This window comes from Pezoporus wallicus, unplaced genomic scaffold (assembly GCF_028554395.1).
Source record: "Pezoporus wallicus isolate ANWC-B61680 ecotype Strahan unplaced genomic scaffold, APGP_CSIRO_Pwel_v1 contig_3017, whole genome shotgun sequence".
In the NCBI taxonomy this organism is placed as follows: domain Eukaryota; kingdom Metazoa; phylum Chordata; class Aves; order Psittaciformes; family Psittacidae; genus Pezoporus; species Pezoporus wallicus.
Window position 1 is genome coordinate 1,507,325 of NW_026638957.1, and position 288,358 is coordinate 1,795,682.

At 38.3% G+C, this 288,358-nt stretch overlaps 4 protein-coding genes across 23 annotated transcripts; 2 read left to right on the plus strand and 2 right to left on the minus strand.

The window, feature by feature from the left end:
• Positions 1–1,586: 1,586 nt before the first annotated feature.
• PTPN21 (protein tyrosine phosphatase non-receptor type 21) lies at positions 1,587–45,158 on the minus strand. 3 transcript variants are annotated; one of them, XM_057413388.1, is made up of 20 exons: positions 44,441–45,158; positions 40,547–40,918; positions 29,117–29,286; positions 26,378–26,475; positions 23,915–23,982; positions 23,416–23,486; positions 22,002–22,089; positions 21,716–21,804; positions 19,485–19,572; positions 18,698–18,777; positions 17,432–17,533; positions 16,694–16,754; positions 16,080–16,164; positions 13,566–15,031; positions 11,199–11,336; positions 8,420–8,641; positions 7,124–7,252; positions 6,583–6,817; positions 5,864–6,024; positions 1,587–5,022 (listed from the first exon to the last, which is right to left on the minus strand). In XM_057413388.1, the coding sequence occupies exons 2-20, from the start codon at positions 40,724–40,726 to the stop codon at positions 4,894–4,896; spliced, it is 3,660 nt and encodes a 1,219-aa protein (XP_057269371.1). In that variant the 5' UTR covers positions 40,727–40,918; positions 44,441–45,158; the 3' UTR covers positions 1,587–4,893. The 3 variants fall into 3 exon arrangements, with proteins under 3 accessions (XP_057269371.1, XP_057269372.1, XP_057269373.1); XM_057413389.1 differs by lacking the exon at positions 44,441–45,158 and adding an exon at positions 41,754–41,858; XM_057413390.1 differs by lacking the exon at positions 17,432–17,533 and having other exon boundaries at positions 44,441–45,156.
• A 3,011-nt stretch (positions 45,159–48,169) lies between these two features.
• On the plus strand, positions 48,170–73,629 carry ZC3H14 (zinc finger CCCH-type containing 14). 8 transcript variants are annotated; one of them, XM_057413391.1, is made up of 17 exons: positions 48,170–48,336; positions 49,146–49,188; positions 52,212–52,326; positions 57,804–57,844; positions 58,168–58,363; positions 58,716–58,890; positions 60,440–60,600; positions 61,696–61,796; positions 62,833–62,988; positions 64,629–64,703; positions 65,115–65,271; positions 67,035–67,249; positions 69,349–69,469; positions 70,612–70,748; positions 71,613–71,707; positions 72,607–72,713; positions 73,333–73,629. In XM_057413391.1, exons 1-17 carry the CDS (start codon positions 48,301–48,303, stop codon positions 73,337–73,339), a joined length of 1,938 nt encoding a protein of 645 aa, XP_057269374.1. In that variant the 5' UTR covers positions 48,170–48,300; the 3' UTR covers positions 73,340–73,629. The 8 variants fall into 8 exon arrangements, with proteins under 8 accessions (XP_057269374.1, XP_057269375.1, XP_057269378.1 ...); XM_057413392.1 differs by having other exon boundaries at positions 69,352–69,469; XM_057413395.1 differs by having other exon boundaries at positions 48,172–48,336; positions 67,035–67,177.
• Positions 73,630–81,523: 7,894 nt separating this feature from the next.
• Positions 81,524–183,040, minus strand: EML5 (EMAP like 5). 6 transcript variants are annotated; one of them, XM_057413360.1, is made up of 42 exons: positions 182,568–183,040; positions 162,460–162,619; positions 160,005–160,103; positions 159,380–159,448; positions 157,889–158,074; positions 150,044–150,179; positions 146,936–147,137; positions 145,927–146,064; positions 144,935–145,191; positions 142,982–143,194; positions 140,980–141,147; positions 139,300–139,406; positions 138,791–138,909; positions 132,508–132,694; positions 130,605–130,710; positions 129,283–129,376; positions 127,306–127,406; positions 125,254–125,456; positions 124,099–124,210; positions 122,952–123,079; positions 121,008–121,149; positions 119,457–119,609; positions 118,486–118,617; positions 117,422–117,510; positions 116,476–116,652; positions 115,343–115,544; positions 113,614–113,740; positions 101,849–101,927; positions 100,639–100,768; positions 100,216–100,314; positions 97,059–97,079; positions 94,044–94,217; positions 92,533–92,741; positions 91,453–91,610; positions 89,162–89,276; positions 88,490–88,678; positions 88,134–88,303; positions 86,812–86,974; positions 85,843–85,946; positions 84,508–84,661; positions 82,920–83,020; positions 81,524–82,606 (listed from the first exon to the last, which is right to left on the minus strand). In XM_057413360.1, the coding sequence occupies exons 1-42, from the start codon at positions 182,762–182,764 to the stop codon at positions 82,570–82,572; spliced, it is 5,907 nt and encodes a 1,968-aa protein (XP_057269343.1). In that variant the 5' UTR covers positions 182,765–183,040; the 3' UTR covers positions 81,524–82,569. The 6 variants fall into 6 exon arrangements, 5 of the variants coding, with proteins under 5 accessions (XP_057269343.1, XP_057269342.1, XP_057269344.1 ...); XM_057413359.1 differs by having other exon boundaries at positions 81,526–82,606; positions 88,134–88,306; XM_057413361.1 differs by lacking the exon at positions 97,059–97,079 and having other exon boundaries at positions 81,526–82,606; positions 88,134–88,306.
• Positions 183,041–195,759: 12,719 nt separating this feature from the next.
• Positions 195,760–237,046, plus strand: TTC8 (tetratricopeptide repeat domain 8). Of its 6 annotated transcripts, none has more exons than XR_008972650.1 (15): positions 195,760–195,957; positions 204,004–204,033; positions 206,837–206,957; positions 210,727–210,790; positions 210,946–211,096; positions 212,006–212,095; positions 215,896–215,940; positions 222,756–222,841; positions 224,527–224,614; positions 227,527–227,637; positions 229,742–229,881; positions 231,153–231,327; positions 232,560–232,682; positions 234,566–234,741; positions 236,368–236,502. XR_008972650.1 is itself a non-coding variant. In XM_057413354.1 (15 exons), exons 1-15 carry the CDS (start codon positions 195,844–195,846, stop codon positions 236,482–236,484), a joined length of 1,539 nt encoding a protein of 512 aa, XP_057269337.1. In that variant the 5' UTR covers positions 195,760–195,843; the 3' UTR covers positions 236,485–237,046. The 6 variants fall into 6 exon arrangements, 5 of the variants coding, with proteins under 5 accessions (XP_057269337.1, XP_057269339.1, XP_057269338.1 ...); XM_057413354.1 differs by having other exon boundaries at positions 234,566–234,649; positions 236,368–237,046; XM_057413356.1 differs by lacking the exon at positions 215,896–215,940 and having other exon boundaries at positions 234,566–234,649; positions 236,368–237,046.
• Positions 237,047–288,358: the final 51,312 nt, after the last annotated feature.

Below are 288,358 nucleotides of genomic sequence, written 5' to 3' on the forward strand. Positions count from 1 at the left end.
CTGACAGATTGAATTAAATACATTTGGAAAGGAAGATGTGTAAAAATAACGGAACCTCTGCAAAAAATATCTGTAATTTAAAAAAAAAATAAAAATCACGTTTTAAAAAGCCAGTAAAAATAACACCTATGACTACATATTAATTTACCCTACCATGCCAAGACAAACATACCATATGAATCAAACGCTCCTAGCAGCTCTACTGCAGATACAAAACATTCCAAATCCTCCTCCAAATGCCTTCAGCCATTCTTCAAATCCTCACTCTCTGCTTCCAACATTTTGTACTTTCACAAGAGAAAGTGTATCGAACTCTCTCAGCCGCTTTTACTTTGAATACTGTAGCTTCATGTATGCACATTCCTGCTGCATTCTTTTGGTTAGTTCTTGTAATCTGTATTTAAATTTAAAGCAGACATGTGAGTATTCATGCTTTAAGGGTTCAAGCTTTCCTTGGCAATAAGCCTACAGTACGAAGAAGCAAGAATTTTGCATCTTGCAGGACTGGACTCTGGACTGCATGACTTTGCAGTATTGAAAAACAACCAGACCCTAAAGCACAGTGTTCTTAGCAATTGAAGCATTGGGTTTTTCAAGTTAACAATTTGAACTAACTACTGAAATATAGTAATGAGTTCACTAATTTTAAGTCCAGGGTTTTAGGAACACTACTGATATTAAAACTGAGGTCTCACTCCACAGCTAACAGGTCTCACTCCACATACCACAGGGTGGTATGATAAACCACCCTGCAGTTCCCAAGTTTGGTCCAGAGCCCACTGAAATCTATGAGTCACTCAACTTCAGCTGCTCCAACAAGAAAAATGTAGCAGCAGCCTCAGGTAGTCTTAATTATGAAAATTAAGAAGCATTTTTGGAGAAAATTGCTCCTAATGTCATCCACTTCAACAAAAGATACACGGGATCGCAAGGGGAGCGAAAAATACATTGCTCAAAATGCCAAGAATTTTTTCCATTTTAGTACACATTTATTTTCTTCTTATTACTTCATTTTACTTTTTTCTAAATGTTCATAACTTAGAGCAGCTTCTCATCCACAGAACTCTGCCTTGCTCACCTGCTTTGAATTAGATTTCTAGATATAAACCATAAACCTGCACTTGCAGTCTTTACTGTTTGCTTGTTTAAAAGGTATCACCAGGACAGCAATACTAAGGCATAAAACTTTTTCTGCTCTTCGTGGGGCACAGCAGAAAAAGGAGAGAACTACTGTGCAGGAGGCAGAAAAGCTTTGCAAAACTCCCCTGTGTACCACAGAGCTTCTCCCTCCCACAGTGGGGTGAGGAGTGATTTGCAGTCTACAGTTAAGCCTGTTAAGTTAGCAACATCTTTGCAATGAACAGGGCTCTGATTCATGTGCTCAGACAAGAGCTGCTAGGCCAAGATCACAAAGATTCAGTAGCCAGAAAATCTCTCATCAGAGCAACCAAGAAAAGAATCAAATGTGCAGAAGCCCTTACTACAGCTTGTGGCTTCTTCTCCTGACTCTTCATAGGCTAAGAAGTAATTTTCCACGTAGCCCACAAAAAAAAAAAAAAAAAAAAAAATCAGTCAAATCCTGTCTCTTCACAGTATATAGCACCTTTATTTATCCCTGAGAGCTCTGACATCCCTAGAGATCAGCATCATCTTTGCAAGAATGTCTTCACACAACTTTTCTTACTAAAAAAAGAGCTCAAATCTTGCATAACAATCTATCTTCATCCCCACAGGAACAGAAGCACATCTGGAAAAAAGGACATGCTTATAGTGGAATTTTACTCTTTTGACAAATAAATCCACACCTGACTGACTCACACTCTGACTGGATTTGGACAGTGGATGTTCTTAAAATGTCCAACACTTCATGGAGCATTCAGCAAAACTACACGTAAAAAAGCATCCCTTTACAAGGCTCAGAACAAAGTGCTAAAAGCTGGATTTTCTTTTAAAAGTTAACTGAAAATCTAAACAATGGGTTTAAAATTGATTTTGTTACAGGATGTTTGAACGTTTATATTCATTTGGTATCTTTGTAAGAGAAACTGCTCATTTTCACTACTCACTTGGAGCCATATGTTTACATACAAAAGCAATCCTCCTCTTTCAGTAGGAAAACTTACATAAAGTCAAGTCTGTTAAGATCAAGTCTGTTAATGCAAACACGGGCTACTGACGGACAGAACTGAAGGCTGAAGTGGAGGAGGTAGCAGTGCTATGCTTAAAAAATACAAATCAAGACCGTGACTACCAGATTAAAGAGCAACTGCCTCTAAATGTGAACACAACTTCTTTCATCAGAACAGAAAAGAAAGCCAGAAGACACACGTTTCCTCACCCACCTCAGATAATCCCGTAAATTTAGGATTAAATCCCTTGTTTTAACTGCTCCTTTTAATGTCTCACAGCTTATGTTCTGTCCCAGTAACTGCTGAACTGCTAAAAATTATTGCTTGAAGTTGTGGTTGTGTATAATTTCATTGAAAGCTGCACGTAGCAGGCTATGAAGATCAGTCCAAAGTTTAGTAGTGGAAATGGTATGAGCTACTTTTTAGAGCATACCTTCCTATTCAAAAATATTTCTGAAGATATAAGTGAACTGTGGCAAAAACTAGCAAGGTTTTTAAAACACAGCATGATGCAAATAGCTAAGAATGTTTGTTTCTTTCAATACTTTGATAACACAGAGATATTAGATTGGTTTGTTTTCAAGCTTTCTATAGAAAAGAATGTCTTCAGTAACTGCTTTCCTCTGAACTTCCAGTTTTACATTTGGCACTTTATAGGCATTTTATAGTTATAAAAAGAACGTTTTTTTTTTCCCCATCTGAAATATTCTATATTACTTTTAGTAAGAATAGAACAATTCGGACTGCCTGAAAGCAGACCAAATGCACAGGATTAACCAGAATAACAGTGTACTTTAAACTAATATGTCCTATATAGAATGACCTATTAGCACAATGTCATTTGGACCATGTGTTTTCCTTTGTGGAAGTAGCTTATTACAGAGGAAACTGAGGCAACTTATTTACAATTCTTAATTAATGTTTTGTGAGACAATTATTATCTTGAAGGGGGTTTAATTATTCCTAATAGTTTCCAAGCCCTCTCTATAGCTCAAAAAAAAAAGTAATTTCACCTATAATAAAAATGACTTTCAGTCTCATTTTATTTTGCTAAGGAGGTATCAAGGGAAATGGACACTTTTAAACACGTGTGCAGACTGGTCTACCACAGGGTTGTTTTAAAAATAAACCAGGTATCTACAAACCAATATTTAATTTTTGAACGGGAATTTTCAACTCAGCATCTCAAAACACTTGAGAAGGCAGGTAAAAACCACACTGACCCCATCTGAAAACCACAGACAGAGGACTATTTAGGGATACCATCATTGAACCAGACCACGCAACAAAACGGAAACCACCAGAGGTACAATTCTCTTTAGGTCCATGCCACAGCCATTGACTCAGCCACCTACACAGCTACTAAAATACCCACATCTCCAGTCTCGCCTCTAAGAGCTCTTACATTCTGCAAGTGTTCTCAAACGGCTTCTATGGATATTTTTCATTGCAACACTGCACAGCACTAGCAAAATCTGTTCTAGTACTGACAAAATAACGTGGAGGATTCTGCAGAAACTTCCAGTGCTTTAAAGGCTTTCTTGTCTGAGAACATAAACATTTTTACTGGTCACCTTTGCACTGTGTAAACCAGCAATCATTGCTGCCACACCTCCTCCATTATGTTTCATATGATCATTTCCACTTCACCACTGTGCACCTTCTTACTCCAGTTTTGATCCTCTCACTTCATCAACTTAAAAGGCTCTTCCTAAAATTACAGGTTAGTAATGGCATATTACCGCAAGAAACAATAATGCGTTATTATAATTTCTATGTTTAACTACATAAATAACAAGAGAAAAAAAGTGCTTAAAACATTTGCATCCACTTTGATTTCAGCCAGTAAAATCAAACTGTCCTCTAAATATATGAATAATACTGAATATGTACTTTATCTCATCCACTTGTTTCCAACAACCTTGTAGATAATTACAATATTTTCCCCATTTGTTGCAGGTAAACATGCCTCCGCTCAAATGAAAGTTATTAACAGTTATCATCATCTTTCATTTGTCAGTTCTATTACACGGAGCTACAAGTAACTACCAACAGCCCTCCCTAATACTTTCTTTCTGGTTTTTTAAAAGTTAGTTCAAAGATTGTCAGTCTTCACTGAAAATATTATTCTGCTTAAAAAGTTTTGGGTTGTGGTGTTTTGGGTTTTTTTAATTAAAAAAGGCTGAACATAAAAATAACTGCCCTTAAAGCAAAAGCTTGAAATATCCAAGAGCTTCTAATTTTTCTGAGTAAGCCAGAGGAAACCAAAAGTTCATTTGAAAAAATATAGTTGTATTGTTCTAAATATAAAATTGAAAGCAGAATGAAACTACGTAAGACCTTGACATTCCCAAGGAGCAGGCTTCTCACCCCATGTGCACTTTCAGAGTTTAGCTTTCAAACAGTTAACAATTATATTTTAAAAAATAACATTAGTAAAATTGTGCCATGTACTTCCATTCCCTAATATACTTATTTTGACCAGAGTAACACCACTCTAAAGAATATACGCAAGTACTACAGAGCAGTACAAGTAAAATCATTCCCTAATATAACTGCAGCTGAACATGGGAATTTAGTCCAGTGAAGATCCTACTTTGCAGGGACTGTTACTCTGACTTGCATTAAACAGTCACATACCAACCCTAAAAGGTAACTGTGTGATTCCTCATAGGAAGAAAACACCAGTGAGAGCAGGTCTGCCTGGACAACTGTAGTGGTCTTTCTGTAAACTCTTGCAGTGTTCCTTAGGAAGTGGCAGGGACTATATAAGTCTAGAACTTTTGAGAAACTGAATGAGAACTCCATAGACAAAAGTGTACTGTGAAAGAGTCTGCACCATCATCATTCTCTGCTGCCTCAACATGTCCAGCACTCGTGGGATGTCCAGCATCTGGAGGAAGAGAACAAACCGTTAAAAAGTGACTGGTGAGTAAGGAGACTGTCTTGCACTTTGTCAGCAGGAGGTTCAGAGAAGTACCAGTGATCTAAGGGCAGAATCAGTTTGTCTAATGTCAACTCCAACAATTCATTGCCTGTGCATGCATTACACCATGCCTACTTCCTCATCTATGAAATATGCATAATGTTAAACTTGCCCATGTCATGGGGTAGGACTCTTCACAAATCTAATGGTTGCAAAAGTCTGTCACAGTGTTAGGGCAGGGATGCATAACAAAACAGTTTGTTGAGTCTCAGCTAGCATATTACATTATTAATAAACACTTTACAGCTATTCACTTCCACTAAAAGCTGACAGGACCAGGTTTTATTCTGTTAATCTACTGCTTTGTCCTCTGCTGAGATTGATACTGCAAATACACTACACTTAGGATCAAAATATTTAATAACAAGCAGAGAGACTGGCTACAAAGCATATTTTGAATATTATCCATTAAAACTAAGGCATGAAGTAAAAGTGGTAAAGTCAGGGTGAAATCCTGAAATATGCTTAGTAGCCTAGGGCATACCTTGTTCTATTCAGTGACTCAATATCTTATCAAGTCAATAATCCAAATGAGCATTCAGTATCCAGTGTATAAGTGGGCAACTCTAGAAGATTATTAGCTTCTGCTGAATTGCTAAGAGCTCTTTCAACCACAGTTGTAAGGGCTTTTCTGAAGGCCACATCTTGGGAAAGTTCAGATGAACAGCCATTAAACATTTATTAGGTGGGTTATTTATTCATCCATTACCTAACATTACTTGAAGCATGAGAAAGAAAAAGAGATCACCTCATTGTGTTCCAGGCAAGCAATCATGATCTCTGACAGTATGACCACTCCTGTTCGTCCTACACCTGCACTGCAATGTACCAATACAGGAGGACTGGCATTTTTAGGATCCGCAGTGCTGTTTGTATGGCGCCGCACTGACTGTATCTCTTCCAAGTATGCTATTAAATTCAACAAGATGAGAATAAAATAATTAGGAGATGAAGCCCCATGAGCCATGCTATTAAACTGTATGACCATCAGAAAAGTAGTAATTTAATAAATGACATCCCACAGAAAAATAACACCCTGTATAAATCACAAGTTATATCCCAAGCAAAGCAATACAGATCTCTAAAGACCATCTAACATTCATAAGGCTTTCTTTGCCTTTTTCCCCTATTCCCCACCAAAGCTGGCTCATAGCCATCTTGCTACTGCTGGAACATACTCAAATGTGTAGTATGTGATGCAATTATGTTTTAATGTATCTGAACCTTTAGTAAATTATATATATGGCTTTAGACATAAACAGTCACTTTAACAAACTGCCAGGTATATTCCTACTAAAAATATAATTCAGTATCTCTTGCTGGTGAGAAGAAACCTTTTTCAGAAGAATGCTTGGCATCACTGATCAAAGCTAATTCACATATAGCAAAATAGTTACAAAAATAAAACCAAAAAAAAAGCCCAAACACCCCAACAACCCCAAACCAAAGCTATTAAATACAACTTACAGAGAAATCCCTTTAAATCCTCTGGACAGCCATGCTCTGGCCAGTCAGTATACTGCAGATGCCAAACTGTTCTTTCCTGTCCTGTGAGAAGATGTTTAATCTTCAAACCCGTAGTTGCATAGCAGCCTGAGTCAGTACGGAATCGTGTGGTAATCTTAAATCTTCCATAGGTTACAGTGTTGTGTCTTGAACCAAGACGTGGCCAGTATCTGAAGCTTTTTTCTCGCCCACTTTCCTTAAAAGTAAAATAGTTGCTTAATAAGAAACGTAAGAACACTCGTACAGCTAATACTCCTATAAGAACTGTTTCTCTCCTCTATTATGTACTACTACAGCGTTATGGTTTCTCAATGAGTAAACCAACTTTCCTGCAGAAAGAGTTTGCAAATTTACATCTTTCTGCCAAGGACATGGCAAATGGGTCACTAGAAATTCGTCTTTGATTGGTCTTCCTGTTGGAGCAAAGATCCCCTTCCACTAACAGATCGTAACAAAAACACTGCAGACTTTCTGGGAGAAACCTGACTCAGTTTGTACTCACTTCCTCTGCTGTCACCATAGCTATGATGGCAATCCCTTGTTCCCAGATCATCTGCCAGAAATCCTGACATGTATTCTGCAAAGGACCTTGTGTAGCAATGTAATCCCACTCTGTGCCTCCAACAGAGACCTGTAAAAGAAAGACATTAGCTTAGTAATTACCAAAAATCCCTTTCTCTGATTCTTAAGTCAGCCATATCAAGATGCACAAACTGAAAAACGACAGCAACACTGCAGCAGTAGGAGCCCATTGTTATATCTACCTCCCATTCTTTAGCTGCATCTTGTCACATTAGATGCAGAAGAGACACAATGTTTAAAATTGTATAGGCACATAGCTAAATAAATGCATTTTACATCACAAGCATACTGTTAAGTGAGTTAATAAAATTGTATTTCTTTTTTGCAACCTTAAGGTATTCTAGTGAAGTGGGATTTTGAGAAGCTTTCATACACTGGTGCTGTAAATGCCATTTCATGCACTAAAGAGTCAGAATTAGCTTACTCCTCAAAAAACATTATCTTGTTTGAGAAGGATCAGAAGAGTTACTCAACATTTGTGAATTAGTTGAAGTATAGAAACTATGGTATCATGTCAGTTGGATTAAAAAAAGACAGCAACACAACTGCAACTGCTGCTTTGATAATCTCTTTTCAGATAAAACATGAAGCCAACTGTATTTGTAGTTGTGCTTCAAGTAGGTAAATGCATTGAAAAATGAACAAAATGCTTTGATCATTCTTGAGGTCACCCTGCAACTTCACTTTTAAATAGCTAAAGCTGGGGAAAGGAGGCAACTGAAGATAATGAAAAAGCAGATTTCCCCTTGGCTCCATCTGTTCCTCTAACCATTCAAAAAGGCTTAAGCTGGGAGCTGGCATACTGCCTGTTGTGGATCAAGTCAAAGAGTACAGAAAAAGAAGAAATAATTATTGGTACTGCAGTTCAAAAATATAACAATCATTGTAAAGGACCCCAGCTTGTTATAAAGCTATCTGCCTTCTTAACTCTGCAAAGAATGGATATGCCTTCTGTTAGCAGCAACCCAGAGAGAAAAGAGACAGCAGATCAATACAGAAGTGAAATGCACAAGACCTCTCCAATAATTAGCCCTCTGTTATTCTAGGTAATGAGGAAAAATAGGTTGCGCCTTTCCCCAAAGAAACCTCTGCAGAAGAGGGGAAAGAGAGAGATGGAGGGATTTTCATTCATCTGACCGAACCAAAATTGATAGCCAAATCCATTTTTAGTTACCACATGAACCGGAAAATGTTTCTTCAACAGTATTTCTCTCACCTTGATATGAGATGCATTGATGTAACCCGTGTTATTTTCTTTGGTTGGGACTAGCTCTACTCTGGTATCATCATAAGGAAGCACGTCGTGGAACCGATTTCTTTCAGCATTTTCAGGGAGCCGAGCTATCGAGCACTCACCATCTGTAAGTCTTTTTTTCTGAATGCGCTCATACTCCGTAAACACCATCCCCTGCTCTAACCGTTGTTCCAGAACTTTACACTGAAAGACAGACACAAATAACCATATAAAGTCACATCCCAAGGCAAGTCTATTTTAACAGAGAATTCATGAAGTATAAAACATATGTGTTTTCCTCTCTTACACATATTTTCAGTGCTTTTCCAGCTATTAATGTTTTCACAAACATACCAGAATAAATTAGAAGCAAACCTAACCAGCAGGAATTTTGTTCAAGTGCAAACCAAGAAGCCTGTTATCCTGTTATATTTCGTTAGGTCACAAACACTGTGGATACCACTGGTGAAAGAAAGATTACTTCACAGTTTCTATAAAGACAACCCAGCTGGGCAAAAAGTATTTGGCCAAACCAGATAGCTATGCTATACTACAGACCACCTCAAATACCTTTGAACAAGAAATACTCGTTAATCCTCTGGCTCAAGATAGCGTGTTAGATTACATGATTTGAAAAGGTCTCCTTTAAATTTGTAATCAAAAAAAATATTGTCAGCTTTGTCATTTGGATGGAGAAAAACTCTACAAATATTACTCTAAAAACACTTGTCAATGAGCTGGTAATTCACTACCAATATTCCACATTTTCTTAAGCTGAAGATAATAAACTCTGCATATAGTCGCAAAGCCTTCTTAGAACCTCTTGCTGTGGCTGAGATATAAACCCCAGAATTTTTTACTAGTATGACTCCATTTCATTTAATAAGCTGCTCCCTCCCTTTCCCCCACTCACCCAATTTATTCTTTTGAAACCAAGTTCTTTCTGAATCATAAGACACATCTGGAATTTCAGCATCTCTTTGCCAACAGTAATTAGAGGAATAATATGTAAGATTACAGCCAGAAAATTTCATCTATGTCACATATCTCCAGCCTCTCACAGCAACTGCTCTGTGGTATCAGGTCAGAAAAGTTGTATCAAGTAACTGTAAAGCCAAATGTTGCAGAGGAAGGTGTAAAACCTCAATCATACACAATTTGCACATCAATACATCAATTATACAAACTCCTTTATGATCTTTAAGTGAAATTCCCTCACTTAAACTGATAACAGTATGAAGCTGAGCAATGAAACAGGCAGTGAATCAAATTTAAAGTCATCTTCTAAAATATCTGCAGTTTGGACTTTGTGTCATATGCCTACTTTGCATTGCCTCTTCTCAACTGTTTTAGGAACTACTCCCATTTCATGGTAGTTACTCCACTTTACTGCCTGATGAGACTGTAGTGTCATGTCTTCTTCATAACCTGACTTTATGGATTATTCTTTTACCTCAACACTTTGGGCAGAGCTAGCTGAATGATAACATGGCTGAATTCAATAAAAGTCAATCCAGGAAGAGATGATGGCTGTAAGTAAGAAGTAACCAACTCAGGTACTAAATGTAGAACTGTATCTCAATAACATAACGTTAATTTTTGCCCTTTAGCATATTTTAAGAAGTATATATATAGTTCAAAAAAAATTTCAACTATGTTGAAATGGAACAGTTGAATCTTCCTCCCATGGATCTCACTCCAAGACTTCAAACTCCAAGACTGAATTTCCACTGTGTGACTTGCAAATAATTTTCTTGGCCTGTTCCTTAAAACTGCAGCTGGCAAGACTTGGCCTGTTCTTTTAGTTGGACTTGATGATCTTAAAGGTCTCTTCCAACCTAGTTGATTTTATGATTCTATGATTCAGGTTCTAACCTCTGTCCAGTGACTGATAACAAACTGAGCAAGAGGGGGTCTGCAGCTGAGGGTGCCGACCTATGCTCAGAACCACATTCTAAAGAGACCACTGGTCGCAGAACATACAATAATCACTGCAGAACTTGATGCATCTAATTGCACCCTGGTCAGATATGTGATGAAAGCACTGTTCTACATAGCCCTCCACAGGCTGGATATTGACTCAATTTCACTTTCCTGCACCTATTTAATGGTATATGAGGCAGGATGAAGTATATTTAGTGACCTTTTTTTTACCCTGGCGCAAGCAGATGAAGTATTTCTCAAAGAATGATCCTCAAATTAATCAGAACCTAATGTCCTCTCAGTGGTGTGAGATCTTTTACTGAATGTAAAATTTCTGCACACTACACAAGTTCCATCTGTATCTTCAGGGATCCACCCAAGGAAAACAGATAAATACAATCCACACAAGCAGTACCCTGTGGGTGCAATTTAACTATAAAATTTATTGTAAAAATGTTATGAATAATAATAATTTCAGCTAAATCCAATCTCACACTCCAAATTTTAATTTTCAGTCTGGAAAAACCTCAAAATTAAGGGAGAAAACAGAAAGACTTGGCACCAAAATGTATCAGTAGATATAATTTACTTCCCATATGTTCGAACAGTGAATTATAATCTCAGTCACTGTCATCTTAAAGAAAAATCAAGAGTTACACGCAATATGTCCAGCATTCACTTACCAATCAGTAGTCTCATTCTTTTGTTTGTCTCAGTATTTGAGTTGCTTTGAGTTTGAAGCATTTTAAAGTCAACACAAAGTACCACTCACATGCATTTCACTTTTTAAAATCATTAGTATAAAAGAGAAATCAAGCATTAAAGAACTTCAACATACCCGTTCATCATTTGTTGCTCTTGTTGATTCTTCCTTCCCCTCATCTGGCAGAGGCATTCTAGTCAAAGCTAGTCCATTTAGGGCAGCTAGCTTTAGAGGCCCTATTTTTTTTGCATCATTTTTGTTCTTTTTCATACCCTGTAAAATAAAAGCTAAAACTTGTAAATATTCTTAAATATCTGATGAAGTCATAAAGCAGAAACCAAATTAGTTCAAGTAAGCAAAGGATACTTCTTTGACCCCTTCTGCAAACAGCTCTCACTTTTTTTTTTTTTCTCTAAGCATTGCAGTAAGAGATTAGGGTGGTGGGACTACATTCCTCCAGGGACACAGCACAAGTCTGGTTTCATTCCACACAGGTTAATTGACCTCCATGAGAATGACAAATATTAATGCCCACAAAGCTCACAACCAAGGGTGTGAGGTGACAACCCTGTGTAATTAACATTCTTGGACAGAACTGAAATTGCTTTCCAACCCCAAAAAATGCATAAAAAATATTTTTTACTATTCCTTACTATTCAGTTTGCAGGCACTTTTCTTCTCTACAAGCAGGCATAACAATGAACATATAGCTTTAAGATATTTGGATATAGTTAAATGGTTGACTAAGCTTGCAGCAAACTGCACATACAGAACATGAACACAGAACTGCAGACAGATCTGAGCCCTGAATCAGGCCATGAATCTAAATTATTGAAGTTAACATTCATTTTTTGAGAAAAATACCAAAGGGGGATTTTTATGAAAGAAAAAAATTATTCTTAAAAAGTGTAAGAGAACTTAGCAGTTGATAAGTTTGGTTATTAAAAATACACTGAAAATGTGAGTGAATGTGCTGCTTGAATGAGAATCAATGAGTTCAAAACCTAAATGGTAGTGAGGAATAGGAAGACAAAGCTAAGAGCATGAGACCACATTTAAAAGTGAAAAAAAAACATGACAGAGTTCATTGACAAGCAAAATGTATAAACATTGGTAGGGGGCAACTTTGTTACCAGGATATTCATCTTAATATTGAATACAGAAAGGTAATATTCTGTGTTATGCAATGAAACTCTTAAATGTTATTGAACATTTTATTGAACATTTCCAGCTAAAAAGTTTTAACGTAATTTCAAAGGTTGACCTGAACATTTACATAGGTATTAGAAGGAAAAGGCAGGGTATGATTTATATAAACACACTCGTGTCTGAAAATGTGTCTTTTGAAGAATAAAATACTAAGTGACTATCTAAATGGGAACACAAGGAGAAAGATATCACCTTTTCCACCTGTATCTATGTACCAAAGAGTAGGAAGGAGATTTAGATAAATACACACAATTATAAAATTAATTGAATCTGATAGGGGTACATTTCAAAGTATGCAGCTCCATGTACAGGAAGTCTGACAGACAGAATATAGTGACAGCAGGAACTATCTAAATACATAGCTTTTGAATAATTAGTTTTGCAGCATCAGCTGTAGCAGTTACTACAGCAGTAGAAGTTATATGATAGGTCCACTGCAGTCCAATTTGTGCAGAAAACTACTTGACACTAACTCAGGCAGGCAAAGTTAGCAATCAGTTCTAAAAAGTGAAATAATAACAACAGTGGTCTTCCTCCGTTAGCACCTGGTATGTGTCACAGACTACATAAAACTGAACAGAAGTTGAAAACAAAACGAGTGGTAAGGAGTGCCAGTGAAGTTGTACAGTCCCACACAGATTTTGATGTTTCTATGAGGTGAGAATTACAGGGAAGGTGAAACTTGCAGTTGTTTACTATTATGGCTTCAAAAGACTGGAGTTGGAAAGAGACATAGTAAGCAAGATCCTACCTTTAGTGGGATAAAAAACAGCTTGAAGAGAAGCAAATGGGAAAAGATGTGAAAAAGGAAGCAATGGAGGAAAGAAGAGAATGCAAGGAAAGAATTTACTGCCTAATGTGTCAGGTCCCTCTTTTAGGTCAGAAGAAGAAAGCAAACAAATTAAAAAATGTAAACATTCAGTTACATCCAATTTTTCAGTGAGAGGAAGATTAGAAAGCTGGTAGTGGAATGAAAAGAATTACTTTTGTTCCAGATAAGGAATGGTATGGCAGAATTTGCGATCTATGAACTGATTTTAAACTAGCCAGGTTAGGTGTATCAGATGGACAGAAGCTGCACAGCTGGATTTGGGGGCAGGGGAAATATAAAACAACTCATACATGGCTAGGCAAAGTTAATCATGGAAAAGCAGGAACATAAAGGTTAAGTTAGCTTTTAATCCACATTTTAAAAGCATCTCAGGTTGATTAAAAAAATGCCAATCCTTAAACAAACCTGGACAAACTCCTGCTACAGAACAACATGAAACAAGAGGAATTGTATCCACTTACACCTAGTGGAGGAAGGCCTTCCACAATATTCTTCTTCCCAGACAAAAGATCAGACACAGGTCTCTTCTTTAATGAATCTTTCCTTACTCTGTATCTCCCTGATGTTGTAAGATCAGATTCTGACATAGACGGAGTAAGCAGTCCTTCCCCTCTTCTCTGTACCTGATTTTCTACTAGTAAATGAAAGGGGCTTATATCTTTCACTCTCTTTTCTGTCTCTGTAACATGTAATTTAGGCTCAAGAATATGCAAAGGGCCAGCAGACGAAGCAACAGAGCTATAAGGGTAGCTGAGTACTGAATCACGAGAATAACCACGCATAACAGATGAAAGCTGAGTTTCATCTTCAGGGAGGGGAGAAAGGCTTGTACTAGCCTTGTTTTCTTCTTCAAATTCTTCTTCTTCCTCACTACTGTGAATCAGCATAGTGGCATCTGAAAGGGTTTTCTTATGATCACAGTTTACACCCTCTTCTTGCTTACTTTCTTTTGGCTTTGTTCTCTCCATCAGAATGTTGGGCTGTGACCCTTCTGAAATAATTCTTGGAGGAGCCACATCTGCTGCAGAAGCTGACATGGTCCTCTCTTTAATTCTTATTCCTTCAAAGCTGGGAGTCAAGCCTGCTATTTCAATACTGTTCCTTTTCTGCAGCTGAGTATGGCGTGCCAATGTTAGAGGTTCACTGACTTCCTGAAGAGAATGTGCCACAGGCAGGCTGTCTTCCTGAAACGTCTGGACAGAATGGTGCACTCGCCTTGTGATAAGATCTGGATTACTGCTGCTAATGTAGATATGTCGTGAAAGGTCTGGAGTACTATTTGCAGGTCTTGGGTACGGGTATGGGGGAGGTGGTCGATAGACTTGGGTCTTCATTATATTTGGTGCTGGATAGTCCTGAGCGTGGAGCTGCACATTTGTCAACTCAGGCACACTGACTGCCCCAACAACTGGGCGCTTCTCAGCAGGATAGGGATAGGGCGATTGACTGTGAAAACTGTAGTTCAGGTTAAATGGATAATGGTTAGACTGTGGTGAAGCAAAGTGAGCATGTTCTCGTATTTCAGGTTGACTGTAAACTAAGGCATCAGGCCTGCTGTAAGCATATGAATTGCTGATGTTAAGATTTCTCATTGAATGACTCTGCCTATCTGTGTGCACCATTCCCCTGTTGAGCTGTCTCATCACAGTTTCATAGTCTGGTGTGGGACGATAAGAGGGTGGTATTAGTGCGCTATGTCTATGAGATGGTACATAATCGGTTCTGAGGACATCGCTTCCAGTAATGCTTGGGTTAGAGGACATGGGGGATGGCTGCAAGTAATGTTGTGGATTGTTCAAGGAGTTCGTGCTGTGTGCACTATAGACACTACCATTGCGGATCCGACCAGTGTAGTCATGAGGGGCTCTATCCAAGCTAGTCTGAGAGTGACAGTAGTATCCATTCTGATTGCTCACAAAGAGGTTATCTGAAAGTAAAGTTTAAGAACAATATGTCCAAGACATCAAACAAAGATATCTTTCAATTAAGATATAGCTAACTAATGTTTCAATTTTCAAAATTTCAGTTATTCTTAGCTATGTATTGAAATGGAAAGGAAAAAAAAACCCAACCCCAAACCAAAACAATCCCAGCTTTTCGCTGTGGATAATGAAGGTTATACCACAATAACCTATTATGTTCATTTAGATGATGCAAATTCCTACTGGAAAACACCATCTCAGTGTAAGAATGGCTTTCTTCTGCTTATGATAGGTTTGCTGAGTTTCAGACCAAGCTAAACAAAATCCGTATCAATCTTAAACCACTTTACCTGAAAGAAAGAACATCTACAGCAGGGTGTGTACTTGTCTCATGAGATCAGTTAAACAGCAGGAAACCACAGTCTATATGTAGTTGCTGTATATGCTTCATAGCTAACTTTGCTCACATCCCATAGGAGAGGATATAGAGGAGCAGCAGCTGAGGGAACTGTGGTGTTTAATCTGGAGAAAAGGAGGCTGAGAGACCTTATTGCTCTCTAAAACTACCTGAATGGAGGTTGTAGTGAGATGGGTGTTTGTCTCTTCTCCCAAGTAACAAGCAATAGGACAAGAGGAAATGGTCTCAAGTTGCATCAGGGGAGGTTTAGACTGGACATCAGGAAAAATTTCTTAATTGAAAGGGCTGTCAAGCATTTGAACAGGCTGCCCAGGGAAGTGGTGGAGTCACAATCCCTGGAGGTGTTTAAAAGATATGTAGACATGGTGCTTAGGGACATGCTTAAGATTTGGCAGTCTCAGGTTAATGGCTGGACTCAGTGATTTAAGGATCTTTTCCAACCTAAATGCTTCTATGATTCTATGACTGTATTTCACATTAGCCTAAATGCCTCTATGCACTTCAGTGAGTGCTGTAGTATAAGCATGTCCCATGTTCACCCTATGACTTTATTCAGCTCTAGCTAAAGTAGCTGTAAGTGCAAATTACAGCCTTTGTCAACTTATGTACTGTAGCCTTGGATTTAATGAACTTACCTTGGGATGATGCATATGGTTCAGTATAATGACCATTGTAATGAAGCTGAGTTGGTGGAGGCATCATATAAGGCTGAGGCTTGGGCTAAGAAAGCAAGCATCTTATTGTTAGTTAAAACCTCATGATTTATTTTAAAAATGTCTTGAAGATTTTTTTATATGTAATGCATAATATTATATATACATATATAATATGTAATGTATAATACACACACAAACACACAAAACCTTCATCTTAAACCATTTCTCTAAATCTGCAGAGGTGATTTTCCTGTGAGGTCATACAAGAAACAATAAAAAAAAGGAATCAAAACCAAAACGACACACCACCAACCCAAGACTTTATCTTGCCATCTGACATCTAGGAGAGTCTACCAGATACAGAGCAATCAAAATAAAACCAGAAGTGTTTAAAATTTTTTTCACAGCAATTACTGTAATTCCATAATTTGGATATTACATAGCAGCTTTTTCTACAAGTCATAAACAGTTCCTCACATACTATACTCATCTTTTTCACTGTTCATTTTGTTCCACTGAAGGAAAGTATTGCCTGATTCAGAGTCAAATGAAATTCATGAAAATGCAAAAATAAAACTATTTGCTGTCCTTACCATAGACATCCTGGATGAAGACCGCCTTCTAACAGGATTCACTGTAACAGCCTGGGTTTGTCTACAGAAGGAGTTTTATGGTGAGAATTTTTTCTTAACAACAACAAGACCTATTTCAACCCTTGAAAAGTGATCTCAAGTTCAGTTTAAAATCACTCTACATTTCTTGGAGTCAGGCCGCGAGTTAAATAGCTCTCCCCAGCTGTCTCAAATGGAAAGAGCTCTGTGGATAAACCACCATCACAAACAGTATGGGCAGAATCACAAAGCCAGGATGAAAAATACGTAAGTTATTTCTTTGCCTATTTTCTATGAAGCATAAAAAGGAGATGTTCCTGAAGCACTGCAGGAGGGCAGAAAAAGAGCAGAGTAACTAGGGACTACTTCCAAATTTGAACCCCATGTATAATCTTACACCGTTACCTGTTCTACACAACTAGACATGGAATTGTTTACAGAATGTAACATTTTAGATGTTACAAGAACTGGAAAATGTGACTATACTGCACAAGCATTTGCATGTTCTAACATTCAAGCTAACAGCAATAAATTTTCATAAATTGTTGGATTGCCTCCAGGATATAAGGTCTAGAAACCTTAAGCTTCTTTTTTCCCATTTTATGCTGCACTTCTATTCCGCCTCTTGTAGCAAGACATAGGTCAAGAGATGGAGATGGCACAATAATACAAATGCAGGAACAGCCAGATTTCAGAAAGAAAGATGATTTTTCAGCTCACCCTTTGGGAAGTGAAGGACGAGAAAGGATTGGAAAGCGTGGAAAGGAAAGAATGAGGGAAGATTTCTGAGAGCCCTCCTCAGATGGAGAGTCCAGGGAGTCTCTAAAGACAAGGTATGTACACATAAAGAGAAAACAAAACAAACCAAACAACAAAACCTGAACTTAATACAGGCATGCATAAGACAGTTTTTAGCAACAGGACCAGATGACAGGGAATTTTAGACTGAAGATAATCAGAAAAGATTTTTTGAGGACTTGACATAGTAAAACCATGTTGTGATGAAAGGGTTAAAACAAGTAATCCTAGAAACTGACATTCAATACAGAATCACATAACTAACATTATTTGGATAGCAATGCAGAAGTCCCACAAATGCACTACTTCTACTAAGATTTCTTATCCCTCTCAAAAGGCAGGCAGGTTTACAAGCTTAGAGGTATGAGGTCCACACTGTTCCAAATTCGTTTGCTCTTCTAATGTAAATCAGCATTGAATGCACTAAAGAGTTACTGTAGTACAAAATATTCCATCATCTTTCCACTGGCCTGAGGAAAATTTGGACCAACCCCTCATAGGTATCTCCTCCCATACAATCCTGAACCCCATGAACATTTGTGAATCATGCTTTTTTAATGACAGACTATTCACTGGGTCTAATTCTCTGGTCTTTGACTGAAATAACTGAACTGAAGGAAAGCTGTACCAGTGGAGTACCTAAAATTCCAGTCCTTGATTTACAAGCTGGAGATCAGCCCATTTAAATTTAATTTGATGAATTGTATTAAATTTACTTTGCACTGGTGCTACTTGAGCTATACGGATTCCATGGATATCCAAAGGACACCATACCTCTCAGCTGTCAATCCAGCACATTTCAGGAGTGCTTCACATACACTTCCCGCCCTTCTAAAGGCCTCTAGAGTGCCCTTTCAGAGCAGTTCACCCAAACCCAGGCCAAAATCCCACAAACATTCTAGTAAGAGTAGCCCCTGAAGCAACTAAAACCTGTCCAGCAGCACGGGCCAAACACTGTTACTTTTGTCAAGATTTCAGTGTTTAATAACGTCCTCTGTATAAAGCAGAACACATTTGAGAAACTGGTAGGAAGTATTTTGTCAAAAAAGATTAAAGAAAAAAAACCCCAACTTGTTAATTTCTACCATCTGAAAAGGACAGTAAAGACATCACAGAGGTTATAGAAGATTTCACTTCCTTATGGAAGCTTCAAGGGCACCGAGAGTTCTGGTAATGTATTCTACTTACAGGCTGCATTTATTTAGTCTGTAAAATTTGTGTCTAGCCACACACATCCTCCACACATATTTTGCTGTTTCCATATCTTCCTGCCAAAAAAACAAAACCAAAATTTGCATATTAAGCCAAATATGCATACCCTTTACCTGCTTTCAGAAAAGCCACTGAAATTTTTCAAATTAAATTATCATTGACTAATTTAATTTTAATATAATTTCATTACTGTCACCAGGTTCTCCCTAAGCTGTTCTTTGTGTATATGAACACTCATTCTAGCCTGTATTATTAGATTTATGAAAGTTGAATGTAGAAGCCTTTTGTTGAAGACACTCATCAGCTATAAAACTAACATTGTATGTTTACAGTATATGTCTATCATGCCATAAGATTGTCAACAGCTGTCTTTCTGACAAAGGCAACTTGCAGATGCTACACAGAATTACTTCTGCAAGGAACGATGTGGCCCATTCCAGCAAAGTTCTAAGATGTTTATCCTTCAATGCCACTAGTTTAAAAGTCAGAAAAACATGCTAGGAATTTTTCTAGAATGGATGAAAATGTTTATGACCATCTGAACCAAACTTGCCAATGTACTAAATATCAAAGGACAGATTTTTAATGCCTTCCTGCAGAAAGCTAGCCAGAGAAAGAATTATTACTTTGGACTTACTCATACAGTTCAAAGTTGCTAAATATAGAAAAAGAAGGTTTTGTCCTTTGAGTTAAATTAGCAGTCTTAATTTGTTTTTATTTACTGATGCCTTAGTGCAAAAAACAGAAGTAAAAATCTACTCACAGTTTGGAACTGGATTGTCTCTTCTTTGTTTGCCAGCTCTAATGCGAAAAAGGATTTGTTGTGGGACATGTTGGCAATATCATGCCACCTGCAAACAAAGGAGATGATAGAAGAACATGACTCTCAAGCTCTGATTTTCAAACCACAGAAAACGCAACTGAAGAACAGAATACCCACCAAGAATATAGATAAAGAACTGAGGACAAATAAAAAGTTCATCAATCTATCTGAACAAGTTGCAGACCATCACTTCCATATCCATTCAATGACTGCTAAATTAAAATATGTATATGACACTTTTGAAGACGTGCAACATGTACACTAACAAGTTTATTACTTGTCTTCCACTTGAAATTCTTTCAAGTGGTTTTGTTGTTAGGTTTGGGGTTTTTTTTAATCAAATTTAGACAAATTTAGTTATCAGTAAATTATAATGTCCCAAGTGCTTGAAAGCAAACCATACACTCTAGGAGATGGGGATGGGAGGGGGGGAAATCTACACTCAACAAAGCCATTAAGGCATGATTATACATATTTTCAAGAACTCTCTTGCATATTGACATATGAGAAAAACTTCAATTGCAAGAAATATAATACCATTTATTTCTTCAAGTTCTTGTCAAATACAGATGTGGTTAGATCATTAGTATTGTGTTAGTTTAAATAAAGCCTATATCATTGATTATTAAAAGAATATTCTGCAGTACACAAACACAGGAAAAAAGCACCATCTACACACAAGTCTCCCTAAAGGTGTTTATATGACTTCCCTTTTCATCACATAGATGGGGCTGATAGGATTTTCTATAGTTACTGAAAATCAGATTTGTGAGGTCGAGAAACAGTAGTGTCCCCATTCTGATTTATAACAAAGGCAATTTTAAGGCTTCGGTTCATAGGCATTTATGGTCATAATTATGAAATTACTTGAATTAATCTGGAGTATAAACCAGCCTTTGTAAACTGTGCTTGTCTATGCTTTTTTGCCACCCAAATAACCATGGTATATCTGTCCCCAGCAGAACTGCCCACAGTCACACAACAAATAAGCAAAGAGCAGAAAACTAGATCCTGAAATTAGAATGTGAATACTCTCTGATGCTTTCCAATGTGCAAGTATTGTCTTATGTTTACACAGACCCTGAATACACAATTCTTTGGAAATTATCTTAAATGAATGGACAGAGCTTTATTTCTCTCCCCTTGTGTGCTTGGAAAACCCGTCAGCAGAGATTTTGTTGCTTCATTCTGCAAAAAAGCAGAGTAGGGTACTTCTACCACTCTACGCAACTAAAAAGAGCTTGGCTTCGGCTCTCCTCTCAGGAGCAGAGACAGAATTTTGTGAACAACTGTTAACAGTACTGTATTTAATAATTATATTAAACAAAGCCCCTAAGAGCAGGAAACACAGTTGCTACCTTCTCTAACCCCTGGAATTCACCATGATTTCCAGTAACTGTTGGATCACAGGATTTCAAGTTTCAGTTCATAATCATCCAAATAATTCTATTCTAGAGGATTAAAGTTCACTAAGTATAAAGCCTTCCTTGCTCTAGCAATAACTACAACTTACTAAGATTTAAAAAAAAAAAAAACACCAAACCCCAAACTATCAATATGTATTTTTAAAAATTTATTCCAAATTCTATCCAAAGATGCCCAAGCAAGATGCTTCAAGTCAGTGGGAACCAGGCTGTTTCACATGAAGACTGAATTTTAACTGGTAGGTGAGCTGCATACAAGTCTATATCTACAATTTAACTTCAGAATATTAAATAATAAACTAAAACAATGTATTAATTCAAAATAATGAAATAAATGTTACCAAGTGACTCTCCTCTATTTCTTTTATATGTAATATATGAAAGGAACTCCTGGATAATTTGCAATTGAATATTTCTAAGTAACATGATGTGCCCACCTCAGGACTTAAGATACTTTATGCATACAGAATTGTTCCTTTTTGACTCCACAAATGTTTTGCAATGGAATTTACATTAAATGTTCATCTCTTTGAATTAATCTGGCTTAAAGAGATTCATCCTGCAGTCAATACTTTGAAAAATTCCAATGGATCTAAGTATTCACTGTAGCACGAGGACGACAAGGTTCAGGTTTTATCAAATTAATAAAACACATCACATCTATCACACTCCTCACATTCATGCTAGCGAGGAACACACCTAAAATGTGAAGTGCACAAAGTTATTTTAAGAAAGAACAATACTAACCTAAACACAACAGGAGGACGACCATTTTTGTGTTTCACAAAGATACCATCAAGACACGCTCCAATGAATATGTCACTTCCTTGGCTGTCCTGTATGAAGTTGCAAAATATTATGCAAATACAGAAAAAAGTCTTTGAAAGAAAAGTTACATGAGAAGAAACTGCTTTAACAATTCTGGGGGAGAAAAAGGGAGGTGTGGTTTAGGGTTTTATTTCTTTTTGGCAGGAAGTAACCCCTTTTACATAGGGGAAAAAGGAACTGAGACAACGATTAAAGCCCTGTTTACCTTTGCAGGATAGGTCTCTTCACCGTAGCCTTCCATTCTCTCTACTTCTTGCATGTATAGCATTTCTGCATCAGGAGGAGTAAGGCCTCTACAAATGGAAATAACAATCAGCTAGTACTGTCAGTAAGAAAAAATCACCTTTGTTCTACTCTGACTGACACTGTCAAAAGCTAGAAAAGCATCCACAAGACATTCAGGCAACCCTCTATCATGCTATTTTTATCTATCCCAAAGGCTGATATATTTGTCTCAGCTGTTACACTTTGATTCTAGCAACCTCTTTATCTCAGGCATTTCTAGGGGTAAATGGCAACAAAGATCAGTTAAAATTATAATCTCTGCTTATGGCAGACAAGTATCACATTCTTCTTGACATCCATCATTGTCACCAGATTTTATCACTGTATCAGACTGATTTTTCTGGGGCATGTGTTCAGGACCTGAATTTCTCCTATTGCAGTATACATGTTAAGTACCAAGACAAAGTTTGATGCTTCACATCTCAGGAAGGAGAATCTCATTTTTTAAATGCTGAGTTTTAGCTATAATGGTTTGAAAACATGAGAAGATCTGTAGGTAAAGGTAATTTGGTAATTTTTTTTTCAATTAGACCACTTGGCAAAGATAGTTTTCTCACAGACTTACAGTAGTGTCACAGGGATTAAAAACTTGTTTCCCTGCCTACCTCAGCTGATCTCACAAAAGACATTAGGTCTGTCTGCAAAATGTCGTCATGCTGATTCTTACGTCTCTCAATACTTTTTCAATCATCAACCTCTGTTTCTTCACTTTTTCCTAATGTTATGCAGATTAAGTTTTCTTTGCTGAACCTTAACCATACAATCTTCTTACGAAAGTATTTCAAGGATAAACAGATCCGAAATTTTCAAACTACTCTTTTAAAACAACACAGGAAGAAATAATCAGTATTACTCACATAGTCACAAACATTTTTTTCACTGATGAGTTGACAACAGAGAATTTACTTTCCTTTGTCTTGAACTACTGCATCTTAGCTACTTTTTATTTTAGATCATAAGCATTCTGGAACAATAACTGTCTCCATATTTCTACTGCCATCAGTATCTGCCAATGTTGTTTATCAAGGAACATGCTTACTGGGGTCACAACTTCCTGTAACAAGTTTCAGAAACATGCAGATGAAGCCATACTATTCAACTGTGTCTGTATTCTTAATTTTCAAGCAGAATCCTCTCGTTTATTTTACCGGTCATTCTGTTCTCCTTTCACTTTCATTCAGCAAGAAAAAAAACAAACTGTAATTTTAATAGAGGCGTATCAGTGAAAAACTCATTTAAATGGGACGTGAAATTACTCCAACTAATTCCCAATGTCCTGAGCTACTGAAGTAATCACATCAAAATTAAGTAATGAAGAGTGTTAGAAATGTTACCTGTACTTCTGATGTAGCAAGGCAACTTTCTGTGTTGCTTCTTCCAGTATTTTTTCTTCTTGTAGCCAACCCTTAAGGTAAGATAGTATTTACAGAGTGAAATACAAAAGTTCTACAAAATTAAGTTTAGTTATAGTTTCTTGACACTGGCAAGACATCCCTCCACTTTAATCCTGTAGCTTAAATGCTGTAATATGCACACAAACAAAACCAAAATGTGCAAGTACTGTTTTGAAGTTTTACTCACTTTCCCATCTCCACCCCAACCTTTTTTTCAGTGTAACAATGAAACTAAAAAGAACTTGTAGCATCTTTGCTTCTGTGTAATATGACTCACTCCAGTCTCAAACAAAAGCTTTCCTGAGTTGGACAATCTAGGGAGCAGTAAGGTGGATGGATTATGGAGTCTTTAATAATAACTTGCATTTACCAATCTAAAGAAAGATTTAAATTTATCAATTTAAGAATTTATATTTATCAATTTAAAGTAAGTACTTACCACTGGAAACAAAGCGTATCTTTGTAGGAACTCCTGAGATTCATACTGATCATAGTCTCCAAAATCAGCTAAAAAATAAAAAAATTCTTGGATTCAAACATTTGTAATAAAATGATTGAATACCCAATTAATTGCAGCAGGATCTCCAAGTAGCAAATCTCCATCCTACTGAACTATGATTTGAAATCAAAACAATGCAACAAACTAACCAGTAATGTTTATGATGAGGAAATCTAAAAACACATCCCATCTTTTACCCTTGTTCTGAAAAACTGATAAGGTTTCTTGTGGACAGGAAAGGAGAAATGATAGAAAAATCAGAGTGTTGCTCCAAGTTTCTTAGTTCCTTGGGGTTTTAATTGTTTAATTGTTTAATCCCAGAGTGGTTGAGGATGGAAGGGGCCTTTGGAGGTCTAGCCCTAAGCAAGGTCAGCTACAGCACACTGCCTCAAAGCTTTCTCTGGTCAAGTTTTGAATACATCAGATGGAAATTTCACAGCTTCTCTGAGCAACCTGTTTCCAGTGTCTCACCACTCTCACAACAGAAAACTTTTCTCACATTTAGACAGAATTTAATATATTTCATCTTGCACCCACTGCCTGAGAAAAGTCTGGCTCCACCTTCTTTACTCCCTCCTGTCAGATACTTAAATTACTTGCAGAATAGTGCCAATACACTGCTGCACTCAAAGCACTGCACAGAGGCACAGAAAGTGGGACCTAGAAGCCTTCCCAGACTCTGGGGCTTAATAACAGGTTTGATTTTAATAACATTTTTGAATTTGTGTCATGCCAAATGGCATCCCAAAGAATTTGCCTCTTTTTCTATTTCCAGGAAAAAGCTAACCAATGCTTCAAAGAAGAGAAATAAAGCAGTCTAAATTGTAAAAGCTATGTACCAGTCTCACAGGAGAAACTGTGAAACAGCAGTCAGTATGGAACAGCTGCTTCCAGAAATATAAACACAAACCCCAAGAGTACAGATCCATCCATAACAGTATAATTTTAGAGACATTAGGAACCAAATTTGTATTCAGGATTAACAATTAATATGCAACTTATTTGCGATGAAAGGGGAGGACTTGTGACATGCTACACCAACACAGCACTTGAGATATAGCAGTGTTTAGAATTAGCCTATGATAATTATTTAAAATACGGATTATTCTTGAAGTGAGTTCACCTGAAACAGCAAACAACTGCTTTTGTTTGTTCACCAGCTCAAATTAACCCACCTACCTCGTATAAGTGACTGCTGTCATTGGAGCACACTAATTTACCTGTGCTTTTTCTGACTTGTTTTTTCACTGCTTTATAATCACACACACTTTCTCCCTTACACGAGACTGAAAAGGAATATGAAAGCTAAAGGGATAAATATTTTCCATCTGGAAACAGGATTATATTGGAACATTTTTATAAACAACTCACTGAGCAGAGAGACATTTACACTGTCCAAAGATATGGAAATAACAAAGCAAGATTTTGTCAGTTGAAAACCATTATATCCTGTCTTAGATTAAAAAGATTCACAAATTCATTAAACAGATGCATTATACAAACAAGGTACTAACACAGTTCACCATACTCTACTGGTAACCACATTTTCAAAAAGCATAGACATCATATTTAATGTGATACTACCAACAAATGTAATAAAAAAAAAAAAAAACCAAGTCACACATACTGCCAATGATTTTAAGTCCCCTTCAATTTTTGGCAGATTTACATCTGCTGTTAGATGTACGGCAATGGCAATTGCTGTGTAGCAATATACAAACACTATGCAAAGCTGCTGCCATTAAAAAAACTTTTATTTTGAGAGATTTAAGATCTAACAAGCATGTCAGCAGGGAATACGAGACATGACCAATGCAGATAGACTTAGAACTGGTGGCTCTCTGGTGTCTATTGTATCCCATCTGACTCCAGTCAGGAAAAATAAAGCGGCTATTTTCATGTAGCTATCACAGAAATGGGTCTTCAGGAGCTATTTGAACACAGAAATTGTTAACAGTCTTGCATACTAACTTGAAACAATCTTACACGCTAGGATACTTGGGAGAAAATGTGGAGATACAAGTACATTCAAGTTTGATTTAGCAAAGCATGTTTGTTTCTTTTGTTACCATGTCAGAATAAAGCATCTTTATTAACAGAATCAGATGAAGGGTCTGTAAGCAGACAACTGAAGTCTTTGCCCCCAAAGGAACTCTAATGTCTAATTCAAACCCAACTCCATGTTAGACACCCAGGCACACCTCTGAGGGCTGCACAGAAATGCCACAAGTTCAGGCCCACTGATCCCACTGTTCCCCCTCTTCAGCATATGCAAGGAAGTTCTAAGGAGTAAGTATTTTGTAACTTATGGAATTCAGTCTTTAAGTGATAAACAGAAAAACTGCAATAGAAAATACATCTGCAAAGCTTCTAATGCAGCGTTAGCTAGTTAGCACAACTTACCCTGAACAGCTAAACCAGCCAGATGTATTGCTTGTTCCAGCGTGCAAGGAATGTTGCCCTCCAAGATATCTTTCTTTAATTGCAAATAATACTGATACCTACACAAGAAAAAAAGAAAAAGCTAATACAGTCTGCTTAATTTAAAGAGAATGCAGATAAACATGCCTGCATTTCCTATTCCTCTCTGCATTCCCCAGTTTCTGTGGAGGGCAATCTTCCTCACCATTTGGACCCTTCACAGTCTTTGTTAGCTACTCCCTTAGCTTTCATACATCATTGCAGAATCAAATACTGCTACCTCTTGAAACAAAGAATCTCCACAATTTCTACCTACTACCATACCCTAATATTGTTTTATTATTTTTACCTCTTCTTTAGCATTTTTATTATCTCCTCTTTACAATGTTCATCACACTGGTGTTGTTCAATGCACTGCTGCTGTACTGCTGCATTCCCTTTTAACAGATCCGACATTGCACATCCCTTCAATCACAATAGCAGCTTTCATTTCTGCATTACAACTTCCAAGTACATTTTGTTCTTACTTTCAAGACGCCTTTTTTTTTTCCTTTAATCTGACCTTTTCCTGGGTCATCTCCTGTATGTGCAACCACTACTAGGTGTACCATTTGTCCACACACTGAACCACTAGTTTCTTGAATTCTTCTGCCTCTCTCAGCCACCCGCAAAACACCCTATTTTGAGCCTAAAACACCTCAAAATGCCATTATAACACACACTTTGCCAAGAAGGACATTTGTCTTCAATAAGTCTAGTTTTAAAAGCTGCTTAACTTCCTCATATTGTACATTAACTCTTGTGAAGTAAGGCTTTAATACCAAGAACACAGAAGCATTCAGGGATTAGAATAGTCAGGTGAACTACACACAGATTTGCATCAGGCTAAAACGCAACTTTCTTCCCTCACTATCTAACCAGCCTTTTAAATAAGGTGACAATTTATAAATATTAGCTAGAGTCTTCTGGATCCTGCTACAAAAGAGCAGTATGCTGTATGACAGTAGTTAACATCCTTATACAACGCACACAAGAACAGCTGGGCCTAAACCCAGGCCTTAGAAAAAAGGGAAGGAAAAAGCCACCACATATCGAGGCATTTGGTGAAATAAATCTTCCCGGTCCAGCAGTAGAACATAAGCTCCATCCATAGAACTGTTATTAAAAGTTAATATGCAGATGAATAATCTTGACACTACCTTGTGATAGTACAAATACCATCCCTTTTGTTCATTTCCATTTCCTGGTATACATTAAACAAAATTTGCTTCAACATGCTCAATCTCCTTTATATTGAAAAGGCATGAAAAAACCCCACTGACTTCTGAAACTAATCCAGACTCTCACTATGGGAAATCAAAGCAAGTGCCATTCTCTAGGACTTCAATATAAGGCTGGCAAATGAATTCTTGCCTTCTACATGGCAACACACTGCAAAACTGCTATTAAAGCTCCAGCATAAACATTAAATTCTTTAATGCCAGAGAAGAATATGCAAGGTCTTTCCAGCAATGTAGTATTCAATGCAACACAACATGTATCTTACTGCAATGCATTCTAGCATACCAACAAGCAGAGAATCTGAACCAAAGACTAAAAAAAAGAAGACAAAAGAATTATTTTTTAAGCCAGTAAAATTGCTGAGAGAAAGCTCCCACACTTAGCACTTTTCTAGAAAGAAAATATTAACACAGGAATTACACATAAGAAAGAACCCTAAAGCTGTGAGGCACTGAGCAACACATTAAAGCACCATCGTCTGCATGAAAAGGCTTACCTCCCTGAAAAACTTTCATACCACAATTACTGGGAAAGGTCTCTGGAAAGGTATTCTAGCACCAGAGTATATAAAGACAGTTTCATGTAACCACAGAATAAATTACGCTGGAAAGGACCTCAGTGATCACCTGGTTCAACTCCTCACTCAGAGTAGGACCAGCTTGAAGTTACCAGCTTGAATGGGTTAATTAACACAAACAGAGATTTCTGAAATAACAAATATATGATTGTAATCCAGTTTGTACTCATTTGCCTGTTAAAAAAAAATAACTAAATCAGAAAAACTATACACATTAAGGTCACTACAAGCCAATGTATAGGCCCATAGGAATAACAGGCTACTATATGCTCAATTTCACTTCCCCCCTGCAGTCAGCACCACTTCTGTGATGTTCCCCGAATTCACCGTAGAAATGGACATATGATATCAAAGCTAACATCCATCCTTATTGCCCAGTGATAAACAAAGAAAAAAAAATATATCACAAACTGAAACTTAGGCTGTAGTCTGCCAATGTACTGAAAGTACATAAAGTACTGAAAGCAAAATAGAGGCAAGAACAGCTAAATTAAATGCTGCTTTGTGCAGCATGGATTTCCCCAAAAGCAACAGATGGCTCTTCAAAACACCACCACCAAAAAAAAAAACAAAAAAAAACCAACTCCAAAGACAAACATACAGGGAGGAAAACAATTAAAAGTCTAATCATACAAGTATTGCTGAAAAAAGCCTATTACTGAAACAGTTTCCAATACCTTTCTAAGATCACATATTTTAAATATTCAAAGGGGAATTAAATACACAGTTTGAACATAAATTCTGCCTAAAGTAATAATTTTCACTTCTGTAGAGAGGTGTGTGGGGGAAGCAGGCAATTTTTAAATTTGCCAAATATTTCAAAATGTTGAAAGCAAAACTACAGACACATGTATGAAGTTTACCTGGTAATCTCCTGCTGAAGCTGAGAAACAGTAGGCACATAGAACACTACTCCGAAATACACAGTCGGCTCTAAGGCATATTTGTCCAGCTGCTTTTTCAGAGGCTTGTCCAAATCTACCCATCTGCGCTGATTCTGCTTATTATAATACCACAGACTGAAATACGTAATCTGAAAAAGAGGCATTTCAATGATGAAAAACAGTTAGTATTAACATAGTAGATAAAATATATTGCATGAAAGTCTTGCTACTTAGAAATATAGGTTTTAAAACACAAATTCTATGGGGGTTTGAAAACTCAGAGAACTGGAGAGACATTTAATATCACAAGCAGACTACTTTCAGATAAGCAATCCATGTACACAAGGTCCCCCACCTAAAAGATTACCAAACTTATTATTTATTTGCAAACAGTCCCTGACCCTGTTGTGGCAACTCACAGGTATTAGTAATAAGCATTTATGTGTGACAGAAAAACTAAAGGAAGTGAGGAAGGCAAATAAAAAATGACATTGAACAGTGTGAGAGCAAAGAATGGCTTCGCTGGGGCACTGGCAAGTAGGCTCACATGGGATGCCGAAGGACAAAAGAGCACGTGACAGCCGGTCAGTCAAAGACAAGCTCATTAAAGTACATGTATGGCTCATCCCATGAGCAAGATGATGTCCAGACGCAGCAGCAAGCTTCCTTGCCTGAGCAAGCAGCTCTTCACCAAGCCAAAACCAGAATACAGTATGTACTGGAACAGACCGCCCAAAGAGGCTAAGGAATGTCCATCCCTGGAATGTCAAACTCCCACTGGACAACATCTTGAGCTACACAACCTAACTTTGATTAGATTTCTGAGAAGAAGTTTGGACCAGAATATTTTTCTATCACTTCTAACCTAACATTTTTCATTTTTATCACTCATAACCTAGATTTTCCTAACACTACAGAGCCACTCAAATTTAAATTTCTCTGCTGTGTTTAAACTGATTAAAATCTGCTCCTGAAATATTCATTTCACTCAGTTCTGGACCAGCAAACAGATATGGACTGGAAAATACTCCTGTCATTATCATAGCAAAACTAGAAATTGTAATTACAAGGTTATTAATTGAGGGAGGGAGATAAGGGAATGCTATGAATTACCAATTGCATCTGTAGGCATTTACATGAGAATTCTCCAAGTCCTTCCTAAATCATCATACACAGAAATGGTAGAAAGATGAACACCTTTAACCCAACACTTCATATATTATCAGATGTTTTTAACTTATACAAAATAAAGCTATCAAGGATAAAGTTTTATAAAACAAATGACTGTTCATCATAGTGATTTTTTTATATCAATAATTTCTATTAGTTAGACTTGGGAAAACTGTCTACCTAGCAAACAAAGTATTTACTGTTGTTTTTCAAAAAGCTCTAGCATTTTAATGCTTCATGGAGCACAGATCTGAAATTCACTTGGGAGCAACAGCTGGTAGTAAAGGCCACTTTAGTACTTTCTTGTGAAAACTTGCCTATATACACACATCTGTAAAAATCATGTATATACATCCTCTTACTTTATAGTCTGAACAGGATGAAGAGTCAACCCTTATGTCCTTCTTGCTATTCCTTACAGCTCCAACAGGCTGACTAGGCGTGTAACCACGGCATAGGCAGATATGCCACATCCCAAGCTTCAGGGACAGCAGTGAAGTCAGTGCTCTGTATCAGCACAGATCATAAAATAATTGTGGGCACAAATAAATCAAGGTTTAGCATAAAATAAATAAAGGCTTTTATTCCATAAAAACATTTTCTCTGCTAAATTATCAAAACTGAGAAATTGGAGCCAACTGTAATGCACCATGTTCTTTTGATGTTGCATACTGGCAAAATGTACTACTTTGCCACTCTCTAATTTAGTATCAACAGAGTTTTAAGTGATTGTTGGCAGGTTTTGGTGTTTTTTTCATCCAATATTAAAAAAAAATAAAAATCCTCTAAATTAAAATTACTGTTCCCATGTAATCACAAAAAAAGTACTCAGAAGATATAAAAAAAAAAAATCTTAGGATGAAATCTGCCCATTTACCCTTAATATAGACTCCCTTCTGCAAACTCTAAAACAGATAAAAAGGCAGGCTGTAATACAAAAATTGAATTGAAATAGAACCACTCACAGAAGAAAAAAAACAATACAGTTTTTTGGTATAGTGGGAGATAGGACAAGGGCTACTGGCTTTAAACTAGAAGAGGGTAGACTGATATTTGGAGAAAAGGCAGAATGCTGATATATACAAAATAGTTTCATGCTTGAGAAAGCTTAAAAATCACCATATAGAAACAGACTGTATCCCCACATTGCGGAGTTCTCTTGTAAATCAAATCCTACAAACCAAATTTTTCACAGATGGACACTCTGTGGTCTTCACTTCTGACTTCTGAAACCAAGGGTCAAATTTAAGAAGTCATAAATACTTCCAGTTTCAAGAGGATAAGGAATATGGCTTTGTATACAAATACTAGAAACAACACTGTTTTCTAAATTTCTCAGTTTAAGTGCATTAAGTTTGCTGATACCTTGGACAACATTTGCTTTTATTTCTGTGCTTCAATCTGCCAACCATAAGATGTAGTGTGTGTTAATCCCCAGCACCTAACAAAGATATTGAGAAGATAGTATCTTAAGATTCCACAAAACGTTAGGAACTGTAACAGGAGCACCAAATAGGCTCCATTGCTAAAGAAATACTATGTTAACTGTAACATCACACACTAAAAAGGATAAAATGTACCAAATGACTAGTCCTCAATCTTTCCTCAGACTGAATGAGGAAAGGAATGCATGCAAAAAGTTATATTTCTTTTTCATTACAAGACTGTTACCATCATGTGCACAATCACAGCAGCCAAAGTCAGACTGTGATGCCGACATTCTGTAACTTCCAAGTGTTACAAATGTAATGTATATATAAGGCAAGATGGTAAAATAAATTACAGGACAAAAAAAATTAAAAAAAAAAAACAGTTGATCTATATGCCATGAGCTATTTGATCTCACTTGCTAGGAAGAGCTCAAAAATGAAAGCCTATTGTGCTGTCCCAGCCCACCTGCCCAACAGGTTAACTGCATCAGCCCTGGGCTGAGCGCGACCCAAAATGCTGAACCACAACTTTCTGGGTGAGTGCAGAGGCCATGGCAGAGACTGAAACTTCAGAGAAACAGCTACAGAACCACAGAAGCACATCAACAAAGCTGAAAGACCCTCTGAACCCTCCTGGTTCTATACCCTGAAGTCTAAACTGATGTAGAGCCTATTGTTAAGGCATGATGATCATCTGCACTGGCCTGTTTCTTTAAAAGGCTTTTTCTTGCCTACACACAGCACAGTAATTACTGGCACAACAGACTAAGAAAAATGTTTCTGCATATTAAAATATTCTCTGGAATCCAACACATCTTTAAATAAGATTTTTCTGCCACAGTATTTTCCCTTACGAACTCCCCCAGTCTGGACCATCAAAAATAAAATGAAAGGCAAGCAAAACACTGTGGACCAAAGCCTGTCTTCTGACTTCTATGCAAACCTTTTACTTGACTTCAAGGGCAGAATTTGATCCTGTGAGTTTTCAGAGGAGCTTATGCACCCTGGAATATTCGCACTGATTAAAATAGAATCCATTTTTATTCATTGCTAAAACATTTTATTATTAGCAGCTCAGGACAACACCCAATGCTAAAAAGAATGTCATGACATAATTCTTAAAATATGTTAAGCTGTTAACACTGCTTTGAGGTTCATTTATTTTAGTGACTTATTCATGACCCAACCCCTCCAAAGAAAATCAAACAGAAATAAAAAGAGCATATAATTTCTGCACAGTTACTTTCTATCTAGCTGCTTTCTGTCACTATAGACAGGAATAGTAAGTATTTTTTGCATGAAAGTTTAAGAGTCATCAAGAACATAAAAGTACCAAAAGGCCAACACAAGTTTGGTGGGCATGGAGTGATTTCATCTATGAAATAAACCAGACTTCCTAAGCTAAGCACAGGAGCTTCATTAGGTATGAACACCACAAAACTATGTTACTGTAGGCAGCTATATCACATCTTTCAGCATGATGTGAGAGTCAGAGAAACGGGACTGATCAGTCCTAAGAGGCTAAAGTAAAATCTTACTGTGGACTTCAACTGCCTAAAAGCAAGGTATAGAGAAGACAGAGACAGACTCTTCTTGGAAGTGCTTACTGCAAGTATGAGAAGCACTGGGCACAAGTTGCAACATGGGAAATTCCAATTAGACCAGGAAGAAATTCACAAGACTAGACAAACAGTGGAATAGGTAGTCCAAGAAGGTGCCAAATCTCTGTTTTAGGAGGCACTCAAACTCACCCAGGCAATCCCTGAGCCAACTGATCCAAGGTGGCCTCTCTGAGCAGAAGGTGGGATCATACAACCCTCAGAGGTCCCTTACAACTCAAAATATTATGTGATTCTATGTCATTATAGAATCAGTGCTGATAAACAACTGGCTCAGAAATTCTTGGATGTGAATTAAATAACACCTTTTTTAAAAACAGTGTTATCTTTTACAAACCCATTAAAAACTGAACTTTAAATCTTTGAATTTTCATCAATTTTCACATTCATTGAGCATAGTTTACTGTTCCTCATCTGCTCTGAAATTTAAAATTGAACCACTGAGATAGTCCTTCTTTCCTATACCAACTGCCTCATGTTAGCTACAACTAAGTGCTGCATTTTGGTTTGTTTTCCTCAATGTGGATTAGCATCATCCCTAATATAATTCCATTTTAACTCTAAATATAATTTGTATGTATCAGTTATTCTGATTAGCAGTATAAAATAAAATGTTTTAATATAGGATCTCAGGGTCTATTTTGGTCACAGTTTACACTATCCAGAAATGAAATAAAAATGACAAACGTATACACGAGATATAAAATATATGTAACCTTCTCACTTGAACTTAACAGCACCTATTATGATCCTCAAACTCGACTGTGCCTCTTTTTTTTTTTGAAAGTATTATATAAAGAAAAAGTTATGTTCTATAGGATTATGAGAAAACCCTACTGTGCTGTGGATCTTAAAAAAAAAAAAGGAAAAAGGAAAAGGAAAAGGAAAAAGAGAAGAAGAGAAAAAGAGAGAAAAAAGAAAAAGAAAAAGAAAAAGAAAAAGAAAAAGAAAAAAGAAAAAAGAAAAAGAAAAAGAAAAAGAAAAAGAAAAAGAAAAAGAAAATCGTTCTCTATAAAACTTCAAACCAAAGGTAAAGAAAACCATGACTGCTTTTTGCGTATGGAAGCAGGGAGTACACACAGACTTTACCACACATTCCCCAAGGCATAGCAATGTTTAAAGTTTACTTCAAACTTGTGTATTTCCCAGCTAATTTCCATATCCTATATTATTAATCTTACAGAGCATCTCTCAGGTTACAAATAGAATAGTTAATAGAATTGTTTTCAAATTGTTAATAAAGTGCTTTTTAATTAATGCAATCTGCCACCTGCCTCAAGGGTGCAGTGACCTGAGGAATCACCATCCTAAAACGTGAGGCAAGAAATAAAAAAAAAAAAATTAAACAATAACAGGGTTTACAGAATAATACAATTAAAATACATTTTCAGGCTTTTCCTCTTTCACACTGATACATGCAAATAAAACAAGCCACAAGGCTCTGCTATACAGAAGTGCTAGAAACACCTCATTACCAAAGGATAAGCACCACAGCTGGACTTACAAAATCCCAGTTAGCCCAAGGGCTCCACTGTGTTTAGCCTTATTATATGCTTAGATACAAAACAGCTCCTGCCATCAGGATATCACAGTTTAAATAAACTGCATGCAGAAGAACTGGGTCAGTAATTCCATAATGTGCACAACTGCCAGATACCAAGTGAAAGCTTTATCCTAAACCCAATGTTAAGAACTACAGGAGACAAGAAGCCTTGAAAATTCTCCAGAAACTCCACTCTTATCACAGCAGACAACCTCCTCCACAAATCTTCCCAATCTCTAGGGGAGAAAGGATTTGGAGAATCCTGGACTGGCCAGTGTACAAGATCCAAGACTTCCTGAAAGTGGTGAAAAAAAAAAAAACCATGAGCCTTGCCAGGTACCAGTCACTGAGTGGAAAGTTACGCTCCTCTACATACTACAAAAAAACAATTCTTCTTCCAGAAAAAGGAGGACTGCTGGCTAGCCCCAAAAAACCCTCTCCCTTTTCCCCATCTTGAAGCTACTCACTTTAGGGTACTTTTGCTTACACTGTTTTTATTGTTTGAGTACTGACAAGATCTTCAACTGTAGCTGCTACAGGGAGTATTCAGCAGGGTAGTTATATGAATACAGAAAGAAGTCTGTCTTAAGTCTTTGTTCTTTCATAATGGAAACTTTTTCCCAACACACATGCACAATTATTTTGTCCTAACTACTTCAATATAGGTTTCCTAAATGCTATTTAAATGAAACAGTTGCCAACTATAGCTTATAGCAAAACAGCATGGATATGAAATAAACCAAATGAATACTTTGCCAGATAATCTGACACATTCTAATGTATTCAAATCAAAACATTGCACAAATCACAATACACTGTTTTACACCCTGCAAATGTCTTGAATAAATGGTCTTTGGACAGGCAAGGCAGATTCTATTCATCAGTACATTGACAAAGGTAAAGTATCTAATTTACAAGCTGAAGAGCAATACCTTCACAGTGCACAGAAAACATTGTATCTAATACACATTTTAACCTCTTGCAGAAACAACTCAGTTATCAGCATGACCAAGACATGTAGAAACATACTTTTTCTAAAAAACATGTTACTTTTTCCTCACCACTGCCCAAGACTCCAAGAAGGATGGACTCGAATATCTGCTTTTGACTCATGCCTTACACAGCACTGACACTGAAAGGAGTACCATGTTCCCATTCATCAGAAGTTTAAATTCTCATTGCTTTACAACAGGAAAAAGCAAAATTTCAAAATGGTCAAAAAATATTGAACAATAAACTGATATCTTTGCTTCAGAAGAAAACCTCTTCTGTCAAAGTTAGTACAGAACTGCACAGCGATATACAGACATTGTGAAAATGAAAAAACAGAATTATGTGGTACATTCAAATTTTGACCTAAAAAAAAAAAAAAAAGCCAAAGAAATGAGGGTCAAGGTGTCCTAGTTGCCAGTAGTGCCTTCATGAAAAAAACCTTAATTTTGTGCTTCTTGGTGCAATACAACCTCACGCAAATCCTACACCTACTGGAATAGCATTTTTCCTTCAGAAAAAGGAAGAACTACAATAATTGCACTGAGGTGATTACTGATTTTTGGCTGACTGCTTTGTCTTTCAATATATCTTGGTTCATAAATAACAATTACAGCACACTTATAATTATAATGCATGTTTTATATGGAGTCAAGTTTGCTTTTTAATAAGGTATTTTTATCTTTTAAATTAATTAGATTGCACACTGAAGGTCTAGTATTTTTATATACTATATATATATACACTATATATGTTTATATACTATACATATATACTATATATATCCATGACAATTTCTCCTTTTCTAACTTGAAGGAAAATTTAGTTCAGAGAGGCAAGCACAGCAGCTCAAGTATGGGCACTGCTTCTCCTTTTCTTTCTCTGAAGATTAGCTAAAATTGCGTCAGACTTTAACAAAGGGCATAAACATAATTATGTTAGTGATCCTTCTGTCATGACTTGGCCCAACATTTATCTGCCAGTCAATATGTTTACTGATACATATACACGTAAGAATATTTATGGTTGCACTTGATCTTATTTTAAAAACTCTTTACATATGCAAAACACACATTTAAGAAACCACGACACTGAATTAAAGGCATTTTTTTGTGTTTTCTCCAAACAGCAGCTGGTATTTTAGAAGTTTTACAGCATAGTTCAAGCATTGCTGAAGCACTGTTTCAGAACTTCAAAGTTATTCAGGCTCCGGATAACCTTGATTCCTTCTTCCCTATTCATGTCCAAAACAAACACAGGAACTTGCATATGCACAATACATACTCTTCACAGAAGTTCCCTACCAGTAGTTCTTGTACTCAAGCCCAAATCTCTACACGGTAAAGGCAGTTAAGTTAGAGACTGCTTGTACACATCTTTAGTATTTGCCCCTTCTTTCTGGTTTAGAAGTGTTATCAGAGAACAAATAAAAGAAGATCCAGCAAGAGAAGCAGATCCTTTGTAACATCTCCTGCCAAACATCCTATAGCTGTATTAACATTGAAGAAAAAAATCTGTATGTTCAAGTATTTCATTTGTATACTTATGCCCTAGATGCAAGATGAGCAGTGTTGCACATACTTTTTAAGGTAGTTAACAACCAGGGCTCTCAGCAGTTTTTCAGAACTTGTAATTCCAGAATGGTTTTCTGCAACAAATACAGATTTCTGCATAAATCAAGTTTGGTTATAGTTCTCTCACAGGATAAAAGACAGGCTGTGCGAACACAGGGTAAGTAACTTATGTTCCCTCTTCCCTTTGGCTTCTTTCCCCAGTTCTTCAGTTTAAGAGAGCTGGATTGCATACCCGCTGCTGATGAGTCACATTCTGGGAATACCAGATGTTGTTCTTAGTTTAATGCATTCATTTCACTTTTCTGTAAAGTTTACCATTCAGTAAAAAACTAAAATTGGCAACATACTTAGGACTTCCTAAACCCTAACAATGTGTCCGTAACAGCACAGGTCTTTTAAATTGAGAAAAATCAAACAAAAACTAGTGCTTGGACACACAACTCTAATATAAGACTACTCATTTACACAGTGATCTGTTAAAGCAATTACATTAAAGATATCACAGCGTTAAAAACAAGCCATTCAATTCACTGTCCAAATTCAGTAATTGCAGACTACATCAGACAGAATGTGATATTCACTTTTTTTTAGCATTCAATGTGTAAAAAGGTAGAGATTCCACTCAAACCTCATGCAGTAAACTGCTCTGGAGGTGCACGAGAACTGCATGTCATAACTGTGTATCCCATATACAGTAATCTGAAACTGGTGCCTTGGCGTTCCTAACTGCGTTAAGTCTCGGTATTCAAATAAGCAGTCACACTTTCATGTCTAACACTTTGAATTCACACTTATAAGGATGCTTAGTGCATTAACAGTATGCAACATCTTAAAGAAAGTACTTAGTATTTTACAGTGTCAAGGTCTAATGATGTTTCCACAGATTGAAGCACAGTGATGAGTAGATTTTTCTTTCCAAAATCTTTCTACTAAGCAAGCAGTCTGGAATGATCCATTATCTGCCTGGTAAATCTGGCTATTTAAAGGCAGAACAACATTTTTTGAATGCAAGCTCTGGAAAGTAATTTATATTCCTATTTTCCATTCCCTTTTATTGCAACACATTTTCCTGCCAAAATAATCCATGCAAGAATGCATGACTGAAGGTATCTGCTCAGAGTTCAATAGTGTACTGTCAACTCCCTCAGTCTGATGTATGACTCTTAATTGAGAGAACTGCCATCTTTATTTCTTTTTTTTTTAACAGATTTTTAGAAGTAGCTCCAAAGGAAAAAGATAATGAAGAATAGCTGAAAATGCTTGCATCTCTAATGCTCTGTGACTAGTTCAATGAAAGCTAGCAGTCATCATTGAGGAAGACAAAGCCTTTGCGTTCTACAAACCAAATATAGCTACAATTCTTTACCTTCTGTTGACTTTGCAGGGACACCTGAAACTGGATAGGTAATATTGACAAACACCATTCACACAACAGTAACTGAATGCTAAATCTATGATATCTGATGTGTTCTAAACAAGCACTAAGGCTATGACAGTAGTTAGATCCTCCCTTTGCTAGAAGGAGCAAGATGAAATAAAGAAGTCATACCATTGTCCAACATTGCATTTTTTCCAAAATAAATATACACTAAAAGAAAATACTTGGAGAATCCACAGGAATGCATATTGGGACTGAAAAACAAACACTTATAGATTAATAGATTCAAACAGGAAAAAAAAAATCTGAAAACTGACTACATATAATACTTTCTACTAAGAAATCCTACAGTAACCATGCTGTTTGCAGTAATAAATACTTGCAGGAGTGAGTCCTAAATTTACTTGTACAATATCTGAGCAAAGTTTCAAAGTTGAAACTTGCAGTTTCTTGACAATGTCAAGAAATGTCAATGCCAGTGTCAAGAAATGTCAATGTCAAGCAGTTGCTTGACAATGAAAAAATAACATTTCAAAAAAACATAGTTATTAGACAGTAAGTATTCTCATGACGACTCTTCTTTTGGTTACCTAAGTCTAGGGTTTCCATCCTGTATTTGAATCCCATATTCAAAACACTACTATGTAACAGACCACATAACACAACAAAAGCATCTTTTTCAGCAACACTAAGCTTTTATTACAAGTTTTCTTCCTCCAGACCACCAAAAGTGCACATGCTGTCACAGTTTAATGACTACAAAATGAACTAAACCTTTTGAGACTCTAGTGGGAAATGTCAGTTTACAAAGGATCAAGAGCATTGAACTACTGCAATCAAATCCACCTGTGCTTAACAAAACTATAAAACAATGACATTGGTTGGTAATCTGTGTAGATTCCTATAAGCAACATTTTGCAACAGAACATTTTAGAAGTAATTCACTCAATACAGATGAATAAAGAATCACTAAATGTGTGGGAGAAGAGTAAATTTCACTTGCAAAAGGATCCTTCAAAATACCAAGCAAGGAATTTGGGGGGGGGGGGGGGGGGGGGGGGATGTTACACAGATTCATATAGATTGAATTGGTGGAAACCATATTTCCTCATGAGGCCACCATTCAATCTAAATGATCATATGCTTGCTCTAAGGCAGTTTCTGCAAACATGTTTGTGGTATTTGAACAAGTAATACAAACAGTTGATCACTGGTACGCTCATCACATTTTGTGCTTTAGGTTCTTTTCACAGCTCCAATCCATCAAGAAAGAAAAAAAAAAAACAAAACATGCACACATCACTCTTTCATATCCTTAGCTAAAAGCTGTCTCAAGTCTTGCAGTAATTCTTAACCGTGTTGCTTAGGCAGAATATTCCTGTTCGTTGCTTTGTGGTTTTTTTTTTACAGCATTTCATCATTGTCAGATTTAAAAACCAGTCACTTTGTTTATCACTCTAAGCTTCAATTCACTGCCATTTCTCATATGTCCTCCCCTTGGCAATTCCCTAGCTCTGTAATGTAAGTTTTACAAGTGTTTTGGAGCAATCCAAGTCCCCATCAAGACCAGAAGCTGAAGAAACAAGGGGAACACAGGGTAACTGATGCTATATCCATTGCCCCAAAGGGTAAGGATTCACCACATAGGTCATCTAGCACCAGAGACAAAAATCACACCTTCACCTTTGCTCAACAGTTTGCTTACCTCCCGCAATTCCAGTCTCTGAGCCACTGCTTCCAGACTTTCCTGGCCTGTGCTTTCCACCGATAGCGTGAACTCCACAAATTCGCTGTTGAGCAGCTGGATGCGAGCCACCAAGCAACTTTTGCTGGATACTGTGTAACGTCGAGTTCGTTTCAATTTTAACCCAAAAGGTAGAGGCATCTTCTTTCTCCCCCAGGGATGGTTTCTGATAAAAAGCTACTTCCACCAGGACCTTGAGAGGGACAAGTAGCTATCTCCTCTCAGAAGGCAAGGAGCTGTAAAGTCTCCAGAGATCAACCAGCAGCAGCGCATCCATTAAAGACAAGCAAGTTTTCCACCAAGAGACAAGTAGAAGGGGCATCCACTAGAATCCTAGTAAGGGGCAAAAGAGAAAGAGAGTAAATACAAGAATCAGAAACAACAGTTTGACTGAAAGGCGTATGGTAACATGGGAAAATTAACATGTATTTTTTTTTAAATCTAAATAATCAGTCTACTTCTCCAAAATGCAGAGCTGTTTGCATTCAAATAATGAAATAAGCACCAGAGTTTCTGGTTTTTCCACAAACGACACTGGTCTTTGGCAAGTTGATTCTTCTTTTTAAACTCACAGATGAATAATGAGCCTTAATCAAATGTGGCTTCAATGCCTTAAAATATGTATTTCTAAACTGATTCAGTATTTAAATGAAATACATCTATGAAGTCCGTGTTACCTAAGGTATTTCTAATACTGAACAAAGCCACTTTCTGTAACTGCAGAACTGGAAATCTGGGTTGTTTTCCAGAGCGGAGCGGCATGCAGCCTCAGCCGCTACCCCTTGGATTAAACACCAACCCAAGCCCCATAAGTGATTAAGGAAGAAAACAGAAAGGCAGGAAGAGAGGCACTAAAGCTTACACCTCAGCTATTTCCTACCAGACAATTAAAACCCAATTCCTCTCATTTTCCCTGCATTACAGCTAGCTGCACTATTATTTCTCATGTTAAACTGCTGTATGATGCTTCAGGCTTTGCTTTGCCTTGCAAAGAGAGTATGTAAATTCTGAGAACTATTTATTTCCTAATTTTTCCTTGAAAAACATGCTTATTCCCAGTCAAAAAGCAGCCACCCATTTCTCCACCTTTGGCAAACACTCCACGCCTCCTCTCCCGCCAACTCCTCAACAGACAAGCTTCCCCCTGCTGTTTCAGGTGCTTTCTTACGGCGTGCGCCCCAGCTTAGGAAATCTGTCACTCGTACTAGCGGTGGTTTTCAGCAGCGAACGCGAAATAAAAGCATTCACTAAATACAGGGAGGGCCTGCGGAAGTAGACGAGAAGTGTGGCGAGAGCGGTCTCTACAGCGAGGCTGGGCACTGATGTGAAAGCGCTTCACACACTTAAGGTAAAGCCGCCATCGCCTGAGGTGAGGGGAAGCAATCGTGGCGAGCCTCCCCGCTGCGCCACCAGCTCCAGGTCGGGCCGGGCAGCAGGCCCCGGACGCCCTTGCAAGCACTCCCCGGCCTTCGCTGACCGAACACCGCAGGCCGCGCCCCGCGCCCGAGGAAAGCTGCCCTTCTTCCCGTCACTTGGCTGCTGCGGTCTCGGGGAGCTCCGCACCGGGACCTCTAGCGGCAGCGCCGCTATGGTAAAAGACAGCAAGGAAGCACCCCCGGTTTGTTGTGGTTTGTTTTTGTGTGTTTTCAAGGCTGGTGTGCACTAGTACCACGTTTTAAAAGGCGTAATTTGATTTCTGAAGGCTCTTAGAACTATCAGACAAAACCAAAATGAGTGGGGGAATCAGAAGAAGTAGCCTTCATAGCATACCTGTTTTTAAAAACTCAAAGGTACACCTATAAACAGATTGAGAGCCTCGTGCTACTTGTACATTTATATACACAGAAATTTAATGTTACTCAACATAACTGCAGACTCTTTAGGTTGAAAACCCTCATCAGACTCCCTAATCCCTCATAAGCAGCACAGCAAAGACAAAATGAGGCAGAAAGACACAAGGCCTAAAATAGGGAGAAAGAAGGGGCAGAATGGTTTTCCTCAATGGCATCTTTATTACCCTACTCCAGAGAATGACCGTAGCATATTTCTTGAAGACGTTTACAATAATCTGGAAGCAGATTATTCGAGTCCTTCAGAATCCCCATTCTCAACAGATACCAACTAAAATCTCAATTGAATTAAAAAAAAAACTGACCCAAATACCAACTATTTTATTTTTGGGTGCAGCTGCAGCATAAATAACAACTGATAGCAACAGGTTTCCCTGAAAAAATTAGGGATACAAAGGGAACCCTCATTTTATTACTCGCTCTGCACTTTGATCCTCCAAATCCTGCTCCCCTAGAGCAGCATTGCAGGGAATGCTCTAACAGACAGAAGGTTTTTGCTTCCTGCCCACTGCCAGCAGAAACTCACACTGGGTTAATTCCTGACAGCATAACTTTTGGCTGACTGACCTCAGCTCCCATCCACAAGACCTGTTTTTCAATATATTCTTTGCACAGTTACATACTTTCTTCAATGCTACAGCAATGAAAAGAAACAGCTCACTTGTCTTTTTGAAAGCTGCAGTCAGAAGTGCAGTCTATTTTAATCTCAGTTTTTATGTAGTACCACTGAATATGAAAGACTTTCAAACTTTTGTGCCCCCATCAGGGCCTTAGCAGTGTATTCTTAGGGCATGGAAAAAGTTAAAACATTGCTAACCAGATGCTGACCTGACAGTGAAGTTTCCAAACCCTCTAATGCTGACATGAGGGAATCTCAGACTTTCAGTTATTTGGCTATGTGGACAGGTTGCAATGGAAGCATAAAAGTAAGTTAGACCAGAATTTTCAGAATGTGCCAGAAGCTCTCTTCAGGTTATGATCTGTTGTTTGCATTTATTGCTCTACTGAGCATTTATCCTAAATTATTTCATTTTAGCTTAGTACATGCCTGACAATCTTCATTACTTCTGAAACATGTTCATAACACAAAAAACTTAACCTAGCTTCCACTTCATGTCACAAAAGACCAACTTAAAAACAGAAATTCCTGACTCATAATAAATATTGTAGGACAAGGGCAAGTTTGATGAGTAACACTGAGGAATCATTCAGCAACTTCTACTGTGAACCATGTGTACTTCTTGCAAACACAGCTGTGCTGGTTTTATTCAGCAGCTGTGCATTCTGCAGTGCTAACTGCCTTCTGCATTACTGTAAATTCAGACACACCTGCATTGTTATAAAGCTACTGCAGAAAAACAAATTACATACTGCCAGGAGTTACAAAGCCAATTGATGACCTCTACAATACATTTTTTTAGCAAGCGTTTATTTAGCAAGCCTGGAATTTTCATGCAACACCTTAAAATGTCTTTAGTGGCCAAACTTCGTACATACAACACAAACATGTAGTTTCAAAAAAGTTACATCAGAATTTCAGCAACATGGCTGTGACTGACGCATGGTTACTGAGCGCTGTGGTTATCTCTCCCCTTTACCTACACCTCCCACTCCCTCCTCAGCAATTAGCATTTTACTTTACAAAGGTTTTTTAAACATCCTGCATGAATGGCAGCATGCAAAATAAAACTGCAATGTGTAATAATGAAAAAGGGTTCCTATTATTTCAAATGCTTAAAGTACATATATTTATTTCAGAAATATTTGGGGAGCCAAAAATAATCAGAATACTCCACTCTCCACTTGTTTTACTAGTTAATCTTTGACATGACTCTTGGGCTGAAAGAGCAGAAATTAAGCACTTATCTCAAACCTTCCCTACCTCCAGAAGCACAATTCTACAGCCTTTTTAAAAGTTAATGTTTGAAACTCTTCAGTCCTAGGGTACAGAGCAGGGAAGATCACATTCTATTTTTTTTTACTATGCCTGCTGTTTTCCCCTTACCTTGTGCAGTGATCCAAAGACACCAAGTCTCCTTTCACATATGTATAGCCGTAAAAAGCACACAGCACTCCAAGACTTTTTCTCCCGGAACCATCTCATCTGTATTCCTCAGGAACTGACTTACTGTGCTCCTCTTGGCCAAAACAGCTGCTATCTCGGCTAACCCACCTTCTTCTCAGATAACTCATAGTCAAAACATTCCTCACTTCCTGTCTCAAAAAACTTGCTCTGAGTATCATTCCACTGGGTAAGGAGCTGGGGGTGGAAGAAAATACTACAACAAAATAAACCTGTGCCAGACAGCTCTTCGGGCAGCCTCCTTCATGTGACGCTGTGCAGCATGACCGCAAACTGCGTTCTTGGGGTATTTTCAAATCGCCAGTCCCTGTGTGCCTCTGTGTGTGTGCATTTAATTTCTTTTCCTGGAGGCGTTCCCCTCGCTCTATCCATGCGGAAGGATACGCTGAAAGAATTAAAGCGAAGGCCCGTATGCTTGTAGCCCATTACCTCAGAGAATTGGAATGCCTGGCAGGGAGAATGTCAGCAATGAACAGCTGCTTCTCTGGCTACAGGAGCATTACAGAAATAGGGGTTACAACAAATAGCAGGCAATCCTTGCTTTTTAAAATCATATGATCGTTTATTTTAAGCCTTTCAAATTAAGGCAAATCTCTTACCAAAATTCTGTTGGTTTTATTTTCACACCGCTTGGAAATGTTTTCAAGGTTTAATCTGTATGTGCCATAGCAAATGACCTATGCACATACATTTATGTCTGCAGCTGAAAAAAAGTAAGTAAGTCGTTGCAAAGTTTTAGCTGTTGGTAATATATACAGGAAGAAAATGCAGACTAAAGACTGATCTTTCAGCCCTTGTCTGGACTTAAAACTCCCAGAGGTGTCAGTAGAAATTATACCCTTAATAACAACTGTCTTTGCAAGGCTTATATGCATATCAATTAAGTAATATTTATAATGTTTAACAATCATGTAAGGGCTGCAGTCCAGTGCCACAAACACATGGAGACCACAAACATATGGAGACTTGTGTTTGCACAAGTGTGTAATCAGCGGTTGTATGCAGTTTAGAATTTTACAGTTCACCACATTTTGTGAGCCAGGCAACAGTATATACAAACTTGAAACGGGTCAGGGATGAGTAAGAAGGTAAAGCGAGTATGTGAATGCTGACTCATAATTGTAAAACATAGAAAGTGTTTTGGCAATGTAAAGAACACAAACATGCTACTGTCTGAGCAGGTCTAACCTGCAGACCTACTATGCAAATGGCATGTTACTCGGGAGGACACTGATCTCAGCTGAAATATGTAGGTAATTTTGTACTACAGTGAATTCTTTTAGACAAAAGTGGTCTTTCCTCAGATCAGGGGAATCTCTCTTCCCCCCTTCCCCCCCCCCCCCCATCTATGCATCAGCCGTAGTTATGATGAAGCAGTCCATAAGTCAAAATAATAACTAATTAAGGGGAATTTTATATTGAATAAAATAAACTATGAACTAACCTAAAACCCTTCTCTTATGGCATCTACTACCTAAAACCCTTCTCTCATGGCATCTACTACAGGCCAGAACTACAGTTACTTGCCAGAGAAAACTCCAGTGCCATAAATGACAAATTCAAGCCATGAAAATTCAGAGTAAAAGAGGCAGCCCCTCCGATTTCTAAACAAGTCATACTGGAAACAAGGTCTCAATTCTCTTATCTGTCACATTCCTACTCTAAACCAAGATCACAACCATTTCCTGCCTGACTCCCTGCCTAGAAGTTGCATTTCTTGGAGTTTTCTTACTTTCCATAGTTAGTCCTTGCTGCATTTTCTTTCCTTGCATTTACATTGAAAACAACACCTCCTCTTAAAAGAGACATTGTCAATGTGCTCCTCCACTGCCTACATTTTCTCCTTTTGAAGCTCACCAAACCTCTATCCCCGAATAATTTTTTTCTCTTCTGCTTCCTATTACCCCAGTTTGTATCCTGAATTTGTAGGTTTCTGCACTTTTTCCATTTTGCCCACCTAACTTTTTACCCCATCATCTCTCTACTACCTCCAACTATCAACTGTAATAAAAAGGACAAAGAAATTAAGGTGTCCATTAACATGTGGTGAACGCTGATAAAGACATAATCAAAAAGACAGACAGTGACAGCCTCAGGGCACTCTTCTGTGCTTCTGCTTCTCCCCTTTAGCCCCTGATCAACACTCATGACATGCATGGGTAGAAAAACCTGTGTGTTTTGCAGTACTTTTTATTGTCTTGTTGAAGATTACAGGAGGAAAAATTAACATCCTACAGCTGAATGTTGCAGCCCTTGCTCTGGAAGTACAAAGAAAAGTTTCTGCCTGTTGGGTTGAATACTGCCTGCCCACAGCAGAACAGGGATAAACCAATTTTGATTCTTACTGACGTCTTCCCTTCTGGGCCAGTTTTCTTTTTTCTGCATCCTGATCCAAGTAGGTGATGGCAGTTGAGTGTTATCAGCCAACAGGGTGAAGGCTGACACAAGTTTCCATCTTGTTCCGATTCTGGGAACTCTCTCCAGGATCAGATCTTTGCACTGACCAACAGTTAGATGGAAGGCTGGCAGTGAGCCAAACTGGAAGCAGAATCAGCCACCCTCCAGGCAGAAAAGCGGTCTGCATGTATATACTCTTCAGCCTAGCATGGAGTTATCCATTTGTGTTAAACACACAGGCAGGATAATCCAGAAACTATGAGTTAAAGGGGTATTCCCAGGGTGCTGAAACAATGAAGAAGTCATGGAAAAATACCTCCATTTACTCACTAGCCATGCAAAATTGACATAATGAACTGAAAAGTCAGACTACCTCTGTTTTTCATCATTCCATTTATTTGTGAAAAGAAAAAAAAAGATAACTGGGTCTTTATGCATCCTTATGTATTAATGGGGAGAATGCGTGCTGCTAGAAAAATAAGCATACAATATGTCTTTGAAGCCTGAAATTTCATATCTCCAAGATTAATTTTTACTTGTAAGTCACTGTAAATTTTTTTTTTAATAGAAATTTAAATAGAAATTTAAATCTTTAATTTTTGTACTTTTTCAGAAAAAGCATTACTATTAAAAGTAACTTTATAGTTAATCTTGTAGTATTCATAGTTAGGGTAAGCCATGTGGCATAACTCTATAAATCAGTTTTATAAAAACCAGGAATGAAGAAAGAGGCAACTTTAAAAAAGCTTAATGTTACACTCGAATGATTAAGAGCAGACCCTCTGATACCCAACTACTTCTAAATACGCTAGAAGATACAAGTATTTTCTTTACCCTCGGGCCAGACTGCACAGCGATTCCTGACTGCCCACTGCTTGACAAGCGGTGAGCGCAGTGATAGACGGCCCAGGGCGGCCTCCCAGTTGGGGCTGCGCGTCCTCCTAATCCCCGCGGCCGTGGCTGCAGGGGTACACCGGTACGCCGGACGCCCATGCGAGCCGGGCATAGGCGGCATTAGGTTAGAGGGGCAGAGGTCGGTGCTGGCCTCGAGCACCAGGCAGCTGGCTAGGGCGGCAGCTGGGAAACGGGCAAGGAGGGACGAGGAGAGCCGGCAGGGGTTGCTGAGAGACGTTCTGAGGGACCTCGGGGACCTTCCGCCTCCACCTTGGTCCCTGCTGGCCTCTGGGCCGCCACTCGCCCTCCCGAAGGGGCGGCGGCGGCGGCGGGGAGGCACCGGCGCGGCCCGAAAGGGGGCGCCGCAGGTGGAGGCCGTGTACTCTCTGGCGTGGCGCTCCGGAGCTGTCGCGGCCTGCGGCGGGAGCGGAGCCTGGAGGCCGCGCTAGGAGGGGGTACGGCACGACGGGAAGGATCGGATCGGCGCGACCATGGAGATCGGCACAGAGATCAGCCGCAAGATCCGGGTGAGAAAGAAGCAGCCAAGCCGTGCACTTTCCACTCGCGGCAAGAGCCTGACCCCGCTTGCGTGCGGCAGGCCAGGCCGGTGGCTGAGCCGCGGAGGCGGCGAGCGCGGTGCGGTGTGTGCAGCACCGGGCCCCCGTCCCCCGGCGGGAGGAAACGGCGGGGTGAATCCCCAGCTGGGCCGGGGTTACCGCCAGCTCCCGGCGAAGGGCGGCCTTCGGCACGTCCAGGAGAATTGTTTTGGGAGGCGGAGCCGGACTCGTAGCCCGAAGGGCAGCTGCCGTCTCTTCCCCGGAGCTGTCGTTCTCGGTCTGCAGCGGCCCGGAAGCGGCGGCTTACCGGGAAAAGGACCAGCCGTAGCCCTCCACTCTGGTATATAAGCCCCTGTTAGCACGGGTCTTGTCAGCTGCTCCTCCTCAGCAATTGCAGTTTGAACATCCTGGCGGGTGTTTTTCTCTTGCTGAGCCGAGAATGACATTTTATCGAACCATACGGGATTCGTTTTCTTTGCACCTTAGGAGCCCGTCTGGTCTGTGCTTAAAAAAGGACAGCTGGGACTTGGAGGTTCCCTGGTAGCACCAGGAACTGGTATATAGGAAATATTGTAGGGAGTGTGAGATTCCTGGCAGTTCTCACTACTCTGCTGTCAGTCACTCACTGTTAAAACATCTATAATCACAAGCAGTGGAGAACAGGAAAAGTAACATGTGAAGCCAGCGTGTTCAAACAGTTAATAAGAAAAACTGCTAAGTTTTGAAGTTAGCAATATTTTTTTTCTCCATCTCTTAAATGCTATTTTATTATTTTTTAGGGTGCTATAAAAGGAAAGTTGCAGGAGCTGGGGGCTTATGTGGGTAAGTTTTATCACATGTTTAACAGTCTTCTTTAGGTTCATTGTTGTTATATAGGAAAGTACCAGCTAGTTAATGCAACAGCTTATATACTTGTTATTACTTGTGTTACTGCATACAGAAGCCTTACACATCAGATGAATTATCTGAAGTGCTGTGTCTGAGTATTTAAGGAAATTTCTTTGAAACGCAAGTAGAAACATAATATAAAGCAAGATCCTTGCAGATACAGCAGCAGTTACTTGTGACTACTCTGAGATGGAGTCAGTCCTCCTTAGGCATCTTTTCAACTGTCTTTCGAATTCAGGGTGAGACATTTGTCAATATTAGGAGAAACAATATTACTGTAAGACAGAGATAGGCTAAGTGTTTTGGGAGATGAAAAGGCCATGTCAGAAATGTTATGTAGGACAAATCTGCAAAATGCAAGAGCTTGACTGTTAAGGGGAAGACCAAGACATACGTTAAGCTAATGTTGATGTAACATATGTAGCTGAATCTTAGAGGCAGGGTGAGATTTTCTTTTGGGTTGTGAGAAAAGAGATATGAAGACTGAAACAGGTTGCCCAAGGAAGTGGTAAATGCTCTGTCCCTGGAAGTGTTCAAGTCCAGGTTGGACAGAGCTTTGGGTGGCATGGTCTAGTGTGAGGCATCACTGCCCATGGCAAGGGGGGGTCGGAGCTAGATGATCTTATGGTCCTTTCCAGCCCAGACCATTCTATGATTCTATGTTTGATCAAACTAAATTGAAATATGTGCTCAAGAAGCATGCCTAGTGCCCTCAAGCAGCAAATGAGCCATTCAGACCTTCAGAGTAGGCCAGAGCTACGCCAAAGTAAGAAGCTGAACACCAAACTCCCCAACCCCAAAAACCTGTTTTGTTTTGTTGTTTTTTTTTTTCGTAAATCCAGGATTAAATGGATATTGTACTTAAGAGCAGCTGATATTTTTTTTACAGCAGTAAAAGTTGGTAACTTAACAGTGTTCTGTTGGAAGTAGAACGCCTCAGTCCTGCAACTGCCTTGTTGTCTGTGATACTTCTTTGGTTTCAGGTGAAGGACAGGAATTGAGAACATAGTTCACAGATCCTGTGAGCTGCAGGACAAAGTTCAAAGTTTGTAGTAGTTTGATCTTGAATTCATCTTGCTTCCTGTTTAAAGGGGGCATTGTATTTAAGGAATCAAAATGCATTGACTCATAGAAAGGAATTACCTATGAGCTGATGTTCTGAACTCACCAGGTGCCAAGGAGCCATGCTTAGAATCTTTTCATTGTAAGGTTGTCTTTTTTCACCACCTCAGAAGTTGTCTTTTGCAGTGACTCATTTTTTGTTTTGTGGATTTTTTTGTTTTTTTTTTGTTTTTTTTTAATTATGATTCCAGGTTTCAATTCCCCAGTTCTTGATTCTTTGTCTGCTTTTTCCTGGATTTCTGAAAAAAAAAAAAAAAATAACACTCTTATGTTGGAATACCTGAATAGTGAGAGTGGCTTGCAGGTGCAGCGTATGAATGTTATTTCTATAATCTAGGGTATAGATGAATTATTTACAGGGTAAAGAGAAGATACGCAAATGTGTATTTTGGTTTCTGTTTAAGATTTTTCGTTCTTTAAGTCTTTTTAATATTGTGTACAGACCTCACTTGACAAAATGAGTACAGCTGTATTAGTGCCTTGGTTCAAATTCACAGTTTGAAGTGAATTTCCCAACTATCTCCACTTACCACTGTTAACACTAAAACAGGAGCAGTTGAGGTTGGATATAAGGAATAAGTTCTTCACTGTGAGGGTGGTGAGGCCCTGGCACAGGTTGCCCAGAGAGCTGGTAAATGTTCCATCCCTGGCAGTGTTCAAGGCCAGGCTGGACAGAGCGTTGAGTGACATGGTCTAGGGAGAGGCATCCCAGCCCATGGCAAGGGGTTGGAACTAGATGATCTTAAGGTCTTTTCCAACCTAAACCATTCTATGATTCTGTGTTTTATCAAACTAAATTGAAATATGTGCTCAAGAAGCATGCCTAGTGTCCTCAAGCAGCAAATGAGCCATTCAGACCTTCAGAGTACACCAGAGCTAGGCCAAAGTAAAAAGCTGAACACCAAACTCCCCAAACCCTAAATGTACTGTTTGATGTCAGATTCTGAGCACCTTTGTATCCATTCTGATGAGTAAGTATGTATATATACTCTGTGTGAGCAGTCCAGCAAGGGAGTGGATCTCATAGTAGCCTTCCAGTGTCTGAAGGGCGCCTATGGGGATGCTGGGGAGGGACTCTTCATTAGGGACTGTAGTGATAGGAGAAGGGGAAATGTGTTCAAACTTAAACAGGGGAATTTTAGATTGGATATAAGGAGGAAATTCTTTCCTGTTAGGGTGGTGAGGCACTGGAATAGGTTGACCAGGGAGGTTGTGAATGCTCCATCCCTGGCAGTGTTCAAGACCAGGTTGGACTAGGCCTTGGGTGATATGGTTTAGTGTGAGGTGTCCCTGCCCATGGCAGGGGGGTTGGAACTTGATGATCTTGAGGTCCTTTCCAACCCTAACTATGCTATGATTCTGTGATTCTATGATTTCTTACTGCATATGAAATTACAGTTTTGTTTAATGCACAAATCTGAAAGGAATATTTATCTGTTTGGTCTTTGTAGCTGAAGGAAATTTGACAAGGGTAAGGCCCTATATATGGCAATATTGAAGTAATGGAAGTTGTAGATGGTTGTTAAGGATGGATGTAAAACGATACAGGAAGCAAAGTGGCCTTCTTTTATCTTGTCCTTTTAAATACCTTGATCTTATGTTCAGCTTATGTTCATGTTTAGTTGATCTTTTATTCCTCACTCATAGCTGAAACTTGCATTGAACCTCAGAAGAGATGGAAGTCTTGTTAATTTGCTTACCTAATCCTCTGCCTGCAGGGTCTTTATAGTAAAACTGGAAAAAAAAAAATCCTGGTTACATGTGTAATGATGTTTGCTGTGTCTTTCTTTTATGATTTATTATACTTTAGATCAACATATTTCTCTTTCTACTAGATGAAGAGCTCCCTGATTATATTATGGTTATGGTGGCCAATAAGAAGAGTCAGGAGCAGATGACGGAAGACCTTTCCCTTTTCCTTGGAAACAATACTGTCAGGTTTACTGTTTGGTATGTTTGTAAACTATTTGTCACACTTCTTACCAATAATCAGGACTGCTTTCTATAAGTGAAACCTGAGAATTTAACAAGTTACATATCTTGTCCTCGTGTAATTTACATTAATCAAAACTTTTTACAGGTCTAATAAGTAAATTATTTTAGTCTGGCAGCAGTTAGGCTATTGCAGTGATCATGAAGTGGCAAAAGACTGCAGGTCTTATATTCTTTGTTTGCTCTGAAGTCCAGTGGAATTTTTTAATGAAGTGTGAAATGCTCAGGTAAGGGAGGGCCACATGTTGGCTTAAAAAAAATTATTCCTACAAAGTCCACTGTGAGCATGAGACTGTTACTCACTTTTGTTACATGCAAAATACTTCTTTGAAGACAAGCTTCTTTGCTTTTATGCTAATAGTACTTCAGATTGCTGTTGTGCATGGGAATTACTATATCAAGACAGATGAGCAGTGGATCTAATTCTGTATACTGTCTTTGACAAGGCTTAACACCAAATGCTTAGGTATTCCCACCTCTCAGGCTGTTTATTTATTGCTGCCACTCAGCTCTACAAAACAAAAGCAGAATTTTTGTGAGCAGGACAAATTGGCAATAGATGAACTCTTTTCCAAACTCCTGACAGCGTGGATTAATTTATGCTATGCTGCATTATAGCCTCAGCCATTATATTTCTCATGCATTTTCTAATGCTGAATTTGGCTTCAGTATAAACTTTTCATGTTTCAGGGTATTAAAACAGATATTTCCCTCCAGATATTTTCTTGCTTTCAGATTTGTGTATTAATTCAAGTTAATCTTACTTCTTAGTTGATAACCTGATACAGTTTTAGGGAATGTTACTTTGGTTTGAATAGATGAGAGAAGTACTACATTTTTTCCTGCTTTTTCAGTTTGCTTCCTTTGAAGATTTCATACTGACTGGTTACATTCACTTCCAATATTTCTTCTGTTGATTAGTCAATAGAAGGTTAGGAGTTTTTATGCTGTTAAATAGCAGAGCAAAACTTTTTGTAAGTTGGGTATGTTAAACTGTAAACACAGGTAAAAAACGAAAATTAGTTCCAGCTCCTCAGTTCACTGAATTAACTGTTAAAACTGATGGATTTCCATGGGACAGTGTTACTTGTGTGAATAAAATTTCAGTTTGCTTCCATAGTTTTCAGTTTTTTTCCTGGTGTTTGGCAAAAATATAAGAAAGGAGCCCAATTATGCATGCACCTGCATGCATGCAAGTACACAGGCATTTATATTCTTTGTTCCCTCTTTTGGCCTGCCTAGGCAAAACCTTTGGATTTCACTGTATTAGTCACACAGTAGTCTTTTTTCATAATAGTTGTGGGAACCAGACAAATTAGCAGGGTTTACAAGTTGATGAGGGTAACTCCGGTACTAGGGTTTTGACTAAATCATGATATTTATATTGGAGTTGCTATTTATGTTAATGATAGGTTGGAGAGTATGGAACTCTGTCTGGGGACAGGTGATCAGTTAACAGAGGGTCAGGGTTAAAGGGAGAACAGCTATGGGGGACATTATTGTGGGGATCTGCTACAGACCGCCTGATCAAGAGGACGCTGCGGATGAAGTGCTCTTCAGACAGATAGGAACAGCCTCACGCTTGCCACAGGCCCTTGTCCTCATGGGGGACTTCAACCACCCTGGTATCTGCTGGAGGGACGGTACGGCCCAGCACAAGCAATCCAGGAGGTTCCTCGATTGTGTGGAAGACAGCATCCTCCTGCAAGTAATAGAGGAGCCGACAAGGAGAGGTGCCATGCTTGACCTTGTGCTCACCAACAGGGAAGGGCTCGTTGGAAATGTGACTCTCCAGGGCAGCCTTGGATGCAGCGATCATGAGATGCTCGAATTTGAGATCCTCAGGACAGTGAGAAGAGCGTGCAGCAAGCTCACTGCCCTGGACTTCAAGAGAGCAGACTTTGGCCTCTTCAGGAACCTGCTTAGTAAGGTTCCACGGGATACAGCCCTAGAGGGCATGGGGGCCCAAGACTGTTGGATGATATTCAGAGATCACCTACTGCAAGCTCCGGAGCGTTGCATCCCAACTAGAAGGAAGTGCAGCAGGAGGGCCAGGAGAGCTCCATGGATGGATAAGGAGCTGGTGAGGAAAATTCAAATTAAAAAAGAGGCTTATAATAAGTGGAAGCAAGGACAGATGGCCTGGGAAGAGTACAGGGATGTTGTCCGGGAAATTAGGGACCAGCTGAGGAAAGCTAAGGCCCAGTTAGAATTAAACTGCTCTGACCACATTACCCAAAGTCTTGGAAGGCAGACGCAGGGACTGTGAGAATGAAGACCTTGGGCCCACTGTAGGAGAGAATCTAGTTCGAGGCCATCTTAGGAACCTGAATGTGCACAAGTCCATGGGACCTGGTGAAATCCATCCGCAGGTCCTGAAGGAGCTGGTGAATGAAGTTGCTAAGCTGCTGGCCATCATATTTGAGAAATATGGCAGTCAGGTGAAGTTCCCGATGACTGGAAAAAGGGAAATATAACCCTCATTTTCAAGAAGGGGAAAATGGATGACCTGGGGAATTACAGACCAGTCAGTCTCCCCTCTGTGACTAGCAAAATCTTGGAGCAGATTCTCCTGGAAGGCGTGCTAAGGCACCTGAAAAGCAATAAGGTGGTTGGTGACAGCCAGCATGGCTTCACTAAGGGGAAATCCTGCCTGACCAATTTGGTGGCCTTCTATGATGGGGCTACAGAACTGATGGACGGGGTAGAGCAGTTGATGTCATATACCTGGACTTGTGCAAAGCGTTCGACACTGTCCCACATGACATCCTTGTCTCTAAACTGGAGAGACATCAATTTGATGGATGGACCACTTGTTGGATAAAGAACTGGCTGGATGGCCACACACAAAGAGTTGTGGTCAATGGCTCAATGTCCGGCTGGAGACCAGTAACGAGTGGTGTCCCTCAGGGATCGGCGTTGGGACCGGTCTTAACATCTTCATTGCTGACATGGACAGTGGGATTGAGTGCGTCCTCAGCAAGTTTGCCGATGACACCAAGCTGTGTGGTTCAGTTGATACGCTGGAGGGAAGGAATGCCATCCAGAGGGACCTTGACACGCTTGTGAGGTGGGCTGATGCCAACCTCATGAAGTTTAACCATGCCAAGTGCAAGGTCCTACACCTGGGTCACAGCAATCCCAGGCACAGCTACAGGTTGGGCAGAGAAGAGATTCAGAGCAGCCCTGAGGAGAAGGACTTGGGGGTGTTGCTTGATGAGAAAATGAACATGAACCGGCTTCAGTGTGCACTCGCAGGCCAGAAAGTCAGCCGTATCCTGGGCCGCATCAAAAGGAGCGTGACCAGCAGGTTGAAGGAGGTGATCCTGCCCCTCTACTCTGCTCTTGTGAGACCTCACCTGGAGTATTGTGTGCAGTTCTGGTGTCCTCAACATCAAAAGGACATGGAACTGTTAGAACAAGTCCAGAGAAGGGCCACGAGGATGATCAGGGGACTGGAGCACCTCCTGTATGAAGATAGGCTGAGAAAGTTGGGGCTGTTCAGCCTGGAGAAGAGAAGGCTGCATGGAGACCTCCTAGCAGCCTTCCAGTATCTGAAAGGGGCCTGTAAGGGTGCTGGGGAGGAGCTCTTCATTAGGGACTGTAGTGATAGGACAAGGGGTAATGTGGGTTAAAACCTAAACAGGGGAAGTTTAGATTGGATATAAGGAGGAAATTCACTGTGAGGGTGGTGAGGCACTGGAATGGGTTGCCAAAGGAAGTTGTGAATTCTCCATCCCTGGTGGTGTTCAAGGCCTGGTGGGACAGAGCCTTGGCTGATATGGTTTAGTGGGGTGTCCCTGCACATAGCAGTGGGGTTGGAACTTGATGATCTTAAGGTCCTTTCCAACCCTAACTATTCTGTGATTCTATTCTATATACAGTAAGAAATAACGTAATTATATGTATGTTAATATGCATATAATAATATGTAGCAGAAAACACTTTTATGGCTTTATAAATGAAACTAAAACTCCATTGAAAAAATAATAAAGATGTAGAGAAGGCAAATTCCAGCAGGGAAGAGAAGTCAAGATTAATGTTTTAACATATTAATATGTTGATATCAAGTATATGTAGATATTATACCTCCTGCTGGTTTTGACACCTGCTTAAATTCCAAATGTAATGAATCTTTTAATTCAGTATCCACATTTGCTTCTAACCACAAATTCAGTGATGGTGCTTTATCAAGCGATGAGGTAGGTATTGGTTAAAAGAATTCTGGAAAAGAAGACAAGATGAAACTTATGCAATAATCAGTAAGAGGACTGGTGGAAAAAAGTTATGTAGCATTGTAGTTGGGAGCTTTATATGCTTTTCTTTCTTCTAAAGGCAACCCAAAATTTGTACAGTTTTCAACATTGGATTTCTGGCTAAATACAATACACAACATGGTACTTGGTTTGTCTCTATAGCTGCTAATTTATTTGTGGGTCATCTGGCAAAAGTTCCACAGCAATTCTGTGGCAGGCCTTGCAATCCTGCTGGTTGGCCAGCCCTTCTTAGTCTGAACCAAGTGTCAGGTCACAGTTATCCAGAGGTCAGTGTGAAAACTGGTACACATCAGCAGAGCTCAGTTGATGAAACCTTTAAGAGTGTCCTAGTAAAAACTCACAAGGAGGTTAGTATAAGCCTTCCTTACGCTCATGTGCAGTCTTATTTTTCCAGTTGTCAGTATGCTTTTGTTCCTTAACTGCTTTCTAATACTCATTCTAAGTTACAGATATGTGCCCAAACAAAGATTTGAATTCCAGGTAGCATATGCACTGAAGTGTTGGGATTTTTTTTTTTCCTTTCTCCCCCCCCTCTTTCTTCTGCCTGTAATGTGACCTTATTTTTAAACAGCCTTATTATTTCACAGCCATAGATTTTAAGTATTGCTTCAGGTTGTTGCCTGTTTCACAGGCAAATGGTAAATTTGTAACCTTACTGAAATGTTTTTGCTCACAAACTTGTCTCAAAGAGTGTTGTTGGTGTATACAAAGCATACCTGGAGAGTCCTGAGTATGTTCAGAGCTGTGAATTATATATTGTTAAGGTTTGTGTTTAAAATTATGTTTAAGTCTGGTGTGTAATTAGAGTTTCATATACAAAGTAAAATTTTCAGCTGTACTTTAGGTTTCTACTGTAGGTTTTTTGAATCGCTCCTTTTGAGGACACTTGGCATCAGTGTAGTGAAAGTGGAAAGTACAGTGATGAATACCGTACCTGCATTTATGAAGACTCGCTGAAGACAAGATACTTACAACCTCAGTTTTGAGGTTAAACATATGTCAGTTGATGGAAAGCGAAGGCTTAGGTAAATGAGATGCTTGTTGTAGGGGGAGAAGGACAGTTGGTTTCTGAAAGACAGCTATTCTGAATGTAAATGAAAGTTCTTTTATTTCTCATCTTTCTCTTTTGCTTCCTTTCCTGTCCCTCTTCTGTTTCAGGCTCCATGGTGTTTTGGATAAGCTGCGATCAGTTACTACTGGTAAGTAAGAAAATTAATTTTGGGGGAAAGTAGGTTTATCTTTTCTGTGCAGTGTTGCTTGTCTAATGAGTTTCCAAAAAGATCTTAGCTGACTGTTTTGTTAATTTTCAGTTTATATGGTCTTGTGTCCTGACTCATCAGAAAATTGCTTTATATTTTGAGATAAAGAATTTATTTCTGAGTCCAGAATCTATTTCTGGATGTTTCTTGCTGATGTTTTCAGCTTCTGTGCAATGTCTTGTTTGCAGTTTCTTAGCTACTTTTACTGCAAAACCTGTATTGCTGTGCTTTGGTGTTAAAACGTAAGGTACCTGTCTCCACAGAACCAGCTAGTGTGAAGTCCTCAGAATCTAATATCTTTGAGAGCAACCTTCCTTCCAGCAAAAGCAGTTCATGTGTGAGTGATGAGAGAAGGCATGAGGATACCTTGCCACCACTTGCGGTTTCCAGCACTCGGACTGAAAGAAATGATTCAAGAGTTTCCACTAGCTCGCAGGAGCAAAGGAACACTGCTTCACGGTAAAACTTCTGGTTACTTACTAACACACATTGAGACATTAGTAGTTGTGAGACTGTTGTAGCCATTCTGAAGAGCACATCTACTTAGGAAATTCAAAGTAGTTTTGAAGAGGAAAGCAGTTTATGGTTTGTAGCATGAAAAACATTTAATCGGGAATTCAGTTCCATTTCTTTAGCAACAGATGGGCTTCGATTAATTAACCAAGCTAAAAATAGTGATCAGTATGTTGAATTTGTAGAAACAATAATACCTTAATAATTCTTCCCTCCTGGCTTTGTTTAAAAGACAGTTCTAATTTTCCAGAACCGTATTTCCAGATGGGTTAACAGTTGGCAATTCTTATTTTATCAGGCAGTCTTGTGAAGATGGTTCAGCATCACGCTTAACGTCTACAGTCAAGCCTTTGAGGGAATTATCACCTTCTGAAGCTGTGATTGACATTAAACCTGAACCAGATGATCTAATTGATGAAGACCTAAACTTCATGCAGGAGAATCCTTTGTCACGGAAGAAACCCATTGTAACTGTAATTTATAGTTCTTCTCATCCTTCCACTGAAATGTACTGACCACCAGCTGGTAGGAGTGCAGATGGCAGTACACATGTGCACAGATTGTCACAACAGAGCAATTTACAGGGGAGCCAGCAGTTAGACATGCAAAGCTGCAGGTCTTTGGAAACAGGCCAGCTGTGCAATCCAGAAACATTTGGCAACTTAGCAGAAAGTTACAAACCCACCTCCAAACTTAGTGCTGATAAAGTAGGCAGTGAGGTTAATACAATCTAAACTATTGGAGTATTTTACATTTGCTAGGAACCTAAATTACTATGTACACTTCCAGTAAAATCCTGACCTCAGGGAAACTGAAGGAATTCTGTCACTGATACCAGGAGGTTTGGGATTTCATTCTTTGGCTCCACTGGTAAAAAAATACTGCATAGTGTAGCAGCATCACCAGACAAGTTGCTGCATCTCAGAGTTAATTAGCTTGTAGATCTTCATGCCATCGTGCGTTGACTTAATGGATTAGCACATTGCTGTGGTACACACGATGAATCAGAAATAATAATTTTGATCTCTAGATCGTTGGAACATGATCTTCCATAAGTACTAGTAAAATATCTGGCTTTACATAGTTCTGTAAATCAGTATTTTTGGGATGCAGTTTATTCATACCTATGCTAGGTATACTTTAGTCTCTAAAGCCCAGATATTTTGCTTACTAAGGTTATTATTACACTATTTAGAACAATGGTATTTAAGAAATCTTTGGAATGAGTCTTGTATAAGGACAAACTAAAAGGTTATTGCTGCCGTACAGTCTTTGCAGGCCTGACTAAGGTAGTCAGAGTGATAGGTCTAACTGATATTAGGCTATCTGTATGAGTCAGTTAAGAGCCCTTTGTGAGAGGAATTAATGTTGTTATGGCTGCTAATGTAACAAAGCAGGAATTTTGCATACCTTGTATTCCAAGTGCATCTGTGTTTGTCACTGCCTGTGTAGTTCTGTCTTTGCTACTACTTAATTAATTCTGTATAAAGGACAATGGATATTTGGAAACTTAGATTGCTTCACAAAGATACGTGCTGATGTCTGGTTTTTTAAGATGGGGAAGTGAGAATGAGGATATAGTGACAATACAGTAATGTATTTAAGGCTGTACATAAGTCACTGATGAATGATAGTTACATCTTTGTTAGGAAAAGGTCTTGGGATAATTTTCTTGTGTTCCTATTTCATGAATAATGTCCAGAAGAGGGCTGTTTCAGGAGTGTTTCTTAGAACTGTGTGCCTTTGCTGTATTCTGCCTGGATAAGTTCTACTTTAGTCTTTTTTTCTTCTCTTTTTCTAAGTGTTATTTACATTTTTAGTGAGGTGTTTCAGTGAAAATATGATTTTCATATTCTCTAGTGCTATCACTTGTTTCTGCGGACAGCATGGTAGTCCTGGACCCATGCAATTTGTATGAAAATTCTCCATCTTCTGGCCATAGGTAGAATTGCAATGCTTTCTTTGCTGGCTTATTAATGCATGTTTTAAGCTAAGTCAGTTGTTTTGGTTGCTCTGTTGTAGGAAGAAAGCTCCAGGAAGAGACGGTTGCCTGTTGTGAGCTCAGTAGTCAAAGTGAAAAAGTTCTGTAATGACGGGGAAGATGAGGAGGAAGAGGAAGACTATGGATTACGAACAGGAAGCATCTCCAGCAGCGTGTCTGTACCTGCAAAGCCAGAAAGAAAGTACGTAATATCTCTGTGATTCTGTGTGTTTCAAGAGTGAATTTAATGAACAAAAACATCAAAAGTGGAAAACCGTTTGCAGTTTTGAAGATTGACAGAATTCAATAAGCCGTTTTTATATTTTTTGTACTATCTCACAACTCCATGGGTGAGATGTCTGTTTATACCACACTTTTTCCTCTGATTTTTTTTAACCTGTTTTTATTATTGTGCATAAGCTGCAATGGAATGTGAAATTTTACACTGTTTGGGTAAGATTTACTGGCAAAAGAACATTAATGTTGGCGTGTTTCAAACCAGGTACTTAATGTGGAAAAATAATTTTGCAGGAGTTTTAATTGCTTTTTTTTTTTATTTTAGGAATAGTTTTCAAACCAGTTACCACTTGTTCTTTAAGGTGTTCTTCACTTTTCAAAAGGCTTGAGAGATAGTTCCTATTTTTCTGCTCCCTAATTCTGTCTGAATGTCAGATGTCAGTCAGAGTACATCAGTCGTTTGTATCTGATTTTCAACGATAAGATGAAGAACATTCAAACTAGAGAAGAGATGATTCTGCTGATCTACAGTGCTTGTACAAGATTTGAACTAATACACTTCATCAAATTTATCTGCAGTACCACAGCACAATTATCTGATTTAAAATTTCTTACTGTTGATGTTCAAAGACAAAGGGAAAGCTTTTTCTACAAGTCATGTTTTTGACAGAGTCAGTTTTCAGCTGGATCTTACCCTCCAGGGCAGCTGCATAATTACGTCTGCTAACACTAACGTAGCAACAGGGATGTGAGTGGCATGGGTTGGAGAAAATAGATGGCAGAGTTTGTGCCTTTCAGATGCAGCATGGTTTCACAGCAGCTTAAGCTAGACATGAAATCATGCCTCTGGACTTCCGTTTCTGAGTGTTTTGTGGATCCTCATTCGCTCAGAGAATAGATTAACAAGGTGAACACGAATACAGATTAAGTGATTTTAGATGATGATTTCTATCAGTGTAATTATGCATGACTGTGTTAACTTGTTGCAATATCTGTTTAACATGGTTACAGTTGCTGTTGCAATTCCTGTGCCATTAATTAGTTTTTTTATCTCCTTTAGACCTTCATTGCCACCTTCAAAACAGGCCAATAAGAATTTAATACTGAAAGCAATCTCTGAAGCACAGGAATCGGTTACAAAAACAACTAATTATTCCACTGGTAATTAGCATTATTTTTTGTAGTGCTAAAATATAGTATTTCCAAATCCTGGTTTATAAATCCAACCTGAAGATAGCACTTGGAGATAAAGCAGAATGTTAAATAGCACATGTCAGTGATACACAGAAGGGATTTTCTGTGTCCTATGCATATTATACTTATTTTCAGTGATGAATTTTGAAAGCATAAACAAGGGAGGAGTTACTTAAAATATGTTAATTGAAATAGTAAGTCTGTAAAGTGTACAGATACAAAATGGAAGTGCCAGAGATATTCTGAAGTTTATAGTTGCCAAGGGGACAGTGTTCAGAATTAAGCGGCTTGTTTGAGCTATGTGGATGATTTTTCTTCCTTTTCTGCATTGTCTTCCTTCCTTCTGAGAAGAGAAAAATATCTTTTATTTTACCCATGGATTTCAAATTAGCTTATTTCCATATTTTATTCAAAATACTTAAAAAAATAGATGAAAAATCACCTTTGAAGTAGAAGAGCCTTCATATTTCAGATAAAGTCCACAAATCACCTCTGTATTAAAACACAAAGTGGTGATTTTTGGTCTCTCTACTGAAATATTCTCATGTTGATAAGTCAAACTACAAGATCACCGCTATTAAAAATCAGTAGTTTTAATTAATTTTAAAATTTTTTGGCTATGTTCTTTTTTCTACCATATTGTTATGTACACAGGGAAGAGTTTCCTGCATCACCTCAAAGTGCTATTCCCTGTGTTGCTGCTTTTTCCACTATAAATACTTGCTGGAAAACTGGCATCAGAACTTAAGAGTATCAGTGCTCCTACCTCTCTTCTTCATCTTAAAAGTACATGTTCTCTGGTGCCACTCATAGAGTGCTGTATGCACATGCACATGCTTTCACTTTAAGAGTTTTACAGATAGCTAAAAATGCTTCTTGTGGGGACGTATGCTTGGGATTTTGAGTGTGTAGGAATTTATTATTTTACCACAATATATAAAAATAGTACTGTTGTGTGATTGGGTTGTGTGTAAATGTTTTACCATTGTTTCTTTAAATAAAGTCCCACAGAAACAGACTGTTCCAGTTGCACCAAGAACTCGAATTAGCCCAGAAGAATCTCAGTTAGAATTAATCCATGTGCAAAGCAGACTGCCTGCTCTGAGTTCCCAGCTTCAAGCAGAAGAGCCAAAGGAGCGGATAGCTGAAGGAATTCAAGGTCATCTGATAATATTCTTTAAGCATTTATACCAGGGAATGTCATTTTGCAACAGGCTGAGCCAAGAACAGAAATGGTTGTCATTTTTAAGGCAGCATCAAAAGTTGCATGTGGAAATGCCCTGAAAACACTCTGAAGTTATATATAAGCAAAGAGTGATATAGCATTCTGGAATATCACTGAAAGATAATTTTGTATAAGCAAATGTATCCATTTACAGTATGATAGCTTTTCCACATCCTTTTCATTTTTTCCCTCAATATCTTTTAGGAGCAATTTTGTCACAAAAAAAATTCCGTTGAGTAAGATCTTTGTTACATCAGCTCGTGGTCATTGTTAAGGAATGGGAAACATTTGTTATTAAAAAAAAATCTCTGTTTTCCTGTTTCTCATATAGATGTATTTGGAATCTTTCTGCCAACATAAAATAGTTTAAATTGTATCTGTAAAGTGTAAGAAGCTTTATCAGTCTTTGAATTAATGTACGGAAAATATTTATGCTAAACATTTTTTCTTTTTTTGCCATTGAAGTGGAAATGAGAGCTTGTTTAGGAAACCTATGGAAAGCAAAGTAATTTTTTTCAAATCATAAGTCAAATGTAGAACAGTGCTACTGTCGTGGTTTAAGCCCAGCTGGTTAACTCAGAACAATGCAGCCACTCGCTCACTCCTCCACCTCCCTTCTTCCTCTCCCTGCTCCTGGAGGGATGGGGAGGGGAATCAAAAGAATGTAACTCCCATGGGTTGAGATAAGAACAGCTTAGTAACTAAGGTATAACACAAATCACTGTTGTTACCACCAAGAATAATAATGATAAGGGAAATAACAAAGGAAGAGAATACACCTGCTCGCTGCCTACCAACCGATACCCAGCCTGACCTGAGCAGTGATCTACCCCTTCCGGATAACTGCCCCCAGTTTATATAGTGGGCATGATGTGCTGTGGTATGGAATACCTCTTTGGTCAGTTTGGGTCAGGTGTCCTGTCTCTGCTTCCTCCTGGCTTTCCCTCCTCCCTGGCAGAGCATGAGACTCAGAAAGTCATTGGTCAGACTAAACATTACTGAGCAACAACTAAAATTATCGGCGTTATCAGCGCTGTTCCCAGACTGAAAGCCAAAACCACAGCACTGCACCAGCTACTAAGAAGGAGAAAAATGACTGCTACTGCTGAACCCAGGACAGCTACTCTGGTTTGTTTCACCTCTTTTAAGGTGACCATAAAGTAGTCCTTTGGAATTAGCTGCTTTTCCGCATATGTGTTCTCTGAATAGTCAGCACCTTTTACAAAAGGGAAGAAAGAACTTGGCCTTTGTAAGTTGTCATACCCACAGACCTAGTTTGTACCAAGCAATCATTGTGGAAATGCCTGGACTCTTTCAGTATTCAGATTTTTCCATGCTAGCTGGAGCAGATGTATTACTGTTCTGTTTCTGAAACAATGAGAAAGGGGTTTGTGACAATGATAGAAATGTGGAGGTTTTCATGGGGTTTGTTTTCATGATTTTTTTGTTTGTGTTTTTTTTTGTGTGTTTTTTTTTTTTAAATATAAAAGGAATGAGAAGAGCATGCTTTGGTTATTTAATTTGTTTGACGTGCAGTAAATATGTTTCTGATTACTGGGTTGGTATGTTTTTAGGAGCTGAACAAAAGGAGTTCTCGTCTCGGCTCCAGATTGATCCAGCGATTGAAGATAGTTTGCAAGTGGCTCAAGGTTAAGTCTTGTGATAGTTTATTTGCAAACTGAACACTTGTGATCAGTGAATGCTAAAATATAACTTCCTTTTTAATTAATTATACTGGGTTTAGTATCTTCTAGTTTCCACATCTTGAAGGAATAAAAGTAGCAGATGTTCAAAGCCTGAGAGAGAAGCTTCAATACTCTTTCAGCACAGCCATTCCTGTAAGAAAGTTTCCTGGTCTGGTCTAGTATGGGTTATGGCTCCTATTGAGCTAATTGGCCTGTATAATTAGCAAGGAAGTAAAGAACGTTTTCTGGAAGCTACTAGTAAGAAATTAAAATAAAATTAGCTTATTGGCCATCTAAATTGATATTAAAAATATGCCATAAGTTAAGAGTACAACTGCAACCTTATTTTTCTATGTATTTTTTCTTCCAATTCAGATTACTACGATATAGAATCTATGGTTCATGCAGATACTCGGTCATTTATCCTGAAAAAGCCCAAGTTATCTGAGGAAATATTTGCACAGAATCAGCAGTTGGGAAGGAAGGCCACAGAGGCTATGCGAGTACTCTCGGGACGTCTAATACAGACAAGGTAAAAAGTTGTTTCTTTTAAGACTGTTATCAGTCAGAATGCTTCTTTGTGGTTTAGATGGAATCATTCAGCCATACATGTGTTTTGTCAGTCCAGTCAGGATCTGTGAAAAAGGGTCTGATATTGAATAGCAGAGGAAAAAAAGCAGGGGCAAAAAACCTCCCAGAAATCCTAAATGGAAAATAATTCCAAGGGTCAGCTGTACCTTGAGCATGTCTTAAGATTTGCAAGAAAGAAGAAGGAGCTGCAGAGTACTGCTCTTTATTGTCACAGCTGTTCTGATTTCTGAAATCTTAGATCTTCGTGAAGTAAGACTTTTGCTTAAATAAATTTGCTTTAGTTTTATACCTGTTTCACTCTGAGACTGCGTTTCTTAAGAAATGCTTTTTAATGCAGTATTGAGTATGGTGAAGCCTGTGCTCTCAGTGCTGGATGGAAACCAGCACATTCTATGTGCAGATAGCTCAGTACCAGCAAACAGTTCAGTGGCATGTGGGACAAAGTGATTTAAGGCTCCTTACTGGTGAGTTCTGCCAGAAGTTTAAAGTTCATGTCAGTTTCAAATGATGTGCTGTGGATGTTTTCTCATTTCTCCAGAGGAACAGTGGCCAATGCACTGTCATTTTCCTAACTTCTTAGAGGCCTTGATAGCTCCTGCGACCAACTGGTCCTACATATTTTCCCTGTTAAGAGTTAAAAACTACTCAGAACAATGTGGTGGACTTCATCGCTGTGTTTGAGAAACTGTTAATGCTTGCTTTCCATGAGTGGCTTTAAAAAGCCTGTGGTAGTTAAAAAACAACAAACAAACCCAACATAATCTCAACAAACACCAAACAAACCCAAGGATAATCTCACAGTGTTACAGTTGAAAACTGACTGTGCTACAGGAGAGTAGTAAATTTTTGCATATGCATAGGTCAGTTTCTGACTGCTTGAACTGGAAAGGTCTGGCTAGTGATGTTTTTAATGTGTTGCTTTTTTTCTATCCTGAAGGCATTTTATGCTGTAGTTGCTTTTAGACTAATTTCATAGGAAAGCAAATTTTATACTATCACTGTTTGTCAAAGATGAGAACTTCATAGTGCGTTTCCAAATACTCAGAATCACATTTCATTCACGAAATCCTTCAGGTCAAATGGGTGCATCAGTGGAATATTGTAGAAACCATTTCATTGTGGTTTTATGCTCTCTTATCCACATGTGCTGTCAGACACAAGATACTAGGCTAGACTAATCTTTCAGTCAGCCTCAGCATCCAAGTTCATAGTGTCAGTGTTTCAATTCTCTCTTTCTACTCCTGAGAACTTTTACATCCACTGTTTCATAATGCACTGTTGAGTACTTTTGAGGAGACACCTCCTTGTGTGTTAAAGGTTCATGATTCCAAGAATGGTATTTACCCTCACTTTTTTTGTCTCAAACCTCTAAATTCCTGAAAAGATTAATCTTTTCTTAATTTAACCATGTCTGTAACTGAGCTTTTGGATCTATCTGCTTAGAAGAATGTAAGAAACAGAAATGTACCTGTTGAATTCTCTGCCGAATACCATTAAAAGCTGTATTTCTTATTAGTGCATCAGGGAGAATGGAAAGCAAACTATTAGTTGGAGTACATTATTAGTAGTATTGGAAGAAGGTTTGTTACTGTGTCACCCTCGATAGATTAGCTTGTACTACTTATAGTTACTAGTGCAGTTCCCTTTTACTCAGATCTCTTGAGTAAGAAAATCTTCTTTTTACTACATTCCTTTGTTTAACAGAGACCAGCTTGCACAGCCAGAGAAACCTGCTAGTCCAAAGTTCATCGTGACACTGGATGGCGTGCCAAGTCCACCAGGATACCTTTCTGATCAGGAGGAGGAAGATATGTGTATAACTGAAGGATTAAAGCCAGTTAACAAAAGTATGTGTGCCGGCAAAGGCCTTCGAGCACAGCAGATTCAAATTGTAACCAGGCAGCTGAAGAGCTGTGATGGTAATTACGCTTACCAGCAGGATCTAACATCAGTATGGTGGTGTGATTGTGGATAGAACTCTTGGATATATCATTCTGCAGAAATCAAAGTAATGGTGTTTATTCTTCAAATTAGAGCACTGGTTAGGCAAATGAAATGTGGTGGTTCAGTGGAGCCTCATCTTCATAAGCCTTTATCTTGGTAAACTAAGAGCAATACAGCACGTAAGTAACATGCCACACATTGCAGTATTGGTAACATTTGTTCTGGTTTGTTTCTTTTGAAAATGTAGGTTGTCTTCATTGCCAGAAACCTGCTCTTCTGGCTGACCCATTAGCATTTGTTCCCATGCTGGCAGACAGGAGATTTTACAATGAAAGTTTTGCTGTGCTGTGAACTTTAAAAAATACATCAGGTGTTACTAATGTTTCTGTCGATTCATGATATCAAAGGGAGCTTGGACAGAGGCAGGTTGCTAGAAGCTCTGAAAATAGACCTTGAACACTATGTGGTTGTACTTGAAGGTTTTTATATTCAGGGTATCTTTTGAATAATGTGGGAAATTGCTGAAGCATATGAATTGTTTAGAATCCTGACACAGCAGTGAAAAATACAGAAGGTTCTGCTTTGTCATAGACAACGGGTTAAATACTTGCCTTCAGGTCATGCTTGGATCTTTTTAAAATTTTTTAGTTTTCTTATGAAAATAAAAACCTTTATTTTCCGTCGTAGCAGCGTATCCACATTTTCTGACCTTAAATAAAGAGTAGTACCCGATGCTATCCAGGAAACTCTTAAATTCCATGGCTCCAGCTGTAAATGTCTATTGCAGTTACGAGGGAACCATGGGGGAAAGGCAAAAGATCTTTTAAGTCTACATCCTTTCAGTCCTGCTGGCTGCAGAAGTGCAACACATATCAGGCAGTCTTGAAGAAAGGAATGTTATATATCCATTGGCACATTTTTAGTAGTACAGTGAAATATATATTAGAGTACTACCCTTGTGAATCTGTGTTTTTACTAGTATAGACTCTTTTGATAGTCCTGACTAAAGCTATTAGCTACAGAAAGACGTTGCTAATACATTTATGTCTCTGTTAGGGATTCTTAGTTGATTAGCTGTGTCAGCCAGAAGTAGCACGGCTATGGCTGAAGTCTCGCAGAATCAGATGGGAGTGGAAGCAGTTTGTACAAGCAGCATGGTTTTCCAATAGGACAGCAGCGTTTGGCTTCAGTGGGTTGCAAGGAGAAGGCATAAATGAACCTTAGGATGGAATGAAGCTGGAGCAAATGTATCACATCAGAGGAATAAGTCTAGCAGTCCTGGGAAGCTTTGAAAAGCGAAAGGCTTAGTCAGATTTGGAAAAATAAGACAACAGTGCAGGTACATGCTTAATGGCCTGAATTTGCAGAATGAAGGTTTACAGATAATGTTAAATAGGAGAAAACTGAAGTCCCAGGTTCCCTTAAGTGTAGTGAAGGTATTGAATGTTTCAGCTTGGGAATTCTTAAACCAGTTCTTGGATTAGAGTCTGAGTTCAGGCAACTGAAGTAAATGTGATATTGAAGCCAGTTACATGAAAGTATTTCTTTTTCAGTATGTGCCCCTAAACTAATAAATCACATCTGATTAATGCAGAAAATGACTTTTCACCTTCTGTCTTGAAATAATTTTCTAGATCCAAAAAATACCTTGGAGAGAGGAAGCACAGCTGTTATTAACACATGCCTCAGCAGAACTAAGTCGTAACTAAGGTTCAGTTGAAGAATCTTTGTCTTGTCTGGTCAAGATCTGATCTTTTGACTTTCACACCTCAGTTTGGATTTTTGAAGAACATGATTTTATTTGGCTTGTAACCAGTGCAAGTTTGATCTTCTGCCACCAGAACACAGCCATCAGCCCAGTGTTACAGCTTCTTTACTTTACACTGTTGGAGATTTTCTTTGGGTTATTTGGTTGTACATAAATTTTTACTGTTGTGACTCTTTGATTAGTGGAGGCTTATCAAGAATTGGGTTAAAAGGAGAGAGAATTTCAATGATGCTGTATTGTGTAAACCAAACTGCATATAGGCATAAAGGTCCCAGCTTGCTTTTTTATTCTTCTTCTTCTTTCAAGTAGATATTGAAGAGTTAAACATGCTGCAAAAACAGGAGAAGGTGCTTGAGCGCTGCAAGTACTGGCCTGCTTGCAAAAATGGAGATGAATGTGTGTTCCATCACCCCACACTGCCTTGCAGGTAGTAGAGCAAAGCTCATCCACTTGACACATTACTTTTATTTTTCTTTTGGTGCTACCATATTTACCTTCTGTGTTAGTAAATATGCTAAGGCAGTGTAGGGCTGTTAGGGTAGGACTGGAGCTAGATTATCACACTGTAATTTCTTCTGTTTTCCTCCCATCTACCACATGTCTGAGTACAGTGGTGTTTTTCATAAGCAGAGTCCCAGCTGTGCTCACACAGAAGGAAGCTTAGTTTAGCATACAGGCTGGGGGTTTGTGTGGCTTAGAGGTGTGGGAATTGGTGTCTTTCTAAAACAATAGGCACTCTTCCGCTAGCTGTCAGAATGCTTGTGAACATGTTGTTAGGCAAGGAAGAGATGTTTGAGCGTGGTAAAATACTGGCGCAGGTTGCCCAGAGCGGTGGTGGATGCACCGTCCCTGGGGACATCGAAGGCCAGGCTGGATGTGGTTCTGGACAGTCTGGTCCAGTTGAAGATGTCCCTGGTCATTGCAAGAGGGTTGGACTAGATAATCTTTGAAGGTCCCTTCCAACCCAAACTCTTCCATGATTCTATGTTAGGGTACCATTACATAGTAATGCACTGATTGTTTTATTCAAAAGCAAAGGCTGACTCTTGAGTGTGCACTGTGGCTTTGACTTCTCTTCCACAGGCAGCAACAGTCTAGAAAAACAGCTTGTGTTTTGGGATACATATTACCAGACTGAGTAGCTTAGTTTACTTAGACATTTGAATCTTCTTTCAAAATCCAACGTAACTAAATTCAAAGTAAACTTTCTCTTCAGTTAGTGAACCATGTTACTTAGGGATCTCTGTGCTGCTCTGTGTGGAGGTCTGAATTCACAATGCCTTTGCTGCTTTGCACTGCACACTAAGAGTAATGTGTCTTAGCTTTGAACAAGTAGCCTGCTACCAAACCCCACCAGTGTGAGGTAGTTAGTTATGTACTGCATGTAAACAGGGGCAATGAATACATATCTGTTTGTGCACCCCCGTGCCCTGCTGTGAGAGGAGCTAACACACGTGTGCAAGCCCTTTTGTAGCTCTGGCTTTCTGTGGTATTTTGGCTTTCATGTGCAACAGCTGCCTGGGGATTTTGCTCTGAATGTGGGCTTATGACTCAATTCTTTTCCTGCAGAGTTTTTCCTAACTGCAAATTTGCTGATAAATGCTTGTTCATCCATCCAAACTGTAAATACGATGCAAAGTGCACTAAGCCAGACTGTCCTTACACTCATGCTAGTCGGCGGCTCCCCCATACACCTCCTAAGCCAGGTGAGCATGTCTTGTTTTTCTGAGCTTTAAATGAGAGCACTGAAGGGAAAACAGTACTTTTGGAAGCAGAAACTGTGGTGAGAAAATGATGTTTTGTTCCTTCTGAAGGGACTCCTCAGCACTGCAGTTTTACTCAGATTTGCTTCTTAAGTTGGACACACGTAGCAAGAGCTTGTTACGCAAGTTGAAAACAGTTTGCTGTGTTGGTATGAACATGTTTTTCTTTAATGACACTGTAGGAGTTAACTTCTGTAATGAAGAGGTGACTTGTGGGGACAGGTTTACCCAATGAAGGCAGTAGCTGTGTTTGGATTACGGGTTGGTGTGCCTGGGCCTTTGAGCAGTGCCAAGGTGGGGCACCTTCACTCCACTGGAGTTGCGATCTTTTGGAAGCGGTTTAGCGCTCAGTCACAGCAGGATGCACTTTTGTTACTTTGCCAGAAGGCAGAGTAAAATGTGCTTATCTCTTGTGGCATTTCCAGCAGGTCCTCTGTTCCTGGAAAGTTCACTGCCTGTGCTTTGCAGTGCAGTTATAGCCTGAACTCTTCCAGGCCTGCTGCTGGCTAAATTTAACGTTGGAATTTCTCTGCTCACCAGATCTCTGCTTAATTTGTTGGGAGCATTGCCATGGCTATGGAATCTTCTGTCCCAGAATGGTGCCAAGCCCAGACCAGGATTACGTGATAGTCTTGTTCTGCCCCAGGATGAGATCCACTGATCCGTTGCCATATGCTTCCCGTATTTCTGGCAGAACTTTGGTGTCCTATAAAATGTAATTCCTTGCAGAAGAATTGATGTATTTACGTTTGTGTTAAACTGTTAAAAAAGCGGTCCAGGCTCACTTCCTGTCCTTTTCTACTATAGCACCACTACCCACACCGTCTGTATCCTCCAGTAGCCCCCTGTGCAAGTTTTTTCCTGCTTGTAAGAAAATGGAATGTCCATTTTACCACCCAAAAGTAAGAATTATCTCCTGTCTCTTCCTTTCCTTCCTAGAGAGTTACTTGCAGTATGTTACTTTGGGTCAGGAAGTGTCACTAGTGTTTCACACTTTGTCCTTTTACTTCTCACATTTTAACTTCAGCTCAGAAGCAGAGTATGCAAAAGCAGTGACTGAAGGAATTTGGAAAATTTTAAAACATAATCTTTCTACCGGCTGCTTCTGGGAGTTTCAGACAGGCAGACAGCCCTAGCACTTGTCAGAACCCTGCCTAGCAAGGGTGCTAGGGCAGAGGGGGAGAGTATCTTGTAGCCTGCATTGGAGGAGTATGTTTCAGACTCCTGATTCTTCCTTCAGATGTGCTGCAGTGTACAAGACCTTTGAAGATTGCCCAGTTACCACAAAGTATATCAATGTAATTTATATTGTACAAGAGTTTATAACTCGGGTACTTCTATTCCACGGAAGTATGTCCCTGCATATTCATGTGCCTTTAAGTAAGTTTAGTGCTTTTTCAAGCACTGAATCCTGGAGTGTGCTGGGTGCCCAGGTGTTACCAGCAGATACACAGTGGTTTTCCCTATGTGTGTCAGATGCTGCTGTGTCACACTCCTGACTTACACACGCAGATCTACTGAAACTGAACTGTGTAAACCCTTGAAAGCAAAGGAACTTCTCTACCCCTCAGTGCAGCGGCAGTTTTGAAGCACCTAATTCATAAGTAATACTGCTGAAAAAGGATTTCTCTCTGTCATGGGGTTGACCTGATGGCATGAGGCTGTGTAGCTGTTGATTTGGCTTCCTATCAGACATGTCATACAGTAATACCAATGTGAGTGTAACACATGCCAGGTTAGCTTGTTCGTGAGTTCAGACAGCATCTTTGAGTAGCCTCTGCTGAAACACTTTCATTTCTAGCATTGCAGATTTAATACCCAGTGTACGAGACCAGATTGCACCTTTTACCATCCAACCGTTGCCGTTCCTCCTCGCCATGCCTTGAAATGGACTCGAGCTCAAACCAGGTGAGATACGTGGGGGGTTAGTTTTTTTCTTGGTTAGGCTTGGGGTGTTTGTTGTGACTGGCATCACCAGTGTAGTCTACTCACAGGACTGATGTGTGTGATGAATAATGGATGTTGTATGAAGAGAGATACCTGTTACAGGCATCTTTCTTTTACAGAGAACTTTGTTTGGTTTTAGTGGTATAAACAGTGACTAATGTGACGTGACCCTGAAAAACAGGTGCCCTGCAGCTAGGATGTGGCAGGGGCACTGGAGTCCTGACGTGGACACGTTGTGTTTACTGAGTTTTATTTGAGTAAAGCTGAAAATCTGCCATCAGCTCTTCTTTGCTGTTGTTTTATCGTGTGTCCAAGTTGTCTTTTCCACAAAACGTTGGTGTTTCTTGGACGGTTTCTGGCAGAACAGCTCCTTCCTGTCACCTGTCTGTGATTTCATGAACTAGTAGCAAACTTCCCAAAGCCACAGTCATACCTGCAGACATTGCTCTGCAAAGCTCTGCATCCTTTGCTCTGCAAAGGTCTGAATTGTTACAGGGGCATGGTGAAAATCCATGCTCAGCCCCTCTTTACAGGCTGGTACCATTGTCACTTACGATGTGTGTTTTTCTCTTTCCCCCAGTGAATGATTCTGATGAACTTGGGACTGGACTTGGCCTCCTCGGGGCAGCAGCAGAGAGGAAGGGGATATAGGGACACTGTAACCACCAGGGACACAGGATGCTAAAAACAAAATCCATGCATTTTAAACTTTTAATATATATTGTTTTCATAAAATGAGGTTGATGATTGCATACTTGAAATGTCTCTAATTTTCCAAGTTTGTAAGTTTGAGCAATTTTACATTTTTTTTACACTGTAAGAAGAAAATGTGTAAGAAAAGTTTTACTTTAAAGTCCATTAAAAACTTTCAAAGGACGTTTTGTGTTCTCTTTGGGTAATGTGTCTTGCTTAAGATTAGGTGTGTTGAAGTAAAGTGTACTGTTAGAAGGACTTAGAAAGCTTATTCCTGTATTCAGATCATAGCAGAAGCACTTTTTGTTCAGAAAATGCTTGGTACAAGGCATGTAACCGGCCTGGTGTCCTAGTGCAGTGCCTGAACTCTTCATCTGCTCACAGAGAGAGCGAAGGGGTTGTGTTGTCTTCCATGTGGTTTTTCCATGTGGTTGTCACCGATACTTTCTCAAACAGGGAAAGAACAAAGACACAATGGAACAAAACTGCTTCATGAGCAAGAATTAAACCATGAATGACATCATGCTCCATTTAATAAAAAGGCTATGAAATTAAATACCATTTCACTTGAAAATAAGTGTTGTTTCAGCTGCATCCGTGGAGAGCAGGAAGACAGAAATCCCCTCCCTCTTCCAAGTGTTTTTTGGAGAATCATTTGTCTTCCAGCATCCCTGACCACCCTGTGTCACTGCCTCGTTTGAGAAAGTTCCTGTGACTGAGCACTGCAACTCTCAAGCCCAGGAGGTGACCATGAAGATGTTTTGGTGACATTCCAATGACAGAAAGTGTTGAGCAGTAACAGAAATGCACTTTTTTATTAAATTTCCTGTATCTCTTGGGGAACTACATTTTCACAAAAATATACAAAGAATTTCTTTTTACAAATATTTACATTTGATCTGAGAAAACAATGGTAGCTACATATCTTAAACTTAAATTTGACAAATACAGTCTGGAATTCTGAAACTCAACACTCCAGGAAAGTATTTTTAGTTTTCTGTGTGTGTGAAATAAAGTACTCAAAGTTCATATTCAAATTTAAAAAAAAATCTTTATGCAAAAATCTGACATTTACCATTTTTTATATATATATTTATATATTTATATATATACTTTAAATAAACATACAACATTGTTACAGGGATTAGATGTTCACGGTGGAAACCAAAATGGAGTACACGTAAACCCATGGTCCTTATTACAGTAACACAGAACCGTACCTTTGGACTAGTTTAAAATACCTTTTTTTTAATTCTTTTTTTGTGTTAAAGCAGGAGGGATTATGATGTGACACACTCCATAACGCAACACAACAAAGCTGAACAGACAACTGGAGTTTAAGCTTAAAGAACTACAGTACAGTATGTTCCTAAGGTGACCTGCCAGGGGAGTAGAGGAGAAATGGGTGCCTTCTTGTCCTGTGTGGAGCATCGCCACACAGGATCTCCAGGTGAAAGACCAACCAGGTGGTTGCTAGAGAATTTCCAAAGGCCTCCTGAGCCATCCCTCAGAACAAGCTGTCACCATGACACTGTTTTCAGTACGAGATGGGGAGACAGTAACACGTAAGGGCAACAGAGCACTAATGCCATCTCCACTACTGGATTTCAACAGCTTAGATGCTTTACAACCTCGTGTACCACATCCAGCATCAGGCAGGCTGCTGCTGTTGCTGTGCTAAACCCAAAAGTGAATAAGCCAAGCCACAAAGCTAAAGTGCACGTGCTTTCAAAGAGAATGGGTCTAATGCATTTACTTCAATTGTTTTGTTACTTGAAGTGATCGCTGTGGTCCCGAATGTATGCTTAAGTGAAATTTTACATTAAAATTGCATTAACTTATAAAATTAGTAATACAGCTTTCCTATTACTTACTATAATGTGCTGTATACCTGTAAATGAACTAAAAAGCATAAACAGAGCTTAGAATTACCAGATAGGCTTTAAAAAGAAATAAAGCTATTTTGCACCTAAAACCACAATGCAACGATGAATAGCATCATGGAAAGGAAAACCAGACCAGAAATGTGGAAGGCCTACCTACCAGCACCAACCTTTCACAACAGCAGAACACCCTTCTTTTTTTCCCATGCAATCTGTGCCTGTTTCCATGCTTGGAGTTTCTTTATCAAGTCTGGTTACTAAATTCCCACAGAGCACAGCCCAGGTGGGACTGGTGTTGGAATTTGTGACTCACTTAACAGCAACAAAACACTTTGTACTAGCTCCACTGTGGTAAGAGCTGTGCTATGGTCGACCTGGCTGAGCTCTCACAGCCACCCCGTTATTTATTTGGGGGCTGGGGGGGGTTGGGTTAAGGGCTGCTATGGAAAGGGGAGAAAAAAGATAAAGGAGAGCAATGGGAAAGCTACTGAGTGAGTAACTGGATGAGGAATGGGAGGATGTTATATGAAAACCTTTATGGTTTTGTTGTCCTCAAATGGTTGTCACCCTGCAGGACTGACACTGAGCACCCACCTCTACTACCTCCCGCCTGCAGCACCCACCACCAGGATACTCACTTCAATCACCTGTGGTTACTTCCTTAAGCACTCACCTCCTGCCTCGGCCCCACAGAGAATTCCTCTCACTAAGAGCTGGTATAGCACAACTGACCTCAGTGCTCCAGTTTAGAACACCTGCTTTGGTGGGCCTACTGAATAGTTAAGTGGGTACAACGAGCTCGCTTTTAAGAATACAGAAAGGTGTGAATCAGACACACTGTTCATGACTAATTCTGGGGATAGTTTTATAAACCAAAACAAGTTTGAGGTTGTCAGTTTTGTTTTTAAATAAGCTCTCACATGACATCTGTGCCCAAACTGAGCAAGATGCGTACTACTACTAAGGGCAAAATCACTTTGTAGGGTCTTGAAGTTTTCCCACACAAAGCAACAGAAACTCTGGAAGCTTACTTATAATTTGGCTTTTGGAAGAGAAATCCAAACACATGGAGTGATGGAACACTGTGCCTCTCACAGCCCAGGCTGAGCTGTCCTCAGCAGGCAGGGAGCCATCAGTCTCACTCTGTGCACAGATTTGGTGTTGCTTACGAGTTGCTAGAGGTGAAAGACCAGCTCAGCTGTAAGCAGCTAAGCAGCACCTGCAATGAATTTGGATTTTTTTTTACATAAAGTTCACATTAAGCCAATTACATCCTTATTTTGTAATGGTTTATTACAGCATCAAATTAAGAACTTTACGAATTCATTTTTACTCACATGTATTTTTAGGCCCACATCACGTACACCCTCCCTGATCTACTATACCTAAGGTATAGGAACCACCGAAGGAAAGTTCATCTCCTGTGAGATTCAAACTGCCCTTTCAGGCACCTGTCTCCAGCACATCATGAGCTCAGGCCGTGGCTTTGGTGCCTCCCATCTTGAATGCTGTGAACAGCAGTCCAGAATGGGTGAACAATGTTTAGACAGCAAAGGAATGAAAGAGGCAGGAACCCATACCACTTGTTCATGAGGAGGTTTCCAAAGTATAGTATTTGTTTGGTTTAATGCTTTTTTGTTTAAAGAAGACATTCAAGCCCAGGAAGCTAAAATAAGGATAAATCAGAAAAAGCCACGTAACACCACCCGTGTTTGGTTTATGTGGAAAAGATGAGATTAAACTCTTGCCAGAGCTCTCAGCACTACATGGCATTTCTGCCTTTACAGTATTTTCTTTGCTACCAACAAGCACATGCTGCAGCAGAAGTTAACCCATGTTAACTGCTGCACTTGAGCACTAAATAGCTGTCCCACAGGAATGGGAGTGGAAACAGCAATGAAAAGGAGCAGATGCACCTTCCCAAAACCAGCCTCTCCATGAGCACAGCACCACTCTCCAGCCGTGGGACTCCATGCCCAGTTCCACTGGGGCAGCTCTTTGGTACTGCCTTTTCTTGTTTGTGAGCCTGCCTTCATCTGATTTCCTCTGTTTTCATTTCTTTCTCCTTTCTTCCAGGTTTATAGTCACTGGTTTCCTGTTACCATTTGCTTCATCCTATGTTCCACAATTTCAAAAATGAGTAGAAATTATGGAAATTGCCTCTTGTCACTGTGCTCAGACCTTACACTGTTGTTTGGTTTTACATGAGGAGGGAAAAGCACACATCCCATGCCTTCTTTCTTTTCCTTTTTTTTTTTTCTCTCTTTTCCCAAAGAACAAGTGAACTGGTTGGATCTCTCGTTTAACAGTTAACAAAAAAAAACATATCAAGGTGATGACTGGTGGCTGTTGATAATCTGAGAAGGGGATGGTGAGTTGTTACCTGTTCTAGCACCAAGCAGATGGAAGAAAACCCCCCAGCAAGCCACCTACTACTTCTTAGTTACTTATGAATGATTTTGGCAAGGAAACCTATTGTGGCTTTTATTATACACCTAAAACTATTCTTTCTGTTCTCAAATTAAATAATGCAGTTTAAGTCTGAAGTCAACGTTAATTGAAGAGCAGAAGCTGGAGACAACCAAAGAAAACACACTGCATTGACTGGTATGAAGAGTGCCCAGCAGGCTTTGGCAAGCTCACAGCTTGCTCACATGATCCAAAAAATCAAACAGTGCTATGAACTTTAGGAAAACACAGCAGGTTGCAAGGAAGCATAAGAAAACCACGAGAACAAAAGAGTACGCAAGTGCAATACAGCCAATGATGATAAAATCACTGATGTGGCAACTGATCTATGACTTGCAATCTTTCCTTTCTGTAGAGTCTACAGGCTGGTTTTGTCCAAAACACTGACAAGTAAACATCTGTCTATAGCTTATGCTAATAGAATTTAAGAACAAAAAAAAGAAGAATCTTTGCAGATTAAGGCCTGTCACATATGTGACGCTAATATTGAAATAGGGAACCATCACCTTGCCCATGCAAGCATAGCATTTGAAACCAAAACCCTTAGCTTGGGACGCTGCTGCACCTCGCACCGCAAGTTCAGTAAGGGACTCCGATGCACAGGTCTGGAGTGAAATCCATGTGCAAGGGGAGATCTGAGCACTGCAGGGTGCAACCCAGAGGGAGCAGGGTAGGTGCTGCACAGATGAACACAGGGGTGGCTGAAAAAGGGCACCATTTGCCTTGGCAAGCCTGCAAGACCAACAGCGGAGTGTAGGCAGCAGCCATGAGGAGTGGATCATGGTTTTAAACTAAGTCATTCCTGAATGCTACCCAAGCCCTGCTCTTGGTACTGAAGTCCTTTTTTTTGATCTAATTTCCAGATTCAGGAGATAACTGCAATGTGTCTGCTTTCTGATACTAAGAGTCCAGGTCAGCATCAACTGGACTTGTCCGAAGTTCAGAGTTATGCTGAAATGAATCTTGCTAATATTGAAACCCTGATACTGAGCAAAGTCAGAAGTTACTCTGAATGCATGCCTGCCTTCAGCTGTCAAACTGTGATAAAGTAACCTTAAAACTTTCTGAAATGCTTTCTTTATCCTTAGTTTCACATCATCTCTTGCCTCCCTGTCATAATCAGAAAGTCAGAATATGCAATGGCTGCCTCCTTAATGATAAAAAAACCCCTAAGATTTCAAGTCTAAATGATTGAATATATTTGGCCAATTTGTTCTCCCTGACCTAATCTCAATGGTGCTCCTCAGTTCCTGCACTTAGAACAACTTTCAGTTCTCAGTGTGCTTATTTGTAACTTTTGTTTGCTCCTAGGAACTGGATTTTCTGTCTCTCATTCTCTTTTTCCTAAGCATACTTCAGTAGCTTTCAAGGGAAATTTATTTCTGTAAGTGAGATGTCATTTTGCTTTTATTGTATCGGTTCTCTAGTTTATTTCTTTTACACAAAAAAGACTGCTGACTAAAGATCCCACAGATGTCAGGAAGACAATTAAGCTAGAGAACAAAGTCATCCATAAGTGGTTAAATCACACAAAGAGCTTTTGCCTCCCCTTCCTTTGTGCTGTATTATCACAGAAAAGGCTTTCTCCAGCTTCAGAGCAAGCCCTCCTGCCCGCAGTTCTTCTCTCTGATGCTCTGAAGGAAAGGCTGTCACTAGTCCCTCCACATCCCAGCTTCTCCCCTGACTTAGCCTACCAGGTTATGTCATCCTCTGACAGGAGTTCCTATGGCCCACCACAGCAGACAGTCTGTTCCTGAATACGTGCACTTCATGCAGGGATGGCAACAATTAGCAGGTTACTACAGTAGCATTTAATGTAAACAGCAAAGGAGGCACAGTAACAAGCATCATCACAGACGAAGACCAAAAAGCCCACAAAGCTGCCACCTTTAACCACGTGCACAGCCAGCTGTTCAGCAGGGAATGCCACTTGTCCTTCAGAATATGCTCCAAATTGTCCCCAGAAAGAAGGCTGCAACTGAGGCTGTACTCCCTCCTCTCAAAGTACATGACCATTCCCAGCTGCTGACCCCATTTTACTTGGCAAACTACCAGCAGTTTGCCAGGGAAAAAACACCAGGTACCCATATCAGCTACAACAGGAGGAACAAGGCTGGTAGTTTTGCTGTTAAATAGCTCCTCAGCTTCCAGCCATTCCAGTCCCCATCCCCACCCCTTCACCACAGCGGTGAGGTCTGGAAGGGAGTGGAGAAGCAAGCAGATCTGCAGGCTCAGGCTCCAGCACTGCAGCTATCAGCCTTGCACTGAGACAAGTCACCCATCAGCTGTCCACAGGTATTTCACCGCTGGGGCAGTGGCATTTGAGATTCCTCAGGGCACAAGAACCAATGGACACATTATAGGTGCAGGGGCACAGCATTAGTGAAAGGTGGAGAGGGAGGGAGAAGAGGACATTACCAGTGACAGGCACAGAGGAACAAACCCCTTGACAGTCCACATATGTCTTTCGTGGGGTAAAGGCCTATGGAAGATCATGAGGCTGGGAGACACTGAGTTTAGGATTTTGAGGGAAAAAAAAAAAAATCAAAAAGAGGCAGAAAAATTTGGCCTTTGATCTTGCAGTCTGAGTAAGTAAGACCATGAGGGAGGGAGCTCTCAATAGCCATCCAACTTGAACCAATGAAAGGCAACCTTAAAAGAGGCAGGACAAATCTTACTGCGAGATAAGAAGTCCTGCAGAGATGTGTGTAATAAGGGATAGAATCACAGCTACCAAATAGCCTACTGCAACTGATTTCTCTGTCACAGGTAAGATTTAAGTGCTAGATAGTACTTTCCACATGAAACAGCTGGGCAGGCAGCAAGGTTACAAGATATATCAGGTCTAATCTCAATTCCCAAATGCAATTCTGCTAAAGTCAAAAACATAACCAGCAAGATCTCCCTGTACACTCCTGACCAAATCCACAGGTTTTGCTCCTGTAGCTCATGCAGCTGCATGACTGGAAAGAATGTGCTAAGAACCATCATGCAAAGAAACCTGATAATTGATTAGCTCTTCACTTCTTTAAAGTAAGTATTTGTTATAGCTTGATATATAGAATATACTATTGAAGACCATTGGGTAACTAGCTTCAAATAGAACACAAAAATTATTTTTAGACCTAGGAGAGCCCAGAAGGCTGGCTCATTAACTTTTCTCCCCCTTCCTTCCACACGCAAGCGCTCCCATTCCCTGTATAACCACCATGCACACAAGATGCTTACAAGAAGAGATGAAGTTTATTTCTTTTTTACTTTTATCTGGCATTGGAGAATGCAAGGGGTCGGTAACATCAAAGCCTACTGACTGACCTACATAAATGCCATTGTTAAAGCACTGCTGGCTTACACAGAGAAAAAGCTTTATGTTCACAGCAGAAAATCATGATGAGAGTAGTGCTGAGAATTAGTGACTTCTGTTCCCTTCCACACTGCATGAACATGAACTGCACTGATTGAAAAAAAAGGTTCAGCCTGTAGTACATCTCTATGACATGATTTAGACAGACAGCTGAGATCTTCCTGACCTGTACCCAAAACACAGCTTTGTTCAGGTTTTCATTATCACTGAAATCTTTTTCTCAACTAAGAGGCTCAGTTATGTTGCAGGATAGCATAAATGCACTTACACTAGAGGTGACAGCAGGTCCATTTAAAGAAGCATATGACCGACACTTTTTACATCAGGAGAGACATCTGAGACATCTCCCAGCTAGTCCTAACTTCGTTAAAAAGTTCAAATGTACAAAATACAATGTTTGGAAAGTTTATATTTTCTCTGAATTCCCCCCCCCCCATGATGCTGAGAAAATAAAATCAATTCATATTGCTATGAAATTCTATTTTTGCAACTGGTGGCATCCCAAGCTTTATCTATGAGCTATAAAATCCTCAGCCTCATCCACATTTCCAGCACAGTGGCTAACAGCCAAGTAACACAGCAATAATCTCTCTTCCACTGAGAATACTTTTATTCACAAGGCAAAAACTGGAGTTAGACTTTTAGGTTGTGGGCAAGGCACTCGCAAAGTGAGCAAATCTATTTTTGCTCACAGAACTAATTTAATGTTTAAGTGCAACAAAAACACTAAATTAGCCATGAAGATCATGCATATCCAACAGTTTTCACCAGACATGACTGTGACCCAGGCCTCTAAATACAGAAACATTAAAGTCCTAAGGAATCAGCTCTATTATTTTCTGCTTCACCAGATGATGTTTCCTTTTGACCAGTCTAGAAATATAATTTCTATTATAATAATTAAACATTTAATAAAATACTATATATTTAAGAGTTAATAAATGGTTTCTTTCTGTAATAAAATATGGAATACTCTTTTTTCAATGATATTCAGACCCCAAGACTTAAAGGAGAAACATTCATGCTGAAAATGGATCAATGTACAGCACTAGGTCAGGAATCACATCTCTTGATTAAAACCCCAGGATCTCACTGTGAAACTGTACATTGATTAACAATTCACTGTTTCCTTTTATCCACGTATTTCATTTTCAGCATCTGGCAGTGAGTGAAATACAAACCCAGATTATCCAACACTGAAGCAAATCTAACAGCCTCAGCATATTTGTTACGGTCCATCCTTTTGACAAACTCTAGACACTTGTCTTTCAGAGATAGATAGCTCTCTGTCTTGGATCAGCACCATTTCTTACTCATGCAGGGCACAGCAGAATGTCACATCACAATCCTGGGTTTTTCATGCCTGGTACTTCATTCAGTGTCCTCTTTGCAAGTCTCCATGTCTCTCTCAATGAGGCATATGCACACATTTCCAAACAAACAAGCTGTGTTCCCAAAGAGATATTAAATATGAGATATAAAATACCACAATATTGGCAAAAGAAATGGCTAAGAGTCAAAAGAAAAAATTAACCTCTATAATGTTCTGAGTACATATTTAAGCATATTTTCTTTTGTTAAATCTTAACTTGTTCATATTAACATCTGGGCTATTTATTGTGCTTCAAATACCCATTTCTTCATATGCAAACAGAAAAGCAAGCACACAGACAAAAAGATGAATGCCCTGAACTTGAACTTTATACTGTTCTGGACTGTCCATGTCCACTGCTGTGTACTAACAGGAAGGATACATACCTGCAGTCATCCCCTCCAGCACTGACCACGTATCTATCTCCACTTGTGAATCGAATATTGGTTAAGTGGGCAGAGTGACCTAAAAATCGTTTGTGTTTTGCCTGGAAAAAAGACACAACACAACAACAAAATGAGGGCCTAAATACTTCATGTCCTTCTCAGCCAAACAAGGCATGCATGTTTTTATCTACCTTTTTATTGCACATCATTCAGAATGTTATATAGGTTTTCAAACATGAAAGATCTCCTGAAGGAGAACCATTACTGTGCTGCAGCACAGTTGAAATGTCACTAAGTGAGACAGCACCTGCAAATTGGGAACAATGCTCAAGCTAACACAGCAAAATGAAATATAGCTTGTCACAAGAAATGTATCTTGTACAAACTCTAAATACTGTGCACAAATTCTTAACACTGAAAAAATTATTTTGATCCTAAGTGTGTAAGGACTTTACACTGTGCAGTCTCAAATCCTAAAACTGATCAGTGCTAGCGTTAGTGAAAAATCTGTAAACTCTTCATCCACGGAAATACACAGATGGGACTAAAATTACCAGCTGTCTTCCTTCCTTCTGTCAAATGGAGACTGTGGATAAATAAAGCTAAGGGCTCTGAGATTTTTATTGTGAAGGCACTATGCTAATGCAGGCTGCCTTGTGAGGTGGGCTGATGACAACCTTACGAAGTTTAACCATGGCAAGTGCAAGGTCCTACACCTGGGTCGGAGCAATCCCAGGCACAGCTACAGGTTGGGCAGAGAAGAGATTCAGAGCAGCCCTGCAGAGAAGGACTTGGGGGTGTTGGTTGATGAGAGAATGAACATGAACCGGCTTCAGTGTGCGCTCGCAGCCCAGAAAGCCAACCGTATCCTGGGCTGCATCAAAAGGAGCATGACCAGCAGGTCGAAGGAGGTGATCCTGCCCCTCTACTCTGCTCTTGTGAGACCTCACCTGGAGTATTGTGTGCAGTTCTGGTGTCCTCAATAAAAAGGACATGGAACCGTTGGAACAAGTCCAGAGGAGGGCCATGAGGATGATCAGGGGACTGGAGCACTTCCCATACAAAGGGAGCTTATAGGAATGCTGGGGAGGGACTCTTCATTAGGGACTGTAGTGGTAGGACAACGGGTAACAGGTTAAAACATAAACGGGAAGTTTAGGCTAGGTATAAGGAAGTTCTTTACTGTGAGGGTGGTGAGGCACTGGAATGGGTTGCCCAGGGAAGTTGTGAATGCTCCATTCCTGGCGGTGTTTAAGGCCACGCTGGACAGACCCTTGGGTGACATAGTCTAGTGAGAGGTGTCCCTGCCCAGGGCAGGGAGATTGGAACTGAATGGTCCTTTCCAACCCTAACTATTCTATGATTAACACCTACAAGAGCTTATAGCTTATAGCAAGAGCTACTGCACAAAATAGCAAAAACTTAAGAGACGAAGCATACTTGTGAGACTACAGAGATGAAGTTACACAGGTGCATTAAAAAGCTACAAATTTAGAGAAGGAAGTATTTCCATCACAGGTCTTCTAGAAAAACAGCACAAGACCATAATATCAACAGTATTTGTAATAATTGAAAAACAAGTTCTTACAAATTTCTCAGGACATGGGAAGTCAAAGAGTTTGACCATGCCAAAATCATCGCCTGTTACAAGATTGATTCCCGAGTGAGAGACACAGGCACAGTTCACATCAGCTTTTTCAGCATGCCTTGACCAGATTCCGATTACTTCATCCCCTAGAACACTGCAACAGAAGAATAACAGATTCTTCTTCTGAAAACTACAGCAAAAAGAATAGAGTAAGGAAACAGTGAGCAGCTCTCATGTTGTAACTGATTCTATAGAATTGCACTTTTTACATTTTATTCTTACACATTCACATCTCAGACAGGCTTCACTCTGTAATTAATTTTTGTATCACTCCATAATTACTTCTGAAAACGATTCAGTAATATACTTCCCAAAATAAAGTGGCCCATAACGACACTAAGAAGCAGAGGTGAAATCAATGGTACTTGTATTATCCAGTGAGGTATTTGCCAAAAAATTGAATGAAGGAAAATTAAAAATCATCCTTCTTCGTTATAATCAGAGGCAGAGAGAACTGTTCAAACCAGAAAACATAATTATCTTAAGATTCCAAAACAGACATTTATAGAAAGTTTCTTTCACCAACTGTTGTGAAAAGTTGCTTTCTCATTCAGCTCTGCTTACAACGTATGTGAATACTTCCAGGAATGCACAGAAAAGAAGCACTTTATCATTGGTTAGAAGGTGAATGATTTGGGAATTCTTCTGCAACTCTTTCCTCCTGAATCAGAGCACAGTACACCACATTGATAAGGAATGATTTACCTCAGACTGAAATAAAAGTAAGATACGGCGATTTCTAAGTCTGTTTAAGGAACTATAACAACTTTAAGGTATTTAAAAGTACTTTTGTATATCTTTTGATATGCAAATGTTAATAACAACTTTAATACACAGATACTATTAGTGTAATACTGTAAATATAACCCGAATCATCACAGTCTTCCATTTTCTTTTCATGTTTTGATATATTTAATATTACTTGTACTCTTATCCCTATGTTGCCATTTTGAAGCAAAAATTCCAAGTATTTGTGCAGTGCCATGAAAAACTACTGAGGCTGCTAGAGATATAGCAAAGCAAGCCAGAGATAAACAGCAAACAGAAAGGCATATGTTGAAGAGATCAGTTGTTACCGGATGTGCTCACCAGTCAAATTCATGTTCTGTACTATCTTTTGCTGTACTGTACTTAACTGATCTGATGCCAGAGCAGATGGGTGCATTAAAAGAAATTATCTGGCACAATGAAGGAACGAAATATGCTTTTAAACAGTAGGTGCTTCTCCTGGAAGTTACAAGTGTTTTAACAGGTACAAATGTGTGAATCATTTACCTTGTCCAAGTCGCCCATGTTATTCTGTCAATCACAGCCTGGTCCACAAGCTGTTTTCCTGAAGGCACTTCATAGACTTGCCTTTTGTAAGACCCAGTAGAGACCTTTGAGTTGATGACAGACAATTTAGAATACACAAACTTTTTTTAGAAGGTGAAAATATAAATCTAAAGAGCTTTAAAAAGCATTTTCTTGATCGTTATCTTTTACTCTGTAACTTAGCTATTAATAAGCTTCCTTAATGAACTGAAAATGCTCATAACTCTGTACAAGCCTAAAGCAACAGTGAGAAAGTGTACGAAATCTTGAATTTTAAAATAATCAATTGATAAAAAATAATTGAAACATCTCACAGTCTGCACATGAATTCTATATATACAGATACTGTGTGCACTAGTATGTGTGTATGTAAATAAGAAAGGCAAAATAAACTCCTATCTTTAAAACTGACAGAAAGATATTTCTTTGTTGATTTTATTGTAAAAGAAGCTTATTCCTCCTCCCAGATATGAACAAAATACATGTCTATTTTATTTTGTTTTTAAGAAATGTCTTAAGCCCTGTGGCTGGGAATTGTAACACCATGATTCTGGTGCTGCTCTGCCAAGGCTAGCACCAAAACAGTGTGTAATGCTAGCATTTTGGTCAGGAATATAAAAAATTCCCATGTCCCTGGGGCTTACAGAATAACAGACTACTAATTTGTTTAAGACAGCCCATCAGCATCACAGAGGTAAAAGGGCTGGGAGACACGGATTTTGAAATCCGTTTCTCATTTCTGTGCTTATTCTTTGTATTTTATATCTAGGATAACTACTTTTATCACTCATTTATCACAAACAGCCCAGGGACAGTAACCTACTGAACATTTTATTACAAAATCTAGCAGTTGTCAAAGGAGAATACTTGAAGAATCTCCCTCATGAGTATGTTTTACATTCAGTAATTTGAAAAATTAATGACTGATACCTGGAGATAGGAGCTATCTGCAGAGAAATCCATCTGGATCACAAAACTTGGGATATCTTTGCAATAGCTGACTCGATTCAGTGTGGGACCCAAAGTCAGATCATAAAAATCCACTGCGTTCTCACTGGAACCAACTGCCAAGTAACGAGAATCTGGGCTAAACCTGAAGACACAAAAGAGTCTGCTAAGCAAAACAGTTTCTGAAATAATTTTTTTTCAGTGAACATACATGCAACAGAATGTGGCAATAACTTTGGTACAGTTGTCACATATAAGGGAAATGGGAACACTTCTGAGTAACTGTGTTCATTATCTGATCTCATTACCATTTCCATGGTCTAACTTAGTGACATGCCTTGACACCTGATTCTCTAATGCCATACTTATAAGGCTAAAAACCAGAAAAATTAATTGCTGTAAATGAAGAAAAGCCAGACCTTCTAGATGAAACATACTGAACAAAAATGTATGAAATCAAACCTTTCATCTGCCCAATGCATTTCTGCACAGTGGTTTCCTCCTTCCAGTTTTTCTTTCTAGTCTTGAAACTCAGCAGCTTCCTGAACTGAAAAAATTCCTCACAGCCCCTTTTGTGTTACTAAGGAAATATCTTTATTATCATTATCTCTGAGATATACACTGGGACAGGTTTCTGATTCCAGCAACCCCCTAACTGCTAACAGGGCTCTCCTGCCTCCTTGCAGCAAGGTCCTTGTTTGCTCATATTTCTCCCACAAATCCTTCTTTACCCTCCAGAATCTCTCAGCTGATCACAACCAATTTATCTCACAGAAGGAATCGTCTTGTTCTCCTCTCAGGAAATGGAAGCAAAATTTTACTTCTAACTCCTTTCTAACAAAACACAACAAAGAGCAAACTGACATACAGGCATTTCCAGTGTCTCTCACAATCCAGTCTGAATCTGTAAACTTCTGATCTCATTTTACACATCATCTCAACCTGCTCCTTTTCACACCTTCTCATATGCCCCTTGATTAGGACAGTCTCTTCCTATTGTCCATTTAATTTCTCATTCACTCTTCATTTTAACTAATTCTTGACAATATCACCTGAACCCCCTATGGTATGGCCCAGGTTTTGAGTGATTGTATTCTCATGTCTTCATGTACCTCCTCCTTCCTTTTTATTCTTGCTATCAGAGCAATCACACAAACTCCACAATTCACTTATTGATTCCATGACTCTGAAATATCATTGCAATGCTTCCCAGAACACAAACTTGTATTTTAAAAAATCAAAACATTACAGATTTCTAGAATACTACAATAGAAAAAAAAAAAAAAAGCATTATATTTTCTGACCTTATATCTTGAATCGCTGATCTTCTGTCCCTTTTCTTCCCCCAGATTTTTAGAGAGGTTACAAGCAAGATAATAAATTCTCCATTTTTCATGCCAATAGCTACCATATCACCTTCTGGGCTGTAACAAACAGTACGAGCTGCATGTCCTAAGCTGACTTTGTTCAGCATCTTCTGTGAAGAAATAAAAAAACAGAAGAGTAAATATTTTTATTTGTTCATACTTCAAAAGAACCTTATGCTAACAGATTGGCATTATCAGATGGATTATTCTCAAAACACATTAACACCACCAAAAGTCTAGGACTTTTTTTCTTATAATTTTTTTCCTAAAAACAACTGTCCTCCAACACCTACCTTTTCTCCAATATCCCAGAGTCTTACTGTGCCATCTTCTGCAGCAGAAAGGAAAAAATCTCTGGAAGGATGTGTTGCTAGGCCCCAGATCGGTCCATCCATATGACCATTAATTAGAATGTTACATGCAGCATTTTTCTCTCCAACTTCGATTATTTCAGCATTTCTTGTCCCAACAAGAATTTTCCCCTTCAACAACAGTGAAAGAATTATCTCTGATGTAACACATTAACTACTCCTGATAAACAGTAATAAAGATATAATCCAAAGCTATAGTTCTGACAAGAAGGCTTGCTGAGATCCAATGATTATTTAATCGAAGATAATTTATTTCTTAAACTCATCTATGACTTATTCAAGTACAAAGCTGTACACAATCATAATGCCAGTTGAGTTACTGCTTGTACATCAGATATTTGAAGTGTGAAAACAGAAAAGAAATACTTAGTCTTTAATAAAAACATATAGAGAATATTATCCTAAGTAAGACTAGGACCTCCTGAAATACTTCTTTTTTTCTGCTGTAAAATCAGTTGCAGAAACCTTCTATCTCAAACTTTAATTTCAAATACTAATTATAGGAAAAAGAGGAAGCAAATTACCATATATTCAATGCTATAGATCAATCCACAAATTCTAAGCGTCCTTTTAAAGTCATGAGGCTTTTTTTACCTTGCCTCTGCAAACAGAGCGAACACAGTCCGTCATTTGTCCTGTCTCTAGTCTGAAGGCACGGCATCGTTTCAGCTCTTGATCCCATAGCTTAACTGCTCCTCCTTCCTTTGAACTATGAAGAAATCAGGAACAACCATGAGTGTAATGGCTGGTACAAAAAAAAAAAAGATGATTAACGTATGAAAGAACTGTATTACTTAACATAAAGTATTATAAATGAGGCATTTCAGTATGTTTTAAATCATTAAATGCTCCATTTGTTTTTACTGAACATGTGATGTTAATATGCTGAGCCTCCTAGCCAAAGAAATTCTGATACAAAGTCCCCATTGTACTTCTTTACAGAGCAATTTGAAAGACGGTTGCTGCCAAGCTTGGTCTGAATTAGTATCTCTTAGGAAATTTGCCTAGTCAAAGGAACAGTAAGGTGTGTGAACAAACTGCCATATTATTAAGACAGGCAGAAATTATCAAAAATATAGTTGGGGAAACAGGAAAGATACAAGATCCATATTGTACTACTGTGAAATAAACAACAACAAAAAAAATCACTTTTGTGAAAATTTCACTGGTTTCATTGATGTGAAATAAATGACAAAGATATTGTAGAAAAAACACTTAATATTAATTGCACAAGATACCCAACTAATCAGTACTAATCATGAAAGCTCTCAGTATTTCCCACCCACTTTCAAGAGAACTCATATTTTGGTAAAGAACACATTAAAAGAAGTTTCTAAAAAGGAGATAATGTTTAATGAAACTGTTATAAATATGGCATTTCCAGTTGAGCAGGGACATGTTTTATCTGTCTTCAAAAATAATCTCCCCCAACAGGAAATACAATGTTCCATGACATTGAGCTGCCATTGTTACAACTTTGATTACTGATTGAACCCTGACAAAGAACTCCAGAAAGTTTAATCACAATTATTGCTTTTGTACTGTTATTACTAAAAGAACTGTAATGTATTATAAATTGTTAGTTCTTGCAGTGCAATATTCTTTGCTTCCCAACAGCAGGGCTTTCACATACTCAGCAAAAAAAGATTTTATCAAAAGAGGCTGGAGAACTGCAGTCAAGAATGCCAAGGCAGAAGCAAACATACAATTTTCCTAATTGTAGCTTTTGTTTTGTATATTTTCAATACTCCATTTTCTCACAGGGGATGGATTATTGTTTCTTACTGTTATTCATTACCCTTTCTTTCAGGTCAAACACTAACAATTTAAAGGCTCTGACAGTAAAATCATGGTGGCATTTCCTAAATACTAGAAGAAAATATTTCAAGCGAGAAATAAATTTTCAGCTGGGGTTGAGGATCTTTAAGGACTGTTTAAGGAAAAGGTAATAAGTGGCCAGACTCCTGCAAAATGTGGCATTATCATGCCATCAGGTGGACTGTATTGCAGCTCTAAGGAGGAAGAACTGTAATACAGTCCACCTGAAAGAAAAAATAGTTTTTTTTTCCCCTTTTATCATTAGCAAGGCACTAAGAAAAAATTAAAATGCTTGAAGAGGTATTTTGCTTACAACCCCAGAAACAAAGGATGTTGCTGTACCTTAGATTTGAGAGAAGAGAGTTTGCCTCTGCCATCATAACTAAACAGATTTTTCCTTTAAAAGAAGTTGTGCATTACGATGTTATAATATTTATCATTCATTTATTTAATCACAATTGTGCAAATTACTTAACAACCCCAGCTCAACTTCAGAAAAAGAAGTAACCACCAAGGACTAGGTAACTTTTTAATGCTTAGAACTATATTTTAAACTAAATGTTTTTGCCTTCTCTTTCAAAAGTAATACTGTTGTGATAAATACCACTGAATCATTTAGTAGCATAATAACATGATCTCAAGGCTATTTTTTATTATGATAGTTCAGCCATTTTCAGCTCATTGATAACTGTGACTGAAGAAGCTTGTACATGTGCTTTAGAAACATGACTGTTACCTAGAATTTAAAATTCTGAAGAAGTACTTGTACAGCACTTAGATTCTGATTCATCCCCCTTGACTTTAGGTACTTAAGGTACCCACGTCACGATTGTAGTGACTTTAGGCTCTCCTAATCAATGGAAAAAAATAAGTAACCAAAGTTCATATGGACTTACCTTCTCTTTGGAGGTGGTGGCTACTTTTTTTCCTACCTAATCAGGAATCACAAAATTACTACTCTTCTAACTTTGATATCTCAACTGCCTAGTGTTAGATGGGATGAGTTCAAACAATTTTTAAAGAATACAGGTTCATGCAGAAAAAAAACGGAACAAAAGATGACTCACGGCCTTTCTTTGCCTCCTGTAACGATCAAACCATCTCTTAATGTAGTATACATTGTGAAAACTGGTCCATTGTGAGCTTTGGCCACAATTCGTATCAATACATGATCTTTCCAAACACAAACATCTCCACTGATAGTACCTGTAAATGTCAAGTTATTCTGAAAAGGGGAAAAACATATTCATCATCTGATTCTGAGTAAGACAGGAAGAAAACCATTCAGATATAAAGATCATCACCATTTGCATTTAGGTTAGATTACTTTTATTTGCTGCTGTAGAGGAGCAAATTGTAGAAGGGGTAATAACAACCTGTAGGGAAAAAACAACGAGCTACTATATTCTTTCTTGAAGTCCGAAACATGCTTTCTTGTAGCTAATAGGCTCTGCAATACAGGAAGAAAGGCAGCCACAGGGCTATCTGTGTTTTCAGCCTACAAAGTGCACAAACTCTTGTGAAAAAGTACAAAAGCAAGAGCTAAGAAATTAACGGCCCAGGTGAACAGAATGAGTGCTGCTCATACAGAGCACTTCCTGAAATGGCAAAGACACGGAATTTAGCAAAGAGGCCTGCATCTGTCAAAAAAAACCCAAAGCAAAACAAAACAAAACAAAATCCCACCGCGGTCATCTAACAGTCACAGATGTTAACGAATGCCCCAGGACAATGCTGTTCTTAGGTCACCCATGAGTAGTAAATGCATACAGATTATAATACAATCACACCCAGGCGGGCATAAAATTAGCCTCATTTCTACTCTTTGATTCCTGCAGTACAGCGTTGGCCTTGTTTTACCTGGATTAAATACCAAGCAGTATATTATCTGTACAAAGCATGCACTTTTGTTTCTCTTGAAAAAAACACAAATCCACAGTCTTTTTCTTTTCTGCTCTAAAGAAAGCTGGTATTCATTCTAACTAGCAGGCAAGTATTAGAAACTCTAAACTGAGTTTAATAAAACAAGCGACATATTCGTTGAAAAACCTCATTAAACTCATTGAATAAAGGCAGAAATGCAAAAAAAAAAAAAAGAATAAAATATTATTTGCATGCATTCAAAAATCAGTTCTTAACATACATACCGCTCCAAAGGCCACAGAGAGCATCGTTTGCATTCGGGCATCTTCTATGGAGCTCAACAGCCCTTTTTTACTGAGAAGAGCTCGTCCAGCCAGTGTCCAGAACCTCACGTGTTTTACTCCCACAGAAACAAACTGGGTATCTGAATCTGGTCTGAATTCTGCTACAAATATACGCTGGTTGTGACCAGCTCGGCTGGCAATTTTGGCACCTGGCAGAAAGAAAATGGACATTCCGAATTCACTGATGAAAAATACACATTTATAGTTAAAAAATCCCTAGTTATGGGGAAGAGTCACCCAAGACCATACAGGTCAGGAAGAAAAGCACAAACTGCTCCTAAATGAAAACTAAATCAAGATGCAGATAAAAAACCAAACCAACAACCACCATATTAAATCAGTCCCTCTAGCAAGCATAGCACCTAATGAGTTAAGATCTCAGATCCAAGTTCCCATCTCCTCTTACACTCCTATGACTCCTCTGAAAACCCCAAACTCTGGACAAATTATAGAGACTAATGAATTACTTCTCTTTAAATTTCACCAAGGTTAGAAAACTTCCCACTTTCTGCAGGAAATTACTTGGTTACATATGGTCTTAGATTCAAAGCTAATGCTTTTCCAGTCTCTCCAAACACGTTAAAATCAGGCCTTTTGACCCATACGAAGATTCCTCAGTCTAGTTCCTTAGCTGCCGCATTGAATCTGTATAAACTCTTAAGAAGGAGACTTCTGACTGACAGCAGTGAATTGCTGCATGACCTTTTACCACACATCCTCCATGCTACGTAAGATTGTATAATACACATTTGACATTGCATCCAGCTCAACAGGATCTAGCAGACAAGCTGTAAAGGATCACTTTTTCTTAACTTGAGAGGTGATCTTTAAACTTCTGAGAGATACTAGCTGATCAGTGGATATAGCCAAAGGGAGAGGAAATAAACCCCTAAGATTAGAAAATCAGTTTCATGGTCTGGGCACGGTTTTGCCAGACAGAAAGGAGATGAGGAAAGGAGCTGACCAAATTGCTTTAGCCTAAATCCTGAACTCCAATCAAAGCACATCTGAAAACATGCAGTGTTAACTTAAGACACCAACTATATAGCTGCATAAAGGAGCTATACGAGCATCACATTTCTGCAACTTGCAATTTTGCAGGGATAATTTTAGGAGCATAACAAACTAGTCAGCAACCAGACTTTAAAGAAGAAAAAGAATGGAGAAGAATTTCATAAGCAAAACAGATTTTATAAAGAGTTTTTACCAAGCAGCAAAGAAATGCCTGAAATTTAAAAAAAAAAAAAGAAGAGTACAATTTTCTTTAATTATTCTAACTGGAAACCTTGGTCTTTACACAACAGTTCCAAAGGATATTTACTTAGCAGTTAGTAGAATGGGCAACTGCATTTATATTACCTCTCCTATATTTATGTTGCAACTGCTCTCGTCTCAAGCCAACATTCCTCTAACAGTACAAACATATTCTACAGAAACAATTGCTTTCTTACCTTCCTGCCACTTCCAAATGGTAATAGTGTGTTCGGGATCCAGCCCTACGGAGAGCAGCAGTTTGCCAGTGGCACTGAAACTGACTGAGCACACGCCCTTTGAATGGTAGCACCGCAGCACGGACAGAGTCTGTTTGTTCATTGCATCCCACACATGAATAGAAGGAGCTGTAGCTACACAGATATAAAAACATGTAAATGGCATATGTTTTGAAAATGTCTAATAAAGTCTTACTGAAGAATTCTTATTGAAGCAGGTAATATTTTTTAATCAGACAAACAGAACTGTTCTGGGCAGAGAAAAAAAAAAAAGGAAACAAAAAAAGGAGATTTTGGCCTTCCTTTGGCAATCAATTTAAGGCAAACAGGATCATTAAATAGGACTAAGAAGTTGGCCTGTGGCCTCCTTACACTACTGGAGATGAAAACTTTGCTTACCCTGTTACTCGACTTCTGAGGCACAGCACACATAGAGGCTCTGAAAGCAAGCTGTCTTCTTGTTTTCTCCTAAGTAAAACTTAGTTCCACATGATAACTCAAAAACCTTCATAACTATTGAACAGGTTATCAAGAATGTAGTTTCTACATCAGGCTTTTGACAACTGGTAGCAACAGAGAAATTAGTTTACACTGCAAGGCCAGAATCTTCTTTTCTACAAAATGGCCATCTGTCTGAACTGCATGCTCTTAGGAGAGCGTCAGCTGAATAATCAGCTTGCTTACTGATGCAGAACTAGAGTATTTATTTTAGCTTGCACTGTTTAGACTGCAAGCTCTTTGCAGTAAGAACCATTTTTCCATGCTATTAATATATGTGATTATATCTATTATGATGACAGTTAGGGTTTTTTTCCAAATGCAATTCCCTCTCCAACAGCCTTGCAATCCATGTATAGTTTGCAAACCCTAAATAGCATTTGGGGCATTTCCAGGACAGTACGATTCTCTCTCAAACTTCTTTACTTCTGAACTCTAATAATGTGACTGCAGAGTCTGGACATCACTGATTATTGTTGTAGACCCAGATTCATTTAAACTAAATTCTATTTCAGCTCCATATTTTGTGTTTCTGATCAGCTAAACCTAGTCCCTCAAAGGCAGACATGTAATGGAAAACAGTAGGCGCTGGGGCCTACGTGAATTTTATCAACATGAAGCTAAGCACAGTTCCACAGCTGTTCCAAAACAGTCTCTAGATAAATCTTCTCGTCCCTATTGGAATTTCTTCTCACGATACCAACATACTGTTATTATCACCTTTCAAGAGGCACCACAGCACTGTACAGACATGCCATTAAAACAGAAAGGGCAGGGGTTGGGGACAACTGGCCTATGTCAAAATTGTTGTCTCCAAACTCCTTGCTGTCCTTATGGAAAGCTGAGGCAAGAACGAGCTTTCTTACAGCTTTGAACTGTTTTTTCATCTTCAGCACTCCCCTGGGTAAAACTCTGCATTGCCCTTTACCTGTGCACCTCCCACATAACCTTGGTGAAAATTTATCTTTTGGGTGGCAAACAGAAATTCTCACATAGGTTTTATGAATAAGAACCAACAAAATCTTTCAGAACAAGATTTGCAGGACAGCAAACATGGACTCTGTCCTGACACTGTGTCCTGCTTATGGAGTACTCCAGCTGCTCAACATCTGCTCTCACAAGAGAGATTTTCATCTCCTTCTGGGATAAGTCAGCTACCACGGGCTGGCAGGACAAAAAAATACCTCCACTAAGATGAAGGAAATCTATACCAAGTCATTATGAAATTTAATTTGCCATTCCAGCCTACTGCAAGCATTACTGCTTCAAGAACCCCTGCATCACTGTAGGCAACATAAAATTGGAACAGGGAAAGTAAAAGCTGCTGGTGACCAAGGTGCCAAATAGCTATCGATAAATTTTAAGTGAAACTATGCAACTTTCTAATGAAGGCAGGCAGCAGCTTGGATTCCAGACTAGTGGTTCCGTAAAGAATAAAGCAAGAGCGCCGGTTTTCAGGCAGTGACAAAAGAATTTAGTAACACATACAAGGTCAAACTAAACCTTCAGTAGGAAGAGGGCAGGCGAGAGAGGGAAAGTCTCTAGGCATTATATGCAGGACTAGAGATTTTCTTTCACATAAACAACCATATCACCGCTTCTTCTTTTATACAGTTTAAAAGTGTGGGAAAAGGTACCTATATGCTTCCTACCATCCTTAAAGCAGGCACAATATGACATATTTAAAAGAAGTCAACACACATTAAAAATGCCATTGTACATTTGTTCTTCACAGAAAAAGCTTTAGATCCACATGAAGATTATTATACTTTCTAGGTATACATGAACACACATTTATGCATCTCTGGAAGATGTGTCACAAAACAATTATGGCTGTTTAACAATGAACTCACTCACACATGATGGTGATGAATTTTTTAAGATTGCAGTTCAGAAAACAGCATAGTAATAAAAAACGGCTCAGTCAAGACTGTCAAGCTGTCAAAGACCCAAAATGATAAAGAAAAAATTAAACTGACATCATAACCAGCATTTGGGATCAGTGGTAATAACTGCATGACAATCATACATAAATGTGAAAGGTGATTGTTTTTTTTTCACTCAGTCACCTCGGCCTCCTCAATGGAATTTACTGTAGAAATGCATATTTAAAATTATACTCAATTGAGTGTCTTAAAAGAATATTAGTTGTCAGCCCCAACATGTCTATAAAATCTGCAGGTGTATGTAGGAATGCTACAGCAGGAGTATATATTAGAACTCACTGATCACTGGGCAGCGAGAAGGGAATACGTTACAACAAAAGTAGTTTTTGAGTGTGTTCTAACATTTTAATTGGTTCTATACTTACAATCTGCTGAGCTGTTGTGGTTTATATTCAGTGCTGACAGTAATATGACTGATATAGGTTTTAATAAACCAAAAATGAACTCATGTCACTTATTGCTCTACAAAGCTGTTGACAGCTACTAGATAGGCTAACTACACCTGAAGATGTTAAAATTTTATTGCCCTTACCTGACATATCTGCTGAGTCTCCTGTAATGGAAAAGCAGCAGAAAAATAATTAGACCAGAAATAAGATTAGTTCTAAAGAAAATATATGCCACATTTAGTGTAATTTCTTAACACACACCTTGATGTCATCTCTTTGCATCACAGCAGCACCAGTACTGCTTTTAGTGTTGAAGATGAACAACTACTGATAAAAGGAGGTCACATCAGAAATAAAAATCCATAAAATATATTTTTATTTCCATTTTGACTTACAACATAAAAATCTAGCTTTGATGTATGTTAGGTGTCTTTCTGCCAAGCTAAATAAAAACATATTTAACATGTTACTGATATTTTAATAGATTAGGTGGAACACCCCCCCAGAAAACGCTGACAGCTACTTCTGCTAAGTATCACAGTATCACAGTATGCTAGAGATTGGAAGGGACCTCAAAAGATCATCTAGTCCAATCCCCCTGCCGGAGCAGGAAAACCTAGATAATGTTACACAGGAATGTGTCCAGGCAGGTTTTGAATGTCTCCAGGGAAGGAGACTCCACAACCTCCCTGGGCAGCCTGTTCCAGTGTTCTGTCACCCTCACTGAGAAGAAGTTTCTTCTCAAGTTTAAGTGGAACCTCTTGTGTTCCAGTTTGTACCCATTACCCCTTGTCCTATCATTGTTTGCCACTGAGTAGAGCCTGGCTCCATCCTCGTGACACTCCCCCTTTATATATTTATATACACTAATAAGGTCACCCCTCAGTCTCCTCTAAACTATAGAGACCCAGCTCCCTCAGTCTTTCCTCATAAGGGAGATGCTCCACTCCCTTAATCATCTTTGTTGCCCTGCGCTGGACTCTCTCCAGCAGGTCCCTGTCCTTCTTGAACTGAGGGGCCCAGAACTGGACACAATATTCCAGATGCGGTCTCACCAGGGCAGAGTAGAGGGGAAGGAGAACCTCTCTTGACCTACTAACCACCCCCTTCTAATACACCCCAGGATGCCATTGGCCTTCTTAGCCACAAGGGCACAGTGTTGGCTCATGGTCATCCTGTCGTCCACTAGGACCCCCAGGTCCCTCTCCCCTACACTGCTCTCTAACAGGTCGTTCCCCAACCTATACTGGAACCTGGGCTTGTTCCTGCCCAGATGCAGGACTCTACACTTTCCCTTGTTATATTTCATCAAGTTATTCCCTGCCCAACTCTCCAGCCTGTCCAGGTCTGGCTGGATGGCAGCACAGCCTTCTGGCGTGTCAGCCACTCCTCCCAGCTTAGTGTCATCAGCAAACTTGCTGACAGTACACTCAATCCCCTCATCTAAATCATTGATGAATATATTAAATAATACTGGTCCCAGTACTGACCCTTGAGGCACTCCACTAGTTACAGGCCTCCAACTAGACTCAGCCCCATAGACTACAACTCTCTGGCTTCTCTCCTTCAGCCAGTCCACCTCACTACCTGATCATCCAGACCACACCTCCTCAATACTTCCTCAAAGTAGTAATGTCTAATCTTGTCAAGTGGCAAATACACCCAATGTTCTTCTGTAGGAGCATTAAGAAAGAAGGAATATAAAGGTTCAGGTACTGGGAAGTATTATCAAGACTCTGCATAGCAGCATTACAGTTTAAAAATGCTTGAAGTAATGTTTCTGTAAGTATTTTGAAGAGTCAAATCATGATGGTGAAGCTATGTTTGTGCCAGTCACATGAGTAGGAAAAGTAACAGCAGTTAAGTATGTTCTTTATGACATATTTACTCCTTAACATCTATTCAGATTCTAAAAATAAGTGTTGTTTGAAGATATTTTGCTTCCAGCTCATTTTTCAGATTTAATTCTCTCTTTAAAAATGTTCTGCAGTCTACTTTTTACGTTTCATCTGCTCCTGATTTGTATGCCTTAATCCACATCACAAAGCAGTTAAAATTGTTCTAGTGCTATAGATGTAGAAATTATTATGAAATAAAAAAGCATTAAGGGTCATGTGTTTCTTCTTGAGTAAGATGAACACAGAAGAAAATTCACAAAAACCCCACATTTTCACATTATGCCTACATTCTTCCCATATATTCTGTCATAGGAAAAGGCAAACAGGGCCAGATTAAGAAATAGGCTGAAAAAGCAAATTCCTGAAGACAATAAAAGGTCTGTAATTCCTGCAAATGTTCTTTTCAACTAAAGCATAGGCAAAATCTGCTGATAGTCTTTTTCCATTTAAATAATTTCCATTAATGATTTATTTAAATTGATGTGAGGTAAGAAACTCACCAAGAAATGAAGCTATTTTAGCTAAGCAGTTACCACTATCAATGAGTCAATTTTAATGAGACATGCACCTAAAAATCCAAAACACCGAGGGAAGCAGGTAACAAACAAACTGACCATATTTAGATGAAACATATAAAACAAACCTACAGGGAAAAAAACATATTCTGGCTAAAATGAACCAAGGGGTTTTGTATTCTATGCACTAAGGAAAACCATGTGGTTTTGAATCTGCTAAGAATCAAATGAAGATAAGAAAACTGCAGTTGAGTTGTAGGACTATAAAAACACAGTGTTCTGCAAAATTTAGAATCAGCAGTATTAGTTCAGCTGTGGAGATGCACAGTGGGGATCTTTTTATCTTTTTTTCCTGGTTAGTCTGTAGATCAATTTTAATATTATTATGAAACATACATTTTTTTTGCCCCTAAAACTAAATTTTCTGTAGGGAAACAGCATTAGGGATTTAATTCAGGTTAGAATATTACAACTATGTATTATCAAAACACCAAGTGGGTATTATAAATCTGCCTGATGAGACAGAACCTACATAAAGTGGCATTTATTTTGGTCCATATAAAAATGAAGGATAGCTCAATTAAGCTTCAGCCTACTCAAGCTGATAGTTAAATAAAACCAAACTAATTTCATGGGGCTTAAGACTTGTATAAAAATATTTTTGATAACACTCCAAAGAAAAGATAAGCTTAATCTTCTTTCATGCCTTAATGTTTTTTGTTCAGCTTTATTAAATTACATTCAAATATATAAAGAGGACAGGTAACTGAGTAACACTCATACAAACGAGATAGCATAATCAAATATTTTTGTGATTTATCATGAACTCACATGGCCCTAATTGCATGCTCTTATGTTAATTTTTTTTTACAAATATTCAAACATACCTACTTGGCCAGTTGCCACTATGTTGGTAAACTTGGGGTGCTGATTTACAGTGAGGCACAAAATATCATCGTTGTGTTCCTGGTAAAAAGACTGAGAGCCTAAAAATAAAAAAAAAGTCCAACCTTTAGTTATAACACATACATACACATAGACACGGTTAATGTTTGAAAAAGTTATCCAAGAGGAATTTTGGAAAGCTAGTAACAAAATAATCAAATCTTTACTTCCCTCAAAATTCAGTCACTGGAAACATTTCAATATATTTAGTTTGTTTATGCAGCTATTACGAATCATCCCCACAGGATAAATTTTCAGCAACAAATACTAGTTTTCCCACATACTTTCATGAGACCTAAGGCATACCAGTTCTGTAATTCAAAGTGTGTGAGGAAATACTTTTCCTCAAGTGCGTTTTCTCCTACCTGTTGCCACATTATACAAGATCCCAATGGACGCAGTATGGTATATTACATCAGCACCATCATTCAAGTAGTGCACATTGTTTCTGCAGTCCTTGCCTCGGTACCCAAATACCAGCTCCAAAATTAGGTCCTAAAAAAATATATTTACATCCATTAGACAGTCAAAACCTGAAAGCATTTATTAACTTTAATGTCTTTTCCAGAGTTTTATTTTCCAAATACATCTTTATGCAGTAAAAGAAAATATGTTTAATGATGTCTCAAACCAACAGAAACTGAGACTGTGCCTTCCCTATCAGCTTACATTGCTGCTTATTCTTATCAGACCCAGTCATGTCATCCTGTCATCTCTGTTTAGTGGATGCTGTAGAATACTTGTATACAAACATATATATACATACAGACAGATATTCATAGACATGCATGTAAATAAATTACAGTGAGCAAAGAACACAGTTTTTTTGATGCAAAAGGTACCAAGAAACAAAGAATGATAAACACTGGTCCACAATTTAATTCCAGCTGGCCATTAAAAAAGCTCAATTGCAGCCTAAAACTTCTAGAACATTGATGATAAAAGGCTGTTTATTAACAAACAGCTACCATAGAACTATCATAGAAAATAAACATAATAACCATAGAGAATAAACATAATAAACAGCATTTTTCAAAGTTAGATGAAATTTTCACTTCAGATTAATCAAAACAAAGTATATTTATTTGCATAAGCCACATAATGAAAAAACACCAAATGCCCGAGCTAAGGACATCATTAATAGACTTTTAAAAAATATTTTATTTTTAAAGCTAGTAAAATGATAAACTTCAGATTAAGTTTTAAAGTCAATTTTTTAAAAACTGCTTAGTTTATTAGCAATAATACACCCATTAACAATTCAGTTATCTAACCAGCACATAATTGCTTTCTACACACTGTATTTAAAAGGTTTTATTGTTACTAAAAATTGAGTTGTGCTCCATTTCATTTGCAAGAAAAAGTAGTATCAGGCTTTTGAGTTGAAAAAAAAACCCAAAACCCTCTGCCACTTTTTGGGCTATTTTCTCACTATTCAGTGTTTCCATCATTGATTACGTGTAAAATGGATCAATCATTTAGTGTGCCCACAAGTGTGTCAATTTCTGGGGGGATAAGGGGAAGGGAATTAATAATCATAGAAGGAAAGGAAGAGGAGATCAATGTTTTTCTTACCTCTATAGGTCTCTTTTTTTTCCCAACATTATTTGTCTGAAGTTTCTCCGGCTGTGGCAATGCCCTACTAACTGGTGGTCTGAAATAAAGAACTGCGAATAAGAGAACGCTGTCCGTCACCCATTCCATACTAACACAGTACCTTCCAACATGCTAATGCATATGGAAAACTTCTAGCCCTATCCTGCTTAACTGATATTTTCATTTATTTTTAAAAGAAACACCTCTGTCAAAGCAAAAAATAAAAATCAAAGAAAAAAAATCTTTGTTTAACATGCTAGGTTGTTTTTTTTTTTGTCAATTCTTCAACAACCCATGAGGTTAATACAATAGCTTGTTTTACAATGAATGACCACCGATAAAATATTCTTCACTTATTCATGCTATGTTCTTCAGGTATTTCCATCTTTGTAGCAATTCTTATTGGATAAATTTTAAAGGCTTATCTGATTAATCTACATACTTGAGATAATCATTCCTGTTGCCATGTGCCCTCAGAAGGCCCTAACTTTCCTATTTTTGTAATAGTTTGTAAAGAACTCAAGGGACACCTGCCCATTCACTTTTACATCAATAGAAACAAGTTATTGATCAACGCTTAGAAGTAAATTATTACCATGCAAATGCATGAATATCAGCCATAACTTCTGTTCCACTGTTCTGAATAGCCCAGACTGAAGAAATATCAAATAGATGTTTGATAAAGATCTGTAACATATCTTTCAGATTATGTTCAATGGGTCATATACAGAGAAACACACAAATAAGTTTTCTTTATCTAAGCTGGGCAATTATTTCAAGTGATTTGCAGAAGCATCGGTTATTGATTCTATAAATACAGCGTATGTGGCTATGAAAAGAAAACTCTAAGTTTGAGCCATAAGAGAAAATAAATTTAAAAATAAACTCTATGTATATACTTAATGAAATACAGATGATTTAATCCAATAGGCAGCATGAGAAACTAGTATCACACTAGTGATACAGGTCAGCTCTCTTTCATATTCCCTTTTTAGTATGAAGTACTTTTAATTCTACCTCTGCTCTTGAACGATGGCTTTGACACAAAATAATCACCACGTCCTTTCTAAGAAGAAATAAGAATCATTCTATGATTCTAAGAATATACTGTGATTTGTTTGTACATTGTATATTTTGAATTACATCTGAAAAGTATGTAGCTCAAATACATACATATATTTGAATAATATTAAATTATTCAAATAAAATACCATTTTCTGAGCTTTATTAATCCATTCTCCCTGACTAATTTTAGTACTATTTATAGATTTATGTCATATCCCCAATTAAAAGATTTGTACATATTATAACACAATTTTTTCAGCAAGGAACTATAGACTGTGTTCTGAGATACTTCAGTACTTCCTCTATGCTTAGATGCCTGTCAGGTACCTATGGAAAAAAAAAAGACAAAAAAATCCACACGGATGAAAAATTTCTGTCTGGTAAAGCAGCCTGGCAGATGCCTGGATCATGCAAACATGATCAAGTTTATTAAAACTTAATATGGGCATTAAGCAAATTCTTATCAAAGCAAAGTATAAAATAATAATGTAAAGTTAAAAAGAAAACTACAGGCATGAAGGACAATAATTAAGGGTCATATTTCATATTCATTCATAAATAAGTGCAAATTAAAACAGCGGACACTAATTGAAGTATGGAGAATGACTTTTATAACTTCACAAAGAATGGTAGTCTAACACTTGGTTTTTGCTACTCCAAAATTCTTACTCTTGGAAATAAGACTTCTAACAAACTGGCAGTAAAGGCAAAAATCTGGGGACACCAACCATATAGAGCAATGCAGGTGGGGATGTGCACTGAAGGTATCCTTGCTCAGAAACAAATATTAAAAGATAGCAACTCTTAAATACACTGTCAGTCCTGCTTGAAATACGTCTGGTGGGAATGCAACCCCAGACTTCATTCTCAAAGGTCCTCAAGTTACAGATCTTTTTTTCCTCTATGAGGTCTCCAGTTACAAGGAATCCACACATCTCAAGACAGAAAAACAAGGCATTTGAATTTGTTTCTCGGTTATAACATGGACCAAGATCACAGCCATAGCATCCTGCCCCTTAGTTTGTGGAGATAAAAAAGTATTCTCCTAAATTTTGCAAAAAAAGGTGGAAAAGCACACCAAGCACGGTCTGGGCTGCCCTCCTCATTACCCATACAAGCATCTTGGCCAGTACAGGAATCAAGGAACACATCTGATTTCTGCCAGCAAACCTAACATCTGATTTTATGACCACTCTTTCAACCAGCTCTTTCCAGGTTTTATAGCTGATGGAAAAGTCCTCACCTCCCCAGCTATTTTTGAGGTCCTTTCTTCTCTTCAGTCTTATCAACTCCTAGCACCCTCTCATCTAGCCTGTCACATTAACTAAAATAGTATCTCTAAGTATAATTAAAGATCTCACTTTTTCATTTTTAAAAATAAAGAAAGCACAGTTTTACTCAGAAATTTCTAAATCATCAACAGAAAACACTCCTAACAGGTCACAATGTTTATCATATTAAATACATATGGAGAGAGGGTATCTAAAGTTTTGCAGAGGAAAATTACCATATTTGTTCCCCGCCTTCACAGTAGATGAGCAATTTCAGTTACAAATACGCTGATCAAGAGGTTAACAGGTATCTCCCAGTGCTATAGAAGCCTTCTTAACACTGTGTGCTACTCAAACTGAATCAACTCCAATCAAGTAAAACTACTGAAATTCATGAAAAAAACTGAAAGGTACAGATTCTGTATGGGGAATGGGCTATTTTAAGAAATAAAGCTTTGTTTGAGGTTTGGAGTGGTTTGTTTGGTTGTTGGGGTTTTTTGCATATGAATGTAAGTACTGCTTAAAACTGAACAAATTCTAGTGCTTATAGTGTCTGAAGTTAAATGGCAAAATAATAACCAGTTCCCTCCCTGCGCAATCAAAAGTCTTTGAAGAATAAATAGGGCTAACAAGCGAATTGAATATGCACATACATACCCCATTATTTTATGGATAAGAATTATAGTTATTGAAATACATATAATAGCTGGTTTGTGTAATAGATTAATGATATTAAGAGTTACTAATGAATATTTTTCCTATTGACAGTTTATTGCTTTGAATTGTAATTAAAATTCTTTAATTCCTTTGATACCTCCTTAAACAATTGCTACTCATTTATTAAATAACTAGGAGCACATTTACAAACAAAAGAAGTTCCTTAAAAAACACTTATTCTAAAGTGGTTCCTTAAAAAACCCTTACATAACACTGATTTTAAATCCTTTCTTAAACTAAGGAAACACAACGCGCACCTTTCTCTTTTTAAAAATGGAAATCAGAAACAACGCTGATGTACTGAAAATTGGAAGACTGTGTATCAGTGATTCTGTTAGCTTTCCTAATAATGGGGGGGGGGGGGGAGGGAGGGAAGAGAGGAGGGAAGAGAAATCTATAACTAGTTTTCCACTGTCATATTACTTCTTCCCTCATCCCATGCAGCAGCTATATTGCAGAAATGTGGGACTGGCATGCTGGTTATTGTGCATGCTGCTTCTACTGGCATGTTGTACAACTCTAAAAGAAATCCAGCTGTCAAAGACATGCTAAGGACTAAAAAGAAAATCAAAATGTGACTACTCAGCTGTGAAGCCTCAACAGCCAAGATGTGATTGCCAGCCTACACAAAAAACAGCATAAAAATATCCAAATCTTCTTAAGGAAAGTAGAAAAAGACACACTCTTACAGTTCCAGAGAGCCTTCCTAGATAAGAGAGTAGCATAATTTCTAATGCTTTTCAGACAGCAAGGAAATCTTTCAATGTAGCTTACTCTAAACTGCAGTCAGCACATGGAACAAGAATGTCAATTTCTAGATTCAGTATTCTTGCATAAATTTCTCTATCATTTTGAACAGCAGACTAAGAAGTGTATCAGTAACTAATGCTACTCAAAAAAACCCAAACAACTAGAACCAAAAAACACTGCAAAAAGTAGCTCAAGAGCAAATGAAGATTTCAGATCAAAGAGAGGAGACTACTACATTTCCATCAAGAAAATCCACCTGATTTGAAACAAGCAGTAGAAACTGTAGGGAACTGAGTCCAGTTCTCTTGGGACAACTCCTAACAATCTATCCATAAAAATATTTTATGCCTATCTCAATTTAGAGATTCCAAGAAAAAAACAGGCATTCCCAAAAACATTACTGTTTAAGAGGAACAATGTGTGTTTAATTGGTTGTCAGAGGCTACTACTGTTTGACTACTGTTGCAAAGATACATAAAAATCAGAGACTGCATTGGTCAGGGGAGATTTAAGGAAATAAAAAGGATAAATCTAAACCAGCAGAGGAAATAAGTACCCCGAATAATTACACATTTGAGGTAAAGAAAATGAAAAGTAGATTCAACAACCATTTCCCTGGGGAAAGAAAAGCAACCAACCATACAAATCCATACCACTAAAGCCAAGCTTAACAGAAGTAGGAAGTTCGATGACTATAGTTACTTAAACAGATCTACTGGCATAGAATTGAGAGACAATTCCAGTGGTGTAAAAGGGCTGTAGGCTCTATCACTGGAGATCAGTCCTGCTTCATGGATAGGCACAGGGGGAAGATTGAGCAAAACTGCACAATCCACCTTCTGATCACTCCAGAATGCTCCAAATACTTTATATTTTTAATTTCTAATTTGTCACAGTCAATCCTGGAAGTCTTATTACTGTTGTTCTAGAAATTGTTAAAACACAGCATAAAGAGCCCCTCTTCCACTTGTCACCCTTGCATTTGACACAGACTACACAAGCCTCATTTCTTCCTCCCTTTCTCCCCCCCATTTCATTTACGGAAAAGAAGGCAGAAGAAACAAATAGACCAGGAGCGCATATCTGAGGTTTCATGAAAGCAGCAAAAACTGAAAGGACATGCTTCCGGCACAGGTTTATGTTATGGGAACTGAGCTGACTGAAAGTGAAGATTCCTCTGCTGCTTGGATGTAGAATGCGGCGTTTTTATAATATGTCTGCTAATCCCTTGTGATCGAATGGGAGAAGAGGTAAAACTATCCCACATTATCCCACCACCTGAATAGACCACCTATACTTAAAAAGACTATACAGATAAACAGATACAAATCTAGGTTGATATTCATCCTTAGCCAATCATTAGAGTATATTTATATCTGTACGTTACCATACAAAAGAATCAAGTGAATGTACAATTGTCAGTAAAACCTGACTTGACAATTCACACTCAGCCATATTATCTCACAGGTCACCTATACAATTTATGCAAGTACTCACCTAAGAAAGGCTAAGTCTATACTAATTCAGAGCAGTGGAACTAGAATGCAAATTACAAGGTTTTTTTTTAAAGGTGTGAAAGCTAAGGGTATTTTTCATTTACTATTTAATGTTTAGGCAAGTGAATAATGGCAAATACAACATGGTCATGTGCCTGCATGTATAACTGGTTGCATGCTCAAAAACTGCATGCAAAAAGATGGGAAGGAGAGCATGAATAACATTTTGGGATGAATGCACATATGGATGGGGTCAGTTTGCACAGGCAGAAGGAGAGTTCCAGCCATCTATCATACAGAAAAGAAATACCTCAATATCAGCATTTTACTTTCAACATGAAAATAGACTTAGTGTGTATATATATTAATATATATATTAATAGACTTAGTGTGTATATATATTTTCTTGTTATAAGACTGTAAAAAAAGGAATACAAGCACTTTGAAGTAGTTTGCGAAACAAAGAAAGCCTCATTTCATGGTTTGAGGCATTATTTCAGTATTTTTGACACTGCTACCCATATTGTCTTACATGCTGTTGTACTTCACTCCCTATTTTTAGTATTGATACTGAGTTTCTACAGTTATTAACAGAAAAAGGGATGGTCTTTTGTGGTTAAGATAAACTGACATCAATTCTTCAAGTTCCATGGTAACTTATGACAGTGTCAATCAACATTTAATTCTCTTTTAATAATCCAAGTGTTCTTTTGGATATGATTTTGCAGCTCTTTAGTACAAAAAAAAGTCCCTTCCTGTGAGAGTCACTATAACTACACCTCATACTTTGGGGCAGTGGGAATTGATTTTGCACTAGCCTTCAGCATAAAGTGACTTTCAAGTCAAGTGTGGGCAAGCATGAACCGATTTTAAAAGGAAAAGGTCTTTCCATTTACTCTTGGCAAGATTTTCAGAGTTACTTGTTTAACTTCTTATGTCTGATTTCCATTAGAAGATAATGAAACCTGCTACTTCTTAAACACTGCTTCTTGACAGTGACTATTCATAATTATTTTCATATATCCTATGAATAGAGTGAAAGGTGCACAGTATAGCACCCAACATGACAGATGGCTTTTCAAGGAAAATGAGAGATGAGAGTAAAATACAGACTAGATAGCAAAATAAAAGCATTACCTGGAACCTCTTTTCAGCAGCAGGTGGGAAAGAGAAAAGGATTATTTATACAAGTTTGGCTGAAAGCTAGGTGTCTGTGAATTATTAATAGAAATAATTATATTTGCTTTCTAGTTTTTTTACTTCTTTTTACAAGGGGATTATTCACAACTTCAGAGGTTATATAAATCTAGTATTCCTACAGAAAACTCCCATTCACTTCAATGGGAATTATAAACAAGTGTTGGCATTAGAATATAATTCTTAGTAATTATTCCTACCGCAAAAACAGAGAAAGCAAGCAGAAGCAGACCCAAAAAGCTGTGAAGTATATCAAGTTTTTCAAGAGTTGGCAAACACAACACCTGAATTACTCAAAGAAAGGTTGTGCATGTTTAACTTCATGGAATAAGCATGTCTGCTGATGACACCAAGTTACGTGGTTCAGCTGATACACTGGAGGGAAGGGATGCCATCCAGATGGACCTTGACACACCTGTGAGGTAGGCCAATGCCAACCTCATGAAGTTCAACAATGTGAAGTGCACGGTCGTACACCTGGTTTGGGGCAACCCCAGGCACTGCTAGCTACAGGTTGGGTCCTCATAGCAGTCTTCCAATATCTGAAGGGGACCTAACAAGGATGTTGGAGAAGGACTCTCCATCAGGAACTACAGAGATAGGACAAGGGGTAATGGGTTTACACTTAAACAGGGGGGAGATTTAGGTTAGATATAAGGAAGAAACTCTTTACTGTTAAGATGGTGAGAAACTGGAATAGGTTAACTTGAGTGCTAGCCACAAAAATGACTGATACACAAATGTCCACTGCTCCTAGGGAAACTGCTGTTGTGAAGGGGAAAACAGTTGTTTTGTTTTTTTTTTTTTTTAACTTCTGTTATTGCAAGGAAAAAGAAAGTAATTTTATGAGCCAAACCAGGAAACCAAGAACAGGACCATACTGGAGAGGTAGTATGCACATTCTAGAAACTGCGCTTACATTTTGAATTAAAGAAACACTGGCAGAAAATTATTATGCTACACTGAATGTAGAATCCCATGTTCCATACCTCACTGAGAAACTACTTGCTCACCAGACTACAGTGTTTTGCAGCCTTTTTTGCTTATTTTCTCTTTCTGACCCTAGGGATTCTTCCATTCCTTTCTGTAGAGCTTTAGCAAAAAGGAGTGACACTGTTTTGACCCAACTGGTGATGTGAAGTTTTGATGGACAAACAACCTAAGCCTCTGATTTCCTATGTCACCCTACCACTTACAAGGTAAAAGGCGAGATCAACTTAAGCTAATAACATTAGAATCAAAATAATCTTAGAGCATCAATTTTTGATACCCAGTTCAGTAATTTCTGACTCTCAATCCAGGCCATAGTGTTGGACTACTCCTGGCCTCACAGATGTGCTTTTATGAGACAGAACTAAGAAAGAGACAAGATTTCAGGTATGCTCTCATCTAATAATCTGGATACTAAAAATCATATTCCCTCTATACAGAGGGCACATCACTAATCAGTCTTAAGTAGTAACTACATTTTTGGTATTGTCTTTATTTCCATCTTCTCCCATAGAGAATGCACTCAGTAAGAAAAGAGATTCAGGTAACTTTCTGATAAGGAATCTTCTTTATACCCAAACTCAAAATTACTTAAAAAACATTCTCAGAAGCACATTCTACACTAGCATGTACTTCTACACTAGCATGTGATCCTGAGAACACAAGGATTTTAATGAAGTGTTACTACATGAAACATATCTCTTCTAATGTCTGGCAGTGGTGGCCAGAGAGAAAATTGAGAATATGTGAAAGAAACAGCTTTGCAGACACCAAGGTCAGTGAAGAAGGAAGGGAGGAGGTGCTCCAGGCACTGGAGCAGTGATTCCCGGGCAGCCTGTGGTGCAGACCATGGTGAGGCAGGCTGTGCCCTTGCAGCCCATGGAGGCCCATGAAGGAGCAGATATCCACCTGCAGCCTGGGGAGGACCTCACATGGGAGCAGCTGGATGCACCCAAAGGAGGTTGTGTGACCCTATGGGAAGTCCACGCTGGAGCAGGCTTCTGGCAGGATGTGTGGTCCCATGGAAGGGATCCATGCTGGAGCAGTACATGAAGAACTGCAGCCCATGGAAAGGACCCAAGTAAAAATTTGTGAAGAACTGTCTCTCATGGGAGGGCTCCTAAGCTGGAGCAGGGGAAGAGTGTGAGGAGTCTTCCCCTTTAGTAGGAAGGAGTGAGAGAAGCAAAGAAGTCTCACTCCCCATCTTCCTGTGCCACTGGGTGGGGAGCAGGCTGAGAAATTGGGAGTAAAGATAAGCCCAGGAAGAAGGGAGGGGTGGGGGGAAGGTGTTTGAAAATTTAGTTTTTATTTCTTATTATCCTACATGGATTTTATTGGCAATTAAATAATTTTTTTCCCAAGTTAAGCCTCTTTTGCCTGTGACTGAGTGATCTCCCTGTCCTAATCTTGACCTACAAGCCGTTTGTTAACATTTTCTTTCCCATGTTGGGCTGACGAGGAGAGTGACAGATTGGCTTTAGTGGGCAGTTGGTGTCCAGCCAGGGTCAACTCATCACAGCAGTATACCCAAAAAACCCTGTGAATGAACCAATGCAGAAGGAAAGTCTGTGTTATACACGTTCTGTATAACTTGCAAAGAAACTGACTTTACAGATACACATTTTTTAAAAAGCCCAAAACCAGAATTAATTTGAGATGGTGGTGTGAATGCTCCATCCCTGGCGGTGTTTAAGGCCATGCTGGACAGAGCCTTGGGTGGCATGGTTTAGCACAAGGTGTCCCTGCCCATGGCAGGGGGGTTGGAACTGGATGATCTTAAGGTCCTTTCCAACCCTAACTATTCTATGATTCTATGACTTAAAATTTAGATCAAGACTGTGGCTTTCTTCATTATGTCAAGTTGTCTGCAGAAGGATACACAGAGAATAACACAATTCTATCATCTATCACCATAAGGATGTGATTTCATTGTGGAAACAGGGTCCAGGTAGGTATAGGGAGTTCTCCTTTCTTAGTCTGTGTAGGTCCAAGTGTACTGGCAGCTTAGTCTACAAGTCTGAAGGGTGCCCTACAGCCTATGGATTTGTTCTACTACAAACATAGGAGTATTACTTATGAAACTTATTACCTACTGCTGGCACCCAAGCTAGTTACTCTGCATATCGTTTGGATGATACTTGGACCCAGCAGATCAGATGCTTTAGTACACATGCAATGGTACGTCAAATGCCGCAGCCAAGAAAATAACACTCCTCTTGTCCCTGAAGCTTTATTAGCTCCAACACAGCGGTGCAGACATGGTGATACTGCTTATACAGCCACTTCAGGCATCTCCACAATGTGCTCCCTGCACATCTTATTCCATGCTGGACCTCTAGACCAACACTGTGATACAGTCTTATGGAAGTCCACAAGAATTATGCTTCTAGTTAGACTTTATAAGCTACTTAAGTGAAGCTGTTCCTTAGCCACTCCAAAGTCATGAGGAAAAGAGGAGGAGACTTGATTAACTTCCCCCAAAATACTCTATTTAGCACCCTTCTCACAGCCACTCAGACCAAGAACTGGGCTTATTCATTGTCCCTTATCCCTTTTCCACCCATTAACAAGTTACTATTTACTTGCAAAGAGTTAAAACCTTCATTTCTATTTCAAAGTATCACTACTTTTCCAAGCAGCTTAAGTTATTAAAGTGTGTTTGATCCTGGACTTTGTGTAAATGAACTTACCTGACTACCCCCTGCCTTCATATGAAGCAAAAGGGAAATAAAAATAAAATAAAATTAGTATCTATGAAAGCAGACTTATTAAAACCTTTCCTAAGCTTACACAGTATTAACATCAGCAGAACAGAAGTTAAAATGCACGCAGCAACCATATTCTGGTTCCAACTTTCACAAAAAACTTTTATTTCAAATTTTAGGGCCCAAACTTTTAAACAACGCAGGCAATGAAATCCTTTCATGAACTTTTATGTGTTCTGAATCAGAACCTAGTTACCTTACAACAGAACTTTCCTTAATATTTTTTATGTGAAACTTAAAAACACAACTCATCTTCCAGAAACAGCTACTGAAAGAAATACCACAGGCTTATAATTTCACTTAAAAATCACAAATCATACCTTTCATTAACAACAGCAAATATAAACTCAAAATATTGAGGGCATGTGCAGTATTTATTTTTGATTTCCACATCAAATAAATTATTTAATAAACAGAAAGACAGTTTCTAATTTTAAATGCAAAACAGGGAGCTACAGCTTCATACACAGGCATCCATTATCTCCTTCAGCATCAAAACTAAAAAAAAAAGATGAGCTCAAAACACCTACGTAAGTCATGTTGCATTTCTCAAAGGCATCACGGACTGTTAACTTCACTGTGGAAAGAGGCATGTACATTGTAACAGAACCCCTCCCATTCTTGCAGGAAGTTTCCAACCCACTATTTCTCTACACTGTTACACCTAACTATACTGTGCAGTTTTCCACACTACCCTCTTTTTAATACTAATCTTCCTCAATTGCCACAGTATCATGTTAGGAATCCCTTTCCTTTTCCTTCACATACACTACCTACATTTATTTTGCTGACATCTTTCAAGGTCCTGTTCTCAGCTGCACATTCTACAACTGGTTATATTCTAGTGGTTATAAATAATTTCCCTTTCTCTACTCGTTGATTTTATTCTACTCTGCTCCCCACCCCCTTCTCTTCTAAAGCATACAATAGCAAACCAAGCAATGCAACTAACACTGCAAAGCAGTCAACTTCATTTTCCAAGACTCATTAATAGTAAAGGCAGAACCACCATGGAAAGAATTTTTCAAAGAAAGGTAGAAGTTACCTAGAGACAGAAACAATGCAAGGAGCAGTTGAAGCTAAATTAGTCAAATCAGTTTGTTGCCAAAATAAGAAAACTGAGAGCTGTTTTTCAATAAAAGTTGTACACATTCATGCCTATAATGCCATTCCCTAGATATCACTTGTATTAAGTGTCAAAAAAAAAGTATTGTCAAATATCAGCAAATAACTCAATTATCTCAAGAAACTCCCCAACCATAATAATGTCTATACATCATTTGTAGTCTTTGGTGCTCTCTGAAAAAGATACAGCCTAGTCCTTTGGCAAGGCTCTTCCTAAGTTTGGTGGAGTTATTTTCCACCAAAGAAGCATTTCAATTCTTTTTATACACAACCTTTTAAGTTGTATATATATTCCAATATAATTATATTTTACTGTTAATCATCTTTTCAGATTGCTTTCTTGGCTACAATTGTAATTTAGCAATTACCTTTCATCTAAGGTTGGCTCCTTTTGTTGCAGGTGAGGCTTAATTCCAAACATTGGTCTAATGTTTGTTGATAAGGCTTTGATGGTGTAATTAATTTCATTTTCCCTTGTCACATCACTGTCATAACCTAACAAAATCAGAGTTAAAAGTACCAAAACAAGACACCAAGAAAAAAAATAATCATAATTTGTTAATTTGTGCAGGTTTCAACAATGTACTGTAATACAGGAACAATTATACCCTGTATTATTAGTAAATACACAACAGAAAGAAAGTAGCTGGGAATAATGAACATTGTTAATGAGACATTGTAAGAAAAAAATTCTCTACAATATTTTTGTGGAAAAAATTATTAACAAAGATTAAAGGGATACTCAAAGATACCCAGTTTCTGCTTGGTTGCCCTTAACTCAGGGTGACTAACAAAGGACCTCACTACATGACACCTGCTGTTAAGTTCTGGAGGACTCAGCACCACATTGTTCTCAATTTCAGGATTCATCATTAGGATAGAATCTATAGGTCTGCACAGGTTTCCTACACAATGCTTAAGGAGGGACAGTCAGGCACATCCAGATGATGTTTACTAAATATGGCAAAAAAGCTAACAGGTAAAATAGTAACAGGATTGTGATCATCCTTTTGGCATGTTTCCCCCCCACAAACTCTGAGATTACTAATACCAATTTAAGAATAGCTCTCAACTCTAACTGCAATTACTAGGACCTGATGAAGAGAATTTTTTGTGAAAAATATGTCAATGATGTCTCTTCTTGTAAAGATTCACTTCTCTTTCTTTTATAGTATTTTTGAATACACAGCCTAAGAGGGCTCTGTGTAAGGCACTAGAGCCTAGGAGAGGTTATTGGGCAAAGATGCGCTAACAGGTCACAGGCAGAAGCTGGACAAAAACTCTGAAGATTGCAATTTTTGATTCAGAAAGCTAAAGCTGACCAAGTCCCCCCTGTGGGAAATTAAATTACCTTGCAGATGTACTCTTCAGGATTTTTAAGCAGGAAGTGCATAAATTTTTCTCCAATGAAAGTTTAATATGCCTCTAATATTCAAAGTGTCTCTTAAGTCATCTAACAGGTTTTAGTGAAAACTGAAGTTAATTTATTATGCAGAATTATATAAAGAGTAGCAGTGACAGCTGAATAATGCTTGAAGACTGAGGAATTGACAAGGAGGAAAAACAGCACTTGGGAGCCAAGAGAACAAATTTGGAGGTTCATGAACCCTTGGAATTATAACATGAAAAAAACCCCACAAACATTAAGTACGGCAAAACCAATAAAAGTTAATTCTACAAAATGTAATTACCACTTTATAACTACTGATATGATCTTGGAATAAATTTTTCCATGTTACGGAAACAGATGCTACAACATCAAGATAACTACAATCTTGCATTATACAGATTTCAACATAATTCCATTAGAACTAGTGCCCAAATCTAAACTGTAATTCTATAAAGATTTTTTTTTTAAGTGACCTGTAATCGGCACTTAATGTTTTTCCTTTTAAAAGATGTCAAAAGTCTTTTTATACACTATGAATCAAAGCAGTAAGTCACTTTATTATCATTTTCTTCACAACAGTTTATCAGTCCTTTGCTCAAAAGGAAATTTTACTTAACCTTTGAAGCATCTTCTCTACTTAAGATCGAAACAATCTCAAGTCTTCCTGAGACAGCATGATCCAGCTACCTTTATAAATTATTACTGACCTCCATCTTCTTCAGAATCTAGATCAGATTCTTCACTGTCACACTGCCTGCTATCCCGATGTCCTTCTATCTCATAAGTCCACAGCATTAAAGAGGTGTCTGCTCCTCCAACAGTGACCAACAAACTGTCATCATAGGTCCAGCGGACATTCGTTACATGGGTACTGTGAGCAACATATCTCTTAAATTTTCCAAACTTTCCCTAAGAAGGGAGAAGAAAAGGCACAGATCAAATTTAACCAGTCTACTAGATAAAATGGAAATGAATTGCCAGTGCACAAGCAGCATGTTCTTAATCTCTTTACAGTTAATGCATCAGCTGTTTTGCATTTGTATGTATTAGATGACTTGCCAAGTTCCTCTCCTATAGCAATCTCATGAAACAATAACCATATTTCCATACCAAGCATGCAAGAATGTTTGTAAACAAATTCCAGCAATAAACACTGCATAATTTTTCCTAAGAGAGAAAAGAGTCTAACAGATTAAGACTAAAATGTACATAGAATATTTTGAGTCAACACATGTGCATTGTTACCATCCCTAGCATGGCAAAATATTAAAAATTGAAAACATTTGCTGATAAATATACAGGAAAACTAGAAAGGTCCAAAAAGAGCAATAAAAATATAATGTGCTTCTGGAATTGATTTTCTACGATACATGATTAAATAACATTAAAGCTCTTCATCTTAGAGAAAGTTGGCTGAGTTTGGACAGAATGAAAGCCTATAAAATTATGAGTGAAACGAAGGTGAGGAAAAAAGTGTTGTGTTCAAAACAAGGGTCTAAGGGGCTAAAAAAGATGCTGATAAAACCACACCGAGAATACTAATGCCTAAGATATTATTAAATACTGCCTGTCCTATTCTCATTCTTACAGGTTTTCCTATGCATTTATCACTGTCAGTGATAGCACACTACATGAAATGGCTCTTTAGTCTGATTTGGAATGGTTATTATTAACTCAAAGGTTAATGCATTGCAAATTGCAGAGTAACATTGAATACCACCTTTGATCATAAGGACAAAATTATAAAAGCATTATTTTGTTCTGAGTGAGGAGTTTTTATAGTTTTGAAAAGACATTTTTATTAACCAAACTTCTGCATGAACAGCTGAAAATTACTTACTTTAGCAGGGTATCGAAAAAGTTTCACAAATCCAAAATCATCTCCTGTGGCTAACACTTTACTGTCACTAGTGAGGCATGAAGCAGTTACGTCTGTGACTTCACCTATTATGGGCCAGATTCCTTCACAGCAAGAGCCCAAAACACTTGTCCATGATGCCCAGCCAATCTTTTCTACCTACAAAAACAACCCATTTAAGACAGAGCATGCTTTTACCCAAGCAGTTTTCTTTCATATCCATTTTCAAGAAAAATGGATTTCTTGCACTGAAAGATACATCACATCTAAAAGATAATATTTAAACATAGCAACCATTTATTTCCTGTCTATTCGGGATTTCATTTGAAATACTTAATTTCACCTCTTTTAACTTCCAAACCTCCTAAAAGTATTTAAAAAATGTTGCTCTTACCTGCCCTTCAGCTACATGAAGAAAAAAAAAAATAAAAAAATTTACCTTTTTCAACCCTGCCTTTCAATCTCACAGAAAAAATTACTGGAAAGTTACCCATTTTCACTGTCTGCCCTACAACAATCCTCTATGTGTGAAAAAGCAAATTAATATTATTGCCAGAATATACTACCCTTGCCTATGTATATCAGGCTGTAATAAATATGACTGTATTGCATTGTATGTAAAGATAGACATGAGGTCTTCTGGGGCAATGTTTGGGCTAACTCATCTGCAATAGATTTTTAAAGGTGTTTAGGTACCAAAAGAGGCATACAGAAGTCCAATGAGATTTTTATGAGAGTTTAAGTCAACCAAATGTCCAAAAATATAAAATTAAAAAAAAAAAAAAAAAAAGGACAGCAAATGCCAAACCAGAAGCTTTTTTCAACAGACCAGTTACATTTGTTACACATCCTTCCCTCTTACGTGGCAAGACAGTTGTACCATAACTCTAATTTGCAAGCAAGTTAAGGTGGCGGTCTATTTCCTCACCTCCAAACTCGGAATTGTCTGTTTTTTCCCACGAGGAGCTTCAAAAAACAACTGCTCTTTAGCACCAGTGTTGACTTGCAAGAGCTTCCCTATAAAACATATTATGTATTGTATATTAACATTAAATAGAAAATTCCATTAAAACAAACAAAAACATTATTTTGAAATTGTTGCTAATAACATTAAACAAATTATTTGTTTCCATTGGAAAAAGTTGCATATGTAAACAGAGGACCTGGAAGTATGCGCTTCTGAAGATCTGCATCCTTTGACCCTTTAAATTCACCGTCCTTCCTCCTCTCCTTGAAAACTCTCATAATGCATCACTTTTCTCTCCTGTTCATGGTTGTCCTATCAGATGGTATGTAAAATGTACTGGGTCTAATTCAGAGCTTGTTTGTGTCAACTGGCTGGCCAGTATGCATGAGCTTTTGGGGCTGCATGCAAGCTGCCTGGCCAATGGCTGAAGCTGACTTCTGCTTGCTTTTATAGTAATACTTTTCTGAGGGAAATTCTCATTAATGTTTCTGTCCTCTTCCTGTTTTCAAAATTCTCAGAGGCAGCTAACTTCTAACACTCTTTCAAATTCAATTGGACTGTTTCAAAAGTGATTATGTAGAGGAATAACAGCAGAACTAACGGATTGCACAATTGCACTGCCTTGGTTTTGTATGGAAACAGAACTAAAGTTAGTGTTTAAATTAATCATGTATTAAGACCCAGTCTTTCTGCTGTTTTTGACAAGGATGCACATTCCTGAGCTACAGATGCAACTGCATTACGCAGCGCATTATTCTAGAAGTCAGACAATAAACACAGAAGATGTGAAAAAAAAAAACAAACCCTCAAACAAACCAATCTGCAGAGGCAGTTTTTCCTTGAAATACATCTTTTAATTATATAAATAGTAGTAAGATTCGTATTTTTAATGTTTATTCAGATGCTGTAAGCATGTTCATAAACAAATCTGTCAGTGATAGCATAAATTCATACTGCAGATGTACCGTATTTAATCTGTAATGTAATGAATCTCCCAGCAGATTTTCAGAATGAATGTTACTCACCTCTTATGTCCCAGTCCATATGTGTGATATAGCTGGAGGCTCCCTTGCATATTCCTACTCGTTTACTGCTCATTACATTGTAAATATCTACAAAGTTATCACAGGATGCCACAGCCAAGTACTTTCCAGCCCCTAGAACACATCAGTACAAACACAAGACATTTTCAAAAACTGCAGTGCTCTGTATATTAAACACAAGTACATTCTGGAATTGAGCTATATACAACTCAGATTTCTTTGAAATGAGCTTGCTCATTTATACATAGTCCTTGACAGACAGACAGATTATCACATAATCAAAATCAGTATGAAATATACAACCATTACATAATTACATCTTCAAACAGTAACAATCTTTGATGAAATTTTAAACATTTATCACACTCAGAAAGTAGTAAAGCTTAGGTACCAGAAAGTAATGTTGCATGAGAAACAGTATCGGTAATTTGCATCACATTTCTTCTACAGAAAACTACTTTCACTAAAGCAGTATTATTAGTTTGTTTAGGCCATATATCCAAGTTCCTAAATAAGAGCTGTAGTGTTTACCTAACCTCAGTGAGACTGCTAAGCACTGCAGGACGAGAAAGAAGAAAAAAGATGCCACCAGAACTTTCTGACACAACAGTTTCAAGCATTCTAATTAGCTAAGAGTAACCGCAGTGAAGAGCCAAATTTATGCAGCTCAAAGTGGAACCCTAGTTACCTAAGGAAGCTGCTGGATATTCATGTTTTAAAATTGAGTGTTGTATTCAGGAGGTTACTATGAACAAGCTTATTCCAATAATCTCATCCTTAAATGAGGGACACAGTCCTTGAAACCCAGTATTTTTCAAAATGTTACTATTAACCTTGTTGGCTTGTTTGTTACATGTAAAAAAGTAATACAAATCTCTACTTTTTTTTTTTTTTAAAGTTACAAAGCATGCTTAAGCTACCTTGATATAAAAATCTTCTTTTAAATCACTTACCAGGAGAAAAACGGATCTCTGAAATAACATCTTTCCTGTGCTGGAAAGAGACTAGATCCTCCAGGGTATCTGCATTAACTATCAAAAAACTTCCATCATTGAGACCAACAGCTAATGCTTTTCCATCAGGAGAAAAGCAGCAACATCTGCCTCCTATGAGAAATACAGAAATGGCATTCAGGTACATTTACAGTGCATGATTTCTCTTTTAGAATTATTTTTCCAATAGCAAAGGAAAGCTATTTTTACAGTATATAAAACTTTTTAGAAGCTGTCAAGATAATTTCCAAGTTCTAAATCTGTGATAGCACACAGAAGCTACTATCAACTCAATACACAAACAACCCCAGATTCTTAGATTACATTTTATTAGCATACTAATTGACATATATTCTACTTTAGTAATACAGATTAATCACTACTGTCTATGTATTTTAAATTTTCTCTCCTTATTTCTCTCCTCTTTCTCTATACTTGACTTTCAGTTTAATTTCATTCAGTTGAACACAGATGAGAACTGTACACCAAAAAAGATTCTGATTAGTCTCTTGTAAATAACCTGAATACTTCATTATGAGCTGGAAAAATACCTCACTCACATATAATCGTCATCCTGCAATCAGCTGGATCATCCTGAGCTTTCTGCTCCTCAGTTACTCCTCAGCTACACAGACATTTTTCTTACAATTGGCAAGTCCTGCCTTTTTTCATTACCAAATATTGTATTTCCATCACTGCAATCTGCAGAAGTATCCAGCTCTTTCTGTACAGTAGGCAGCTGCTTTCTAAGATTGTCAAAGCATCTCAGAATGTCTCATCAGCGAATTAAGTCATTGCAGTCCTTATTTTTCTGCCAAAACTACTTTTAAAAATATTAAGAAATATCAGTTTTAAGACTTGAGCAGACTTCACCAATTTGAAACTTTGTTTAATCCCTGCTTGTACCAGCTCACAGCTCTTCTTACATTTACCTTAATCAACCCAAATCATCTTCAACTAAGCTTCCCATAATGCTTTCCTGAACACCAAAAAGATAATGCCTATTGTATAACTTAGTCTAACACAGCAGTTATCATTAAAAGCTTGTTAAGGCCAGGTTTCCCACCTGTTAAAATAAAATCTAGTGATGTAGTATACAAGTAAGAATTTTATGACTTTTCTTTTTCCTTGACATTCCAGATTTTACTAACATTTACAAAGAGAAATTCAATGTTACTTTAAAGATTTCTTCCAAAACTTTCTAGATTCGAAGTCCTCCACTGTTCAAAAAATAAGGTTGCATTACTACAAACTGTGACAGATTTATGTAACTGACCCAACTTTCATTGTAAATTCTCTCACTTAAAAGAGCAGAATTGCAAATAATCCTAACAGTATTAGAAATCATTCTTAAAGATTAATTAGCTTAAGGGCTACAAAACATTTGAACATAGCATCAGTAAAATAATTTGAGCAGAGAAAGGAATTTATTCAATCTTGCTTTTCATAGATTCATAAACACTAGTGAACATCAACTGAATTCAGTTAAATTTTTCATACTAAGTATCTTACCCTTCTTCAATTTGCGAACAGCTAACATACAATGGCTAGGAGATAAATCCCATATTCTTAAAGTTTTGTCATCACTTACAGTGGCACAAATAGGTAAATGAGGATGAGTAGCTAGACCCCAAACTTCCCCCTCCATGTGACCCTGAAAAATACAATGAATAAGATGATTTTGTATTTTTAACTGAAATATGAAATAATAAATTTAAGGAAGTTAAAAACCCACCAGCACCAACAAAGAGAGAACATGAAGAATATGCATATCGTTAGAGGATTATAAAGAAGTATCTGAATAGAAACATAGAACACCTGAAAAAAAACATTATCCTGCTACTTAAAGTGCAAATTACAGTAACTAGTACTAGAGAAAACTTTTACTGAGAAATAATTCTCACCCACATCTCTGCCAGTGACATAACGGGATCAAGTGCACTCTTAGCAAGTTTGCTGACGACACCAAGCTCTGCAGCAAGGCTGACATGCCTGAGGGATGGGATGCCATTCACAGGGACCAAGACAAGCTCAGAAGTGGGCCCACACAAACTGCATGAGGTTCTACAAGGCCAAGTGCAGGGTCCTGCACCTGGGTCAGGGCAACCCCCAGCATCAGTAGAGCTGGGGGATGAAGGGAGCGAGAGCACCCTGCGGAGGGGGACTTGGGGGTATTGGTGGATGAAAAGCTGGACATGAGCCAGCAGTGTGCATTTGCAGCCCAAAAAGTCAACTGTATCCTGGGCTGCATTAAAAGGAGCATGGCCAACAGGTAATGGGATGTGATTCTGCCCCTCTACTCTGCTTTCATGAGACCCAACATGGGGTACTGTTTAGTTCTGGAGTCCTCAGTACAGGAAAGATATGGACCTGTTGGAGAAGGTCCAGAGGAGGGCCACAAAAATGATCAGAGGGCTGGAGTACCTCCCCCATGAATAAAGGCTGAAAGAGTTAAAGTTGTTCAGCCTGGAGAGAAGAAGGCTCTGGGGAGACTTTATTACAGCCTTTCAGTATATAAACGAGCCTATAAATAAGATGGGGACTGAATTCTAAGAGGCTCTGTTGCAACAGGACAAGGGGTGATGGGTTTAAATTAGAAAAGAATAGATTCAGACTAGATATAAGGCAGAAATTTTATACTATGAGGGCAGTGAAACACTGACACAGTTTGCCCAGAGAGGTGGTGGATGCCCCATTCCTGGAACATTCATGGTCAGGTTGGACGGGGCTCTGAGCAACCTGATCTAGTTGAAGATGTCCACTGCTAAGTGCAGGGGAGATTGGACAAGATGACCTTTAAAGGTCACTTCCCACCCGAACTATTCTATAATTCTATAATCCAGTGTTTTCTTTACCTTTGTTCTAATCTTTTCTTTAAAAAAAAAAAAAAATCTAGTTCTTTATATAGTGTATTGGACGCTCAGAAGTGTGAATTAAAGATCCACAGATTTTTATCTAAGTGTGCAAGAAAATCACACAATACGATGTAAAAAAATCTGTTTTGTAGTCAGGCTTAAGAAACACGGTCTGTTTGGTATGGCAAAGAAAATGAAAATGTTTTTTACATAATTACAGAGAAAATCTAAAAATCGGCCTCAAAGAGACAGCTTTTTAAAATAAAAAGAGTAATAAGTACTAAGAAAAAATCTAGCAAGGATTTTGGTGAAGGATCCACTGTTTCATACAACTTGTTTTAACAGAAATATGATCTCTGTCTGTTTGGAAGGATGAACTTGTTGAACAAATCAGTACATGAAATTCTGTGATGTATTTTGCTCATTAAAGAGTCATAATGTTTTAGCCTAGCATTAAAAAAAAAAAAAAAAAAATCTATAAAGTGATAGTAACTTGCTAACTTCACTAGTAATTTAAATGCTTACTATTTCACAACAGTCTTTGCTTGAAAAAGAAAACGGTGTTTGTGGTATGGAGTATTGACTGAAATTCAACACGTACCTGAACCAGCAGAGTTATTGGTCCACTTTTATCCACCTCTAATATTTCACCATTCTTTGTGCCCACTAAAATATGACCATGTCCTAAAGATATGGCACGTATAGAAGGATTATCTTCTAAGAGAAGACCTAGAACATTAGAATGTTAGAAGACAGAAGACTTTCAAGCATCCCTTAAAGTGGATTTTTCACACATTACATTCTCATTGTAGAAGAAGATACTCAGTATTAAATAAGTAAAATCATTCCTGCATGGAAGAACTTAAATGTTGGATTCATTTGGGAGTATTTAGCAGTTACCCAACTGACACTAATTTTTCTTCTCAACTGAGTATCTCCAACGTTTATTCAGCCTCACTCACTGGCAGCCTTTGTGAAAAATTGTGTATGTGAACTTATCAACTGTACTACTATACCGCTGGCGTTTATGGTACCTTCTGATCTAGATTTTTATTTTACAGATATGAGAATGAGATACTCTGTAGTAGAATGTTTTAGTTAATGGGTGTTTCCATTGATGATTTTTGAAAAATCAAACCACACATATTGGAAAATAGCCAACGTAAAACATAAACTGGGGAGGGGGGGGGAGAAGGCTATCCTGAATGTTACATAGGGAAAACTGTAAGCTAGCACCAAGATCAAGAATAAATGGTAGAAACAGAAATCATTATTAAATATTAAATATTTAATTTAATAAATATTAAATTATTAAATAATTTCAAAAGAAATATGCATTTACAGAAAACTAAGACAGAGATGTACTAAGACCTTACAAAACTGACCACAATTCTCCTTTCCATTCCTCCTCCAAAACAAGAAAGATCAGACAAGATGATTCACAATTAGAAAAATAATAGGCGCTCTGGTTGCTACTTAAAAATGAACCACCTGGGTGGGGTAAGATCAACTAATCAAATAATAAGGTAAATATTATGATCTGCACCCACGCAAAGACACGGTAACATACCATTTCCCTCCCAACAGAAAACTGACTTATTTAGAATCAATCAAGCTTTTAAAAAAATAATTTTTAGTATTCATTATGTCAAATGTAGATTTCTTCCTACTGGTGAAAGCAACTCCACAGTTTCAATTCCACAAAGTTTTCTAAAAAAGTATTTTAAATAGAATAAAGTCTCTGTTACCTTTAGACCCAGGGGCCAAAGCAGCCCTTTTGATGGCATAGGTTTTGAGACAACGTTCAAAGGTATCATCCCAGAGAGCTACTACCCCATCCTTTCCTCCAGTAACAAATCCCTGAGGTTAGGGGAAATAAAATAATAATCATTAAAAATAAATAAACCTCACAAGATACAATCAATCATTATCTTTCCTTAGTTTTTCAATGATTTCTGCAATACTGAAAATGAATTATATACAACACTGAAATGCACAGAACTACAGATGTTAGAAACGATTGGGGCAACAAAACGATTCAATTCTTCTGACAAAAGCAGCACAGCTCTGTACAGTCCAGGTACATAGGCTGGCTTTGGAAGGTCTAACTAATAAGCTTCTAACCAAAAAGCTTCAAAATCCCTTTGCCATTTCACCTCATTGCTCCAAGCCAAACTTAGTGCCACTCACAAAAATTTGATTAGTGCTTGAATTGTTCAAATATATGCATATTTGTGCCAGTTTGTCTTGAAATTTATTTACAGCTATTTAATGAAGCAACATGTATACCTCATACTGAAATCATTAGTATTTTCCTTTGGAGCACATAGTTCTGGCAATGAATAACATACGCTTTAGACAAAGCTGCTATACTGAAACTCAAATATTAGAAGGTAAAGTAACTTAGTCTAACCTAGGAAGATACAAACATATACATAACTTCAAACATACAAGTAATCTAACTGGAACACCCATTCACATTTGGGCACATGCTTAAAGGCTTTCCTGAGTCAAAAGATGTTGAGGATCAGGAGAGAGTGATTTGCAGATTGAATGCTGCTACTAGTAGAACAGAATTACACCATTAAAATAGTAAGAATATGATCTTCCCTGTCTCTTGTAAGCTCACATATTCCATTAAACTTACAGATGCTTAAATCAAAAAGTACTTTTACTTTTCATAAGTCAATATTTTTTCTTTAGCAAGAGGTCACGAAAATTACCGAATAAAATGTCACTTAATCACAAGGGTTTGAGACATGCCAAATACTGTTTTGAATGTGGGCCTCACAAGACTTTTCTGTAATGGAAATACAGCCACGGATTCCTGAGTCTGGGAAAGGTGTAACATCATAGACTTTTTTTTGGTCCAGACATCAAAAAACAACGAGCAGTTTATTTACTTTTTCTAATGCGTGCATGCTGAACACAGGACCATCATGTGCTTTGACAGTTTTTATGAGAAACACATCTCTCCAAATACACACATCCCCCGTGGAAGTTCCAGAGAATGCCATCTCTTCAGTCCAGCCATACACTGCGCACATCATTGTATCAGTTCTTCCCAATGTACCTATGCAGCCCTTTCTCCCAATTAGTCCTCCACCTGGTTCAAACCAAAAACAAGATATCAGATGTCTGCTTGGAACTATTTTCCAAAGGCTTTTCCAACCTTGCCCAAAGCAACAAGTCCTCTTCCCCTGGGTCATCCCTGCTCCCCAAAAAATTAAGCCCAAGTTCTCAGAAAATAAAGTTTTTGCACTGTCATCTTTCAAGAAAAAAGAGCATTATTTTTAACTTACTACTTGAACCTGGATCTGAACATGTGCATATACCTACATATAGACATACAAAGAGAAAGCTCATTTATAAACTCTCATCTAAACAAAAACATTAATATCACCCACACAGTTCACAGAAATTCCTAATGAAATTAACTTGGGGAAAAAAAAGTTTAAATCTTGATATCCCACCCTTTTCACGATAACTTTTCAGTGAGAAATTTTATTTTAGAGGTTTGCTGTACTGACCTCTGGATAGTAGAAATGATACAGCTTTACAAATTTTAAAAAACAGTACTGAAAATCATTTGATAAGTACAAAACATAGTAACTTCTGGCTAGAACATCAGATTTTTATTTTCACAGACATCAGAGAAACTTCATCTGTTGTAACACAGAAGCCCCTCAGGAAATGACACTTCATACTGTTCTCATAATTACAGAGGCAATGTCTTCGAACCCCTCTGCCACCACTTGGCTCTGATGAAAATTTAGTCTAAACCATATACTTTGGTGTCACTTTTCACATCAAATGCACCTGCTCTAGTGCAGACTTCAGAGACTTGGCATTTATTAAGGTGCACTGATACTCTATTCCTCACATAAACACTGCTAAGTGTGCTTCAAGGCAACTGCCTTGCCAGTGTGCCATTGCAATTACAGACAAGCTGTAGCATTAGATAAATTTGATTCCTGCTGATTGAGCAATGCCAAAGAGGAAAGAGGCATTTTAAAAAAATTCATTTGATTTAAAATCACCATCTCTAGGCTTTTACCGTAGTTAAGATTTCTTTCTACAGAAGTTATAGTAATTTATTCATTAAATATTCTGACACACTTTGTTCTTTCTATAGATAGCAAGAACAATAGTTACAATTAATTATTTATATAGACTTCAACAGCTTGATCTCAGGCAATCTTGATTAATTTCTGTCGGAACCAGAACTGAGAAAACTAGGGTCTTTTTTTCCAGTCAGAGTTTTCTTACCACAATTAATCTTTATCACAGGCTCATGTGAATTATGTGCATAAATAATTGTAACATTCTGAGCAGATAAGCTAGTCTTCCATAGCACGTATGTCTTCATATACTTTTTGAGGTTTGAAACAATGAAGTTCACAGTAATATCAGGGAATGTATTTTTCACTCTTCAAAAATTTTTGAGCAGATAAAGCAAGCTGCTTTTCTTTGGCTTTTAATTTTTGACTTCAACAAAGGATTCTAAACAAACAGGCCTCAATTGCCACATGTATCCTCTTCAAGTACTTTGTCTGAATTCTTGTATGTGGATTTTTATAACTTTAAATTTAACTTATATTTGTGCCTCTCTACAATATACCTCTTTTAAAGGTCCTTCTTCCAAATTATTCTACGACTTTAGAGCAGCTATGTAACAGTATCAGATATGCTACATTATTATTAGATAAAAAGAAACAAAGTAGTAAATTCAGGGTCCTCTCTACTTGCATAGTTCTAGATCCATGGCAAATTGACCTTAAAAAGAATTCCCATTACTGCCATAATGCCAATTAATATGAATTTCTACTAGGCCAAAGCTAACAGAGAAATACAAGGAGAAAACATTTGCCTTTAATACACAAAACATACTATAAGAGATTCAATGTTCATACTTGAAGTAATAGAAAATGCTTAATTCTGAAAGTTTTCCTTACCTGCTCTACGCCAGAATTTCATGTGTTTAATTCCAACAGTAGTCAATTTATCAGGCATATATGGGTTAATCTTAACAACAAAAATTTTATCTTTACTTCCCCTGAAATGCAAAGCAAAATATTCTTAAATAGGTTTTGGTTTGGGGTGTAATTTGGGTTTTCTTGTCCCATAATGTATACCTTCTCTATCTTGCTAACATTTACTTCCAAATCATTAACAATAATTTATTATGAGAAGAAAGCCAGAGAATTCACATACTGAGTCCTGCTCTATCTTCATTACCCTTGACTTTTCGAAGATACTAACTATGTCACTTCAGAAATCCACCAGGTGGCATTTTCTTTACAAAAGAATACACATTTGCACTAAGTTTAGGTATATAGCATTTCAACCTCTGACAGCTCATAATGAAGCTTAAAGATATAAAGTTGCAAATCTTATTTAAAAGCCTTTCATAGTGAAAACAAACTGCCATTCTCATTCACCTTTTTTTTTCCATTTTTCTTGTTAGTATAAAACGTACGCTGCTGTATCAATTTTAAATGGAAATTTCAGTTGTTTCTAGAAACACTAAAACCTGTTGTGTGTTTTAGATTTCTTACTATGTTTCTGTAAAATCAACTCCTTGTTCAGTCCTATAGTGTGGACACCACCCCCCCCCAAAAAGAAAACAAACCCTAAAACAAACAAACAAAAGCCACCAAAAAAACACATCCTCAGCTTTCAAATGTGTTTGTTATCTGTGCAAAGTAAGAAATGCTTACTAGTCGGGATTTTTTGTCTATAAAATGCAGAAGAGCCTCTAATCCCTAATTTTTGCTCCCTGTTCAAGAGTAGCAATAATCTTTTACCTCTGTCATTTCCAGACCTCTAAATGAACTAGTAATAAGAAGAATGAAACAGTTTCTTACCAAACTCACAGTTTAATCTTCAATGTGTATATGCTGCTCTCAAAAATTCTATTCAATTCTTCTGAGCAGGTAGGAAGAAAAACACTCAAAAAACTAAATCCAGTATAAACTGGTTAAATTTTGATTAAAAAAAAGGAATTAAGTGAGATAGATGTGTTCAGAGAGTAGGGGGATTCAAGAAAAAAAATAAAGTAAAAAATCACTAGGAAAGGAGGCAACTGAAAGGCCCAAATCAGCATCTTCAGAGAACCCAAGCTACCTGGGCTTCTAACAAAAAATAAATCCTTTTCAAATCTGCCTAGAACTATATTTAGCGTATACATACTGAATCCAGACAGAGTGGGGAAATACCCGCACACATTACTGCTGTATTTAAAGCAACAGATCCTTAGAAACAGCAAAGACAAAGGTTTCAAAAACCTTAGTTAACATCAGAAATAAGATTTTTATCTTGTACATTACAACTACATTTCTTAAAATTACATTAAATAGTCTGTGCAGAGGCAAAAAAACCCTTCCAAATTATTTAACCTTTGGAGGTTATTTAATCCAACTTCCCATTCAAAGCAAAGCTAACTTCAAAGTCAGATCAGGCTGCTCAGGACTCAGAAAAGAAAATGAAAGAATACTGAAGAAAAGACACCTGAGAAAAAAACACCACAGACTACTATCTCAAGACAGACAGGACCTCTGATGAAAAAGAGTCTGAAAAGCAGAGCAAACATTACTATCTCTGAGAGGCCAACAAAAGTGTATGGAGTGAGTTTTAATGAAATTATTTCAGAACTCAAACAAAAGTAAACAAAACTTTGCCTTCAATGCCTGCTTTCTTCACCAGTTGAGCTGTCACTGAAATATTTTTTGTTGACTCTCTGGGAGTCAAGTTTCTTCTTCCAAAGACAGTTTTAAATCTGTGCTAAATATGCTTAAAGCTGTGCTCTGTCACTGAAGTGACAGAAACTGCTAATTTATTAGAGAACTATTATTCTTCCATTAATATATTTTCCTTACTGTCATTTGAGGGTAAATCTAGGTACAAATTTTAAAATGGAGTTACATTCCTACCTTACTGCTGAAAGCTTTTCTCCTTTCTTCCAATCCCAGAGTACAATAGTGTGATTGTCATCTATTCCAACAGAAGCCAATCGTTTCCCATCCGCTAGAAAGATAAATTTATGATTAAGAGAGTAGATACATAACTATGCTGTAATAATAAGGAACCATAATAAAGAATATTATAACTTCATAAGTATTATAAGAAGAATGTATGAACAGGTAAATAACCATGGGACATGTGCTTAAAGGCACTTCTGTCTGCTTTTAAACTTGAGTGGTCAGTTGGATGGAGCTTAGGACTTTAAGTCACCCTGTCTAAAAATTGTGCTTAGATCCTCTGTGTTTTTATCAAATCTTTTGTTCAGGTGGTTGCTGACATAGCTGCACAAAAACTTTAATCAAAGGTTGTACTATGAGAATTTTCTGCTCAGTCTGAAAATCCGTGTTCATTTTTAAACAAGAAAGCATTAAAGCAGCGCCACGAAGTTTATGAAACATCCTTGAACTTAGTAACAGTGTGAAGTCTTTGAGAAGCTCTGACATGTACCCCACATTAACATCCAAGAAAGAAGTTATTTGTGCTCTCTCATGATAAACAACTTCTGACATGTATCAATCTTTGAAATTGCTATACATCCATGACAAAATTTGGGAAATCAGATTCACATCTTGAAAAGAACCAAAGGTAAGAAGCATCAAAGACCCTGAACTACTCATCTTTGGGATCACATGTTTTCAGTGTGAGGTTAGAGATCCTATCTAGTAAGTCCAAGCCATTAAAGAGTGAACAGAAATCAGTGGAAAAGAGGAAATTTAACACTGGTACAGGAATTCAGTGTATGGGGTGTAAAAATCTCAAAAGATGTAACTGACAGTCTCTTGTTAGTATAAGATGGAGAGAAAGGCTGGGTTTCTGCTCAGAACTCTTACATAACTGGACTTTATGAATTTACCAGTGTGCTACCCAATTGGCTTGCAGGATTTAAATTCTTCAAAACTGGACACGTGATAAATTTCCTTACACAGCTTTAATGCAGACATAACACTCAAGATCTGTGCGCCTGCCTCATACAACCAAAAGAGATTCCAAAGTGATCAACTCAGCTATTAAATAACACAGAACCTGTTCTTGCATTTCCTGATGTGCAAGACTCCACAGGAGCTTTTTGTAACCAATGAACACAGCCTTTCTCATTTGACATTGATCATTGGAGAAAACTTTTAATGCAAAATCTTCAATGTAAAGGAATTCCCAATTGCTCATTGCAACTGATTAGCTTTCATATAGAAAAAGAAAATTGTAAATAAATAAATAAATAAATACTTATTACCTGAAAAATCAACGGCACAAACACCATACTGGTGATAGCCCTTTAATACTGAGAGTGGTTTTATCGTTTCTGTATCCCAAATGTGTATTGAGGAATCTCGACCAACCTGAAAGTAAACATTTATAAGAAATTTTTTTTCATGTCTCTGTTACTTCACATAGTTGTTTAAAAGCATAATATTTTAAAAGCATAATTCTTTTAAAAGTATTTGAAAAAATTTACAGAGATAAAAATTTTGCTATATTACTTTTGTCTGGCTAGCAGTATGTTATTCCTTCTCCTGCTTTACAAATACCACTCCCCAGCTGGCTCTTTCTTTCCTCCAAATAACTCAGACACATTAATCACAACTAAATCATTCTCCGCTTGGGGGAAGAGAAGGGGAAGCAGCCCTTCATTGATTGCACTGTGGCATACTTATTCCATCAATTCTCTATCAATCATTCCCTGTCTAAAAATAAAAGGCTATTTTTATCGCTAGTATGGAAGCTACTCTGAGAAATCAAGGTGACCTCCTGCTGCTTTCTGTTGTCATTACAAGTGCCTACAAGCCAACTTTTAAAGCATCAATACCTATGGAGTAATATCCACAAAAATGGCACCAATGCAGGTGACTAGAACATGGTAAGAAAAGCAACATAGCTTATTCTTTTCAACTATATACAAGCATTATTAGTCAATATTTACAAGATTATTTGCTATTCCAAAGATTTTGCACCTCAGTACACAAAAAGGACTGCAAAACCAGAACACTTTCCTGTGTTTAAGACCAGAGGCAGGACTCAAGAAAAAAGGATCTGTTTCTGGTTTTGCCACAAACATAACATGCGATGTTTGCAAAGCTCTTTGTAATATCCACCAGCAGGAAAATCTGAACCAGTGTTCCATGGGAAATTTGATTATTGCATCAACTAATTTCTGCAGGTAATGTAGTAAACAACAGTATATAATGTGCCTATATAAGCCAGTATGTAACAGAGTATATCTTCCTGTTGATTGCATAAGGTGTTCTGAAACACAGCAAATTCAGGCATATGTCTAGTTTTAGTTTTTACCACTCCAAAATTAAACAGAATAAATTCTCACATTTAGGTCTTTAATCTCTAGACTGACCTGCAAATTTATGTTAATCATAAATATTTTTACACAAATTAAGGGCATTATAAGCAAAAGTTTAATCCTATTAAAGACTTCAATTCACATATTATCCAATTTATATAACAACAGCAGCAATAATAACTTAAAAACCCTGAAACATCAAATCAAGCCTTCACATCCTGGTGTATAAGCTTTTAGGGGAAGAGGTATTTGCCTGAACACATGAATGAAAAGCATATACCTAAAATTACTGTCTTGTGAAAGATAAAATGAACTTCTTATAAATATTTCAGCAACATACACACCTGATTTGCATGTACAAACAGTAAATGGTTTGGCTATAAGTGATAACTGAAACCAGAACACATGAAACTGAAATGCCAGAATGTAGTAACAACAGCTAACTTCATGTTATGTAATAGTATACAAATGCATATATAACTAACTTCATAACTAAGATACTAAAAAAATTATATTTTTATTGCACATTTCCTCCACTGTTATCATGAAGCAGCAATGTAATGAAAAAAAATAAAAAATGAATCCATTCTTAAATAAAAAAGATGTTAAAAAAAACCCAGATATTCACAAAAACCTATCCAGTAAAGGCTCTTATCAGAATTAATATGAAGAACTGGGAAAAAAACACCTTATGTAGCAGATGGAATCATGTTAGAGATCTGCAACTTAAATGCAGTCCTTCACCTTAATAAATGTACACTTGACTTTCTTCCTTCAAAATAGGCTTTTCTAAATTCAATAATAACAACTTCAGATTCTTACTGTAGATAAACATGCATCCTACCTGGCCTGTTGCCACATAGTCCTTTAAGGGATGAATAGCAAGGCAAAGAATGTCATCATCATGACCTAGATAAAAGCGCTGTGTGTTCTGCTGTCGATTGTACACCACTCCCACTGCTGCAACATGGTATACAATTTCGCCCGTCTGAGTGTAAAATAAATTGCTTCGGCAGTCGTAACCTCTGTAACTAAAGAAAAAAAGTTTGTTTTTCAAGGACATAACGATACACACTGAAACTTTGAGATAAAATAATGCAAAATGCATTTTGCATATGTGAAAATGCAATCACTTAACAATTGCTGTTTTGGTGTTTCAACATTATTAACATATTTTCCTAAAGGAGCACCAATTTATCAATTTCACTTACTATTCAGACATCAGTACTACTAGCATTAGTTTGAAAGTGTCTGCTATTTAATAGTAACTCTCCACAACTGCTTTAGAAGAGAAAGTAATAGCGAGTCACTTTTTCAGACATCACGGAGAATTTGGGAATGCAATATGTAATCAAACAAAACAGCCAAACTAGTACTTTGGACATTTTCTATCTCTTACTGTTTGAACAACAGGCAGCAAAAAGTTTCCGTAAGAATGTGGACAACCCAAATTTCATAAAACTGAAAGTTTCTGGAAACTTACTAATACAAAATAAATACATAAATTTTCTACCAGATCAGTTTGTTTTGAAGGAAAATCCTGTATCCTTTCTGTACTGACACAGCAAGTGCATGAGTAGGACAATTCCCTACTGAGGTCTGCATGCACTATCACAATATATACATTTCTTCTTAGGCATGATTACAATTCAGTAACCCATAAGAAACAATGGTAGTAGCATTTTCAAAAAGGCTAGGGTCCTACTTTCAGAATTAATTTCAGAGGGTCAGAAACCTAAAATCATTAAACAACCAAGTTGTAAACTCGTGTTTTTAACAATGTGATCCTTGGCAGTCAATGTAGATAACATTTAAAAATGTGTAACTTAAATCCATTCCTTCCTTTCCTCTGATATGAACAGTATTCCGTATACTCCTGACACATCCTGTTCCTATGCTATTAATTCCCCAGCTAACCTCTTTCTGTTTCTTCTTCTGTTCTTACAGATCTTCACTAAAATTCCTGAATTATTTTACAAAGATGCAGGCAAAATCTGGTTCCATTTCTAAATATACAGTTACATTTACAAGATGGGAATGACAAATGAATGTGTTTGAAATGGCCATAAGTTATCTTTATTTAGGAATCATAAGGCTTTACCCAAGTATTTCTGAACCCAGCTTCTAACTGAACTACCTGAAAAAAATCCCTGACCACAGTAAGTCAGTCATAAGTCAGTCATTCTTGGCAAACAAAATAACTGAACTTTCAGTACTGGCAACTGCAAACTGACAGAAACCCCAAACGTCTGCTATACTTTTCATGATATGAATTGGTTTGCTTAATTGAAAGCATGTTTCACCAGAACAAATTGCATCATTTCAAAGAAGAAAACGAATGTCAGATCTTTTTGCAACATTGCAGGTCTTTATCACACAAGACGAAGATGCATTTGCACACATACCAGTAAGTAATCATACACAAAATTAATGGGATAGCATTAAGACAATTACTGCATGAGACATGTAAAAGGTTTAAATGACACAGAAATTATGTAGACCAGGTAGAAAATTTTTCATAAAATTATATACAGCTTTCTTTGTGTAAACAGTGCACCAATACTAGACCAATACAAACACAAGATCTTTGCATTACTGCTAAATATCACAGCAGGTGATTACTGGAAAACCTAGAGCAGGTTTGAACAGCCTGTCCTTCTGTCTGCTCACCTACACTACTCTCAATGGTACTTAGCTCATATGTTATTAGAGAAAAACTGCTAAAATCGCCTCACAAAGCAGATAGTCCAGGTCCATTCCTTCCCAAATTCAGAATGTTGCATTTCCCCTTTTTGAAGTTCATAAGATTTCTCCCTGCATAGTTCTCTAGCCTGTTCAGGTCCCTCTCAATGCAGCACAGCCATGTGGTGTACCAAGCACTCCCAGCTTCATATTGCCTCCAATACTATAAAGTCGAAAGCCGGATCTCATTAGATCATAAACAAGCAAGTTGAAATGGTTTAATGAACTTTTTAAACCAGCAAAAAGTGTGATAGCACAGAAATAACAGCTTTTAAATACACCTCACTCCAGCCCACTGTTTACATTGGTACTCACCCTCGGGCTCTTAACATCAGGTTTGGCACCAGTCCAGCAACTTTTCAAGTGTTTCCTGAGTTACCGTCCCTTCAAGGTCTCTAAAAAAATTTCTCTCTCCGTTAGGTCTGATACTCAGCTATATGTTTGCTTCCTGCTCTTCTTAAAAGTGACTAACAATTTAGAGTCACAATACAAGTGCAGACTCTTCAATCATACTTCGCTCTCACTCCACACATATCTTTCCCTAACAACTTTCTCTAGCAGCAGCATGTCTGGGTGTTTTGAAGCTGATTTCTGCCTGACCAAAAGTGCTGCCTGCTTGCCCTGCCTGGCTCAACCTTCTTTGATGTCCAGCCACTAGTTTCTGAAGAGACATAATACAGAATGACCTACAGTAGCTGTGAAGAAAGAAAACCAAAATAACCTATCACAGTATGCAACATCAGCAGTTAAAGGACATGACAACATTCAGTGAGGGGGAGGGCACAGTGCCAAAGAAGATATTTGGACCTGTTGCTGCTTAGGCACCATTTTCCTGTACTTCACTCTGGACTGTGCTCTGTTAAAAACACTGGATTCCCTTTGCAAATGCAGAGTAATAATTTTTTTTTTTTTTTTAAAGCAGCTGAATATACACCCTGAATGAGAATATCTTGAAAAACAGCCACCAAAAATGTATGGTGAAAGAAATAATACTTTAAAAATACTGGACATCGAGCAATTTCATACAAGCTTAGAAGTCGCCTATAAAAGTAAAAAGCATTAGGACAGAAAAAGGGTCTCAGATCTTTCTACCTGTAACCCAAAAATTCAGACTTTTCCCAGTTCTTGTTCTAACAGTTGCCTATATACCCTAAGCTACGCATAGTGGAACTGAGTATGTTAATGCCATATATCACTGTGCTACTCAAAACCTCCAAAATCTATCAAGGAAGCAGGAAAATACTCATTACTACTCATGACTATACTTTTTATGATAAGAAGTAGAGATTTTAGTTCATTTCTTCCATTATTAAGAAAGGTGTACAATCAGCTATTTACAATTATAATAAGACATTGTGAAGTGGTCTTCAGCAACAGGTAATGAAACCATCAGTCCTGCTCCAGTTCAAGTAAATAGGACAGTAACTTTCAGACAAAAAGCCTCCTAATGCTAGTAGGAAAAAATACATGACCTAGGTAATGGCAAGAAAAGGAGGGACTGGATTCAGTTTGAGATTAAGACATGTAAATGCAGGTGTTCGCATGTGCATTAGATATATTAACACCTATATTTTAATCAACAGTATTACATATAGTTACAATATAGTCCATGGAACCTGCAGGGCTACTCAGCTGATGAAAGAGTCAGCATTCTACTTTAGTTGAGCCAAATCACTCCTCATGCTTTGCTGACCACTGACTGGATCTCCATAGACTGCAACATAAGTTTAGACAGACACATAAAACCACCTGCTTTCAGGCACAGAAGTGTAGGTTCTTCAACTTGAAGCTGGATCCTACTCACAGTTGCAAATTATGCATCTAAAGCCATCTAAGGGGCAACTTCACAAGTACAGTCCACTCTGGGTAAAGCCTCAATGTCTATAGTTTGATTCTGTAAGGGCTTCAAAATTTGCATGTTACTCTTCAAAGCATATGTAGAAAACTTATAAATGGAGTGCAATCTCGCCCCAAAAATCTCCAGAAGAACCAAATGTCAAATAAACATAGTTGAGGTCACAGTCTTTAGCACAAAGGCAGAGATTATTTTCTTTTAAAATATTTTTGCATGACAATTGTGTTTTTTCTCAACAGGCCCCACTCATAGCTTACTCCCCTCAGATGCTGTTTGTATATATTTTAACCCTTTGGTAGGAATCCATGCAAGATGTTGTAAAGACTCTCATTTAAGGGCATGAGAAATCCCATGTCACCTTGAAAAAATAACCAAATTTCATCTTATTTGGTAAGGTCAGTTCAATGAATATCCTGAAATTCAAACTAAATTTTGTTTAAAACCTGCGAATAATTAAAAATCATTCTTGTGAGATCAGCAGAATAGCTTCATAGCTTTGAAAGAATACAGGACTACTATTCTTATTATATACTTCTATGAATATAATAGTATATTTGCATCCTTATTCCCTGCCAGCAGAAACTTTCGTAAGCATTGAGTCTGAGAAAGGGGTTCCTCTGAATATCTCTCAAAAGTAGTATCCTTTTTATGTTTCTGAACCACCAGCACTGTCAAAGACATGGCAGAAAGAAAATATAGGCATAGTCAAAAAGAGGCCAAACTAGTACACCACTTTAATAACCCTTCTGATGATGACTGCATCAGACCTCTTAGAGAAAGATGCACTTAGAGATTAAACTGTTAATAGAAGTTGCTGTCTCATCTGTATTAGTCAGTGGCTGGCTCACATACTCAGAATTATTATTTCTATCCCTTCCCAGAATGGGAAGTAAGCAGAGGTTTAAATGATTTCTTACAGGATATGAAGAGATTTTTAAAAGTTCATATTTCAAGGCAGTCGATAAAATCAAAACATAACCAACATGCCCAAAAACAAAGGAAAAAGAGCTTCCTATACCCCTAGTTCAAAAAAGCACCACTTTGCACACTTTCAAGGAACATCCAAGACATTTCCATTGCAGCTAAAGAAAGATGAAGCAAAGCAGACTTCCTGAATTAGAGAATATGCCTATTACTCACTTGGATGTGGGTCACTTTAAAGTTAACAGCCTGGACATTGAGAAAAATCTGTTGTTCAGCATGGATTCTTCATTAGTTTCCTTGATGCCCATTGGGTAACCAGACAGAACTCAACTGGACATTCTACTTCTGGTCATTCCTGGATATTCTGGTCAAGCTTCACTTCTGTTGTGAAGGAAATAACAATAATCCCAAAGATCCAGGGCCCTTGCTTCTGCTACATCCTCTTCAGGATCATTTGGTTCGATTCCTAGACCAAATTTTAAAGACTATATAGAGCTACCCACCTTAATGCATTTTCTACACCAATATAAAAATCTTCAACTGAGAATTCTGGAGCATCAAAATAGAAATAGACCCCAACTCTGTAACAAGCTTCCGAGTTGTCATTATTTCCAAAGCTATTCCTCAGACTCCATGTCCTTTACAGACAAAACTGCCGAGATGAAAAATTGACTATCCTTAGCCAATTAATTTATTAAGCATTCCATATGGAGCCCTTCTAAAATTAAGTATCATCATAAAGAAAGACAGTACCAGTAACTTATCTGTGCATTTACTTATCCCTAACAAGAAGTTGTATTCCTGCAAAGAGGCACCTTCTTGAGAGGAAAACAGTATTACCCGATTTCCAGTGCCTTAATTTAATCAAGGCTTTGAGTATGTTTTGTATCAAGGGAATTTATATTCCATTATTTCATTATTCTAATTTAGTAACATCTACTGCCATTTTGCTTTAAGACACCATATCTTTGTTCTGATGAGAAAGTCTTCACTTACAAAGAGTTATGGGAGACTACCAACCCTAAAGATGAAATCATAGAACTTAAAGGACGCATCTGCAAGTCATTTTGGTACTTAAATCAGCCCTAAAAAGAGAATGAAACTGAATTTTAACACACTTGTAGGACCTGGTAAGAATTAAACTTAATTACTAAACTACCACAGAAATGTGTGAATTGTTTCAGATTAGGTACAAACAGATTTTGGTTTGTTTTTGTTTTTGTTTTTTTTTTTTTTAATAAAATAGCAATAGAAACAACATTTAGTACAGAACCCAGCCATCTTCAACTACACCAGGCTTCCAAAATAATACACCAAAGAGAACTATTACTTTCCAAATGCTGAAAATTATGTAATAGCCAAATACTATAGTCACCTCTATTTAAATAATAAGTATCAGCTAAAGTTTCAGTGCAAATTCAATTCAGAATTCACACTTAAAATTAGTCTACTTTGGCATCAAAGGTTTCTATTAAATTAGTGAAAATTTATTTTTACATAAATCACAATGCAACTGACTTAAAAGTCTTTCATCAGATTCTTAAATGATCACCAACCTACAAAACACAGTCTGCTTGCGTATTTTAAAGAATCCTAGTTTTCATACCCATGAACAAAATGCAATCTTATACTGTTCCCCGGAGCTCGCTCTCGTCTCTTAGAAGCTGCACTTTTTCTTTTTTCTTTGCATTGCTCTTTAAGTTGAGGTAGATCTTCTTTGTAAACCTTTAAGAAAGAGCACACAATAAATTAAAAGATTCATGAGAAACATATATTTCTGAGAATTCAGCCACGGTAATCATCCATATAAATGAAATATTGACATAATTGTAAAAAATCTCCCAAGAACTGTAGCTGGTTATTGCACAGTGTAACTTGTTTTAAAATTACAACCAAAACTCTATCAGAACATGTTAAGAATACATGTACTTTTTTATATTTCATCTATTGTGTCTTCAGATTTTGAATACATCAGATAATAACAATTCTAACAGTTTTGGTCAGTTCCTGCTCAGACTTTAGTCTCTCCAGTTTTCAGACTTCAACAGGTATTCATAAAAGACCAACTTGAGCCCTGGGAAGCATTCCAACTACCATCAAAACCAGAATGTTTACCTGTCGACGATAGGTGATCTGTGTCTCTTGTTCAATTTCAGAGTCCAGCTCTGGAACATCAGACTGATCTGAATCTGAGTCATCACTATTAGAATCAACCAAACTCTCTGCCACCAAAAAAAAAAAAACAGAAAATGAAACAACCTAAATTACAAACAAGAAAGTGTTTAAAGTAACTGCTTAATGTTTCTGATTTGATATTCAATGCCTACATTAACTACACATAAATTGCTAATAATTAACAGGCTGAAAGAATCAGTTCCTCTGAAATTAGAGAAGTTTAGTAGAAATAAGACAATTTGTAAGTATGGTAATTTTGGGAGGGTTTGGGAGTGACTTAGTTTTATTCATTAAAATTATTTCATTGACATTAATGTGAGGAGGAAAGGAAGAAATAAGAGAATGAACTAATGAGTATAAAGCAGAAAATAAGACTTGCAGAAAGGTAAGAAGAGAAGTAAAGGACTCCAAAGAGAAACTTATGGTTAAGTGAGCCATTCATCTAAGTAGCAATTCTCCAGGTACATTACAGGGAAAAAAGAAAAAATCGTATGTGGAAAGGAAGTGGTAAAATTTTCCATGACTATGGAGAAAGAGTAGTCATTTAACGTTTCTGCTTTACACCTGGGGAAAGCCAGATAATGTTATAGCACAGAATTTCATTCCAACAGAAATTGAAAAGAATGTCCTTGCTGATAAATTGTAATATATTTGGATCTTTCTTCAACCTTTGAGTGAATGTTGCACATTTATTGATTAAGCAACCAGACATAAAGTTAGTCTAGAACACAAATTATTTTAAAAGATCTCAAAATGTAATTGCAAAGACAGAATCACCACTCAGTAAGAAATGTTTCTAGAAATATGCAATAAAAAGTAATTTTTTCATCAGTGATCCAGAGAAACCCAATATAGCTACTGATAAAAGTAGCAGAGCACCGTTAGAAAGGCCATTATCAGGGCAATTATCAATAGTGTGACAAAACAGATGTATGCTGCACTTGGCGTCAGATAGCCAGAAGTAAGGTTATACATCTATAGACAAGAAATCTAAACACTTTCTATATAGATATTTTATCTTAGGATGCATTAGCTAATTAGAAAAGTTAACTGAAAACCGATTCATACCATAAAAAAAAAATCAAACAGGCTTTTCAGAGGCTACATTAAAGAGATGAAGAAAACTACAGCTTCTTTCTGCATTTGGTACTGACAAGGCCAGCACTGAAACAGCATTCATTTACCCAGTAGCTGGGTCTGCACTGATACATCTTCATATTAAACAAATCAACTACAATGCTTAAATTATCATCTAAATAGTTCAAAATTTTAATCAACTTTTTTTTTCCAGTAACATCTTAGCATCCAGTTGTTGTCAACTTAGTAAAGGATAATACATACAGAATTCATGAAGTTGTACCTATGATCCAACCTTTTGCATTTTCCCCATGCACAGGTAACACGGGGGTTATTTTTATTTTTCCCCCAGAATCTTGATAAACTGCACATACAGGGTACAGGCAAGCATTAGTCAATGTTCTCAGGTGGCAATTCTGAATATCTCTTTCTGTACTTCCACCAAAGAATTTTACTTCCATTTTAGTCTCCCCTCCTCCTACCTTTGGTGTTTTGGGGGTCTTTTTGTTTTGTTTTTTTTTTTTTTTTAAATAAATGACTTACCCTGGGGAGCTATATGAAGAGAATCCTTCAACTTCCGGTCAGGGACAAACTTCCACTGAAAGACAGAATGATCAGCCCCCCCAATGGAGACAACCCACTGGTGATCGTGTGACCATCTGACATTTGTCACATGAGCAGAATGACCAAGATATTTTTTAAACTTTGCTCCTAGAAGAAGAATGAAAATATCTGTCAAAGCACATGGAATAAATATTTCAGAAGCCCCTTAAGAAAACACATCAAGAAACCCTTACAAAAAGTAACAGTTTAATTAAAATATTCCAAGTGATATTTTAATTAAAAATAGCAGCAACTTTTTGCAATATTTCCAAACCTAATGTCTTTAAGAAAAATTTTTAAATTTGGATTCCAGGACATAATATCTTCAACAAGTCAAACAGAAAGACAGAAATCATGAGATAGTGCTGTATGAGGTATACTAAAGGAAGATTTTCTTTAAACTTTGTTATATTAATCTTATATTTTTTTACAAACCAGGATTTTGTCAATTACTGTTTCTATAGTGAAAACATGCAGTTATTTAAATGTTAAATTATGTCTATTTGGCTCTGTGAAAGCATCCCCAGTATGTGTGCTTGTAGCACTGGTTCCCATTTTTTGTACAATTTGAGCACTATGCACTTCTAATAATTCATATCCTCACACCATTAATAACAGGAGTAGTAACAGAACTACATCAAGTTAATGTTTTCATTGACTACTACATAATTACATTACAATCACTGGATCAGTTACTAAAGAGAAGTTCCTAACAGTACTCCATTATTCAGATCCTTGTGCCTTTTCTTTGTTTTTATATTTTTAGTGAAAAAACGGGATAAAAAGGGATCAAATTCCAACTTCTTCAAAATGAGAGAAGACTGCTTGCAAAAACGTATTTTTCAATTACCTTAGGTATCAGTAAAAGCCTTATCACTTTAAAACTGGAAAGATTAAAATGAAATGTTTTTTACTATTACTTTTCACAAAAAGAGTTGAGAAAACTCTTCATACCATTCATTAAAAAAAAGAAAAAAATAAAAGTAATTTCTTCAAGCACACACTGCTTGAAGACATATCGTAAGAGCCATCACAAAGATCATGTGGCTGTAGCCAGCATTAAACATGCAATGCTGCAAACTGCAGTGATACACCGGGGCAACTTTTTGTTTCCCCTTTCAGAACTTAGACATTAGATCTAGTCCCCAGGCAAACTTTTTAGGTTAAGGGGACTCTTCTTACAATCTAGAGAACATTTCACAGGCTTTCTCTGATCATCACCACATTACCAGCTTAAGACAGAGATCTCTGCTACTGATAATTCATTACAGTTCAACTTGAATGGTGTCTTTAGCCTTTCCTGTCTAAAACAACATACATTCCTCCTCTGTTCTCTCAGTCCTCAACACTGAACTTGAAAGTTATATTGCTTGATTTAAGCTTCAGTTTTAAAAATTTCACATGTGATTTGTCCTTATTACTAGTAAAAATTTGAGGAAAATGTCTCAGAAAAGTTCTTAAACTTCAAATGATATTCAGTGGCATTTTCTGATTACAGGATCAATTTGCTGTTCACATATGTATTGCCTCTAATCATTTAGTAAAGTTATTTTTTCTAGTTCCTAGCCTAAATCTCCATCACTGATCCAGAGAAAGGAAGAAAAATACTTGAAGTCCAAGGTGAAATACTTAGGTATGTATACCATAGAAGGGTATATACTGCATCACCTCATGATATTCGGTTATTAGGGAAAAAAAAAAAAAAAAAAAAAGCTATTTTTTCAGCAAATTTTTAGGTATTTGGTTCAAAACACAAGTAGTGTTAGTATTATAGTTGTCAATACACAAGCCTATTATTTTTTTCCACCTCTGAACTCAAACTAAACCTCTAAGAATAAATATTGGTCATTTATATACTTTTTAAATACAGTTTTCTAAAACCTTTTTCTTGAATAACCAAAATTCTAAAATATATATTTGTAATTGAACTTAAAAGTACTACCTTTTCTTAGACATGGGTATCGAAAGAGCTTTACTATTCCGTAATCATCAGCTGTGACCATAACTTGCCCAATAAAATTTGCATCCACAGAATTAATATCATTTATATCTGAATATTTGGGCCAGATTCCATTAACTTCAAGGCCAGAAACACAGGTCCATGATGCCCACTGAACACCTTTTAATTCCTCCTTGCTTGTTACTTCTTTTCCACCTAAGAACAAAAAAGAGCAATTTTTTTAATATCCACTTATGTAATTTTAAAGAGTGTAAGATTTATCATTCTTCGGAAAACAAATCCAAGTGAGACCGAATTCAAAACTGACTTCTAAAACTGTCCTGATATTTTCTAGGACAGCATCAGCAGTAAGGCTTCTCAAGACAACAGAAGTTCATGAGTTCGGTAATTTACAGCTTCTATTTTTTTCTTGGTAATCTGCTTAAGGCTGTGTTATTTTTAAATGTTTATAAAAAAAATGCACGTAGCCAGTCTAACAAAGCTTGGGAAAATCGTGTTGCTGAACTGCTTTAGAAACCTGGATTACTTAGAGCAAAAAGAACTCCACTGTGAATTACTGAAAACACCAACTTTATACTTAGATCCTTAACATTCTTTAACACCAGATCTACCTGTAATAAGATTGTTCCAGTCCCACAAAGTTTCATGTAAGACTTTAAGAACTGTGTCAAACTAAAAGCTCATTTAGGATAAGTAAATACTGTGTCCATAGAACTATAAATAATGCACAGCGCAAACTGTAAGTATTGTATAGCAAATGAAAGGAGTCTATAGTAAATGACGATGGTAATAGATAAATTCTACAAACACAGTGAGTAGGAAAAATATAGAATGATATTATGTAAAAAGTATATACACAGAAAAAACAAGTCAAAACTTGTGACAAACACTGCCTTTGACATACTGTAATCAGGACTTTTGACATACTGTAATCAGGACTTCAGAGGGAACTTGTCTTGATGAAAACTGTTTCAAGAGTATGGGACAGTTCAGTCAAGTTTTCAAACAGTGTTCTCTTGAAAATACTTACAATAATGGGGTTGCCACAAACAGAGGCTGAAAATTATATTTCAGTATTATGTAATATACTAATTTTCTCTAATAGTCACCTGCCATAAAAAAAGACACATTTGAATTTGCATTATCAGTAAAATTAATTTTGATATTTTTATTCATTTTGAAGGTTGCATGATTGAATCATATATATATTCCACTTCAATATTTCTTTTGTTTCCAGTGAGTTATTCCTGCATTCTGGCATCCTTACATCAGGTACTCTTATTTTCTCTAGTTACCTTAACCCATTATACTTCCAAATTAATATGCATTCTGATTCTGCTACAAATTTCTCACTGTAAAAGCTCTTTTAAAGTTAAATTCCTCAGTTCTACCACAAGAATAGTTCTAGAATATCAGATGACTCTTCCAAGACACAACATACTGACTTTTCCAAACATTTTAAAAACACACAGTACAGATTGAAATCCATTTAATATGCAAGCTCAGTAAGAACAAAGCTATTAAGCTAATACAAAACTTAATTTGAATGCAGTGGGTTGTTTGGTTTTGTGGGGTTTTTTTTGGTTTTGGGGGTTTTTACGGGGGTTTTGTTTGTGTTGTTTTTCTTTTGTTGTTGTTGTTTGTTTTTCTAAAAAGGTGGGAAAAAAGATCTAGTTTTCAGAAATAAATCATAAGCCAGCATCTCTACCTTGAAAACATACATTAAAAAGAGTAAACACATAAAAATATTTAAATAGCTTTGTCAGAAAATACCGTACTTATTCAAATATAGCAGATATTCGTAAGAACTTATGAAAAAAAATTCTGTAACCCAATGCTTTGAACCAGAATGTATACATGGCTGTTCTTACCAAACTACTACATGTTCTTTCTGTAACAAGTAACAGATATCATAAAGGCAACTCAGAATCTTACTTGGCATTCTGTAAAAAAGTCTCTTTCCATTGCCATCATTAGTCTGCAAGTATTTACTGTCTGAAGACCAATCCATATGGGTGATGAAACTTAAAGATCCAATACATTCCCCAACTTTCTTGTATCGCTGAACAACACCATATATATCCACAGAGCTGTCATTGGAGCCAACAGCTAGAAAATTCCCATCTGGTGAATATTTCAGTTCATGAATAGCTTCTTTCCTGTCTTTGATATGAACAACCTCAGTCATATCTCTGTAGTATAAAAGAAAGCATGTCATAAGTATAGAAGAGCCTTATCAATCTGTAATGTTCCCAGTTTTAAAAAACAGATAAAATCATGAAGTGAACTTTACTATCATATATGCAAACACAAAATTGCTGGTTTTAGAGTTCAGTAGGGCTTCGTGGCCAAACAAGAGAAGGGAACAGTGACACAAAAAGATGCTGCACTGGGCTGAGGAAGAGTGAACAAAAGGAACTCTTCAAATTGGGTCCACAAAAAAATTAATCAAGTAGATTACTAGATCTTTATTCATTTGCGGAAGAAAACTTCACTGACATGAGACACGAATCTCATTTTCCCTTTAAAACTCTGGGATTGTAGGAACAAGGCACAATGATTTTGCATGCATGATGTGCTGACAGCAGCATCACAACACATGGAAACAATTTAGGGATTAATGAAAATTTATGTTTTAGTAATTCAAGAATAATTAGTAAAGCTAAAACCTAAAATAAAGCACTTCCTAGAACACTGCCATTCTTTACAAATATACCTGTACACTTTTTCAAATGTGTTATGGACAACATGAACACATGTAGCACACACATTTAAAAAATCTGAGCACCCCAAGATCAGTAATTTAAAACAGCAATCTAAGCCATCTCATGTATGGTCAATACAGTGCCAATGTACAAACAGTTTATAAAAGCAACTAGACACTATGCTTGAAAGAGTTAATGGTGTATCTAATTTTTGTGACGTACCTGACTCGAAGCACAGTGAAAGAGCCATCCTTCATTCCAAGCGCCAGATGGATTCCATCAGTGCTAACCGCAGCACAACGAATGGGCTCCTCCATATTGCACCGGGCAATCAGAGCATGGTCTATTAAACTCCAAATTCTAAAATAAAGTAATAAATACAAACATAATGAGTGGTTTGTAGCTGTGCTACAGATAGCATGAAGCCTGTAATTTCTGCAGAACACTGAATATGACAGTGTCCTATTTTAGAAGCATTTTTAATATTTTCCATAAGGAAATATTTTTTATATTTTTAATATTTCCATAAGGAAAATACTAGACAAAAGCATGAATTTTGCATACAGCAAAGAACTTTCTATATTTAAAATATAGAGAAAATATCAACAAGAAAATGCAGGCACAGATTAATTTTGTTTATCTTTCTGAATATAAAAATAACAACATCTGATAATACATACCAGGAACAGCCACTCTGAAAATTCCAATATTTTGCTCGTTATTTTAGCCAAGAAAAATTCTTGGCTAAAAGACATTCTTTCCTATTAACAAGTCATTATCAATAAGCTAGTTATAACTAGATAACATGTAAGTTTTTACTACAAGATACATTAGAACAGCTATCACGAGCCATATCTAGAGTTCTAGAGCATTACTTCAATAGTCATAATTTAACTGCTTTTTTGCTTAATAACGTTATACTAAAGATACTTAACAAAAATGCCAATTTTTCATTGTAACCTGTAACTCCTTAAAAGGAAACATAGAATACTTGCATATGAGAACTTAATGTTAGCCTAAATTAAATTTGTTCAGGTTTTGTACACTTCATTTTTTGTGAGATATACATTTCAACTATATTTTATTACTGGAGATTAAGTTACACTAATTTCATGTGTAACTTTACTGGATCAATGCCACATTTTTTAAATATCTACGTTTTTATCAGGTTATCTACAAAATGAGCTGTTTGTATAAAACTGTACAGTTAAACAAACAAACAATATTTAACCTGACTGATCGATCATCACTTCCAGTCATTGCTAGAGGTTTTGTAGGATGGACAGCCAAAGCCCAGAGCTCTCCTTCACAGTGCCCCTGCATTATCAGGAAAGGCTTATTACGCTCATGCACCACAATTTCAAAAATTTCACTGTCTTGTGTCCCAACAAGTATATGGTCTCCTCTCCAGCAAACACTTCTTACAGACAGACCTGTAGAAGAGATTGTTACTAAAAGATACATCCTGAGAATTTGTGAAACAAAGGTAATGTAGCACATGACAAAGCATAAAAGAAAGTAAATGTCAAGAAGTATCCATATACCTTCTCTTATTCCTCTATTTACTCCTTTTATGGATTCCACATAGCACATACTGCCCTTGTAACATTAACTTTTTAAGCTTAGTATTACAAAAAAAATCTAAAATAAAATGTGACTCTTATTTTAATAAAGGACATGTAACCAATTCATGTATGACAAGATCTCTGACAGAGAAAGGTAATACTGACATTTGTACCTGGAATTACACATTACATGTCTTTAAATTTCAACAAAGGTAGCAGACAATATAAATAACAACTTCTGAAAAAACCACAGACCTTAGTACTAGCTAGATGAACCTGTGTTTTATAAGTGACAAAAGCATCAGTGGAACATGTATTGTATGTAAGACAATCAAAAAGCCCAGTTCTCCCTAGGCTGTGCCTGAGATGCTCCCCCTAAAGCAAATCTTTGTAACATCTTCATACTATCCAGAATTATTTTTCTCACTAAATAGAAAACAAAACTAAATCAAAACAAAACAACATATAAAGAGATGAAAAGGGTTTATGATGGAATTCCAATGTGCATTTCTAGTAACTAATTCAGTTTACAGGCTTACAGTGAAAGTGAGCACTCAGAGGATGTACTTGTTTATAGATAAGGTTGAGAACAACAAAATGGAAGTTAGGACTGCTGTAACTGGGAATCCAGACTTGGGTGCCCAATTTTAGGAATATGCACCTTTTAAAACAGGCTGTGTTTGTTACACTTTGATAGTGCAACTTAATTTTCCCAGGTGCAGGTAACCAGATGGTAGCAATGCCTAACTTGATTCACTTTGCCTTACTTTTTGTGGAGAACAGCTCAAGAATGACATTTGAAAAACTACTCTGCATTAATACGAGACACTTTTACCTATCAGTTGAAAAGAATATTGTACCGATATGAGTTGACATGCTTCTGAAAAATACTTTTAACTACATAGAGAAAAGAGCCGCCTTATGTTATTAAATTTACATTGAAGAAAAAGTTGCAACTCAGAACAGTGAATAGGTGGGTGGGTTAGCAGGCCAGTCTGCTGGATCTGCACCGATGTTTTAATTCTGACAAAGCATGTGTTCAAAGCAAAGCTCCTGATCATGCCTACTCAGCATGCTTTATATTACAAGATAGCATTCAAATGAACAAATAAGACTCCCTCCATACAAAACTAAACTGAAAGACGTGCTCCAAGAATGCACTTGGTATGCTCCAAGTGCAATAAAGTGTTCAGACCACTGAATCCAACTAGAGCTAACATCCCTTAAACACTCCTCAAAATGCATATATATTGTGCTACTTTAATCCTCCACACTGATTGTTCTTACAGATTTGTTCCTATTGTGCTGCACTGGTGAATATAGCCACCTCACCATTTAGCCCTATGATCTAGACATTATATGGCTATATTGTCTACAGTGATTTAAAAAAAAACAACAAACAGAATCTTCAATGAACGATGATTAAGACATCTGTCTTAGTAATTTGGAACTTATTGTGGAGAGAGATTTTTTGAGAAACAATTTGACTACTCGGAGACATATCAAGAATCAACTAATTGCTCTGCAAGACATTCACAGGGATACAGAACTTGAGTTTATATTCACAGATAAAAGTGCCAAGAGGTGAGGTATAGCAGCAGCAGAAGATGCAATTAAGAAAAAAAGTAGGACAGGTCATAAAGGCAATCTAAGAAAAAAAGCTGAAGTGAAAAGATTCAGGAAACTGAATTTATTAAAGATAGCATTTCTTAAAAGCTATTAGCTCTGCCAAAGCCACTTGAGAAGTTAAAAGATGAGGACAGAGTTCACATAAGTGATCAAGAACCAAGAGCTCATGGTAAGAGTCTTTTCCACCAAAAGTAAAGGAGACAATCTGGAGTGAAGAACAAGATTGAAAGAATAAAATGGGGAATAAAACACACATTCCAACAGAGCTCAAAAAAAGCAGCTGAGTAAATTTAAAGTCAAAACAAAGCCACTGTACCAAAGGGCATTTAAAATGAAATGTATTCCATCTTGTTGCAATACTTTACTATCTTGGTTGGAATGCCAATTCAATTACAGAATAGTAAGATTCAACTTGCAGTCAATTATTTATTGACCCTGAATATCTGATTGCCATCAGACACTGGACCACACTGTCAAGCTCTTTGCAAGATATTAGAAAATAATGAAGTGACTGTGGGCAAAGAAAACCAAATAGCAACAAAAGCAATGCTGTAAGTGACATTAGTGCTTTAGTATACTTTTGTGTTCTGTTCCTGAATCACTACACGAACAATATCTAGAACAGTAACAAAACATGCTATAGACTGCCGCATTTAAAATTTTAGCATGACAAACTGTAATTGAAGATATAGGTATATGCAAGCAGCATTCTAAGTTCTATGAAACTAGATAACTTCTAAATAGTTTTTGCGAAAATTTAGATAACTAACAAGTGCAATTTTTGTACTCCACTGTTTTACACTGTAGATCTCACTGTCTCTTTTAAGTTCTCTTAAGGTTTTACTGCTCCTTGTTAGAAACTCCTGTACTACAGAAAAGATGTGCATTTTATTGATTCAAAGAAAAAAAAAAAATCTGTGTCTACAACTTCACAGTATGTTTTGCAGTAACTCTGAAGGACTACATGACTTTCACACTAGTGGCATGATCAAATGTCTTTTCTAGCAAATAGTTCACAGTAACGTACATGAAACAACCTTTTTGTTTTTGTTTTTTTTTTTTTTTTGAAGAAGTCTTTTTTTGTTCAAAACACTGGTAAACTTCCTACCTTATTGGTATACCAAAAATCACAGACTTATTTTTACCTTTATATCCTTGGTCTGTTTCCCTGAGATCAATCACAGTAATTGGTTTAAAATTTAAGTCCCACAAGCGAACACAGCCATCCCTGCCACCAGTGGCAAACCCCTCTTCACATGCATTCATGCTGAAGATTCCTGCCTAAAGAGAGAAGAAAGTTATTTTTAACAGTATACACAGATTAGATACCTTGATACAGAAAATGGAATTCTTGCTCATGGTGGTATTGATTGTCTTCCCTCCTTCCTGCCTGTTATGATGCTGACAATAGCATAAACATATTCAACTAATACAAGCTTTAAATGTGAGTCAAATAAATATAGAAACAAACTCAAATATGAGCAGAATTCACACTCAACGATAAACAATAAGATATGAGAATTTTTGCAATACTGCTTTTATCATGAGGTTGATTGTAGTGATGTTGCTTCTTATCCCTAGAGTTTACTTTCACATCCTCTTGCCTTGGGGCCTGGTCCACCTCCCACAAATGTCAGAAGGATGATCTCCACTGATCTCCATTAGGCTTGTTTCAGGGCCTTTGTTGCTATTACTCAGCTTCTATGGAACCAGGCAGAAAATATTAGGCATGTTTTATATTTTAAGCTAAGGAAGACGGATTTAATATTTAAGTTTAGAAGCAAAATACAGAGGAACACAGTGATCACTTTATGCCATTTAAAGCTACATAATATAAAGCTCTTATTTTAAAGGTAGACTTCAGGAAATCAAACCTAACACATTTTCTTTAACTCACTTGATATATGCTTTTTCAGGATAAAGACAAGGCAAGGATGATGTATCTATTATTAAAACAAAGATATTGTATCTACATAACCACTAGATTTGATGCATACATGATACCTCATCTAAAGAGCACACCCCCTTTGTTTGGACTCACTAGTCTTATTTCCAGAAGTAGCTCACACATTTCAGTGAGCAAAGATGCTGAAAAGGTAACTTTGGGTAATAAGCCCATTAGAAGTAAAAAAGAAAAAAAAAGTTCTGTATTTGTTCAAAATATTTAATATTCAGCTAAGACAAAATAAAACAGGAGAGCATTAAAAACCATGGAAGGAAAAACTTGTCTCCGTACTCCTGTCTAAAAGAAGGTAGAACAGCCAATAACATGCGTATATCTTCCATAATTTCTATTTTGTAAAGAAGTAAATGTAAAGTTCCAGTAGTCTGGTTGGGGTAATGAAGTACATTAACCCTCAAAGTGAATGCAATTAGCAAATGAAAGATTAGCTTTTGGGGGCAAATAAAGCTGTACGCTCACAGAACAAACTAGCACCCAGTGTTTTGGGTTGTCAGAATTCCCAGGAACTCATGACTTTTCTCTCCTACCAACCTGTTTTTTCTACTGGGATTATAACTCAGGAAAATATCATCATGGACTGATCATAATGAAGTATGGACTGTGTTTGCTTCTCTAGCATCTGGTAACAAGTACATCATTTTTCAAGTTGAGAAAAAAAAAAATCAAAAAAAAATCACACTTTTCACAAAAAAAAATCCCGTATTATTACTAGAATGTCAAATGACAATCAATACTGAAAGACTAGGGTGACAACTCAGATTTTTTTGATGTGTCATGTCCATCCTTAGGATACGGACTTTTAAGGCAAGCCATATTTTGAGGAATAACATGTGCCTAAACAGAAATGTAGTGGAATTTTTAAGTCATAAGCAGATTAGAAGGCTAACTTCCATTATCTCCAACATCCTGAAAATCCTCTTTCTGTTTCTTCAGGAGCCTGGAGATCTTTTGAAAATACAACCCAAACTGTATTTGTTTCTGTGTCTGTGTGCGTGCTTGTGTTTTACTGCATTAACCTTTTAGTGCCACTGAGCAAATAAAAGTCTAGAGGAATTTTGGCACATTTTGTACCACATGCTGAATTCTGCCCAAGTTCTGGCATATTTAAATCTACAGCTCTTTTTGGAATTCAACCTTGATAACAGAATTATTCTGTTTCCTCTAATTAACTCCTTCCGAAATCCATGATTTAATTAGTCAGTATTAAAAAAAGAATCAGACATTTGGCAATGTGGGAAGCTGGCTGAATGTTCTGAAGATAAGATCAAGTGGATCCAGGATTAATCTGTTTTCTATTTCACAGAATATCCCAGTCTTGAAAAGGACATGCTGGTTGTCAAGGAGATTTGGCAGATGTTGTGCTTGCTCAATCTCTTGAAATGCAACAGGACATTCTCATCTCAGACTATGTGCCACTGGAACAGAGAATTAGATGAAAACTAGAAAAAAGGTCCCTTATTAATGGAGACCGTAAGTACGTAATGGAAGAAGCTGAGCTTAGCTACTCTTCATGTAATTGACAGGCTGACACTTAATGGGGAAATGACAGATTCTTTGCTCTCGTAGTTTAGCCAGCCATAATTCTTCCAGTAAATGTATCCTTTTGGAAACTGCAAAGATTGTTAATGCAAATCAATTTTGGAGTCTTCATGCTTCTCTTAATCCTTCAGTCTGAAACTGTCATAAAGATAATTCGATTTTTGATGGTCAATAGCCTCCTAGCAGTAATGAGAGGCAAACAATTACACTGACTTTGATCCAATTGAATAACATGAGCAACAAAGATTGACTGTGTTCGAAATTAAAAGTATAGATCAAAATCTTCAATCCTAAAATTTACAAAGTTTGACATGAACTGCATTCTTCTGTTAGAAAGTTTTCATTACATTTCCTCATGAACAGGAAAATTCTGGAAGTAACATCTCAAATTGATGAGCAGTTTTCTCAGAATGTAGAGTATTTCCTATTTTCCAGTAAGACTAGATGGTATCACACCAGTGCTCCCACAAATTTGGAAAAAAAAAAAATAACCGAAAACAAAAACAAAAAAATATCTGAACAAGAGCAAATAAATAAAAAAATTCCAAGGTCTACCAGAGATGACAGTTGAAAGCTGGACAAGTACAAAAACAACATGACATAGATGGTCTCTACTCCATGAATATACTGCCACTGCTTGTATCCAAGAAGCTTGTAATAGTGAAGTCATCTCAGGTTTTCTATTGCTGCTGGACCTATCTTGCCTCAGAAACTTGATGGACAAAAATCAAGTGTTAACTTACCTAAATGTAGTAATTTCTATAAAATCCACCACACTCTATGTGATTCCTAAAACACATGACTACAGTTAGCTCTAATTAGGACAAAGCTTGAAAGATCATATGGAAACTTCAGCAGCAACTGACTACTACTGAGCAGTATGAAGAATGGAAACATATCAGTTCAGTAAGAAGTCCATGCCTCCTTCTCACTCCTAGATTCAATCAGGACATAGATGCTAACATGTAAAGCAACATAGGTTGAGCACTTACTCAAAGATATCGTGTCTCCCAATATATATTTGCATAGCAAGGAAATGGATTGCAAACATTTAAGGATGGAATCAGAAAGCTTACAGTGGAGAGCCACTACTGTGAAATTTAATCTTCCTGTCTAACAAATAGCCAATAAAACAGTTAAAAAATTGGTATATTATTTAAAATGATCTTATTATTTAAAAATTGAAAACAGTTGCCTATATGCCTCTCACTGGCTGAAGTAAGGGGACAGTTTCCTTTCAAATCTATGACTAGTCTAAGCAGGAGAAAAATACCACATAACTTAATGCCTTGGTACATGACACCAGCTTAAAACCATTCATTTAAGTTCATTATATTCTTTCCATCTATATTTAATTACTATTCAGCCAAGTGACATAGGCGTGCAATAGTTTTAACAGAATGCCTGTTATTTAACCTCGAGCCTGTTATTTAACCTCAGTTTCTGACATCAATCCACACAACTTTAACGTGTACCCCTGAAAGACTATATCAAAATAAATTATTCAGCTGCTAACAAGGCATCTTATGTATATTCACTATGCAAGGCAAAGGCACACAAGAATCTTTAAAGAGTACAGTGTTTTAAAATAAGCATAACACTATTAATACCCGAGTAACATCTTGCACATACACCTTAATAGTCACAGACTACCTCGAATTTAGAACATGTAAGATGATAAATAAATAGAAGACTCTACATTCCCCAATTTGCACTGGCATAAAAGTGAGACATCTAATAAAAGGTTTATTTTTTTATTTAGTCAAGGTTTATATTAACTCTTCAGAATCAGATACACTGCCTACAATTAATCTCCTGAAGTAGTACTACCAGTGTCAGTGAACTTAAACATGCTTTAATATTGGTGTTTTCTTTCTTCTTTTTAAAACTTTCATTTTGGCATTATCATTTAGAAGAGATCAGCAAAACTAGAATTTGAGTTTCCCATTTCTATCCAGTGTTCCCTGCACATGAACTCTGTGCCTTAGCTCTTTCAACTGATCGTTTCCATCTTTTCATACTTTTCATTCCTACTTCCACATTAAGTGAAGTCTCCATTCCTCTTCCAACTAATTCTCCAGTTATTACAACCTACTTGCTTTCAGCTTTTTGTTTCTACACAAACTTCGATAGAAATCTGACAGAAACTCTTCTTTCCTCCATCTACAGTTCTTAGGATTGCTGTGACAGAAGACAAATAATGTATTTTAGCTGTGAATTCTTATTTTGCTTGCTAGTGTTAAAGTTGCTATCTCTTTCCTCAGCTGCTTACACTGGAACAGCTTGGTTTATTTTTCACATTGAATTACTCTTAAAATAAAAAACGTCTCTTCAGCAAGGTTAACTATAACAAAGAGTCAATCTTTGAAAAGAAGCTGTTTTCTGTACTAATGCAGACCATTACCTCTGGATGGACCACATCCCCACATGACTAACATGCTTTTAAAAATGTTTTCCTGCATCTCAAATGCCTACTGTTTATGCTGCAAGAAATGAATACATGGTACTTTATGCAAACAACAGACACACTTTCCTTTAATGAACGATAAGTTTAATGCAAGTCCATTGAGGAGTAATGACTCAGGATGATAAACAGGCAAGCAGGGATAACACCAGCATATTGAACAAAAATTTCTATCAATTCCCTACTATGGTCACACTGCTTTTAACAACATGCACATAAAAAAATGTTATCACCTACCCTTGTGTTTTCTTTTAAAAAAATCAACAAGAACATGATTTATAAAATTATGTGCAAAATAACTATTAAGTATGATAATAATAGTTTAGTATGGCTGAAGAGACATTCTTATTCCAAGCTGCCATATTTTGTTCTTACAATAGTCTGACAATATTACCCTTTAAGGTAATATTTTACTGAAAAGCCAGGTTTCATTTTGTTGGGAAGTAAGCTTCCAGAAGAGATTTTATTGGGTCTTTTTTTCCCCTGAAATTGGTGATATTTGTAGTGACACTAATCTCTCATGAAAATGAATTCCAGAGCCATGAACTACTGCCTCTACTTAATTTTCAGTATTGCAAAGCACAATTCCATTGAGCCTAAAGGACAGAGCCAAAAATAGAAGGCTAGATGAGACATACTCCAAGGTCACCTGAGCTCCATCCACTGACGCTACTGAAGATAAGGACCACAGCACTTCAAATTTGATCTTGTGGTCAACAAAACTGACACAGCACGTAAGTAATGGAGTAACAAGTGCTCTCCACATTTATCAGTTAGGTCATTTCACACTGAAAGGGTTGAAAAGCACAGCATTCTTCTGCAATAAACTGTTGCAACTCCAAATAATCCAAGTACAGATATATGAATATACAGGATAGATGTCTCCTACAGCACCAAATAGGATGTGATGCTCTTTTCCTGATCAGTTTTGGATATGAGACAAAGTGCACACTCTCCTCTGGGAATCCAGTTCTGTATATGCAATATAAGCATTTTAGAAGTTTCATTTAACTAACTTCAGCATCAAAGAGTAGATGTCCACATCACCTTAGGAAAATACAGATCAGAATAGAACATTATTGAATACTAAGTATGAACACTAAAACCAGATTTGAAGGTAGACAGTAACAATAAGGGAATATTTGAAGATTAAAATATCCCTTTATACTTCTTGGCTTAGAATTTATGGCTTCTTGAATACATTTAATATTTCTATAGGTGCATAAAGGAGGGTATGCATGTGTGTGGGTATATATATTTTTTTTATACATACACTCATATGAATACAAAGAAAGCTCAAATGCAAAATAGTCTTACACTCGTTCTTCATAACTTTTTCTCCTAATATGATACACTGTCATTATACTGCTGTCTGAACAAGCAGTCCAGTCACTTTTAAATTATTAGTTTAGCTGCCACTGTCCTGAATGCACATTTCTAAATCATCAATAAACCAGGAGTCTTCTTAGTACTGACTGACTGCAACCTCTCCCACATATATATATCATTCAACACTATTTGTTCCCTCCATTCTACCTGATCAAATCATAGAGTAATTTTAATACTTCAGTTACATACATACATCCAGTCATGCAAATTATTCTTATAAAAAAGAATAATTTACTTTTACCTAGATTTTCAAAGCTGCAATACAGGAACTCATGTGCTTGTATTTTCACACTATTTTAAATTGCTAATAAGGGATTTTTAAATATTATCTAGAAAGTACAATGCCTTTCCAAACAAAACAAAAAAAGTAAGATCAACCTTCAACCAGCACATAATAAAGCTTCATAAATTTATGTTAGCAGCTTCATGACTCACAGGTTAAACCAACAACATGCTTTGGTTTTAAAGTGATACTTGGGGAAGTTAAAACTTGCATTACATTACTGTATATAACTTACTACCATGAGAAGAAATGAGGACTCTCACAGATTGGCATAAACAAATCAGACTGCAAACCACTAAGTCTTTTTTGTTCCCTACTTTAATCACAAAATCATATGATTTGAACGAATATGGAAAATATAAACTTACATGCTAAAAATATAATCACTTCTTTCTCACACTAAACACTTTGATTAAAAGAAAATCTCACCAAGCCCTTCTGAAAAGATTTAACTTTCACTAATGCCATCACTTTACAAAGCTGTATAATGTTCTAAAAAGCTGAATGAATACAGTAAAAGGCAGCAACACTGAACAAGAAAGAGGGATTGAGTCCAGCTAAAACAACTAAATGAATGTGTCTACAAACAAGCTGGGAGTTTCTGCTTACATTACACTTCACAAAATCAGCAGACTTCAGAGAGCTATCAGACAACCAGCCAGTAGGACTCAATTCACAGAATGACAGAATAGCTGATGCTGGGGAAAACTCTGGAGAGCTTCTAGTCCAAACGCCTGCCCAAGGCAGAGTTGGAAAACAGCGCACTGCTCAAGAGTTGTGTCCAGCTATGTTGTACCTCCAAATTGACAGAGATGTAGAGGAAGCTTGAGATCCACTCTGGGGACCTGTTTATTTGTTTCAACACCAATTACCTAAATAGAGCAATCCAGGCCTTCTGAGATGCTTCTGGATTAATGAGAACTCCATAAAAGAAAGTCAGATAAAGTAGATCCATATTCTTTGGGGGAGGCAGCTATGTACTCAACTCCAGTATATGAAATATCACTACATATACCTATGCATGGGTAATTGAACAGAGTAATACATGTCTACTGAAGGATAAATTTAAATGCATTCCAGGCTCTATTGATTACTAAGGCCCCATTAATGATAAAGGAAGATACAATATACATAGACACCTAAATGTATATCTCAAACTAGCACTCACTTTCTAACACAACAGCAATCTTAAGCAACAGAGAGAAAGGACAGAAAAGGAAATATATTCAGATGAGACATACTGAGTCTCTATCATTGAAATAGTTTAGAAACACAGACTAGGTGATCTTGCAATGCCCTTTCCAGCTTTCCAGAAATCTATTTAACATTTTATATTAAAGAGATATACTTACAGCATGTGCTCCTTGTATTGTCCTTACAAGGTTGATTCCTTTCCATACATATATATCTCCATTCAGTGCACCAGAATATGTCACTTCATCCCTTGCACAGGCTAGGCACAATATAGTTTGGAGATCACCAGTTTTGCCAAAAACACCACGTTTTGGTGTCAAGGAATTGCCACACAAGCTCCAGAACTGCAACGGTTTAAGAAAAATATACATCAACAAAAATCTCTTGCCTGATCTAAATGCCTATAAATCTCTGGATTCAGATTTTCAGTTAATGCTTTCTCAGAGGAAACACCAATTATTTTTAAAAAGCTATTCTTATTAAGTTGTCACAGAGCCTTAAAAGTTGCTCAAATAAACTTTTGCTTATCTAAAAAGATGGTTTAAGTCATAAAGCCACCATAAATACATTAAATCGCTGCTGGCATAACATATTAGCTCACTATTGGCATAACGGTCCTGTAAGATCTTGAAGTAGAAAAAAAAAGATCATTATTAATCAAGCCTATGGAAATCTGTAAATGATCTGCTAAATGCTATGCTAAATCAAAGGCATGTGCAATCTAGCCAACACATGGAACACTTTCTTCAATAAACCATAAATACATATTAATCTAAAAATTCATTTTATGAAAAGCAAAACATTTTTCCCACTACAAGAACCTACACATAACAGCAGCACAGAACTTTCAAGCTGCCATCTACTGCTGTTATGTGGTAACACAGAAAGCAGTGCATGGGAGAAGGTAATGACTTTAGGAAACATATTTGATGGCAATCAAACACTGATAATCCTGCTGACAGAACTGAGCTGTTTTTGCACAGCAGTTGGTACACGGATTTCATAGCATTTCATAGTATTCATAATATTTCATAGCACACTCTGCTTGAAAAAGACATGAACTCTCTGAATTATGAATCTTGTAACTGGTAGATGCTCAAAATGATAAAGGTAGGAATAACAGCAGGGAAAAGTATTAACAGAAAGGACAAGCATTTCCATTTCTCTTTCCACTGTATTCCCATGCTCTCTCACACTGCAAGAAATGTTTTTTTTTAATTCATTCTACCTCTGAATTGTAACAATTCATTAACTGTTCAAGAATCAGAAACTTGATTACCTGAACTCACCTTAAACGTGTGCATCCTGCCTTGTGCTACTTGTGGTTTCAAACAGCATGTTTTAAGACAATCTAAATTTTAAATTCTATTACAATCATGACATACAATGCTACTGACAACTGTTTCATTCCTTCCACATTTCTTCTGCCAGGACATGAACTCTGTCAAGCAGAGTTGGTCTGTTTTCTACTATATGTATATCTTGTTTAGTGTAGTCAGGTATGATACTTGATTGCAGTTCCTAAGAAGTAATATTACTCTTACAGAAGATCTTTTATATTATAATTATATATTTATTTTATGTTCTATTTTACAGGGTATAAACTACTACAGCTTAAATACTTTATGAGTTAACATTTATTTCATTACCTTGATGTGTTTCACACCACAGCTGACAAGCTTGTTTGGCTGGTACAAATCCCAAGAAATATCAAATATCTGCATGAAAAAAAACCAAAGATGTCAGCAGAGACGTCCTTCTAGCATGGGACAGTTAAACAGTAAAAATTTGCAGCAATTTTCGCAGTCTGAAATCCTTTAAATGGAACTATTTTATCACCTCATTCAATACTGAAACTGCAGCATACATTAGTTCTGTTTGTTTTGTTTTTTTTTCACTAGAGTAATTACATCACATGATAAAACAACATTAAGGTTCATTTACAGACCAGAAAAATTTAAGCAATTACTTGTATCTTGATTTCCCATGTGGGGATTAGGGTCTAGGAAGTGTCTTAATTTTGCACTTCCCCTACATGCTTAAAGTCTCAACAAACCACACACAAATAAATGGTGAGTTACGCATTTTATTTTAGAAATAAATGTGCATATCTAAAATATCTTCACATGTCTTAATACATATCCACACATTATGCAAATTCAATTTCTAAAACATAAATTTTTTTTTTGTCCAGGCATAGCTCTAGTATGTCTACACAGACATGGTTTAACAAACTAAAATTACACTGACACCAAATTCTTTAGTTACACTTACTCTGTCTGTATGACCAGGAGCCATTGACAGTAATTTCCCTTTTCTCCAGTCCCATACACAAACTGTGTTTTTTGAATCCAAACCAACTGAGACCAAGCGCTAAAAAAGTCCAAAATAAGTAAATTTAAAAATTCAGTATATTAATGAAAACTAGAGTAATCATTTTGAACTGTAACAAATTCATGACATATTTGAGTTAGAAGAAATAGCTACATTTTGATATAGAAAAAAACTAAAGATACAACATCTTATGCCAAAGCTTCCATAGACATAATTCTTCAGTTACAGTATCATGATCATAAAGATCTTCTCAGATATCAACATATTTAGGATTTATAATGTTTAATATATATAATTATATATAGCACACATGGCAAGCAGCAGTCAGAAGACATTTGCAAAAAGGAAGACTCTCACTGAAGTTAATGAAACTACTTGGGTTTACTTTTAATTACATTTAACTTGCAGAATTTAAGTATTTATTTCACAAGTTCAGGACATACAAAGAAAAATATTCTCTTCAATCTTCTTGAAACAAACAAAACATTTAAAAGCTATAAGAGTCTTTTGCTTGATTCTTCAAAACAACTGCAGCAGGGAAGGTTTAGATTGAATATTAGAAAAAAGAATTCTTCACCAAAAGGGTGATCAGGTATTGGAACAGGCTGCACAGGAAAGTGGTGGAATCGTCATCTCTTAAAGTGTTCAAAAACCATGTTGATGCCCTTAGTGCATAGCTTAGTGGTGGACTTGGCAGTCCTGGGGTAAAGGCTGGACTTAATGATTTAAACGTCTTTTCAATCTAGTTGATTCTGTGTACGAGTAACTATTCCTTTCCAGATTTCTTGATACAAATCATTCACCACACTAGCCAACAGTAGACTTTATTTGCTAACTAGTAAAAACGTTGTCTTTCCTATAGAAAGTCTCAACAGAAAGACTAACAGTATTAAAGAGCTGATAAAAAAAAAAACCTCTGCAACTTTGAGTTTTATTTTTAAAGAAAATTAAGTCTTTTTGTTCAGTTTATGCATGAATTGTGCCATCTTAATTTTGATAGATGAAAGCTTTGCACATCTTTAAGGACAAAGTTTTTTCACTGTTCAGCAGTTAATACCTACACACATTAAAGACAAATTTAATTTCAATTTCTACATAGGTTATAAAACTGAGTTTGTAAAAGCAAAGCAAACCCCAAACTTAAGCAAATTTTTTCCCGAAGACAGAAACCTATTCCCAATAACATGTTTTCTTTACTGTTTGAGAAGCTTCAAAATTACATGAAGCAAGTTAAATACAATTGTTACTCATACTCCCTATTTATTAATGTCAATTTCAATCTTTCAGATATTGCAAAGCCCAACCTTTCTATTCCATCTTTGAAAATATTCTCAGAAGGAACATCAGATTCAATGTCAGCTATGCTTCCAAGCAGTTCAATTCCAGTCCTACTGCAGAATGAGATGAGTGAATGCAAACTAGTTTTACACTTATTCCATACCCATCACCAAAAAAAGTTTGGTGATGCCTTTCCAGACATAACCCAATACAAAGGGAGATTAAATTATGTTCTCAGTTCTCCTAAGAACAAGAAAATCTTGTTACCAACCAGCAGACTTCCACAGTGGAGTACAGCTCAGAAAAAAAGCAAAAAATAACCCAGCATGCTCATGGAAGAACATATCACAAAGCTAGCTGAACTTCTCTCAGCACAAAGGAGAGAATCCCCAAGACAATTAACAAAGGACAATAAATACAGAATAAATTATGCCTTCCTCAGCTAGCCAGACCAGTTGGGGGTGGGGAGGAGAGCAGGTCTGTGGCATAGCCCAACATGAAGCATTAGAAATGAACAAGTAATAGAAAAAACTTGAAAAGTGCAATGGGCTTGACCTCACTTCAGTCTACATATTCCTTCCCAGTGATTGAAGATGACCAACATTTGTGATAGTGATCATGTGGAGACCAGTAATAGGAACCACATTTTTCTTGTGATTCATCTATATATTGCATATTTTTCTTCACTCTTAGGATCCAGGATACATGACTCCGAACAACCAAAATGCGGAGAGTCACCAACACATACAAAATGTGTAACAGAGAAGGGGATACTGCCTGAAGGAATTAAGGAGTCCAAGATAAGTAACATCAATTTGTGCACAAGACACAACCTGCACCACTAGCCCCACTATCTCCAGCCATTTAGTATAACCTTGCCCTGTGGCCCACAAACCGCAAGGATCTCCCTACCACCTCATCTTCATTAAACACTCTTTTGAAGTTATACTTGCCAAATATGAGTATTTGTCAGTAATTAGTAATGCCGACTTTTTTCTCCTCAACTTGAGAATAAGCAGATAAAACCTGAGCCAATACACATCCTTACAACACCACAAAGCTACTTAACAGGATGTGACAGATAAACAATTTGTTTAAAAAAAAATTAATTACATACCTGACCATCTAAATCAAAAGCCAAGCAAGCTATACCATGCGTGTGAACATCCTTCAGAACAGATACAGTCTGCACAGTGTATGAGTCCCACACACAGATATACGGTTCTTTTCCAACTTGACCTGTGGCCACCAACACGCGTTCAGGATGCAAAGCAAGGCTGCCAAAGAAAAATACATAAAATATTTTTGAATGAAACTTTTACATTTGCCTAGATTTTTTTTATTAATAGTTCTCCTTAATAATGATTTTATAATATTTTCCCACTGATAATAGATATTAACAAGTCCTTTTGTATCGCAAATTCCACAACAGCTCTAATAGTCGGTATTTAGCTATCTACAGATCTATCATCAATGGGGACGTATGTATCTCCAGAACTACCTCATTCTACATACTATCTGACATCCTTTTTATGAGAGATCTTACAGCAAGCCAAAGCATGACTAGATTAGATAGATACTATTGCTAGACTTAAGATGTCTAAACTGAAGTGACATGAGATTACCTTCAGTGCCTTAATTTTAATATCAAACAATTGGGAATAATTGATTTTGAATAATTATTAACTATCCATATTTCTAATATTGCAGAGTACTTTCTTATAGTTGATATTTCCAAATCTTTTAAAGTTGACAGCGGATCATCACAACTGTTTCATCAAATCTGGAACCAAGCTAGAAAACAGGCTAGTAGCAAGACAGTTTTCTGTTTTCCTTATGCAAGCAAGCAGCAAGGGAAGACATGAGGTCTGAAGATTCACATTTTATAACACAGAAAAGTGAGAAAGAATATATTCTAATAGAAACCCAAAAAAGCTACTTCATTACATTCTACACAGACTAGGTATAGCAGTCCAAAATGATGTAGAAGTCCCACCATTAAGTCAGGGAGATAAAAATTTCAGAGGTTACTATTTAATGTGGCTAAAATATTTCCTCCCCTAACTCATAATATGGTAACGATCTTGAGAGACTGGTTGACAGAACTACTAACACAAAGATTACTTGTAAAGGAGAAAGGTTGAGCACTTTGCAATGGTAAAATGACCTTACACCTGAACAGAGGTTTTGGTTAATGAAATTCCAAGGGTGAAGACAAGGGGAGTCTATAAACAGAAGCGGCAAGGAGAAAGCTAACCAGGAAATCACTAGGAAAAAAAAAAAAAAAAAGAAATCTAAGTAAAAAGATCTATACATTTTCTATATACAAAAAGACTAAGAGAAAACTGTCAGAAGTTACTTAATATTTCATGAAGTCATACTACACTACATGATAAACTTTTGTATTTTTTTCTATTGTACTGGAGCATTTCAGTTGGTTGATATTGTTTGACAAATTCCACATGGACAGCTTTGAGAGAAACCTTTAACTTCAAAGTTTCTACAAAAGGTAAAGAGCCTCTGGACCTTTCAACTTTTTATGGGAATTCCTCCTCTTTGCTGCTCAGAAACCAACATTTACTCTCTTTGCTTCTCTTCAACTCCAGAGTTATTTCTCTGGTTCTTCCCTTCCTTCTTTATTTGAAAGATCAATTTTATAATTTAAAAAAAAAAAAAAAAAAAAGTAGAAATGAGCTGGCAGCAAAATTTAGCACATTTCACTGCAGTTCTGCCATCTAATCCTGACCAATTATCTGCACATCTCCCAGGGCAAACACAAGCAGGTGGTGTACGCCTGGGGAAAAAGGAAAAGCATCTGGAGGGGGGGAAACCCTGCATTTGAAATTATCTAATTTTCACAATAACACCACAGAAAGGGAGAGATATGACCACGTGGACAATAAAGAAATTCAGGCAGAGAAAGGAAGTGAAAACTTTCCACGAAGGGAAAAAAAAAAAAAAAAAAAGAGAGAGAAAAAGTAGAAGCAGAGCAGTCTTATGACTGATTCATGACCTCTTCAATCCTGTACTTAGCTCTGCTATTAGTGCATTGTGCAGTTTCAAGCAAGTGAAAACCACCCCATACTGCAGCTTTGACAAAACACTCAGGCACCACACAGGACACAAATACATGCAAAAGCACCCCCACATCACACCTTACAAAACACTTTCCAGCAACTAAAAATTACCTTAGCATGTTTTTGGTGAAAAATCAGAATAAACACAATGCATCAGAGATGCAAGGCACTACCAATGGCCAGGAAAACATTGCCTTAGCCCAAGTGTGCCAACCAATTCCACCCAAAGCACATTAGGCGAATATATATATTTCCTCTCTTTCCAATTAATAAATGGAAAATAATAAATAATAGCAATGTCATAGTATTAATGCTTTCTATATCATTATAGAAAATACTGGCTTGAACAACTAAGTTCAAATTCTGCCTTGAGATGGGATAATGCACCATAAATTAAGATCCAAATCATAACAGACAACACTGCAGAACTACCAATGTCCTTCCCCTTCCACTTCAGTCTCTATAGTAAACTGCTAACAACCTTTCTAGATAGTCATTGAAAGTAGAAGAAAATTAATATACAATAAATATTTTAAAAGAGCAGGCTTTTTTAAAAAAGCCAGTATGCAGGGATTTTGGGGAAACTGAGCAGCAGAACTACTGGCAGTGGCTGATGAAATACCCGAGAACACCTTCCCTCACCATTTCTTCCAGACCAAGGAGTGAAGGATAGGTTAAAGTACTGTACTTTAAGTACAAAGTGCAAGTATTTTATCCCACTGGCTATGAGGCCAGATGGAAAAGGGAAGTCTGGAAAGAGGCCAGGGACTACTGATTGTAGTACCAACATTAAAAAAAAGGAAATGCCACACACATTCAAATGACTTTCATCTGAACTGTGAATGATAAGATGATGCCTTTCCTTAATACTCAAGCCTTGGCCATTGTCAAAGCCATGGGGTACTATGCAGAATTCCAGGTCTGAAATGTTAAATCCTGATCAAAACTCGAGGATTAGACTCCAGTTTAAGCAATATGGAGACCCTTTGTAGTTCTTTAATTGGACTATGAGTGATTGAACAATCCTTACAGGCACAGCAATTAATACAAAAATACAGTATCTTGGTCTAGCCTCTAAAGTAAACACATTGGTAACACCTCACATATTCAGAAACTTTCATTATTAAAACAGTCCCAAGCAATGCATTGTAAATAGCTTCTTAGTGCAGGAAGAAAAAAAGTAACTAAAATAGATGCCCAGAAATGGATAACTATAAATGTTTACTATACAAGGACTATGCTGTAGTGGATACCCCACCTAAGATCTCCAAGACACCTCTACACAGGTGTTAATAGTATGAAAACTATTGAAATGGTATTTGAAATAGTTGCTTAGTACCCATCCAGTCAGTCCCTGAGGACAGGCAGAAAAGCATGAGCGTGGCTCAGCTCTTAAGACGGCTTCCACATCTGTTGATGTGGGCTCTGTGAACTTGAGTGCACTGACACCCTCACACACATTTTCTTGCATTTTTTTTCTCACAGGGAGAGTAAAGAGACTGCTTAATGGACAAGACACTCTGCATTCAAGAGAACTTGAGTTCTGTTTACTGCCCTGCTAATGAAAGCTGGGATGACCTATTCAGATTAGACTGCTGAAACCGTCCTTGCATCTAGCCAACACAGCTAGACAGTAAACTTGTGCTTGACTTTTTTCCTCTTCCTTGAAGGATGACTGAGCTGATGAATAAGGTAACACTTTTTGTCCAAAAAAGGAAACAAATATTCTAATGAGACATGTTCAGGCCTTCTTGCTTGTCTCTGGCATTTCTGACCTCGGCTTTTCAAGAACAAATGTTACATCTAAAATAGTCTCTCTGAAGAGGCAGATACTAAGGAAGATGTCCAAAAGGCAAATGTGACCATGAAACAAAGTAAGCAGGAATTTGGCTAAAAACCTGTTTCGTGGTTTAAACCCAGTCAGATAACTCGTTCACTCCCTCCCCCCCCCCCGCCCCTACTCCCGGAGGGACAGAGAGGAGAACCGAAAAGAATGCAACTCCCACAGGTTGAGATAAGAACAGTTTAGTAACTAAGGTATAACACAAATCACTACTGCTACCACCAATAATAACAATGATAAAGGAAATAACAAGGGAAGAGAATACAACACCTCACCACCAGTCGACTGATAACTTGCTCCCCAGAGCCCGACCAAGCTCTCACCGCTGCCTCCTCCAACCCTGCAGTCTCTCAGCCCTTCCAGCTAACTCCCAGTTACATCCTGGGCATGACGTGCTGTGGTATGGAATACCTCTTTGGTCAGTTTGGGTCAGGTGTCCTGTCTCTGCTTCCTCCTGGCTTCCCCTCCTCCCTGGCAGAGCATGAGGCTCACAAAGTCCTTGGCCAAACCAAAACATTGCTATCAGCTCTGTTCCAAAGCTGAATGTCAAAACACTGCACTGCACCAGCTACCAAGAAGGAGAAAAATGACTGCTACTGCTGAACCCAGGACAACCTGCTAAATCAAATTATTTTGAAATTGACTATAAAATTTGGTACTTCTCAGAAGAGGTCAGAAATAGAAAATTTAAAAATTCCGCCTGTCACTACTGCAACAAAACGAAGTATCTGGACCTGCAGAGAACAGAGATTTCCACTGGTATCTCTGACTGACAGGCCTTTCCCTAGATAGATGTTCAAAGGAAACTGAAATACAGTATTACAATTTTAACAGTATACTGAAAATGGATATGTTTCTCAATTTAGTGCTCCTCTCTTCTACTTCATAGAAAAAGTTCTTTCTCCTTTTTAAGGCAGCATGTAAGCATTCCCACCATTTTGACCAAATCCATGTACTGTACAATACCTATGTTAGATTAATGATACTGAATTATCATTATTATCAGCCTATGAAACATGTATAAAAGCTGTCCATACTGTGTCTGTTTGGGATGAGACCAAAGATACGGATGTAACCCTTCAATTTGTGTGAAATTTGCAGTGGCAGGGGATCCTGAAGGAGATGAGTCTATAATAAACTACTTCATTACAGAAATTAAGATTTTTTTTCATCTTTACTTGGTTTGTGCTAAGCATTAACAGGCACTGATTAATACAGACAAGCTGCAGACAAGGATACAGTATTAAAGATGATGTTTCCTTAGCAACAATATTGGATGAAAATCCAAGAATATATTCATGTGACTTCTCCTGAGCTTCATGAAACTAGGGCACCAGTAAAAATGCACAAAAAAACACTGCAGTAAAATAACAGCATCTCAGATATCTATTGATTGTTACTTCTAGGTGTGAAATCAATTCCGTGAGTAAATTCAAGCAAGTACTTTCATTGCGTGTTTACAGACATTTTTATATAGTTGTATTTTCCTATTTGCTGCCATTTATCTGTATTTCCCCAGAAAGAATGACAAGAGAAACTACAAACCTGAAACTACAAATATGACTTTTGTCATATTATTTGTTAAAACAGAAAGAGCTGTAATCAGCAAACATCTCTCATCAAAGTTCAAACTGATCAAGTCAGAGCACACTTCCTTCCTGTAGCAAAACAAAGCAGTTCTCATCATGGAGCATCACTACTGGGTCTTCCACATAGTTACTGTCATATCACTAATAATGTCAAATATAACTTTCTGAAGATTAAGTTGTATGTACAAACATACAACTTAAAAGACCATCTGAATTGGAGACAGGGAGGGTGGATTAAAACCAAGTTGATTATTCTGAGCTGCAGTATAACTCATTACAATTCCATATTCCCCCCTGTCGGATCTGACCGTTTTGAGATTAACAAAAAAATGTTTAAAAACTCCAAAGAGAAGGAAAGAGTTTGAGAATGAGTACAGTAATACTGATAGAGATTTGCCAACTCATCAAATATAACTGAGGAAGCATATTTTGGGAACTATATGCCGCTTTATGCAGATGCTGTATTTGCCTTGCATAGTCACATCCTCCACTGAAGAGGAATGGATTAGCTTAAGCTTTCTAGTAAAAGAGTTACCATCTCTAGAAAAGCGAATAAAAATAAAGATACCCTTCTTCTTTTCAAATATGAGTGCTTTTGCCAGTGCCAATAGGAGAACCTGTGTTTTGACTAGGGGCGGGAGGTATGCGCGCTGGGGATTTTTTCCAAATTCTAAATGATCTTTATACTTTCATCACTGAGTTTTCACTATTTCACTTTTTCTGAGGAAAACTTCTTTTGTAACGTGTCCTGTGACAAAGAAAGCAGCAACATTTCTTGCATTTTCCCAGCAAAATGCTCTTCTCACTGAAAAGTCAGAAATACCATATATTCCAAAATGATTTGGAGGTAAATTTGCTAAGACAGTGTCCTATTATCTGTTACTAGCTATTCGCATGAAAGAAGCAATTCTGATTGCATTAATTCGTGGTACAATAATGTGACATATTAAAGCCTGAAGGCAAGCAAGGAATGGAATCCCACCTAAATAAACATTCAGGTTCCTTCTTTACTCTTGAGATCATACAAGGACTTAAGACTTATTCTTTAAATCATTACATATAAACTGTCAAATATAATTCACACACAAACCAGCAAAGAAAAAAAAAAAGGAAAAAAAATGCAGGAGAGGAAGATCTGCAGAGAGCACAGGTACTGCAATCAGCTGTCAATAACTTAACTCTAGCAATGCATCTCCTTTGGGTCACTACATTTGATCATAGAATCCTAGAATGGTTTGGGTTGGAAAAGACTTTAAAGATCACCTAGTTTCAATCCCCCTGTCATCGGCAGGGACACCTTCCACTAGACCAGGTTCCTCAGAGGCCCATCCAGCCCGGCCTTGAACACTTCCAGGGATGTGTTCTCTGGGCAATCTGTTCCAGTGTCCCACCACCTTCACGGTGAAGAACATCTTCCTAACATCTAATCTAAATCTCTCCTCTTTCAGTTTAAAGCCCTTGTCCCATCACTATAGGCACAAGGAGTGCAAGCTACACATATACATGGGATTTTTTATCAGAGTACAAACCTTTTCCAGTCTATCTCCAATAGTGTCATTTCCCAAAAAACTTTGCTTATCCTCAAGGAGGCTTCAAAATCCTCACCCACATCCTACCTCAGTGAGGGTGGAGTGGAAGGTCACCTTGTGCTGGTAGAACCAGGGTACACACTGGAAGGTGACTTTGAGCATGATGCCCAGGCAGTCTCTTCTGCTCTAAATCTTCTTTGATTGGTAATGAAAAACAGGTAATGACATCACAGACCCAAAAGAGATCCCTTAACAAATCAGCAAGCACTATTAAATGATTTGGTTAGTATCTGTCAGTCACAAATTTGTAAACTATTGTTCACTCCCGAAAACAGCTGGTGAAAAGTATACAAACCTACAAAATGATCACAGCTTAAAAAACTGAGGCCACCTAAAATTCAGCAGAAATACTGATTTTTCCATTCTTACTAGTTTAAAAGCTAAGGAACTACCCAATTAGCTTAAGTAAAGATTATCATGCTGTAGCCACTTAATTATGTGGACACTGAGACAAGGATGGCTATAAACTTAGCATAGATTTAATTTCAAGTAAAGTTTGCAATGAAATGCAGGCTTAGAAAGGGAAACTGAATGACATAAATTCTTGTCACAGTTATAATCACTCTCATTTTTCTGCGCACAAAAATTCATTGCACTGTTTGCTGAATTAGAAATATACAGAATAAATGACGTAAAGTCCAAGAAGCATTTACTCCAAATCTTCTAGCCAGGAAAATTTTGAAAATTTCTTTCCAGAAAAAAGGCTAATTTGGATGCTTTGGACCTCACAAGTTTTAACTAAACTTGCTTGAGGTACAAAATTTTCTAGTTTCTTAATCTTTTACTGTTATAGTAAAACCCTTTAAACAATCTTTCATCCAGTCGCTACTGTTTGCTGCTTCTCTATGAGAAGTTTTTAACTACTAGATTAATCTTCCATTATTTTTTTAAATTTATACTAGATCTTCTGATATTGCACACACACACAAAAAAAATAACCACAAATTGTGCAATTTTATTTCATATTTCTGAACAAGTATATTAAACAGCAATTCAGTCTTCTATGAGATATATTAGGAAAAACTTACCTAATATGTGAGAACTTCTCATCTGAATATTCAAGAGTGGAGTCACAGAATAATTAGTGACAACTTTTGAAAGGTTTTTCTTTTATACAGAAAGGTCACCCTCACAAAATTAGAAGTTGGCTCAAAATAAGGAATGTTAGGAAGAAGGCAGTGGCAGAGATGCTATGAAATAAGCTGAGATAAACACAATATTCTGTGATTCAACAGGCTGAGTTTCATTACGGACAAAGAAGGTTTAGAGCTGAAGAGAGCACTAAGCCAACCTTCATGTTGCCAGCACTGGAGACTGCAGATACTTTAGATTTCTTCCTGAGCTCTTGAAAACATCAAGCCTACAAACGTTCCATAGGTGTTAGTCAAAGGTATTTTCCTACAGAAAACAAAAGCCAATAACTAGCAACTTGTCTCAAACTTACTATCCCAGCATTTGATTTCATGTCCAGAAAGGCAAAATGAGCCAGGATACCACTTAAAGTTGGAACAACATGTGAAACATCATTTAGAAAAACTACATAAATGTGATTGAGGCCACAGAATAGAAATATATACACGTGAAAGCCTGTCTGCTAAAACAAACAAATACTCCACATGTACAAGAACCATTAAAAAAACCAACAAAAACCAGGAAACAAACATGGGAAAATGCAAGAATACTAAAGGCACTTCAAATCAATGTGCGCTTGGTAGGCAGTGAAAGCTGTCAGATACACGGGCTCACAAAATTAATTACTAAAAACCACTAAAAAGGAGAAGATGGATAATGAACATTCATGAGCAACAATTTCAAGAAAATACAACACTTCTCTAAAATTTTTTTATCTCACGAATACTGATCCAGATTACTATTCTCTATGAGCTAATGTAATGTATGCTCATAAGCATATGCTGTAGCCTGCAAAAGTTAAAATCTCAATTACTTATAAATTCATTTATTACTGAATAATGTTCCAAAGACTATTCATTTTTATAGTATTCATTTCTATGGTAGAAGAAACAACATTAATAAAGCAGTAAGTGAAAGTGGAACATGGAACTAAAAAATGTAAATACCACTAAAGTGCAACCTCAATCTCAAAACCACAAAACCAAACACCAGTTCCTCAATTTTTCCTATTATTTCCCCAAATACTCTGGAAGACTATCTAGCTTAAAATGTCACATTCACCACAATAAATCTTCAGGCAATTTCCAAAGGCTGTCAGATGTCTTTGCTTGATCTAAGATAAAGCATCATTCACCTTGCTTGCTCTTGTAGAGTGATTATAAGCAGGGAATGAGGATTAACACAGTTCTGAAAGTCAGGAGGAGGTTTATACAGCTGTCAGCTAACCAAAACATAGAATTAATCCACACATTCTACATGCATGCTGTCTTGATAAAATGGAGAATGACTATAATGCATAAATATTTTTCAGTGACTTCTACCCTGAAGTACGCTTTGGGTTTTTCCCCACATCGTATGCAGGTATAATGTTTGTATGCACCTATATCAGTCTGTCATTTTCAGGAGCTTTATTATTAAAATAAATTACCCTATAATTCAGAAAATTGAAGGGTTACTGTTATTTTTATGTACTTAGGTGAGGATTTTCTGAAGACGGGGTCCTGGTTCTGAGACTAAAGCATATGTTTATGACTCTTATTTCTACATATCTATCTTAAAACCTAGTAATTCTGATTATATCTGGAAGGTATGAAGCAAAAAAAAAATTACTGTGAACAAACTGGTGTACCTCAGCACAGAAAAGGAGGCATTTCAATTCAAAGCTCTAGAGAAGATACTACTCCCACTGTACGAATACACTGCTTTTTAGCGTAAGAACATCATTCTGATGCAAAACAGTGAAAATAATACCAAGATCCCTCCAAGTAAGTGAGACAGTAAAAATATTTTTCAAAGATGACCCTGTGAATATTTAAGCAATAAGAAGTTGAACATTACTGTTGATAAGAGTACTTGGTGGGGTGGTTTTTTTGAGAGATGAAAGGAAGTAACGTGTTTTTAAAGCAGAAGAATCAGACTGATCTGGGCATGCAGATACAGGTCTTGATCCATCCTGTCTGCAAGCCAAAGCAAGAGGCACTTATAAAGAAAATTTCCAAGCAAAAAGTTTGGAAAATCAAGCAGTGACATGAAATTAAAAAAAAATGTGAGAAAGGGCTGTAAGGGTTGTCAACTGTATCTTCTGAAGCAATATCTCAATACCCAGTTTTCATAGAAGGATAAGCATCAGGCACCATCATACAGATCCTATTTGAAACAAAAGGAGGCTAACAGGAAGCCTCTCAACAATAACGAGGATTTCTAGTTAAGGGACAGTCTTTTTCAAGTAGAGCCAAGGAAAATTATTCTGAAGAAGAGATGCAAGATTTCTCTAGAGATTTAATAATATGGGTATCCTCTTGCAGCTAGGTAAAATAACAAAAAACAAAACAAAAACCAAAAAAGACCCCCAAAAAGTAAACCTGCTATTCTAACAGAAATGGTCACACAAAAAAAATCTAGCTTTAAATGCAGTCTAGAAGTGGAATTTCTCACCTATTGCCAAAACAACAGGTATGTCATGTTGCAGACTTCAAAGGACAGATTTTCTTCAAGTTCCCAGGCTAATGAAGATGTCTCCAGAAGTGATTTTGCTCAACTCAGTTATCAGCTACTACTGATTATCAAAGTTTGTCTTCTTCCTTGGCACATCATTTTTTGCCATTTTCATCACCGAAATTGAAGCAGAAAGACAAAAACTTGAATGGAAAGTAAAGGTGGTCAACACCAAAAATGTTCCAGGGATTTCTTATCATACAGTTCATGCAGAAGAAATCTTCATGGTTTCTGTTTTTTGCAATTCATAACAGATAGGAATCATAAACCTGGCTTAAAAATTCAATCATATCTTTTGCCATCAAGAGTTAAGGCAATCTCGCTGATTCTGACCTTTTTTGTGCAAATGAAGCCCTGCATTTCCAAAGTCTATTACTATTGTAATAGCTACAACAGCAACACAAATAATGACATCTGTTATCTCCTGAAGAAATTGAAGTCTTTTATAGCCACTGGGGTAATCAGAGCAATCTGCACCCTAATGCAAGTAATTTGTATGTACCTATAATATTCTGTAAGGTGCTTAACTGATGCATGTGGGGAAATTCATACTACACCAAATGGCACCCACACCAGAATGACACCGTGTAGAAAATCTTGACTACATATATTTTCCGAGAGAACAGTTAACAGCATCTACGTTGAACACTCTACTGAATTATTAAGATGGACACATAAGTTCAGGGAATATTTTATCCTTTTTTTTTTTTTAAGTTATTTCAAATACTCAGTAACTTGGTCTAACACACAAAAGTACTAAAAGCAACAGGTTATTCCATGTCAAATAAATATACAGTGAATAAACCAATTTCCTTGAAAATACTGTAAGAACATTATAATTCTAAGGGTATCGTAAGAAATCAAAATTTTACATTGAGCATATGACTGACCCTCATTGGTCCAGATTAGACAGTTTTATGAATCAAATTTTTTTTCTTTTAAAATCCTTAACGTGAACCAAAAGTGCTGTTCTAAATCACAAATGTAACTCGGTAAGTGATACAATAATACTTTGAAAACTAGGTAAACTACATTTTGAAGAAAAACCCTTGAGATATTGTATAATGTAAAACTGAGTTCTCTGGCATTTTACTTTTATGTTACTATCAGCTTAAAATTTTAAAGCCCAAAAATTGTAGATGACATAAAACTAGATATAACTTCTTATAATTTTTGTTATTCAGGGGAGGTTTTACAATTATTTCAGGTCTTGTTTCAAGCAATGTATGCTTTTTAAAAAGCCTATCATGCATGTCTCAAGAATTACAGTAAAATCCAAACTCTTTTTTAGATCTATCAGACAGATCTAGTATACTATGTTTTTCAATATAGAAGGGGGATAATTCAACTCTTAAATAATTAACTTTTAAACCAGAAGCTAATTTTATGTCTTGACTGAAACTTTCTATTTTGTATTGATAAAAACCCAAACATCTGACTTCAGACAAACCCTTCAAAAGAATTATTTTATTCAAATACGCTAAGCTCCTCCCTATCATAATCATAGTAACATTGTAAATGCAATAATACTTTAACTTCATAATGCTGTTAAAAAATCAGCCAGGAACATAATCTACTTTCCTACCTCATCAAGAGGATGACTAACAAATTAAAACACCAGAGCAAAACATAGGTAAGCAGAAACAGAATTGATTTGACTGCAATTTGGAAAAGAGAAAAAAATTAGTGCAGACCTCAAAATCTCTGCAAAAAATCCTGTAAGTTTTTTGATGATCATACATTATTAAGCCTTCGGTTGTATTTCCTGCTCTTCTCTGTTTGCCCTAGAGCCTTGTGTTGTCACATTAGGTCTGAGGAAAAGTGCCAACTACCAAATCATGAGAAGTGTTCCTACAGCACCAAGATGTTTTCTCATTTAAGTATTGACCTGATCTGACCCCAACTCCAAGTGCTGACAGAATCAGATCAGAAGGTGATGTGACTGCTGGCTATGAAAAGCATGATGCATGAAGGCAAGCTCATAAGCCTGTAGCTCCTTGCTGTGCTGATCTACTTTAATCAACTTCTAGTGTGTTTTAGACAATCCATTCTGGTTGGATATTTTTGGTATTTCTATTTATGTAGTTTTAACTAGGAAAAATAAAGTTTTCAATGGTATGAAGGCATATTAAACAACAGGTGTGCTCTAATCCCATTTCAAAACTGAGTCTAGGAAACATTTTATTCTGTAATCCTAAAATATTGCATTTTATCTAACTGAATCCAAGAAAAGGACATTTTTAAAAGATGACACACAAAGCTCTCAGTTAAAAAAAAAAAACAGCTTGTAATGAAGATGTGATAATAAATCCATAAATCCCTCAAAGAACATCTTCCAGCATGGTACAACATGTGTTCCAGAACAGCTTTAGAACTATCCAGAAAACCTTGCTTTCCTCAGGGAAAAAGCAGATAATTCTCCTTCCCCTCTCCCTCTGATCTATGCAAGACATAAACACAAATCTTCCCTCCAGACTTTTACATATTTGACAGTTTGAGATCACTTAACATGAAAACCTGGACAGAACTTAACTGCACCTTTGTCCTCATGAACCATGGCATAAAATGTCATGCCATTCTGCTGTAAAAAATGCCATAGACAGCAAAAAGATAGTTGAGCTAGAGGCTCTTAGGAGGACTGATCAGATTAATTATGACATAATTTAGGTCCTATTAAGTTATGAGTTCTTCAATGCAGGGAAATAAACTGATTATCCCCTTAAAGATCACCTGGAGATGACAAAGTGATAGTAGATGGATTTACGCTTAGTATAAATAAAATAGTCTTGGCACCATGTAAGCCTAAGTATAAGCTAAGGAGACTTGATTTTTTAAGTTTCAAATCTAAACTTTCTAGAGTAAAAAAAAAAAAAAAAACACAACAAAAAAACCCAACAACAATCAGTCCCTCAAAATACTGTATTCAGGAAAGGAAAATGCCTTATTCAGAGAAGTACATTAGCTTAGTGATTTAATCTTGTAAAGCGATTTAGGTTGCTGTAATAAACCTCTCAGAATGGTGCACATAATATGTTTTCAGCATTACATTGCTTTCATCCTTTGAAGGTTTCCTCATCAAGTGTGAATGAAGAATGAACTCCAATGGCCAGGGACACACTGGCACACCTGCTCCTCTTTGCAGAAAACAATTAACACTATTAGATTTCACATTAATCATTGCACAGAAAAAAAACCACAATCTATTTCTTAAAGGAAAAATCATTTCAGAAATATCTTCCTTCACTACAGACTTACATGAAATTACTTTATTTGAATTTGCATATGGAAAGAAGATCATAACTGAATTTTTGAGGTCAGGATCCTGAAGCTTTAGAACTGAACTTCCAATTCTGGAAGTCCCCACTTTTCAGCCTGGGGCTCCAAATTTGGTTTTTGATTGGAAAGTCACCTCATCTGTCACTTAGCACCACTGAAAAAGAGCCTGGCTCCATTACATTTATAATTTCTCTTCAGGTATTTATATACATTTATAAGATCTCCTCTGAGCTTCCTCTTCTCTAGGCTAAATGGTCCCAGCTCTCTCAGCCTTTCCTCAGGAACTTGAACTATTTGTTGACGGGTTTGAGAACTAGGATGGATCTTAGGGTGTCAGTCAACTGGAGGAATAGAAGAGATGGAAATAATTCTCCTCTACATTCTTGTGAATGGGTTTGGTTCTTTTCTGAGAAAAAATACTTCGTGCAAAGATTTTTTCACGGCACAGATCTACTGAAAAGTGAGGCAAAATGATAAGGTGCGGTGGCAGAAATGCACAGCACCTTTACAGAAAAAGTCCAACAGTTAGTCACACACAGCCATAACAATGCATGGTTAACAAACAGAGAGGAGGAGGAAAAGACCAGTCATCATTCAAAACTAGGATGTGACTATTCACTGCACTGCTAGAATTTCTGTTTGCAAACCACAGCTGACAGCCACACAGGAAGCCTGGCCCCAGACCTGCTCTTGGAGAACATTATCTAACAGCAGTCAGACAGAATGAGTGAGTGCAATTCTTAGGTGCTGATGGTCAGACTAATGTTGAGGGAGAAAAATTTCATTCAAGCAGAGATAGTGTACAGCACTAACATCTGGGAGCAGACATGATTTTAGTAATTTTTGGTTTTCACTAGAACCTCAGAAATATTGACATTAAAAAGAAATGGCCCATTTTGCCTCAGAATACAGAAGTAAGAATCACAGAATGTCAGGCAGGACAATCTCCTCTAGATTGAGCCAAATTCTGAAATAAGATGATGACAGTCTTAAATAAAGTGCCCAGAAAGACCACAGTTCTGACTGACCAGAGGTCTGCCTGCTGCTTTTTGTTCCTTGGTAAATAAAAGTCTAATATGATTCCTATAGAGTTTGCAGGAAAAATAAGAAAAAATGCCTTGACAAAAGATGTGACTTAGACAAATACACTATTTTCCTGAAAACAGCTAAACACTGTTCCTGAAAAAAGTACAGAGAAATGATTTGTCAGTCTTTCTACCTGTCTTGCATATGCCTTTGCTTTCTCCAAGCATGCAATTTACCTCTCTACAGTCTTGGCTACAGAGGGGCACAAAGAGGAAAAAAAAAAAAACACACGTTTTTAACCACTCAAAAGGTAGAATTCTTTCTCCTCTGATTTTGTAGCAGGGGATCTGTTAGTTTCTGGTACTAGACCTCGTAACAGTAAAGAATTTTAATGCTTTCTGAATAATTTTTAAAGTTTTATCTATCCTAAAAACAGACCTCTGCATGAGTCCCAGGGCAGACAATGCATGATTTCTTTCCGTAAACTTAGCCAAGACAAGGAAAGACACAGACTTCCAGACAAGTAGGGAAACGAACTTATTAGACACAGCCTATTGTTGCTCTACAGCAGATAAAGAAAGCATTATTAGCAGAAGTTCAAGCTTTTTTTCTAGCAGAAGATGTTTTGTTTTTAACAACAAAACCTAAACATAACACAAACATCTTAATCAAACAGTCATTGTTTACTGGTGATAAAGTTGTAGGAAGAATATACAAGAGCACAAGAGCACTATTACTTGCCAGCCAACTCACACAATGGATATTAAAAAAAATGGGAGAGGGTTAACAGCTCCTCCTTATTTCTTTCCCCTTGACAGAAAAACATAGTTCCTCTTTTCTTTCTTTGGCCTGCTTGGTTGCGTGGCTGTTTTGTGCAAACATAGAGATAATGGTGCAAAAGGACTGACTTACAAAGAGTGCTGAAGTTTGCATTGAAGAAATGTCATGGAAAACAAAATATGCATTTTTGCCAAGTCTACTAAAGAACTCAAAAAGATGCACTGGTTTAATCTTAGGTTGTGCTTTTGCGCTTCAGTGGCATCATCAATGCCAGGTGAAAATTCCAATACTCTAAAGCTCACAAAAGATGACAATCATAGGGCTAGTATTAAGGAAAAATAAGGAGAAAAAAAAATAAAATAAAAATGCATTAAAAGGAAAAATTATTCTAAAAGTCTTCTTGGAGCAGGTCGGCATAAAGAATAGTCCTAGTAACATCAAAGGCTTCTGTCAGCAGCCAGTCATTTATTAATGTGGATGAGTTCAGGGTTTCCAATTTTCCTACCTTCCATCAGAGAAAGTACATAAACACATTTTAGCTAGCCCAGACAAATAAAGAGCCTCAACATGAGCATCAGTTTCCCAGATGATAAGCTAATACTCTGAGGGAGCATCTTTTGAAATCTTTGTATAATCTCTGATTTGTATAATCAGGATTAAATATGATCCCCCTAAGGTGTCTCAGACAGGGGAAGGACAGCCTACATTAATTAACTCATGTTCCTCTAAAACACTAAAATTATTGATAGAGAGCAAAGGAAAGATCTAACCAGAACACACCAAGATACTGTTTCTTCCTCTTCTACCATAAAGCAAACCAATGTACACCTCACAAGCTAGTCTGGTGCTTTATTAAATCCTACCAAACACACAGTAAATATCAGTAACTTTGCAGAAATAATTCACATATTCATTCAACATTAGTGTCTCCTACATACACACAGCCCAGGCTGGACAGGGCAGCTATCTGCTGCCAAAACAGTCAACATCCAAGTTATGCTGGTGGCAATGGACAGAACTATCAAGTGACCCAAGATTTCAGCTACAAGATTTTCCTCCTTATTTACTCCTAAAAAATACAAGAAAAAAACTCAGTTATCAGCACTCCCAAAAGATGCAAATTTCCAAAGCACTCCTGCGTCTGAGTGACACATTACACAAATGCCTGCATGCACCCAGAAGGACATCCACAATAAAAATGTGAGGATACACAAGAAATGGGAGATAAGATTGAAAACATGACACTCTCTGCCCTACAGAACACTAGGTTGGTTTCTGGAAAGCAATTCTCAGGAGAGATAACAAAAAAAAACAAAATACAAAAATCAAAAGCTTACGAGAAAGCAGAAGTCCTTTTAAAGACAGACTGGAACTGAATGACTGAAGTTGTTCAATTCTAAAAACAGACTAATAAAAGAGGCCCCAAGTGATCCTAACTACCCTCTTCTATTTCAAAAAACCTGTTTGATAGAACCAAGGGACAGAACACTGAAAAAGAGCTCTCATTATCTTCAATACAGAGTTAACTGAGGCTGGGGGACGGGAGAGAGGGAGTGTGGAAACTGTGATTAAAATTAAGATTATACATTTATACTGGAAATAAGTTATGTTTAAACATCTAATCATATAAAGAAATCTTACAGAAGGTTTGTAGATTTTTCTTTAGCAAAAGGAGGTAAAACTTCACAGCAGAAGACAAACTAACTGCTAGTTGTAGAAAGAAATTTTCTAAATGAAAATCAGCTGTCCATTAATCTAATACTGGTGTCTATTATTATAGCTAAAGAACTGGTCTCTGTCTTAAGAATTGCAATTCCTTTCTTCCTGACTGATACTTAAAATTAGAATGTCATTCAAAGCATGCTAATGATATAAAAGTTCTCACAATGAAAAGTACTAATAATATCACCATGTAGCATGCAATATATACTGCTTAGTCTTTGTAGCTATGGAGCTGGGCTCACAGAAGTACGATTCTTTAAATATGTCAGATTTTCAGACACAAGACCTGCTTTCACAAATGACATCCCATACTTGTAAGAAGACTCTCAATCCTCCCAAAAACATCACAAATGCCTCAGCATTCGGACAGTACTTGCTGAGCCTATTAAAACACAAAACATGATATTTTTTTTTATTTTTTCTTTTGCAGTACAGCAACTGAATTTGCTATCTTCAGAAAGAAAATTTAGTAACACCGATTACTGTATTATATAATCCCACTTTTGCACCTGCACTCTATTTTAAAAACCCATTTTCCTATTACTTCACCTTCCTACTATGACTGCTTTAAATATTGAGAACTGACATGCCTAGGTACCCAAGTTTAGTCAGGAAAAGTATGGGATGATGACATTTAAATGGCACCATGCTGCTTTTAGAAAAAGCAGCAAGTAAAACACTGATCACTGCAAATCTAATCTTACTATTAGAAATAGCCATGATGCTTTTAAATCGAGCACTCTTCTTTAAGCATGCTAACATTTCTGCATAGCTTTTGCATATAAGCAGCATGCAAAATTCTAATTGAATAAATCTGTAATGCTTTAACATACTTAGAACTATATTCAAAGCAGGAGAAACTCCAGTATGCTGGGTTACTGTACCATACAAATCAAAGTACATACTCATACAAATCAGATAAAGTCATTATAGTCTTTCTCTCCGGTTTGCTGACTTTTGACACATTGTTTGTTTTAGTACTATTCTGAATAATGAGTTCTGTCACATTTTGGCCAAATGTAGCACGTTGTAACAAAACTGAGAACAGAGTGAGCAAAAAACTGTTACCACAGGAAAACATAAACAACTTCTCCACTTGCAGCTCAAAACATATTATTCTTGTACCATAAGGAGTCATACTGAAATGAACGGTGTCACTCAGAAGCACTCATGAATATATGGCATTAAATGTGTAATTATGTTATGGCAGTCTTGGACTTCACATTAAAACTAGTTGTGCTTCCTTAGCACAATGGGAAGTTGCGGATTTGGACTTCCTGCAACACCTGACATTAGACATGGCAAACACTTCTTCAGAAACACTTTTCCTGGACTAACATGACAATTTTAAAGCATTAAATAATGCAAATAATAGTGATTCAAACTTCTGATTCAACAGCCCTAGTCCAACAATCTGTAATGGTACATTGCCTGCCCACCTTTTCATCACATTTTTAGCACCAAGGCAAAATACACCATAGACATGATACCCTTCTAAGAGACTTTCACAGCCACACTGCAGAAGAAGATTTAAATAAAGAAAAATGTGGCCATTATCACTAAGTTTTCTATTGTGTCCAAGAGCTTAAATGAGAGACATAGCATATGTTCTGCTCTCCACAGGTAATACCTGTTACTCATATGAGTAACACATACCTTCTAAGATATGTCTTGGAGCACTAAGCATTATAGAAACAAATTTTGTGCTGAAAATTGACTACCAAATTGTCTGCTGCTACCTCTTACCCCAAAAGGAAGAGCAAAAGGAATCAGAATTTAAAATCCATCCGCAATGACACCTACTGGAAGGGACAGGATTGATGACTCAGGCTCAAATCTGCCCTTCATACTCCTCAAATTCTCTCACTGATCTCACACCACCACTAGGCTTATAAAAACATCCTTAGGCTGAAAATACATTTAAGAAATGTCACCAGCACATTTGTTCTGCAACATCACTCTGTAATTATTTTTCTTATGTTAGCACCTGCTAACATTCACTGCCAAGTGAATTACTGAGCTACAGAAGAAACCTCAATTCTGCAAAAAGGGCTTATCTTTTAAGATCACCCTAAAAGTTGTGCGAGTTACAGGCAAGCCACTAATTCCCCACGTAATAGACGCCTTTTAAATGAGAGCCAAAGGTCTACCTGCTGCAGATTAACCTCCTCCGCAGCCCAAGAATTTCAGGGCACACACGAGATTACTCTTTCTCCTCCCGCTGGCCCTTTGACATTCAAGGGTGGCCGAGAACCGAGCCTCGGCCCTCAGGCTGTGCCGTGCTGTGCCGGGCACACCAGCGCATCAGCGCCTGGACAAGTTTCGGCACCGCGCACCGGGTGGCGACGGGGACACACACGACATGGGCCGTTAAACCAGACAGCCAAAAGCCATTTCCAGGCTGTTTCTGCCCACGGCGAAGCCCAGCGGGAGGCGGGGGGATGTGGAGGAAAAGCTGTCCTTGATATATTTCGATCCGCTCCCCGGATCCACACAGCGCTGGCCGGACGCAGGAGGCGGACTGCCGAAGCAGCCCGGGACGGCACCTGGGGCAGGTGGCGGCGGCCAGGGGGCCACTCGCGCCTCGCTCCAAGGGAGCTTGAAATGCGGTCGGGGGCCGAGTCGGGCAGGGGCGCCCGGAGGGTGCTGGGACCCGAGGCGGGATGCGGCCCGACGACCCGCTTTGGAGGCTGTACCTGATGATGTCGTCCTGGTGCCCCAGGTAGAATTTCTGCCGGTGCTCCCTGGGGCTGTAGACCACGCCGACCCCCGCTACGAAGTAGACGATCTCCTTCGCTGCCGTGTAGTAGAGGTTGTTGCGGCACTGGTGACCCCGGTAACCATAGACCCACTCCAGCCGCAGGTGGCAGCTCGGCGCGCTCCGGTCAGCCATGTCCCCCCGCCCCCGCCACGCGGGTACGGCTCTCTCAGGCCGGAGACCCCGCGGGAAGGGGGCGACGAGTCGGCCGCCCCCTCCGCTCGGCTGGGTGTCCGCCGCGCTAATCCCTGGCCGCCGACATGAACGCCCGCCGCCGCCGCTCGTCCGCCGCCGCCTCACAGAGGGCGCCGCCGACCGAGCCCGCCTCGCAGCCTCGCGCCGCCAGACATGGCTGCACTGAAACGCCGCCCGGGACGCGGCGCGAGGGCGCGGCGCCGCTCCGGGCCCCAGCCCCCCCCACTCAGCCCCGCACCCGAGCCTGAGCCTGAGCCTGAGCCTGAGCCTGAGCCTGAGCCTGCGCCTGCGCAAAGGCAGCGCCGTCAGGCGGAGGGGCGGAACGGGTCGGCAGGGCCTGGGGAGCTGCGAGGAGATGGCGGCGTGCGGGCGGTGTCGTTGGTAGGTGCAGGATGTAGCGGGCGGCTTGCGGGACTGTTATTTGCGTGTGCTTATTTGTTTCCAGGCGAGGCTGTGCCTTCTCCCTCTCCCCCAAGTTGAGTTCGTATTTTCACTGCTCCTTTGGGGAATATCTTGGCTCCCCACCTTTCCGTCTGACCCTCGCCTTGTGTGTGGAGCCCCCCTCCCGGCCCGCTCTCCGCGTGGCCCAGATGCACGCCGGCTCCGTCTCATCCAAGAAGAGAATTTCAGCTGTCGTTTTAACGACTTATATTCAACCCTCGAGCCCACCACCTGGCTCAAACACCACATGCTTCCCCGTCCGTGCCTTAGCTTCGTTATCACACAACTTTTCACCCGTGGATCTCAAAGCGCTTTACGTGGGAAAGTCACCGTTTCCCTATGTCCCAGGTGGGGAAGTAACTTCTCTGTGTTGCATGAGGCAGCAGCGTGCGGGAACCTCTCGTCACGACCCGAACGTGTTTCTAGATTTGTCACCCGGTGGATTCCGTAGGCGGCTAGGTAATGCACGTTATGTGGTCGTGCAAACACCTTTGCGCCATGAACTTGAATACTTGCTCTGAAAGCTCCTGGATAACTAGACTGGTTTGACAATTGCAAATAACATCAACCATTTTCCTGTTACTTTCAACACAGATTTGGCTTTCCGAGTGCGTGTATTTTGTCAGGATTTATTTGTAAATCTCAATTTGTTTAACTTTTGTTTCTCTTCTACTATTTCCTTAGTCATATTGACATTTCATCCACAAAATATCTAATTCTAGCCAGTTACTTCATGTTGGAGTAATTTTTCCGTGTTACTCTATTTTCATTTCAATTAGTGGGAGTTTTTCCTCTTAAATCTTTCTTGAATAAAATTAAGATTATGTTGTTCCCTTCATTGTTTAGAAAAATAATTCTTTCATAAAAACATGCATTTGAGCATTCCAGTCAATTAGCTTTATATTAACATTTTCTCACAGTATAGAACACCAACAGATTGTATTTATCTCAAGCTCTTACAACAAAGATTTTCATGACACCAGGATCAAATGCAGCTTTCAGTTCCATACGTTTATTGAAAACAACACAAAGTGCATATAACAGAAGTCTGCAGAGAGATTCATGCAGCCTGAAACTGGCATCAAATATACAGCCAATGAAACCTGTCCTTCCATAAATATTTTTTTTTTTTTAACAAAAAAGAAAGGAAAACAGGAAAAGACTTCTGTCCCTAATCGGTGCTGTTGGTGAATATCTATTTACCATCAGATAAACCAAATGTTATTTCCACAAAAATCATAAGCAGTCTGTTTCCCTTCTATTTGCTTCCTAAACAGCCAGAGCACCTTGGAACTTGAATAGCCACAGTTTCTCAGGAGTGCCTAAAATGGGAGACTGGAAAATTCCCAACAAATCATCTTAAGAAGTACAAAACATACTCTTCTTTCTGCTGCATAGCTGTTCTGTGTTGCTGTCCCAGCTCTTTTCATGGGAAAGGTGGTTACAGAAAAAGTTTATAACAATGCTTAGTCTCCTTCTGGAAATAATATGGAAAAGAAATGAACAGTCTTTCTTTTGAAAAACAAAACCCCCCAAATTTGCATTTCTTCCCCTTGAACTCCACTGATTGTTTTGAATGTTGATATACATTTAATCAAACTGCTAGTAAGATTTTTTGCAGTTCCATAAAGTTACAGATATATTGAGGCTAAAAATAAGATTACAACTGTAAGACTCCTCCCCGCATTTGCTAAAGCTTATAAGAAGGTAAGTTTGAAAAATACTGAATGTACATTATGACTGAAGTAACTTGTTTCTAGCTTTTAAATGTTAATTGGTTGGATTATCAGCAGACAGGCATTTGATACATATTTGGTCTCTGTTGTTGCAAAAGCTCATTTAAAAGTAGAAGCATTTTTGTGATACAAATTAAGAATATATTCTCTTTTTACTGCACATTTATTGCATGTTTAAACATGAATGTACAAAAAATACGTAATTGTGGTGTCTCTACTTTCTTCTACTCTATATAAATATGTACTTTTGTTCAGTTATTAAGGTGAAATTCTGGACCTCTTGAGATCAATGCTACATGGGGTATTAACCTCAACAGAACTAAAGTTTTACCCTTGTGCTCTTATTTACAACTCAGAAATTAGAGTAAGAGAGTATTTGGTTAGTGAAAATGAACAGGCTGGTTTGAGCCACATATTCCAAAACCACTGCTAGTAAAAGGGAAAAGAGAAAACAGAAATCAGGGAGAAACTTCAAAGTGTAATGACATTGGCTGTATCGGGAAGTTGCGGATCATGTTTCCTGTAATGAATGGGAGAACCCAAAACCGTAGTCATATGTGTGCAATGCAAGGAGGATGGAAACAGCTGCATGGCACACCCACACAGCCAGTATTTCCTTTTGATTGTTCTGGAACTGACTACCATCTCTACTATGAGGGAATGTCTGAGAGAAAGTTCCAAGAAGAAAATTGTTCATTGTCATATTTTACTAACCTGCATAAGGGGTGCAAGTGAAATTTTACACACTCAGCATCTGTTTTTGACAGGAATAGGAAACCGTATGGTATCACCTTATCCTCTACCTTTACTCTGCCTGGTTTTATCACTGGGCTTCAACACACATAATTCCTTTAGCTTCTACTGGCCTGGATACCTCCACACAGTAGGACTGACTGGTGCTGGGCAGTCTTCACATCTGTAGTCACTAGGACCCATGACATCCCTCCGCCAGCTGTTGTGTGCATTGCAGATGTGCGCTAGGACTCTGACACCAGCTCCGTTATCTTCCTCGGCAGGCATACAAACTGCGGTGGCCTGGCCTTTCCAAGCTCTCCCCGAAGCGCACGACTCCCACACAGCTGCCCCGCGGGCTGAGCCTGGCGCTGTCCTTGGTGCTGACCGGGGTAGGCGGGATCCGGGAGGGCAGAGGGTACCTACAAGGAGGGGAAAGGTATGACTTACTAGACCGATGGTTACAGCGGGAAGTAAACGACCTTTTAGCCATATAATAATTTTATGTGCTTCCAGTAAGATATTTTACAAGTGAAACATGGTGTTTAGTTGTTTTGCCTCAGCTCCCTATGATGTCAGATACAGCACTGCAAATTGTATTTAATTAGTATGCACTGACACCAGTACATCACTTCTCTAAATAAAATCAAATAAGTGGCTATTTTATGTCTCACAATGTGTGCTTATAAGAAGATGTACTTGCTAGCGTATTGTAAATATATTTACAATGTATCTCATGTTCTGCAAAATGGAACAAGGCTTAAAGATGTGATTTCTTAAACAAATACTCTTGGAACAGCTAATTCCAGAGAACACAAGATGAGGGATTATTCTGTTAAATCCTAAGTAACACAGAGTAGCTAGTTCAAGTAGTAATTATATAATATGAACCAGATGAGCAACAGTGACAACATTAGTTTCAACATCCTTGGGGACAAAAAGGTCTCAGTTTATTATGGGAACACAGTGTCTGAAAATAATGTAATATATTGCAAAACTAAGAAACCTATTTAAGAGAGAAAGTAATGAGAATTACCTGCTACAATTTCATAGCACCAAGGCAAACACTAAGGATCACAAAGGCCTTTTACTATTGGATAAAAATAGGAAGTCTAGGAAAAAAGACAGCATTGCAAACTCAAACACTATTTGAATTCAGTTCGCTATTTCTACTTCAGAAAATGGAAAATTTAATGTGAGATTTTTTTTACCATATCAGACAACACATAAGATGCAAATTAGTAAGAAATTTTAAAGGACTAAGATACATTATTAAATTAACAGTAGAGTTGGGTTTGTTTTTTTTTTTCTTAAGTAACATTAAAAGTAGAAAGCCTTGGAAATAATCAGGTCTACTGCACCATCAAGAAGCAAAGAAACACATGAAGGTTAAGAAAATGGCACAGAAAAATAGTTACTGATTTCTTCACATCACTGCTCAACACAGAAGAATCTGGGAAATGCAAGATGGGAGCACGTACAGGGTATGGTCACAGAAAGATATATCTTTGTAACAGGGTGCTGGAAAATTGTTACACTGTACCTCCAAAAATTCTGATAATTTCAAAATGTAGCTGACATGCTCTGAAGAGAAAAATGCGATTGCTCTTTAAAATCATGTCCTGTGTTAAAACATCATCCAGTATGTAACCATTTTAAAAGCAAGTTCTATTATAAACTTGGTAACTCCAAATACTTATATTTTCTTTTGGTACTGATTGATAAACTACAGACAGTGGTTGAAATGAAAATGAAACAACTGTATATGCATGAAATTAAATATTACAGACATTAATTTGTCCTTCTGCAAGATAAATTACACCTTGATGATCACAGGAATTGTATTCATTCGGTAAACATTCATTCTGGGCACTGGCAGAAATGTGCACCCTATTGAAAAGACAATGCAATGTAATTTTCACAATGCAGACAGCAACTGAGGCTGCAATACATTTATTCATGGAAATTTGATTTAGAAATGTCCTCACATAATGTTTCCTAACAGGGCTGATAAAGGATAGACAAGATACAGATGTTATTGAAATTAAATTCATCATCATTAGTATAGAAAGCAACAACTTCTGGATGTTCTAAAGCAGAAATAAATCTGGTTATGACAGAAAGTGATGCAAGTACATCCATAAACAATACCAGCTGAAACTGCAGAAGGCACACACTTACCATAAACTGTATACTGGCTTATTTCACTATGACATTTTTTGCCAAAAGATCTTGTTTTATGGTCTCCCCTGTAATCCAAAGTTCAAATCTTCTCTTTTGAAACCGAGAAATGGGTTTCTACCATTCTTTCAATGGAAAAAAAATTCAGGCTAAGAATTTCCATCGCAACACATATCTTTTTCCAAGTAAATGCAAAAATCACCTTACACATTTAGTTCTAAATTTGAAGTTGCTGTAGTAAAATTATTTGTAGTATTAGTCCCAAAAGTAAGGTACTAACATTTGTGTTCTTTCTAAAAATGTCTGCCACAAGCTTTAAAAACCAGTCCTAAAATCTCTGTTAGCACATGGGAATAGTTCACTAAAAAAAAATTCTTCTTAGTCTATAAACAATGAAAAAACTACTGTGTTTCAGACTGCCAGCAATCTGACACCAGAATGCATTTTGAAGTCACTCAGTGGAGCATTCAGTTTCTTTCAGCAATGACATTGTGTTTACACAACAGGGCTCTAGTTGCCCCACACACTTGTATCTAAATAGCTTTTTTCAACTTGCATTTCATGTACAATTATATGTGTACTGAAGACATTCATCTAGGTGATTTGAAGAACTTGTATCAAGCACCAGCACTTGATATGATAACCTAAATAGACTTAAATGCAGCACATAAAGAGAAGCTGATTAAATCCCAATGCATTTTCTATCAATAGACGTGATGAAAATCTGATACTGAACTCTCAAAATCAATTGATTTCAACTGTTGAATAAACTAAATATAGAATGCAGTTATGTGACAGCTGTCTCTGGTTCTATCTTATGATCAAAACCAATGTGAAGCAACACCTTGTTTACATGCAGTGATAATTTTTCGACCTGTTCTCAATTTTTTCTTTACAGATAGCATAATTATATGATGATCAACCCCAAAGCTTGTTAATATTGGGTTTTGGAGGTAAATTAAAATTTCAGCTGGCTAATGTTAATTATTAGATTTAAAATTGTCAGGTCAAGATGACATCTTTTTATACAGAAGTTGACAATGTTTCAAAATATAATACACAATACTGACTTTGCAAAAGCTCTTGAAAAGCTCAGCTGTCAAAAGGAATCATAAAAGAGCTTAGCCATAAGTCACTACTTAGAATCAACGTACAATAATACAGGTTTATCAAACATGACATAATTTGCCAGTGATAATATCCAGAAGAACTGAAGGAAATAACATATTTAAACTTTTACAAAAGTAACAGTATTAACTATCACAAGGCTGAGAAACTAAAAAAAAAACCAAAAAACAGCATAGCACTATTAATCCAGCAGTGGAATGCAAACACTGAATTAATTTCATTGTATGACTCCATACTATCAGATTTGACTAAGTACTGGAACAGACTGGTTAAGGACAGAATAGATGGCCCAAAGAGGCTGTGGATTCTCCATCCTCAGAGAGTCTCTAATCTCTGCTGGCCAAGAGATTAGAGCAACCTGAGCAACCTCATCCAACTTTGAAGTTTACCCTGTTTTGAGTGAGAGGTTGAATCAGCCTTCAGAGATCCCTTCCAACTTAAATCATTTTCTGATTTAGGTACTCATTTGTGTAGGCTGGTTCCCTACAGTATATATTCAGTGTACCAAATGAAGTAAAGTAAGCCTACTTTAGGGACAGCAAATACTTCATTTTAAGTGATTCCAATTGTAATAGAAAATATGGGCAAAAGACTGCTACACAATATAACTTTTTAGTGTAATTTAGTGTACACAATCCTCTATAAAATACCCAATCCTCACAGCAGGAAAAATAGATCTTTTTCCCACATTTTTGCTCTAAAAATGATAAATTACTAACAGAACAGTTTAACACTCCTAAAAGGATGAAAGTAGATTTGTGGTGTACCTACAATGCTTTTTGGTGGGAGCTAACAGGTATGTAACAAATGTTGATGATGGAATGGCTTTGTAGACTAAGTACCAAGTCTGTATTCTCTCTCAAGTGCTTTAATATATATATTTATAGAGATAGATATGAGCAAACCCATTTATATCAAGCTTTTCAGATATGACTGTTAGTATTATTACCAGAGTTCCTACTTCGATACTTAGGGTCCGCTGCAAATAAGTGCGCTAGGCTAGCTGCTCTAAACTTGAAAAGACAGAGTCAAGCCCAGGGGTGTTTTAAGCTAAGTATCCAGTAACCAGTGAATCCTTTGCAATTTTTTGCAACCTATCTCTAAATGGAAATAACATAACAGCCTTTTCATAGGTAGCTGTTTATTTTTATAGCTGCATTGATTCCTGTTAATGTGATGAACACCAATGTGTATTCAGTGCAGCATACAGAGCATCTGCATCAAACAAGTAGTGCCTCATATGAGCCACCGAAGATAAAAAAGAAGGTAACAGTAGCACTTGAAAAACATCCTTTTCATCCTGCACACTGAAGGAGGTGTGCATTCAATCACAAAAGTTGTATTTGGTCCACGCATGAATAGAACAGGAAAGATCTAAGGTCAAATGAAATTTAATGGCAGGGGACCCGAACAGTACTGTCACCTAAGTTCTGTTACCAACTGCTGGGTCATCCTTTTTCAGCCAGACCATGGTAATCATGGTTAGGTTATCATGTATGATCAGCAAGAAGAGGCAGTATTCTTATTTATGATAGCAATAATTGCTGTTGAAGTTTATTGTTATCTTGGCTGGTCACAGAACTAAATCTGCAGCTGCTACTACAAATTACTTTCCCCAGTGCTGAATCTAAGCCTCAGACAAAACTCTGCTCTTAATGCAATTTCATTTGCATGATCTCCTAATTTTCTAGCCAGTAAGAAATGGGTTCTGAAAATAGCATGTAAAGATGGAAGTTCCTCTTTGTACTCTTCTGCCACAGCTGCACACCTTCCCAAAAAGCAGGCAGTCGGCATGGCCTGATCTGTAGTCATGTCTGGGTTCATTCAAAGCACACAAAATAAACCTCACTCTATACTCTGTTGCTCTCAGTTCTCCCAATGCCAAATGTATCTGAATCATTAGAATGAACCCTTTTTGCATGTCATCTTTCACAATGCCAGTTCTTTTTCAAAGGCAAGCCAGATGTCTCTAGCTGAGGCAATCTTCAGGTAAATATGTGGTAACATCAATGTTAATTTTTAAGCTCTTGTTAATTGTATTGCCCAGCAAATTACATCTTTCTTCTGTCTTCTTATGTCTTGAGAGAGATGAGTAACTGACAGAAGCAGTAGCCTGCATCTGAATGCTTTAGCTACTGAGGGACGCAAGACATTTCTCCACAGGCTTGCATAAGAAATATTAATATACCAAAAGAATTTTAGAAACTATTTTTAGGTCCTGTTCTTGTTTTTTATCATAAGAATGTGAGTTCATGATGAGAGATAAGGCCTGAGAATCAGCATTCCTAGTTCAAGAAATAAGTATGATTACTCTATGCATAGAAGACCTGCATGGGAGACTTATAGAGAAAGGCAAAGTCAACCTATAGCATGTGTTTTTAAAATGAAAGGGGTCCTAGATACCAGTGGGTCGTGTCCTACTCTCCTCTTCCATATGCACATTGTAAGAAACAAATTCATGTATCTCATACTCACAATTTAAATATTAAGAGACTGATGCAGAAGAATCATAAGAATATTTGGAAAAATGCAAATAATTTTAGGCATACCAACAGTTTATTCTGTAGGAGTGTGTACAGGAGGAAAACATTAAATGCATCTATCCTTTCAGACCCATATTCAGTATCAGTTCAAAGTACCCTTGTCAGTAGGAAGAAAAAAACTTTATCAACATAAAAGGTGAAAATGCAAAGCAGATTTAAATCTCTAAGCAACATTTATTCTTGACAAGTAATTGAACAATTAATTGAAACATGAGTGAAATCCAGTACACAGATATAGATGTCAACAAAACCTACATTTTATAAAAATCAATTATACAAATCCATGTTTTATTAATAAAGATAAATAATAAGGGATTCCTGATATTCAGTAGAGCTCCCTGATACTTTCATTTATAAATAATTATAAGAATTATTTATTGTAGCCTGTCTCAGGGACATCTAGTTTTCAAATGAACAATAAACCACAGGCAGAAGAGGCTTCTTGAATTGTCTGTTCTTGGTTCAATTAAATGAGTGCAAGGTTCAAATCACTCATGAAACAGTGATACCATCACAATACTCCACATGTAAATAAAGCAGTACCACTGAATTTCTTCTCCTTTCACGGAAGATGAGAATTGTCTCTCTAAACATACCAGCTAAGGCCAGGTTGCTTCTAATACAATGAACATGCATAGTATTGGGGTAGCAAGTATTAGAAATACTTGATGGACTACCAATCTTGCTTCTGTGCAGTGTTTGAGAAGTATATGAGTGTGCAAGAATGCCTCTATATGTGCCAGAAATAAGTATTCAGATCCAGATTTGTCTGCAAATAAATATAGGCAGATGGTTAGGTTGAGTTGCTCAGTTGAACAGGTTCTCCCAGTTTGATGTCACCTGACTTCATCTGCATCAGATTACATCTTTTTATTTCCATGCAGGTAATCTGGTCATAGGCTATGACTCTAATTCCTGACTTTTTAGTTTTGATGTAGTTACATTGGAGGGGTACTGCCATACAGAACTCTACAAAGCACAGGAAGAAAGACAGAGGGACTGTCTTTCAAAGGTTCAAATTTGGGGATTTTGATAATCAAGACACAGAGAGCTCCCATATTAAAAAAAGCTCAGAATGCTCCACACACAGGAAGTGAAAGCTAGCATTTTCAGTGGTAAAGGCTTCAAAGATTATATGTGTAGGATTATCTCTGTGCCAATACCAGAAATAGGCCAGGAGGTAAGCATGCCAAGAAAGCACACCAGCAGCACACTTGGGGATTTGGCCTCTCCTAGCAGCAGCAGCAGGCCGTGCCAGAGAGAATGCATTTTTATGCCTGCTGCTAGACTCCAGGGATGCAAATAGTGTCTCAGCAGGGGACTGGCTTTACTTGAAAGGTAGGACAGGTAGAATTGTGTAATTTTATGTCTAAAGGCTCTGCTCATACAGGAATCTGTCAATATCGGGTTGAATCTTCTGTGCAATGTTCCTCCAGGATCAGGACATACTGTTTTCGACAGTTGTTCCCAAGAATAAAACAGTGCCACAGTTTAGAGAGCTGACGTTCTCTCAAGACTTATGGAGAATGAACATAGATATTCTCACATCTACATCCCCTGAATAGTGCACAAAGAGAGCCCAAATGTGCTGAATTACCTAACATGGTAACAGCCAGCATTTAAAAAAACAAATCATCTCACAAACGTACACAAAAGTGGAGGAGCTTCAAGTTAGTATTTTTAATAACTCTGTTTTTTGACCATTGTTCACAATTACTCTGAATAGCACATCCCACTCATTGTGCTAACACTGACCATAAAACACATGCTGAAGGATTTGCCATTTAAAAGAATTTATAAACAAAATGGGGTAATACCATACAGCTCAAAAGTTACTCAGCCACAGCGGTACAACTGCATAGCAGTATCACAACAGATTGTCTGACAGAGGAACAAGAGATACTGTTCAGTCTTCTGACCAACCTGAGGCATACAGTGAGTCTCTTGTGCAAGTCTTCTACGTGCTTTGTGGGAATACAGCACATACAGACTCCCCAATGACTTAAAAGCAGATAAGGGACAGAAACTATTGTACCATTCTTTCCACCCTTCTTAACTGGGGGTGGCATGGGTCCCAGAAAAGACTTCACTCGGATCACTGTTTTGCTGTGTAGTGAGTTGACTATGACTGGATGCCAGGTGCCCACCAAAGCCACTCTATCACTCCTCATCAGACATGGCAAAGAAAATAAAATTTAAAGCTTGTGGGTAGAGATAAGGACAGGGAGATCACTCAGCAATTACTATCACAGGCAAAAAAGACTCAGCTTGGGGAAATTAGTTTAATTTATTACCAATCAAATCAGAGTAGGGATAATGAGAAATAAAAACTAAATCTTGAAACACCTTCCCCCTACCTCTCCTTTCTTCCCAGGCTTAACTTTACTGCTGAATTCTCTACCTCCAACCCCACAACAGCACAGGGGAATGGGAGTTGCAATCAGTTCATCACGTTGTCTATGCCATTTCTTCCTCCTAAGGGGAGGACCCCACACACTCTTCCCCTGCTCCAGTGTGGGGTCCCTCTCACAGGAGACAGTTCTCCATAAATTTCTCCAGCATGGGTCCTTCCCATGGGCTGCAGTGAGCTCCTCCAGCATGAGCTCCTTTCCACGGGGTGCAGTCCTTCAGGCACAGACTGCTCCAGTGTGGGTCCTCCCATGGGGTCACGGCTTCTGCTAGCAAACCAGCTCTAGTGTGGGCTCCTCTCTGAATGGGTCCATAGGTCCTGCCAGGAGCCTGCTCCAGCGTGGGCTTCCCACACTGTCACAGCATCCTTCAGGTGCCTTCCCCTGCTCTGTCATGGGGTCCTCCCCAGGCTGCAGGTGGGTATCTGCTCCACCGTGGACCTCCATGGGCTGCAGGGGACAGCCTGCCTCACCACGGCCTGCACCATGGGCTTCAGGGGAATCTCTGCTCCAGTGCCTGGAGTACCTCCTGCCCCTCCTTCTACACTGACCTTGGTGCCTTCAGAGCTGTTTCTGTCAGATATTCTCATATCCCTCTCTGGCTGCTGCTAGTCTTGCACAGTTTTTTTCCACCTTCTTAAACATGTTATCCCAGAGGTGCTACCATCATCACTGATGGGGTTGGTCTTGGGCAGCAGCAAGTCTGACTTGGAGCCAGTTGGCATTGGCTGTACTGGGCATAGGAATGCTTCTAGCAGCTTCTCACAGAAGCTGCTCCTATGCCTGCCCCCTCCTCCCTTTGCCATGCGAACCCAGTACACCTGTGCACTCTCCATAAGAGCAAAACCCAGCTGCCTATAGCTGCTAGTTCAGTTCAGGGCACTTACTCCCATATTAGAATAAACTGTAGTCTTGGGATTGGCATTTCTGTTTCTCCATCTTTCCACCTGACATTGATCTTGCTAACCTGCACATCATGTCATGGATCTCGGAGTAAAGCTAATATTTAGGTGAGACAGAGACAATATAACCAGAGTGATCTGCTAAAATGCCAATGACATTATTTTAGCTATCATATTTGTGTTCATCCATCAGAAATTTTCACATCAAAAACTTACTTTTTTTGTAAGTAATTTGTATTTTACTTAGACAAAACTTACTTTGTCTAAGCATCCCTAGATATTCCTCCCCCACTTTTACTTGGTCTCATGGGTGCAATCAGCATCTTACAATACAGAGAAAGTAAGAATAGATGTATTACAGCTTTTTTCATCACGTATCTCAGTCTTACTGCTGCTCTGCAAGAACTAATGAACTAAAGGAACTAATGGAGTCTGCAAGACTCAAAACAGTGCTGCTCACAGAAACCTGTACTTTTCTCAACCAGGACACCGGGTACTCTAAAGGGCATTTTACCCAAGTAAGAATTAAAGGACTGTATTCTTCTTGTTTAGGCATATATTCAAATTCGAAATGGCTCTTGATGATAGGGCAGGAAATAACAGACACTGTTAAAAACAGTGGGGTTATCTGACATCTTCCGTTCATCATTATTAGAGAGCACACTCTGCTTTTGGTCATCCCGGAGAGGCTCCCGCAGAGCGGGGCTGTGTCGGGCTCGTCCTGCCCTGCCCTGCCCAAGGTGCACATAGCCGCCTGGGACCTCCCGGAGCTGAGCCCTCCTCCCGCCCTTCGAGCCCTCGCGTCGCGCCGGCAGGCCCCGCCTCGGTCTGCCCGGGCTCGTCGTTTCCGCGGCTGCAGCTCGGCCGGCTGCGCTCCGCCCCTGGGCCCGCTTGGCAGGCAGCCGGCCGGGAGCCCCCCAGAGCCGCTGTGGCAAACTCGCCGGCGGGATGGGGCTGGAGCCGGAGCCGCTGTTCCAGGCCTGGAGCTACTTCAGGCGGAGGAAGTTCCGGCAGTGCTCGGATCTCTGCTCGCAGCTGCTGGAGGGGCCGCCTGGCGAGCAGGTAGAGGGGGCCGGGCTGGGAGGCCGTAGGGAGGGGAGGCGGCGGTGTCGGTCAGCAGCGAGCCGCTGCCTCTCTTTTCAGCGCCCCGACAGGGAGAGCATCCCGGCGCGCCTTTTGTACCTGTTGCAGCCGCCGAGAGGCCTGGTGTGACCCTCAGTTAGCGGGCCGGGCCGGGCCATGCCTGGCGAGGAGGAGGCGGAAGAGGAGAAAGGCCCGGCAGCGCCTTCTGACAGAGCCCCCTATGGCTGCCTCGTAGCCAGCAGCGGCCAGCGCAGGGATGCCGGGTCCTCCTTATACGCTCCCTTGGTAGTACCTCCCGCCCCAGCCACAAAGAGGAGGAGAGTAGGCGTCTTGTGCTGCTGGGAATGAAGCGGTGGCAATAGTGAGGTCCCAGGACTCCCCACAGGAAGAATTTTAACTCACTTAAGGTTTTGCAGAGTTAAAGTAAGAAAAGCCAAGACGAATCAGACATGCTTGAGGATGTTACTGTTGATATTACCTAGATGTTCAGATAGAGTTGCTGTACGGACTAAACCTCATAAGGTTAAGAGACACTCATTTTAGCTCAGCTTATGTAGGAGCATTACCAGGGGTCGAAAGGCATTTCCATTCCTCTCTGCTCTTTCTACAGCTGCAGTCTCTGAAAATGTTGGGCATGTGTTGTTCAATGCCTACATATTTCTCACCTTTCTGCAAGAAGGAAGGATTTGAGAATGTTGTTTGAGATTAATCTTTGTATGTATGTAATGTGTAGCATCCTTTTCATCACAAAGGAAAACTCTTAAGCTGCATAGGCATACAATTGTTTAAATATAAAGCACAATAATTGTTTAAACTGGTTTAGGATAGATATTTAAAACATGATTTTCTTGATTTTATTTTTTTTTTTTAAGCATGATATTATGTGCTGTAAGAAACCAACAAGGAGCAGCGAGCAGAAAAAATGTTGGCAGAGAAGACATTCTAAGAAAACTGGCCCTGAGCACTAGATGTGATTATTAGTTCTGTGAAAGTCCTGTATCATTTACGTATATTAACATTATTGTGTCTTGGTATGTGTGATCTTTGCATATAGAAGTACAGCACTTGATTCATGTTAGAAACTCTTGAGACAGTACAGAAAATAACAGTAAGAGTCATAAAGGTAATAATGATTCTGGTGCTATTAATTTATAATTTTTGTTAGTAAGATGTTTTCCACTCTTAAGATCTCAACATGGAAATATAAAGACAACTGCATTTCTCCTGTATGCTGAAGCCGAAGTATAAAATTGTCTTGTTACACTTGGCAGCTCCAAACTTTTGATAGGCTGTTTCTGGTAGCACAGAGAAACTTGTTGGAGATACCTGCAATGGGCAGAAGTGGGATAAGGAAGAGGCTGGAAAAAATATTTTGGAGGAAAATAACAAAACAGTAACAAGAGGCTGTAGATCTCATTTGGTTTTGTTTCTTCCTTCCAAATGTTGATCGCACATGCTGCAAACATTTAAGTATATAAATTTAGTTGTTTTCTTAGATTAAACCATGCATTCTCCTTAGAGAAGCAGGACGTTACATACCAGCAGTATGGGATTTTTTCCAAATACTGTATAAAGTTAGGATGAGCAGTTCATCACTTAATTTAGTCTTTGAAATGATTACACCAGCCTATAAACTTTTCCTACAAGTATGAAAGAGTAAAAACATTTAAGATAATTATGCTTTGCGAAACAGTGGGGGATGGGATATGAATGATGTCTATACAACACCAAATCACAAGCTCTTAGAAGAGGCCTTATATGAAATTTCTGAATTTTAAGGTCAAGCTTCGTCAGTGTTCTGAATGACTCTCATGTTGTGGTTGCCTGCAAAGGACTGGACTTTATAACTTCAGTGTGTCCGTTTCAGAACTATGTTCTTGTTCATGGTTTTATGTGGAAAAGGTACTCTTCAGCAGCAGCATATTTCAAACTTACTTGAAAGTGTAGATGGAGGAGAAATGTCTTTGCTTTCTGTAGAGGCAAACTTGAAATATGGTTAGTTTTGCTCTTGCACCTTATAATGTTCTTGAGGGATCCTTATTAAGAGCTCTTTTTAAGCAGGAATTAATTTAGTCACAGAAATTTAGTGACTTCCAAGATATTTAAAAATATATTGACTTTATCTTGGAAATTATCAGTTTTCCTCTTTCACATTTTAAAAGTGCATGTTTCAGTCTTCCTGTAAGAGGATATTTCATGGATAAGTGTCCAAGTAAAGCACAACTGCAAGTTGTATGCACAGCAAGCGGATTTTATCCTATATAAAGTATTTCATATAAGTAGAGAAACAGGTTAGAGCTTTTTAAAAGATAAACGGAGAGATGATTATCAAGTGGCAATTCAGCATGTTTCTTCAGAAGGATTATGAAGTATACTGTACTTCATGTTGTACAATGTAATGCCTACACAGCTTTTTTTCATCATTCCTGTTAGTTCAAAGAGCACAGCTTCTAACAGAAAATGTAGTGGGTTTTATGCCACCTGTTTATTTTGGTACAGCAGGTTGGAGAAACTAGAATATCTGTTAAATAACTTCCAAGAGTGCAACTTGAACCAAACTCAAACCAACTCAACCTGCAGAATCTCACACTTTGAAATATTTTCAAGTAAAACATTTTCTAATTATCTATTTAAAACATAGCTTTAACATTCATGACAGATTTAGCACAGAATGGCATTTCTCTTCTTCATCCGACTGTCCTCATGATATTTTGTATTTCACACTTTTTATTGTAATCAACACAAAATCTTTATATTTACTGGTTATCAGTCCATGGAAGCCTGTATTTTATTATTCTATTTCTCATTTGTAAAGGCTTGCAAGTCTTTTCCCTGCTTATGTTGTTATGCTCTTAGCTTATTACTTTCTACACTTGCTGTTTTTGGGTCCCAGTCTATCACATTTGCCCAGGTGGGCTTCAGGCACAGAGTAAAGGAAATAGCAATGTGCCCCTAGAATGTTTCATGTGTAGTTGAAACCTTACGAAACATTTTGAAAACTGGAAGGCTGAACGCTAAGGTAATTAGAACTCAAATAAGTGACAGACATTATTTAGTTCTCCAGACTCGCATAGCCTAATACTACTTTACATTATTCTGTATTTATTCTAATGGTAGCGTATCAATTAAGTTGCTGTAGTTGCAAATTCTAGAACAGTGAGCTAAGATTACTTTTTTTTAAGTTAATTAAGAATCCAAGATCATTCTCAGGCAGATTGACTGTTGATTGCTGAAGTCTGTGATACTTCTGAAGGTGGCATGTTAATGAAATCAGTAGTTCCTAAATTTTTGATCAAACTTTATTTCTGTCTTTAGCTACCTGCCAGAAAATAGTGCTGTCTTCCATCTGTGTGAATTACATTACTTGCATTTTGGTATAAACTGGAGAAGTATCTAAAATTAAGTATGAATCATTTTTGGTGTTTAACCCAATACATGTGGGGTTTTATGCTTAAAAAACACATCGCAATTCTAAAACATTGACCTTTATTGGAGCACTTCTGCAAATCAGGCCCAAGATATGTCATGGTAGGCACCAGGAAAGCAAACAAATACAGCAGTCATGGCAAGTTTGGATTTAGTGAGCTGCTGCGTATCACGAGGGAATACTCAACTGCTGTAATCACTGTGCCATCTGTTCCCATCCTCTTGTCCTATATTCTGCTAAGCGTGTGCCTCCCAACCTCTGCAACCACGGAAAAAAGGATCGTGTAAGAACAGTAGCCATTGTCACAGTTTTGAAAAGCATGCATTAGGATATGATAGAAACCAAGCTACAGGAGATGGTGTCCTTCAAAGAGATGCTCAGGAATGGTTAAGCTGTGACAAAGATAAGAAGTTTTTCATGTTCAGGCAACTAACCTTCTCCCTTCTATGACAGGCGATGTAACAATTAATAAGTAAAGGAAAAAAGTAACTGCATAATCAGACCTTGCTTGTTTAAAAGCCTGTCCATTTTTCCCAGCTGTCAGCTGATTTGCTAAATGGTAAGACTGCTCCTGTTCCATTGCATCCTCAGTGCCATGTCAAAACTATGGGCAGCTGAAATCAGCTTTCTACAGTGCCCTTAGAAATAAGCATTTTGCCAGTCACACTTATAAATGCAATAAATTTTCTTGACTTGTACATGTTGATATGTCTCTTAATTTACTACTCATGTACTTATAGCTTAGTATTCAGAGTATTTTTCATCACACATGTAATGATTTTAAATAAGTTCTCCTTTAAGAACATCGTAAAAGATGATTTGATAGTTTCAAAAATAAGTTTAATAATGATACAGTCACTGGTTACATGGTTTAGAAGCTTTCTTAATCGGTGTAGAACTCTCTTTGAACTCTGTCACCAGATGTGGTTAAGCCCTAGGAGGTTTTTAAGGTATGGTGTTGACCTTTTACTCAACTGGGCATGAATTGGGAATATTTTCACGTAGTAGTATCAAATGCTATGTCATTATAAACTTGAATTCTTACAGAACAATGGAATCAAAACATTTTAAAATTAGTTGTTCTCCTGAAGAGTTCTTAATGAGTAAAATGTGCTGAACACTGATAGGAGAATAAGTAGCTGCTACTGAGTTAGATTTTATGGAAAACTTGAGTATTTTTTTTCTATAAAATGTTCTGTGCATTTCTTTGTGTAAGAATTGGGAATATAGATTTTATTGATGGCATTTACTTCTATGCTGACAATCTTAGGATGGATAAAAGCTATATTTTCTGTGACTAGCTTTTGGGCATACAAATACATAAAGCCCTGGTGTTCTGTTTAATTATTTTCTGTTGTAAGCAGACAGGCGTTGTCTTCTGTGTTTATAGTAATAGCATGACCTAGAGGAAACACAATCCAGGGCTGTCGCTGTTGATCATCCTGATTAGTTACCTAATCTGATTACTCTTCTTTGTGTTCCATATGTCAGATTCAAGGCAATAACCAGCGCCAATGTCTGAGGCCTGCTGTAGTTTAACAATTAAAAAAAAATAAAATGCCCAATGTAATTAACAGACGTACAGTGGATGTCCTGCCTTCAACTTCATTAATGGTCTGCAGTGAGGATTTGCTTTTGTTCATTGGTCCTTTCTTCTCCCATGGTGAACTTTCAGCTACTATTACATGCATACTGGTTTTTCTAAGGTCATAATAAAGTTACCACAGATGTGTTTATGTACATGGAACGTGATTTGAAAAAAAATCTTTAAGTGAAATCAGTCATTGGTTCAAGAGATTGTAGTTACTAAGTTTTTGCATAAAAGTTAGTGATACATATAGTGAAGTCGTTGTTCCTGGGTAATGTTTTTTTCTGTGTTTCTGCTGTTAATTATTTGAAGAGCATTTTTAGACTATATTGATTTTAATATTCTGCATGTATGAAATCATACTGACCTGAAACTAATCGTAGAATGAAGCTTTATTTGAATGTAAGGTGTGTAATCTTGTTTCATTGCCTCTTCTAGGCTATAAGCATCAGAAGACTTAATTTTCTAAATGTTTTTGGTCTTCAAATAAACTGACTTTACATATTAATTTTAAAATGCCCTTGGTGGCTTTAGAGATATGTGTTAAATCCTTCATTGCTTTTACAATCTTCTTAATTTCAAAGGAGCTTTAGATATGTAAATGAAGAATAAATTTGACCTTTTGTTTTGAGACACAAGCTTACAGGGCACCACTATTTGTTAATCCTCTCAAAGAAATCTTTATTTGGAACCTAGTTCCAGTGGATTACTTGCATGAATAGAAACTGCTGGATCCACCCATGTTAAGATACATTTTAATATGTTTGTTGTTCCAGACTTATGTTTAATGGGGAGGTTCTATCACTTGCTTGAGGGTTTATGTTATTTCTGGTCAAAAACTCCAACAGTATATTAAGATATATGGACAATCACCTACCATTATGACAGCAATGTTTTTAGTAAGTATTACTGGTCAACTCTTACTTTTTTTCCAAAGTGATAAGGGAAGTAATTTCTGTATTTTTTATCAATATGAATGTTGCTAGATAACTAAACTTATTTTCCTTTTTAATTATTTTTTGTACTAATGAATAGTGTGTAAGTGCAATACACATCTGAAACATCAAGGCATTGTAATATTCCTAACCTTGTTCTCATTAGTTACTGTTACACACACATTATGGAAGATCATCTGCTGTTTTCCTGTACATTTTCTAGTACACCGTATGTGCAGTAACACTCGGACATGATAGAGTGAATAAAATGCAAGCTGAAATATCTCCATGTCCTTTATTACTTAGAAAGCTAGAGCAGTTTATTTTTTAAAGAGCAGTACTATAAATAAAACATCATGTTACAAGAACCTGAAGTTCATTTAATCATACATCTAAAATATAAAGGCAGTTTCAGTGCCTTAATCAAGGCCAGGTACATCACAGAGAGCTTAGATTAATCCCTCAATTAATGTTTAGTTCTTTAAAATACTAAATTTATAAGCTGTGTAATGCATTCTAAGACTGGTGAACAAGTTTGAGATTCCAAATAGGATCCTTAAAAGGCCCAACGAAATTCCAGTACACTACAGAAGGAAGCTGCAAGGGCATCACTAGTCTTCCAGGTCCCTGCAGTCGTGGAATTTACTCAGTAAAAGTGCTCAAATTGAAAGAAGTAGACCGTATCTCATACTACAAAGGAAAAGGGCAAGCTTGACCTCACCGTTTTCCTGGTGAAACGTGAGCCAGCAGTGTGCCCTGGCTGCAAAGGAAGCTAACAGCAAGCTGAGCAGTGGTTCAGCTTGGAGAAGACATTGGTGTGATCTAGTAGCAGCCTTCTAATGCATACGAGGAGATTATCAAGAAGATGGAGCTAAGCCCCTCACAGTGGTGCATGGAGTGAAAGACATCAAATATAAACTGAAATAAAGGAGACTTTGGCTTGTTGCAAGGTAAAACATTTCTCTGTAAGGCAGTGGAGCAGGTTGTACAGGGGCATTGTGTGGTCGCCATCCTTGGAAATTTTCAATACCCAACCTCAACTGACCTCATAGCTGACCTTGCTTTGAGCTGGGCTTTGGACTAGAGACTTCCTGAAGGCCCTTTCTACTCTGTGTTACAATAAAGTTCTATATTCAGTCTAGTGTAGCTGACTTAACTGTAGTAGATTTACAGAAGGCCAGATGTGTAGGAAATGTTTTACTGTCTGTATGAGCAAAAATGAGCTAACTCTATGAAAGACTAATAGTGATCTAAAGAAAGTAGCATCCATCTCCCACCTTCTTTGTCTTTCCCCTCAAGCTAAGTAATATGTTAGAGAGGAGAAATCCCTCCCTAGTGCCTGGAACTGAGCAGCAGAAGCTGTGAAGGATAGTTTAAATGTTATATAAACATGAAAATTAGACAATAAATTATGATAAATCTACAATTTCTGTTATTATTCACTAACTTTTACCTCAAATTTTTGAACAGATGTAAATTCTTGCTTTTTGGCTTGTTTATTGGATTGTGCAATAAACTATTAGTTTGATATTTATTCCACTTAACAGTATTACTGTCCAGAATACAGTAAATACCTCATTTCTATCATAGAAGTAAGAAAAAAAAAAAATCAGTTTCTGAAGGAATTCATTTATATATAGCTCAGTGATAGCAGTGTGATAGCCATCAGCAGTTAACAAAAATGCACAAAGATGGATGTTATTATGTAGGCATTCTAAAGCCGCGTAATAGTGTGGTTAATGTCTGAGAGATTTGCTTCCATCTTCCAAGTTTTTTGTTTTGTTTTGGTTCTTTTTTATGTACCATTTTTTCCGTTTAATAATTCTGTAATGTTCTGCAAGTTTTGGCCAACATGATCCAGCAGAAGCAAAAAAGCAAAAGAGATCTGAAAAATGTGCTTACTGCAAATCTGCTTTTATTGTGTGAAACACTGATTAGCTCAATAATGTGTGTAAGTTGAGAGAGAAAATCTTTGTTCAAAGTGAGGTGGTCACAGAGCATAATTCCATTTTTTTTGTCATTGTTTTTATTGTTTTACATTTCAATTCCTCAGTTCCTATTTAATCTCTTTTCAGGAGCCTGATTCTGAATACTCCGTGTTTCAGGTAAAATTCTTTTCATAAATACAATTATTAGATACAATCACAGGGAAGAATTTCTGATACACTGTGAATAATACTGGTTTTGTTGTTAAATCCTTAATGGCATAAATTTGTTTTTCATCATTTGTAAGGCAGTATATTTGAAAAGGGTATTTTAAATAGGCAGCTATTATAGTTGATAGAATTTTATTTCTCTCAAATATTTTCTATAGATTTATTCAATAGTTCAGTAGCTTAGTGCCTTCTAAAAGCTAAATTGAATCTGGTTTGAGCTGAATGACCTTCATCTGCTGATGAAATTTGGGAAAAGACAATGTGTGTTTCACATTGTTCACACAGAACAATATTTAAGATGTTAGGGCTCACTTTCACATTTCATTTAATGCAGTGTAATGGTGGGGTGCTACACATGATCTACCTGCGCCTGCAGCTCATTCTCACTGCCTACCTTGTGTAGGATCTGGTAGTGTTGAAGCTGCATGATGATGCTTTGTGCAAGTGATGGAAGACTGAGGGTAATTAATTGATTAGCTTTCACTCTGTCCACATTAACACCAGGTTACTGAGATGGGAAGAACAGTAGTATGCAGGTAGCATCTTTTGGCTCCATGCTACAGTCAGAAGAGATTAAATGCAACATGAAATTGCATCTTTAAATACAGCTCAGTAACATATTTTATAAGTTTCCAATTAAATTCCAATGAAGTCATGCAAGTTGTTTGCATACAAAATGATTTCAGTGAAGTACTGACATATCTTCTTAACTTTAAGGATTACGATTCACAAGGTAGTTGTGTTGTGGGGTTTTCACTGTGTACATAATAAAATGTATGGTAATTAAAAGGATTATTGGAGAATGAAACCTCTTACAAATGTGTGTTATTATTTTTAGAAAATACATTTTAAATATTTTAGATTTTATCTATTTTTTTAAATTTGGTTTCTGGAGTTTGAGGAGCAAGAGGAAGATACAAGATTCAGTTAAAAACCAGTTATCTGGAACTAAGTGAAAAACACTGTCACTTTCTGGAGTTTAGACTTCTTAAGAAATACTGTATTACATTTTTGTACTTACAGTAGTTAAGATACTCTTTCCCTCTTTAATCACTATCAGTTACTGTAAAGTTCTGTTCTGATTGAGTTAAGCAAGGTAAATCTATTATTATGCTGTGTATATGTGGGTTGTCTGAAATGATCTGTCCCTTTCTTGTTCCTACTGTTTGAGTGCCCATTTCATAAAACTTAATAAATGCCAGACATGTTGCTTGTCACAAAACAAAATTATTGATCCTGCAAAGAGAGAGCAGATAATATAAATGGAATCTGCGTCAACACTTTGAGTCTCCCAAAGTAAAGGTCACCTTTCTGTAGTTTAAGTAGCAAACTGGCCATTTTTCTCTGTTGCTGTTTCGATCAGAAGTCCTGTAACAAGTGTTGCTGCAGGCGATACTCTAATCTACAGGCTGATATTTAATTAAGGAATAAAATGCAATATTTGAATTTCTGTTGGCTGTGAAGCCTCAGGCTAGGATCTTAAGACTAGAAGAGCTGCCTAAGGAATCTATTTTTTTATGACAGATACTTATCCAATAATGTCAATAATGTTGCTTCTCAAAACACATTATCTCATGTTTGTGTTTGGAAAAATCACAGTAACATACTTATGTTTATATTAAGAACTGGCCCCAGTTTTAGCAATTAGTGTAAAGAAGTTATTGCTTTCCATTCCCAGGAAAAGATCGTTACTATAGTCAGCTTTTCTTACCTCTCATTTAAAGAACAAATGTTTGCATGCTTTTGACCTTTTGTTCTATTAAGGTAGCATCAGTCTGATTCTTTTCTGAAATGCCTACTTAGAAAATACTAACCATTCTTTTTCACCAGACTGCTGTACTCCCTGTCAGAAAGGAAACAAATGTAATTGTTTTGGCAATTTGGAAAATTTATGGTGATCTGTTCAAAATCAGAAGGAAGATCAGGGATTAATCTTACAGCTCCTTTTATTATACCTTCTCCATAAGTACATTACAGGCATATTAAATTATCAAAGTGATTGGAGCTGTACTTATTTTGGTGGTATGGCTGCCACTGGTTTTTCTTCTCCGCATTGATTTGGTTTCTGTACAGTCTACACAAAGCTTGTCACATAGGCTAGAATTATGCTTGCCTTTCCAAACTGCTCATATAATCCCCCAAGACATTTAATGTAGCAATTTTTCAGTTCAGTTCACTAACAAGTACTCCAATGATCTCACAATTGGAGATGCTTAATTTATACATTTACACATTTTTTACACTTGATGCTTTGAACAAAGGTGTTCTAGATTATCTTTCTAAACACTGTCACCTGTGGATAGTAATGTACTGTAACTGATGCTTAAAAGATTTCCCTTCTTTTTCTACGGATGCCTAGAAAGGGCATTATTTTGCATTACAGTTGTTTACGTACCTCCCTCTCCCATCCCAATTTAAATAATGTGGCTGTCAGCAGTGGTATTTGAGCGGCACTGGTATCTGGGGATTTCTTCAAAAGCACAAGTTCTTGGAGGGTTCCACTGCCTTAAATTAGTCGGAACTTTTCATGAGGAATGAAATTCTGTCCTCTAAACTCAATGACTGTTGCTTTTCCCTCCAAAAGAGTTGTCTGAAGTCTTGATCCCCTTTTCACTGCATCAGGGAACTGCAGGATGCACACAACTATTTAAGTCAATACCTTATTCAAGCCTGTTAAAACTTTGAAGCAATAATAATTATTAGATTATTTGTGTCCTGAAAATATTTTACATTTTGTTTTATCCTTATTCAGGCTGCCTGGAGCCTGAAAACACGAGCTTTGACAGAAATGGTGTACGTGGATGAAATTGATATGGATCAAGAAGAAATCGCAGAGATGATGCTAGATGAAAATGCCATTGCTCAAGTTGCACGTAAGAACGACTTTCACACATATTAAAGCGAGAAGATCTCTTTTGTTCAGGATTGGATTCTAGCACAAAATAGTACATATTGAGGTGACTTGATACTGCTTTTAGCTATTGCTACAAGAACAGTTTTCTGTTCTTTAGATTGTTTCATGGTTACATGGCAGTGTTCAGATACACCACATGATCTTGATGTAGTGCTTAGTGTTGTCAGACAGGGCTTCAGACAAATAGTGTTTTGTCAGTTTTTCCTCTACATGTCTGTACTGACTAGCTGTTTTCCGTCAGTGCATTGTTTCTTTTACTTATTTCTGGCTTCTTTAGGCACTGTGGGAAACTAGAGAAAAATATATGCTCTTGTTGTAGTGTGAATCTCATCCATATGCTTGTACTGTAGGCATAAGTCTGGGCAAATATGACATCACCTTTTGTATCATTTCCCACAAACATTTTCATTTTCTCTCTCCTGCCTTTCTCTACTTTTTCATCTCTTCCTTCCCAGAGCAGTTCTTCAGCCCTATCAGTGCTTCTTGCACACAGCTGTTTTTAGCTTCATCGGTTCCCTTCTAAGTGGGCTGTAATTAGTAGTCTTCTACTACTTTTTGGCCTTATTTCTGGTTTTCTCTGTTTCTTCAATCTAGTCCACATGGGAATTTTTAGGCATCTTATTAGATGTGACTCTTAGCTGCCTACCGTGTCAGAGAATTCAAGGGAAGACCTGGATGTAGTCCAGAACTAATACTTGAAGCATTAAAAGCTTTTCTCATCTGGATAGAAGCAGGCAATTGCATATCTATCTGATGACATTTTAAAAAATGTTCATTATATGCTTGGTCACATAATACAGTCAAGCAGTATTCAAGTTGTGTTTATACATTATAATAATCTAATTACGTGTGTCTGTCTTAAAGCAGCATGATAATAAAATTTAGACTTCTGTTTGATTTTATGTCCCCTGTGGTAGAGACCATCTGCCAAGAAAAGTCATTTGATGAATTTTATTGAGAAATAAGGAATTCTTTATACACCTGAAGTGTTTTTCTGTAACATTCTTATATAAAAGATAAGCACAGATATCACTTGGGAAGGAGCAAAGAGAATGGATTTGGTCTTTGCAGTGATGCCCAGTGACAGGACCAGAGGCAGTAGACACAAACTGAAATACAGGAGGCTCTGGCTGAAAGTCAGGAAGCACTGTTTTTTACTGTGAGGGTGACCGGACACTGGCACAGGCTGCCCAAGGAGGTTGTGGAGTCTCTGGCCTTAGAGATTTTCAGAAACCATCTAGGCAGGGTCCAAGGCAGCTAACTTTAGGTGGCCTGTTCGAGCCTGGCTGGATCAGATGACCTCCCGAGGTCCCTGCCAACATCAGCCATTCCGTAATTCTGTGATCACATCTACTTTTACACATGATCTAATAAGAAAAAGTGGTAGCTGACTGTGGGTTTTTTGTTTTGCTGTTAAAGTGTGTTATCCATAGTTGTGCAGGACTCAGGGTCTTTTATGGTGGCAAATCTAGGATATCCTCTACCACTATATTTATAGCTTACAAACTTAAAAATGTGTAGTCATACCTCACATATTACAACTGGTACTGTATACACTTCACTTACTAAGCAGTTCAAATCCTTTTGAATCAGTTAAATATCCATTTAAATCTTTCATTTGTCCTTATCTTATTTTCCAGATTAAGCTATCTTAATAATGGTTTTGCTCTTGGTCTTGCATTATGAAATAATTACTGAATTGTAAAGGGTCCAGTGGAAGCAACTACTTTTTTGTGGTTCCACTTCATACATATATATAATAAAATCTATTTCCATTAGTTTTTAAATGTTTATAATTTTGCTGTCTTAATTTTTTTTTATCAGTCATGTTTATTAATAAAAATGTCCTATAGCATCATTTTCCAGAAAATTCTGAGCATACTACATTCGGACTCTTAACACAATCCAGTTTATCAGCTGCTGTTGTAATCTTGTAATCTTGTTAAAAGTGTTACCTTGACAACATATTTTTCAGGAACACATACTAATCGGCAGTTCATACTAATCACAGCTATTTCATTGACAAGTTACAGGAGTCATCTGCACTCATCACTAACTGTGGAAATTACAGTCTTAAATTCTAGTGCCATTAGTGGCCACATGCACATAGGCCTCTTGATGCCTATTCATAGCTCAGTTGGGTTTCTTAAAGGATTGAGTTGTTTGGGGTAAGATTGAGGGAACTAAATCCTGTAAGCATTCTCCCAGTGCACCAAAAGTATGAAACAATCATAGTTATTAAAAACTGTGTCTAGAAAAAGGATTTCAAAGCTCTACCCTTTTTTGATTATTGTGATAGTTTACAAAAATAGGCTCTGAAAGTGGAAAACTAGTTCAGTGTCTGCTAGCCTGAAAAGTTGAAAGCCGCTTTCTTCATTTCCTGGAAGAGTGCCATCGTTATGTTAGAAGCTCTGCTGGATGGGCTAGCCACCCTTTCTGTTGAGTAAAAAACTGAAGATTCACAGGACTGTAAAGAGCAAGGAAGCGACAGAGATCCTAAGTGCAGCCAGCCAGAAGAGAGAGAATCCTGGGTTTTGCTCCTTTTTTTTAACATCACTTACATATTTAGTTGGCATTATGGATTAAAAAAGCTAAAAGGTGTTTAGATTAAGTTAGAAGTTAAAAATTTCGACAAGTCTCCTGGTTTAAACAGCAGTCGGGCAGTATCTGAGAGGAAATCGGAGCTTGAGGGCAGGAGAGATAAAAAACTGAAGGAGGGCAAACTCAGGCTTTATCTTGGTGAATTAAAGGAAAAAAAAAAACCTATCTACTTATAAGTTTAACTTCAGTTCTTTGAAACATTTGGAATAAAAGCAGTTCATACATATCTAGAAAGCAGGTAGATAAGTAACAGTGATATGTCAAGAACTGTCTGTTTCAACTGAAGTCTCATTTCTTTCTGTATATGGTAACAAGTAGTGAACAAACCTGAAGGTGCAGATGTCATATCTTGCTTTTAACCGAGTTTTTGAAACCATCTCTTAGACATTCACTCAGGAGGTTAGAAAAACTGACTATAATCATATGGCAGTGAAGATGATGGAAAATCTACATGCAGGAACTAGTAATGCTTAATGATCCACTGTCAAAACATAAATATGTGACAAGGGGACCCTTCAGCTGTTCATCTGTGCTCAAGCCAATTCAGTATTTTCATTGATGACCTTTGGATATGGATGCGTTTGAACTTTACTGGGCCTTAAATTGTGGGTGCGGTCCTATAGAGGTTTAATGATACGAGAGCTCATTCTCCATCTGCCCTGTAGCTGAAGGCTTTGGTTTCTTTACTCAAGTCTGGCTGCTGTTTTAGTCCCACACAGAAAATATACCATTTCAAATTAGCATGATCTCATTGTTTCAGTAACCTTCCTTACTTCAGTGCTATCTGTTGCTCCTAAGATGATCTTGAGAATTGTTGTGGGTTAGCCCCAGTATGCAGCTAAGCCCCACACAGCCATTAGCTCACTTCTTCCACATGGGATGGGGGAGAGAATGGGAAGGGTAGAAGTAAGAAAGTAATGTTCACTGTGTCAGCTTTCTCACAGTAGTCTGATAATTTATCAGTAGTACTGTGCAATATATTTGGTTTTTGTCTCCTTTGTGTATGTTCTTTGTTCTGCGTTTGACCATAGAGCTTTCCATTTTTTTGTAAAACAAAATTTTTTAAAGTCTTCTCAGACAAAGATGGTGTGTCTCGATGTAAAGTGAGAAATGCTCCTATTTTATAGGGCCAGGAACATCTTTGAAACTCCCTGGAACTAGCCAGGGTGGAGGCCCCAGCCCAGCTGTTAGGTATGTAATTGTTTATATTTTTTTAAATGTCACCAATTGGAATTGAGCAAATCCTAAATTTAACTTCTGGAAATGAAATGTTTCAGATATAAGTGTTTAAATTGTCTGTTGATAAAAACCACACAACATAAGGATAATGTGCTTAACATTTTCAGGCCAGTAACTCAATCAGGAAGACCTATTACAGGATTTGTAAGACCCAGCACACAAAGTGGATGGCCAGGTACTATGGAACAGGCTATAAATACACCTCTCACAGCTCGTCCAATTACTAGTGCTTCTGGGAGATATATTAGGCTAGGAACGGTAAGTTGGTAGATTCTGCTTTCAGAATGATGGCTTTCTTGGTGAGAGTATTGGTACAGTGACATTGTAATTGATTTAAAAGCTGCATCTGAACTCAAATTTGAAGAAGGTGAGCATTTTTAATTTTTTTTCTAACTTTTCATAGTATAGTTTGAAAATGTTACTTGTTTTCTAGTCTTTTTATATTAAAAATGTGCATAAATTCCCAAAACATCACATAAATTCGAAATTCACAAGTTCTGTGAGACTTACTTTTATTCACTGAAGGCCATGAAAAGACTATGATAATGATTTCCCTGTAAGTATGTTGAAACCTGCTCCAAGTTTTTGAGTTTACTACAAAACAATTACTGATCTCTCAGTGTCTTGTTACTTCAGAAGATAAGGAAAATAAATTATACTAGTTTTATCCTGGTTTATTGGTAAAATCAGTAATCTGCAATTGCCACGAATACGCGATATAGATTAACATTACATTAATGGCAAAACATGCTATATTCTCAGTATTGCAGGTATTAACTGATAGTCCTAAACCTTTCCTGAATATTTTTTGTTATGTATCCCAACTATCCATCCAATAGTTAGTCTAAGCTACATGTTTGGGCATATTATGGAAATAGTAGAGAGAGAGAATAAAAAGGTAGCTCTAGAAGGCAGTTCGTGCAACCTCTTTCGAGGACTGTGGGAGTAGGACAAAGTCCTGGCTTTCAGAAAAGATGAAATTCAATAAGAAGAGTCTGTATTGCACAGTCGAGTACTGCATATGTAAATGCTTTGTTCGGTTTCGTGGTTTTTTTTCTTTTTGTTTGTTTCTGATTTTTTTTTTTTTTGGATACTACAAATATTTTGAAAATTCTCCAGAAGAGTGTAGGGGATCTTCCTACTTAAAAAATTCTGTCTCCCCTTCAGGCTTCAATGATAACAAATCCAGATGGCCCTTTCATAAATCTGTCTCGACTGAATTTAGCAAAATATGCTCAAAAACCCAAACTGGCAAAGGTATGTAACTATGTTGGTTAATGTTGTTATATGTTTTCCTTATTTTCTGACACCATTTTAATGTAATTGTACCTAGAGATACAATGAACTACGGTGTAGATGTAAAGTTCAGAAAAAGGGTGCATTTACTTTGACATCTTTAGACAGTGGTTACCAGACTTGAAATTGAAAATATGTCTGAAGAAACTATGTGGAAACTGTAACATGGAATTATAAAATCATAGACTAGTTAGGGTTGGAAAGGACCTTAAGATCATCTAGTTCCAACCCCCCTGCCATGGGCAGGGACACCTCACACTAAACAATCTCAACCAAGGCTTTGTCCAACCTGGCCTGGAACACCACCAGGGATGGAGCAACTCATTCCAGTGCCTCACTACCCTAACAGTAAAGAATTTCCTCCTTTTATTCAATCTAAACTTCCCCTGTTTTAAGTTTGAACCCATTACCCCTTGTCCTACCACTACAGTCCCTGATGAAGAGTCCCTCCCCAGCATCCCTATAGGCCCCCTTCAGATACTGGAAAGCTGCTATGAGGTCTCCATGCAGCCTTCTCTTCTCCAGGCTGAACAGCCCCAACTTTCTCAGCCTATCTTCATACGGGAGGTGCTCCAGTCCCCTCATCATCCTCGTGGCCCTTCTCTGGACTTGTTCCAACAGTTCCATGTCCTTTTTATGTCGAAGGACACCAGAACTGCACACAGTACTCCAGGTGAGGTCTCACAAGAGCAGAGTAGAGGGGCAGGATCACATCCTTCAACATCGGAAGAACATGTATAGATTAAAATATTCCATTCATAAATAACTTTGAACTGTGCATATATGAGTGATGAAAGGCAATTAAAAAAAATTCCAGGATTAAAAATCCATCAGAACTCTACTTAGTGTCTGAAAATGCAGTTCTGTGTACAAATGGCAATCCTGGCCTAAAAATGTTCAAATAGTTTGGATTTTTCAGTTTCATTTTATGGCATGAGTTAATACTTTTTACATAAAGAGATTTCATCTTTTTGATCAAAATTCTCCTTAATTTTCAGTTAAGATCTTATGATTGACAGCCATTGAAACTGATACTGTTTGCCAATGGAACAGGTTTATCCAGGTTGTCTGCCCAATTTACTATTTTAAACTCTGAGTGGAAGGGACCTAAAAGTCACGTTATGAGTTGTCACTCTGGCCTTTCAGTTGTATCTTTCCCCAGCACAGCCACTAAGTTGTATAGATGATGATGATTTCTGTGCATATTTTGTTCACAAAAAACAGCTCTTGGGCTGAGGCCAACAACCCATTTTGCACAAGGTATCAAACTACTATCGGACACTCTCGGGAGCTGTGTTTGGTTAGCAACCTAGGGTTGAAGGAACCCATATGTATTCAGTCTGTTTTGAGAAACGTAGCGGTGAACACTGTTAGAAGACTATCTACCTAATAATCTGCTGGTGGAAATTAGCTCCTCCAGTTCAAAACTTTAGTCAATAATTTTTCATAAGCAATTAGGAAATTCTGTTGCTTTTTAAAACACGATCTAAACTGATGTAAGGTATCACTTTTCAGTGTCGTTTTCAAAAGAACTAAATTTTGTGTGATTGCACTGTGTTCTTACGTATCTGTACCTTGTGCTCTTTAAACTAGGCAGAGGAATAGATCTCAAATATAGTAAGTTCTAGTCTGGCAAGACAGTGAAAGACTTCCAAACTTTAGCAAAATTTGGGCAATTACGAGTGAGTTTATCAGTTCTAAAAAAACAGCAGGCCTTTTGTTCAATTACGACCTTGCCAAAGCACCCGTTATTCTAGATCTGTCACAATCAGTAAAGTAGGAGAATGTGGGAAACCTGGGAAGGATTTAAGAAAAAGAAGACACATCCATAAGAAACTGGGCTTAGTTCTGATTGCAGACAGATAGCTTTTAATTGTGTTTGGTAACTCTATATACTATTTAAGTAGGTAGGTTAGCTTTCAGAGGAAATATTTGTTCCCAGCAACAGCTCTCAGGACTAAAAAGCATATATTTTTAACAATTTTGGGTCCAGCATTTTCTGGACAATGGGGTAGCTCTATTTTCCTCCAGTTTTATGTGAAAAGAATGTTAAGCCGAAGCATGTAAAGCAACAGTCACAGCAACATCCATAGGCAGCAAGTGTACTTGTCAGTATTATGAATTTGATACATTTTGACATTAATAGTTCACACAGAATGTAAGATCTAAGTTTAATTAGGAGCTACATGGGTTTATAAGATGAGGGTTTTTTTTTTTTTAAACAAGACAGCATTAAGGCTAAAGCCAAAGCAGGAGGTGAGACTGCAGACTACACTCTGTATTAAGAGTCATTGCTTAAAGTTTTAAAACTCTTTGAGCTGTCACCTCTCCCAGGTGCAAAAAGATGCTAAATCTTACAACTTCCAGATTCACATAATTAGCCTGTATATTCATGGTGGTATATAATCCTTCCATGTGCTTCTTCCTTAAATGTTTGCAAAGTATACTCATTACGTCTTTTTATATTTTTTTTTCCTTTTTAAGTTAGATTATCTATCTTTTAATTGCATGACTTGGTTTTCCAAAGTTTTGAAGTATACAGGAATGTAGGTACTTTCTGACTAGCATCAGCCATGTTAAGGACTATTGCAGGAAACCCCAGAGTAGATGTATGAGGTAACACATTGCCAGAGAGAGCCTCTAGTAAATACCAGTTAGCAACTGGTTTGTAGTATAAACCAGGAAGTTTTATCTTTTTTTGTTTATGGATTTTTAATAGTTATCTTAATAACTCTAGATTTTTTTTTAATCCAAGTTAATGTTCAGTCATTTAAATCCTTTTGAAGGTGAAGGTTGATAGGTAATAGTGGTAAATTTCTTGTGCCAGCCATGGAAGAAAGCATCTTTCATCACTTTAGATTTACCCACTTTTACTGAATGCAACTTCCCTGTTACTGAACTATAAGAGGAAATATTCCAATATTTCTTTATTTTCTATTTTGTTATCTGCTTATTCCAATTTCCCTATAAATGTGGTTTTATTTGTAGTTCTTTAATTTTTTTCAATCAACTATTCTGTCTTTTCTGACCAAAAGTAGAAAAAAAAAAAGTAGGTTGCGATTTACTTTCCTCCCCAGACATGACAATTCATTAGTAATTCTCTAGTTTCCTTAAGGTTAATCTTTTAAGAATTTTGTCTAAGAAAATCTAGCAAGAGAGTTATGAAAGCCCTTGAAAGACTGCTGTCTTGTTCTTTATTTCTTTCCTCATGGGGCAATATTTTCTTCTTTTCTCTTTCTTTCTTTTTTTTTTAATAACAAATAGTAAGAATTTAGAAAAGCATTCTGTTCTTTTGAAGCAAGTAAGACTGGGATTTGGATGCAGAAAAAGATCAAGGTTCAACCACTAGCAACCATAAGCACCTAACTGTACATTGCAGAAAGTCTTTTATTAGATCACTTGTTGATTTTCCAGTTACAAAGCCCTGAAAATGGTACCAGGTTTTCAAATCTATATTCACTTTCAAATGATAGCTGCCTTTTTTTAAAAGTGACTCTGAGGACCAAAGATAAGAGGCAATTCCACTGGTCTCTTGCCACAAATTAAGAAAATGCTTTCCTTTAATGACAGTGTAGCATCTATAGTTCTTGTCTATTCAAGTATTAATTAAATGTACATGTCAGCAATTGTGTGTGTGAATGTGATTGCTTTCACAAATAATTAATTTCTGTTTAACATAATCAAGACTCTGCATGCCTGTAAAAGAGTGTTATTAATTTTTATCTTCAAATATGACAATGTTTTAAATATTCTTCTGACAGGCGTTGTTTGAATATGTTTTTCATCATGAAAATGATGTAAAAAATGTAAGTAATTCATGTGTTCCATTTTCTGTTTTTACAAAATATTATTCCATTATTTCAGTCAGTATTCTGTTGAACTAATGATCCAGGTAGTACATCATGTCTGAGTACAGAAGTGAAACATAAAAGTTGTGTAGGAGAGAGAAATCCTCTCTTACATGGGTGATAGTCGGGAATGATAATTTGCAAATACCAAGAGACAGATTGCTGTCTGTTTTGAGAAGCAAAAAACATTCTAATGCTTAAAACTAGGTCACTCATCTATCAACATGATAAGATCCCCGTATCTAATGACTTCATGTTAACAGAATTTACTTGAGCCTGAGCAGCAGCTGAAATGCATCATGTGTCCGGTAGCTGAACTGCCTAGAAAGTTCAGTGCTCCTGAGACTTGAGAGTAAGCAGTAAGCTACAGAAAACTGACTGTTAACAGAAGAAGGTGAAAATACTTGGCTGAATAAGTAGTGCTTGAATTGAAAATTATTTGACTTTTTAAACTATTGAGGTGATTGTGCACTTTGGTGAATAGAAAGGAAAGAAAGGTATTTGGTGAAACTGCAGGAAAATTAAATATCAGTAGGACTTTTAACACTTGCTCTAGCAATTTAATTCCATAGTGCTGGTGTTTTGTGGCCTCAAGACTGTATTGTCCATACGATTGTAACATTTATTCTCCAAAAGTTTTCTAAGCTTCTCTTTTACCCTGTCCAGAATTTTTCTTCAGTGGTTCTTAGTATTGCTTCTTCACTGAATTGATCAAGTTTGATTACCTATAGTTTAAACTTTGAGAGATAGGTAAAAGTTGCAAAACTTTTTTGGCAGTTCAACCAGGGAAATAATTAATTTAATGAATAAAGTGTTAAAACTATTCAATTACTATGTTAGATATGCACCCAGTTGAAATGGAATAAAAATTTCTCCTTGAAGTTTGAAAGAACTCTTTGTGTAAGTAATGCACAGCTGATGAAACAGTTACCAAATTTTCTGCCAGATCACTAACTGGTGTGTGATTAGATACAAAATTAAAGTCTCCAGTTCATCAATAACACACACAAAAATATTTTTCTGACACAGATCAGAACCATTTCCAAATGCACTGCTATGTAAAACTTTTTAATCTAGAATCAAATTATTATAGTTGCACAGTCAATTTGTCACATACCATTTGTTTAAGAGGATTGGATTGCAGTGCACTATTAATCCAAAATGTGGGTGAAATAGTAAATGCAAGTGTCAGAAATGTCAGAAAGAAATAGAAATAGCAATTAATATTTACATGTTCTGATAATGAATATAAAGGAAGTGCCTGGGTTTTATGCCACCAATAATTAAAATTTATTTTGTTTGTTACTGAAAACTCAGTTCACTAAGAATAAAAGGGTTACTTGACAAGAAGCCACATGTGCCTGTGACCTGCACTTTAAGGACAAGCAGGATCTCTAGGCTAGTCAGATAATTTCATATAATTCAAGGGTTTTTCCAAGTATGCCAGAAGAAAATTGTAAGATATTTTTACACTGTACTGCATGTATTTTGAAATCCTTGCTAAGAATCCCAGATCACTGTTTTGCAGGAAAAGTTTTGCCTGTATCCCTAAGCAAAGAAGTGTCAGTTTAGTCACCACTGTTTATTGTGTAATGGGAGTGAGATCAAAATGTTTGGTTAATGATAACATCTCTTAGGAAGAAAAAAGAATGCATCACACTTCACAGTACAAGGTGCCTTTATAATGTAATGTGTGTCTCTGAAGAGGTGATTTTTTTTTTTAAACTGTTCAGTCTGCTTTCTCTTGTTTGCTTTCATTCTTCTGTTCTTCTGTAATTTATACATCATTTTCAATATAATTCTAATTCTCCAAACTGTCCTCCCTTCCTTTTGAACCTCATCTGCATGAATTTTTATTAAACAACAGAAAAAAAAACAACTTTTGCTTAAATTTAGCTGCATCACTTTCATTTACCTCTCCTACCAATGGCATTTCACCTATTTAGTTTCTTCCTTCTCCCTGAAAAGAAGGATTTAGCAGGGAAACAGCACGTATGTTACCTGCATAAAAGTTGATCAGGATCTTGCTTGATCACTCTTTAGAACATTCACTGACATCTCGTCATCTTTGTGTTACTTGCCAATGTGTGATGTGGCACATTCTTAAAAACACCCTAAACCAACCAAACAAAAACCTCACCACAAAATCCACTTTTCTACATGAAATCATAAATGATCTCAAGTTGGAAGGGACCCATGACGATCATTTAGTCCAAATCCCTGCTCCTTGCAGAACTATCTGAAGTCAAAGCATACAACTAGAAGCATCGTCCAGATGGTCCTTGGTGATGCAGTGAGCTTATTTGAGCTACTAATAAGGTAATAATTTGAGCAGAGTAATGCCAGGCTCTTAGAGTGAGTTATTTTTGAGAGAAAAGTTCTTTGGTGAAAACAGTATTATGTGGAGAGTGGAAAAAACCAAAACAAAACAAATGTTTTTAGGTGAAGGTTGAAATACTATGATGAAAGAGCTTGGAAGGCTTGGAAGCCTGGGAAATTGGCTTAAGTTTGTGACTGTATAGATCAAAAAGCCTCTGATTGTGGACTTTTTGCATGGGTAGAATTGGAAGACTGGTTTCTGCTGTTTTGCAAGTAAAACACAAAACTCACAAAAGTAGTAGTGACAATATCCTTCCTTTGTCACTGTACTGATATGGAACAGTCTACTGTTCTCAGCTGCATTATTATTTATGAAGCAAAGGCAGTTTTATTATTTATCTTCTGTGTAGTATTCAGTTAGTTCATAGAAAAAAAAAGCCTCAGCAATTTCAGTTGAGAAATATTATCAATCGGTGTGTATTATTCAACTAGACAAATAATGCTCGGAACTTGCTTCAAATTAAAAGTAAATACATCTGTAAGCTATCAACTGTCAGAAAGGTGGGGGTGGAAGAAGAGTGCATTGAGCTTTTTCAGCACTTGAAAATGTTGTCAAAAGTCTTTAATGAAAAGTCAAACACTTCTCTGAAGAAATTACTATTGCCCTGTCCATTGTTGTTCTTGACTTGTTTCCTGTTGAACACATACACTTTTGTGCCCCTTAAGCTATTTCTAAAAGCCACTTTATGGGTTAAATGCTGTAAAAGCAGGGTACTTTTAAAGAGTTGTCCAGAAACAGTAGCAGTAGACTGTGACATCATTCTCTGACACTGTTCTCTGGTGGATAATGATTACAAGAGGAACAACGACTACAGTATATACCTGGGACCTCTGATAGTTCCTTAGTTCTTCCTAATAATCTGAAGTCTACACTCTTTGATAGAAATCTATTTATAATGAAATTGTATTAGATTTTCAAACTATAGAAATCCAGGAGACACTCATCAAAAGAAATTGTATAAAATTAACTATGGCTACTGTAATTTACTCAGCAGTCTTATAGACTATCCTGTGTTGAATTGTCTACAAATGAGTCAATAAATGTTGCTGGGAGAATTCCTGCTGTTCAACAGCATGGGAAAGAAGCAGCAGATGCTTGCTATGATTTCCATCTATCTAATTTCTTGGTGCTTACAATACTGTGTATTAAATTACTAAGTTCCAAACAAATGTACATGTGCCAATTTAATTTTGAAATACAATAGTAAATTACCACAGCCCTGCAAGCTGTTTTATACTGAGTTACAGCTGGTAGACAGTTGGAAAGTCTTAGTTACAATGCAGTTGAGCTAAGGAAAGTAATGGTAAATGAAATTAATCTTGGAATCATGCTAAATACAGTTACAATTTAAAAAATCTACAAAATAGCTTTGATTCATTCGTTTAAAAAAACTTAAGAAAACCCACCAAGTATTCAGGGGTTTCGTTATTTTTGTTTGCATAAATATAAGAACTGAGAGTAAAATAAATTTGTTCAGAAAGGCTTCCAAGGTCTAAGACTATTATTGACATGGACTCCTGCATAACTGAGTAGCTATGCTAAGTGCTCTGTAGAGTAATAATTTCAATTTACCAGCATTTCCAAATGATGAGTTATATTTATTAAAACTTTTGAGTCAATCAGTTTTGGGGTTTTTCTTTTGAAGGAAAAATCTTTAGAAGGACATACCAGTATCTGCCAATCCACAATCCATGCTGTTTTCTTTTTCTAGTTATTAATAGGACTGCACCAAGATTCAGTAATGCACAGAGTGCAGGACAGGTATAACACAGCTGTTGTTATGGACTGGTTTTATATTAACATGCTGTGCAGATTGAACATTGAGTTGTACCTAAACTGTGCAATTAAAAAAAAACCCAAACTTGAAATTGAAATATGATAGCAGTTGTTATTGACACGGTAAGGGTGAAGGCTTTGACTTTTCAATATACTGACATTTCAAAGGCCACATTGTCAAAAGATTTTGTTGTAATACCATCAAAAGGTCTAACTACTAGCATGCAAAAAGCTGGCATTGATATGCACGAAGCTTTTCCAGGCAAACACTTTAGAAATATTGGTAACATCTAATATTTTTGGATTAAATTTTTTGTGATTGCTGATAAAATATCACAAAGGATTTTCCTATTTCCTTCATAGAAAAGTATAAGAACAAGACTAAATTTCAGAAACTAACTTAAAAATGAAGTCGTATGTTGTTTCTTATGTTAGTAATAAGATCCCAGTAAGAGTTCAGGATTGGTACCGACAGATAAACTGCTGATGTTAGTATCTACTATGCCTGAAGCAGTCTTGGTTCCCATTTTCCAGTAGCAGCCAGAGTTGTTAGCCTTGCATAAAATAGTTATCAGAAATACTTAGGGCATCAGAAAGAAAACTGAATGTGTAGCTACAGAAGGGATTGTTTCTGAAATTCAGTCCTTCTCCTTGAATACTTGTCATCGGAGCACTCTGAGGAAAGCTCTTTGAAGCACGTTATTTGTCATATGATCCTGACCTTAAGTAGCTGCTCATGCTGCATTATAAGCAGGTGTGGTATTTGACAGATGCATGCATTGTTTACGCATTTGTAAATGCAACTAAAGTAGCCAGTGTTTTAATATAGAATCGTAGAGTGGTCTGGGTTTGGAAGGGACCTTAAAGATCATCCAGATCCAGCCCCCTGCCATAGGCAGGGACACCTTCCACTAGACCGAGGCTGGTTTTGAGCTTCATATTCCCCACCAACCCTTTTCCCCCCTTGCTAGTGAGAAAAAGGTCCAGCATAGCTCATTTCCTCATTGGCTGTTCTCCCACCTGGAAAAGGAAGTTATCAGCACATACCTGGATTGGTTATGACCTGCTGTGCTGTCTCTCCAGATATTGGGGTGATTGAAGTCCCTGATAAGGACCAAGGCTTGTTAACATGAGTGTTCCTACCTCTCTAGAGAGGGCCTTGTGCACTCAGTCTCTCTGGTTGGGCAACCTGCAGGCACTCACTATAATGTGATCAGTCCCTACCCTCCCTTTAATCCTGATCCATGAGTTCTCTGCCACCTCCTCATGCATCACCAGAGTTGTAAGCTTTCCTCAGTTTTCTCTCTCCTGTCACAGAGGCAGGGAATAACAGCTGTCTTTTTCTTATGAGGACAGAATCAATGCAAAACTTTAGCCTGAATTTAGCTGCAGAAAATAAATCATTCCTTCTCAGAGCCAAAAGACAACTACTTGTCTTAAGCTGTCATAGCTGCACTGACATGTCTTTACTGTTATACGTCAAATCTACGCCCTTTGATTACTTGCAGCCTCATTTTGCTAGTAGGAAGAACAGGAATCAAACCCAAGGTAGATGTCACTAAATTAGGCCTTTTCTAGTATTTCAAGTATTCAGATTACTTTTTTCCTGGAAATTACTGGTTCCTCTGCTACTGAGTGGCCAGTGCACAGTTTTCCATATTGCTCCTAATAGATGACTAGCTTCTGATTTCTGTGGTCTGCAAAGTGTTTATGAAAACAGAAAACAAAGTCAATTGTTTGTTATAAAATACTGTGTTAAAGCTTTTTAAACTATTCCTGTTGTTGTCCCTAAAATGTAAGTAAAAAACATAGCATGGCTTTGATTTGTTCTGGACAAAATGGAATTTTAAAAAAGGAATGCCAGCAATCGCTTATATGATAGGTTTTGGTACAGAACACACATCTTGTTTTAACAGAATTGTTGAGTTTAAACTGAACCATGAAAAGCCATAGCTACTCTCTGCACAGGATGTTGGTAGTGCATTGGTTAACATACCTATTTTTCCAGTATACCAGATAAAGAGATTTTAGACCTCCACCCTTTTCAATAGCTAACCGTTTCTCTTATGCATTTTTCCTATCAGTTTTCTTGCATCATGGACTTTTTAAAAGGAAGAAGTACTTCTTACTGTAAACATATGAGAATTTCCAGAAGTGGAGGCAGCCTGATACTAGTAATAAGATGACAATTTCTACAGTATTTCCAACTGGCTGAATTGATTTCTTTATTTTAGTATATTTATACTTCTTTTAGTAACTTCTAGTGAACAAGGATAGGAAGCTTGTAAAAAGTGGGTCAGTTTGAAGCGGCACTTCAGGAGTCTGATTTTACTTTTTTCATCAAAAAAAATCAAAAAAATTGATTTTATTTTTTTCTCTTTGGATTACCAGAAGCTATTTGGATTACATGTTCTTATAGGGACAAATTATCCTCTCAGCTACTTTATACACTAAGATATAAAAATAGTAAACATAAAGCAGTGCCCTCACCTCAAGTTTACCAGGACTTTTTGTTCAAATTTTTCTCTTGATGGTCTTTACGTTATTCACTTTGTGTTCTTTTCTTTGTGTAAACATTGAAGGTATTAATGTTAAGATGATGAATTTGTTTTGGAAGGCTCTACATTTGGCAGCCCTTGCTACTGAGCACGCACAGTTCAAGGACTGGTGGTGGAAAGTCCAAATTGGGAAGTGCTACTATAGGTAAGCCATGGTTAATTTCTTCTGGGAGCAGTGAGTATACCCATACGGGACCTGAACTGCTGGGTGTATTGCGCAATGCTGAACACTGGGGGAAATAGTTCACTATGTACTTAGTTGCAGAGTGCTGTGCTTAAAGATAAATCTTCTATAACACACAAGATTATATTCAGCTGCTTGAAGTAAAGGGGTCAACACTGAGTAACTGAATTCGTTGTATCTTCACCTTTGTTAATGAGTTTCAAAAACATGGTTTGAAAAGTCAGGAAATAAATGCAAAGAACTGTTGTTAAAACTGACTATACAAAATGAGTATTACAATATTAGCTTGAGAAATTAACTGTCAATGAGTGCTTCAGATTGAGGAGGTAATAAAAAATTATATACTCACATTAGACCCTTTTTGCCAGAGGTACATTACCCAGGAAGTACCAATTCCAAAGACAGCAAAGGCTTAGGACTGGCACCCCATACCTGAGCATCTGATACAAGTGACTTGGGAGTACCCTGATACTGTGCAGTGATAAGTCTCTGGGGAAAGAGTGGCAACAGCAGGGAAGAGAGATCGTTGCAAGCAGTTCAGCCTTGTTGCTGAGGTTGTGGCTATGAATGTAACAGCCAGTTCTACCAAATCAGGTGAAACTCCTGCTACAGCCATGCTTCCTATAATTCAAACAAGTTTTGAGGCAGCTCTTCCTTGTTTGTCCCATGAATGTAAAACATATGGATTCCGTATTGGTTGTTAAAAAACCTGAACCATCATCTTGCAGTATTTACAACTCTGTAAGCAATTCTTGTATGAACAGGCTGATAATACAGAGCAGTTAGCCCTTTAAAATTCCGTGTTGTATCTTGGCTTAAAACTAGTGCTTCTTTTTAGATGCCCAAACTAATGAAATTCTTTGTTATCCCTAACCTTTATTTGACATTCTTTAGATTAGACTGATTTATTTATTTGTTGAGCTGTGGCGTGTGGACCCTGGCTGAATGCCAGATGCCCACCAGAAGCCACTCTGTCACTCCCATCCTCATCTGGACTGGGCAGAGAAAAGACAATGGGCGGCTTTTGGTTCAGAGATAAGGACAGGGAAATCACTCAGCAGTTACCATCACAGGCAAAACAGACTTGACTTGGGGAAAATGTGAGTCCTTCTCATGGACTGCAGTGAACTGCTCAGAGGTGGGTCCCTTCCATGGGGTGCAGTCTTTCAGGCACAGACTGCTCCAGCGTGGGTCCCTCATGGGGTCACAAGTCCTCCAAGCAAATGTGCTCCAGCGCAGGCTTCCCATGGAGTTACAGAGTGAGGACATTCTGCTCCAAAACCATGTGGGAAGAGGTTGAGGTCCTCAACCTTTCTAATTGTTCCTTTCTACCATTCATTTCATACAAAGAGCAGGAAGGAGTCCTATGAAAACAAGTACACAATTATTCAATTAGCACCAGAAGGCTGCATGTACAGAAGGGGGTGAAATTTCATGAAATTGCCTTTTTCATGGTTTTGCATTGTTGTCTTTGTAACCTTACTATATTTAACAGCATGGTTTTTGTTAACACAGATGGAAATACATGACTTCAGAGTATGCTTTTGGGCAGTGTATCTTTGGTTTAGTTTGCGCTGCTTCATTATTTAATAAGGTTTTTTAAAAAACAAACAAATGCCTTCTATATCTCTCTCTTGTCTCTTTAGGTTAGGATTATATCGTGAAGCCGAAAAGCAGTTTAAGTCAGCTCTCAAGCAACAGGACATGGTTGATACAGTCTTATATTTAGCAAAAGTAAGTCATAAATCTGATTATTTTAAAAATGAAGTGAAATTCCAGACTATTCCTGAGAAGACCATACACCAGAATAAGTGAGTATTGAGCTTGGTACACCATTAAGTTTAATAGTGTGTGATCTCCATATTGATATGAGGCAATACATGCTAACAGTTGAAATGGAAGTCTGTAGTTTTCAAAAAGATTTTGGAGCTTCCAGATTTCACTAAAAGAAAAGAAAAAGTATCTCCTGTGCTACTGTATTCTTTGCTCTGAACACCAATGAGGATTATGTAGTTAAAGAATTATTGGAGTTCCAGTATGAAGAACAGTGTAGTTTTATATCGTCTCCTGGGAAACTAATGCAGTAAATCAGTAAGAGTGAAGCTCAGAATCCTAGTTTCACAATCAAACTCAAAACAAAGTGAACTTAAAGAAGGCAATCAGAGGCCTTGAAACAGAAATTGTTGCCAAAATAAAGGCATTGAAAGCTTTAGAAGGCAAGTGGCACAGCTAAGCCTCGGAATTACTTGCTTACCAGGGTACACATAAGATTCTAAACATTTTTCAAAAAAAAGGTGGCCTGTGAGAAACTAAAACTGCGTTTTCTTTCTTTTGTCCTAGAAAGAGATTAAATCAGTTGTTTTTTATCAGCTCCCTTTAAGCCAGCTGTCATAGGCCTATCCAAATGTCATCTCTACTAGTGGATAATTCAGATACTTATATTATGATACTTGCCTTACCTTTACATTTCTTGAGCAATTTACATTTTGTATTTAAATGATCACCATTGCTATCTGGACGTCTTCAGTACAGCAGTTGGAGTTAGTTTACTTGATTGAGTTTAGCAATTTTAGATTTCTGTCACTACCAGGAGTCATTCTGCAAAACATGAGCTACACAGAGTGATTAATTTAACAGAGTAATTTGATTAACAAACAGTGATTCGTTATGGGAGACATGCATTCACCCACATCATTATTAGCTGAAGTAAGAGCTGCATTTGAACTTCCATCTCCCACTCCATAGACCAGCTCATGCAAGTATAAGGCATTGCACAACATGATTTAGTGGCTGTAGGTGGACAGGCGATAGAGTAGGGTAATCTGACAGTACTGAAAATATCAGACCTGAGTTAAGCGGCCAGTGAAAAAACAGCGGGATCGCATCAAGTTCTGTGCAAACAGTTCAGTACTACAGAACTGATTAATTTTCAGTTTATATTAATTGCTACAGCAGCAATCTGGGTTTTTTCTAATATTTTCCTGAAAGCTAACTCTCCCTTGAAATACAATTTAGGAAAAGATAAAAGACCAAAAGACAACTGAAAAATAAAGGATCTTGAAAGAAATTAGGGCTGCTGGAAAGTTACAAAGTATTTCATGACTCAGAAGAGCTGGAGATAGGGTATTTTTACTAGAAATGAGAGAGAGCAAAAAGAAAATCAAGCCATTCTGCATTTAGCCTTTAAAACTTAATGACTACAGCTCTTTAATAAATACCTCTGTTACTAAGCAGGTCTCCCCAAAGCAGCTGTGTGAGTAGGTGGAAGTTGTCCCACCTATCTCTGAATTTTTTTTCCACTCATCTGGACAGCAGCTCTGCAGTCCTAGTCTACTAAGTGCTATGCCCCTAAAACCCTCAAACCTTCACTTTTTTATTGCTTTTCACAAGAAGGAATTAGTTTTTTAGTTTAATACAGGCAATGCAAGTGATGTCAGCAAAATTACTCTAAAAAATGCCTGGTTGTTTTTTTTTCCTTTTTGCCAGTGATCAACTCGAAATGACAGTCCCTTTACTAGGAAGGCACTCACAATCGACAGCTCTTTGACAATTCAGAATATCACTGGAGTGGTCATAGGAAAGAATTCTTTGCAAATGTTGACAGCAATATGTATCTATAAGGATGGAAATAAATGAACTTACAATTTTGCTTATTGGCACTCAGAAGTCCATGAAGCTCAAGGCCAGAAGCAGAAAATGTGTTTGGAGGTTTCTCAGGTGTTCAGTTAACATTGATCTTTTTCTTACATTGCATCACAGAGTGCTTGTGGCAGGATACCAGTCACAGATTCTTTCCTTTTTTTCATCATATCAAGTATTATCACTGTTTAATGTAATACTTCTCCAACAGGAGCACTTGAAACACTTTTCCACTCAGTGGGAGACAGATTGATCACATTAGCCATCTAGTGTCCCAGAGCAGCCATGCAGGGTTTTTTCCTTTGCTGTAGCTATATTTACCATACCCCACAATGGGAGGGCTTTACAGTTGTACTCTCAGACAGCTACAGAGTTGGTCTCTATCAATACGTTGATGTCCTCTGTCCAATTCTCACACAATGGTACTCTCATCACACGCTGTTATAGTCAACACAGAAGCCAGAATCACGGGGGCAAAAAACTGCCCTCTTCCTGTTGCAGGACTTTATTGGTTGTGACAGGGGAGGTTGACAGAGCAGTTGGGAGATTTGAAAGTGTCGTTCCTCAGTGCAGTGCAGTCTTATTTGACATATTTCAGTATTCCAGCATTATCAACCTGAAGCTCCAGTTCTTACAAGCCTAAACATAAAACATATATTAAACAGGAAAATACTCAAGGTGGTACCTTCACCTCAGTCTTGGAAGTATATTAATTTGGTATGATAGTAAATATCGAGATACTTTTTTTGTTTATTAGTAATGTTCATCTGAATTAATAATGTATAGGTGATAGGCTTGCAAATGTAATTATCCTAATTAGCCTGTTTTATCTTCATTACAGAGATATATTCAGTATTCATTATTTTCCCAGTATGATTCACCATCTCAGATAATGGTTTGCTGCATAAAGGGAGGTGTCATCCCTTTTATTTGTCCCCATAGTTAAACAGCAGTGGAAGTATAAAAGTCAGACATTTGACATTTATATGCACTTCTTATTTGCTTAGGTGTATTTGCGCTTGGATCAGCCTGTAACAGCTTTGAACCTTTTCAAGCAAGGGTTAGATCGATTTCCTGGAGAAGTGACTCTTATTTGTGGAATTGCCAGAATCCATGAGGTATGCATCCACTATGCACTCATTGTGGCCAAGGTTAGCTGCCTGAGCAAGAAAAAAGAGCCTATCGTTGAATATAACTGTAAGGTCATAAAAAATTAACTATCCTGTTTTTCAGCATCACTGATGCAAAACAGGTGGCATTACACAGAGATACCAAAGTAACATCAGGGGAGCCTTTCAGGCTTATTTGTTTAAATGGTTAATCACATAGTGAGATCCTATTTACCCTTCACACATGGAAGCAAGTCCATGTTAAGTCAAGTGGTCCAGATGTTGCCCATGTAGCTAGGTTGAGTTTGTATGTTTCATTGTACTAAAACTGCTTAAGTCATCAACAGCCAGTGCTAGCAGGATTGAACAGCAAAATAGTCTGCTTACCAGCATTGTCTTTATTAGCACTGTGTTTTGTCTTTATTAGCACTATGTTTTGTCTTTATTAGCACTGTGTTTCAGTGTTAGTTTCTAAAGCCAGTGAGAACAGTTGGAATGTGAATGTTTCTTAGTTTAGGAAGTAGATGTTACTTTAAGCAGGATGAATTTAAAGTAGTTTCATTTTAGCTTGGTAACTATATATTTTGTATTTTAAAACTGCATATATTCTTGTCAAACAGTGGACTTAACATTGTTTTTTAACTAAAAGTTGATAATGATCCTATTCTAGAACAAGTGTTTTAAAGTCATGATTTTCTTTTGTTTGCTTATATTCATACTTGGCATTCTTTCCTGTTCTCATCATTCTCATCTAACCGCCAAGCATTAATCCATTTTCGTATTAAATCCTTTTTGTCCTTCAGCAAGGAAGAAAACAGCTGCATTTTTTTTTTGAGGCTTTTCTTTCTGAATTGTTAAACAGTTTTTTAATATGGATATGATTTTACAGAGCCATACATAACATTGCATAACCCTGTAAGGACTTATTTAAGAGCAGCATATAGTTCACAGTATCTGGTTTTGCACTGACACCTGAGTGCAGGTTTATAGCTTCATTGCCAAAGATTTGTACTGCATCACAGAGCTTTTCCCATTACATAGACTCACAGTGGAATATATGTATTAGGCATCTTAATCAGAGCTTTTCTTCTCTGTAGAAAAAAAGCTCTTCTACCTTTTCTTCTTTTACCTTTTTTCTATCTTTTTTTTTCTACCTTTTTTCTACCTTTTGACAGTAAGATTTGTAGACCCTTATTGGTTAAAAAAAAAAAGGGGGGGGGGCTGCTTTATTGCTCTTCGCTTTAATCACAAGAAATACTTTTTTTTTCATAGCTAAATAATGCTGCTGAGGTTAAAAAAAAGCTTATTCTTTAGTTGTGTTGAGAGTACATTGTATCTACAGCACATAGGTAAAAACTACTCCTCTCTAAATGCACAAGTGTGGTTTGATCTTTTTTTTCTGACATGGGGGTTGAGTCGTCTGATGACTTGCACTCCTCAGAAACAGTGTGATGTTGTTTACAGCAATGAGTTCACCCTAATTCATCTTCCAAGTAGCATACATCCAAGCATATATTTTTATACAATATAGTTCTCTAACTGGGGTATCCTAGCTAGTACAAGTTGTGGTATTTGGTATGATTCCTGTTTTCAAAGGCAGGTAATAATTCTTCATATGCAGTTCTCATTTGTGTTCAAATCAATTCATAAGTTGACTTACAAAGCGTTAAAAATAATTGAGACTTTGACTGCGGAAAGAAGTCTGCTGTATGTTACCATACTGGGAAAGTGACTGCGCAGTACTGTGTATCACAAGGTATTATGCAAAAAGTAGCAAATGCCTATTGCATGTGCTAAGCTTCTGACCAATCTGAAAAATAAAAACCAAATAAAGCTCCTCTTGTAGCTATGGCATAGAGTTAATGACTGGTAAAGCTAGCACCAGTAAATTATTATGCATTCTTCTCATGGATCTGTGTGTCGCTCGTGAAAATGCTGATCAGCGGTGTTGCATTGTATGATCAGAGAACCGTAAAAGCATACATAATTAATCTCAGTTAAGTACAGTATGCAGCATAAGTAAAGCACTTGGTAAAGTAACATTTTAATAAGTTTTGTAATAAAAATTGGTAATAAAAAGTAGAATTAATCTAATTTTTTTCCAATTGTGTAGGAAATGAACAATATCTCCTCAGCTGCAGAATACTATAAAGATGTCTTAAAACAAGACAATACTCACGTGGAAGCCATTGCATGCATTGGCAGTAACCACTTCTATTCAGACCAACCTGAGATAGCTCTGCGGTTTTATAGGTATCTACTACTTGTAGGGAAGTGCAGGGGGAACTGAACATGTGGGAGGGTATTATAAAGGGTTGATTTTTGTAATGTTGATAGCAAAAAAAAGAATATTAAGAGATTGGTATGGGAGGGTGATCAAGCATTTATACAAATACGACCATAAAATCAGCATACCAACTTACCTTCTCAGCCAGTGATAATTATATCTCTGTCTTAAAAATTTGTCATCATTACATGTGGAGTATGTAGAAATACCAACAAATACTATTAAAACAGTGATTATTAGATGAATAAAGGAAAAATGATCTTTCACAGCATGAGGCAGTTTGAGAACCCTGGCCTTGCTTGCAGCTTCAGTTGTATTCAGAAGCTTCAAGGGCTTCCTATTTAGCCCTTTGAAAAAAGAGTAGTCTTTGAAAAGTTCCACAGGAAGTTGCGAGAAGTTGTGACCACAAAATCCCTTACTTGAATGTGGGCTGGGGTTCCCCCCTGCTTTGCTCAAAGCAATAAAAAGATAGTGTTGAATGATGCTGCTTGCTTTTAATTTCAGTACAGTCAGAGTCCAGAGAAGCCTGACCTGTGTTCTGAAGCCTAAGAGCAGATTAAGTCAATATAAACACTAGCATCTCATTTCTGTTGGACCTCAGCTCTTTCCTAATTTAAGTTCAGAAACTTACAGTCATGCTGCAGACAGCAGCCCTCTTTTCCTCTGACCCTATTAGCATATCTGGTTTTGCTATAAATATTAATAAGCAGAATTTTTATAAAGCATCTCCATTCTAAAAGACACATTAAAACCCATCAATTTGAATCAAAATCTGAATTATGTTTCAAATGTAACATTTATGTAGATTCATATACTAGATGTACTAGTACTGATCAGAGCAGTGCTGAAGGACAGGAATCAATCAAAAAAATTGAAGTCTGAGAGTTACAGAAAGTGACTGCAGCAAATCACATCTTGATTGACATTGAGGGATTGGAAAGAGGAAATGGAGAAAGTCTGCATAAAGCTATGTCTTACAGTAAAGTCAGATCATGTGGCACAATGAAAAAGACAGAAGTTACCTAATTTACGCAAAGACTGCTTTGCACAGCTTTGATTCTGATAATCAAAAATGTCCTACACTGCCCTTCATGAAACCTTTACCAAGTATCAGACTATAAGACTTGGTTATTACACGCTCTCAGTACAGGGAGAAAGGAGGAGGAAACTTTGTCATTTAGAACAGAATTCTTATTCGAAATTACTCTAATTAATTAAATACTTTCTTTCAATCTAGACGGCTCCTGCAGATGGGTGTTTATAACTGCCAACTTTTTAACAATCTGGGCCTCTGTTGTTTCTATGCCCAGCAATATGATATGACATTATCTTCGTTTGAACGCGCACTGTTTTTGGCTGAAAATGAAGAGGAGACAGCAGATGTGTGGTACAACCTGGGACATGTGGCTGTGGTATGAAAAATATTAACAACCTTTGTGAGTAAATACAATTTTACAAAAACTGGAAAAAGAATAACTTGGAAGGTGTCACTGCCCTACTTTGAAATATGAAACCTGACAGTATACAGGGTAGAGTACAGTACAGATTAAAGGTTTATTTGCACTTCACTGGAGAGGAAGAGGCAAAAGAAGAAAGTTCTGTACATCTTCACAGAATGTGGCTTACTCCTCCTGAAAGATGCTCCCTCCTCACTATCTTTAGCCTTCCTTTCCTAAGAAAATTGCATCATGTACCAGCCCTTGAAAGTCTTTGCTGCAACACAAGCTAATCTGATGGGAAAAAAAAAAAAAAATCAAGATTTTTCAATTCTCTGAGCTGTTATTTGTGTTACGTGGAGCATTAGACCAATTCTGTGGCCATAAAAATATGTATTCAGCAGAATGTAGCAGACACTAAAGCACTATGAATGCCATAGTTGAGAAGGCACATTCCTCCATCATATAGGCAGCAGCAGAAATATTGTGTAATTGTGTGATAAAGTTTGTTAAATGTCTATGCTAATTTGCATTCATTGCACATTTTTCCAGATGTTCTTCCAGAAGTTGTGTCTGGAGCTAAACAGATTTCTGTTTAGCTGTGTGCCCAGAATAAAGTTACTGGATAAAGTTTTTGACAGCTTTGTAATACAAGTTGTTGTCAAATGCTGATTATGATGAGAGAGAAACTCAACTGATGTGCCTATATTTTTCAGCACTTGTTACCTTTAATTTTTAAATTGGGGCTCTGTCAGTGTTGGTCATAACACTCAAACATTGAAGAGTAGTGAGCTCTTCCATACTAAGAAATTAATCTCCTTTAATTTTTGTTGTCTAAAAACTAGGCTTATGTGTGAGGTTTGTTTTTTTTCTGTGTAGACACAGAGAGTCAAGATGACTTTCCCTCTGGAGACATATGTTTTTCTTGCCCTACTGTAGACGGTAGCAGATAACGTAACCTTTAGATGACACATTAGTCATCTAAAAGTTAAATTAGATGAAATGAATATCACTTGGAGCATGGAAGTTTGTGCTGGAGAGAAATGATTCTGTCTGGAGGACGAATTAGAAGAAAATGAGAGGGTCTGGGAAGAAAGCACATATGGTTCTGATCAGCATGTACATATGGGTGAAAAGATACTCCAGACAGCAAAACAGATGCATGTTGTTTTCAGTCTTGTCATAAATTAAAATAGTCTTACTTTTAGGGGATAGGAGACCTGAATCTGGCTTACCAGTGCTTCAAGCTAACATTAGTCAACAATAATGACTACGCAGAAGCTTACAACAATTTGGCTGTGCTGGAAATGCGAAAAGGTCACATTGAACAGGTTGGTGTTGAATCTCAGCCTAAGCAGCATGTTTCCTTTGGCCCTTTTGTACTTAAGAAACATCTCATTTCCCTGAGGTGGAGGCCCCATATGAATGTCTAGCTTATTACTACTACAGGGAGAACATGGATAATTTTTATGCATGTTTCAGTGTAACCTCCACTTTTTTATGCTGTCTCCCATTAAACTGCTCGTTCTTGGGCATGTCCAAATGGTTCATCGAAGACAAACAAGGTTTTGTAGTTGAGATTTTTTTTTCCTACATTGAGACCCAGAACAATACCCATCGCTCTTTAATCATCACTTAAGTTACAGCTTTATATATTCATTTTATAAATGTAGACAATACACTTTTACTAGGTGGCAGAAGAGAGCAATCAAATCAGCTCTTAAAAGATTTTTTTTCAACAAGGAGATTGCTTTAGAGATTTAGAGTAGCAGGTTCTTGATAAATACTTCTGCATCAGTGAACAGATGGTTCTCGATAAATACTTCATAAATGGTTCTTGATAAATGGTTCTTGATAAATGGTTCTTGATGAATACTTCTGCATCAGTGAGCTTGGGGGTTTGTCTTGCATAATGGGAGTATACTAAGTTGTATTGTACTTAGATATATAATTGACATCTAAGTGGATTAATGCATTTATTTTTATACACATATAGGGAAAATTAATATGCTTTTGTGGGATGGTTTGAACTACTGTGGGCTTGTTTTAATCCTTGTAGGAGCAAGTCTCTTTTGATGGATACATACATGTGTCAGAGAGCTATAATACATTATAGAGACCTGTAAACACCCTTTTTATGAGCAAATTCTCAAAGTTAACTTTACTCAGATAACCTAGCAATTACCATGGAAATACTGAAATGAATCCAGCACTGGATGTTTCCAGTGACAAATAAACTTTGGGTTTAGTTTCATAATCAGTAAATTTACAGGCATTTAATACCCAGGTGAACTTGCCTCCATTTGTGGAGTTTGTGATTGTTAATAATTAACACTGCAGAGCCTTTCCATTATAATCAATGGTTTCCTGTCAGTTTTAGGTTTTAGCTTAAAATTTTCTATTTTTTCCTGTATCACAAGTATAATTAAAAATCAGGATTATCATGGCAATGATGTTATGCATAGAAGAATAAAAAATATGAACATATTCAGCTTATCTGGGACTTTATTTTCTTTTACAATGTTCTTGCGTAAGTATTGTTGCATGTACTCAGAGTTGTCCGATTTAGGGAGTTTTAGTAAGTTCTTTACTCTGCCATCCCAAACAATTTACAGATACTTTTGCTTTTCAAAGATCAATTTTTTTTTTTCCCTTGAAGTTCTCAGTAATTTTTTTTAGTAAAACCATTCACAAGTCCACCTTTTGTATTGAATTTACAGCTTGAAAACTCACACTGATACTTAATTTTTCATTAATTTTTCATTAATTGTTAACACTACTGTTTTGCTAGTTAGAATGTTTTGTTAATATTTTTGAGTGTGAAAACTGCTTTTTTATTCAGGTTTTTGTGGATGCTTAAGACAGTACTGTCAGAGAGACAAAAGATAAATACAGTGGTGTGGGACTTTAAATGCTTTCCTTTTAATTTGTATATTCTGCTCAGTGTTTAGAACTAAATTGCTTAATTGAGTAAGTTGCAACATGTTTTTTTCTGACTCAGCCGAGAGTCGTATAATTTCAGTGCTATTAAACTGTATTATGCCTAAATGTACTATTAGGGTAACTGATACATAGTTGAAGATTACTTTCTTAGGAAAGGCCTAGTAAAGAAAACATAGGATGATTTAAGAGTGATAAAAATTGCATTAGATTCTTGTTATCCTCCCTGCATCACAGATTTCACTGTTTGGGGTTTTTTTTTTCCCCTCCATAGGCAAGAGCTTTGCTGCAGACTGCTTCATCTTTAGCACCTCATATGTATGAGCCCCATTTCAATTTTGCAGTACTCTCAGAGAAGGTAATGCACTATCATATTCTTGCAATCTGAAAATGGAGCCTTGGTGAATTAGTTGGTTTTTGATTGTTAGTATTACTGAGAATTCCAAATAAGTGAGATAAGAGTGCATGCACTCGTGGAAAACTAAGTTACATTTTCATTTTAATACCCAAAAGCTTTGTGTGTAAAAGCAGTCATTCAGATGTTTGCTTTAAAGAATAAATGAGGCCAACTAGCTATAAAGTAACTTTGTAATTTTCCAAATGCCCAGAAGACAAGCAACCAGTGACAATTCCATCTGCATCTTTACTGTCATTGGCTTTTTCAGAATGTCAAGTGAAATATTATATGATATATCAGTAATTATAGAAAGAATATCATTTATTCATCCCATGATCTTACTGATCTCAAAAGGAAAGTCTGTTCTTCTGCTTTCCAACTTTGTATTTCATGTGTTAATAATTTATGTCATAGAGTGTCTCAGACACTGAATTAACAGTGTGTCTAACATTCCTCTTAATGAGGAGAAACTTGTGCAAGTCCTTACAGTTTTCACAAGAAAAAATTGCTCCTATGCTTGTGCAAGTCCTTACATTTTTCACAAGAAAAAAATTGCTCCTTTGCTTGTGCTTACCCCTTCAAGATTCTGTTATGAGTGAGTTGTGTGGGCAGCTCAGCTCCTACAGATACTAAAGTACATGTGTCAAGGAGAGAACAACCCATTAATTTGTAAGTGTATCCTCACCATTGTGAAACATAAGATGGTTTCTAATACTTGCATTCTGTACTTGCCAATGAAGTGGTGAATCCTAGTCTGCAAATGTCTTGTTGCATAGCTTTTGCACAAAGAACCTGCATAGGTTGTGGGAGAAGGCAGATGGCCAGATCAGCTAGCTGTTGATGCAGTGTGGTAAATGCAATCCATAGACTCAATGTAAGGCCATTGTTTACAAAACATAACTTCTCTGGGCAGGAAGTTTCTGGTTTCTTCCCCTTCACGGAATTCTTACTGTACTGAAGCTCTGTGTTGACTGGTGCACAGGCAGCACAGGCCTCCTGCTGACACTTTCCATAGCTTCTTCCCTTCCACCCAGGAGCTATGACGTTTACTAGACGTATTCCTGAACATTTGGGTTCTTTTTTGATGAATGCACTTTCTGAGATGCTGTTCATATATACACTTCCTCCTTTCAAAAAATAATGTAGGAATTTAGCCTAATTAGGTTCCCGAAGTAGAGAACAATGTGGAAACATACTTCTAGAAGTAGCGGAGGAGCAGTGTCACCTCTTCAGCGCTGCTGTGCCTCTCTTTGAGGAAGCAGAAAATCACATGGAGTTGCAGCTTTTACAGAGACCTGACTGGTTGAGTTTTGCTTGTATATGCAACAGCACTTTCGTGGAGTTTAAAAACAGACCTTCTACTTTTTATTCCTCCTCATTTTAAGCGCTGGGCATGGTGTACCTTCTCCATTCTCCAAGAAGTCAGGTGGAATGGGAATTAAAGTTACTGTCTTGAAGCATCCCTCCCATTAAAATCACACATCTGTCTTCTCATCCCATGATGTAAAGGGGATATAACCCCAAGTTCAAAAGCCTCTGTGCTGATTCTATTTTATTTATTCATTCTCAGGACCAGCTGTATTTAAACATTTGTGAGCCTCAGAAATGTACTGCACAGAATCATGATGCAGACACTGCAGTGCTTGGATTCACAAAATGAGTTTGTGTGTTTCTTCCAGGTTGGAGATCTGCAGAGGAGTTACACAGCTGCTCAGAAGTCAGAAGAAGCATTTCCAGGCCATGTTGATACACAACAGCTCATCAAACAGTTAAAGCAGCACTTCGCTATGCTCTGATGAGCATATTTTTCATTATGTAAAAACAGCCAGAGAGAATGTCCCATACATTGTTTTGAAATTGCTAGCTCAAATAGATAAGCTACACTTAATGCATTCCTGTGGCAAAGCCTGTGTTAGTTTGAGTAGCAGGAAAGGTTTAGGAGTCCTAATTAGTTTCTGTCATCTTAAAACGTAACGCTTACTGAAATGCAGCTAGAATGTTATGTTGCAACTCATACGCAAGAGATTACAGGATTATCAGGATGCTACTGGTATGACAGGTCTGAAATAGTTGTCTGGTATATGAGTAAGTCTCCATTTAATATTAATGAACATTTTAAAGGATTTTTTCTGACTTTTCTGTAGAAATTTTTTTTTAAATACTCCTGTGTGACAATCTGTTAAGTGACGTAAAGTACTTCCTAACTGGTCTTCAAACTTGGCTTTTGATAATACACATTCTTACTGAATGTTAAGTTTTAAAACTAAAATACCTAAAACCTATTCAATATATGTGTAAAGAAGAAGTTATTATATTTCTTGTACTGTATGAATTAAATAAATTCCAGTTTGTATGGTTTGTGTTGTTTATGAAAGTTAAAATTACATCTGCACTGCCATGAAAATTAGAGTCAGCTGTCTTAACATATTTTGAAAGAACTGGTACAAAATAGCGTAAATATGTGTGTTCCTCTCTGCCCAGGAGAGTTTATTCTTAATCTGTGATGGAAAAGGATATTTAGAAGCTTGCAGAGTTAAGTACTAATAATTGAGAACAAGGCATTGATTGGGTGGTTACCTGCACTACCACAAAAGCACTGTTGCTAAACAAATATTTGAACCATCCTAACTACAAGAATACTGTGAATAGCAAGAAAGACTTTCTCTCTGTCAAATACCTTTGTGTTCTTACTAAAAGGGATAAATGTGCATGATTTTGCAACGTGACCTTTTAAGACCTTTAAGAAATGTGGGAGGTTAAGGCATTCTGAAATGGCAATTAAAAATCTTTTCCTGTTTCTCTGATGTATTAAGGGTTTATCTTGGCTTAGGAAGCAACCCTAAACATGCTTATGAATATTATTTCTTCATTTTACTACTCATTACTTCACCACTTTCATCTTTCATGACTGTTGTAGCTGGTGAAGGCAGGTGCTCGGGAGCTTAGACAAATGTACCCTCAGGCTCTCCCACAGAGCAGGCCGTAGGTGACAGTTAGAAACACTGTCAGTAACTGGTGTCACATCATGCTGTGGAATGCAAAAGCATTATTAGCTGAATAGGTGCAACATCTTTAATGGGAATTATATTAAGAGAGAACCTTAGTTATCAGTAATTTTCCTTACCCGAATAAGATTTTACTGTTTGCTGAAAAGGAAGAATTTATAGGGAAGTTCCATCCTTTGATCTACAGTACTTATGCCTTTCCAGTTGACAGTGCTAAACTTAGGAAGCTACCAGAAAAGAAAATGTTTGTCTTAGCAGAGATTTTTGAGTGTCATATTATTATCACAAAGTATTTTTAAATTGCATAGTGGATAAGATTATTTCCACATGAACTGGAACAGAAACTAGTAATGCAACTTCAGATTTTAATCCAGTGTGGCAGCTCAGTAGTTCCTCACAGGTGCTTATAAGATCCCACTTACTGTGATCACTGCTCAAGCTAATGATCTGAATAACCCTTTAGCAGAGAGTACTCTTTAGAACGTAGGTCTGACATGATTATTCTATTGGTATTAGGGCATGTGTGGAGATGAAAGGGAGAAGGCTCATGTATGGTAAGGAATCCTCTATACAAGATGCGTGTGCAAATTAATTATAAAAAGCCCATCCCACACACAAGCACACAAAGTTCTAAATAAGGATTAAAACATTTTTAGCTCCCTAATGTGCAGCATCTGCAAACCATTCCAAATCTGTCTTACCTCATGTATTTTAATTCCCCCAAAAGACAGCAGCTATTTGCTTTGTCGACCTTTCGTGCCTCAGAGCAAGGCTACAACATTTTTTTCATGACTAGCACATGTACAAATGAAATCAAACGTAGTATCAAATCAAAGCACCACAGAGAAACAACAGCTGAATGAGCAGGCTGTTTGTCGTAGAAGAATCTTTCAATTCTGTGGTATGTTAATTTGGTGCAAGCTCCATCAAACAGATGAGTTGTCAGGCCCTGGGGCAAGCTGCCTTCAGTTAATTGAGGACAGCACAGCACAACACTGCATCAGAATCTGTATTCATCTCTGTGGTAGGATCATGTTAGGATGGTGTGACCTTAATATTGCAAGCAGCATTTCTGTAGCATAGAAATAATTTTTCCTCTAACCTGTAGGACAGCTCCATCTATGTCCCATCAGCCACCTGGGAGTAGAAAATACAGTTAAATGGTTGGTTAATTTTGGCCAAATACAATGTTTCCATACCATAGAAAGCATGAAATAGCTTAGAAGAACTGTTTTTACCAACCCACTTGTCTAAACTAGGACACAACATTTTATTCCAAACAAGAAGCAGTTGCTGTGCAAACTTACTGGCAGGTATCAGCTATGCCCCATCAGCAAGGACAGAACTAGACAGTCTGAAATGCAGGTCAAAAATCAGTTCATGGTAAGTGCAGGGGAAAAGCAGCTGCCTACCAGGAAACTAAATAAGCTGAGTAAAAGGCTTTCTGAGATCCCACCCTGTTCCTCACCCACTCCAGATGAAGTGTAAGAATTGCCATTTTAGCATGTTTCCAGATGAGAAATACTTTATATTGTGTATAAAATGTGGGGCATGAGGCCACTGTGGAGCCAGACTTGAAGAAAGGTTGAGCTGTCATCAGAGGTCCAGGACAAGAGGCAGCCTGCCCAGTTTTCTGTGCTTGTTGGAATTTATATAAGGTTTAGGGCTGCTGCAAACTTCCAGTTCCCAGCAGATACCTGTGTGTACACACAGTGTGACTTTGCATTGCCAAGCTCTGCAGGCCATGGAATAGTATTTTATTGTTCCCAGCCATCAGTAGGAACAAGCGAGCAGATGGCGGATGTAGAATGCAAGGTGCCCTTTCTCCATGAATGAAAACAAAACAAAGTTTCTCTTCATGCCCTAGACAGTGAATTAAGCAAAAGCCAAGTAACCCTGGTATCCAAGTCATAGGGTCATACACAGACTTGTATCTCAAGTCACTCTACAATAGCCCATGCTCCGATAGTCATGTTACTAGCTTCCTTATTCGTGTTTTCAGAGTTTAGGAGCGCTCAGGAGCAGCAAATGCTCAGAAGCATCTGTTACATGGGTTAAATCTGGGAGATACATCACCAGAGAAAGTAGTTTTTATTGTAAAACTATCAAGCAAACATACCTGCAATTATACTGACTAACTGAGTTACCTGTAATGTAAGAGTACTGTATTTATCTTGTTCTGTTGGTTAGTTACAGCAGCTGCTTAGTGCACAGCCTTCTCTTGTTCAGTTTACAAACGGTTCACAAAGGTTTAGCAGAAAAAGGCTTCCTAGATAGATACTAGGACTGTCTAGAACATGTCAGGAAAAAAACCCAACACTTTGATGAGTTCATTGTAAAAAGCTTTTCCAACACATAATGCATTGTGTATGTGTATATATCAGGCACATACATATGTGGAGTTTTACCCGTCTCCTCTTTGCTTTTGCCCGTGAAACAAGTAATGCTGCTTCAAAGTCTTGTAGCCATTAGAAATAAGACACAAGAAGAAAGAGCAGGATGCTAACCTTGCTCAGCGCTATGGAAAGGGCAAACTCATTAGCAGCCAGGAAACTGGGATTCAGCAAGTAGATCACCCCAGCTAGGCACGGTCATTACATTTTTCTGCCCCTTCAGGAGTTCCTATCACCAGACATGCTGAGTATAACAATTTTGTTTTAACAGCAGCAAAGGAGCTAGATAGAAAAAGATGAGAGCTGCTTTTGCACTCCTTTCCACTCATACCCACAGCAGGTAGTCAGTGGTGTGCTTCTGTATTATACCTGTCGTAGAAGAACATTTTAAACAATCCTCATTTCAGTGTTTTGTGCCAATGTTTTCATTTCTGCTTAGGTGATGAAACTGTTTACAGCAGAGAAACTGTAAATATGATAGCCCGTTATAGCTGCTGAGAAAGGAGAGGCACTCTCAGGCCAAGTACATCTCATGGGACAAGAAGAAACCACCCACCATGTGGTGATCCCAATCACAGTCAGAGCTGCTCTCTTACAGCATAAACTTCAATATGAATATAGCATCTCCAGTCAGGGTTTATTAAGCTTTAATCAGTTAAAGATGAAAAAAACCTCAACAGGCAGCCCAGGACATTGCTTTAAGACTTGTCTTACCTTTAAGAGAAAGTTGTTGGGAAGATGTGGGTACTCCAGGGGATTGCATAGCTCCCAAAAGCTCAGGAGGCTGCTTGCTGCTTCCCTTGGCTGGCACACTGCTACCAGAGAGGTAAGGAAAGTGAGCTGTAAGTTACAGCCCAGCTTTGTGGCTGGAGGAGCCTGGCACAACAGCTGACATGAGAAATACCTTTAGTTTCTGGAATAAGAATTGAAAAATGTAGTTTTTTCTTGAAAGTGAGCTGAAAACAGGGATCATTCAGATCACTGTGAAATGCATCTCTGGATCAGATACTTGATCTGAACTAGCAGGCAACCTAGGAATCACTGATGGACAAGTGTGGTTTCTCCTCTTTTCTGTTTTTATGACCTAGTTTCATCTTTTCTCTCAGGATGTGGTCACCCTGCCATGCTGCATTTGCACTCTCCATGACTTCACGTTGTGTTTCCAGGCAGTTTGATCTGTATGATGCCGAAAGCATTCCTTTCCTCCTCCAGCTGCTGACTGTGTAAGCCTTGCTTTTTCCAAAGAAATGCATTCCTCAGACAAGCTTCAGCTCCATCTGCTCAAGTCGCCACCATATCAGGCCAGCTTTGACACCAGTGACTCTGGAATTGGTTCAGATTTGCCATTTGCTTGCAGAGAAAAGCAAATAGTCCATTTTGGTTGGGCTTGTCAGCTGGATGCTTGGGGTTTGCCCTGTGCACACCTTTGGAAAGAAAATTCAATGTCATATAATTGATCATGCTGGCTAACAGGAATTTCATCATTTTCCGGCCTCATAACCTGATTTAATCGTGTTCTTTTCCTGTGTTCTGGAGGTTTAGAAGACCACAACAGTAGACATGAACAGTATTTACTTTTCTCTACCCCCACTACCTCCTGCTCTAACACTGGAAATTCCAGATCATTTTAAATCTCTGCAATTTCTAACATGCACACGAGCCAGCTGGCAGCCAGAGATCTGTCACACCAATAAACAGCAACCATGGAGGAAGTAATGCTGGGAGGAGTCTTAATATGGCACCTTGCTGCAGAGATAGGGGACAAAATCATAAGCAGTATCAGAAAGGACTGAGACAATAAAGGAAGGAAAGGATTGTACTGAGAATAGGACATGGGGCTGCCAAGCTCACAGATAGTGTCTTCGTACCCATTAGGTGTCCCCACGAGTCATTTCCATATTTTATCAAATACTCCTTTGTCCAAGGGAAGTTGCAGACACGCAGGCAGGTTCTTTGGGCTCTTGCTGGAGCAGTGGGACTTGCTGGAGGCCATGTGGCAGTAAGTTTCCTCTGGCAGGAAGGAGCATGAAAGAGATGGGGCATGCTTTGAGCAGTTACACATGGGCCATGTTCTTAGCACAGGACAGGTGAGAAGAAACTGTGGTGACTCCTGGATAATGTTGGAAGAAGGTAAAATAGCAGGCAGATCTGAACAGAAGTCAGCTATTAACAACATCACTTCACCAAGTATTTCCTGGATCAGAGAGAGGGCCTGAAAGTTTCTTTCTGATTTCAAATATTGAAGCTTGTGTGCTAAATAGCACTGAAGTGGTGCTTATTCAAGTACTTTGATCTGGCAGAAGTGTGCCCCTCAAGAGCGTTAATGAGGACACAGTAAACACAGGATTCCTTCCAGATCTACGTAAACCCCAGCATCCTCACCTCCCCATCACCTGCACATCCCTCTTGGCTTACAAAAAGCAAAGAGACCTTGAAGAGATTACTGAAAACAAACCATCATGGTGAAGATTCCTATTCACCCATATGCTCTCCTGCCCCACACATGGCGCTTGCAATTGCACCTTTCCGCATCAGCAGCAGCTCCTGCCCTGGCTGTCCCCTAGCACAGAGCAGAGAGGGAGGACTGATGGAGTGGCTGCCTGGCTGGGGAGCCTTCACAGCCCACACAAGCCCTGGAGACTGGAGCTTCAACATGTCATTCAGCTGTCAAAGCTCTGTTCTTCACAAAGCATTTGTGCATGTGTGATTTAAACAAAAACACACGGGTTCCCAGGCTTTTTCTATGGCTGCTGAAGCCAGTGTCCATTCCACTTTCTGTTCAACAGCTCTCACGTCTCCCTACATTGAGCCAGCCTAGGAGTGTGGATTTGTCTGAGCTCATTATCAGGGTGATCCTGGTGAGCCCTTAGTGTCAGCTGAGAGAAGCTGAGTGTCTGCTCCCGCTGAGGGCAGCAAATGCTGAAGATGCTCAGCACTTTTTCTGATATTCTTAGCACTTTCAACCTTAAAATAACGAGCACCTCTCAGTATCCAACACTTCCTATTGTCGCACAGCGGCATGCCACATTGCCTCTATGACTTTGTCCTTTTCGTCTCCTTCCTTCCTAGGCTTGGACTGTCTGAAAGGAATGGGAGCTAAAACATAGGTACAGGGTGCAGTTGGTGCAGTAGCCTCCAGACCTGTTAACGGAATGTAAAAAAGGGCACGGGTGAGCTAGATCATACAAACACAGATGCTGAGCTGCCAGTTGAGGAGCGTCCATCCTAACTGCCTGATGCTCTGAAAGAGGCAGCACAAATATGACTGAGGGTCAGTGAGGATATATGGACCTCAAAGAACTGTGTGAGGCTCTCCTGATGAGTTCTAGTTATGTTTAATAAGGGATATCATATAACAATTTCATGTTGGGATCATGCAATTTGGTCTAGTCGTTAGAAGAGAGACCTGGAACAAGAAGTACCTGTATCCCCGTGCCAGGTGATGGTCCCAGCTTCAGCACATTGTACTTTTCCATGCCTCCCTTTCCGTATGTGTAAAATGAGGCTAACGGGACTGTTGCTGCTAGTATTGTTATAAATAGATTCATTTTCTGTCAGCTGACCCCCTTTTCCAATGCTTACAGTCAGTGATCACTGGGGTATGTGGGTGAATAGTCCTCCTTAAACGATGCTGAGAGGCAGAGTGCAGGGGGGGTGACAGGACTGAACTCCTTAAAGGATTTTGTCTTTGATTTCCCTTAGTAACAATCACAAGCACTGGGAGAATAAAAGCTGTGCAGGAAGCTGGAGCACTGCGGGCACGCTTGTTTGCAGTGCTTCTCCTCTCGGACAAAGGCAGCATCTTCCCTCACCTGCCATCACCTGCCATTAATGCCAGGAAAGTTCACTTGCTGCAGCTTTTCTGAGTGCAAAGCTAATATGAAGCAGGCGGTTTGTTTGTCTCGGCAAGATAATGCTAACACCACAAATGGCAAGTCAGGAGTCAGAAAATAGCATTTCTTCTTAGATCATGCAGGAAGTCCTCTTCATTTTATTTATTCACAGGCCCTGAATCAACAGCTGCCCAGACAAAGATATTTGGAGAGAGCAAGCAAAAGGGAGGCTGTTCACCCAGGGCTCTGGATACAAATAGAGAGGAAAGAAGGAAATGTCAAATCTGCATAAACCCTGGATGGCTCCCTGATGCGGATAAAAATACCTCTTTTTAATACTGTCCTGTAACTGCAAAAAAGTTGAGGTAACCTTTTCTTATTTTCAGCAAAAAATTTCTGTCTAATCCTAATGTCATTTTTCACTTGGTAAAAATACAATCAAATCCCAAACCTGTACCTCATTCTGTTGTTCAGAGCTTACATCCACTCTGCTTATTTTCTTTTCCAGAGCTTTATTAGCAAACATGGAATCTATGGTCTATTGTTCACCCTGGAAATATGAGATGCAGAACAGCAAAGTAATTGTTGGTAGAGTCAGGAAACTCCTGACAAGTGATTAGTAACGATGAATTCTGATAGAGTAAATAAGGTCATTGGTAGAAAAGATAAGAAGAAAGCATATTGCCCTAGAGGCAAACTGTGCTGCCTCGGGAACTTCTGCTTTCAGAGGGATACAAGATTTTTGTCAAGATACAAAATACTTTTCTGTCAAATAAATTATTCATATGGCTATTACTCATCACAGATTTCCTCTTTTCATGCTCTTCCACACACACACAAAGATAAGGGTGAACTATCCACCAGATTATTAAGAATATCACAATATTCATTAAATCTTCATGTAGTCCATTTCATGGGCAGTTACTGTAGCATATTTAACCCCTAAGTCAGTAGAAGCCTGCAGGAGAAGAACTAACAGAATAATTCATATGAAAAGGATGTTGCTTTGAGGAAGGAACTGCATATTTAGTGCAGCTAAAGCTTACATTCACAAAATACATAAACCCTTGTGAGATCCAGAGTTCACCATCAGCAGCTGGAGTCCTGACAGATCTTCTGCTGCTGTCTGAATAGCGTATCGCCTGTTTTCACCATCTGGGTCTCACCTCCTGCAGGAACCCCTCTGGCCCCAAGAGAAGGTGCATTCATCATGATCATTCTCTTCCCTGAGGCTCCCTGGGCCCTTCACAACCCAGTGCTGGAGGCAACATCCGTGCATCTCTTGCCAATGCAGGCACAACAAGGAACAGCTTGATTAAAAGTAAAATGAGAAGGAAGCAACAATAATTTTCCAGGCTCTTTCTTACCTGTCACTCTATTAAGAAAGCCCATCACTTTCAGGGGAAGTGTTTTAAATGCAGGAATCAATTGCTTCTTTGAAACATGACTCGATAATAAACACAGCTTTAAGGGGGAGGGGGGGAAGATACACATTTAACGTACAGAACCAAAAATAGCATTTTCTGCCTCCAGGGTCTCACTGCTGCTCCCTGTGCGACACAGCGAGCTGGTGCAGAAGGTACGAGGTACATCTTCATCTGGGCAAGGATGATAAGGTAAGGAAATATTTGGACATGTTTCACAGAAAGATTGCTGTTGCCCGATAAGGAGCACGGTCACAGGATACTACGTGTACAGTGCAATTTGACTCAATTGCCAATGAGAAATAAAATGAGGCTGAAAGCCGAGAAAAAGCAGCATCTGCCATTAGGAAATGCAAGCAGCGCCGGGGAAAGAAGGGCACACCATGCTCTCCTGGGCTCCTGGGGCTCGGATTCTCTAACAATGGTGTTTCCCAAAATGCTGCTTCCCACAGCGCTCCGCAATGCAGCCTACAAAAGTGACAGTAATAGGGGCTGCACAGTCGACTTCAGCTCTGAGAAAATACTGGGTTGTGTTATGTGTAATGTTCATGTTGTTGTCACTATACCAGCAAATGTCATTGCTTTTGGTTTGGAAAATACCATGTTGGAAGTAATTTGGGGTAGGATTTTACTTTTCTCATTGGGTTCAGCAGCAGAAGAATGCTTTTTCCTTGCTGCGTATAAGCAGATGGGACAAGTACTGCCCTGCTGCCTCCCGTTGGCACGTGGCACAAGAGCTTCCAGTCTCGGCAGATGCAGCTCCACTGCCCAGGAGTTAAATCAGTATTTGTGTATCAGGTCCTTTTTTAATCTCTTCTGTGCAGCATTACAATTTCTCAGGCTCCAACAGCAGTGACAGAAGCTCTCAGTGCCCTGTTGCAGCATTGTACTGTGAGACACCTTTTCAGCAAATCCAGGTTTGGGTATGATGAGTGTATCCCATAGAGTTAGGGAGGCTGGGCCAATGCCTCAGTGGGCACATCCGGCGACCCCTTTGGGCCAGACTCCAACCAAATCCAGGACAGAGAGATGGTGCCAGCTCCAGAAGCTTAAAACCTGGAAAATCAACCAGACTGCTCGACCCCCTTACTCACCTGGTGGAGTGATCTTTGGGAAAAACTCCCCAGTGCTCTTCAAGGGGGGTCTACATGACTTTAAACACTTCACTTCTCAATGTCACAGATCTTTGCTCATAAAAACAAAGTGGCATAGTTCCTTCACCTACATGGAGCTGTGAAATTAATTATGAATGGCTTCGAGTTCATTACCTGAGAAGAGCTATAGAAGTGTGACTTATTTTTAATAATGCATAAGTAATAATTTATTTAACATTTCTCTGTATTCCTCATCAGTTTCCTGAAGCTGACTGCACCTTCCTCCTCTGTCTGCAAGCTCTCTCATGAAAGTTGACAATAAGCTGGAAATTTTTTCTGTCCTTTTCTTTTCTTTGGGCAATGAGATACTGCATCTCAGTTATTAAAGTTGCGGCACCTGCTCTGTGAAAAAAATAGGGTATCAAGTTTAAATGGAAATAGAAATGAAAAGAATCAAACAGCTGCTTTGTAAACATACTCTGTTAAAGCCAGTAACTAGAACTAGTCTTACTGCTCCACAGTGCTGTGGTGTAACGTGTTTGCTTCAAGGCCATAGTGTCTGGATGGTGATAAATAGGTAGTTTAAACACTGAATGTGGTGTGGTGCTGTCTGCAGAATCAAGTTTTGTTTCAAAATGTCACCAAGAGACAGTAGCTGTTATTTAGATAACATTGGACAATACAAAAGGAAAATACTTTTCCAGGTAGAAAAGAAACAAATAACTATGTGTCCTTCCTATAATCTGCATTGAAGGAATACAGGTCCAGAGCAAAGCAAATATTCAGAGAGTGAGGCATGAGGCATAGCCCAGCTGGTAAAAGCTGAAGGATTTTGCCAAGTTGACAGAAATTCCTGAATCAGTCTCACTTCCAAAACAAGCAACTGTAAATATAAACCAGGTTGTACCTGTCTTATTCTAGACAATCCAGAGTGTTCTGTCTGTTCTGTAACAGCAAGAAATATCCTGTGGATTTGGCTTTGAATGAAATCTGAGCTTGTTCTCGCATAGAGGGCAAACGGCAGCTCCAGGGGGAAACAAGGTAGCACTGGGCTTGTGAGCATTATGGTTTGCTGTGCCTGACATAAGAATAGGAGAGGCTGACGTCCACCCCAGCTTTAAGCCCAGGTAAGGAGAAGCATGTGTGTCCTTCCTTGGGTCTAGCCTTCCCCATGACGATGTACTCACTAAGGGCATTCCTGGAAGAAATGCTGCAGCTTCTCCACCCAGGCCACTCAGAGGCAACCGAGACAGCTTCAGGAAGGTGAGTCTTCACTTCTATTTCCAAGGAGCAATGAGGCCAGCTCTTCTACCTCTGGAGTGGCACACTTGCTGCGGCAATGCAGCCTGGTGCGGCCTCAGGGGTGCCAGGTGACTGCAAGGTAATGGGAAGGAGGCAATGTGCAAGGGACCTGTTTGTCTCTCTCTGGCATTTGCCTGGCAGAATCTACAACAGCCAACAAGCAAGGGGTTTGAGGGAAGCAGCGCCAGAGTCCAAGAAAGAAGCATCTAAAAGGGGTTTCTGTTGGAAGACACATTTTCAAGCTGATGCTTGCAAGGAGGATATCTGGTGGAAAGGAAGAAGCCACAAGCTCACAAGCTCCTTCTCACTAGTAGTTTGGTAGGTGTCAAGGACTTTGACGCAAAGAGAGCCTTATCTGAGCTTCAGCCTCCCCATAAATGCACTGGTTAAACAGCGAGAAGGAACAGGGATAGGAGGATAAAGGGGCACAGCAAAACTTCAGGAGTTTGAGCGAATCGCTTATGATGAAACCCAAAACAAAACAACTAGAGAAATAGGAATCAAGGAAGACATAATTTCTTTCATCAGGTTTCCAGTTTAAATAACATGGACTTGCTGCTTTTGCCTTCTCCCCACTCTCCCAAAATGACTGCAGTCACCCTTTTCTGTTTCTATGCTCTTCATTGCCTTCATCTGTAACACAGACTTCTTAGACAGCTCAGGGAGCCCTGTGCTGTATCAGTGCAACGGATGTAGGTTTTCACATGTAGATCTTAAGCAGTAAACTAAAGACAAATAATAGGGAAAAACCGAACCAACACGCGCATGAAAGAAGAGGAAAACCAGCCTGGAAAACAAATGCAAACAGGAAGAAAATGGCAGCTTCTGCCCGAAGAGTACTCCCATGTAAGTGTAATCAGAGCTGCAACACTGTTCCCTGGCAGTCCCCAGCCCTGGTAACTAAACCCAGGTGAAGAGCCCTGCCATTGTTTCTGCCAGGGGATGGCAGAGGGCTGAGCAAGGGTCAGAAGTTTGTGAGAGGCTGTGCCAGCACGTGGAGGGAAGCATGTTTTTGCAGCACACACAGCACTACATGTGCTTGAAAGGTCACTGCAGCCAGCAGGCTGAGCGCACTTGGAAAGGGACTGAGTGGGAGCTGCGCTGGGAAGGGGAGAGATGGAACATGGCATGTGGAGAGACCAGCCAGGGCTTGTGTGGGCAAAGGAGCTGGTAAGAGAGGGGCAGATATAGGGGAGGAAAATGCAGAGAAAGGGAGGTGATGCTGGCAGAGCAGCATCACAGCTGGGGTGACAAGAGGCTGGTCTCTCACAAGCAAATGTTGCATTTGTCAGGGCAGAGCAGGAGGCAAAAAGCCTGTTTGGTCTCCCAAGAATGGGAAAAGGTCAGCAACACAGAGCTCATCGTGTCAACAGTGTTGCTTAAGTGAGTGCTTTCTGTCTGCAGTTATTTTTGAGAGGGAGAGATGCAGGGAAGTGAGCTACATGGTAGTTACTGTGCCATGAGGAGGGAAGCACTGCTCTCTGCTGTAACTGTGTCCAGAGAGAATCACCCCACACCACAGTATCTGTTTAAAGGCTAAGGAAAAGCCCAGCAGCAGGGCCTAGGCTGTCTGCAGCAACCCATGAGCTGTGACCTACAGGAGGCATCGCAAGTTGTGCTGCCTGCAACAGCTGCTGCTGGTGCTGTTCCAGCAGCCAGACACTCTCTTTGCACAGAAAAACTTGACAACAGAAGCATTTGACACCAATGACCACGATGGTCATTGAAGACAACACGCATGTGGGAATGAACGTTCCTCTTCTCTAAAAACCAGAGAAACACCCAGTTTTCTTTTACTCTTGGTTTTTATACTCCCTTACCACCAAGCAAATGAGGTTCAATCTAGAACTGCCAGCCCATCATACCAACTTCACCCATTCTTTGTTCATTGTCTGTTACGAAAAACTTAAAGGAGAATCAAAGTCTCCACTATGATGGAATGAGTTGCAGTCTCGCCTTCATTTGCTGGGTTTCTTTTTTTCATTTCCTGTGGTAATAAATAATTCTTCTCAATAATTCCAGAGCAATAATTGAAGGCAGCATCTCCATTAACTGTATCAAAGAGAAGGAAGATTAGGGTTCGACCTGATTGATCTGAGTATTATGGTTTCATAGCAAGCAGGTTTCATCAATGCATAATTGCCTTCATTGTGAAAGAGTCCTTGACTCATCTGAGAATGGTACTCACTGTGCTAGGTATGAACATTATTTAAGAGAGAGTCCTTGTCCGCATGAGTCATCTAAGTGGGTAAAGCATTTCAAAAAGGCAGGGAACAAGCAGATCCCTGAGCACCAGGACTAGGCAGACCTGAATTCCCAAGGACATTCCCAATGTGACTGGTTTTGTACAGAAGAAGTTATGAATTCTTGAGTTTTATCCATGTTGGCATGTATAAAACCACTTCATCGCTTGACTGCTCTGCAGTCTAACAGTGTGTGAGATTCCCAGTACGGCTCCTTCCCAATCAAATGGACTCGGAGCTGGCCTCCTGCACAGAACCACCTGTGTTTAGGAGGTTGTTGTGGAAACATTGTCTCCTTCAGACCATTACCTTCCTGACAAACGTCATTGAAATTGGAAGGTATATCAAGAGACGTAACGAAGAGATGGCACTATCACACCAACCCTCATTTCCACAGGAAAACAGCAGTAAATTCAGGTAGGCCAGAAAACAGGATGGCGGGAAACATTGCAAGGTTTCCTTGGTTGTTATTTTTTCTTGTCTGTTTGCTTTTTTGTATTGTTCTGTGACTGTGACTTGATGTTGCATTGCTTGTTTTTCCCTTAGTTGCCAGTCAAACATCCGAAAGGCAGGATGTCCAGTCTGTGTAATGTGATTATGAAATAAGCCTTTAAAAAACCTCAGGTATTGTTGCTTAGAATTCAAAGTAGTCTTTGCGGGTCAGGGTCCAGGAACAGAAGGCAGGGTACTAAACTCTTTCACTCTTTCAGCACAGATCTCTAAATATGAGGGAAAAATGAAAAAGAAAACCAAAACAAACCCCTCTTCAGCTCTAGAAGGAAACTGTCATCCACTGGAGAGTGATCTTTTAATCTTCACTTTTTCCAAGTCCAGAAGAATGATTGTGGAGTTGCTGGAGATGCAGAAAATACAATACCAGAATAAGCTGGAAGCACTAGAGATAACCAGTGATAACTGTGATAGCCAGTTTCAGTATTGGTCATTTCTGTGGGCTTCCTTTGCAGGAAGGATGTAAGCTGTACCTGGAAAACAGAACCACTTTGTGATACATTTTGTGATTTGCTATAAATACTCCATACTAGGCTGTCTAGCATTTAGTAGCAAACACCAGTCATTTATGTACCAAGCAGTCTAATGCTTGAAAACAGATTTCAAGTTTGTGTTACCACTAAATATCACTTTCAGGTGCTAGACATCTCAGCTTTGAGATCAAGTTTGGTGTTTAAGTGATGCTCCTGCACCACAGCGAGGACCACTCTACAAAGTGCTTAAAGTTCAGGGATCTAGATAAAAGAAGAAAGAAATGTCTTTGGCTTAATCATAGTGGCACTTAGCAGTTGGAGCTGGAATGCAAGGACAGGCTTTAGCATCCACTGGCAATGCTGTACAGTGTCTCCAGTGGTAAACTGATTTGTGTGGAGAAGTGAGAAAAACCTTCTAAGAAGCTTTGAGAAATTAATGGTGAAACCCCCAGAGACAGGAACTTGTATCCCACATAGCACAGAAAGCCATCTGTGGTCTTCCATGCTTGTAGCGTTCGTGGTGAGACTTAGGGTAGAGTACAAACTATTTCACAATGAGTGCATGGTAAATTTTCTTGGCCGTTACTATCTAAACCCCCCAAAAATCTGTTTTCTGGCATTTTTACACCAGGAAGGTGCCTTTGTTTCTGTGAGACCATTTTGAGGTTTTTACATGGTGAGATTGATTAAACATCTCTTCCTGTATCTTTGTATTGACCAGGGGTGCAGCCTTTAGTTCACTGGTCCTATGACAGTGAAGTCTCAGTGATCTTTTGTGTACCTCAGTTTCTCTACCTGTGAAACAATATTTGTCTCTGTTTGGAAATTGAATGTCTTAAAACTGAAAGCACTTGGAGATTTTTCAAGCAAGCCTTACAAGTATGAAATTTAACTAAACTAAACTAAGATAAACCAAACTAAACTAAACTGAAATAAAATAAAATAATGAAACAAAATAAACAAATCCTCAGCTTCAGAAACATTTTCCATACTTACATAACAATGTGTTTATTAATTTATCCAGCAGGCTAGCTCATGTTTTCACTGAGGAATACACAATCCTTAGCTATTATTTAGAACCTTTCATCCGCAGATGTCAAAATACATTACAAACGCTGCGGTGCCTTTTGTCAATGCCTAACTTTCGTTAACATCAGTGGAAGAAAGATTAAGCCCAATATGTTCCCTTGAAATAAATACGTTTCCAGAAATTACCTTGTTTGTTCCACCTCGCTGTCTTTCAGTCTTAAGTATTATCATAACGTTCTCTATTTACCCGGGGGGCAGTGACTCATCCTTGCTTTGAAGGAGACAGCTCTCAGAGGCCAGGAGTCATCTTTGTCAGAGGACAGCGAGCACTGTAGGAGTGATTGACCGCATCACGCTGCCTGTCTCCACCGAACGCAGCCTTCAGAGCAAACAAAAGCACAGTAAATTAATCACACAATTGCATTAGTGCCCTCTGAACCAGCACACTCAGCTAGTCCTCCACTGAACTCTGCTGTGCTGAAAAAGCCTTTAGCTGGATTATGCTTAGCCAAAAGCATTAGCACTGAGTGCAAAGTGGTTCCCTGTTCCCTCCTACACAGGCTCTTGTTAATGTAACATCACCACATATGCCTTCTTTTAGATCAGTATTTGGTATACAAAAGGCAGCCCCGTGTCCAGGCTGAGAGGAGAGGTTAATGATGAGCAGCAGCATGAACACCCTCCTCCAGAGCATCACCGCTCTGCAATTACTTGGTGCTGCTCCTTATGCCCAGCAGGTGAAAATGCACCTCGAGTCTCATGTAGCCCAGAGGATTATTCTCCTGCCCGCCTTGGTGTCAGGATGAGGGTCGCTGGCCCTTAGGCACTCTGTTGTGAACTCCTACATGGTATTTTGCTGCCATCTTCTCCATCCTCTCGGTGCAGGACCTGACTGGCTTTGCACAGATGGGCTCTGCTGAGGTGAGCTGGGACAGTGAACCACCTTCAAACAAGATTCTATGGCAGAAATGTTGAGTAGAAATCCTGTTTTCATCCCCTAATGCAGGCATTTCTCTAGAACCTGAGACTGGTGCCAATGTAAAGCCGGGTATTCAAAGCTCCATACGCACTTTGGACTTAAACATCTGAGACACCTTTTTCAGAACAAGCAGTGGACTTGTTCTTTTAAAACACAGACAACACTACATGCATACTCTCAGCCTTTAGAAAAAGTGCATGATCTCTCCATATTCTTCTCTTAGCAACACCGTTGCTGGTTTGAAATGAAATGACATTTAAGTTTTATCCTGAACTCAGGACAGCTGTTACCTGTGCTAGCTATCCTGGCTATGCTTGCGTGGTGTGTGGAGGATTAAGCTGAAGAGATTCCAATCAAAGTGCAGATGTAAGATAATAACAGAGACATCCAGCCGTGCAATAAGGAAGCTATTTTGGTTATGGGCAGTAGCAGAACACCAAGAGCTCTAGTAGCAAGAGCTTAGGGGCTTGTGACTTCTGAGCATGTAGGGCACAGGCAACGGCTGTGGAGCTGTGCTCTGGAACTCGAATACTGCCTTCATTCTGGAGAGAGTATGGGCCTTGTGCTGTAGTTCAGCAATGCAGACTTGAGAAGTTCAGCTCGGGTGTGAAGCACAGGGCTCCCTCTCTGAGCAAAACTGAAGGTGCTCCATAGATTTACTTGATGAAGCAGGAATTCTGTTTAATGATAATTTTTTTTTTGCAACCTCTCCAGTGTGAAAGGAAGGCTGATCCCTCCAGTCCTCATGTCACGGGGCTGTCTAGTGCCAGCCACAGCAGAACGAGATTTCATTCAGTCCTAAAACTTTCTTTGCACTGCAGGTGTTGAAGTGCCAATATAGAAACTGCAACACAAGTAGAGGTTCTATTGGTCCATTTATTCAAGTGCTATCAATCCCCGTTTCAATGCCATTTCAGCTTAAATCAATATTGAACTGAGAAAGATGTTTTATTTCAGCAGCATGTCCACCTATTTAATAGACAAACTGACAACCGGGGCAAGCAAATGTAACCCCAGTGAGACCAGCACCGTTGATTCTGCTCATCACAGTCAATGTGGCCTTTGAAAGATTTTAAAGCAATGAGTGTAACTGGACCTCTGGAGCTTGCCAGCTCCTATTAACCTTGATTGGCAGGTAGGCAGACAGGCAGAACTAAGGGGCCCTCATGATTCAATGTGGCAGAGTCTGACCTCTGTGTTTGCCTCCTGTGCAAATTCATGCAGAACAAATTAATGCTTAAAAGCTGCATCTCCACCAGAGACACGGAAATCCAAATAGGGCCAATTCTCTCTGAGCTGTTCCCTGCATCAAAAACCCAGCCCAGGACCATGCTTGCCGAAAATGCAAAGCCCACCTGAGTCAGAAGCCCTGGGTTTGTAGGAAACTTGAGGTCAATGGGCATTGGTTGATTTCATCAAGAAAGCTTCTATGGATCTGGAAGTAAGAGGAATTTCTTATGTGCCCCACAGTGCTGCTACCCCTCCCGAAGTGAGCACGGGTGCTTGGCAGTAGCTGCAAGACAGCAGAGATGGGCACATGTGGGGTGTCAGAGGTTTTGTGAAGGGCAGTAGAGGGGATGAGAGATGGAGAGTGTCGCAGTGAATGTTGGCTCCTTGCAGGAAGGGCAGAGGGACACTGCAGCCCGCATCAACACCACTGCTGTGAGACACCCAGGGGAGCCACTTGAAATGACTGGTGTCTGGGAACAAGGATTCTGTGGCATTTAGGCACCAGGGATTACTTAGGAGTCCAATGAAACAGACTGCTTTCCACCGACGACTGCGGTGGGTGATACCTTATACTGCAGGGCTAGGACCAGGCTTTGCAAGGAGAGGAAACAAGCAGCAGGCAGCACCAGCAGAAGACAGGAAACCTGCAGGTCCTGGCAACTGTCCAGGGAGAAGTGAAGTAAAATAAGACAAAGAGTGATGCTCTGTGATTCAGTCCTTGAGTTGTCCTAAAATGAACAGCTCTCTGAGGTTCCCAAACCAGACGTAGGCAGAGCTCCCCCACCCTGTACCCAGCTGACAAAAAAAAGCACTTATTTGTCTCCCTTGAATCCTCCATGGTGCTTTTAACAGCTAAAAGCATGAATATATTTTCACAGCTTTTCTTCTGTGAATAACAAATCCCTCTCTAAAATAAGTATAAACATGTGACAAGCAGCACTTTTTAGAGAAGGATTCTGATTTTTTTTATTATTAATGTTTTCCTGCATTGTGTTTCACGCTTGTATCATTAAACTCAACCCTGTATGAAGCTGTGGCATTTCGTATTTACCTCTAGGGTGTGCCTGCTTGGTTTAAATCAACATGCAGTTTTTTAGGTCTTAATGTTAAGCTGGGAGCTAAGGTTTGCTTTGATCAGAATATTCTGACTGAGCATATCAGAGCTCCAGATTGACCTGAGGATTAAGAAAGGATATGTAACTGTAAGTATTGCTGGAACTGTGAAATTTCTTTGCTCTTTCTTTGCACATTTTTCCATGTCTTATACAGAAGTGCATACAGATGCAGATTTTTCTGCTACATATGTTTTAAGTATCAAAAATGTCAGATCTTAGGATATAAACAGAGAGAATTTATCCTAAATCAAGAACATTTTTAAAAGCATTTATACAGTGGTAATGACAAAATTTCCACACTTGTATTTGATGATACCAGATAGTGTACAAACAACGAGGTAGAAATAGCCCCTAAAGAGACAGAAGATTTGAAAAAGAGGGTTTGTGATAAGCCAGAGAGACAGGGACTTGCTTTTGAAACTGTGACCTTCCTACTTGCTAACATGCCTGAATGTGTTGTTGTAACTCAGAATCAGCTCAGGTTTTGGGGAGAATAACACTGGCACCATGAAGGGGGGAATACGTGTAGAAAACACAGCAAAGAAATGGGACAAGCTGGGCAATGTATTCACCATCTGTGGTACAAATAGAAAAGACTAAAACCACATTTAAATTTCTGCTTGAAAATGACCACAGTGAGCATCTGGCTTGTGTTTAGATGCAATAATAGGAGCTTTCTTCCTCCTCTCCTGCTCCTCGGGTAGAAGCTATTGGGTGGTGCTGCTGTTATCATTTGTGCTGCCCATGTTTCAGACGGTGACCGCCATGTTACCAGGCTACCCTTTGCTTTTCCCCATGGGCTGGCATTTCAGTCCTCCTGCCTCCTTGCCTGGGCCTAGGGAGGTGGTACCGGTGGGCTGGGGATGGGCAGACCCACGGCTGTGTGTCACAGTGGGACTGACACCAGGTGAAGGAGGGAGCGCAGCTTCTATTACAGCCCCCTCACTGCAGCTGAAGGAGAGGGACAGAACCACAAGAAAACCCCAGCTTCAGGGAGACCTTCCCAAGGCAAATCCAGTCTTGAAGGGAAAAGGATCTTGTGTTTACAAAGCAGCGGCAGACACATGGGTGATGGTGGCAGCTGCAAAGGGGGTATGATGCAGCTATAGATGAAAGGCAGGCAAAGGCAGCTATGAGGGCTGAGATGTGCATGCACTGCTGACGATAAAGGTGGACCAGTCTCTTGTACAGAGCTTGAGCACGCAGGTTTCTGCTGGGGCTGTCCAAGCTACCACAGTGGTAATTCATGATGGAGCAATGTCAACCACTGTTCAGACCTGCAGTGAGCACCTGAGAGCTGATGGAGACTGACACACAAGGCCAAAGAAGTTACTGCATGTAAACCAGGACTGTGGGTGCAATAGGAAGATACTTGACCAAAACTTGACCACTGGCATTTACCGTCGCTCAGTGCATGCTGACTGTGCATACGCATTCGGGACAGCTGAAGTATCTGCACAGGGCCAGCAGATATAACATGGGGCATCTTGAAGACCAAGGGGTATCCCCTCAATTATCATGGCTGTCAGGTCTACACTGTCTTCAAACTATTGTGTCTTCCTGCTCTTTCTTATTTGGATGCCATGTCTTATCAAGATGCCTGCAGCCTCCTACTGGATGGATGGAATTCCCACATCTCTTCTTCACAAGCATTTGACAAACCCTTCTTTCTCATTTAATTGCATCAAAAATGGGCCTAATCCTACAAGCACTGACTGCACTGGGAAAGAGTGGCGAGTACCCCACAGATTTTGAGCTCAGGCCAGCACCTGAGACACCAAGCTGGTATCTCTGCTTGATAATTAGAGTGTCCAATTTCCACAGAAACAGTTGTTAGAAGTATTTGTTTATTGATTACCCTCTTGTTTATCTGACATTCTCAGCACTTTCTAATTATCTCATGCTCTATTTATTTCATTTTACTTTGATTGTAACTGTAATTAGCAGCAAAGCTGCCAGCAACACCTGGATGTTCCTGCGCATATTGGAAAGAATGAGATGCTCTTATTTTCTAAAGTGTTGGCTGTGAAGTATCTGCTACTACAGATGGAAACACATAACGTACCAAGAGCATGAGTAGCTATTTTTAAGTAGCAGTCCTAGCATGGGTCAGAGCTGTCATACCTGACAGACAGATTGTAGCCCCTTGCTTTCAGTCAGAGGGTAAGACTGGGCTCCTGGTGTTTATAGGGGAGACCACTTCGTGTCTGTCCAAACCATTTCTCATCTGGGCTTCACAGCACTCAATCTGTAAGAGTAGCCTGGGGCTCAGATATCCAAGTGGCCTGCATGCAGGGGCAAAAATGGGAGTGGGGTTAGAAAATCTGGTCTATGATAATAGAGCATTTCAGACCTAATAGCATCTGCACATAGAGTTACATAGCAAACGTAAATAACTTCAACATGAGTTACAGCTTAGCACAATAATTACGTTTGCACATTGAGGAATAAGGACGTGTTTTCCAGGCATATCTTTTCAGCAGCTCCCACAATATTATTGTGACTTTTCCCAACAGCGGATAAAGTCAGGTGGAGACACAGATAATAGCTGATGTCCATTAGAACACCTTTTCCCAATTAAGTTGTTATTCTGAATGGAATCCAGCTGTTATTATGGGGACCAGACGCTATCACAGTGTCCATTCAATTACTCTCTTGAGTGTGCACACATGCTCCTTGTTACCTGTCTGGTGGGCTGAGCCCAGCTGGTTCCTCAGGCATGGAGGCTCGTATTGACACAACTAGTGTGTTCAGCAAAACCCTTGGACTCCCTTGTTTCACCAGGTGTGCATTCAAGCCTGTAGATTTTGTCTGCATAGAGCAGCTACCGCCTTCTTAGATGTGGTCTGAGTATGCTCCAGTGTATGTTCATGGCTTCAGACAGATTCAGCAACCTTTTTGTGTCCTGAATTTGAAGGTTTAAAACCAGTCAGACAGCTCATTCACTTACTCCCCCCCCCGCCCCTTCCTGCCCTCCCCCTACTCCAGGAGGGACAGAGAGGAGAATCAAAAAGAATGCAACTCCCACAGGTCGAGATAAGAACAGTTTAATAACTAAGGTATAACACAGATCACTGCTACTACCACCAATAATAACGATGATAAAGGAAATAACAAGGGAAGAGAATACAACACCTCAGCACCTGCCGACTGATAACTCGCCCCCCCAGCCTGACCAAGCACTGACCGATACCTCCTCCAACCCTGCAGTCTCAGCCCTTCCGGCTAACTCCCAGTTACATCCTGGGCATGACGTGCTGTGGTATGGAATACCTCTTTGGTCAGTTTGGGTCAGGTGTCCTGTCTCTGCTTCCTCCCGGCTTCCCCTCCTCCCTGGCAGAGCATGAGACTCACAAAGTCCTTGACCAAACCAAAACATTCTTGTTATCAGCTCTGTTCCCAAGCCAAAAGTCAAAACACAGCACTGCACCAGCTACCAAGAAGGAGAGAAATGACTGCTACTGCTGAACCCAGAACACTGAGTTTATCAGTTCTTGTGGATTCAATAGCACCGTAAATCTCTGGCACTTACCAGCTCTTTGGAAACTTTTACACTTTACATCTCATTGTGAGTTTGCCCTTTTTCAGCCTCTTGTTTTCTGGTAACTCTTTTGCTATCCATATGCATGGGCATCCACAGAGACCATTCCCACAAACTCATGCAGAAATGGCTTCTACAACATGGTAAGGACCATGCAAGGACCAGAAAACGCTAGTTCTTCTCTCTTGTATATACACTGAAGTCTAGAGCCAGACATCCTCAGCTGGAGGAGGAAATACAGTTAATCCAGCCTGGGTGAGTACCTAGCTCAAACAGAAAGTCAAGCTACTGCAGTTACAAAACTTTGGGGCTGGAGTCAGCTACCTCAGAGGCTAGGTGGGATCCATCTGCACATCTGTCAGCAAAGTGGAGACAGCAGGACCGGATGAGACTCTTGGAGAGTCTGCAAGGCCATTACAATGCATGGGTGACTTATCTTACAAGATGCTTATATGACGTCTTGTTTGGTCTTGACAAATAAGCTAATTTAAATTTCTCAGTGGTTTCAAAGGGCAGCCCTCAGAGACTCTGAGTTCAAGCTTATTAAAGGAATTTAATGCTTCACTCCAATCTTGGCTATTGTATATATTCTTTCCTTTCCTTCATAGCTGTAGTCGATCTATAGTATAGGTAGTCATGTTAAGACCCATGCCTGTGTACATGCCTACAGTGCCCTAGTGTTTTCAGAGGCTGGCCAAATGGAGTCTACCATAATCCAAGCACATGAGGAAGTACAGATCACATTCCTCCCATAACGTCTGTATTTCCTTGATTTTGCCTGCTGAAAATCAAAATCCTTTTGTTTTCTTAATTGAATGAGTGTATTTTGGCAGAGAATATAAATTGCATTCTTAAGTCTTTGGTTGGACAGTCTTAAAATAAATGTCAGCTTTAGCCCTTTAGAGGCTGGATAATGTGGGTATTTATAGTAAAACTGATTTGATGGGTTAAGGCTGAAAAATTAGAATTTCTATTACATTTCAAAATATTACTGTACAATTCTGAGATGCTGCCATGGCGACTGCAGCATTACCCTGCTTTACATGCGCATTCAGTCACCAGGTCTCCTCAGGCTTTCAGAGCAATTCAGTATCCTGGATATTTTTCCCTTCTTGTTGCAACTTGTCTGTCTCATGGCTCAAATATTTGCAAGTCCCTGTTAGGGGAGCAGAGACCTAGGTACTTAGACACAGCGCTACCAGTTTGATCCTGAGTGCTCCTACTGTAGCTTCTTCTTAACATAGCAAGAAAGAAAGGGGTCCTTACTCACACATCCCCTTTGACTCCAGTACAGATCATGGGTTCTCAGTTACTGAAGCAACACAGATAAGAAAAGCCAGTTTATAAATTTAATAGAGGAAATTTTGCACCTGAGGCTTCATCTTGATCTTCCTGTTAAACCCTCTGACTTGGCTGTCAGTGACCCACAGAAGGATGTGCATACCCAGCTGTCTGCCCATAGCCTCCAGACCAGGTATCTCAGTTCATTTCTGTCTCACTGTGATTACAGTCGCCTTCCAGCTTCCAACTATGATGCTCCAGTTCACTAGTCATCATAGCCATTGCAGTACCCTAATGCTAGCTCTCTAATGGCTTCCTGGATTGGTCCTCACTCTGCTCCACACCTGGTACTCATGATTAGGAAAACACCAACATCCTCTCATGACCCCCAGAGGACAAAACCAAGGCTGGCAGCAGAAAGCTGTACCTGAAGTCATGCACACTGCCTAGAGAGGTACACGTATGGGGCCTGAGAAGAGCAGGCACAACTTTTTCCCTTATTTTCCAATTTAGCCCATTCTTACCCAAGCCACAGCTCCATACCCTAACCTACACCCACCTAGCAAGAGGTTTGGTCTTTCTCAGGGAAGGTGATGGAGTTAGGACACAGAAATGGACCTTTTCTAACAAGGGGTCAAATACAATGAGGAAATCAGCAATCCTATAGCCTAGTATAAGATGTGTTTGTGCTTTCCACAAGCATACAGTGTGCTTCCTCTTGTTCTTCTATTGCCTGAACCTTCATTATGGCAGAATATTATTGATACAGTTATTCATAAAGTGGCCTCATAAAATATCTGTCCTATTATCATGCTGGTCCCAGTGGGCAGCAGCAATACAATATCCTTTCACTTCCAAGCAGCTCAAAGCACATAAAGCAAGACTTGCAGTTGAAGTTGTCAGGCAACTACTCCGAGCAGACACTTTCTAAGCTGACATCAAGGCTTTTGAAAAAAATAAAGGAATAAAAATGTCTGAACCAAGTAACTAGGAGTTTCAATTCAATGGACGTATTTGGGTGTTTGGGGAGGCCACTAGCTTGACCACATAAGACTGATAACGTTACCTTACATTTGTTACTCCTCACATACTTTCTTCCCCTGTACCTAAACTAGACATCCATAAAATACCTGTGGTGAGGCACAGTTTAGTTCTTTTCTAACAAAAAATTACATTGGCAACATTTGCAGTCTACTATCTTCATTTGAAGTCCACTAACACAAATGAAGTCAAAAAGGATTTGGATCAGGCCCTGATATTTTTTCCACTTCAACACCCATGTTATCATTAGAGGATAATAAATTTTGCAAAGTCTGGAAATAATTTCATAATGATCAGGGCAGGTACAATCTTCTCTGTTACCTGTTTGAACAACGTTTACCCTTGATTTCTGGCAAGGTCTTACACACCATCAAATAAAAATAAGACATAACAAAAGACATGCAACCTAAAAGTTTCTAAAGCAATGCAGTGAGGATGACCTATAAGAGGCGCTGTCCCCAAGGTGGCACAAAGAGAACAATTTACTATTAAATGCAAATGCTTCAGAGCACAGGTCACTTGCCTAACTGCAGATAGGGTTTCAGAACTGCATCCTTTGCTGCCCAAGCATCCAATGTACTTCTCTGTGGTGGGGAAAAGCAATGCTGTGTCAGTTGTTCTCAAGCTATGGCACATTCTGTCATGCAGCACACACTGATGTGACCTAATGCAGTAGATAATAGGCTCTGTATCAAGTTACTGAACAGAAAGAAAGTATTTTCTTTTTTAATGCAGACTATTGTCCCCTGACTATTGCTGTCATGTTTCTGAATGCTTTTGTTGCCAAGTAAATCATTTATGCCCTGTCTGTGTGCGTGCTTTGTTTCAAAAAAGGAGGAGCAGTTGGCAATTCCTGCCATTGAACTGGAGATTATCACCTGCATTCTATGACGGAAGAGTCAGTTGCCCAAAGGCCAGTATTTCTAGATTTGTCTGGAATCCCAGGTTAGAGCTGTGCAACCAGGAGAGACCCCATGAATCACTAGCAGGGAAACACGAGGCAGTCAGAACTGCAGTGAGCAGACACGTAATAGTCTCTTCTTTCCTCATTTCTAGCCTGTGGATCTGTTGGAGACATGAGATAGGAATCCTGGCATATTCAATTGCATTTTGTGGATTAAAATCCCAAAGGAACTGTCTGCTACAGCACAGGCAGGAGATGGAAACTCTTGCTGACTGGGTGTCCCATTCACATATGTTGCTTTCGAACGAGGACTGAGAACAGGCACCTGTAATGCCCTTGAAAAGGGAAATGATGAATATGTGGAATTACATCCTACTTGTATACTAACACTTTCTTCAGTATAATAGTCTGGAGTACCGTTAAATTCTGGAGAGCATGGACTGCCTGACTTCCAACACTTGAGGATATTCCACTGCTGAAACATGGCTGCACTGTATACATGTTATCTCACTGACACAGAATAACTTAATTGCCTCACTGCATTGGGGTGTAATAAACCATTTTCAGTAACCATCCACATAATTTTGGTATCATAAAAAAACCCTAATACCTGAAGGAGAAAAATACTTCTACAAGGTTCTAGGCAGAAGGAGGAACACACCAGAGAGTACTCAGAGTGTGAATGCAATGCGGTCACATTCCAAATGCAATCACATGCACCCAATATACTCAACATGCACTGCAGGTCCCACTCTTTTGGCTTTAACCCACTGATCAGCTCCCATCCCCAAGCAACCACAAGAAAAAGAACAACTTCTGCTTAGATAAAGCCCATTGAAGTGATGAATTCATTGCTTCCAGCACAGTAACTCCAGGGTGTGTCTGTGTGTGCGCATATCCCTCAACTGCTAAGACATCCTTAGCACTTTAAACAGTTCAGAGACTCAGCAAATTTCACAATAAATCAGTTCCAGAGCAGCTGGGAGGAAATCCTCCCAGAAGACTCTGCCCCAGTGTCTCTCCTAGCTGACTACATACTAGATGTATTAATTTGTTCTGAAACCCCAGATGCCAGAGTGGGAGGGCATCAAAGTGGACAGTGCTGCTTCAGTACTGATCCAACTGCAGAAGCACTGTGCCTCACCCTGATGCAAATCACATCAAATCAACTCAAGCAAAATGCATGTATTTTCAGAGAAGGTTCAAGACCCATCCCACATTGTGAAGATCAGTCACCAGATGCAGATGGCTTCCAGGAATTATGCCTATTCACTTAGGCAAAAGAACGATTGTGAAATCACCAGGATACAGCATTACTGCTGACAGAAGAATTTGTATCCCAGGTGTGTCATTGGTAAAAAAATTACCCCTGGTATTTCCTTAAATTCTGTCTTGCAGATGGATGCTGCTTATCAGAGTCCTTCCCTTGGGCCGTGTCACAAGCTCAGGGAAATCACCAAATGCAAAAGAGCCCAGGACATGAGACTTTTCTTGATTTTTCTGCTCAAAAGAAAGCTTTAGGGCATCTAGAGCTTCTGCTCCTGCTGAGCTTTTGCTACTGTTCTCAGAGAGTCTAAAAATCTCTTTGTAGTTTTGAATTATTATCATCAGGAATGAAGTACTGCCTAAAGCTGCAGCTTTATGATGATGGGTACTGGTGATGTGCAGAAGTGCTTTCCACATGCTTCAAGAAATACATTAAAAGTCACCTTCTTTTCTGGGCAAGGTATAAAGAACATTCAATACTTATTGCTGGACCTTCCGTCTACATCAGTGCTTTTATCCACCATCACCAAAGAGATACAAAGAGGTTGTCAGAACACGTGGAAAGCCTGGTGGCAAAGTCAAAAATAAATACTATTAGTTCCTTTCACTATGTTAGAGACACACTGAGGAACCTAACAAACAACTCCAGTCACTGACTTAAAATTGAGACTCTCAAAAATCATGTAACATGTAGACAATTCCAGTACAACTGCTACTGCCTGGCATATATCCGAGACCATGTTTACCACCAGAAGTGCATTCAAACTACATCTTCAACATCAGTTGTCTGTAATACACAACAGAAAGACAAAGCATTTTCTCAGTGTATTTTTGGTATTGACAGTTGTAGACAGTTCTATGTGCTGGTGGAAGCAGGTTCAACCATGTTAAGCATTGACCTCTAGGGATGAAACAAACATTTTCCATTTTTCTGATTCCTTTACCTAGGCTAAATATCATCACACTTCATCTGGGTTGCAAAGAAAAGAGGGAGCTTTCTGTAGCACCCACAGAACTGCCCAATGTATGCACATCAATGTGCATGTTTCATATATTCAGGATGAGTAAGACATTTTCTCCACGACTTCTGGACATCAGGCAACCTGGTCAAGATTTGCTGGTGAAAAGAAGACCTCTCTGAAGTGTACAGTTGAGCTGGTATGGCTTCTCCAGGCTGGTACATCATGCTCACTGTCCCTCCAGGACAAACCAAAGCCACAGTCCTCACTGCCAATTGCTCCACACCCTAGAGAGCAACAGGGCTGAAAGATGAACGCAGCCAGCTACTGGTGCAGGAAACTCCTTGCTTCTTCCTTCTATCACGGGTAGTTTCCCTTAAAACAGCACAGGTAGGATTCTACACTTCATCATCCTCATGAGACAGTCTTTGAAATAGGAACAATATTTTTCTTAATGTGGTTGTATAACATTGTCATGACATTAATATTTTTGACAGTGAATTAGACTTAGCTATTAAAGTGGGTGCTGTGTTGACTCTTCCTTCCTCCTTTCCCCAAAGGCAAGACTGTGCACAGTACAGAGGAAGATATCTGCTGCTTTTCTTGGTCTTCAGAAATGCAGTGCTCAAGAAGACCTGTCTGCTCATGTAGTGTCACTTTTCTCCTCCTACAGATAATGACAATATACCAGATTATCTGGTGTTGCAACCATGTCAGGCAAGGTAAGATCAAAAAAATGAATTCACCACTTAATCAGGTTGAAGTCTCATACCTGGCAGAATTCATCCCTTGCCACCAGGACTCGCATTTAGAAATGTGTGCACAAATAGAGGCTTTGTGGAGCATTAGGATTCTCAGCCAATGCCCATGACCATCAAAACACTGCCAAAAAGCACTAGCCACCAAGTTTCCATGCTGTTTAGCACTCTATCATGGAACAGAAGTGTAGTCAATGCCAGTTTTTCCCTAGTTTCTTTCTGTATCATTTTTGACAAGTCATTTTGATGTCATCTACTGAAAGAGCAGTAATAACTGACTTTGAAGAGCCTAGACGCACGGTGTAGCTTTCATAATCCTACCATAGGTTCTGATTTGCTAAAGGAAGCTTATGCAGGGGTGGTTTCAGGCACACTTCTAAATATTTTAAACATTTTTATCTATGATTCACCCTACTTGCCTTGGAAAGTTGTGAAGTGTTGTTTTTTTTTTCTGGAGGGCATGGTTTACATTTGGTTGCATTATTCATCCATAACATCAGTTGACACTGCTTCAAGACAGGTAAGTAAAGTATAAGAACTAATTGGCATGTGAACTGTAATGCTTAAGTAGGGTCATTTGGGTATGGAGAAGAGCCAGAGAGGACATAAGCAGTAAATAGTATGTCTGACTGTCCCACATTTAAAAGGACCTGAATGTCAGTCTCAGCATGCTCTGAGTTTAAGGAAAAAAAAGAATATTTTATATGATCAGCTATTATTAATTTCCTCACCTGTCATTCAGTAACTATTCATGGTTCCATAATTCCCTTCCATGAAACCTCAGCATGACAAACGCACCAGGAAATTTGATTTCCAAGGCATGCAGTTCTGGTTGTGGTGGGAAGCACTAAATAAGCACCTTCTGAGAGACAAAGCTTTGGTCCAGGCACCAGAGAGCACAAACCTATACGTGAAACATAAAATGATCAGTTTGGTGCTCCCAATCAGTCTGTTATAATCAGAGTTTCTATTTTTCCAAAATCAAATGACAGCTACATCCAGAGCAGGGATTAAGTCAATTCAGACCTCTTTTACTGCCTGTAATTTCAAAGAATAAGAATTATACAGGGTGATATCAAATTTTCTTTCTCCTCCCTGGTATCTTAGAAAAATGTGTTCCCTGTAGGAAACAATGGAAAAGCTATTAGTCCTGTTTAACTGAGAGGTCAACACCCTTGCTGTCACTTGACAATCATATGGCAGGAAAGTAAGTCTTTCAGTATGAGGGGCAGGAACAGAACACAGGATGATTTGCTGACTGGAACAGTTTAATCCAGGGTTACCTGACCTGTACCCTTCTTAATTTCTTACTTTGACTCACCCGTACAGTTTCAGGTGTGGTTCCAATTGGAATGCTTTCCTTGTCCTTGGTATTTCAGAATAATTTCATAAAATGCCTCCACAAAGGTTATTTTTTTTTAACCATATCCCCTTCTGGGCCCATTGTTCATGCTCTCTAGCATGAATAGCACTTCTCCATGTACTGTATCATATGAAGCATTGTATTCAGTTGCCTAAACATCTACAGACCTCGGGAAGCACACACCATGTCTGTAGTGCCAAATAGAGGCCAGGCAGCACGTCTTAGGAAATATAAAAAATGGTATTAAGAATCTAAGTCCAAAGAGTTGAATCTTATGCACAGACATGTAGATACCAACAAGGTATTTGCTGTAGAACTTCCTCTATTTATCAGTGACTGTTGAGCTGCACCATCGCTTCGGTAGAATTTTAAGCTTGAAAAGACAAGAACCCAATGGTAAAGACTCTTTGAATAGATTTGAAACTTATAGATGAAATGGATGCCCTGACAGTTCTACTTAATTTATTTCCATTTATGCATGTCACATCTATTTTATGGCAGTCATAGGAACATATAATTGAATAATGAGGCTGAAGTCACTACAGGAATACTCTTCATTATAAAATGCTGAGACTTCCTTTATACCAGTCTTTAAACAAGCAAGGTATTTCTTAAATCCAAATAATTTTATTGTGGTTGTTGTTGTTTTTCTGCTGGGAGTTGGCCTTTCATTTCTAAAAACAAAAAATTGAATGGAAAAAATATTTTGTTAGAGCAGAATCATCAGAGAGGATGGAAGAAAGCTGAAGGTGGGATCAAGTGGATATGGCATGAGTCTGTGAGACAAACCTGTCTTAGGTGTGATGCTGCTCAAAGACGAGCAAGGATACATAGATCCAATGAAGTGACTTATTTTTTTTTAATAAAATAACTTCATATACTCTAAGTGTTAATATAGATAAGCAGTCATTGACAGGACTAATCTCAAAGTTAGCCTTACCTAAATTAGCTGAGAATTTAGCCCTTGATCTTGATCTGTTCAAATGAAATATTCTCATTTTATCGTCAATTATAGGAATGTAACTGCCATCATTACCCAGTTATCTGCAGAAAAATGAATCTTGGGCCAGACGTACTCTGCAGTGCAACAACACTTGGCAACACAATATTTGTTACCAGTCATACAGCGAGTGGGAAAATCACCGGCTTGAATGTTGATTATTTTTTCATGGAAGGTTTCTATATTTCATACACATTGGATTGGCAGGTGTCCTCTTAATTACGGCATAGTCATACCAAGTCTCCATGGGTGAGAAACCCACCTCAGTGGAACCATCTCTGCAGGAATCCTTCTGGAGCACTGATGACCTTATCAGCATCATTTGAGCTGCAGTTTTCATTTGTTTAGAGTGAAACCCAAATGTCAAGCACATGATTCTTAACATAGCTGCAGCCCTAGGGCTTGAAGAACAGATGGCTTGATCCTTCACACTTTCCACTTACTTTAGTAAGAAATCTGGATAATTAAGAGGAAAGCATTATAAAGAGCAGTAGGTGTAAACAGAGGAATCTGTGCTTGGCCTCCAGCCCAGGGTGGTGAGGTTTGATTGCAGCCAGTGCTGCCCAGAAATCCTGAGGAATGCTGCTGGCAGATGACGAGGAAAGATGGTGCTAAGACACAGTTAGGGTGCACACCCAGATGTGGCAGGTTGGAAATGCTCACAAGTCCATCAACTGAGAAAAAGCAGCAGAATTTCAGCCTCACCTTGAGTTGTTATTTACTGTAGCAAATTTCCGGTGAGTATTTAGTGATTTACATATTAGATAAAGATATGACCCCATGATCTTACCTGTTCAGCAGGCTGCCTTCTTCCCATACATACAGGTCTGGAGTATTCAGTCAAGTATGGTTGCTGTCATGGCTCCATCATACTGGAAAACTATTCCTTAGGAAATCAGATCAGGATAAAGACGATCCTTTGATAGTAAGGAACTATCCATATATATGTCTCTTCATTTCTTTCACTTCTTCACCCATCAACATAGCAAGGGGCAGAGGGCATGGCCACTTCAGAGGACTTTGACTGTGGGTAACCAGAAGAGAGGACTTCACCTTTGCCAGAGCAAGGATCACAAGTGGTCTAGGAGCTGACCCACAACTGCTTCACAAGTTTTCAGCCACAAATAAACCTGGGAGGTGAATTTCCATGTCCTAGCTTACACCTCTACCTGTGAGACAGGTCAAGGGTTTAATGCATATCACAAATGGTAATTATTTCAAGTTGCTGGAATTGCATGGGGTCAAAGCACAAGACTGGCAAACCGAAGTGCTGTCTTTCTCTTCAGACTTAAGCAAATGAGCAAGTGGCACGGCCTCCTTGCTCCTCAGTTTCTGTCCTGTCAGAGTAACTGACAGCATAAGCCTACCTTACAGATCTTTTATGAAGATTCAACACTTCTTTTCCATAAAGCAATTTGAGATCCTGTGCTGACAAATACTAAGAAGCTCTCATATATGATAATATACTTAAATTTAAATCAGAAGACATTTATGCCTTTCCAGAACTCTCATAGCAACATGATTCATTAGAATAGCTAATAAATGGCATGCATTTTTTATTATTCCAAGTTTCTGAAGTACATTTTTTTTTTGCTTATATTAGGTTATGCAGTGAAATAGTCAATAACTGCATCCGCATTTTCAATTTATGATAGGTTTGTAGAGGGATGCAGGGAATAGAAATTCCTCATCATTAAAGACTTTGAGATTAATAAGTCTTAACTACTTTTCTCAGAATTCCCCCAACCGCTAGGAGGGGCTTTTTAAAGTGAGTTCCCGAGAGCGTGCCTTGCCTATTAGATGATTCCTATTAGACCAGAGTACAGATCTTTCCACACCAAGAAACTTACAGTTCATTGGGTGGGGAACAAGTGGTAAACCTGAACTGGCATCCCATTATACATTGCAAAAGATGTTAAAAATGAAAGTGACTGGTCAGGGACAAATTGCCCTAAACTTGGAGAGTGAGTTATAAGGTATTGCTTCACTTCTCCTCCAAAGTTATTTAGATATGGGTGGGGGTGTCCAACATCAGAAGGAATCACACCCATAGGTTTTTCTAAAGGGACTTTAAAAACACAGTCCTCAAAGTACAGACAGACAAATACTGCTTTGCAATCTCACAACTGAAACTTTGCCCTTGCAGGCTGTCGTGGTTTAAACCCAGTCAGGTAACTCGTTCACTCACTCCCCCCCTTCTTGCCCTCCCCCTACTCCAGGAGGGACAGAGAGGAGAATCGAAAAGAATGCAGCTCCCACGGGTTGAGATAAGAACAGTTTAGTAACTAAGGTATAACACAAATCACTACTGCTACCACCAATGATAATAATGATAAAGGAAATAACAAGGGAAGAGAATACAACACCTCACCACCAGCCGACCGATAACTCGCCCCCCCCAGCCTGACCAAGCACTGACCCATACCTCCTCCAACCCTGCAGTCTCCCAGCCCTTCCGGCTAACTCCCAGTTACATCCTGGGCATGACGTGCTGTGGTATGGAATACCTCTTTGGTCAGTTTGGGTCAGGTGTCCTGTCTCTGCTTCCTCCTGGCTTCCCCTCCTCCCTGGCAGAGCACGAGCCTCACAAAGTCCTTGGCCAAACCAAAACATCCTTGTTATCAGCTCTGTTCCCGAGCCGAAAGCCAAAACACAGCACTGCACCAGCTACCAGGAAGGAGAAAAATGACTGCTACTGCTGAACCCAGGACACAGGCTTAACTTTGGGACGACATATTTCAACCCCCAGCAATAAAGCCCAGGAAGAATTGTCAGAACCTTCCCTGTGCAGCAGCACAAACATTGCCAACCACAATCCATTTATAAGGGCTCCTATTCCTCTGTCCTTCTATTACTCCCAAACTGAAACCAAGAAACGGTCTGACAAGCAGAGCTGCTGAAGCCATTTGCCCTCTTTGCTCTATGTTTGCAGCACAGAGCAGCAAAGAGGGCTGACAAGAGGAAGTGTGGGCCTGAGCTGCTGTACCTGTGGGCTGGCAAACTGGGGAGAGCTGTGTGAGGAACATAATCTTCTACTTCCTTTGAGGCATTCTTAGAATGAAGTATATGTCGTTTTGTGAAATCATTTTGGGAATTCCTCTGAGACTTGCATTTTGGTTATGGTCACAGGCAATGCATTTTCAATTTTCCTTGCACTGTCCTGAGGATATTGAAACATTAGTATATCACAGAAAAGGTCTAGTAGGGGAAGTTTCCATCCCTGAGAAGCACAGCAGAGGCATACATAAGCTTTTGGTTTATGTCTGTCACTACTGTGACCTCAGGACATGGGGCTCTCAGGATAGCATATCCCATGTTGGGTAAACTATAGTATATCTGGCTACTGCGGTATGGAGAGGGCAATGTCAGTAAGGCAGGGTGGATGGTAAACGATATGAAGACTCTTCCCTATCTCTGCAAACATCCTGGCAATATCACCTTTCTCCCCCCTTCCCCATGATCAAGGCTGTCATTCAGAGGATTGTTCCAGGTAGCAACTTATCTGATAAGGAGGATTTTGTTGATGAGAAAAGTTACGCTGCAATCTTTTTATAGCTGTTTTGCAGAGATTTGAAGGAGCCCAAGGCATAAACGGGATGTCATGCAACTGAGATAAAAAGAAAAAAGAAATCTAAAGAACAAAAAACAGAGAGAGAAAAAAAAAGGCAAGATTTTTGACTCTTGTGTCCTCCTGCAGTCAGAAGTCCACTGGTCAGAGAGGTTCCTTAATTTCTGTTTAGCAGAAAAAGACAAACAATGGCTTATTATTCCTTTCTACTATATTAGAAGAAAGAGGACATTTTGATTTCCTTACATATACACCAGCCACCCTCCATGCTTAGACAGTACCGGAAATTGAATTATACAAAGTGAATTATTCCTGTGATGACAGGACAATTAGTGTGTGCAGCTAAGACAGCAAGTCAGAAAGAGAGCTCTCCTTAGAAACAAGTGCTTTATTGTCAGCAACCTTTCTGTTGATGGGTCTTAGGGCACATTGAGGCTTGAAAGACAGTCTGCTGAGATGAGGGTGTGATAGTATTATCTCCACCAGAGATGGCTACCCCTGTTCAGAAGTACGTTAGGGTTATCCGGGAACAGCAGTCTCTTCTAGCCTACACTCTCTATTGTTAATATGGCCAAGAGCAATACATACAGCACTTGACAAGTTGGAGAGATTATTCTACTATTTATGTACAGCTACATCCTATAGACATCAGTATTGCATTTAGATACATTATTTAGATACATTATTCTTATGGAATAGCACCTTGAAGATATACTTTTGATTCATTATATAGATGCAAAAAAAAAGAAAAAAAAACAAAATCCTTTGCATATTCAGTCTGCCTCACTGATTCCATGCATTGCCCTGTCCTACTTGGCTAGATCAGTCTGGAAGTTTAATCTTGGACAGATACTTTCCCCAAGCTAGTGAAAAAAGCTGTGGCTCCCTGAAGTCCCCAGTGATTCCTGTGCAGTGCAATAACATACAGTAGATATTCAGCAACCTATTGTTTGTAGTGATAAGAAAACACCTCTCATCTTTTGACACAAGAACTTCACCAGAAAGTTCCCACAGTCAATACGGGAGCAGAACCAGAAAGTTCCCACAGTCTCATAGTGAATACGAATGTTTCCTTTGTTCTTGGTGTGTCTCAGAGTGTGATAATTCCCACAGAAAATGAAGACTTTCCAGCAAAACCGGTATTTTCCATCTAAAGTAGACACAACAACAGAAGCAGGTAAGAAAAGGAACCTTTCCACTAACACCCTCTCCCATCAAATCAAACAAATAAAGGAGAAAGCGCAACGCCAGTAGTAACGTCGGATTTTTTGCAGATTTCTAGCTAATCCCAACATATTTTGCTTATTGCAAATGTAGCTCCACTTACTAGGAAATGCTCACATTTCACACTCCAAGATCAATACTCTTTGTTATTCATCACTCTGAGAACTTATGAGTTTTGAATATAAATAGTAGATATTAATCAACAGGCAGGTAACTTTTGATTAAGACTACTAAAGTCAGAAGTCTTTTGGGGAAGCTGTACAAACGCTGAACATACGTGGACATGATTGGTAATTCTGTAGCATACACCTTCTGTGCAAATATCATACTTTTTACCACACTGTGTTAAAGCTCCATGTGGTGGAATTCATGGCCCAAATGCTATGTAGTGGACTGAGGCCTCTTATTCCTGAAAACGTTTCCATATGTTGCTCCTTTTTAACTCTAACTGCAGATGAGGGGCAGAAATATTTCAATTTAAGTTTCTTATTATTTTTGTAAACCAGAATTAGGCTGTTGCTCATTCAAATCCATCTGGCAATCTGAATATTTGCATTCGTTACAGGAAGGAATGATTATGATTTGTTCCAAACAACTGCTGTTTGAATTAACTGAGATCACAGATAAATGCAGATTTCCTCTGCTTCATAGGCCTTAGGGGAGGTTTAAAATACAGAGGCTGTTTCTGGAGATGCTTCCTCTGAACTTAGCACAGAAGGCACAGTCCTCTAATGGATCCATGCCACAAATAGTGCCAATGCAGCGGTGTGTATACACTAATGCTTAAGTTCAGGAGGGCACTTTGGAACTGAACTCCTAGTAATGCTCACTTTACTGTGCTTTGGGTTGCCCCAGAAAGCTGTCTTGGCACAGACAAGATCATTAGTTGAACCACTAATGGGAACCCAGTTCTCAAGAGGGATCTAGAAATAGACTGGAGCGAAACCCCCTGAAAGGTGTGTAGTGTGGACAAGTGATTCACAGCATCAGCAGCTTTGTTCTAGACATCCACTCTCATCATGCTGCACTATTTAGTGAGGCAATCACATTCTAAAATGCTAGGTAACGCTAGGTTAGTGTCACTCGAAAAAGTTTTCACAGAAAAAGCACTAGATATATCTGGTAGCTGATGTGCTTACCTACTCCTGTTTCTCCCTGCCATGAGCTCGAAGATGAATTCTAGCTATGGAAGTTATAGATAGAAGTTATTATGCTATCATCAAAAATAATAGAGGGAGAAGATCTGCTCAGTTACAGAGTTTCAAAATATTTTTCCCTTACGTTTTCCCTTAAAGAACAGTTAGAACGTTAAACAGAACATAACATAACAGGAAGAGTCTTTTAAAACAAAAAGTTCATATAGATTACTTCAACAGGCATGCTGTTTGAGTAAAGAACCAGTTCCTGTTTTGAGCAAAGCCTATTCTTAACGACTTCCAAGAAGCTATGCCATATTCTTCCCTGATTCACAGGATGGTAATTATTATGAACAACATGAAGTATCCAGTGGGTGTATTGCTCACCATCACATATAAAGCAAGTGGCTAAGCCAGCAGCAGAACAGATGAATTTTGACCACAGTAGTTTTTGAGTGCTTTAACCATAAACGTTACTTTATGAAGTCACTGGCTAATGATGAAAAAACCCTCACGCTTTAAAACCTTTACTCAAATTATTCAGCGATTAGTGGGGGAAAGCAAAAGGCTGGTCACATTCAGGCCCAAATCACTTTCTGCCCCATTAGTTCTCTTCCTGTACCCTACAGAGTCATATGAGTAGTTAGTAGGATTCACCTTCAGTTCTGCCAGCGCTACACCTCAATTAGCCAGATGGTTGCTCTGGCTCCAGTCTTGCAGCATATACTGCTGACAGAGCTCCCTGCCTCTGCAGCATGGGTAGCGTAGCACTGGGTGCAAAGCAAGGGGGGTACAGCAAGAGAATTCTTCCATTCTCCCACAGAGGGGAAAAATTAATTCTAGCAGATTTTACCAAAGTACTCCTTCTCTGGAAAGTGCTTTGTAACCTGAATGAGCAGCTCTCTGTTCAAGCTTCCCCTGCGTCACTATCAATTACTTGTGAAGCACCACCAGGACAGGCAAAAGCACTCAAGGTGCTAGAAGTGGTTAGGTTTGATATGATCTCCCATTATCTCATTACAATGAATTAATAAAACAATAGCTTGAACCCAGCAGGGTGCTATAGCAGTAATTGGTCTGGATACACTCATCTTTTTAAACAGAAATGTGACAGCACAGGTTACAGGCAAGCTTTAGGGAAGGGATTGCAGCATGATAAGAAATGCTGCCCCCAAATTAGTATCACATGTACAATGAGTTTTACATTCAGATATCTGGGCACAATTCCCTTACTACCCAAAACTCAGACTTGGCCCCATTAAGCCTAAGAGGCCATTTACCACAGAGTCCAAGAAAAATACTATGGGATTGCTGATTGCTTTCTTTCTCTTTACTTTGTTGATTCTCTTATTTTGCCTTCTTGCCCTGCAAAGAGCTTTGATTTAGCTGCAGAAAGACAAGTGGTTACCTTGGGAAGCGTGTACATGGGGGAGGCTTTGTTCATGCAATGTTAAGTACTGCTGCAGGAGCCAGTGCTGATGCTGAGCTACTGCAACCTCTGAGAGCTGGGCTTGAAAAACTCAACCTCACACTCTGATGGAGAGATAATTTGTGTCACTTAAACAACCTCATCCTTCACTGCTTCCACTGCAGGGACTGAGACAAGCGTTTCCATGGTGCAGAACATCAGTGCGCATGTCTCAGTGAAACCAGAAACAACCCCGTCTTCTGCCTGCTGGGTAAGTCCCACTCTGCAGCTGTAGGTGCTGATCCATTAGAATATTGCCTCACATCTTCAGAGAGTACTTTAAAGATGCATCTCTTTTTTTTTTTTTTCTTTCCTGCAGAACAGTTGGTAACATACCTGGGTTTAATAAGGAACTTCGTATGAGAAAAAAATGATTGAAAATGTTTATATCCATGGAAAACTTTCCTATGAGTAAATATGTTAGGTTCCCAAATTGGAAGGGAACCAAAGGAAAATATGAGCTTTCTGGATGGCAAGGAAGAATCCATCATGACCTCTGTTTCTACAAGCTCTTAGCAACAGATTCTGCACTATTTCCACAGGGACTAAACAGAAAAAGAAAAGCAACTGACTTAATGCAACCCATTCCTGACGTTTCAGAAAAAGGAAATTAAAGCTCAAAACCCCCACTAGTTTGATTAAGTGAGCATGAGTAGACATTTTTTCTTCACTACAGCAAAGGAATGGTTGCTATCTTGAAATGAAAGCTTATAGTATTTTTGCTCTACTTCTCATAAAAGATGTAGAAAATTGCTTTAAATACTGTTAAACCTTATAAAGAGCACTTCCATACAGATTTTTAGAGTCCTGCCACGAAGTCTTGGCAACCTATTTTCCAAAGCACCTTATGCTGCTGTGACACAGAAGTGACAGGACACTTAAACTATAGAAGGTGATCCCTATAAGGTGCTTGTCTATTGTCTTGTCACACTTAACATGGCATATCCATATTGTAACATGATATTTTCCCATCGCCTAATACCCACAGTGAATGTTTTCTGCTCAGAAATACCTGGGGTTGAGCAGAGTTTAGACACACATGTGTTCCTCCTGCATGAGCTCCTCTAAAAGCCTAAAACAGGGTTGGAGACACTTGCATAACTCTTTAATGACTAAGCAAGTGGTAGGATGACGCTCCACAAAATCAAATAGCATTTCATTCTGGAAGCATATCTGTTGCTTATGCTCTGCCCAAGACTGCTTTGACAGCAATATGTAAAGGCCCAGGTATTGCAGAACATCACACTTACATAGGTTTATAGAGACAGACCATGGAGATAAAAAGGAAATCCTTTATCAAGAAACCTTAGAGAACAAGGTTGCTGTGCTCATTATGTTATCAGTCTGTTTAAGGAAAGACTCTAGCAACAGAATGGTATGTTAAGTTGACTACGCCTCAGAGAGCCAGGCTGTAGACAGATGTGTTTATTCTAGATCTCTCCTGTGCAACATTAGCTTACCAAGTGGTAAATTAGGTACTTGCCTACATAACACCCATGGCATCATCACTGCTCGTGAATCTGTCCCTCTAGGAGATAATTTTTCTTTCACAATTACCAGCAAAGACACAGCTTTCAGACATTCAAGTCCATCAGTGCGCAGGGGAGAAATTGTTGCACATGAGGGCATTTTGCTGTGAATCATGCTCTTTGGGTGGGAGAATAGAGTGAAGATTAAATAAAGGTTTGAGGCATTTTTCTCCACAGTATTGCACCTGGGGAATTTCCAGACAGAAATGACATCCGAGACCTAAGAGACAAACTGAAAGCTTCTCAAAGACTAAATGAAAAGCTACATTCAGTTCCATCTAAAAAATTATACCATTTTAGAAGCAATGCAGAATATAAATCTTGTTGGAATGAAGATAAGGCCTGAAAAAAAGATAAATTTCTCTCGTAAATTTTGTGGCTTCGTATTTCCATCACCATATTTCATCTACAGCATAAACATAGAAAACACAGCCTTTAATGCCAGGTCTAAAAGTGATTTAAAGTTATTCCCTTTTTGAGCAATGCTTTTCCAGGACTCAAAGTATCCAATATTTGCAGATATTAAACACAGTCCATTAGACATACAGTTCCCCAGAATGTACTCTTTTCCAGACAGACTAATACTTTGGTATCCTTGCAAAACCTTCTCTTTTAGGATTTCTAGTTGAAAGGTTTCCTTTTTTATGACAATGATGTCATGGATTAGTGAGGGTGGCTACTTCCTTTCCACCCCCGTTATCCAAGATTTTGTTGTATGTGGTTAGTTTCATTTTTCATCCTCTGCTTTCGAAACTAACTCAGCTGTGGATGAAGATGTATATCCTATTAGTGCTATCCCTTTGGGGAATGCCTACAACAGCTGCAGCTGCCATTTCATTTCTCCTTAATACCCTTGTGCCCCAGAATACAAATAAAACAAATGTTGATATCTTGTCCGCTGCACACCCCACATCGTATTGTTTTAAACATACTGTACAGCTACATAAAATGCCACTGATAAGACATCATTAGTCACTTGCAAACATGCCATTGGAATAGCAGTTTGTGCCTCTGTAATCCATCCTGGAATAATGAAACTCCACACTAAACACCAACAAATGATCCAAGATCTCACAAGCCTTCTTAACCCAGAACAGTGAAATACTAAACTACTGCAGGAACCATGACAGCTGACAGGTGGAGTCATTAGAAAAATGTACGCAAATCCAGCAGCAAATGATGCTGCATAAAGGGGTTTATAGCTAATGACTTGTACTGATACACAGTCCCATGTTCTGAAAACATCTGACTTTTCTATCAATGACAAGTAAAACAGTAATACATTTAAATTCAGGTATCTTTTGTCCTGCACTGAACACAAACTTGGAAGGTAGAGTTAAAAACCTAATAATAGATATCTCAGATCTTGCTTATACTTACATTTTGACATGTCAGCTTATGTGTTTAAAATTCAGCTAAGGATAAGAACCCAACATATCAGGAGCACTGAATTTCAATCTGCAACTAAAGCTACTGTTACTGACTGAAACAAGACTGCCTTGTTCCTGTGCAGTCAAGTAGCAAAGAATTTTAGTCTTTGGCTGATATGGTCTCACACGTTTGTTACTTCCCTCCCCCAGCAGTGGTACAATACACCAAAAGAGGAGCTGATGATAACCAGTGTATTAGGAGTGAATATACGGGCACACTCAGTGAAGTAGTTTAGACACATGACTGCAGGAATGGAGTTCATGATGCTACATTTCCTCTGCTGCAAATGGGGATACAGACTGGGACCAAAGACTGGGATTCACAACCAAGCACTGTCAAAAGGAAAGGAGGAGGAACAGCCAAGCCAGCTGAGAGGGTAGTTCTTGAACCGAGGCCTGCCTAAGGCTGCACAAAACCCATCACATACAGGACTAAGTACCATCTAACCTCTAGCATGGTTCTGGCAACGGTTGCACTTCTGTAGCACCTTAAGCCCAAATGCAATGAATACTAATTAATTTAACTTTGTAATACTGAAGCAAAGGAATGTTATCATCCTAGAACTACAAATAACACCCTGAGAAGGAAAAGTGCTGTTCTAAAGTGTGTCCTAAAGTTCACATACTTAGCCTCTGACAAAACCAGGAATGGGGGGCAATTGTCTGAATTCCCACTTTTAAAGCTTCAGCAAATATATCTTGCCTTTTCTAAAGTAGAGCACAGTGGCTTAAAAAGAAGAGAGAAGCAGAGCTCTATTCAATTATCATCCTACTAAAAGTGAGTTGTACTTGGATTATATGGGATTTCAGGATCAAAGTAAAACTTACCCAGAAATTTAGCCACTTTAAATTGCTTTGAAACTGTATTTTTAATGATAATATTCTTTCTCCAAGTATATCTATTTTCTCCAAGTATATCTATTTTCCTTGAACCTGATTTTAAAAGCATATTGGATAGTTTTGTAGACAAGGGTTATACAATCAGTATGTTAATTAATATAAATTCCATTCAAAATAGCAAAGACTGCATTAACATTTATTTCATACATTCAGTAACTTGTAGCATGCAAACTGGCATCCTCTGCAACATCACTAACAATCTCAAACTCAGGTACCTCCCCACACTCACCAGCTCTGTACAAATTACCTGTTAAGGAGAGTTCATTGTGAATTGAGATACCCAAATGCTAAAACCCAGATATATCCAAGGAACATTAGACCCTGAGATTCCATTTTTGTCCTTCTCAAAAAAAAAAAAGACCATAATAAAGTAACAGTGATAGCCATTTTTCGTGAGGGTTATATGGCTTGGGAACTTTTACTAGTGATCTCAAACTAATCTGCAATCAAACAGTGGTACCAGAAGTTCCATTTTAAAATGTCATTGTCCTCATCACTATTCAGATAGTCCTATTTCTGTGGTCCATCTTCAAGGGTTTATTTGATGATTGAGAAGTAAATAATCACTTGGTCATTCATAATGTAATAAACCTGCAGATAAACCAAAAAGGTTTCTTAAAGAGGAATTTTGAAGGGGAATAAATAGGCAAATAAAACAGAACTGTTAACCTCCTTGTAGCTTACAGAAGATAGAACATACCTGCAAAGTCCAAGGAAAAATTTTACCCCGTTTCAGTAACTGCTTTGAGTGATATTCTTTTTAATCTGCTAATGAAGGAGCTGTATTGTTCCTCAGTTTTGCAGTTACAGATCAATTTCACAAATATAACCTTTAATTTTATGTGAAATTAGGATATGGCATCATTTCTGGTCTTGGTTGTACTGATAGTATCCATAATCAGCAAAGCGATTTCCAAAGAGAACAGAAGGCAGAGAGCTTGCAATAAGAAACAAGCAGAATCCACAGATAGAAACAAGAACTGGATGGGCAATGTGTGGTAAAATATGCTTGGGTCCCAAGCAATGCTGTATCATCTCTTTGAGAAATGGCATATGGCACTTGCCTACAACCCTGGCTGGCTAAAAGCCTAGTGCAATGTGGATTGTACATAATTGCTTCACACCAGTGAAAAACCCCTTCTGCATGTTATAAACACATTCATATTGACTCCTTACTTATGAGACAGGAGATAGTCACGTGAGAAAATAATTTTAGAGAGGAGTACAGTGGCTTGCAGTACAATTCGCACAACATTTTATGCAATATATTATAATGTCTATTTACATAGCATATCTTGAGACATGTCCAAATATTAACGGTTTCCATTTTCATGTTCTCCATATAAACATGTATTATCAAATAAATAAAATTCCCTTTTATCACAGGAGTCAGTGATAAAATTTCTAATTGGATACAAAATGGGACCCCCGTATCACCTGGGCAGGCCCACAGACCTGCAAATTTCCTGCAGTGTGAAAAGAAAAACCAGCCCAGTATAGCTACCTTATTAATTTAAACCAGAGCCGCTGCAGCAAAAGAAGCAAAACCCTGTTGCTCTCTACTTCTTACTGATTTTTATTTCATTTTCAGAAGTAATCTGTTCATTGGTTCTTACATGGCTGCAGCCATCTGCCAGCCTGGAGCTCAGATCAGAGGACTCCTGTCCTTATTTCCTAGAGATAATTATGGGCCAGGCACACTTGAGCTCTATTTTATCTACATGTTTCTGTTTAGGATATGCTCATTGTACATTCTTACGTTTTGAAGATTTCCTTCAGAGACTTCTAGGCACATTCTGGTGCTTCAGCAGCAGCAGGATATAAGCTCCCAGCTCTGCTTGTCTGCTGAAAAACCCTTCCATCATCTCCCCCCCAACACCACCACTTCCTTACCTATAATTAGACTGGTTGGTTGGTACTACTGAGTGCTAGAATTATAGAAACAGCTCATTTGAAATGTGCAGACTGCTTGCTGGCAAAACATTTGACTCTGCCCTGCAGGAATAAAGCTGTTTTATGCTGTAGATAAGGAGTAGGTTGCAATGCCACATGACTGCTTATTAGCACTACATGAAACTAACTATAAAGCACGTGCCTGTGATTTCACTCCTAAATGGATTTGGCTCAATTTCCACATCTCAACATGTGTGATTGTGGGACACCCAACAAGATGGCAGGAGAGGTAGGACAGATGTCTGCCACTTGTCAATAGGGTCCAATAGCAGGAAGCTCACTGGATTTTCATCCAAATTTCTTCAAGTGCTTTCATGGACTGTATCTTCTGACTTTCATTATACATTCACTTGCAGTCTTTGCTCCTGGTATACATCTGGGTACTGTCAGGGTCCATAAATGTGTCTGAGTACTGCCAACTGTTACCCCTATGCATCCCAAAACACAGCATCATTAGATTTAGATATATCAGAAAAATAATCTGATTCAATTTCCAGAAAACACTACCTAATTTCTGCCGTGGGTATCAAAGGAAACAGACCACCAGAGGAAGCCAACAGTCTTCCTGTAAACATGCATTTGAATCCACTTTGGTTTTGGTTTTTGTTGTTTTGTTGGTTTTTTTTTTTTGAGGAAGTTCCAGTTCTTTAGTTCTACCTTATTGTGGCTTTAAAAAAAAAAACAAAATACCCAAAGCAGTGACTAGCAATTCACATCTTCAATGCATTGCTATGACTGAATTGAGTTCTCACTGATCTGTTGGGAAGCCTTGGGATTTCCTTAATCCCAATCTCCACACAGAGAAATGGAGGCATGAAACTGGTCAAATTTATCACGTGTATGTAATTTGTTAAATTTCTCCAGATTCATTCATTCATTATACTCTTGCCCCTCTTGAGACTTTAGTCCTTTGTTGAATCTTATATTATGTTTTCTTTCAGCATCTTCAGAAATATTTTGAGGTTTTCTAATTAGTTCTTGAACTGAAATAATCTCATGAATGCACCAGTGCATCTGCACCCGGATGATTTAGTTTCCAAAATGTTCAGAGCAGCAAGCACTGAGCAAGAGATGATAAATAAAACTTTCTATTGATGGACCAAACTTAGTTGATGTCTTAAAATACTTTACAAATATGGACACATGAAATGTTCCTCTTTTTAAAGATGGGGAAACCAAGGCACAAACAGATTAAAAAAAATTAGACAAGCAAGCAGAAAATGTGGAAGAAAGCCCAGATTTCTTGATTTTCATCCCATTAGTTATTCGATGCACTAAATCAGAGCAGCCAGACTGAACTCTGATCTGGCTCTTAAATGCTTATGCATATGCAGAAGCATTTGAAATTTTCAAGGCTTTTTAATAAATTTGAATAAACAAGTAGCATATAAAAAGCCACCTCTTATAGTGATATGGCTAATACTCTCTATTACAGATCACATCTGAGAATTTCTATCAGTATTACGTCAAATGAAGAAACAGTAAGAGGGCCATTTTAAGCAGCGCGAGCCATGCTGTGAAGCTTTTAAACCATGATTTACCTCTTTCTTCTTCATGGTCCCAAATCAATAACCTCAGTATTGAAAAATGTTGGCAAATGCTTAATCATCTGTATGTATAACATACTGCAGATTCAATGCACACACATGCATGCACACACATGCAAAACTGAAACCCATGCCAGTTTCCAGATGAAGAAATATCAATTCAATGAAGACTCACACTGATACAAAAGCTGCACATGCCTTTGATGTTTCCAGATACCCCAATTCAATAAATATCTTCACCAGGTCTTTTTCAATTCCATTTTATTCTTCCTTTCCCACTGAATGGAGAACAGAACAGATGGTCCAGAAGAGTGACTGCTCCTGATTATAGCTTCACTTGTCATTGAAAGTCCCAGCTATCTGAACTTTATGCAAGGACTCTGAGAAATGTAGATGGCTGCTTCCTTGTGTGATGGGCTTACTGGTCCCAGTTTGTATCAGGCCAATGGATGTTTGCTGTTTAATTGCTTTATTTTTATTTATTCTGCAAACCCCTGCCATTTTGAGAAACAGAACATAATATAGATGACAATATTGACAGATTTAAATCACAGACACTACAAATGTCTGCCTTTCAAATGGATTGATGACAAACACAAAACCCCTTATTGCATCTTGCACATAGGCACAGCATTTTCTGAAAATCTTGGCCAAATGGTAATAAATAATGGAAATCCAAGAAGCCTTTTTTCAAGCCTGTCAGTTGTTATAAGTGTGTATAGAAGTTTTTTTCTTTATGGCCAAAATGTTTACTATGCAAACATCAGCTGAATGTAGGCCAAGTTCATCTTTTCTAACACTGGATTGCTCTATGAAAAGCATCTTAACTGCTGGGTTTTTACAATTCTCTTAATGTAACACAACTCCGGGACACTGTAACAAATTCTAGGCAAAAGACAAATCTCAGCTAATAACAAGATGGGATAAAAAGTCACCAAAAAATTTGTCCAAAAAAAAGTCACTTTTGGGAGAAGGGGTCTTCCAAAATCATGGAATCTGTAGCCATAACGGAAATATCTGGAAATTCGTAATTTTCAGTGTAAAGAGCAAAGCAGATTTTCCCCCCTTAACTTGAATATTGTGGAATACTCTTTAATACCCAGTTACCATCCTCATTCAAGATGTGACAGAAAGTGCTCATGTGGAGAGATCATAGAATCATGGAATACTTAGGGTTGGAAAGGACCTTAAGATCATCTAGTTCCAACCCCCCAGCCATGGGCAGGGACACACTAAAACGTGTTGCCCAAGGCTCGATCCAGCCTGGCCTTGAACACGGCCAGGGATGGAGCATTCACAACCTCCCTGGGCAACCCATTCCAGTGCCTCACCACCCTTACAGGAAAGAACTTCCTCCTTATATCAAATCTAAACTTCCCCTGCTTAAGTTTTAACCCGTTACCCATTGTCCTATCACTATAGGCTCCCTTCAGATACTGGAAGGCTGCTATGAGGTCTCCAGGCAGCCTTCTCCTCTCCAGGCTGAACAGCCCCAACTTCCTCAGCCTGTCTTCATATGGGAGGTGCTCCACTCCCCTGATCATCCTCGTGGCCCTCCTCTGCACTTGTTCCAACAGTTCCATGTCCTTTTCATGTTGAGGACACCAGAACTGCACACAATACTCCAGGTGAGGTCTCACAAGAGCAGAGTAGAGGGGCAGGATCACCTCCTTCAACCTGCTGGTCACGCTCCTTTTGATGCAGCCCAGGATACGGTTGGCTTTCTGGGCTGCAAGCGCACACTGAGGCTGGCTCATGTTCATTTTCTCATCGACCAACACACACAGCTTGGTGTCATCGGCAAACTTGCTGAGGGCGCACTCAATCCCACTGTCCATGTCAGCGATGAAGATGTTAAACAAGACCGGTCCCAACACCGATCCCTGAGGGACACCACTCGTTACTGGTCTCCAGCTGGACATTGAGCCATTGACCACAACTCTTTGTGTGTGGCCATCCATCCAGTTCTTTATCCACCGAGGGGTCCATCCATCAAATTGATGTCTCTCCAATTTAGAGACAAGGATGTTGTGTGGGACAGTGTCAAACGCTTTACACAAGTCCAGGTAGATGACATCAACTGCTCCACCCCTGTCCATCAGTTCTGTAGCCCCATCATAGAAGGCCACCAAATTGGTCAGGCAGGATTTCCCCTTAGTGAAGCCATGCTGGCTGTCACCAAGCACCTTGTTGATTTTCATGTGCCTTAGCATGCCTTCCAGGAGAATCTGCTCCAAGACTTTGCCAGGCACAGAGGTGAGACTGACTGGTCTGTAATTCCCCAGGTCATCCATTTTCCCCTTCTTGAAAATGGGGGTTATATTTCCCTTTTTCCAGTCATCGGGAACTTCACCTGACAGCCATGATTTCTCAAATATGATGGACAGTGGCTTAGCAACTTCATTTGCCAGCTCCTTCAGGACCCATGGATGGATTTCATCAGGACCCATGGACTTGTGTACGTTCAGGTTCTTAAGATGGTCTTAAACCCGTTCCTCTCCTACAGTGGGCCTAAGGTCTTTATTCTCACAGTCCCTGTGTCTGCCTTCCAAGATTTGGGTGGTGCGGTCAGAACCTTTGACAGTGAAGACCGAGGCAAAGAAGTCATTCAGAACCTCAGCCTTCTCCAAATCCTGTGTAGCCAGTTCTCCTGATAGTTTCCGGAGAGGGCCCACATTGTCCCTAGTCTGTCTTTTATTTGCAATGTACCTACAGTATTCCTTCCTGTTATCTTTCACATCCCTAGCCAAGTTTAATTCTAACTGGACCTTAGCTTTTCTAAGCTAAGCATCCTGAGCATTACATTTATATCAACAATATTTATATCCTGAGCATTACATTTATATCAACAAGGTTTTGCATGACTTGGGATAGAGGAGGAAGTGACACACACTGCAAATATAAGGCAGTCATCTGGAGAACCATCTTAGCTGCATGAACCATCCAGGCCATCTTAGGAAGAGTGAAAGGACTTAGGAAATCCACACAGTAGTTTCATCTCCACGTCTGCATTGACCAGAAATATGATATACAACTGTGAATCAGTCAAATCCAATCTTTTATTCACTGTCCTTTATGAAAATTTACTTTCCTGACAGGTTTGAATTATTCTTGGCATTGCCGAAGCTCTTGATTGAGCATGTTATTTCTTGCAGAAAATCAGAAAGAAAAGCTGTAGCTAGTCCACAAACAGCATCAGTGATATGATCTCATGTTTAATCTGTTTGTTCCTCACTTCAAATTTAGTGTCATTTCTTTCTGTCTTTGTGTATGAAATTGTGCTAGATTTACACAAATGAAAAAGTACCTTAAGTATTTTAAGAGAGGTGTTAGGATGTTAGATTATGTATGTATATAAAAATGCCCACCACTGTTTGTATCTAAGCATCACTGAAAATTAGTAGAGAAATTTCAGCTAAATTAGGTGATGTTTTTTGCTCTGTGTCCTTGTCATTACAGAAATATGACTATTTGAGTAGGAGGTGTCTTCTAACTACGCATTTTTTTACACTTAGAGCTGAATACCATCAAAATACAGAATCCAAACCAAAATATCATTGCCGTACTTTAGCCCACGAGACCTTGGGGTGTTCAAGACCAAGACTCAGACACTGGGGATGCAGATTCACCTCTGCAACAGGCTAAAACCTGCCTAGCAGAGATGTGTTCACAGGTCATAGCCTTTTGACTTCAGAGAAGCAAAACCATCTCATTAGAAATTTTCCATGCAACAAAATCTGCTCTCTTCTGTCAACTTGACAGCTATCTAGCAGGCATGGGTGGCCTCCCAGATGACCAGCCAAAGATCAAAACAGTCGATAACTCCAGCTGTTTCCTCGCTGTCAGCAGCAGCCCATTGTGTTTCACTCCAGGATGCCCCTGGGGCATTAAAAGCTCAAACTTTGTGGACAGCATAAATTAAGGAAAATCTCAGCATAAATTAAAGAGCACAGAAGTGGAAAGTACATGGAGGAACCAGATGGGCTGGGGTGTCAACATGTGGATGTACTGTGAGTGAATTTTGAAAAGAGCCACTGATACATTTTATGCTGATATGCACGTTAAGGCTGGGCCCAGACCTTCAGAACAAACTGCTTTTCCTTCCTACAGGGAAATATCCCTGCATATACGCCATGCAAGAGCATCCCCAAATGAGCTTTATTTTGACCTTTTTGGAACAAAGAAATACCAGGTTACATTTACATTTTATGAAGAAAACCCAATCTGGTGTGAGTTGGGATTGAAAGGAAGGAGCAGCGTGCAGCAATAGCCAGCAGCTCCCTATGCCGTGGGGTGCCCCAGGGTAGCAGGGCAGGATCTGGCATCCAGTCCCTCTGCCCCAGGCAGGAGCAGGACACAGGGCCACAAGGGCCAGTCCCAGCCCTGGACACAGGCACCACCCTGGGAATCTGGATAGTCCAAGGCTGGGCTGGGCCAGGCCATGGGCTGACATTGACTATGGGTAGGGTAGGGGAAACCCCAAATTAGGCAGATTGCAGCTTGTAAAGCCTATTACTGGCCTGACAAAGAGCTCCTCATCCATGTCTGCCTGTTGCTAAATCTAGTGGTCAGCGTTGGGGAGCAGGAAATGTGGGGCCATGTGTGTTTAACTGAGGAGTTTAATCATCAGGACCCTGAATCTGTGTTGTTCAGAGCTTCATCCAGCCAAGTCCTGCATCAGGCCAACACATGTGATTCCAGTTCCAATCATGGCAATGATGAAAGCAAGTGAGTTGGGATGTCAGGTAGGCCACTGAAATATCCAAAACAAGATTTAAGGAGTGGATACTAAATATACAGTTATTATGTAACGTCTATCATATATATTGCATCCTTTCTCATGGCAAGGAGATTTCCAACTCACCATTATCCTGTCCAAGGCCAGGACAAGCTTACTGTGCTGTTGTTTCAAATTCCTTGACTTTAAAATTTAATGAGCCACCTACTCTTTCAAAATAATGTTTCCCACATATTGCTTATTCATGAAGTATGTATCTAATCCTGACTCCTCACTTCCTGTTTACTGTAGTAAATAGATCCTGTTCTGCACTGGCAGTGCTGTCACCAAGCTTTAAGTCCGGGGACATGTGCAGAAAGCTTCGTACGATAATTATGGAAAGTTAGTGGGGTAGAAGGAAATGTTATCAGCCATTATCTCTTGCTCCAGAGGATGTGAGAATAAAAATAAATCCAGACACTGCAAATGCTTTGCTGCAAGCTAGGCGATTAAAGTATTTCAGATTCCTACAAGTCTATTTAAAGCAGCTTAAATCTTTTTGATGGCCAGTAGCTCACCATAGCCTAGCCACTTGCACAGGCTAAGCTTCCCTAACACACTGCATGAAGTCCACAGGAAAATGGCTTCAGTTCCTGATGAACATGAACACAGATGAGATGTTAGATTACAGATAGGTCTTCAGAAAATATTTTAGGCTAATTTACTTTAGTGATACTCAAGCTCCCTTACAAGGCTTAGTACTGCTTCTTAGGCTCATATACTTCAACCTTCAGTCATGAAACTTCCATATTCAGAGCAATGGCAGGTCAGCAGTTAGGTTCGAAGCAGCTTCTAGAATTGGGGAACAATTTAACTCTCAGTCAAGAAGCACTATCCAACATTTGCTGACAAAGGTTTGAAAATAGCAGCTGTACCCCAGCTTGATTGGCCAGGATATGTGCAGGCTATTTGGAAGGCTGTGCAGTGCTTTTACTGTCTGAGTGCCTGAAGCTGCTCACAGTGAACTCAGTTTACACGCTGCCCGGGAAGAAGGCTTCTGTCAGTAAGGCAGGGGAGAGGACAGAGGACCAGGGAAGAATATTTCTTGCTTGCATCAGTCTAACTATATCAAAGAAACTAGAAGAGAAAAAATTGGTATTCTGCCTTTTACATTTCTTCCTTCCTTCCTCCCGGCTCCCCAGGATACAGTACAGACTATAACCAGCCTCAAGAAAAATGAGAAATATGAAAGTCATCCATCATTTATGATAAATCTAAGGAAAAAAAATATTATCAAAAAAACAAAACACCAAAACACGCAGGCACAGCATTGCCTAAACAAATCTGGTCAGTAATTGGAGTTATATAAGAAAATAACTTCTGCATACTGTTTTAGCAGAGGCTGGAGACGTAGGGGAATTCAAGAGGAAGAACAACACTGTTCGAGAATGCAGC

What these genes read in the sequence shown, in the direction of transcription:
- TTC8 (XM_057413354.1), top strand. Translation starts at nt 195,844, where the DNA reads ATGGGGCTGGAGCCGGAGCCGCTGTTCCAGGCCTGGAGCTACTTCAGG. An exon ending in CAGTCTTATATTTAGCAAAA is followed by an intron (nt 224,615 to 227,526) that starts GTAAGTCATAAA and finishes TTATTTGCTTAG; the next exon opens with GTGTATTTGCGCTTGGATCA. An exon ending in TTGCAGTACTCTCAGAGAAG is followed by an intron (nt 234,650 to 236,367) that starts GTAATGCACTAT and finishes TGTTTCTTCCAG; the next exon opens with GTTGGAGATCTGCAGAGGAG.
- EML5 (XM_057413359.1), bottom strand. Translation starts at nt 182,764, where the DNA reads ATGGCTGACCGGAGCGCGCCGAGCTGCCACCTGCGGCTGGAGTGGGTC. An exon ending in AGACAATTCCGAGTTTGGAG is followed by an intron (nt 116,653 to 117,421) that starts GTGAGGAAATAG and finishes TTGTTTTTGTAG; the next exon opens with GTAGAAAAGATTGGCTGGGC. An exon ending in TCCCATGTCCTGAGAAATTT is followed by an intron (nt 83,021 to 84,507) that starts GTAAGAACTTGT and finishes TCTTTTTTCCAG; the next exon opens with GCAAAACACAAACGATTTTT.
- ZC3H14 (XM_057413391.1), top strand. Translation starts at nt 48,301, where the DNA reads ATGGAGATCGGCACAGAGATCAGCCGCAAGATCCGG. An exon ending in GCAGCTGAAGAGCTGTGATG is followed by an intron (nt 67,250 to 69,348) that starts GTAATTACGCTT and finishes TCTTCTTTCAAG; the next exon opens with TAGATATTGAAGAGTTAAAC. An exon ending in CCATACACCTCCTAAGCCAG is followed by an intron (nt 70,749 to 71,612) that starts GTGAGCATGTCT and finishes TTTCTACTATAG; the next exon opens with CACCACTACCCACACCGTCT.
- PTPN21 (XM_057413388.1), bottom strand. Translation starts at nt 40,726, where the DNA reads ATGCCTCTACCTTTTGGGTTAAAATTGAAACGAACTCGACGTTACACA. An exon ending in AGACAATCCAGTTCCAAACT is followed by an intron (nt 18,778 to 19,484) that starts GTGAGTAGATTT and finishes TTTTTTTGGCAG; the next exon opens with GAAGATATGGAAACAGCAAA. An exon ending in AAGGCCTTCCTCCACTAGGT is followed by an intron (nt 11,337 to 13,565) that starts GTAAGTGGATAC and finishes TTTATTTTACAG; the next exon opens with GGTATGAAAAAGAACAAAAA.